Raw genomic sequence first — 288358 nt, 5'->3', positions numbered from 1 at the left:
TGGGGAGGACAGCACCTAGGATGCAGCACACAGCAAGCACTTAATAAATGTTCACCCTGCTATTATCCTGCACAGACATGCTGCCTAGCACTTTCTAACATGTTCCTTAGCACTTCAGATTTGGTGGGAAATTATCTGGAGGTGGACAATGAATCTATAGAACAGAAAACATGGGATAAACAACTGATTTGTTCTTTCTGTTGTAGGGTCTTGGGCGGGAACTGTTGGAGGCGGGTGCTGAGGACAGTCATGCTGGACACACATCCCTTCCCATCTCCACATTCAGTGACCACACAAAGGCAGCTTGGAACTGAGTGTGGTGGTGGAATTGACACCCCAGAAATCAGCAACTACCACCAATCACGGCTTGCTTTCTTTTTTTTCTTTTTCACTTTTTCTGGTGAGCCCGTCTACCAATACTTCTATAGCACTGTACCATGGATTTTTCCAAAGTTTTGGAGATCAGGTTGGCCAAAATGATTGACTAGGTTCAACATGGTGTTTTGGCCTTCCGTGAACGTGATCTCTGTTCATTCTCAGGATATTATGATAAAAAGAATAACATGTTCCAAAAGCATCTTAGGTGATAGAAGTCAGAGGACTGTCATTCAGCAACACCCCCCACCACCACTGGGCTGTTCCCCAAGGCTGCTCGAGGAGGATGCTAAGGGGACACCTCACCTCATCCTGGTGGGCACAGACAGCTCTCAGAAGAAGCCGTATCTACACAAATGCCTGAAGAACAAGAAGTTTGATCATCTGAGGAGCAGGGAGAGCATTGCAGGCAAATAAATTTGTTCTGAAGTCTAGAGGTGAGCAAAAGCCTCATGTGTTTAAGGAACCAGAAGCCCCCTCAGCGTAGACTATGGATGGATGTGCAGAGGGAAGCCGGGAGAGTTAAGCAGGCCCAGGTAATGCAGGACTTTGCTGGGGTTTTCTCCTAAAGGCAATCAGGAGCCACTGGACAGCTGAAAGAGGGAGGGGATATGGTCAGAACTGTCTTTCAAAAAGCCCGTTCTGGCTGTAGGATAAAGTCTTAAAAGATATTGGGTAGAGGACTGGCTAAGAGAGGTTGTGAAGAGACCTTTAGGAGGAATCTGGGCCAGCGGCCAGCTGACAGAGGATGAGGGCCACCCAGAGCGGAGCCAGGCATGGGGGAAGGAAGACATGGGGACCCCACAGCATGTTTTCCGTGTGGGCCATGATGACTGAAGGACAGACAAGAACTGAAAATAGGGACTGGGAGAGATGCCTATACATCTCTATCCACAGCAAACTATTCACAGTGGTCCAAAGGCAGAAACAACCCAAACGTCCATCAGCAAATGAAGGGGAAACAAAATGTGCTACCTAAGTAAAGTGGAATATTAGTCAGCTATAAAAAGGAAGGAAATCCTGCCACCTGCCACACTGGATGAACCTTGAGGATATTGTGCTCAGTGAAATAAGCCAGACCCAAAAGCACAAATACGGCATGATCCCACTTATACGAAGTACATAGAGTCGTCAAATTCATAGAGACAGAAAGTGGAAGGGTGATTGCTAAGGGCTGGAGGGAGGAGGATGGGGTGTGAGTGTTCAATGGGGACAGAGTTTCCACTTGGATGAGGAAAACGTTGTGGAGAGGGATGGCACAGCAGTGTGAATGCACTTAACACCACTGAGCTGCACAAGTAAAAATGATCAAAATGGTCAATTTTATGTTTCACTACTATTTTTTGAAAAAGACTAGAGGGGAGTCAAGGATCCAGCCCAGCCTTCTGGCTTGTGGGCAGTGGGAGACAGCAATGGTTTTGATGGGCCGCAAGCCTCCTGATCACCACCACCGCGGTCACGGCGACCAGCCTGCCCTGTCCAGTCACACGCAGTCATAATGATTCTCTCAGCCAACTGTCAGCTTGTTTGACTGAGAAAACCCCACTGACAGGTTGTTTGCTGGTGTTTAGACAAAGCCAATACTACGAGGAATAATGAGAGTGGCCTGGCAGTGAAGTGCTGGATCATAAATCATGAAAAGTCAAAGCTGTCTTCAGTCCATAACCAGAAACACCACCCACTAGATTAAAAGGAAGGAACTACTGATAAAAAGCAACAGTGTGGGTCAGTCTTAGGAGCATGATGCTGTATGAAAGAAGCACTTGGGCAACAGTCCCATTCATCTGAGGCTCCATCACAGGTAGAGCCAATCCATGGTGAAACCCTTGGCAGAGTGGTTTCTGTGAAGGAGGGGACGCAGCCCCAGGGGTGGGTGGGGGCGGGAGGCTTGCTGGGAAAGGCCGTGAGGGGACTGTGAGAGGCAGTGCGAGTGTTTTCTACCTTGATAAGGCTTTGAGCTACATGCTTATATTTTTTAACTTATCAAACTTCATATGAGATCTGTTCACTCTTCTGAATGTGGATTTTGACCTCTTAAAAAGAACCATAAACAAATATCGAACTCTAGTAAATGCTTGATATGCATGCTGAAGCATTAGGGATGACAGGTACTGACATCTGCCACTTACTTTGGAATGAATTTTAAAACAAGAGGAATCAATGCATGTGGAGATGGGAGGAGACAAAAAGAACATGACATTGGCACCTGCAGAATCTAAGTGGTTGGCATATGGGTGCTTACAATTCTTTTAATTTTTCTGTATGTTAACAAACTTTCATAGAAAAGGTTGAGGAGACTAAAAATTGAGTTTAGTAATTTTAAATCCCTCAATTGTTAGCACACTGGAGGACCGGAGAGATTATTAGGACTGCCTGGCCATCTGATAGCACCTGGGATAGTGATTCTTAAACTGTGTTCCCCAGAAATGTTTCAGGAACCTCCTCTCCTTCAGGAAAAATAGCTCTTCTTTAACATGTTTCAGATGGTAGGGTTCTGTGTAAGATTTTTGTCTGAAAAAAATGTTTTTGCTATTCAAAAGTATTGATGCTTCTCCACACTATGTCCTCAGCATTTGGGAGTGACTGTGCTGAGGAAGACCGCCCCTTACATTGCTGTCCTTGGGCATTGCTGGTCTTCAGTATACCCCAGCCCATTGTTGTAACCACTTTAAATGCCTCTCATACATTTCCATCTTGGCCCCAACCCCCTGACTTGCCCCTAACTCTTCTGAGTTAGCTCCAAATCTGAGAAACTGAGGTCAAGAGCTCTGCCCTCAAGTGGAGAAACATTTCCTACAAAAGCACCTTGTCTGCAGTTCTTGAGTGTTCAGCACTTACAAAGGGCCACTGAGAGGCTGGTTTCTACCACCCAAGACCTGCTCTCCTTAAAAGAAACGATCATCTTCCAGCCCGAGACGGTGCTCTCTCCTCGTAAATGAATGGCTTCAGATGCTTCTTGGATATTCCCACATCTTGGCTTCGGGATGAGGACAAGGGCCATCATCATGCCAACATCTGTACATCCAGTCTACACAACAATTCTTACCATTGTCCATGAATAAATCAGCATCCTGGCATCTAAAAATAAAAGTTAGAAAGACCACAGTGCATAAAATCCATGATGAAGCCCAAGGAGAGGACCAAATGTTAGGCGGCTTGTACTTTGGCCTCACATGCTCTAATGGGGCAGTCGCCCCAGGAAAGAACAGTGGTCAGGTGGCATCTTACCCCCACCAACCCTGACAAACCTCTTTCACATTGCTTTCTTCTAAGAATGTGCAAATGGAAAATGGACAGAGAGCAAGTTGGAACAGATGTCTAATATCATTAAAGCTGGCTCCAAAAGAATCCAGATCTCTGCTTGGTATATTAATGCTCTATTTATCTTTAAGCACAGATGGATACTTTTATTAGTATTACTTTGTTTATCTGGTTTGAAGAAAGGTTAGTCCAGAGGGCAGATGCCTCTGTTATGAGAACACATTCTTGCAGAAGAGTCAGAACAGAGGAGTAACCTTTCCAGGAGAAATTTAATTAGAAAAGCCAAGTTCTAAATGTTGGCAGCTCTCCCCTGATCTAATGAAGCCAGTTGCAAAAACAAACAGAAAGACAAATAGGACATGGGCAAGCCTTTGCTTTCCCACTTCTCCTCACCGACCAAAGAGAAAAACAACACATCACTGCCTCATTCCCAAATGTAAAATAGACCGTGACAGAATCCAAATTCTCAGAAAACGGACGCTTCCTAAACCCCTGATCATCACTGAAGATAACCAAGAGCAACAGTTCTGCTATTAATGCACTAGATATGAACACATGGACCTTCCAGCAGTTTATGGGTGAAGCAATTTCTATTACGGATTTCATGGCTTTTATTAGATGATAGACTGGAGTCCTGGGGGGAATACCCAGTGTTTCTCCACAATTATTACCTCTAAGTTTGCCTTTCACTGGAGTTGATTTCTTATTAGTCCCTCTTTTTAGAAGACTTAAATGGGATTATGGGTCCACATGCCCAGGAAATTTCTTACTGGATGGAACTCAGAGAGTTCATTTACCCGAGAGCCCTCCCAAGAATCAGAACAATGTGTTTGTTTTCTACACCAATAGCACAATTCTTTACTACTCATCTTTTTGTCGATTACTTTTACCATCTTCTCTGCCTATCTTCTTGTGCAGGTTTTAGGAGCAAAGGTTTTAAAATCAAAGGTCTGGGTTTGAGAGTCAATTCTGCCTTGTGCAGAACATGGGCACACACCTGGGGAGCGTGGACACACCACTTACTTCTCTCTGTCACACTTTTCCTGCCTCTAAAATGGGAATCAAGTCTCCCTCTGGCCCGCCTCACAAAGCTGTTTTGAAGATGTGACACCATCGTGTTCCCTGCAAAAACTCACTACTCTGCCTCTTGGACGCCATACTGCTTGTTTTCCTCCTGACTGCTCACGTGTGGCTCTTAGGCTCCTCTCCTCCCTCACCTCCTTTATGTGTCTCCTCGGTCTCCCAAGCCCATCCTCTTCTTTCTGTTTTCAGTTTCTTCTGCTTCAATCTCAGTACCCATACCTGCTGCTGTTGCAGAGGCTCCCCACTGATCTGCCTGCCCAGGGATCTTCCTGTTCACCTGACACACACGGATGCAGGTGAATCTCCCTGACCCAGAAACATCCTCCTCTGTGCAATGACTTTTAATGGCTCTGTTTGGTTTGGTATATTTTGCTGCTGCATAAGATACCGAAGACTTGGCCCACTGCTCAAGGATCTGTTGTATGTAGTCTCCCTTCTGTTTCTATCGTAATTTCCCCAAACATTCCCTTCCAACAACAGAGGCTCGGCCCATCTGAAGCCTTGAGTGGCTAGTAACATCCATCTTTTGTTCCCACTGCTTCTTCCTCCTGGAATACCTTTTCTGTTCACTTTCTCCGTATGTTCACACCTCTCAAGGATCACTTCAAATGCAGCCTCCGTGAAGAGCTCCTGTTCAAGTTCTGCAGGATGTAGCTCTCCTTCTTACCCCGTTACCTCTGCCTCCCCATCCCACTTATTCTTACTTCCCCCCACCATGTGTTTATTCACAAATGCCAGTGAGCAAACAGAGAGTCCCAGAGGGCAGGTCCTGCGTCCGATCCTCCCTCCGGCCCCGCAGCACCCAGTGCAGAGCAGACTCTTCTGCTCCAGGAGGGAAGGAGTGCTGCGAGACCGCGTGTCCTGGCACGTCTGGTCCAGTCCAGCCTGCCCAGTGCCAACGTGCACACGGTCTGGAGGAGCGGCCTGAGGGACGCCCCACAGCCCCTCCCGGGAGGGCAGGTGGACAGGGGCACGGCCCCCTCGCAAAGCCGCAGTCCTGGCGGCGGGGGCTTGGCTTCTGAGCAGAGCACAATGTTTGCCTTTCAGCTTTGCCTCTCCGTCAGAGAGCTCCTCACCAAAAGGCTCTGAAAGGTGCTGGAACACAAACAGCACAATTAGAAACTCTCTGTGACGACACTGGGAGTGGAGAGGAAGCGTGCTCCTGACTGCAGAACGAGAAGTCAGTGCCTTGGGGTCCCAGGGCTCCAGAGGATGCGGGGCTGTTGCTTTGGAACCTTAAGGATGCAGCTCATCCAAAGCCCAAAGGGAGCAGCAGAGGATGAATAAATAAGTAACGCAGATGGTACAAGAGACCCAAGCACTTCCCAGGGAGCACACAGGAGATTCCTCTGGAAACCGCGCCCCTCCAAGGAAGCGATCTGTGGCGAGCAGGGAATTCCGGGGCCGAGGTCCCCTGACAGCGGGTGGGGCTGAGAGCAAGCTGGCAGGTCGCGGCAATGAGCAGATAAGAGGAGAAGCCTGTATACAAAAGAATTGCTGAAAGCACACACTTCTTCCAGGTTTGGGTTGTTGATTAATTGGTTCTGTGGGTTTCTTTTATATAAACACAGCCTCGAATCTTGAGTCTTCTCACTCTAGGATTGACCTGTCTCCTGGGGTCTCTCTCCCCTCTTACACTAAATTTTTTCTTTTTTTTTTTCATCTTTCCCCCTGTATTACATCTATTTGCATCATTCCTCTAAGGCTGCCACAAATAAATCTATTGAGCCGTGGGGACCCATGTCACCGGTCACAAGGCCCTTTTGTTTGTCATTGTAAATAGGAACTATCAGATATGAGCAAAGAGAGGAGGGGGAGGTATGCATGATGTGTATGTCTCTGGGGTTGGGAAACTGGTTGAAATGGTGCTGGGGGGGCAGAAGGGAACTAGGACAGAAGACTATCTTGCTTAACTGCTCCTCATTTCTCATGCCTGACGATTATTAATAACACTTGTGCATTGATACAATTTGCTAGTTTTCTGAGTAGGCGAATTGCACTTAGTCATCTTGGCGTTTTTAAATGTAAATGAAAAATCACCCAATGCTACCAGCCAGAAGCAAGAAAGATAAATAATACTGGGAAGCTGGTTGTTGCCCGTCTGTCATAAAATTTCATTAGTTTTGACAGCCTGTACAACATAAGCAATGAATGAATGCTAGCTATACTTCCCCGTCTGTCCACTCCCATAAGTCACTGGAGCTGCCCTGGCCAGAGGAGCTCTCACTTGCCGGGGTGTCGTGATGAAGGACACGTAAGCGTTGGTGGGCTGTGGGATGGCCACCGCTCAGGAGGACCCCCGGGGACACATCTGAGCAGGCTGGGGTGAGGTGATGGTGGTTTAGCCAGGAGAGCCAACCTCAATAGTGAGCACCAAGCCTCCCTGTCCAGGGGGGAGTCTCCCTTTTAGGACTCATTCATCATTAAGCACATATTTCTTGATGCTTCCACGTGCCAGGCATCAGTGCTGGAGATGTAAGAATCCATCCAAACAATACAGCTGAAAGTGGTGAGTGCCCGGAGGCAAAGGCTTCAGGGAAGGGGACAGGAGGGGACACAGCAAGTTGTCTTAGGGACTGCCAGAGCCGCATGGACATGTGAGTCCAAGAAATCAGGGACAGGCTGGGCATCCTGAGTTTATTGTGGTGATTGAATAATAAAGATAAAGAGCTTCTGCTTCCTCTTCCCTCCTCTTCCTTTCTTGAACAATCCAGTGTTAAAGCAGCCAAGCGGGTCAGAACAAGGGTCAGCATCTGTGCAGGAAGGGGAGGGAAACAGCAGCCCAGAGGTGTCAGAGTCCAAGCAGGATGACAAGGGGGTCCCTGCTCAGCGGTGGCCTGGCCTGCAGTGTGTGAGCCCAGTATTGGGTGTTAGGGACCTAGCAGGATGCAGAGGGCCTGTGAGGGTGCAGGGGGCAAGCCTGAGGACCCAGGATCTGAGGTAAGACAAAGGTGTCTCCCATAGAGGGGCAGCCAGGCCTGGAGAATCAGCTCCAGAAAGGTGAGTGTCCGTTCGCAGCACAGCTTGGCTTGGGGGTCAGAGCCCCAACTAGGCAAGTAGAAAACCTCCACAAAGGGCTGTCAGAGCCCAAGCAGGGTGGGGAAGGCATCCACATGAGGGGAAACTCAGCAGCAGAGGGGCAAAGGAGGTATTTGGTCACATACAGGAGCACTGGTCAAATAAGTAAATAAATTAAAAATGGGGTCTGGATAAAGAAGGGATGTCACATATGGAGAAAGCAAGAAAGCCAAAATGAACCCTGTGCTGTGGGATTGGATTTGGAGGGATCAGAATGAACACGTTACACATCAGTAGTTGCCAAATACAGAGATAAACACAGGAATAAATACAGATGTATAAATATATCCCCTTGCTGGGAACTGAGAGAGCCTGAGAGCACGATCTGCCAGTAGAGAAAAATGCACCTTTTTTCTCGTGGGTAGAGGAGCTGATCATTCCTCTCAGAGATGGTTGTGGTATCTTCACCACCATAAAGAGAGAGGCTGCCTGAGAATAAAGCAGACACGGGGGAGGATCCTGTGTAAAGACACAGGATCACAGTGACATCATTTGAACCCTGGATCCAGCCATGCCTGAAGCTCATCTGTAACAATATCTTCCTTTCTTTCTTTGTCTCTGTCTTTCTTTGTTTCTTTCCTTCATTTTTGTTCAAGACAGGGTTGGTTGAGCTGTTGTCATTTGCAGTGGGAAGTGCCAGGAGGCAAAGGCTTCAGGGAAGGGGACAGAAGGGGCCACAGCAAGTTGTCTTAGGGACTGCCAGAGCCACATGGACATCTGAGTCCCAGAAATCAGGGACAGGCTGGGCATCCTGAGTTTATTGATACTCTCACCAAATTCCTCATGACAGGTCTTAATTGAATCACAACCTCAAATATTCAGGGCGCCCTCGTTTTATTGAAAGGCATTTCATATCCACAAGGTCATTCAACAAATATTTATTGAGTGTCTGCTACATGCCAGACACTATTCTAGGTTCTTGGGATACATCAGTGAAGGAAAGCTGACAAGAATCGCTGACCTGTGAGATTGGCATTCTAATGCAGCAAGACAGACAAGAAACAAGAAACAAGAACTAAGTAAACAGAAGTGTATATACTCTGGGGGGTGGGGAGGAGAGCATGGTAAGGGGATGATAGGCATTCCAGTGTAAGTGGGACTTGCAACTTTAAATAGGGTCACCAGGGTAGAATACTGTGAGAAGGTTACATCTGAGCACAGCCTAGAGGGAGTTAGAATACATCTGGGAGAAGAGCACTCCAGATGGAGGAAGCCACCAGGGCAAAGGAAGGAACCACCCGAGGCAGAAGTATGTCTGGTGTGTTCAAGGAACAGATAGAAGTCACTGTGGCCAAATGCGGGGAGAGAGCTGGACGGGATGGAGCCATGAAGGAAAATGTGGGAGCGCATCAGGTAAGCCCTTAAGCATTCTGAACTGTCAGCGTTGACTGTGAGGGAAAGGCGTCACCATCACATCATTTTACACAGAAAGCGGCATGGTCTTAGGTGTTGAAAGGGTGGCTTTGGCTGTTATACTGAGAATGGACTAAGGGGTTTGGGGACACAAAGGGAAAAGCAGAGAGAACAGGTGGGAGTAGTCAGGTGAGAAATGCTGGTGGTTCAGGTCGCAGTAATTCCAGGGAGGAGTCGATAACTCAGGGGTTTTGTGCCTGAGCAACCCTGTGAAGAATGAAATAGGAAACACCACAGGAGGGATTCTGGGTGGGAGACCAGGAGGGAAGTCCTGGACAAGTTGGATTAGAAATGTCAACTAGACCTCTAAGTGGAGATGTTGAGTAGCAGTTATACATAAAAAGTTGATGTTCTAAAGAGAATTAGGATGATTTGATGTAACTTTGCCAACTTCTACAGAATTAGCTGATATTTCACAGTTCATTGGAGGACTAATGTCTAACTAAGTACAATACCATGAAGATCAAGCCAGAGGATCTCAAAGCCTTAGTTTGAATCCCCAGTGCTGTGCCCCTTTCTCCCTGCCAGTGGATCTCAGAGTGTGGTCTGCTCGCCCCTGGGGGACGTGGAGACCTTTTCAGGGTATCTGCAAGATGAGACTTATTTTCACGATACTACTAAGGCAACATTTGTCTTATTTCATTCTCTTGTTCTTATGAGCACACAGAGCTCTCCAGAGAACACAGAACATGAATCATAATAAATTGAACACAGGAACAGATAGGACATGGCCGTCTTCTCCTAAGCTGTGATGTTGTGATATAATAAGATATACATTGTTGGGAACTTTGTCCCCAGTTCCTGGCACAATACACTTTAAGTCCTTGGGATCTCCTGAGTGACTGGAGTGAGAGGTACATCTGTTTTCATTCATAATGACCCTTTTCAACCACACCTGATATTTATGTACATGACATGACTCTTGGTGGACTTCCAGACAGCTTCAGAAGGGAGGGGTTGGCCAGAGGAACCAATCTTGAGATTAGAGGGCTGGAAGTTTCAGCCCCACTCCCCAACATGCAGGCAAGGAAGAGAGGCTGGAAACTGAGTCAATCACCAAAAGCCAGTGATTTAATCAACCAGGCTACTTAATGAAATCTCTATAAATTATAAAAGTTCATAAAATATAAAAATAAAAGTTATAAAATTTTTATAACTCATAATTATATAAAATATAAATTACAAAAATTCTATAAAATATAAAAACCTCTATATTACAGGATTAAGAGAACTTCCAGGTCATGGGAACACATTTGCAGCCAATCTGTCAGAAGTACAGGAGGCCCATGGTCTGTTACTGGCATCTGAAGCATGGGGAAGTCTTGTGGGACTGAGTCTTCCATCTCTGGAGGTCACAGTGTGGTCCACTAAGTTGATGGGATCCTCTTTAGGGGCTCCACAGGCAGGCATATCACATCCAGGCAGCAGGTGCTCTTCATCCAGACCTGGCCTGTCAATAGAGAGTCTTCTTTACTACCCACTTACTCATGGTGAGATGATCTTAACCTTCCACATTCAGTCCAGACATTGTCCCACACCAGTGTGGGCTTATCACCATCAAATATTGTCTTGCTTCCTATCTAGAACTTTCCACATATACAGTGATCATTTTGTAAATTATCAAGCATACCCAATACACATACACACAGAAAGGCTGGATTTAAGAGAAGAACCAAATCTAAAGTCAAAGAATTTAAGGAAAAATAGTAGTGCTAAATTTGAATTTGAAGTATCAGTATGAGTCTCTGATTGATTATTAGTCTCTATTCTCAGTTCCTGTTGCAAAATTTGTAAATCCCTTGGGATTTTCTGGGCAATCGGAAGGTCTTTCATTCCAATGACATGCATGGGTGGGCTCCTGGGTAGCTTCAGGATGGAGGGTGCTCCCAGAAAGACGGAGCAAAGATCAGAAGCTTGGGACTTTCAGTCCAACCCTGTGACCTCTGAGAAGGAGGGATGGACTGGAGATTGAGTTAATGAGCAATGATACCTATGTGTTGAAGCACCCATAAAAATCCTACAAGTACAAAGTTTGAAACTTACAGGTTGGTGAATAGCACTACATGCTAGGGGGTGATGTACCCCAACTGCATGAGGGTGGGGGCTCCTTCACATGGGACCCCTTTGGACTTCACCCTAAGATTCTCTTCATCTGGTTGTTGGTATCTTTAGTTTAAAAAAAATTGCAAACATGTTTCCCTGAGTTCTGTGAGCCATTCCAGCAAATCGTCAATTAAAAGGAGGGAGTGGTGGGAACCACGATTTAGAGGTAGTTGGTCAGATGTACAGGTGGCAAGCAGGGACTTACAACTGGAGTCAAAAGCAGGGGCATCTTGTGAGGCTGAGCCCAAACTAGAGGGACCTTATGTGAACTCCAAGTTTATAGCATCAGAACTTAGGTAAATTGTAGGACACCCAGCTAGCACCACAGAGAATCACTTGATATGTGGAAAATCCACACATCTGGTGTCAGAAACACATGAGTGTGTGAGTAAAGGGGTAACTCGTGAATGCGTTTTTCCCAAAAGTCCATTAACACTTATATGAGCATGTTTCCCGGTTCTGTCTTCTGAGAGAACCTAGAAACACCAGCACCTCAAAAGCAAAGCACAAGGAGCACCTGGATTTTGATTTCTAAAAATCATCATTCACTGACAGTAACCAGGGTTCCTTAGAGGATTGGTCAGAGCAGAGAGCCGACAGGTGAGCCTCTTAGAAAGAAAAATCTTGCTGCTCAGAAAGCAAAAAAGGATTCAAGCAAACGGTGCTGTGTGAACAGGTGGCAGGAACTGCTTGAGGAAGCCCGCATTGGCCACATTTAAGGTGATGAACATCAAAAAGCATAATGATTGTACATGAATAAATAAAAATCTGAAATTCCACACTGATGATAATAGAGAAGAAAAGAAAAATTCATTTGGCTTAGAAAATTAAAATATGATGAAAAACCAAAATAAAACCCAAACTTTGCAAAAACCAGGATAGTGGTGGTGCATAGTCCATCAAAAAAGTCTAGAAAGATGCAAAATCAAAATTAGTTACCACAGTTGATGTAATTACAGATGATCTTTAATTCTCTTCCTTTCACTTTTCTTCTTTTCCTAATTTTTCCTAATTTTTTACATAAATGTGTATTACTCTGGGGACATGAAGGAAACAGCTGTAATGGAACCTACTACCCCTGTGATGTGCACAATGCTAGCAGGGCCTGCAGAGAGTAGCACCAAGTGCCATCTATTCCTCTTTTATGATGTAATTGTATGCATCTCTTTTTTCTTTCTTACATCAATCTTTTCTTTTTTCTTTATTTTATTTCAAAGAGATTGTGGAGGCAGAAATTCCATTACAGATGGTTAGATGGGGTGCAGTTCTTTGGTTAATACACTTGGAATACTTTATAGAGGTCTGAGTTTCATCTCTAAGACACTATAAGGGAGATATAGAAATGTATGAGATTTGGACTGCAAAATATTGAGACAAAATTTTTCCAGTGCCAAAATATATCTGGGAGTCTTCTTGGGTTCATCAGAGTCGAAGTCGCATTCCTCAAGAAGCTTCAATAAAGTAAATCTCCCAGCTCTGAGGGGAATTTCATTTTTGGAAATGACCCAAAATCATCCAGAGCCAAGTCTGATGCATAAGGTGGTTGATCAAACAGAGAACTATGTCTCTGGTTAAAAATAAGGTGCAATTGCAGAGTAGCTCAGAAATCATTCTAAAGTGAAATTCTTTAAGCATTTTGAGGCACTTTTATAAGGGGGAAAAAATAGAGCCTCCCCAAGTGAGTGTTTTGAAAGCATACTCATTTATCATCATCATTTCCTGCCCCTTTCCCTCACCAAAGGGGGATATAACCACCTCAGAGCCCACAGAGCCTGAGCCCATCACTAATTTCCCCCAAGAGGACCCTCTCATGTGGCACAACTGTGTGCCCTCCCCCATTGTAGAAAATGGTCTGAAATTCTATTCTCTCTTCACAGAATTGAGCTCAGTCATCCCTAACGATCAACTTCTCCATGTTTCACTTTATCTGAGGTGGGCACTTGATCTCTCTGGGCATAACCTTTAGCTAATTATTCCAACGTCTTCCAGTCTCTGAATCCCTGTCTCAGCAACTAAATGATAGACTCTGGAGAGGCAGTGATCTCTTCTTAACTAAAATCAACTGAAAGACTTGTAGAAAGTCTCTGGGTCAGGTTCCTGTCTTCCGAGGATGAAGTCTGCTCCCGGGGCTGTCTTCTCCCCGGAGTCTTCTCTCTGCGGGGCTGGGGGCCGGGGCCAGAAGAGCCAGCAGCATTCTGTCGGAAAGCACCTCTTCGCAGCTTCTGAGTCTGAGCGCTTTTCTCTAGATCAGAAATCCCAGCCAGCGACCTCTGAGGACGCTTTGAGCCAGAGATGGGAGAGCACGAGCAGGGGACCCAGCAGCCCCCACCCCACAGTTCTGGACTCTCTTGATGGGAAAGTAAATCAGGGTTGTGGAGTGTGACTGAGCTGAAGAGCATCATATCAAACTCTTCCCTGAGGCTCCATTGACTCCATTCAATAAACTTTTCAAAACAGAATATCATAACAAGAGAACGTTGACACAAGAAACATAAATCAGCCTAAAACTCTTGTAAAGCTTTTAAAAAATAACTTTCAAAAATTTTTAAACATAGGTGAGGAGTATATCTCATTTGTAAGAGCCACACTGACCGTTCCTTTCTGTAAGCAGGCTCAGCGTGCCCTGCTGCTTGAAATTGGTTCTGGTTTCAGCAAACAGTATTGATTTCAAAGACTCCCTGTTTTGTCAAATTAGGTTTATTATATACACAGCTATTTGCTAAGAAATGTGACCTTTAAATCACATTACTCTAAACACAGACTTACTCTGTGTCTGGGCTGAGGGTCAGAAGGATGGCTTAGGAATGCCTAAAGAAAGGACACAGCCTCTCCTCAGCCACCCAGGCCTCAAACCAACCTCCAGTAGGTCACTTCTGCTCAAGGCTTTTGCCAGTATTCCATTTATTCAACAAATTTCTTTTTAATGTCTTGAGTACTTACATGCATGTGCTAGGTGAATATAGTAAAGATGCAGAAATTAATAGAACCTAGTCACTGTTATCAATGACTACATGTGCAGCCATAAAGCCATGCTTGGAAGGGCACACACATGGGGTTGACCTGCTCCTTTTCAAACTGAAGTTATCTAAATTGTACTTTGGACCTAGATTGTCTCTCCTATTGACTGACTCTGTCGTAAAGGTTTCATTAAGAAGACAGTAAATGCCACAGCTTTCTGTTCAATTTCACATTCTGCAATAATCAGCTCTTAAAAAAATATCTAGCCCATTTGACTCATGGACCACATATACCACAACCCTTCCATGGGATCTTAACACTAAATTAGTCCTATGGCAGTCAAGCAAGGGTCCCATCCAATACATTAATTATAAATACAACTAGTGAGCATCTAGGGCTCAAAAGATAATGTAAGTCCAACAGATAAATATTAGATGCAGTCCCTTAACCCTGAGTGACTATTCAGGCTTATTTGGGAAAGAAAATGTAATAAACCAAAGGTAATTAACTCTGTGACACTGTGAATTATAGTTGACAAGTAAGTAGTTCAGATGATGAGATTACATGAAATCAAAAGGAGTATTTACTGTGGTCCAAAGTGGTTCAAAGAGCTTCACAGAAGGGGCAAAAATTAGTGAGAAAGTTTGATATCTTGATCTGGGTGATGGTTACAGGAATGTATACACATGTCAAAATTCATTAGGCTGCATGCTAAGATTTGTGCATTTCATGGTAGGTACCTCAATAAAAAATAAGTAAATCAAAGCAAGCTTCATAGAACTGAAACTTTACTGAGGCAGGGCAGGGACATGGGATGAGCACCATGGTTAACTTATCCCACCTATGATGAAAAATGCCAAGATATAAACAGTGTAGTAATAACAGGAGGGACTCCATCTTAGGGCTAAGTTTCCATTTTAAAAATCAAGGAGTTAGGAGGTAACATTCCTAATGTATTTTATGGTAATCAGATATAACCCACCCTATCTTAAGGTAGGGCAAGCAGTCCTAACTGATATGTTCCCAGTGCTTCAGGGTAACCACGTCTTGGAGAACAGGATCAACAAATTGTGTTAAGTGTATCTTACAGAATATCCAGAGGACTGACTGGATGGTGATGTAATGTCTCTCACCAGAGAGAGACATAATGAGACCACATGTCAAGCCTGTGTTCAACAACCCCCACCCTTCCTTTTGCCCCATTCTTGAAATCCTTAAAAGACAGAATCCTAAACCCTTAAGTGTGCCTCCTCTCTGAGGTTGCCCTCACTCCCCTTTCTTTGAGTGTGTACTTTTTGCCTTAAATAAAGGCTTCTCTCTGCTCAACTTACTGCATTTTGTCTCTGTGCTCTTCCAGTGGTAAGCATCTTTGTTACTTTGTTATTTCAATCTATTTTCCAGACTTAAGCACAAGTCTTCACTCTCTCTGCCTAACTTCAGACAAGCAGGGAAGGGCTACTGACCTCTCTGATTTGGGCTTGCAAGTTCCCATTGCCTGGGTGACCTGGATAGGACAGCAGCTGTGTGACCATGCTTTACAGTAGCCTGCCTGAAAATCTCCTTTCTCTGCTTTGGGAAGTTCTCAGAACATAATCTCACTCCATCCAGTGCTCTGCTGCTCCCCCAAGTCCTGGGGTGGTAGGGGCTTAGTTCCCACTCCATGCAGATCCAATTACACACTGGACACCAGGTGATCCTGGCTTCAGTAGTTGGCAAGGGATTTGCCCTATTGCTGACCACGAGTTCAGTGAGCTTCCCCTTCCTGTGTTCTTCCTTGCTCTATGCTGCCTGCAAAGGAGCTGTCATTCCCTGCTACTCTTGCTTTAATGAATTCCTTCCTTACCTACCCTTTCTGACCTGTTCAAGAATTCTTTCTCATACAGAGTCAAGAACCCTCCCCCTGTCCAGACTGAGTCACCTAGTGTGCAGGCAGACCTCCCCAGATGCGGCTGCCTGACAGCATTGCCTTCCAGCGTGGTTATATCTCAGTTAGCAGAAGGAGAGATTTACCTTGCTCTTTCTTCTTCCTGGATAGTTGTTCTTAGGTGGCTGGCTCCCTCCTGTCATTTGGACTAAGTGCTTTCCCTACAGAGACACCTCCCTTAATTGTAAAGGAGCCCCCTGTTATCCCCTAGGTTATTACCTAGTTTTAAACCTCTCTCTAACACTGACTATCTGATTTTTTATTGTTTTTGCTTATCTGTCTTCCCCTCCTAAATGTAAATCCCACAAGAGCCATGACATTGTTTTGTTCTCCTGTGTTCACAGTTCCTTGACAACTGCAACAGGTGCTCAATAAATGTATGAATCATGATAATAGCATGAAGAGAGGCCTGGAATGTAAAAAGTAAGTCTGACAAGGTGACAATTCCAAACTAAAATGGGAGAGGTTACAGAAAGGAACAATTGATTGCCTAACAGTAAAAGGAATGAGAGATATAAACAGGCAATTCACAAAATTTCACATTAGCATGTGAAAATATAAACAACCTTACTGATAATTAAGGAAATGCTAAAGAAAATCATTAGCATTAAAAACGACAACATTTAAAATTGACAAAAAGGTTTAAGATAACTCCCAGAAGGCAGTATTTCTCAAATTCAGCACTATTTCTAGAAGACAATATACATCAAACCCTTCATAATCTATATATCATTTGACCCAGCAATTCTACACTTAGAATTTATCTTAGGAAATAATTAGGCAAAATTGAGCTTAAGGAATGTGAATCTTGGGATTGTTTATAAAAGTGAAAAATTGAAAACTGCATGTATGTGTCATGATGGGCAATTAGTTTAATGGATTATGGCGTTTGTGTGCAATAGAATATTACACATTCATTAAGTGGAACACTTTAGTCATCAAAGATGCTCATGACATAACGCTTAGTAAAAAAGACACTTACGGAACAGTCTCTCTGCATAATGCCAATTTCATAAAAACATAACGAAGATAAAATGTATGTATTGAAAATAAACTGGATGTCCAAAATCAAGATGGTTGGAAAAGAATTACCCACTGTATCTGCCAATTTAGATGAAGTTTATAGTAATAGTAGTCATTGAATATAGTAACTGTAGAAAGTTGGAGTAATTATGATAGGTATAAAGAAACTAAGCAAACAATAGGAGATGATTATTAACTCTAGGGAAAACAAAATTATGATAAAGGAAAAATTGCTTTAATGTGCAGCATGGCTCACCTGTGAATAGTATTTGTATATGCTTAATAATGCAAACCTTGAACACTTACATCAACAGTGTGATAACAGTACCATGGAAAAGATGAAGGGCAGTGTCTGTATGGGGCGGTGTAAGGAAGCTCAGCTCCCTTCTCCTGAAGAGGCAAATCAACAGACAGCATCTCAAGCAAAAGTCAGTAATTAACAGTATAAGAATAATATTTGGTGATAACCACCAGAATACTTCACAAAAAGATTGAAAGCAAGTCATGGGATTTAGAGCTGGGAGGTGACAGTTTTCAAATTGAGCACTATTAAACTTTTCAATAAATAGGTGCCCATTTCAACTTGATAAAAAAATTTTTAATGAAATAAGAGTTGAAATTTCAACAGAAATTATTTTGATGTTCTACTTATACTGGATTCAATAACATACCAGGTTTTACCTTACATGCTTAGAACAAAAAAGCAGTTTCCAAATTTGGAGCATTAAGTCAAAGACAAGTTGGGGTTCTTTCTTATTTACTGTCTTCATCCATTCAGGCGGCTGTAAAAGCACCATAGACTAGGTGACTATAAGCAACAGAAATTTGTTTCTTACAATTCTGGAGGCTGGAAAGCCCAAGATCAGGGTGCCAGCACAGCCAGGGAGGGTCTGGTGAGGGCCCTCTTCCTGGGCTTTTTCTTCTCCCTGTGTTCTCACATGGTGGAAGGGGTGGGGAGCTCTGTAGGGTCTCTTCTAAAAGGGCAATAATGCCATTCATGAGGGCTCTACCCTCATGACATACGTACCTCCCTAAAGCCCCACTTACTATTACCATCATATTGGGCATTAGGAGTTCAACAAAGGAATTTGGGGGGACACAAAACATCCAGTCCATAGCATTCGCCTATCATTTTCTGAGTTGGTGTCCTATGGTAATGCTTACAAAGATAAAATGCAGTAAGAAGCAAAGTGCCTCCCCATTCTTGGGGATCCAAATGAGACCTAATAAATCAGACCAGAATCAATAAGACACTTCCCCATTAGCAGACTTAACAGTCTGAACAGTCTCCAGCTGCCCCCAAATCCCAGCTTCATGCAGCCTTTGCTCACCCAAGTTGTGTGCCTCTCATTAGTTCAGAACATCCCAGCTTCCCAAGCAGCAGGGTCAAGAGATGGCACAAGGGTGGTAACAGAACAGATATATAACAGTAGAAGAAATGTTGTTATCAGTTTGAAAACATTTCTACTGTAGACCAGGCACTGTGCTGGGCTCTTGAGAGATCTGCTTAGGAGGTACATGGATAATTTCAACACACTGTGGCAAGCACTAGGATTAAACTGTGCACGGGCCATGGTGGAAGCCCAAATAAGAGACACAACTCCAAATGACTATTTTGAAGACAGTAAGGATTTGGAAATTAAGAGTAAGATTAAGAGATGAAGGCATGTGTAGAACATGGACCTTGAAGCCAGACAGACCTCAGTTCTGATCCCAGCTCCATCATTTGTGGAACCAATAGTAAACTACTAAATGTCTCCAAGCTTTAGTTTCCCCCTCTGTCATATGGATTAAGAGTATGCAAAGTGCCTAGTGAATAACAAGCACTCAAAAATGCTTCTTATTCTGATCATTACAATCATATTTAAAGACTGTTATCATGGAGAACAGAATGAAGAATTCTAGTTCTTTGAAAGGGAATAAAAATATTGGTAGGCTTCAGAGAAAAGGGCCCTGATCCTCTTCCCTAGACAGAATCCTAGGGAAAAAGAAAAATCTAAAATAATCTGTAACATCTTTGATCAAGGGAGACACATGGTTTATTGTTTAGATGGAGTATGGAGATGTGGCAAAATTCAGAGTAGAAATTGGGGTATGGAATGACTAGGAAGAGGGGTTTAGATATGCCCCCTAGTTTTTTCATGTACCCACAAACCCTACAAGCAGCTAATGAACTTGTTGCTCCCCAAGAATGACTAGATGTGGGACTAGAAATGAAGACGTGGAAACTTCATTGCTCAAGTTAACCAATGACCAAGAAGCAGGGGGATGATGGATGTCTGTGAGGACTAACAGTTAAGAGCCCTACCCTTGATGGGCGTCACCCTTCTATCAGAGCTTGGAGGAACCCTTGTCAAAGGGGGAGGTCTTCACCTGACAGACATCTCACAGAATGAAAGCCCAGAATAGAAACAGGTTGAATTGCAGAAAAATGAATTGCATCTTTTTTCCATACCAGAGTTTGTGAGCTGACATTTCTATCCGTTACATTCATTTTTCTAAAACTGTCCAAAGCATTGTGGAGCTTCAACAGGGTGGGAAATCACTGAAGTATTTATGCTTTGAAGGAGCAGAAGCTTACTCCTGTCAATGTCCATGGGAGACAGGGCCTTAAGAAAACATGGGACCAAGGCTGGTATCAAAATGCCAGTTTGCTAACCTGACTGTCATGTGGAGCACAAAAACATCAGCTTGATCAGCACCCACTCTCCCTGCAGTCAATCTAGATGGAAGCCATATATTATACAAAATTACTTTCATTATAATGACAGAAACATGAGAAGGCAGTATGGCCAGCACCTTCTCCATGCATTCACCAGCACTGTGGCCCTACTTAAGGTTCCTCAAAGATTTCAGGTTGCCCATAGCTCTAGTCCTAATCCTTAGGATGGCAAGTGAGTTTTTGCCACTCTTCTGTGCTTGATCATTTTTATAGTCTCTAGTCCCTTGCTCAAAAGTTCAATCTCTTCTTGATTTCTTAGATATGTCTATTTTACAATCTATCTTGACAATTCCAGTACCTGAAAACTTTATCTGTTTGATGTTGGTGTCTATAGTTGCTGCTGCCTCTTACTCATAGTAACTTGATGCATTGTTCCTTTGGCATTTCTTATATAAATTAGTATCTTTTGGAGTTTTTCCATGGTAATTTTTTGAGGCCTAATGTAAAGGTGGGTTCCTTCATTCTCCAAAGAGGATTTTTTTGTGTCTGCCAGATGCTAGAAGGCATGAAAAACCCGAGATCACCTTAAATCAAATTCTAGGCTTGAGAACTTTTCAGAGATTCCAGTTAGTACAAATGTGGATTGCAAAACAGTGTGAGGAATAAGATGGGTATAGATATGGATTCAGTGGGGTTATTTTTTTCTTTACTCGGCATACAGTTTCAAGACAGACAGGAAATATTCCTGGTGCCCCTTGAGGGGTCATGTTTATTCCTAACTCAATTTCACTTGGGTAGCTCTGAGGGAGGCCATAGCTTTACTGATGGCGGCTCCTACTAAATACCACATCTTGGGCAGTTCCTAGGTGCTGCCTTCTGCCCCTTGAAGCTGTGAAAACAAAAGCTTAGTGTCACCAAGATTCAGTAGATATCCATTAATACTCTGCTTATCCCTGTTGGTTTCCACTTTCACTTACACTTGGCTTCTGAGGAATCCTTATTTTTGTAACACCTTTTCAGTACAAGCTTTTAAAAATGTGATTTCATTTTAACTGTTTTCAGAGGATTAGTGGGTCAGAGCCTTATGTCTACCATACTATCAGAAACAGGAGTCTGAAATTACTCGATTTCACACCTGTCTCCTTGATATTGAACTGTTTGTGTACGAGGCACTGCATCTTGCTTATCTAACACTCTTGCAGTATGAAGAACTCAGGAAGAGTCCATGGATTACATTTATGAATGAATACAATGTTGATTAAAGTAAAGCACCCATTCAAAGGGATACAATTTTATTTTCTTTGATAACCAGAAATTAAATAAAATAGTAATGTTCTTGAAGTTTTTTTCTTTTGCTGAAAATTATTTTCTCTATAATGTTCACTCTTTTCTCCAGAAGGTAAAAAAACTTAAAGGTAAAGTAGAAGTAAGTTCAGGAAAAAAATCCAGAAAGAAGAGGATTTTATAAAAGAACTTAGCATGCTCAGAGAAATTTAGTGAAGCTGAAAACCTCTGGAAAAGAACTGGAATTTCATTTTACCTCAGTCAATAAATATCACCCTATATTAAACCCTGGTTACTTTTTAATAAAGGAGGCTTAGAAAACTCATGGTTATAAAATACATTTGGAATGGACACATAATTTAAGTGGAAAAACTACCCAGAGCTTTATGATCAAATATTTTCTTACATGGTAAGAACCCAAAACACTTTAAATAAAAGCAAGCACATCCGCAGCAGTGGTTCCCTCAGACAGATGCTGTATTTCTAAACTTACGAAGGGATATACCCCAACTTCACCCAGCTCCACATGCCACACCCATGGTTTGGAACTTACTGAGAAAAAATAGGAACACAAAGATATATAGGTATACAGATGTATATTTCCCTGAGCAGACCTGTGTTGGCTTAGTTATTCTGGAATGGCTATCTGGAATCTAGAATAGTCACAGAAAGGCCCTGAGTAAGAAATGAGAAGGTGTGATAAAAAATGAGTCATATCAGCTAAAGGGGGCGGGGCTTCTGGTTCTGGGAAGATAGCAGAATAGGCCAAGATATCTACCCTCCTGCTAAGAACATGTAGAAATGCAAGATAAAGTACAATAGCTTTATAAAAATCTAGGGGGGTCACTGTGGAAAAAGGTAAGCCAGCTCCTCAAATATTAAACATAGAATTACCAAATGATCAAGCAACTCCACTCTGGGTATTGATATGCCCCAAAGATTGAAAACAGGGACTTGAACAGGTATTTGTACACCCATGTTTGTAGCAGCATTATTTACAATAACAAAAGGCACCACAGCCCAAGTGTCCCTGAATGGACAAAGGAATAAACAAAATGCGGTATATACAAAAGATGGAATATTATTCAACCTTAAAAAGGAAGGAAATTCTGACAACTGCTACAACATAGATGAACCTTGATGGCATGATGCTGAGTGAAATAACTGAAACACAGAAGGACAAATACCATGTGATTCTCCTTATGTGAGGTACCTCGAGTCATCAGACTCATAAAGGCAGAAAGTAGAATGGTGGTTTCAGTGCTGGGTAAGGGTGATGGAGAGTGTTTCATGGGTGTAGAGTTTCAGTTCAGGAAGATGGAAGGGTTCTGCATGGATGGAGGTGGGGGCTGCACAACAGTGTGACTGTGCTTATTGCCCCTGAACAGGACACTGAAAATGGTTCAAATGGTAAATTGTATGTCATATATATTTTATCATAACAAAAAAAAATCTATGTCTGTGATCAAGAAAAGACAGGGAAAGCATGTCAGAAGCTAGGTGAGAGCTGAGGGCCACAGAGGTAGTTGCATGAGCTGATGTTCTAGCCATTGCAGGGAGTTACCTAATCTGGATACCTAGGCATTCGACCCTTGATGGTTTGCTAACTAGTGAAAACTGGGACTAATAACTCTATCTGCTAGTCCAGAGAGACAATATGTAAGTTGTCCCAGTCATGACTCTTGGTGGAAAATTCGAAGACTAATTCAATAAAGAATTCTACCATGAAGGCTCAGCATCCCAGGCCTGATTGTTTAGAGTTTGCTGTGTACTGCATTCATATTGTGGGAAATCCTTAAGCCAAAAAGTAATATAAAATTGCTCTTTCGCTGGTCCTGGCTCTGGGGTGCTCCGAAGAAGCAGACAAAAACACCCTAGAGAGATTCTTTGACAGTTCAAGCTGCCCAGATTCCCAAAGAAAAACAAAGTCTCTCATATAATCCCAAATTTAAAAATGCACAATGAAATGATTCATTGAGAGTGAAAATCAACAGAAATAGGGAACATTAAAAACTAGAGCCCAAAAATATAAAACAATTGAAAAATAATCAAAGTGAATATAATGTGACATGAAGGAATAAAGGTATTACATAGTAACAGAAATAATACATTGGAAAGGGAATTAATGAACTGGAGATCAAATCTGGGTATATTTCCCAGAAAACAAATTGAAAGATATTAGAAGACATGAAACTTAAAAGAGAAGTTAAAAGACTTTTGATATAGATTGAAAAAATCCAACATATATGAATAGGAATTTCAGAAAGAGAGAATAAAGATAACATGGAAGAAACAGTGCTTATAATAATAATAGTTGAGAATTATGCAGACTTGATAAAAAATGAATCTTCAGTTATAGAAGGACAGGAAGTCTAAGCATAATAAATTAAAAGAAATTCACACTTAGACTCATTGCAATGAAATTATATGAAACCTATGGAAACCAAAACATCTAGGGAGAAAAAAGTAATAATAGAACAACAATGTAAATGGCAACAGAATTCCTAACAGTAAACATTAGAGACTGGAAAGCACAGATAATAATCTCAAGGAACTGAGGGAAAATAACCAGCAACTTAGAATTCTATTAACTAAACCACAACTGGAGAGCAAAGGTTAAGATACTGTCAGTCAGGGTCTATCCCGGTTCGCCACCGGGCTAGGAAAGCACAAAGTATGCCCTCACCATGGGACAAACAACATAGTCAGTAAACCTCAAGGTGAATCTAAATAAACATTGTTTCAAAATATCAAAAGCAGAAGTAATGAATCATTTTTTGAAGATATTATTTAACAATAAAATACTAGACAATCATAATACACAAGTTGATGGGTGTTAGAAATGGGGATTAAAGCATTCTGAGGTCCTTGCCCTTGGGACAAATCATGGATGCACATGTTAACAATCTAATGGCTACCACTATGATAAATAGGAGTAGAATTTATTTCCAAAGAGAAGATAAAAAATAAGGGAATAAAGTAAATACTCACACACACACACACAAAAAGCTTTGAAACAAATGTGGCTTAATGTTAAAATTTAATAAAACTGGTACTGTGTACATGGAGTTCATTACACTGAGACCTAATTGGTTCTCTATTCTTATCTGCATGCATGGAATATTTCATACACATACACAAATAATTTCATCATTAAGTTAGGAAAAGACAGGAAGTTGAAAGGAGTAGGTATATGGAAAAACCTGATCAACCACAATGAATGTAAAGAGATAATCTTACTAATTCAAATATAGAAAAAACATATCAGGAAAAACGGTGCTATATGCTGTTTATAAGAATCATATCTAAATATAATGAAAAAGTGAATGATAAGAATGGAAAGATATATCTCAGGCAAATATTAACAGAAAAAAGGCACTGTGTTGACATAAGTATCAGATGAAAGAACAATTAAGACCAAAGATATTTTTAAGGATAAAGAGGATACTACATATTAATAAAATAAAAATTTATCAGAAAGACGTGATAATTATATATGTACCTAACAATTTAGCCTCAAAATATATAAAGCAAGAATTGATAGAAAACAAAAGGAAATTTACAAATCAACATACTAGAATATTTTAATATCCCTTTCTCAGAATTGACATATCAAGCAGACAAAAAATTAATGATGATAAAGACAATTTGGACAACACAATTAATAAGATGATCAAAAGGACAGATGGAGAACCCTGAGAGTTAAAAAATACATGTTTTCAAGTATACTTCAATACACAAATATTCAAGTGGAATATTTTAAATAAACTGACCATATAATATGCTACCAACTAAATCCCAATAAATGTAAAAAATGATATCCTAACAGACTACATCACAATAAAATTCAAAACAAAAAATGATTTAATATGCTTGGAATTTCTAAAAATATATTTCTAAGCAACCAATGAGTAAAGAAGAAATAATGGAATTTTAGAACCAAATCATAATAAAAACACTAAATACCAAATATGGAAAACAACAGATGGAGTGTTGGTAAATGTTTCCCATCAGGCTCTCTGGGTTGTGGGGAGCTGGGATTTGTAGCATTTGCCAATAACCATAGTGTAAATATCCCACCAAGTTTATTTCAAGCTACCAACATGAAGTGTGGAATTTGGAAGAAATACACAAAATCAGCTCCCAAACCAATGTAAGCTAGCTACAGTTGGGTCCAGCACACCAGTATAAACAACTAAAGTGTATCTTTAAACACATATATTAAACAAAGAAAAAAGGTTGAAAATGATTGTAGTTAGTATTAAATCACAGGTTAAAAAAAGAACACAGTAAACCCAAAGGAATTAGAAGGAAGGAAACAATAAAGATAAGAGCAGAAGTTAATAACATTACAAACAAAGACACAGTCAAGAAGATTAACAAATGGAAAAAAACCAGCTCTTTCAAATGACAAATTAAATAGGCAAACATCTGGCTAACATGATCAAAAGAAGAGAAATTAAAATAAAAATAAACAATGCACTGAATAGAAAGAACTTTAGAGATGCAGTAGAAAAACAGAAGGTAAATATAATAAACAATGCCAATAGATTTGAAATACTAGATTAGAAGGGAAATTTTCTGGAGCAAAAGAATATCACAACCATACTGACTCAGGAAGAAACATAAATGTGAGCACACATATTACTGTCAAAGAAACCAAATCAGTCCACATGTCCCCTGCTGCTGCCCTCCCTTCATGCACCCGTGGACACCATTGCCAAGCCTGATTGGTTTTACACGTAAGTTCTGCCTTCAAGAAATGGATAATTTTATTATCGTCACATTGCTTCAGAAAAATAGAAATAGAAAGAAAGCTATCCAGTTCATTTTATGAGGCTATTAAACCTTGTAACAAAACTGTAAAGAAAAACTGTAGCCCACTTTCATACATGAACAAAGAGACAAACTTACTCTACTGAACAGTGTATTATTTAAAAAATCCAGCAGGGTAATTTCTTAACTCATTGTTAATTAAGATTTATCCAAGAATGTAAAAATGCCTTAGCAGATCAATTAACTTAGTCATTACATTAACAGATTAGAGGAGAAAAATCATTTCAATAGAGGCAGAAAAGGTATTTAATACAATTCAATAATCATTCTTGATTAAACAAATATACCTCCCCAAAATAAATAAATAAATCCTCTTAAGCAAACCAGGAATAGATGGGAACTCTCTTAACTTAATGAAGTATATGTTTCAAAACCCACTGCAAATATTGAAATGAATAATGATAAAAATATAAGGATATCCCCTTATGTGGTTGCTCTGCAAAAGCAACCAGTCCCAAAATAAAATATACTGTATGATTCCACTTACGTGAAGTTCAAGAACAGGAAACACTACTGATGCCACAGAAGGCTGACTATTGGTCGCCTAGAGTTAGGAGGTGGCAATTGAATTGACTGCAAAGAAGCAAAAAGAAACTTCTTGAAGGGATGGAAATGTTTTGTATCTTGATCAGGGTGTTGATTACACAAGTGTAGTAGTTATCAAAGCTAATTGAATTGGATAATTAAGATCTTGTATTTTATTATGTGGTAATTATATCTCAATTTTTAGCATACAAAAAGCTGAAGACTGGGACAAATGGGCTAGACATAATTAGTACACAGAATATGTTTACATAGATTATCCAAGACACTCTAAAAATAAATACTAGTACTAATAAGAAAGTTCAGCAAGTTTGCTAGAAATCAATGTATAAAAATCAATAGTTATTTTTAAAGGACATTATTAACTATGGCAATAAAAGCTTTTAATGTGCCCACAAATAAATCTAACAGACGATGTGTCAAGACGTTTATGGAGAAAGCAACCAAACCTTCTTTGGGAAGGGGGAAAGAAAGAAAGAATTTACTATATTCATGGATAGGAGGGTTCCATATTTTAAAGATCATAGTGTTCCCCAAATTTACCTATAAATTCAATATGATTTCAATAAAATTTCCAATAGGGGTTTTCAAAGAACTTGAAGAGAATAGGCTAAAAAATTTGCAAAAAAAAAGGAGGGAGCAAGGGCTTCAGGAGAAGGAGAGGAGAAGGGGGTGACCCCTTGGGATACTGGTGCTCAAAGCAGTAGTAATGTGAGCAGTGTGAGATCGCCACAGGAAACAGAGGGCTTAGAGATCCAACCAATTAGACATGGAAATTTGGAAATAGCAGATATGGCATCACAAGCCACTGGGCAAAGTATGTGAGTGATCAATAAATGACGCTGGGACATCACCGTATGGAAAAAGATAGGTCCAATATTCAAATGAAAGAGGGTACATTTGGAAATCTACCTCATATCATACACAAAAATCACTTAATAGTGAAAATCAAAATTTTAAATATCTTGATAACATGTGAGTCCTGTCATGTTACTTATGATGTCTAAAGTATAAGCCATGTTGAGAAAAGGAAATATTGAGAATATAACTATATAAAATGATGAGTGTCTGTGTAACAGAGTAATGACAAAGCAAAGGTCCATAGCTACCATGGGAAAGTGTTTACAACCCCTATAACTAGCTTTATTTAATCGGAATATAATAGAATTCCTTAAAAATCAGGAGAGACAAACAATCCAAGAAAAAAGCAACACAAATACACATATGATAAAAGGTGCTTCAATCTCTCTAGTAATCAAAGAAAAATGCAAATTAGAACAAAAATGAACTATCACCCCATACCTATCAGATTGGCAAAAATCAATAATCAATCAATGGATCCAATACCAGAATGGGTGGGGCTACCGGGAAATGGGAAGTCTTATACAATGCTGGCATGGCTGCAAATTGGTACAACTACTTTGAACAACAAATTTTAAATAGCTAAAAAAAAAGTTGATGGAATTTTACTAACCAGAAATTGGGTTTCCAGCTATTTGCCACAGAGCAAACACATGTACAAGGTGGTATGTGCAAAAATGGCCATTGCAACATGGTGTGTGATAGCAAAAAACTAAGGCAAAAACACAAATGTTATCACATAATATATATTTTTAAAGTATACAAATAAATTCTATGTATATTTACTATGGATGCATATATATTTGGAAGAAGTGTATAATTGATACACAGCAATATCAGCATAGCACTGGGATATAGGAAACCTAGATTGCCCAGGTTGGAATCCCAGTTCCTCTGGTTACCAGCTGCGTAGCCTTGGACAAGCGTTTTAACCAATCTTTCCTCATCCCCTGTCTATAAAGCAGGGGCTAATAATAACATCTATGTCATATGCATACTGTGGGCATTAAAGGTGATGATATATGTAAAGTGCTTAGGCCAGCACACAGTAAATTTGCTGCTCTTATTACCATCATTACCACCACAATCAAGATAATGGTTACCTCTGGGAAAGGAGGGGAAAGGGGAGAGATAACTATAGTTTTCTTTATAAGGACATAATGGCTTCATGCTAACATATATTAAACTTGAATTTAATATGAGTATGTGGCTGAGGCCATTGAGTACATGATTATTTGTCATATAACTTTTTGGACTTTGCTGTGTATTTTAAATAGTTCATTTAGTAAAAGGGTTTTTTTAAGTAAGAAAATGAATGGTCTGTGGAATATTACGGAGAAATGTTTAAACTGTCTTATGCATTGAACACTGTGAAAGAAAGATATTGTGGTAATTGTAGTAATTTTTGGATACATGCTTGACAGCTAGCGAGCTGCGAGCAACAGCAAGTTACGAGGTCACAGCTAGAGGAAGAAAAGCCAGGGAAGTTAAAAGGAATTATTTCCAGGAATATCTGAGACCCCAAAGCAGTAGACAAATGTGCAGAAATGCAGTTTCTAGGGAAGACATAAACCCAGAGCTCCTGAAAGTGCCAAGGAAATACTGTGAATTGGTATGAGTATCCAAAATATTTGTTCCTTGGGAAAATTATCAGACTAAACTCAACAACAGCCCTCACTTTTAAATGAATACTTACTGAGCTTATGTTTACATACACCTTTTCTGTTTGTCTTTTTGCCTGAGGCAGACTTCAGCTATTATTTTTATTTTAAAGAAGAAAAAAAAGAAAACTTTTATATTCCTTATGTACATATGCCACAATAAAAAGAGCTTGGGGTTATAGTCCTAGAAAGAAGAGTATCTATCCGTCAAGATGCTTTCAGGAGAAAGTAGCAATGCTGTCTAAAAGGAGCCATCTGAATCTTAAACCACAGAGGCCTTTGTTGCCTCGCCTAAGGAGAAACCTGGAGGTAAGCAGTCCCAGGGTTGCTCCACACCGTCCACAAGGCTCAAGCCCCTTCTGCGTCTCTGCTCTGCCTTCTTGTGTGTTAGGAACGTTCCACTCAGGTGGGTGAGATGGCTGCAGAAACTCTAAGCGCCATCTCTTCGCACACCCAAGCTCAAAGGCAGAAAACAAGTGGCAGCAGTGGGCCCTTTGCTCATCTTCCATTGTATCAGGTAGAAAAACCTTTCCCCTGGAGAGAGTTTCTCTTCCATCTCAGTCACCGGAACCAAAACTGGGTCACACGGACACTCCTGAATCACTCCCTGGCAAATGGAACTGGGATTCCCCCGAGTGCTTTACACTCAGCACTAACTCATCACCTAGAACTGGGTCATCTTCTTTTAGCACAGTACCCCTCTTAACAGAGCAAAACCTAGGGTATGTTATCAAACAGGAAAGCCACAAAAAGGAATAAAGGCAACTCTTACCAAACAGAAATGGCAAAGGCAAATGGCAGAGAAAATATCAGAACTACGCAGCACTTACTCAGTTTTCTCTAGTAAGACGTGGTTTGTGGCAGACACTGTGGTCTGTGCCCAATGGTTATTACCCACTTCTTTTTTTGCCAAGGGCACTGGATTTGCTTATATACTGAATAGCCAAATGTTTTCCAGAGAGTGGACCTCTTATGGCTTAAGGGTGTATCTTAATTGATCTGCACCCATTGAGGGAAATCCATTCTCCTTGCCATTGGCCAGTATAGGAATGGCATTGTGACTTGAAGGGAAGTCTTCTATGGTGCCTCTAGAAAGGGACAAAAGAAAGGAGGCCTGTCTCTGGTCTTGGAACACTGCTTGTGAGGACATCTTTGCTGCAACTGCTGCAGCCATTTTGTGACCATGAGGATGCAGGGCTTTAGCTATCATAGCCAAAACAGGTTCCAGATGTTACTGTCCAGTTTCTAAATTAATCAGCCTGTTAACCACTCTAACCCTAACCTTCCTGCAATATAAGACAATGAATTTTCCTTTCTGTGTAGGCCATTTTAGTTTGATTCTTTGTTACTTGCAGGTAAATTATCCTATACTATATTTCCTATTGAGAAGTATAAAACAAACCATTTAATGTGAGATTTAAAAAAATCTGGATAGGTAAGGTAAGAAACTAACAAGAACATGTCTAGCTGCTTTAAACTGGTTTGAATCCACATGTTCAGAATAAGCCTCACTATATTTTTACTATGCATTTCCTCTCTGTAAGGCACTTTTCTGAGTCCCATGAAGATTTAGGAATTGAGAAAATGGGTTAGAAACACAAAAAATATAAAATACATTATTCTTAAATTCAACAAACTTATAATACCACTGGGGAGAAAGTTCAGTTGACAGTAAAATTCTAAATTTACATCAGTTTTAAACAAGCGGTTCCATTATATTCAATGATGGTACCTATTAGCCAAGTAGAAATTGTACCATCACACCTTAATATATCAAATACCAGAATATGTTTCACATAAAAATCTCTAGATCCTGAAGTATACTAGAAAAAAATTTAATTTTATAAGATCAATCCTTCTTTTGAAATAGAAACTGACATGTGAATAGATTTACTTTACCCTTGAGCAAACTGAAAATTCATAGAGAAAGGCATAATGTCCAATTTTTTACTTAAAGCATTTTACCATTTATGAATGAGCACCATAGACTTGCAATGAGTGGAGTCTAGATTAATGAGCCTTCACTGTACTTGCATTTGAGTATGAGATTTCTGATTTAATAGTTTATCTTTAAATGTGTTGATGAAAATAAAGCTACCACAGAGATGGCAGACAACATGTTGACCTGCTCATACTTGATGTAATACAGTTTGGTATTTACGGAGACAGCGCCCAAGGCAAGCAGGATTCTAAGTAGTGATAAGTGTGCATTTTGCTTTCATGGACCCTGAGGGAGATGAAGCCTGCTAAGCCTTGGCAGGAAGGCAGCAACCTAGATGTAATACTTCAGTTCTGAATGTGTCTACCAGAGCATAAATTTATTAAAACCCCATTTTAGACCCTAGAGGAAATGCATCACTAAAGCAGGAGCTTCTGCTAGCTAAATCAGGTTTGTTTTGTGTTGTGTTTGTAGTAGTATCTTTTTTATAAAAGTGGTTTAGCAACCCTAGCCTTCAGAAGGGCCCCTCAAGTGCCAACCTTGTGGTTGGTTGTGGCAGAGGTAGTGTGCTGCTAATGCAGAATGGCTACATAGTGCCCTCTAAAAGGTCCTGGAAGCCTTTCACAATGGCTGCATGTTGCACTGTCCTCTGAGGAACCAGCAAGTGCCAGCCTGGCCTGTGAACAGACATGCTTCCTGAACAGAGGATTGCCGTGTCAGCTGGCTCCCAACTGGATTGAATGGAAGAGGAAGAGGGAGGTTGAGGGGGAAAGAAGAGGTGCTTCAGCTTCTAAAACTTCCTTTCCAGACTGACTACTGTGGGTAAGGGCTGGCTCTCCCCAGCTTTTCATGGAATTCTACAAAGCTGGAGAAGAACATTACTACATTGACTTTTGAATGAGCACATTTCAGGGTCAAGGGCATGAAAGACAAGGAAAGCTATAAACACTGCCACACCTTGGAGGAGACTGAGAAGATGTGATAACAAAACGCAGTGTGGTACCCTGCATTGAATCCTGGAGTAGAAAACAAAATGAGTGGAAAGACTGAGGAAAGCCAGATAATGTCTGGAATTTGATTAATAGCATTGTACATGTTAACTTATTTTTTTTACAGTACATTTTCATTTTTCCCAGATATTAAAATTTACTACATCAGGCTAAATTTAAAAGTAAAACATGTTTAAGAAATTATTTTTTGTAGGACAAGAAATACAGTGTCTTTTTGTCCAATGAAGATGATGATGGTGGCAGAATAGTTATTCCCTGTAGAACCTGTATCAGCTACTTTCAAGAAACCCAGGAAGCTCACCTGACTTCACTTCAAGGGAAACATCATGCCCAGTACTGACTGTATGCTCAATATCTCTTGAGGGAGATCAGCTGGGCAGGGGGGTGGGGAATGTTGAAGCATATCCCAGGCAATGCTGTTACTCACTCTTCACTTACTAAAGGTCAGTATATTTACCAGCAGTGTTCTGAGTGAGAACTAGAGCTTTGGGGAAGCCAAGAGGCAAGGGCAGTGAGATTACAAGGAAGTCAAAGCCATGGGCCCTGGGCTCCAATTACCTAAGATAGCAGCTCTTCAGCCCATACTTTGTAGACTGAGTTTCCACGTTTCCAAATGATATTTCATTTGGGAAAAAAAGTTCTATTGCTGTGTCAGGGGTCAGGGGAAACATTGTTTTTTAACTTTCATTATGGAAAAATCTCAAACATACACAAAAATAGAATGATTCAGTGAGTCCCTATGTACCCATCATCCAGCTTCAGGATGATCAGCTCATTCCTTTCTCATCTCATCTACACCATAGTCACGCCCCCACCATCGGCTCCCATGAGATTATTTTGGAGTGAATCCCAACATCAGATTGTTTTACCTGTATTTCTGTATGTATCGCTAAAGGATATTATTTCTATTAAAAAAAACCATTATGTTAACTAAAATAAGCCTGTTTTACCTGTATTTCTGTATGTATCGCTAAAGGATATTATTTCTATTAAAAAAAACCATTATGTTAACTAAAATAAGCCAGTCACAAAAAGACAATTACTGTTTATGCTTCCACTTTAAAAACATAGAGACAGACAGTAGAATGGTGGTTGTCAGAGGCTGAGAGAAGGTGGGAAATGGGGAGTCAGTGTTTAATGGGGATGGGGTTTCAGTTTTGCAAGATGAAAAGAGCTATGGAGGTGGTTGGAGGTGATGGTTGTACAAAAATGAGAATTTATTCAATACCACATGAACTGTACACTTAAAAAGCATTGAGTCGGTAAAATTTATGTTTATGTGTATTTTACCACAAAAAAAACAGAACCAAAAAAACTTTTAAAAAACCTAAACACAATAGCCTTCACATACTGAAAAAAATGAATAATAAGGCCTCATCAAGTATCGAGGAAGTGTTTAAAGTTATCCAATTACTCATAAGATCTTCTACAGTTAGTTTAAACAAGATTAATGTTTTACATTTGGTGTTGGTGTCTTTTGTCATATAACGTAAAGGTCTGCAGAATGTTTCATTCTGGGTTGCACTGATTCCATCCTTGCGCTGTCATTTAACATGTTCTTCCAGCTATAGGCTTTCCTTCTGCTGACTCTCCCTTAAATGTATTCTCCCACGCCATCATCTGTCCCCAGCCCTGGTGTGCCGACCTCTTCCCAGAAGTGATCTCATTCATTGCTGTGGCTTTATCCCAGCCCACCTAAGACCTGCACACTCATCTGCCTAGTGGAAATCTAGACCTCCAATCTCAACAAGACTCTCTAATACAGAGTTCACTGTCTTCTTTCTCTCCCTCTACCAGGTCTTTAGCCTTCCTTGTGTTCCCTCTTCAGTGAATAGAACCACAATCAGCACAGAGGTCCAAGACACAAATGGGGTGCCATCTTGGACTGCTCCCTCTCCTGCATCTCCTGTCCCATTGCTTCCAAGCCCTGCCAAATCTACCTGAAGCATTAATACATCCACTCCTGTCTGTCTGCAATGCCAGCACTCTAGGTGCCTCTGGTATCTCTTCTCTGAATCTGGCCTGGAATCACTACTCTGGATTGTGTTAACCATCCCCTAACAGGTTTTCCTGTCCAGTTCTCACAAATTTGAAATTTTATTTTCCTTCTGCATTTAGAATTATCTTTCTAAAGAAAATCTGATGCATTGCTCTGCTATTTAGAACCTTTCAATGGCTCACCATCACTCTAAGAATAAAATCCAAACTGTTAAAAAGGCTGCAGGATCTGGACCCTTCCTACCTTTCAAGACTCACATGTCCCCTACTTCCTCCAAACCCCTCACACTGCACCCCTGTCATCAAGGGCTCCTTCTGAATCTCTAGATGTTCCTCCAGGCTCTTGCCCCTCTCTCCACTGCATTCACACCTTTCCCACTCATCTGCTTAATCCCTATTTGTGTTTGTGTTTGGTTATCTGCTGTTATGTTCCTCCTGTTCCCTTCCCTGAAATCCCCCAAGGATAGTGTTAGTTGTCCCTCAGAGATGCTGGATTTAACTCTTAACACACTGCTTGCATTCCTCACTGCACAGTAATATCCTTAAGAGCATGTCTTTTTTTATTTTATGTGCTCAGGACCTGAGAAATGCCTAGCACATAGTAGGCACTTAATCAATTCACTGAATTGATAGAGGAATGAAGGAATAAATGAATCAGTCAATCAATCAAGGAGTAAAAATGCTCATGTAAATGGTCTAAGCATACAAAAGGCAAGCTTGATAATTCTGATTTTCAGAAACTTTTCATCTTTTAATGTAAATCACTCAGATGCATCCAATACCAATCCATTATTCCCTTTAACTTTCATGATAGGGCTTTTTTCAATGTAGCAGATGAAAATTATCTTCAAAGCCTTTCCCAGGTAAATGATGAAGTTAGAACATGGGGTATAGAATTTTATGATAAAGTTACTAGTTAACATGCTTCTGATATTTGATAACTCTTTCGCAAATTCAGGAGATTAAAGATCTTGAAGACATTCTGGAAGCAATTTCAGTTACAAAATCAGATGCAATATTAAATTCTTTTCAAAACACCAAAAGTATGCAGTATCCCCCCTTTGCAGGAATTCCTACTAATGTGACGTTTCCATGGCTGCTTATAATGCACTTCATTTTATAAAAGAAAACATGCTGTGACTCTTTCTAAAACTAGTAGTTAGCTCACATAAAAAAAGTATTTTAGTTCCTAAGAAAATGTCCATACCGCTAATGTTTGTACTCTTTTAATAGACAAGCTCAGATCCTCTTTTGACTTGTCAAAAATGCAGCTATGAAATTCTGGTTTTTTGTCCCGAAGTGAGAATCCTCCCTTACTGTGGCCTCTCTGGGGCTCAACATAATGTAAAAGAGGCCAGCCTGGCCTTCGAGCTTAGAAAACATTTTTGACCTTATAATGGCCACTGTCATCCTAGGAGAGGACGGTGTGATTTCTCAACCCGGTTCCAAGGATTAAACATTTAAAGTTTATAACCGTTAGTAAGACCCATGGGGGAGAATGCCCTTCACTGGCCCATGCTCATTCCTTGCCCCTCACCACTGCAATGCATATTGGGAGAACACGACAACCAGAATAAGCCAACCTGAAAATTCCCCCTAAGGCCCAGTGGCACACATTATAATATCCCAGCAATACATGTTTTTAGCACAAATATTCTTTATTTGTAATTCATGGTTTCACCGTGAAAATCATACATTTTTACACATACAATTTCATTTTGTCAAATGAGCATCCATCTACAGAACTCTCATACCAGAAGCACCTGATACTGTGCAAACAGTAAAATGCATTTATTAACCAAATCAGCTGAGGCCCTGCCTCAGCTTGGCAACTTTAAAAGCTAGAAGTCTATACATACATTAAAAGTTCTTTACCTCTTAGGTCCAACAGCAGCTTTGAAAAAAAAAAGAAACACTTACCTTTCTCATTTTATCTACACTGATTTGACTGTACCACTTTCTGTTTTGATTTTAGGGGTTCAGGGGTGTTACTATGCTTTCCTCTGGACAAGGTGAAACAATAGTATATCCACAAGGAATTCCATCCTGTGATGTTATAGGTCTTCAGAGTCCTCTGGCCCATCAGCACTTGAAAACCATCATCTAGGCAGGGTTTGTCCAGGTTCTTAGCTGGAGCAATGAGAACAGCCATAAACATCTGAGCATCTATGGAAAAAGGCTAGCAGGAAATGAAAGAGAGGAAGTAAGGCAGGCTAGCTCTCACAGCCAAATAAGCAGCAGAGCCTGCAGGCATCCTAAAACATGAGTTGAGTTGCAATCTTAGTTCGGTTGTTCTTGTCGGATTTAAGATGATAAATTTTTCCCTGAGTACAGCTTACTCCATGTCTTATCGTGATATATAATTCTGAAATTGCCATCATTTGCTAAGTAGTCTAAAATCACTGTTTTGATTTCTTCCTTGCCCCAGATTATTCAAGAAAGTTTTAAACTATCAAGTTTTTTTTTGTGTGTTTATACTTGCATTAAAATTTTCAAGTTTTATTGCATTTTATGTCTGAATAATTCCTATGATTTGGAATTTATTAAAATGTGGTCTCTAGTATGATCAGTATTTGTAAATATTTCTTGGTATGTTATGTAGTCTCATTCAGTAATGACTTCTACTTACATTGCTTCTTGATCGTTGTAACAATACCTAAATGTCAGCTTCTCTTATGATTTCATTGTGTATCACCATTTCTCTTATGCAATAGTCTGGCATTTCTTTGCAATACATCTCCAGTGAGTAGGACATTGTTAGGGTCATTTGTTTTCGCAACAGGTATGATATGAGATATATTTTCTGAGTCTCCAAAAATATATCTAAGAATGTGGCATTTGCACTTAAAAAAATACTGGCTTGATATAAAATACTTGGGTTACACTTTATTCCTGAAGAATTGTGTTTTAATTGCTTCATTTTCTTCTGGTATTTATCTTTGTGGAAAAAAACTGATGCCTAATTTTTTCCATTGCATTTAAATTCCTTGAAATTAAAAATTTTAACTCATACAATCTATTATCTGTAATAGCTATATGTCTGTTTTCATTAAATTTGCCTGATATTAATTGTACCCTTTCATTTAAATAACTAAATCTTTCTCTGGTTAAAAAAAAATCATGTATAATTTCTCTCATTATTGCTTCTCTTTGTTTGCTTTGTTCTTTCCCACTAGAAATACTTTTGTATATATATGAGATCTCTTGACTTTTCAGAGGCTCTGTCTTCTATAATTCTTATGTATTTTTTTAACTAACAGAGGGTTTTAAATTAATAGCAGTTTTTTTTTGGCTTTTCAGGAAAAATTGAGAGAAGAGTAAAGTCCTAATATCATCCTCACAGTTTTCCTGATTACCTCTATTATTAACATCTATTATTGCATTAAGGTAGTCATTTGTTACAATCGAGCCAGTATCAATATATTGCTATTAACTGAAGTCTATGGTTTATTTTATATTAGGGTCACTTATGGTGTTCTGCAGTCTATAGGTTTTGGTAAATGCGTAGTGACATGCATTCACTATTATAATAACCTACAGAATAATAGTTTCACTGACCTACAAATCCCCTGTGCTCTGTTTATTCACCCCTCCCTCTGACACCCAAACTGTTGGCAAGCCCTGATCTTCTTACTGTGTCTATAGTTTTTACCTTTCACAGAATGTCATATAGTTTGAATTATACAGTATATTGCCTCTTCAGATTAGCTTCTTTCACTTAGAGCTGTGCATTTAGGTGTCCTCCAGGTCTTTTCATGGCTTGATAGCTCATTTTTTTCTATAGCAGAATAATATTCCATTGCCTGGATGTAGCAGAGTTATTTATTCATTCACCTATTGAGGACGTCTTGGTTGCTTCCACGTTTTGGCAATTATGAGTAAAGCTGTTGTAAACAACTGCATGCAGGTTTTTATATGGACATAGCTTTCAACTCATTTTTGTAAATACCAAGAAGCACAATTGCTGGGCCATCTGGTAAGAGCTTATTTAGTATTGTAAGAAAATGCCAAATGGTCTTCCAAAGTGGGTGTACCATTTTATATTCCCACCAGCAGCAAATGAGAGCACCTGTTGCTTCACACCTTCCCCAGCATTTAGGCTATTCTAACAGATGTGCAGGAGCATCTCATTGGTTTAATTTCCATTTCCCCAATGACATACAATGTTGAGCCTTTCTTCATATGCTTATCTGCCTTCTATATATCTTCTTTGGTGAGGTTATCTGTTCAGATCTTTGGCCCATTTTTAATGGGCTGTTTTCTTATTGTTCAGTTTTTAGTTCTTTATAAATGTTGGATACCAGTCCTTAATCAGATACGTGTTTTTGCAAAGATTTTTTCCCAGTCAGTGGCTTGCCTTTTTATTCAATAGTGTCTCTTATTGCAGAGCAGAAGTTTTTAAATGGTGTTGTATCTAAGTCATTACAACACCAAGGTCACCTAGATTTTCTCCTATGTTATCTTCAAGGAATTTTGGAGTTGTGTATTTTGCATTTAGGTCTGTGATCCATTTTGAATAACTTTGGTGAAAGGTGTAAAGTCTGTATCTAGATTCATTTTTTTGCATGTAGGTATCCAGTTGTGTTAGCACCATTTCCTATATTTTTCAAAACATTTCCTTCAATTTATCCTGTCTGTAAGTTCTAGGAGAACTTGAACTTTTCCTACAAGTCACTAATTTACCTGATTCTTTCCTTATCTCAGATTGTTTTGTTTTTTGTTTTTTTTGAGAGGGCATCTCTCATATTTATTGATCAAATGGTTGTTAACAACAATAAAATTCAGTATAGGGGGGTCAATGCTCAATGTACAATCATTAATCCATCTCAAGCCTAACTCTCGCCAGTCTTCAATCTTCTGAAGCATAACGAACAAGTTCTTACATGGTGAACGAATTTTTACATAGTGAATAAATTCTTACATGGTGAACAGTACAAGGGCATTCATCACAGAAACTTTCGGTTTTGATCACGCATTATGAACTATAAACAATCAGGTCAAATATGAATATTCATTTGATTTTTATACTTGATTTATATGTTGATCCCACATTTCTCCCTTTATTATTATTATTATTTTTATTTTTAATAAAATGCCGAAGTGGTAGGTAGATGCACGATAAAGGTAGAAAACATAGTTTAGTGTTGTAAGAGAGAAATTGTAGATCATCAGGTGTGTGCCTGTAGACTATGTGTTAATCCAGGCTAGACAAGGGCAATAAAACATCCACGGATGCAGAAGATTTCTCTCAAAGCAGGGGGGATGAGGTTCTGAGCCTCACCTCTGTTGATCCCCAATTTCTCACCTGATGGCCCCCCTGCGACTGTGCCTGTCTTAGGTTGTTCCTCCCTTGAGGAATCTTACCCGTCTCTGGCTAACCAGTCATCTTTCGGGGCCATACAGGGAAATGTAAAGTTGGTAAGTGAGAGAGAAGCCATATTGTTTGAAAAGGTTAGCTTTTTACTTCTTTGCAGATTTATGCTCTGTGGTTTCTATGCCCAGCACTTGTCTCGAGGTATCTTTACCACCTGGAGGAATTATGATACTCAGTAACTTCGATATGAGGCATGAATTCTATTTAAGGGTTGTAATTAGGAAGGAAGAAGAAAAGCTACAGAGGTAGCATATGGAAGAAAACATGGGAGGATTGATTATTTCTTTGACATATCTTCTTGTAGAGTACCTTAAGTATGTATAGGTTTTAAACTACTAACTAATTTGCACACACATATTAACATAATAGGAATACGGTGACATAAACAAAGCAAATCTATAATTACCATCCATCTCCAGTGAAGCCAAGAAAACCATTTAGGCACCCTAGGCATTTGTGAAAATTTGTCTATGATATGATGGATATTGTCCAACTGCACTTGAACAGTCTGAGAGAAATCAGACAAATTAAAGCAGCCCATTTCTGGGATCTGTTCACCTCCCATATGTCCTTTTAACCGTAGATAGTCTATAGTCATAAGATTTTGGAGTGCTACAACTTGCACCCCTCCCAACTCCTGGTTGAGTTCCAACAGTACAGATCTGGTCAAATTCGTTGTCTCACTGTATGCACATGCCAGTCTAGACATCTCCCTCCTCATTCCAATGGCAAGTCCAGGAAATGGTGGGGTGGATGCAGCCACAACCACAGCATCGTCCGGATCCCTGTGGAGGCTTTTTGATGATCATCCCCTGGCACGAGTCCTCCAGAGAGTGCTGATGCCGGAAGCTCCTCCTCATATTGTATCTTAGTTCATTTTCTGGGTAGCCAAGCTAGGCCTTGATCTTCTGCATAGGAACAAACAGACCCTTTGCCCACACTTTGACATGCCCCCTATACCACTGTGCAGAACTCACTGGAGGTCAGCACACAGGGACTACTTTTTTTTTTTTTTTTTTTATTAAGAGAAAGGAATATTATCAGAAAAGAGTACCTCCATAGCTGATCATCTGACACCCTTTAAGTGATCAACATTAAGGATATTTAAAGCATGTGTTGATCTTTGATTTACCAATAGTTTTATCCTATCAAGGAGTCATCCCCCTTTTCTTTCTTTCTTTTTTTTTTTTTTATTCTTTAATCTACACTTACATGAAGAGTACTATGTTTACTATGCTCTCCCCTATATCAGGTCCCCCCTAACAACCACATTACGGTTAATGTCCATCAGCTTAGCATCAGATTGTTTTTAATGAGTAAACAATGACCTCTCCAATTTTATCTGAGAATATGAAGACATTTTACCTTAAATATTGATATATGTAAGTTGGGTGAGCATAAATCCTGTTGAAAGATTCTTTACACCTGTTGCCCTGCCATAGCTATAAGTAGTTTAACATAGAATATTTAATATTCAAAAGTGTTCCAGTTTGGCCAATAAATTATATGGCCTTCTCCACATAAAACTAAGTTATGTTTCCCCAGGGCCCAGCCGAGCCTTGTTTTCACTCTGTGATTCTCCAGAGTTTTTATGACTAAAAGAAATTAATCATCACCCTTTATTGTTTTACCCTGTGCCCTGTGCACACAGCTCAGCTCGTGCCATTCATGACATCATTTAACCACCCTGCAAGTTCGAACCACCACCCCTGTTTTCCCAGTGAGGAGGCTGGTGCCCAGAGTGTGGGGATGAGGCCAGGGGAGAGTTCTGTGCTCTTCCTAACCTCCCCTGTTATGAAGCCTGGAGACAGAAGACAGGAGAAGGTAGCAGCTGTACTTGTTTGTTTCACAGGGAGAGAGGGAGGGAGCCCTCTGACTCGGGCTGGTATCTGGCAAAGGTAATTTTTTCCTGAGGCTCCCTGGAGGCATCTTTCTATGTGTGGAAAATCCAGGGCAGGAATGGGGAAGCAGACACAGATTCCTTATTTCAAGAAGCTGCAAATGACCCCTTTTGCAGATTAAGTGGCCAAGCTGGAAAGATAACTCTGGGCCTACAGAATCCAACCTGCCTGCTCATCACATCCCTGGGCGGCACTCCTGACTTTGACAGCTGCCTGCCTGGCCTTTGTTGGGCCTATGACATGCAGCAGGAAAAATACCATGGCCAAAACCCTGACCAGTCCATGCACACTGACCGCTCTGGACCCACTGATGGCCCAGACTTATTAAACATTCAACAGACTGAGAAGACTGGACCCAAGGACCACCCCAGATACACAGCCCCTCCAGAGATGTGGCCCAGTCCAGACACATTTTAAACCAATGATGATCCAAACTGACTGCCCCAGGAAGTAATCAACCTGATGTGGGTTTGCAAGCTCCTCAGGGCATCCCCGGTGTCCTCTGAAACCGGCCCTCTTCTGCAGAGGACAGGAAAGGACCAGAGAAGGAGGCAGGCCACTCCAGTTTGATGGGTGACAGGTTGAATAAGCAAGCCTTAACTGGGTTCAGTTCTATATACCATCCAGATGGTCTCAACACTTTATCACTATCTCAAGGCTGTGTTCTTGGGGCAGCCTCTGGGTGTGGAGAAGGCAGGAGAAACCAACATTACAAGGACAGGGGAGGGGGTGGGGAGCCCCCAGTTGCCATGGTCCAGCTCAGGGGTCAACAGTCATGTCCTCTCGATCATCTCCCCCAGTATCTGACTGCACTGAGTCCTCCAGACACACAACAGGACTGCTACATGGGCCACTTCCCATCCTTAGAGCACTGTTGATATACCACCCTTCTGGACTCACTGACCATTCAGTTCATGCCAGCAACCTGAGACTCACAACTGCCTCCTGGCACCATAAGAGGCCAGCCACTGGAACTCGGGTAGGGATGAAGGGACAGGAGGCCAGCCTGAGAGTACCTGGAGTTCTCAGCAGAGGCTCTTTTGATCTCCTTCAATCCATATAAAACCCTGCTACTCAAAGTAGGATCCACTGGCAGTCTGTTAGAAGTGCAAAAATTTGGGCCCACCCTGGTCCTACCAGATCAGAATCTGCATTTAATAAGTTCCCCAGGCAGCTCAACCCTCCTTGAAAAATGAGAAACCCTGGTGCTAATGCTTGAATATGCCTCCAGAAGTTTGAGCTGGGCATTTTTGCAGGATAGCAGTATCTAAAGAACAAGCATGCATCTACTGCTTATGTGAAGACATGCCTGTTATCTCCCGAGTGCTGTGATGGGCAGGTGACACAGCAAGTGGGTGGTGATGACTTGTAAGTAGCATGTGTTTTGAAAGCTTTATTTTCTTAATTTAAAAAAAAAGTAATCTTATGATGTCTGCACACTTCTTTGAACCTAATCCAGTGCCAAAGTGGATTTATAGAAATTCTATATGCTTCGAAGTCTGTTACAGGGATGAACTTTTGGCAGAATCTGCCTCTTTCCCTTGCAGTCTGAATATAATCACAGTCAAGTACTCATTCCTCTCTCCCTGGACTCATATATCATAATTCCTGACAAGAGCAAGACTGTTAATTATGTTTACAATAAAGCATATGAAAAATAAACAGAATGTATTACAATGTTATGAACAACTATTAAAAGCTGGTAGAATGGCTTAGGTTTCCACACATACCTCATTGCTTACAGGCACCCATTTCCATGAGGAAACTTCCATGTAGCTGCTTAATTTGATTCCCTAATTTTGAACTATTGACTGTGTGTGTGCTGATTTTTCCATGTGCTCCTCCTGACTCAGGGAAAACCTGTGGTTTGTCCTGCCTTGAAAGCTGAGAGGGGCTCTGTCAGAACTGTTTGCATTCCCTTTCAAACTTGTCAGCCCCAGATAAAGGGAGAAGGGAAATGTGTCCTTTCTCTTTGCCAGGTTAGAATTCCAAAAGCCTCTAAAGGACAAAAACATCCGCCGTCAATCCCTCGCCAGCCACTCCCACCTATAACTCACACACTTAAAAGCAGCAGCCAGGTGATCGGGGCTGTTTGCCTCAAGAAGAGATGTACTGGAAGGAAGAGGAAAGGGAGAGGAATCTCTTTCTGGGTACTGAGCTTCAAATGCACGTAATATCAAAACATAGCTTTTGAAAAATTTCCTTCTTTGTGATAAGAGAAGCAGTGAGATGTTAGGTGAGGGATGGCAGTTCCAGCTTCCTCACCCTGCCTCACCAAGAGAAGGAGGACTTTTTCTTTGCCCAGATGTATTTCTGCTCACAAAGCAGGGAGCCTGAACAGCTACATCCAAACAGGGCACATTGTTTTCTGTTTGGACCACCCAGATGAGGTACCCGTTTCTGATTTACACAAAGGCAACATATGTGCTTTCAGAAAGTTGTGGGGGGGGGGGTTTCCTGAAAAGGGAGCATTTCCTGCCCTTAAATTACATGAAGGAAGGTAAGAAGAGGGGCAGGTTTGTAGGACATTCCCCACAGGTTCTTGGAGAGACACAAAGCCACCAGAGAAGAAACTGTTATGGGACATACATCAGCAGAGGGGACCTTGCATCCTGCTGTCTGCTGGCCCAAGCAGGGAGCAGAAGCTGCTGCACCCAGAGGAGACTTCCAGAAGGTTAGAGGACAGGTCAGCTGTGGACTTCACAGACCAGAACACGGAGCAAGGAGAGGGGGCTGGCTGGGGGAAAGAAGTCATAACCCGAACTCAAATCACCAGCACCTACTGCTCCCCGGCCCGACACCCCCTCCTGACAAATGCACACCTTATCGTACATGCTCACCTGAATTTGGGGGGGCGGCGGAAAGGGCGGAGGACCCACAACTGACCAAGTTTAAGTTTCTTCCATCATGGTAGAATAGAGGCTTGGATTGGAAGATAAGTGGTTACAGGAAACAAATGAAATGAAATAAATGCAATACACTTTCTGCTTCCTCATATTGGTAGCCTGAAAATCAGACCTGCTACACTTTCTTCTGCCCAGCTGACAGCGTCTGTTTGTTTTTGAGACGGAGATTACCACTTAACATCATGCTTTTAATCAGCACTAAGTGTATATTTTTCACTTGGTCAGTGAGCTGGCTCATTAGAAAAAAAGATTTTCTTTTTTTTTCCCTTTCTCTTTTTTTTAGTGGCATAATTCTCAAAATCGACCTAGATCTTCTAAGTAAATTCAGACTTTCCTGATATTATGTAATGAAGATATCCTAAAGTCTTAAATTCTGGTCAAAGTTTTCTAATAGTAGAAATATAATTCTTGATAAAATAATAATAACCTGTATTAAGTACTTATGATTCTGTCAATGTTTAAAACACCTTAACTTACCTATGTTCAGTGTGTTTGTCTTCTCATTTTTAAGGAATAAATTAGTTTAGGGTCCAAACGAAAAGGTATAATTTGATGAAAAAGGTGTTTAAAACAAAATAGGACATTTTGACCCATTTTGAAAGCAGCAGCCTGGTAAATAAATACAGACACAGTAAATAAAAGCGTCTGGCTCTCTTCTCTATGAAGCAATGGTTGGAATGAAAAAAAATTAATACAGTGATTTCCTACTTGGCTCCTTTTCTAAAGTCTCTTCAACTCGCCAGCATTTATACCAAATTTGCCCTAGTTACTATTTGAAGAGCAGTCATAGAAAAGTCCTGAGAAGTATTATAAAGTTTGTTTCCTAATAAGGTACAGTTTTTTTGTCCTAATGTGGATTTTTTTTCTTACATTTTTTGTATTTAAAGCCTCTGGTATCCAAAAACAAAAACAAATCTACCCTTCCAGTTTCCAAGTAAAAAACAAGGAAAAATACACACACCTTAATTTTCTCTTTCATGAAAATGCACATCTTATGATTCAGATAGATACCCCTAAGTAAAGTACATAAGTCCAACAGTAGTCATTGTCTATAGTCATTAGCAGAGTGTAGAGACTTCTTCCAGAACACTTTCCCTCAGTTAGTGCTTCATCCCCTTTACAAAATGATTTTTAGTCCTCCACATCCCTCTTAGACAGTTAATTTCAATTGCACGCTTACATGGGATCTATATGAGTGTTAGGCCTGCAGTTCCATTCAACTGTATGTTCCTTGAAAGAACAGAGGTAGTTTAGATTTTAGGACTTTGTGCTCCCAAGTTCAGAGCTACCCACCTTTCCCATCTCTGGCCGAGTCAGACACTTAACCTTCCCAACATTCATTTCTCTTTTACTTGATAACAGAATTCTGGGAAGTAATAAAGGTAAACAACTCCACTTCTCAGTCTCTCTTGAAGATGGAAAAGCAGAGGGAGGATGCAAGTGGGGCTTCTGGGAAAGCCCTTCTTTGGCTTTCCCTTCTTCCCCTTCTTTTGCTGGGAACAGGAAAGGATGACTGGGGTATGGTGGTTACACCAGCTGGTCTTGAGGACAGAGGTTCCGAAAACCAAGGGCTAGGTTGTCTACTTCTGTGTCACAGGTAAGTCTTCATCAGGGAGGCAGAGTCACTGAGGGTGTGTGTGTGTGTGTGTGTGTGTGTTCTGTTATGGAGACTGGACCTCAAACAATTGCAGACAATGGCTGAGCAGTATCTGTAAGGCTGTTGCCCCTGCATCTCATGCTGATGGCTGCAGGAGGTCAAGAAGGAAAGATGGATGGGTGGTGGAACTGAAGAACAAGATGGAACCCACCAGCACAATCTGGAGTCCTTGGGGCAGACTCAACCCATGTCAGGCTTTACTGACTCTGTCCTTAGTGATGTGAATAGCCTTCAGAAACTGGGGACCTTTGTCGTGGAGCTAAACACACACACTCGGCCCAGGTCCAAGAAGCTGAAGGAGGCTCCAAGGAGAGGGGGAGCAGTCGTGGGCCAGGTGCTGCTTCACACTGAATAGGGGAGCCGGTAGGCGAGAGAGACCACGTGTGAGCTGGCACACAGCTGCGGTGGCCTTTATACCCTCCAAACCTCTCAAAGAACCTCTCTGTGACCCACTCTAGCCAGAGAAGTGCAGGAAGGGAATTCTGGAATGTGTAGTTTAGCACAGCCCGGCCATTACATTACAGATTTCTTTAAATTTTCTCTTGTTTAAACTATTTTATTTGGGACATTATTATTAGCATCCAAATGTAATTCCTTGCTGATACTGAGCCCTAATACTTTGCTGAATGCTGAACTAGATCATGAGTATGATGTGTGGATCCAGACAACTTCAACACAGAGACTTCTCTTGTCTTAATAATATGTAAGATAACAGCTTTTTAAAACTCTTTAAAAACCTTTAGGAAAAGCATACTTTGTGAAGGAGAAGTTAAAAGGTCAAGGAATTGATAGAGAAGAGCAGGATGAAAGAATCATACTCTGCATCCCAGAAAGAAGGCTGGGAAGGGATATGTTGCTCTGTAATTGGTCACAAAAGGCAAGGCTAAGGGAAACATGGGCTTGTCTAACAAAATTCAGAAACTTAGTTGAGGGATGAAAGAAAACATCACAATGCCAGGCCCCTTTTTAAGTATGTCTGTTTCTGTGCATGGCATAAACGTTTGCAGTTTAAGCATCTATGATTTAGTATGCTGCCATCTTGCTTGTGATGGTGATTTGTAATTTCTAAATAGGAGGAAAATCACGGAAATTTTCTGTAATTATTTCCATAAGCAGATGTTAATACCATGTGTGTCAGGTGGATCTTCTGGGGCTGAGTTAGGAATGCAAGGAGCATAGCGGAAGGGGGTGTAGTGTCTGTGCAGAGAGAGAGCGAAAGGAAACCAAATTGGGCAGAGGGAACTTCCAGCCCCTGCTGCAGATTCCACACCTGTGATGGAAGGGGGACAAAGCAAGGTTCTCAGGGAGAGCCTCAGGTTGATCCAGACTTGGCAAGGGGAGCCCTAGCATAGCCCCACAGGGGGTACAAGCTCTAGTATTTGTGTCATGCTCAGTCATTGGTTGGGGCCTTTCTAAGAAGAATCTGGCCTCAGCTCTAAAGCTGAGTTGGATCCTGAAGGTGCTGGTATGGAAGGCTATAGGCTAACTGTGCTCTTTGCAGGTGGGCCCAGGTCCTTCCTCAAAGGAGATCTGAGCAGCTTCCACCTGCCAGAGGCACAGTTGCCAATAGATACACCCTTTGAGCATGAAGGACAAACCCACTTCCCAAAGCCAAGTTGATGAAAAGAATCCTCACTAGGGCAGAGTGACTTGCTTCAGGTCAGAGATCAGTTGGGAAGAATGAGTAAGAAATTAATTGACCTCTTCCAAAATATATTACTCTTTTGATTTTGAGCTGGAAGTCTTCACTGAGCTCACATAGACCCCAACCAGATTGGAACACATGTTGACATTTACCCACGGTGTTCCTCAAATCCAAGTTCAATGACTTTGCTTCCTAGTCAGCACACACCTTCCAGGTGAATCACATTCTTAATTTCCCCCAGCTACTCAAAACCCCACCCAGCCAGCACCACCACTTCACCCTGTAGTTCATTTCACTTTGTAGTTCAAACAACCCTGAGAAGTAGTTCCTCAGACTTCCTATTCTTCCCATGAAAATGTACCTGCTCTGTTTTCCACTTCCTCGGTAGCAGAATGACAGCTTGGGCTGAAAAGCTAGTTGACACCAACAGATGAGAGCTCAATGTTTGCCTTATTTGCACTTAGAGAACTGTAGGGAAAATGGAGGCTCCACGGCCAGGATCCTTACCTGACCCTGGCCTGCTTGCCCACTGAGCACGTGCAATGCTCACAGGTGTATGCGTGCACATGTGTGGGCAATGGGCTACCACTGACTTTATATAAAGAGCTCTACCCAGCGCTCTGGGGCTGAGAGGTGGCAGAGAGGTCTGGCGGCAGAGACCAGCTTGCTGCATGCAGACTGCCCCAGAGGACCAGGATTATAGTGCTGGACCTGCCAACACTTGAATAAAGCTTGGTGTAAGACCGTTTACCTCCAGGACATTCCATTGTCATTTTTTGGTCTCACAGAATCCAGAATGAACTTGCCTGGGGCTGAAACCCTCAGGTGAGACAAGAATTTAACCTAAATAAATGGCTAGCGAATGGGATGTTTTATAATTTGTTGAGGACAATATTGGTGAAATTTTGGGCAATGTTGAGATGTATCTACCCTTTACCTTGAGAAGGCAGCAGCTCACACTAGCTATAATGGCCAGTTGCAATTTTACTTTCAAAAGGTGCTCATTCCTAACTAGTATCCTCAGCAAATGGGTAACAATTATTTATCAGCCTATTTGGAAATTTTGACACTGGTCAGAGGGGATTTCCTATACTTTAGACTTTCTACTCTGGATAAAGGACAAGAAATAGTATTAAAATAATAACAATTAAGTACCTGCTAGATAGTAACAAAAAAACAACAAGTAAGTATCTATGAGACACAAGAATGGTGCCTGATACTTAAGTGTACCATGAGTTTAATTTAGTTGTCTTATGAGTTACATGCTATAATTCCATTTTACAGATGAGGGTCAGACACAAATTGTGATCAATCAACCAGCAAATTGTAATCAGGTCAACCTGATTCAGATCAGGTCTTCCAGCTCTCTAATCTTTTGCTCCATTCTTTCTCACCCAACAATTCACAAGGGCATTGATGTCTAAGACTTCCAACTTGAACTCCACCTCTGCTGGCATTAGTAGTGTCTTATAGTTGGTGTGGGGGAGTGGCTGGGGTTATAAAGTAAGATTGGCCACTCATGCATTCGTGACTGCTGGCAATTTGAGACCTATCCATATCTGGGGAAGGTCACTCTATAACTCTCTCTGCTTTTTATATATTTGAAATTACCCGTAATAAACAGAGGCTTATAGGAATTTTCATACTCGATAGCTACAAACAGCTCCGCAACCTAACCAGGACATTGTGAAGTTACCTTGTCACCCCAGTGGCCACACAAACACACACCCACAGTCCCCCAGTTAAAAACACCTCCTAGTGTAAGCAATGCAAGTATTAATTAGTTGTCAAGGTGCAATACAGAGGTTTAGGGATCTTAGCGTTTCCAACACGTATCAGGATAAGCAAATGTTCCCTCTGCATGAATCCCCACAATTCAGCTCCATTCACGGTCTGTGCTCCTTTTTATTTGCTCAAGCCCTGCCAAACCAAAGCAGGGAACACCAGGGAGAGAACTGCAAATGTTTGCAAACTGTGAGTAAATTAGGAGAAAGTCCTAGATTTAGAAAGACATGAATTATTGTGCACAGATATAAATAAACATTGTTCTCGGCTCAGGTTCTGTCAACACCTCAGCACTCCACGCAAACTCGTCCAAAGATAAATGAGCTAGTGTTACTCATAGTGGATGAGCTCCAGAAACCACCTGAAGGGACACACGCTGTACTTGGCTGTTTGTTGGTGAAACTCAGCCCCTGGAATACAAAGCTACCACAAAGTATGCAGCCAGCTCTGAAATTTGTGTGTTTTTAGGCAGCCACCAAGGCAAATCAGTCATTTTCTTCTGTTGACCCACGCTCCAAATCTTGGCAGTGAGCACTCCAGGAGCCCCACAGAATTTTTTTTGCCTCCTAGTGTCTCCATTTTTTAATTAGCAAGACATTTTCATTGTATAAAGGGTTTAAAATGCAATCAAAAAGATAATTTACAATTGCCCCATCAGACATCACTACTCTTAATTTTGAACATATGCTTCTAGAATTTTTAATGCATACATAAATTCTTCAAAGTTAAAATAGGAACGTTCTGTAGGTAACATGCTTTGTAAATTCATCTATAGCCTATGAACATCTTGATAATAACTATAAACAATCTTAACAGTATTCACAATGTCCACACAAATGGACATTAATTACTCAGTCAAGGCATATTGGATATTTACCAAGAAGTATTTCTGAACATTTAGGTGTTTTCAAATTTGTGCCCCTAAAACTTGGCTTGGATGGATAGTTTACTAGATAATTATTTCCACAGATCCATTATTTCCTTAGGGTAATTCTTAGAAGTAGAATGCATAGTATGAACTTTTTGAGGGATTCCATACAACTGGTCTTCCAGAGGGCATATATACGTTCATACCCCTCGTCATCCTGCTCTGCAGCAGCTGTAAATGATAGTCTTTTTTTATCTTTGCCAATCCGAAAGGTAGAAGACTCTCTCATTAGGTTGTTGGGATTTGTACTTATTTTACCCTAATGGTATTGAAGTTTTTATTATGTGTATTAAAAATTTATACATCCTGCTTTCTGTTAGTATTATTTTGTGCATTCACTATTTATCTCTAAGGCTGCTCACATTGTGATACTGGTACTCCCTTGTCTGTCATATGTGATGCAATTTCTGTCCTCATTTTTGATTATCCTTTAACTTGATTTGTTTGGGACATAGAAAACTTTACAATGATTAAGTTAAAAAATGCGCACCTCTTTATCTCTATAGATTCTATGATTTGAGTCATGCTTAGACTATCCTTCTTAAGTTTATATTTTCTATTAACTCACTTAAAATTTTTAATCCACCTGCAATAAATTTTGGAGTATAGTATGAGGTACAGACATATTTTTCCTCCCCAGTGAGAATTTAGTGATCTCTACAGTTTTTAATATAAGCACTCTTTTCCCTACCAATTTAACATGCCACCTTTATCTAAATATGCTAAGTACTTATGTATTCTTTCATCTTTTCTTAGACTTTTCATTCTGTTCCAATCATCTTGATATCTATTCTTGGGCAAGTACCACCAAGTTACTTTAACTATTGGAGCTTTACAGTGTATTTTAACACTTTAGTGGAGAGGCCTGACTTACTCCATTTTATTTTCTAACTTTTCTTGGCTTTTTATTCCTAGCAAGCTTTGCAATCATTTTATGAGGTTCTGTGGATTAGGTACATAGAATTATGTTACAGCTATAGATTATACTGGAGAGAATGAACACCTTCACAGTATTATTTCTCCTAATAGAGAGACGAGAAAATAAAACATTGTTCATTTTATTCAAGTATTCCTTGATGTCCCTGAGGTGGAGTAGTGCTCACCCATGGGTCCCAGAGGTCCTGGCATTGTGGTTATATTGGGGGCATTTGATTAGTTCTGACTGGTGAGCTGCATTGCAGAAACATTTGCCATTTATGATGAGAAGGAATTAAGAGTGCACAGCAGTCCTTTGCACTCTTTCTTTCTCTAAGGTGCTGACCATAGAGGTCACATATTGAGAATGATGGAGCCACATGACCGAGGCAGCCTGGATCTTTAAATTCCTGCCTGGAGGAGTCACCCAGCCTGCATTTTTAAGTGAGCAAGAAGTATGTCTTTTATGTCAAGCCATTTAGATTTATAGATTTATTTCTTACCACAGTATAGTCCCTTAGTCAAGGTTGCAAATGTTTCACTCAGTTTTTGTCTAAGTATTAATATCTATTGTTGTTATGATAGGGAAATCTCATTTTGATTTACCACTGTATTACTTCATACAAGGCAGCAGGCCCGCAGTAGGAGAGGAAAGGAACAGGTCCAGAGTAGGAACTTCACTGCTGGGCCTAAAAGCTTCTGGTCCTGACTGCAGCCCCAGCTCACCCTCAGCTGGGGCTCTAGGGCAAAGCTCCAGGGAAGTACTTCCCCCCGCAAACCCACTTCCTCAGTTTTAAGCTAGCTTTGTAGCTGCCCTGCCTTACTGGGCCCAGGAACTCAGTCCATGTGGAAGTGCACTTGAATGCTCCCAGCAGCCTCTGTGTCTGCGCCTGATACCCTCACTCCGATTCTTTGTTCTGGCTCACAGCCCCTCTCGCTCCAAGTTTGAGGAGGGAAGTATTGGTTGAATTTAGCTTAAGACCCCCTCCTCTTTCTCTCTACACGAATTTCACCTTTTATGTGTCATGAATCATAGATTGATGGGCCTTACCTACACTCTAATTTGCAGAGAATCTTAGGAATTAGAGCCAAATGGGCACTATCCCCCCCCCCCATTTCAAATGAAAGCATGTTCTTTTCATAAAAGAATATGGGAGGTAGAATTAATTAAATGCACTGGTGCAAATCATCAAACTAGAGGTCCTTTCATAGATATTTTCAGGGAACTTGGAAAAGACTAAGTGAAAACGCAGATGTTGGTGGAGGGAACAAGTTATCTCCTTTTCTCTGCCCTCCACTATCCTCTGTATGTGGCAGTAGTGTTGCAAAGATTTATATTCCCACTGAAATTTGCCTTAGAAAATGGAAATGATTACAGCCAGTTTCAAAGAATATTTTTCCCTCCGTTGCATAAATCATGAATGCTAGCCAAAGCCCATTTTCATTTGATGTCCTCCTTTGTGTTCACGTTGTCCCTGGTTTTCAGACGCCCATTCATGGATGGTATCTTATCTATGGAAAAAGTTCTTCACTACTCTGGGGCAAAGTATGTTAAATATGAACATTTTTTAATAAAGCTCAACTACTCAATTTAAATAGCTATCAGATTATAACCTTTTAATATTTTTGGCATTCCAATTATGTTTTATGAAGCAATTATATGTACACTAGATGGTAGCTTGATTTGTCTTAAATGCCTTTACAAGGTTTAAAGTTGGCAGTCCTATGTTGGTTACTAAATTATTTTTGAAAATTTTTCTGGTCTATATAATCCCAAGCCCTATAAACCACAGGAATGTATCTTCAAATAGTTTTTCAGCAAGTGGAATATTTTCTGAGCCCTTGCATTTCTGGGAATGCCTGCCTGTCCTGCTTAAAGACAAATTGCTGGGGATAAAGTTCTTAGCTCATAACTTTTCCTCACCTCAAGACCCTGTGGATTCACTTGGCTCCAACTGTTGCAGAGGAAATGTCTGAGACCAACCCAAAGTTTTGCCTTTTTGTAAGTAAATTTTTACTCAACAGTTGCAAGACTTTTTTCCACTTACCATCCCTCCTCCCTCCTCAAGGCACTGTAGCACCATTTCCCTACGTGCATTCCACCGATAGAGGAGGTATGGTGGCTGATGGCCAAGGGGCCAGATTCCAGCATCACCTAAGTTCAAATCTTGTTCCACGTTTTACTAGTCACTGTATCCCTGAACAGTGTTATATGGGTTTAGTTGTGTACCCCAGCCCCCAAATACATTTTGAAGCCCTAACCCCTAGTACCTGTGAATGTGACATTAGTTGGAAATAGGGTCTCTGCAGATGTAACCAAATTAAGATGAGGTCTGTAGGGGGGTCCTAATCCAAGAAGTGGGGGTTTGAACACAGACGCACATAGAACACCTTAAGACAAGAGACACAGATGGCAGATAGCCAGGAGAAGACAGAGCAGAGGCTGGAGTTTTGCTGCCACAGGACAAGGAACAGAATGCCTAAGGCTAACAAAACCAAAAGGCAAGGAAGGATCCTTCCTGAGAGGCTTCAGAGGGAGCACAGCCCTGCACACACCTTGGTTTCAGACTTCCAGCCCCCATGACGGGGAGACAACACACAATTGTTGTTTTAAACCACCCAAGTTTATGATACTTTGTTACAGCAGCCCTAGAAAACTAATACAAACAGATTTCTCAAAGATTATGAGCTTCAATTACTTTATCTTAAATTGTGGATAATAATGTAAGAATGTTGAGGAAATGTGATGTTAAGACACAATGTGTAAATTCTGGCACATAAGAAGATCCTAATAGAATAGGCTGATTGTGTTAACATCATCATCCCTACCAACACCTTCCCTTGGTAGCCCTCTCTCCTGGGAATGCTGTCTTTCTCTGTATTCTTGACATTTTTACACAAAGGTTATGATTTTTGTAAAACAGTAAAATCATTTTTCTTCACTGTAGAGTCACGGGCCCACCCCCAAAGATTTTTTGATTCAGTAGGTTTTAGGAAGTATGAGTATTATTCAGAGTTGTCCATACATAAGCCCTCATTAAGCATTGAAAACACAATGCAATTTAAGTGGTAGACCTGGCATTAGTATTTCTGTTTTGTAAATATGGAAACTGAGGTCAGAAAATGTAAAATGAAGTAATTTTTTAGGCCAAACTTCAATAACTCCACTAGTTTGATGAAATGAAGCCCTAGACTAGCATGAAAAATGCCAGATAATGAGGAGCCTATAACACATAAAACACGGGAGATGGTCCCATATTGGAATCAGATTTAAGTTCTGGTGTGGCACTTGCTTTCTAGCTATGTGAACTTGGGGAAATCATTTAGCCTTTTAAGGTCTCAAGCTCTTCATCTGGAAATGGGAACAATGCAGATCAGGTTCACATGAAAAATGCATAAAGCATTTCATATACAGTAAATGCTAAATACATAGCATTACTTTTACAAATATGCATTGATATTTATTTTAGGAAATAAGTATCTCCATTTTCTGCTACTATCTTAAAGGTACAATGTAGGATCTAAACATGAGAATTAGTAACTAATTTTAGAGAAGACATGATTTCCATGCCTTCCTGGTAGCTTATTAAGTATTGCCGTGGGAATAACTTTTCTGGGGTCCTTCTTACTAATTCACTTTCATCAAGTCTCTTTGGGTCTTGGAATTCTGTTTTTATAATATTGGCAGGTTATTTACCAGAACATATAAGAAGCATTTCTGAGGGTCCCTAGTTGCTAAAGGAAAATGTGTGTCCGTGGGTACTCTTGATGGGTCATGATTTTCTCAATCGGGAGCACCTGATAGGGTTTGTTTCCTGCTGCACTCGGAACATTTCGTCCTGTTCTTCAGTAGGCTCCAAGATGCCCAGGAGGGAACAAAGGAAGGAATCTTTCCTGATGTGGGGAAGCAGGACATTTTGACATTATCAGACATTGGGTGCACAGTAAAGAGCAAGCAAAAAGTTATCTGCACAGAATTGCTTACTTCTGTGTTATTTAAACCATTGTGGGTTTATATCATAACAGAAACAGCCACCATATTCAAATTGTTTTTATTTTTGTTAAACATGACATGCCTTTCAGCTATCTGAAATGATTTCAGTTGTCTCTTCATATCATCTGACCTCCGCTTTGATGCCCCAGGTTGCTGGGTTCCAGTTCTACTTGTTGAACTTACCATCCAGGATGGGTTAAACAGAAACTAGATGGTAGATTGAGCAGAGCAATATGCTTCACAGCAATAAGCCTGCGGATAATGTTTCAGACTTCATGCAGTGGCTCAACAATTTCATCCAGAAACTGAGCTTTGTTTTCTCTGCTCTGCCTCTCTCAGCGTGCTTTCTTGTCCTCAAGCTTGCTACTTCATAGGTGCAAGATGGCTGCCTCAGTGCTAGGAATCACATTCTCAGCCCAGCTTCCTAAGAATAAAAGATAGGGAACGGCTGAAAGAGCACACCTCCCTCTGCATGCTGGGCTCTTTCAGCAGCAAACAAAATTATTCCCAGAAACCTTACCAGCAGGTTTCTCCTCTAACCAGAACTGGGCAACATGGCCACCCTGGCTGGAAGGAACTCTGGAAATTCGAGTTGAGATTACTCTGACTGACTTAAAGCAATCCGATTCACCTCCTGGAGCTGGGCATACTGCTTCCCTCAACAGAATCAGTCTGCTAGTTAAAGAAGAGAGAAGGCCATGGTAGGGAAGAGAATTTGCTATATATATGGTGTGTTTTCCAAATGCTTTTCTTTTCCTGCATCCCTGACCTGTACTTTTCACTCTTGGTACCCCAAAACTCATGAGTAGGAAGCTGAGATGGAAAGGCACAGCTGGCAGGTTACAGAACTGGAATCTCCGCCTGAGCGATCTTGGATTCTGATCCTATCCTGATGTTGTCAGTCACCTTGGAACCGCTCAGAGATCTGAACAACTGATTCAAGCTACTCAAACTCGAAGGAGGCTGATTTGAAAGCTCTAAACTGTCCACAGAGAGTGGACCACCTATTCAAATCAGAGTTGGCAGTAGTCACCTGCACTGGCTCCAAACTGGCCCTTGTACATTGTGCCCATGTGCTGGAGCTGGGAGTCTGCAAGCCACACTCCTGCAGGCTCCCGACTGGCTCTTCCAAGAAAGGACAGCAGTGAGTGAGAAGGGCCCTCCTCCCCCTACTTACCCTAGGTCTGTAGGCCAGTCCATGAGCCTCACTCTGCTTCCTCACTCCAGCAGCGGCAGTTGATCCCCGTGTGCAGCTTTCCTCACACGTCTGCTCAGCCAGGTGCCCCTCGGAGATCAGAGGCCCCGGAACACAGCGCCCTCATCCTCCAAGTTTCTAAAATGTAATACTACTGACCTCTTCCTTTTGATCCCCCAGCCAGGAAGGTGCTTCCTGCAGTTGCTGCCTCTCTGACACCTTAGAGCTCTCTTTTCACCTTTCCGATTACCTAGTTAACAACTTTGTTAGTGTTATCCTTATGCTAACTTCACTGCTCAAATATGCTGTGATTTCTCCTGGTGACCAGACCTGACTCAGGAGCATTGTCATGGAGAGAGAGCCAAAGGCAGGGTCTCTGCCTGCAACTTGCCTACTACTGAGCAGTTACCTTTACTAAGCCTCCAAAGGAGGATAAAGGCAGATCAAAGCCATGTTTATTATTACATAAAAGTCTGGACACATACACTTGGGGGGAAGCCCTAACTCTGGTAAGCAGAACTGGACCTGGTGGGACCTTGTCTGACTGAAAGTCTGGGTATCTACCTTTTTCCTGGGCCCCTTTCCCATCAGGAACATACCCAGGCCTGTCTTGTCAGCACCCACTCCCCAAATCATGGGATCAGGGAAGGAGCCATTAGGGAGATGGATAGAGGTGGGGAGTATGTTCCGAGAGGAAAATCTAAAGACCAGGGATCTCACGAGACCGACTCCAAAGAGATGATGTGAAGTTGAAATGTAGTATTTTAATCGCTTTGACCATCTTTCCAAAAGTTTGACTCTGAGCAGCATGCCCAGTAATATCCATGTTCCACATCATTTCATTAGTGAAGATGCTACAGGTAGAGCATGGGACAGGACAGACAGTATGAGATGAAAAAATGCTGACCTGGATATCTGGAGACAGAATCACTTAGAGTAAATTAACCTCTCTGGACCTCAGTTTCCAAATCTATGAAGTGAAAGTTGAGTTGCATGGATGTCTAAAGTCTATCTCTACAAATCCTACTAATCTACATTGATTAAAGGACAGAGCTTATATATGGAGTTTCCTAAAGAAACCTATCCAGGATAACTAAGTCTAATGAAGCAAGACAGTTGCAAACTAAGTCTGATTCACCTTAGAATATGTAAAAATTGTCAATACGAACATATTCCAATCTCTGAAATCATTCATGAGTTGGGCTGTGTGTGCATGTGCACACACATGTGCAAGGCTAGCATTTCCCAAGTTTTAATGGTATTTCACAAAATGGGTAGTGTTGAAAATGTTTGGAAAATAGGTTCAACAAAGTTGTGACATTTTAGGTGCTTACCTAAAATCCATTCCCTACTTACTCAGTTTTAACATGACTTTAATCTGATTTGGGACAGCAGTATGTTGATGTCCACAATGATCGACTCTGACTGACCTAAGCTAATCATAGCCTCCTTTGCATCTGTACATGGCAAATATCAATGTATATAGCCATGGAACCCTCCTTTCTGGAAGCATCTCCAGAGATTAACTTTCTAGAGAGTATGCTTTGAGGCTATTGACCTAGACTAACTTAGTTAAAAATATTCGACAGATAATTGCACTTCCTGACCAATCAAGCTAGGATGTGTTCATTTTCAAAGCATTTTTCCCAGAAAACATTTACTCTGGTTTCTCTTAATAAATGAAAACCTATGCATTCATTCATAGGTTGCCCTATGCTGCTGAGATTTGCCCTATTCACATCTTGCCCCTATTTTCAGCAAGGATTTAAGCGAAGGAAAAATCTGTTGGCCAAGGAGGAACGTGTCTATTAAACTTCTTGTCTATCATAAGCCTAGAGAACTTGGGAACTTATATTTTCTGAGTATATGAAATACAACATCCATGTAATTGACCTTTTAGATATAGCTGTGATGTGAAGTTAAAAAAAAATAAAGGTTGGAATCCAGTTAATTCTCAGTTCTGGTACCAACACCACCTGCGGGGCTTTAAAAAGAAAATTACAAGTTCCTTCCATACAATCCACACCCCTTCTGATTTAATAAGTCTGGGAGTGGCTTAGACATCTGTAATTTTTAAAGCCCTACAGGTGATTCTGACAGGCAGCCAAAGTTGAAATACTGTGCTTATAAACCACAGAAGCTCTGATACTTCAAGATGAGTAGGTGTACAAGGCCATATGGTAAGGTGAAAATTACATAGTAACAGGTAGCAAGGGATTTTGATCTTCGTTTTGGAATTCAGCATCTAGGTGACTTTGAGCAGATCATTTAAAACTCTTTGAGCCCTAAACATGTTACTCATAAAGATTTTTTATGGATATGAATAGTAAATGTTTATAAAAGCACTTGGAAATGCAAGGAGTTTGAAAACTTTTAACATAGCAATCAATGCTATTTTTCTCTTCCTGGGCTACCCTTTCCCCTCCTTGTATGCAGGAAAACCACTGTTCCTCAGTATGTTTAAAATATGGAGTTTACATGTCTGAGGCCTTTCCTGACCCAGCAGAACTGTAATGCATCTGTGTTTCTGCAGTACTTTCTACATTACCCTTACCACACTGACGCCAAGGGCAACTCCTCTGACCCCCTTGGTCTAATGTAAGTTCCTACAGGATGAGGAGAGTCAATTTTTTTCAGCATCCTCAGCGCCCACTAATGTTAGCTGAGGTGAACCAAAACAACTATCCCCTTATCATAGCAGACAAACGGAAATGGCCCTTATAGAACCCAGTTACCTATTTCTCTCTTCTTTTCCAAAAGCTGGATCTCTTTTCTTCAGTGCTACTGGAACTCCAAAATTAAAAACAGGTGAAGGGAGCGCTGCCAAGATCTGCCCTAGTCATCACAACACTAACGATAATTTATTAGTGCATACTATACGTAGTAGGCGCCTGGTTAGCCATTGGACAGCCATTATTCAGTTCTCTCAACCATCCTGTAAGTTATATACTATCATTACTCCCATCGTACCGCCCGATAACTGAGGTTCAGAGGACTTACGTCACTGGCTCAGGCAGGTCAGAAGGCCAGGAGGTGGAGTCAGGACGCGACTGCCCATCTCACTCCAGAGCCGGTCTTAACCACTATTTGCACCTCCTTCATCTTCAGGTATTCTGAATCCGCTCCCTGGGGTGGTTCAGAGACAAGCAACCCCCAGCTCACGGGTCCTGCCGCCTGACAAGCATTGTAGCAAAACTATAACGGATCAGTTGGAAGGTGGAGGTATCATCCCCAGAACCATTTCCTTTGAGCGACTCTGACACCAAGAAAGATCCCTAATATAACTTTAAAATGCCCGCGCGCAGCCCGCAGTCAGGCCCTGCCCGTCCCACCAAGTCACTGTGCGCGGGCGAGAACGCCCAGAAAACTCAGCCATGCCTTCGGTTATATTGGCCGCACCGGTCTCCTCGCATTTCCCAAAAGGACCTCAGGCCTCCGGCCTTTGGCGTAGCACCGTCCCGCCCGCCTGGTCCCGAGCAGCAGCTCGACAACCCTACCGTTCCACGGCTCGCTCGCCGGAAGTGACGAGAAGGAAGTGTTCCCTTCCCACAGGGGGCGGGGAAGGAAGATGGCGGCGCCCAGCAGCCGGTGAGGAGAGAGGGCACGGGGCTGCAGGGGAGCGACCAGACTCGCGCGTTATGGCCTCATCCCCGCACACTCTCTCCTCACGCCTCCTGACAGGTACTGCACGCGCCCTCGGACACGACTTTGGGAAAATTCTCCTCTTTTTGTCACGTGTAACGCCGTGGTTCCGGCTGGCTGCAACCTTGGGAGCCCTTGGCGAGGTCGGCTGGGCGCCGGTGCGGGGGAGAGACCTCTGCAGTAGCCTGAAGCGGAGAGGCCACGGAGCGAGGGTCTAGTTTTGAAGTGTGGTCGCGGTGGTCCACACCACCTGCGTCCCCCTCCCCGGAGGGACGGTGCCTCGTGCTGCTTTGGGTTTTCATATCCTGGAGGCGGGAGGAGAGAGGACAGACGAGAACCTTGGGGCTCCACGAGCCTCTCGGCTTAGCAGAGCCTCGGTTCTTTGCCTCTCGTAAATGACAAGGATAAGTTACCCTCATGAGGACAGGCAAGTGTTTTGCCGTCACTCGGAAGCCTCGTTCCAGTATAAGAGGGTCATGATGACAGCTGCAGAAAGCCTCCTGAAGTCTCCCGCAGACTTTCGGCTTTCTGCGGTCAGCGAGGCCCCTCATACAGTCCTCCGACTTGAAGGGCCTGTAACCACTGTATGTTGAAGGTGGAATGCGTTTCCCTGGCCCTTTGCTGGGTTTCAGTTCCAATAATGCTAACCATTTCAGAGAGGCCTACCCTGACGCCCTATCTAAAGCAGAGCTCCCTGCCCCCCTTCTCACATCACTGTTTCTTTCCTGATGGTTAGCACAGTCTGTACTTATTTATATGCCGGTTTATTATGTTTCTCCCAGTTGGAACTTAAACCTTGTGAGGCAAGGGACAGTTTTAGCCTGGTTCATCCACGTGTCCCCAGTTCTCCAAACTGGTGTGCATTGTTGTCTCTCAGTAATTATTTTTGAATGAATGAAATTTATCTTGTGGAGGTTTTGAAGAGGAGGCTGAGAACTGTTTTGCTCCCAGAGTTCAAGATGGTAACTAATGGCTCTTGGGAAATGTGTTGCTGGTGGTCCATACTGGAGATGAATAGGAGAAGCCAGGGACTCCCGTTTGGTCAAATCCCAGAATACTTTTCAGGTCTCAGCTGTCACAAGTTCTCTGCAACATCTGGCAATGTTGAGCACAGTGGCTCTATGAAATTCTTTTCTTTCTCTTTTCTCATAATGTTATTTTATGGGTCTCTTTTGGCCGTTTGATCTCAGGGTACATTATTTGTTTTCTGGATTGAGTTTACTCATCTATAAAATGAGGCATTTGAACTAGATGATCTCAAAGGTCCCTTCTGGTTCAAAAAGAGGGGAGGAGGGTGGGAAATGAGGGGGAGTACACATGAAACAAGATTGGCTATGGTTTGGTAATTGCTGACACTGGAGGAGAAGTAATGGGGGCTCTTTATAGTCTTTTGCTATTGTGTATGACTGAAGTTTTCCATATTGTATATAACTAAAAGGTCTGTGATTCTCATTGATTTTTTTTTTGTTACCTTTTATGGTTACTGACAGTGAGTGTTCTTTGATCCTAACCCTATCTCTCAATTCTTAGAGAGCTCATCCTTTTTCATTACTTGAATTACCACCTTTTATGGAGGTTATTCTACTGTGCATTCCTCATACTACCTTTTCTGCCTTTCAGTTCTGTATTTTTCAGTTCTCTATAGGACAGTTTTATTTGACTGCTCAGAATTCCCCAATTCTAGTAAGTGGACTGCATAAGGTTCATGTGGTTTTTTTTTGCTGGATAAGTCTTCTAATGCTTGTGTGGGAGGAATTAAGAGGCACTTCCTAAAGTTATGAACATAATTGCCAAAAAAATGCTAATAAGTAGTCTGTACAACCTAGTCTGACCCACTTGGAAGACCCGCTACAGGGGTTTGATATGGAGGCAGCATGGTGGGAAGCGGTGGCAAAAAGGTAAGCGAGAACTCTGCTGGATGTCCGGAGGTCATGTCTGGTTTTGCTCCTAAAAGTTAAGAGTATTTTATAGCCATTAAAACATTGCCAGGACCTTTCAGTTATATGTCTGCTCACTCATTATGAAAGCCCTGTAATCATGACTCATTGTTAATGGTGAATAATGGATATGGTCAAGTTTCCAGATTTTTTATGTATCTGTTGTTAAGCCCTGTGTATCTTCAAACCTATGTTCACTTACCTAGGGCTGAAATGTCTTTGTATTTCTAGGCACTTATTCATAGAAATTGATATGTTTGGACTAAATGAAGTGTTTTCATCATTTACAAGTACAGTTTCCTAGCTTATTTTTTTTGAATTACGATTCTGTAAAAACTTTAGTTTGACCTACTTAATCTTGAGAGGAGGTATTTTCCAAGATGGTTCTTTCCCTCTCAGCAAAATGCATTTGTCATCTGACAACGAATGACAAATGAACTCAAAACAGGTTTTGAAATGAAGGCCCCAGAACAATAAAACCTTGATGTCTTCTGAACATAATCTTTTAGTATTGAAAAACTGTTATTCCAAAAAACAATATCAAGGCCAAAAAGGAAAAATATACACCATAAAAAAAATCCAAAAACACACCTTGAATGTCAGAGGACTGATTTCACAGTCAATTTCAGTCAGAAGACTGATTTCATACTTCCTGTATGCATACATAGGCACCATGTATTCCCATAAGAGGAAAGCAGGCATTTCATAATTACCTGGGGTTTGAGGATGTGGGCTCAGGGAGGAACTGACTCATCTCCAGTTGAAGATCATTGCCGTACATTCCAAAGGGCAGTGATAGTTCTTCCCACAGTCTGGATAAGCTACGTGGGTGATCCAGTCCTCAGACATTTTATTATTATATGGAAAGTACCCTGGTAGCTGTTGCAGCAGAATTAGTAACGGAGAGTCCTTGACATCAAGGAACTAAAGAAGTATGACAGTAGAAACAATTTGCACTAAAAAGTTCCATAAAAAATAGCATAGAGTGACAAAGTAGTTGAAAAGAGATAGGTAGAAGGGGGAAAGCAAGATACTGCAAGCAAGGAGACAAGGGAACCAAGGTAAACCAATTGTGTAATATGCTTAGTGTAGGATAGTAAGACAACCTCGCTGCAGGGAATCTCTACATGTTTGGGTGAGTAAAATGTATTCTGGGCTTCAGGAAGAAAACCATTGGCTTTATGGAACTTGAGTTGGAGAAGAAAGGAAATTACCGAAGTTGGGATGGCTGGCTGGAATCCCTCAACAGTTACCAGAGTCCAAATATAAAATAAGGGTCAGTATCAGTAGGAATAGGAAGAAGTGGACAGATTTGACCTGCATTTCAGAGTTGACTGGACTTGATGGTTGTTAGGTGAGGAAGGAAGAGTCCAGTATGTTCCTGAGTTCTTAAGTAGATGCTGGCATTATCTGCAGTAGGGAGCAGAGTAGAGATAAGGGTGAGAATATAAAGTGTTTGTAAAGATACACTGCAACCCATACATGTGGAGATACTAAGAGAGAATGGAAATAGACATAATGAACCTAGAAATGAGTTGGAGATTGGATCTACTCTGTAACTGCATTTATTCAGAGACTGTGTAGTGTTTAGAACATGGAACACCAGTGCCTTAAAGTGGCAGACATGGCAAGAGTTGACACCGTAGGAAATTGAGAAGTGATGAACAGAAGGTGGCATAGAACCAGGGACCTTTAGCATCATGGAAGCCCTGGGAGTAGAGATTTTGTAAAGGTGGGAGAATCTGTAGTGTTGTACTGTTAAAGGCTTGACTGGGATGCGGCCATAATGAAAGCATTTTATTTGTTATTTGAGAGGTTTAGAGGCAGATTAAAAGCCAAATTTGGATATGAAAAAAATAGCTTCTTCCTTAGATTAAAAAGAGTCATACTTCATTGAGGACTGTTACCTTTTCCCTATTAGTTGTCTTACCTAACATGGCCAAAATATTAATGTGAAGTCTATCTTCCAGTTTACATTATTTATTGAGAAAAACTATTCTTATTTTCCATTTTAAAAGTGAGTAATCTGACCATTTTTTATTGTCTTCTTAAAAATATCTATAGTATGTCAACATTTAGTATAATATAAGCATAATGGCCCTGAAATGAAAAATTTCCATAGCCATGTGGGAGAATTACACTGACTTAGTGAGTAGAACTGATAAATTGTTTTTATTCACAAATCTCGATTAGACCATTCTAAAGTTCAGAGCCATCACACATGCATTTCTGACCACAGTGCCTGGCTTGCTGCCAGGTAAATGTGTTCACCATTTGGTGAGGAGCAGTCATCATCTGAACGTCTTTTCCTCTCTCGATCACAGGTCGGGTAGCAGGATGTGTCTGGTATCTAGAAAGGAGAGCCGTGCAGGAAGCCCCTCACAAGTTCGTGCATCTTTTCAGGAGCGTCAATAAGCAGTGGATTACATTTCAGCACTTCACCTTCCTCAAGCGCATGGTATGTTCAGACCATCCTTACTCTGATGCTGCCTGCCTTTACTTCCTCTGAATATGGGAGTCTCAGCAATTCCTGTTATAAGAAGAGTTGTAAGAAGTACATTTGAAAAGGACTTTTATTTAGTGTCCTTTTAAGTTTATCCAAAATTTTAACTCCTTGTTTCAATTCTTCTTAACTGAAAGCAGAATATTTCTGGTGTTTGAGGTTAAAAGTATGATCTAGAACTTACTGATTAAGTTTTAAGTTTGGAGACAGATTGAAAACTCCTGGCATATATCAGTGAGGCTAAAATTAGGAGAAGCTGAACTTTTATAATACACCTTTTAAAATTATCTTTAAAGTTGTGTGAATACATCAGTCATACAGATATAGTTGCTTCTGCAGTGTGACTCTTCTATTTTCTTATGTCAGCAGTGCCTTTAAAAGTCTTTCAAATACATGCATACTGAGTAGACTCAAACAAATGGAGTTTTTGTAATTTGCTAGGCATTTTACAGTGGACATCGATAATGTATCTTAATCTTGTAGGCCTTTATCGTGTTTGGTTCCATGGTACTGTGGGCCACATGGCAACTTACTCTTAATTACCAGTGAAGGGCATTGCTACTTTCTCAAAAAGAACCATAGAATGGAGAAATGATAGCTAAAAACCTGTGATTATAATGCACACATGAAAAAATAGCAAATTCCTAATCTGGTCATATTTGATATTGCCATCTATTTTTAATGTAGAATGCCCACTTAACTTAAAATTAACTTAAAATTTTAATAAAACTCCTTTTTTTATTACATTGTTTTTATTACTAATTGTTTGATAAGACATTTAAATATCCAGAAATGTTCATATTTAAAGTGGGAACATCGAGGATAATGGATATTTAGAAGGAAAACTCAAATATGTATTATGCCTTTTTCATGTAAATAGAACTCTAGATTCATTCATGAGTTTGTAATTCTAGCAGAGAATTAGTATATATGATTTCTAGCCTTTGTGATATAATGGAAATTCACCTACTAGTGGTCAGGTAGGTGGCTCAAGGCCCTGGGCTACCTGTAACTAACTGGTTGTTGACTCTTGGCTCTGCCGGTTTATTTCCGAGCCAAGGTTTCCTTGTCTGTAAATGAAAGAAAGAGAGACTAATAATGATCCATTTTCTTTAACAACTGTTGAGACACTTAAATTAGATTATATTATATGAACTATAAAGTGCCTCACAAATATTAATAGTAGTTATTACTTTGTGCTAGTAAACAATAGAGGCTGTCCAACTCAAACTCTTGTTCTTTCCATGGAAATAGCGCTGTAATGTCACTTCGCACTCGATTATGCCGTACCACGGACCTGCTTTCTGGACTGTTGCCTAGAAGCATGGAAGGTCAACAGGCTGACTTGGGCTATTGATTGTAGAAAATTTTTTCATTGTATTTGGAATGTGAAACTACACTGGGGAAAATTCTGGAGGAGGTGAATAAGAAATAAATTTATTTTTCTTTCAAGGAACTTAAATTCCAAGGATTTTCTAAACCACAGAACTTGATAACCATTGCTGAGGCATTAACTCTCTTCTCCAAATCTCCCAGTAGAGTGATTTCTATGTAACAGACATTCTAAATATTCTAATAATTCCAATTAGTTAATTCAGCACATTTTTATAAAGATGCAAGAAAATCTTTGAAGCACCGCAGAAGTTGAACTGGTGGAAGGTGTTACTAGACAACTGTGTCAGAACATTTGGGCCTTGGCTTTATAGTAACATGTCCTTTTTCTATTTAGTATGTCACACAACTGAACAGAAGCCTCTACCAGCAAGTAAAACCGAAGCCAGAGACAGTGGCATCTCCTTTCCTTGAAAAAACGTCTTTGGGTCAGGCCAAAGCAGAAGTGTATGAGATGCGACCCCTTTCACCCACTACCCTCTCTGTGTCCAGAAACCGAAATGAAAAGGAACTGATAGAACTAGAATCTGCCTCAGTCATTGAAGGCTCAGTATATGTTGGAAAAGAGACAAAAGATGAAAAGCAATGGAAAGAGATGAAACTACATGTGGACGATTTGCCAGGAATTTTGGCTCGACTGTCCAAAATCAAACTCACAGGTACTGTTTTCCTTGTGTGTAGATCCTTACTTGAAATGTTATTTTTAGTTAAACAAAAGCTGATTTTATTACTGCTCCAAAGGGAATACTTTGAAACTGAAGATCTTTCTTAGCATTTTTTTCTCTTCAATTTGATGGGGATTCAAAATCAAATTTTTGGACTTCTGTTTACACAAACTATAAGTAGCATTGCACTAAATATATTGTACTAAAAATAGGCTCTCTTTTACCTGGAATTAAAGTAGAGTGCATATCCTGCTGCTTTCTCTGTATTTTGTGTTTTTATACCTACCATCCTTTAAAATCACAGTAAGATAGCAAGTCCTCTCTGAGTTCTGAAAAAACAGGGACTGGCCACTGTGCTTGATGCGCGGTGACCCACAGGGGCCACTGGGACTTCCAGCTCACTGCTGTGCTTTGCTTAGTGTAGGGCCTCTGGGATTATCCCAGGTGCACGGGAGTGTACAGTCCTCTGAAAAGAGGTTTGGAAACTTGAGAAGGTAGATTCTTGGTCATCCTGTAGGCTGAAGACCTGGTCTCTTTCTTCTTGGATTAGAGTAAGGAGATGAAATACATGGGTGAATAATAAAATTAAACCAGGTATTCTTTGGGGACAGAAAATGGGAAATAATGTTACTGAGTCAAAACCAGGAAATGAAGGGATGAGACAGGCTTTTGAGAGCAGAGAAAATGAGGGGAGGTTGATGTTTGTTTTTCAAAGGAACTGAGCTAAAAATACAGGGTAAGAGGAGGTAAACCAGGTAGCCTCTTACCTCAGTGACCAATCTCACCTAAATAAATCCTTTTGGGGGGATGACAAATAGACATAGGGAGTTTAACAAAGGGCTGAAGAATCATAGTAAGACATGTAGTGTGACTCTAAGCAATGAGACTAATTCCATGTGGTATCCTTGAAAATAGGTCTCAGCACTTTATGACAGCTGAGCAGGGAACCATCATAAATGTGCAGAAGTTGTTTTTTGTCATTTACACAAGTGGTACCAGTGTTAGGTTGTTGACATGTTCAGAATGACTGCAGATATGAGTAAAAGTATGTCACCCTGGTGAGGCTTCTCTGGCTACAGGCATCAAGAGCAGGAGCGTCTCCCTTCTTGTGCGCCACCTCAGCATGCCCACCCCAGTGTCTGCCTCCCAGTCAGGTTACCTTTCCTCTCATCATCCCATTTGTGTCAGTAATACCAGCATTCTTCACTTCCTGGTGAGAAAGCTTAGAATCATTCTTAATTCTTTGCTCTCATTCTTCCTTTGTCTCGGGCCTAACATCCAGCTATAAATATTGGGGTCTTTTGTAGTGCCTTTGAGATTTCTCGTCCCCGTTTCTGCAGCTGCCTTCCTAGTTGGGGTCCAAAACATATGAGGCCTTTTGTTGTCATAGCAGCTCCTGACTGTTCTGCATTCTCCTGCTGGACTACCTTTCCTAAAACGTTGTTTTCATATATTCCTAATCTACTCAAGAGTCTACATTCCTCCACATTGCCTCCTGCCTCAATTCTGCCTGATCTTAAAGGAATACTGCGATCTGAAATGATGAAAGTCCTCCCCAGAAATAGACTTTTTTCCCTTTCTTCCTTGTCCTCAACCCTGCCCTGTCAGTTAGGCTAGGCCTTCCACCCCACCAGACTCTTTTTTCCTGCCTCTTTCATGTCCAGTTAGATCCTTTCAAGGATACTCCACTAAGTCTGCCCTTGGCCCCAGTCTCCCTTCCCTAAACTCGGAATATGACTTTGAAGTCAAAGCCGACCTGAATTTCAGATCCTGGCCATGACGTATACTAGCCAGTGAGATTTTGGGCAGTTCCTTAGTCTTGCTGAGACAATTTCCTCATCTGTAAGTGGGAAAATTAATAACTCATTTAAGAATTAAATCACCTAGTACATTTAAAGTGCCCAACAATATGCCTGATCCTCAAAGGTTAGCTTCTAAATAGTTACAAGCAAACATTTGATTGTCTTTTTAATGTATGTTTCCTGTAGGATTTGGAGGGCAGCCGTCGTGCCGTCTGCCGATGGAGTACTTCCAGCTCTCAGGGCACTGTGCTTCTCACTTGGCAGGAACTTGCTTTTCTGAGGGAAATTGACAAACTGAGGGCAGCTGCGAGGAAAAGTTGAAGTCCTGTTACTTGGGTGCTGAGATTGTTCCGCTTGGACAACAGGAGGCTGGGGGGAGAAAGATGGTGAAGGAAGGGAGAATGAAGACAGGATGGCCATCTTCAGGTGTCTGTGGCTCTGCTTAGTTGAAAGAACAATGCTGCTGATTTGTAGTTCATGGGGCAGGATGAGGAGATCGCGTGTGCTGACAGTGGCAGATCCCGTCAGTGGGAGGGAGCTTTCTTAGCAGAGCGATCCGTATGTGTAGTGGGCTGCCTCGCAGGGCGGCGGTCCTTGTCATTGGCACCATCCAGGTGGAAGCACATCACCTTCAAGAGAAGCTGAGAAGTGGTCCTGCATTGTGTAGTGGTTGCAGCTAGATCATACCCATTAAGTCACCTTTTAATGATAAGGCTGTCTGCCTTCAGTATTTATTGGGTGTCTAACATGCACCCCGTTGCTTTAGATGCTGGAGATACAGACTAACACACAGGATTTCTGTCCTCAAGAGGTTGATAGTGGGGAGATTTTGTACGTACCCAAATATACAAAAAGAAGGCAGGTGTGGTCAGATACATCTGTGTTTCAAACCCAGAGCGCTTTCTTAGTAACTGTGTTATATTGGGCAATTTATTTACCGTTAGAGTGCCATAGTTTCTTTACCTGAGAAACAAACAATGGTGCTTACTTGACAGCATCATCGTGAGGATTGAATGACTAATCAGTGTGAAACGCCTGTGTGCCCAGCACCTCATAGGTACTTATTAGCTATAGTTAATACTATTATTACTATATGCATCATTAGGGAAATTAATGTTACAGGTGTTACAGCACATGTGTGCGTATGGCAGAGTGGCCACCCGGAGAGGGGCTTGCTGTTTCTTCCTGGGGGGGATTGCGGTGAGTGAGGATTTACTAAGCAGAGAAGGCAAGGATTGTGAGCAGAGGGAGAAGCCTGTGCAAAGGTAGAGAAGCTCAGAAAAACTTCAGGATGCTCTGAGTAATGCAGTGTGATTGGGGTCATGGAGAAGAGATGCTGGCTGAGAAGAGTCAGGTGGGGCCATGTTGGCACATTGACAAGTATTTCTTGTTGAAGAGTTTGACTCTTATGCCCCAGCAGTGGAAAGTCCAGGAAAGTTTTTAGAGGGACATAATCACCTTGAGTTTGTCTTAATTACCCTTTTAAGTGGCTTGAAATGACTACTGAATTAGTATAAACTTATTGCAAAACTGTTCAAATTATAGGGAAGCACGTACCTTAAACTGAAAAAGTACCTTTCCCTCTATTTTAAGTAAACCCCTGCTTGAAATGTAGCCTTCTGTGTATGTATAAATATGCAGCATGAAGATAAAGATATGATTATACATTTTAATAGAAATAGGATCACACATACACACACATGTACAACACAAGTAGTAGCGAACTCCAACTTGCTATTTTCTCTGAACAATATAGCTCTCACTGGCAATGTTTACTTTACTATATACAATCCGTTATATGGAACTGCCATAATTTACTTAACAAACCCTCTACAGGTAAACGTTTAAGGTGTTTCCAGTTTGCTGTTCAAAACAATTCTGTGGTTACTTTCATGTACATAAGTCTCTGTGTACTTATGTGAGTTATCTGTAGAGTAAGTGTTTAGAAATGTAATTGCTAGCTTTGAAAATTTTAATTTTGATATTTGACTAGTTTGTTCCTTAAAAAAGATAATTTACAGTCCTTCCACTAGCATGTGGGAATCTGATTCCCTCTGTTCTTTGTGCTCATGCAGAGGCAGTCTACCAGTTTTGTCTATTTGATAACTGAAAAAGATTTTTATGTATATTTTCATTTTTAAAGTTTTGGTGGGATTTAGCATCTTTTTCTCTGTTTTGATCATTTGTATTTTTCCTTCTATTCTTTACCTCTTATATCCTTGGTCATTTGTTAATGATTTTTTTAGAGCTCTTTATAAAGAAAGTTAGCATTTCATCTGTCGTACACATTTAAAATGTTTTTTTTTTTCATTTCGCTTTTTCTTTTTACTTTGTGATGTTAATTTTGTTATTTTATTTGACCCCACTGAGATGTTCAAATTTATTAGGTTTCTTTTTTTTTTTATGCTTCAATTTTCACAACCCTATGTTTATAAAAATAATTCACTCAAGTTTTTTTCTGGTGCTTTTATATTTTTATCATATTCTCTAACGTTTGGGACTACGTCAAATATATTTAAGCATAAGGACCAGGATTGATTGAGAAAACTGATGGTAGTATTGTTGAGCAAGATTTACCTGTTTTTGTAAATAAAGTTTTATGGGAACACAGCCGCATCCATTTCTGTGTTGACATCATGCTACATCTGCAGGGCTGAGTAATTGCAACAGAAAACTGGAAAGCCTGAAGTATTACCTGTCTGGCCCTTTAGAGAAAAAGTGCTGATCCTGGCTGTAGAGCATAGATTAGTGGGAGGCAAGGATGATGACCAACAGGTCAGTAGTAGGCAGTTGAGAAATGGCTTGGGGCTGAACTAAGGCTCTGTTGGGGAAGGGAGAAAGGAGAGAGAGAGAAATATTGAGGGAATAAAATGAATAGAACCATAGGCAGATATGGTAGAGTACTGAGGAGGCATAAAATAAAAGGTCTAGGATGTGGAGTTGCAAAGGTTTGGCTACCGTGAGATGAAGCAGACATTCTCCAGTCCTCCAGTCCCTATGTTCTGTGCTATCCTACAGCTGGCCCAGTTCTCTGGAAGAACATAGTGTAGTGACCTCAAGTCCTGGCTTTTCCTAGTGGAGTGGTGACCTTGAGCAAGTTCCATAATCTCTCTTTTCCTTAGTTTACCCATCTATAAACCAGGGATAACACTACCTACTCCATAGAGTTGTTCTGAGTATTAAATGAGATAACATTTGCAAGCTACATAGAAGTGACTGTGTGAAGAGTTATACCTTTGTTTCTTAAATAAAAAATAAATTTGGTACTGGGTGCCCCCACAGCCATTTAAATTTGCTGCCCCAGCTCTAGAAAAACTCACAGCCTTCTGGTATGAAAGCCAGCATGAATGGAGTTCAGTTTTGGACACATGGAGTTTGAGTTGCCATTGGCAAATCCAGGTGGAGATCCCACTGGGTAGTTGGCTATGGAGGACAGGAGCCCAGATAGGGCACTGGGTTGGAAGAAGGAGGCGTCTTCAGAGTGGAGTTGCCCATGAGGCTGTTGTATTATACAAGGCTGCCAAGGGTCAGCACGTGTGCCCAGAGGGACCAGAGCAGAAGGCCAAGGACTGGACTTTGGGGTACATCGCCTTTTAAGGACTGTGTAGAGTGTAACGGAGTCTACAAGGAAATTAATGGTCAGAGGAAGGGAGACAGGAAAAGGCTTTGTCACAGAAGCTGAAAGAGAAGACACAGTACATGAAGGACATAGTCAGCACTTTCAAATGAAAAATGTCTGCTGAGATGCCTGGCTGGAAAGAGGACTTTATTTGGCATTTGGGAAGTCCGTTTCATCTGGCTGCTAAGTCAGGAAACAATTAGCAGTGTTTCCTCTTAGAGTCTTAAATGAAGTAGTTTAAATAATTAGTTTAACATAATTTCTTAAAGTTTGTTTTCGTAATGTTTATTTCTTTAGGAACAGACAGGAAAGTTTTAGGCTCAAGTGTTTTTCTAGGGGTGCGTATCTTTCCTTCATGCTGGCTGTTGTATTGTTTTTCCTTTCTCATACCTTCTAGTGGTGTGTATCTGAATAGGTATTCCAGAAGTAGGATTTGATATTCAAAGCATGGTGTTTGACCTCTAAAACAATGATTAAATTACTCATTTAATTTTACATACTGTGTTGTAGTGCACATTGACTCCTTGATTCCCACCTGTTAGTATGCTAAGGAGCATACATAGCACATGTGTTAAAACGGCACTTCCTGCTGCTGTCCCCAGGGATTCAAATCCCAGGGCAGACACCAGAGATCTGCATTTCTGACGAGGATGCTGAATGATCTGATGCTGGTGGCTCTGGCCACCCTTTGAGAAAGTGAAGTAGGTATTTTGCAAGAAGAGTGCTGGTCCCAGACCCAGCGGTCTGGCTGGATGTAGGGAGAAGTCTCCTAGGGAGATCCAGAGCAGCCTTTCCCACCACTGGCAGCAGGAGAAGCCAGTGGGCAGGCTCTGGACCACACAAGAGAGGTATGCAAAAGCAGGATGCACCGAGGAAGAGGGAGAGGCCGCCTCCCCTGCAGCCGCAGATGGAGGAGTCCTAGGGCAGTAAATGTCTCCCCGTATCACTGTATATATTCCATTCCCCAGGTTTCTGGATGAGCTAATGGAATTAAAGTCATTTCCTTCTGCTTGTTCCATTTAAACAGGCAGCACCCTTTGGGTGACCCCTACCCTCTTATTTGACCTTTCACTTTCCTATTTAGTTTATTACTTGAATTCACACGTGTCTTAGAGTCAGCAGGATTTTTTTCTTTAAGAAAATCCCTGATATCTATCAATTGATTTCTTTCAGACTCTTGAACATCTTGGGCAGTTCATTTATAGCTAATGATAGCCAAGCAGAAATATCTGGGAGTCAGTTATCACTTTTATAAAACTAGTCTTCCTTTTGTTTATAGCTTTAATATACTGAAGATAATTAACTATAGAATAAGTAAATGGCCATACAGTGATCATTCTTATATTTCATTTGTATACTTGTTGGGTGGCAGCAGCTGATGCCTTGGCACCTATGCCAGGATCTGGGCCAGGTGTTTGCTGGCTATGCCATTTTAAAGTTTTTTTTTTTCTTTCCTATGAAAGGAAGTAAGACCAAGTTTATAAAGAAATAATAATATGTCTCCCTTGAGTTTCTCTTTCCAGTTGAGCTATTTACAATATGTTTTTGGAGTTTGTTGCAAGGACCACACTGGATTGAAGAAATTGTATTTGGATTAGGATCATAAGAGGCTTTGGTGACTCAACTGAGTTTATACTTAATATAGGTCAATAAAAAGCAGAAATTTTTTTCTTGAGTAACATCTGTGCTGAAAAGCTATAACACATTTTCTGAGACTAGTACACTAAAATAGATTGTTTATTAGTACCAATAGGCTGTGCTATTGATGGAGCTGATATAAACGACAGTCTATAAATGTATAAATTTTTTTCTCCTTAGAGTCTAGAAAGCTGCTTTTTTATTAAAAGGAATGGAAGATACAGTTTTACTTTAGATTGCTTGTATGACTTTTAAAAGTCAATTTACCGTAGTCTTTAGCTGTCAGATACTGTATAAGGGATTTTTCACAATTCATAAAAATATTGAGTAAAATTATAATTTCTTGAATTTAGTTTGTTTAAAAATAATTACCTTGATAATATATGCTTATTAAATGTTACAGTAGTATTTTTTTATTATTGTTTACTTTTAGAAAAAATAGAAAATGCAGATAAGCAAAAATGAGAAGAATGGAATCTCTCTACAACAAAATAATAACCACTTTGATGATTTTGGTGTATTCTAGAATTTTTTTTCTACATCCCATTCATATATTTTTGTTTTTTAAATAAATGTAAGATTATAATGTAAAAGCTTTCTTTAATTTTAAGAAACTATTACTCTTTGCATATCTTTTTATGCCAATGTTTACCCTATTTTTGATGACCTTTTAAAAAATTTAAAAGTAGTGTTTTCTTAAGACAAAAAACATTATAATATACAAAAAGTCCCCTCCAGTCCATGTAGCCACCAAACTTTTGCATACAGTTTTTGAACCTTTTTTGTGCCATTTGTGTTGTAATGTTACCACACAATCTCTGAAGTCAGACTGGCAGGGTTGTGATCTGTTAATGACATTCATTGACCTTGTGATGATGGGCACATATTTTTCACATCTCTAAGCCTCAGTTTCTTCATCTGTAAAATGGGAATAATACTACCTCATAGGATTATTGTGGCAATTAGATAAAATAATACAGGTAAAAAATTTGGTACTGAATCTAGCATATAGTTAAGGTTCAAGAAAGGTTAATTGTTTTCATATTATTCATGCATAGTTTCTTCCATCTTTGTTTTCTAAAAATGGGGTAATAATACACATTTTGTTTGCTTTATTCCCTAAATAGTTTATCACAGACATGCTTCTTCATCACTATACTTAAGTCTACCTCCTTTTTTTTTAAGGTTACTGGCATTCCATTGTGTAGATACATTGGATTTGTTGAGCCATTTACTTATTAAGATGGATGGTTTTTATTATCATATGTATGTCCTTGCACACATTTATTTCTGAAAGTTAGAGCCTTAGAAGTACATCTTTGTTTTTATTGGATATATATATAGCATGCCACTGTGTGGTCACACCAGTATTTGTTTACCACTCTTCCACTTAGATTGTCTTGCTGGGTCAGGAGGTCTGCATATTCTTGAAGCTTTTGATTTTCACTGACAAATTTTATTTTACCTGTTTATGCTATTATCAGAATGACCATCTATCTTAGGATACCTTCACCAATGAATGATAGATATTTTTCTAAATAGCTCCACCTGTTTGATGGGTGAAAAATGGCACTTGAGTTTTTAAATCTGTATTTAAAACTGCTGGTGCGGTTCTCTATTCTTCATATGTTAATTGGTGGTTTGTACTTATATGAGTGGCCTCTTTGCCTTCTTTTTTCTCTTCAGTGTTTGTCTTTATTTACTGTTCATAAGAGATCTTTACATATGAGAGATTTGAACCAATTATATATACTTACTGTAAATATCATATCTTATTTCCTTCAGGGTTTCATTTATTGTTATTTTGGTGGAGATATGTTAATTTTGTGTAATCAGATCTGTCAGTATTTTTCCTTGTAGTTTCTGGGTTTTTAATCATGCTTAGCCTCTCCCACATGAAAGTTTTGTAAATATTTATCTATGTTTTTAATCTTAAGATTTGATTTTTATATTTTTCATTTATAGGAAATGTATTTCAGTCCATGATATAAGGTGGAGATATAAGCAGTTTTAAACATGCCATTAACCAGTGTTAATGTCATACTCACAAATTTAAGAATTTATAAAATTCTGTCCCTGTATAATCCCCCTTAACCACCAAAATATTCTTTTAGTATTTGAATTGGAATTTCAACATGTGTACCTATGAATTTGGGATGAATTGAGAGCTGTGCTGTATTACATCATCGTCATCCAAACCTTTTATGTCTTTCAAGGTTTATAGTTTTCTTTAAATAGGTTATGCATACTTCTGAAAAATTAGTTTTGTAATACTAAAAAATATTTTTTCAGTTGATTCTTGAGTTTTTCAGATAACCAATCAAATAATGGTGAGATCATCTCCTTTTTTGTAGTTACACCAGTTATTTCCTTTGCTGGTGTGAATTGCCTCTTCGTTCTGTGCTCTCCACTTGTTTTCCTGGTTTTCTGCTTCATTATGAATGATCCTGTGAGATGTGTTATGTACAGCAGTGATTGACCTTTATGCTGCTACTTGTTATTACTTCCCCTGACTTTTAACATTCTTCTGTGGCAGTTTTTGTTTCTGTACACTTTCCTTGACCCATTTTATCTGTTTCATGGAGTTTGTTTTTCCTACATTTCCTACTCATTCACCTGCTATTCAATGAGTCCCTGTTACATCCCAACTGTCACGGGTATGATGGGGTGAGTGCAGCTGGCACAGCCACTGCCTCCTGGCTCCTTCCTTTTTATGAGGAGTTTTAGTCTACTGATTCTAAGGTGCTTCTTTTCCCAAATACCTTCAACCTCTTTTTCTTCCATGCTGTGTTTTTCTTCTGTGTTGTAGAATCTTTTTCGTAAGGCTTACATTGACCCATTGTACCTCTTCATCTTTATCTGTTTCTGAATAAAGACAAAACGGTTCCAGACAGTCACACCTCCAACTGAGTGTCAGCTCCAGGAGGATAGGGCATTTTGTCTTTTTGTGCCTCTGTCCTCCATGCCTGGAGCAGTGCACGTAGTGAGTGCCCTTCTGTACTGACTGAGTGAATGCAGCACACGGTGGGTGCCATTCTGTACTGACTGAATGAACGCATGTTTGGATTTCTCTTCATCACCAAACAGTTTGACTTGGTGCTGTTGGAACCTCTCCTCTTGCATTTTAAGCCGGAGGATGGAGGCTCTCTTTTTACATTACTGGCATAACGTTCCTGTGACTTGAAGGAGATGAAGAGGGAGCTACCAGCAAGGGAACTTTTTTCTCCAGCAGGTGTTTTTGGTGTTCTTGAAACAGCAGTGCCAGTGTCTTCCCATACCTGGTTTCAGTGTAATCTGCTGCCTTCCTGTGCCAGCCTTCCTCTGGTGTTGCCACCTGCAAAGTTGCAAGAAAACCCTGTACCGGGTGTAGTGTAGGGGTGTCTTGCCACCCTGGATTAAGCTGCTCAGAAGCATTTCTGCCTTTTCTCAGAGTTACGTCCAAGTGAGGCCCTGCTTTCTTGTTGGTGTGATGGCTTTGGTTTCCTCTCGCTGTAACAGTGCAGTGGCTTCTAACACTCCTGCTGTGACGGGGCAGGGGCATGTCATACAGTGGGCCCATCCCACCCGTGGTCCACCTCTGCTCCTTGCTCCTTCTTCTCCATATAGGAAGGAATAATGGGTACAGCAGATAACCTTCCTTTCCCATATTTATCCGTTTCCTTATTCACTGATACTTATGTAGTCTGATTTTTTGCTGTTCAAATAATGAAAGTAATAAATTCAGCTCTCAGCAACTGTCTTCAATTTAGGCTCATCTGTACTCTATTTGACAAACATTTCTTCAGGGTTTTAGTATCTTCTCTTTACCTAATTTATAGCTGATGCAGGGTTTTCTCTGATTTTTATTTTTTTCCTTCATGTCAGTTGGTTTGTGGTGGGGGTGAGCCAGTGTTCTGATTTAGATGAAAAAATGAAAAATACCTCTAGGCTAATCTGTTTTCTGATGAGTTAATTGTGTTCAATTTAACAGTTGATGTTAATTGAGTTGATTGTAAGATGCTGTGGTAGATGCTAGGGAAACGTAAAGATAAATATGAGGGTGATAACCATTCTCAAAAAATGTTGACAACTTTAAAGAAGAGAAGAAAACAACTTGAGAATGGGCTCAGCTGAATCTGAAAACTGAAGAATAGTCACGTAAATGAATAAATAAAGGGTTTATCTTTCTCTTGTATCAAGGAGTCTGAGCTACTGCTCAGGGGTGTTGTCAACATACTTGGTTCTCTCCTTTTTGCTCTGGCATTGTTAGTTGTGGCTTTTGTTCTCAATACCACAAGATGGCTGCCACTCCCCCGTTGTCATGTGGCATCCCAGGCAGAAAGAACGAGGAAGTGGGGGGGAACCGTGTGGGAAGGCAGGAACTTCCTTACAAGACTTGCCTTTTTATTTGGGAAGGAAAGCTCTTGATAGGAACTTTTCCTTGTATCTCATTGGCCAGTACTATATAGCATGGTTACCTCCAGCTGCAAGGGGAGCTTGTAATGTATGACATTATTCTTCTTTTATCATTTTAAAATCCAAAGTATTTGAAATCCAGCCTAGTCAACTCTTGTCAATAGCCAACTTTTCTGTGTCTACATAGTGCCCACCAGGCTCTCTCGTCATGCAGTACATCCCCTTCCAAAAAGGATGTGAGACTGCCCAACCTCTCCACTATCCAGTGTTCCAAAGGAAAAAACAAACGCCACCCCTTGTCTGCTCTGGGACTGGCACCACTCGCGTGCACTCATATGCAGTGTATTTAAGTGAAGATGGTTTGCCAATTTGACTTTCACTTTCCGAGTAGTGGGTGGGGATGCACACTGATGTGTCAGCAGCTTTTCCCTATCATCTTGGTAATCAGATGCGTTTGTGTGAGGGAACTGTCAGTCTAGGACCCAGCAACAGAGGAGAGCCAACCAGCTCCAGTCCATGTCTGCCATGAACAAGTTTTCATTGGACAGTGAACATTCAGCTAAACGAGGAAAGCATCCAGGTGGCACCCTGACACTTCCCTCTCTGACTTTGTCACATTCCAACAGTCACAGAGGCCTTTGGTGCTTTGCTCAGTTTTCTTCTTCACTCCAAATTCCCCCATCAACCTAGAGAACATTATTTTATCTTCAGTGGCTCTAAACCTCATTTCTATTTGAGATTTTTGGAGTGCTTATTATAATGCAAATTTCTGGGCCCCATCTCTGCAAACTCCATCCCTCCAGGTCTGGGTGGGACCTGCCAATCTGTATTTTATTAGCTGGACCTGGTACAGATGGTCTCCCCAACAGACTTTGAGGAATTCTTATCTGGAGAACTTGTTCAACACTCTCTTCTCAGCCCCCTCTTCACTATTAGCAAGCTGCCTTGCCTCCCATTTCAAGCAAAAACATAGGCTTAATTCTCCAAATAGGAACTTGCTAACCCAGTTTGTCTGGATTCTCACCCATCACTGTCTTTTCTCCCCTCTATCTGTTTCCTCTCCCCACCAATCTCCCATCAGAGAACTGCTCTGTCAACATGACACCTGGGAGTCCTCTTAGATTCTCAAGTGCAAGGGGATCTCACTCCATGGAGGGCATGTTACCTGAATCTCTAGAGGGGACCAAAGATTGCTTCTCAACCCTGCGGGGTCAGACTTACCCAGGTGCCTAATTATCATTTTGGGTATTATCAAGGGCTTGGTTTCCTGTGCAAAGCAAAGTGTGGTACCATCTCATCTCATTTAAGATAAAGGAATATGCTACATCTATAGCTTTTCTTCTTCCTTCCTAATTACAAACCTTAAATAGAATTCGTGCCTCATATCGAATTTACCGAGTATCATAATTCCTCCAGGTGGTAAAGATACCTCGAGACAAGTGCTGGGCATAGAAGCCACAGGGCATAAATCTGCAAAGAAGTAAAAAGCTAACCTTTGCAAACAATATGGCTTCTCTCTCACTTACCAACTTTACATTTCCCTGTATGGCCCCGGAAGATGACTGGTTAGCCAGAGACGGGTAAGATTCCTCAAGGGAGGAACAACCTAAGACAGGCACAGTCGCAGGGGGGCCATCAGGTGAGAATTTGGGGATCAACAGAGGTGAGGCTCAGAACCTCACCCCCCCCTGCTTTGAGAGAAATCTGCATCCGTGGATGTCTTGCTGCCCTTGTCTAGCCTGGATTAATACTTAGTCCATAGGCACACACCTGATCATCTGATCATCTACATTTGCCTTTTTACAGCACTAAACTATGTTTTCTACCTTTATCTTGCATCTACCTACCACTTCAGCATTTTATTAAAAATAAAAATAATAATAATAATAGGAGAAATGTGGGATCAACATATAAATCAAGTACAAAAATCAAATGAATATTCATATTTGACCTGATGGTTTATAGGTCATATTGCATGATCAAAACCGAAAGTTTCTGTGATGAATGCCCTTGTACTGTTCACCATGTAAGAATTTATTCACTCTGTAAGAATTCGTTCACCATGTAAGAACTTGTTCGTTATGCTTCAGAAGATTGGAGACTGACGAGAATTAGGCTTGAGATGGATTAATGATTGTACATTGAGCATTGACCCCCCTATACTGAATTTTATTGTTGTTAACAACCATTTGATCAATAAATATGAGAGATGCCCTCTCAAAAAAAAAAAAAAAAAAAAAAAAAAAGATAAAGGAATAAAAAATAAAAAACACCGGTGAGTCTTAAAAGAATGTTACAAAGTTATGTACCTACCAAAAGATGTTCTTGTTCAATAGCTTAATTTTTTTGTATCATAAGAAGGGAGATAGTGAATTTGAAGTTACGAATAAAAAGAGAAATGCTAATAGATGAGGGTTTTATTAAAAAATATTAGAGTGCATTTTTATGTGTCTTTATCCTTTGTGATATTTTATCTGTGGTTGGGAGTGAATGTTTATCTGGAGTATTCTCTCACTTCCTAGTATGTAGCTTTTGTTCTGGACTCTTCCCTCTTGCCTCCAACACTACACCTTAAACCTCACCAGGCAAACTCCTACTTCTCCCTTGGTCTTCCACTTTGATGTCAGCATGGGAACCTTCTAGGTTAGAAAGCCTTTCCATGTGACTCGCGCTCGGAAGCCCTGACGTGTGTTGTAATGCCTTTTGGCTCCTCAGAACTGTCACCATGTGTGAGTGAGAAGATGGCAGGGACCACATCTATATTGTTGACTACGGCACTCTCATTGCCTAGCTCATGCCTTGCCCCTAACAAGTGCTCAAAAAATGGAAGCTCAGTGGGAAAAAAAAGTATAATGAGCCATTTGCAGGATTTCGAGCAGTTTAGCCTTTAACTACAAATAATTATTTTACTGTGCTGTTATAGTTGAGTGCTTAGCCATGACTGGGAAGTACCCAGAGCAGAACTTCAGGCTGCTGTGCTGTGTAGTTCCTCTGTCTGCTTTTTATTAAACAGTGTCACTTTCACTTGCTGTCACCATATCCTGAAGTATATAGACTGCTGCCTTATGTTGTACTAAGCCTTACTTTGTGTGAGGGATTGAAAGTGACCCCCCTCTTTTTCTTGAAAAGTTTATTGCATTTGTGCTCAGAGAGATCCTAAAGATTTGACTTCGCTTTGTTCTAAATGATCTAGTCCCCAGCTAAGAGACCTTTTATTTCTTTTTTTCAGATAAGTAGTGAACATAAATGTTATCCATGATCATCTATTAGGGTTGGCAAATGACTGTTGACTGTCTATTTCACTTAATAGCAATGCCATTAAGAGAATTCTAGTTTTTTGTCATCATAAAATATTTTTAGAAGATTCTTCTTGCTAGAAAGCTTTCTTGAATGCCTAGGATAAAGATATAGCCAACATTATTGCACAACTATATAATTACTAAAAGTAAATGAATATCTCAGTGAAAAAGAAAATGATTCTTTAATGTATGTATGTATTTATGTCCAGATATAATGAACAGGTGAATAGTTCCATTTTATTGACCTGTTACATGTGTTGTATAAAATAATCAAATGTAGATAAACACTAAATGCTGTCAAAATGAGAATAATTTAAATGAATGCTGAATGTTAATTCTTCATTAAATGTTTATCATAAAATATCTGCTCTCTGAATACTTACAGTTTTGATATGAAACAGAAAAAGCTTCATCATTTTAGTGAAAACTGCCTAACTAACAATTCCTTCTTGCCAAACTCCTTTTTCAAGAAACTTGTTTCCACTTCTTGAAAGTTTGATAGGCATCAGTTTTAAGGTAAAGTTTTAGTTAACTAAAAAAGTTGTAAAATGTTAGTTATTAAATTGAGAAGAAATATTTATTGAAAAGGGGCAAAAAGCTTAGATGCTTCAAGGAAAAGCTAACTGAAAGAACAATCTTAGGATCTCAGTGTTGCATAATTAACTTATATATAAACAGCTTTTATTTATGTGTTTATTGAAACAGACCTGATAGATGAAATGTCCCTTTTCTGAATGCTAACTGTGAATTCAAACCAAATGCTTCCTGGTGAACTGCCTTGGGGACCATACTTAAATGTTTCATTTTGGTAGCTGTGTTGCTCAGTAAATTTGAAATTATAATGTTTAATTTGGTCCTAGGATTTTTCAGACCAGCTTTGGTCATTAAGTGTATTATCAAAAAAGAGGAAAACAGGAAGGCCCTGTAAGTTCTTAGTTTTGCAGCTATGTTATTAAAAATATCTGTGAAAACTCTTATCTTTTAACCAGAAATGGTTATGGTTTGTAATCAGTTACCCCTAACTGATATCCTTTAATGTGGCTGAGAAAAAAAATACTGTTTCTCATCAATTGACTTTTCATCTAAACTTAATAATAGGCATAAGAATTAACTACCTTCTTTGATATGCGTGTTTGTAAGATGACTGTGTCATGAGGTTCACAGAATGCTGTCAAACCGTGAAGCCTAAAAAACTCACTTAAATTAGAGATTGACCCATTTGATGCTTAAGGTGTTAATAGAAATGAAGAGAGTAGAAAGTACATGCTCATTCAAAAATCAAAAAAGACTTAATTTCTGTCTCATAAGTAAGTTACATGATTTTGAGCTTTGAGATTAATTAACAAAAACTTATTCCATCTCTTGGACACACACATGAACAAAACCACATACAAACCCATTAACTGCCTATTCTCTATCAGCATTGTACATAACAGACCTTTCAAGAGAATATATGTTAGGTTTGTAGCATTTGGATTACAATATTGCATAGTATCTGCTATGAAGGATAATGAGATGTAATAGATCACAAGGATAATTTGAAATCTATAGAGAATCTCAAAATCTCATTTAGCTAGTGATTTTAATATTTCTACCATATCTTTTATCAGAGTTGATGATTATCCAAATTCATTTATTGGAGTTTTGTTTTTCACATAATTCTTTTGGGGCCCATGCTGAAAAACAGTGAGACAAAGGATAAAAGCAGGAAGTAGAGGACCAGTTTTTAAGTATAATCTTTATAGTTATTTTTAATTGATGGCCTCAGAAAGGAAATAAAGTGCCTCCATTATGCTTATGTCCAGAGACCAATAGTTCTCAAAGTATTGAGTCTAAAAAAAAAATTATTCTTGATAAAGCTGCTTCTCCAAGAAAACCTCTTGCATATTAGAAAAGGAAAAACCTTTCAAGTGGTTCACAGCTGCTCTGCAAAGTGTCCTGTGAGATGAGAACTGGGAGGCTGGCTCAGTGGCTCCAAGCCCGGCAGCCTGTGCGCAGGTGACAGAGGCCCTCTGTTGTGGAAGTAGCAGTTGGTGCAGTGGGACCCCTCCCTCGCACCTTCGGTAGGGAGCTCCCTCCTTCGCGGTTCATTGCAAGTCCCCTCAAAACCTGTGGCCTGAGAAAACCCATCATGAGTTATATGCCAAGGCACACTGCTCTTAGAGCTTTCCTGCCTGACTAGTGATTATGTAATCAGCTGAGTGATATGTGTGTGTATGTTTGTCGTCCCTTCATCTTATTGAATTTCTCCTTCTGGAAATGAGTCTTTGGAGTACTTCTTCAAGAAGACCCCACAAAGCAGACATTCAGACACTGTGTACAAACCACATGATTCTCTTGATGAGAGCCCCGGATTGAACTCACTATCACTAATTTGCATGTGGGTCTCCATATATAAAATCAGATGTGGATACCTACCATCGCTTGCCTCGCTGTTTATTTTAGAGCAGGGTTCTCCAAAGTTTGTTAGTACTTGATCAGTAGGAGAGTTTTAACTGTACACATGTATATTAATAATATTTATGCTATTATATGCAAATGTCATATACAGCACAAAACAGTTATTTTTAAAGAAATTTCATGTACTATTACACCAGTGTGTTATATTTCATTTTAAGATATGCAAAATGTGTTTTAAAAGCATGAAAATCACCTATAAGTGAAAGTTCTCATATTTTCTTCCCATACCCTGAGATAGCCGCACCCTGCTTTGAAGCACAGTTCTGAGATACATGTAAACGTGAAAGCTCTTTGATGTTGTCAAGTGCTTCACAATATAAGTTTTGTTTTAATCATTATCAGTTTTCATCCACATTTATTAAAGGACTGTTCTCTGGTGACTCCCCTAGAGTGACAAATAGGTCACTTAAATTATGACACACAGGCCTGTGGAACTTGTGTGAAGGGTTTTGTTGTTTCTCAGTCCCTTAAGGTACCAGGTTGAAATGTTAAATCTTAACTTGGTGACTAGAGAAAAATTTCATCCAGAAATCTAGGAGCCACATTTTAATGAATACCAATAGTGGTGCTAACTAAGCCCCTTTTTATCTGCCAGGTGCCATGCTAAGTGCTACTGTTATGGTGAAAAACTAGTGTGTCTCAAAAAGGTGTCACTTGGCGTGGACAGGAGTATGAAAGCCAATAGTGATTGGTCAGAAGGGATGCTTAGCTTGAAGCAGCAGAGGCTGTGGGGTCGTTGCATTTGCATATTTGAAGGGTTGTGCTAAGAGTGAGACAGTGACGTCAGTGTTGCTTGAGAAGACACATTACATCTGTAGCTGCTCCCAGGAAGCTAATTGACTGGGTTTGAGAGGACTGTCCCACAGCTGGAGCCCATAGTACAGATGAGGTTGCCCAGAGAGAAGGAGCTTCGTGTCTCCAGATTCTGAGGTAGTATGCATCTGACATGTTGTGGGAGGGATTCTTATCAGGACAGAGGTGAGATGAGGTAACCCTTTGACCTTTTAAAATTTTTATTCTAGAGTAACTGAATCACACTTGGCTCCTTTGCTGTACTCAGGCTTATTTAGTAAAGAGTGCTGTGCCATGCCTTCAAAGCGCTCATTGGCTCCCCTGTTGGCCCTGTCTCTGTCCTCCCCAGGCCTCCTGCTCCCCACAAGGGCAGCAGGTTCTCCATGGCTCCCCAAGTGACTTTTCCTCCCCTCTCAGTGCTGTGTTATGATAATCTCTCATAAAAGCCATCCTCATTTTCTCTTACTGCAAAATGCATCACCACAAACTTAGCAGTTTAAAACAACACAGAGTTATTGTCCTGTGGTTTCTATAGGTCAGAAATCTGAGCATCACCTGGCTGAGTCCTCTGCTCAGTGTCTCATCTGATGCTGGGCTGAAACGGATGCGTTGGTAAAGGCCGTGGTTCCCATCGGGGCTCGGGGGCCTCCCAAGGCTCACTGGTTGTCGGCAGAATTCTTTTCTTTGAATCTCTGGAACTGAAGCCCCTGTTTCCCTTCCAGCTGTTGGCTGTGGACCATCTACTTTTCAGAGGCTGCCCACAGTTCTCTGCAAAATGGAACTCAGGCGGTTCACATCAGGATTTCTGCCTTCCTCCAGGCCCAAAAGGCTGTGCCTACTTATGTTTCAAAATAGGTATATATTTTTAATTATAGAGAGCATAAGGAAGAACTTTTCCCTGGAGAAGGCAGGCAGACAACAGACCATATTTACTGAGTCCTATAAATGATGGGATCTGGAGGAAGGCAGCCCCAGCCAGTCTTGGGTCAGGCCTGTTGGTTCAGAGGAGATTGACAGGTGGAGCTGTGTGGTGCTAGGCCCGAGCCTAGTGGTCAGGACAGCCTGAAGCACTAAGGCACCTTCAGAGGCCACTGCTGAACTCTGGGATGGGATGCTTGCCTTCACTGACTCTTACCTGCCCAGGCATGGGGATGGTGATGGGTCAGGCTCCACTGGGGGTGGATATTACACTTCCTTGACTTCCTTCCAGAGTCATCCCTGCATCTGCTGTTCAGGGCCTCTGGGCCTCTGTTGGATGGGTCATGCTTCGTTGGAAGCATTGATTTTATGTTTATTTGTGAAGGGACAGAATGTGAGGTTACCAAATAAAATATAATTTCAAGTGTTATTAATGAAAAAATATATTACATTCACTTTTAATGAGATCCTGTTGTTGCAAAACGACTCCATGTAATGAATCCCAGGAAATCAATGAAAAGTTTAATTACAGTTCTGGCAGTGCTATGTGACAATATTACTTTGGTCAATTTTACTTGTACAGTTTAACAATCCCTCTCTGCCTTTCTCTTTCTTTAAATTAATTGCTTTGATGAAGTAAGTATAAATACATTCTTTGTTAGCTTTTGATGGTTTTTCAAAATATGTTACAAAATTCACATTTCCTCCTCCATAATAATAATAATAAAAATAACCCTTGTCTTTTTTATGTGTATTACCATTTACAATTTGTGCATTTTTAAATGAGGCAGCACTTCCATTTTGTAAATTTAGGCCCTGTTAGATCTTATAAAACGTCCTTTCCCTTTTTCAGTTTTTTGTACTCTTCATCTCCCCTTACCTCGTCAGTTGGCCCATTAGTCAGAAGGGGGGTGTGCCTTCGGTGTTGTTCATCACCCAGTCAGGCTCTCAGGGGAATAAAAAGAAAAACAAGATACTTTCTCTGTGTTAATAGTTGTACTTTCACATTAACTACATACCCTTTTTGATTTTGAACAAAGTGAATTTTCTTTCTACACCATTTTTATTTTGGCTGTTCAGTGATTATGGTGCTATCTTGTCTGCTATGGTGGTAAATATTTTTGTTTTTGTTGTTTATAAAGCACAATACAAGATGTTGATCTAGATACTTAGACTATCCATTTATACTTAAACTGATCTGGAACTCTAAAGTTGTTCTTCATTTTGGGGACTGAATTTTACTGATTATGTTTTGGGAAAGGTATCATGGATTTTCTATATTCTTTCAACTACCATCTGTTTGTAAGTAGTCTACTTTTGGTTTAAATAAGGTTCACAGTCTTAAAATAGAGTCAAGAATCATTTCAACTCATTTAATCTATGGATAGAAGAGATTTATGTAGTTCATTTTGAGAGGGAAAACTCTGCATTCTCCTTTCCCTCAAATTCTCCCATTGAGGGAAAATTTCTTTCTTTTCCAACCTTTCTTCTTGGGTGGTAGCAATCTTCTGGTACAATTGAGAAGTAAAATGGGTGTTAAGAACTTTTCTGCCAGTTCTGGCTTGTCACTAAACACAGGGCAATCTGTGAGGAGTTGCCTAACCTCACCCATCTGAAGAGCTTTTGAATTGTGCAGAGCAAGGGGACTCTCATTCTAGAACCCCAGCCTGCCCATGAAGCTTTGTGATTGATGGTGTGGTACCTGTAAAGAATGAAAAAGCCTCCTCAAAAAAGGGTGCTATTTGAGTATCCTAAAGGGAGTTTTGTTTGCTCTAAAAATGGTGCTTATCTTGATGGACATTAAATGTGTGCAGGCATGGCTAAATGGACCATAAACTGTTATAGGAGAGGCTGTTCAGTGGGTAAAATGTCCTTTTGTAGGTATCTGCAAAGACTGTTTCCGAGCCTGAAATCACTGTGGCATTTTCTTTTGGGCATAACTTGTTACGGAATTAGAGAGCTGCAAGTCTCTTGCAGACTGTTTTCTTTGAAATAAGTAAGTGTTCTCTTTGATTGCTGCCCCGTCTCCTTGTGGTGGTTTGTACCTGCTGTTCTACACTTGTGTGAGGTTGTGTTCTGACGTATAGTACCAAACGTGGGCCAGGGCAGGCTGGGCCCCTGAGCTGAGGAGAGGTGAAGGGGCAGTGCCCCCAGCCTGAGCCAGTCTTCCAGTCCTAACCTTGTACTTGTCTCTTGTAATCTTTAGCCAAACCTGCATTCTCATTCCTGGACCATGTTTTTTTGTCTACTTAAACTTGTACATGTATCTTCTTTTCTGGAGGTAAGTCTTCCCCCCAGGAGACTCTGGTGTACACCACATTTGGGGACCACTGAGTCAAAGGAAGGACCTCTTTGCCAAAATACCTGCTCTCTAGAGACTTCTAGTTTAGGATGACCATCTCCACACATGAACCTAAGTAACCTTTGCAAACTACCATTGAACCCAATCAAAGAAATATGGAAATCTCAAGAAGCCTGTGTCTGGTCAAGATATTAGGGATGGGACTTGTCCAAATGGTAAAACCGTGAAGAATTTCTCCATGTTGCTGATGTAACTAGATTGAAGAACATGCCAACCAGTCATTGATCATTAGGAGGAATTATCAGTTTCTTTAGCATTTACTTGTTGATGTTCATGGCGGTGCCTCTGGTCCTGATCCTGTAGTTCCTCACATATTATTTGATGTCCATGACATCTCATCCTCCTGATTCTTGTCTCCAAATAGTCTTTGTCTGTATCTGTCCTTATTTCCTTTTCTAAGGTTCTGATGTTTTCCATACACTTCTTTCCCCTGCCCTTGTGTCCAGTGACTCCTCTGTTCCCCAGGGCTCAGCATAGTTTCTAGGCAGGTGACTCCAGAGCTGTGTGCCTGTCCTGTCTCCCCTGCCCCTTTCCTGATTTCCAGTTCCCCTTTTTACCTAGATGTTGCAGTTTCCTAAGAACAGCTAGTTAAGTCACCTTTGCCACAATGTCCTTGCTTCTGTTACCAAAATTCTCTGTCACCCAGTGGCAACACTTTTCTTTTCATTCATTTCTTGTTATTTTGTTTTGTCTTCCTACCTCTCAAAATGACCGTGTCCTAATAGTGTCTAATCAAAATATCTTCCAGATCTATTTAGTTCCCATTTTTACTGCCCTTTTTCACAGTGGATTAGTGGCATGGCCTCTCATACTATTTTTCTACAGGACCAACTCCCTGTTGTAAATCAGAACTCTGCCCATTGCTACTAGGCTAAACTTCCCGTTACAGATCACTTCTTGTGTTTGGCTGTCAGTGATTGTCCCCTGCCAGCCAAAGGCAGGCTCCTCAACTTGATATTGTGCAATCTGACCACCCTTCCTCCACTTACTCCCGTAAATCCTGCTCTATAGCTGGCAGAGTGGTAGCTTTGAAAATGAAGCAGTGAACTACACAGTCAGAGCTTCTGCCTTCATTGAGCTTATATTCCAGTGAGAAGCCAGAGCATGAGAAGTGCCCTGAAGGAAATGAAAGGGTGATGGAGCGAGGTAGGCACTGAGGAGGGGCTACTGCAGGTGAGCCATCGGAAGGTGCTCCCCAAGAAGTACAGCTTGGACTAGAGCACATATTTCTGAGCCTCAGCACTAGTGATGTTTTTTTTTTTCTTTTTTTTTTTTGAGAGGGCATCTCTCATATTAATTGATCAAATGGTTGTTAACAACAATAAAATTCAGTATAGGGGGGTCAATGCTCAATGTACAATCATTAATCCATCTCAAGCCTAATTCTCATCAGTCTCCAATCTTCTGAAGCATAACAACAAGTTCTTACATGGTGAACAAATTCTTACATAGTGAATAAATTCTTACATGGTGAACAGTACAAGGGCATTCATCACAGAAACTTTCGGTTTTGATCACGCATTATGAACTATAAACAATCAGGTCAAATATGAATATTCGTTTGATTTTTATACTTGATTTATATGTGGATCCCACATTTCTCCCTTTATTATTATTATTTTTATTTTTAATAAAGTGCTGAAGTGGTAGGTAGATGCAAGATAAAGGTAGAAAACATAGTTTAGTGCTGTAAGAGGGCAAATGTAGATGATCAGGTGTGTGCCTATGGACTAAGTATTAATCCAAGCTAGACAAGGGCAGCAAAACATCCACGGGTGCAGAAGAATTCTCTCAAAGCAGGGGGGATGAGGTTCTGAGCCTCACCTCTGTTGATCCCCAATTTCTCACCTGATGGCCCCCCTGCGACTGTGCCTGTCTTAGGTTGTTCCTCCCTTGAGGAAACTTACCCGTCTCTGGCTAACCAGTGATCTTCCGGGGCCATACAGGGAAATGTAAAGTTGGTAAGTGAGAGAGAAGCCGTACTGTTTGAAAAGGTTAGCTTTTTACTTCTTTGCAGATTTGTGCCCTGTGGCTTCTATGCCCAGCACTTGTCTCGAGGTATCTTTACCACCTGGAGGAATTATGATACTCGGTAAATTCGATATGAGGCACAAATTCTATTTAAGGGATGTAATTAGGAAGGAAGAAGAAAAGCTATAGAAGTAGCAGATGGAAGAAAACATGGGAAGATTGATTATTTCTTTGACATATCTTCTTGTAGAGTACCTTAAGCATGTATAGGTTTTAAACTACTAACTAACTTGCGCTCACATATTAACATAATAGGAATATGGTGACATAAACAAAGCAAATCTATAATTACCATCCATCTCCTGTGAAGCCAAGAAAACCATTTAGGCACCCTAGGCATTTGTGAAAATTTGTCTATGATATGATGGATATTGTCCAACTGTACTTGAACAGTGAGAGAAATCAGACAAATTAAAGCAACCCATTTCTGGGATCTGTTCATATCCCATATGTTCTTTTAACCGTAGATAGTCTATAGTCATAAGATTTTGGAGTGCTACAACTTGCACTCCTCCCAACTCCTGGTTGAGTTCCAACAGTACAGATCCGGTCAAATTCGTTGTCTCACTGTATACACATGCCAGCCTAGACATCTCCCTCCTCATTCCAGTGGCAAGTCCAGGAAACGGTAGGGTGGACGCAGCCACAACCACAGCATTGTCCGGATCCCTGTGGAGGCTTTTTGATGATCATCCCCCCGCACGAGTCCTCCAGAGAGTGCTGATGCCGGAAGCTCCTCCTCATATCGTATCTTAGTTCATTTTCTGGGTAGCCAAGCAAGGCCTTGATCTTCTGCATAGAAACAAACAGACCCTTTGCCCACACTTTGACATGTCCTCTATACCACTGTGCAGAACTCATTGGAGGTCAGCACACAGGGACTGCCTTTTTTTTTTTTTTTCTTAAGAGAAAGGAATATTATCAGAAAAGAGTACCTCCATAGCTGATCATCTGACACCCTTTAAGTGATCAACATTAAGGATATTTAAAGCATGCGTTGATCTTTGATTTACCAATAGTTTTATCCTATCAAGGAGTAATCCCCTGTTTCTTTCTTTCTTTCTTTCTTTTTTTTTTTTAATCTTTAATCTACACTTACATGAAGAGTACTATGTTTACTATGCTCTCCCCTATATCAGGTCCCCCCTAACAACCACATTACCGTTACTGTCCATCAGCTTAGCAAAATGTTGTAGAATCCCTACTTGTCTTCTCTGTGTTGTGCAGCCCACCCTCCCCTTTCTCCTTCCCCCCCCATGCATGCTAATCTTAACACCCCCCTTCTTCTTCCCCCCCCTTATCCTCCCTGCCCACCCATCCTCCCCAGTTCCTTTCCCTTTGGTACCTATTAGTCCATTTTTGGGTTCTGTAATTCTGCTGCTGTTTTGTTCCTTCAGTTTTTCCTTTGTTCTTATACTCCTCAGATGAGTGAAATCATTTGGTATTTCTCTTTCTCCGCTTGGCTTATTTCACTGAGCATAATACTCTCCAGCTCCATCCATGTTACTGCAAATGGTTGGATTTTTCCTCTTCTTATGGCTGAGTAGTATTCCATTGTGTATATGTACCACATCTTCTTTATCCATTCATCTACCGATGGACATTTAGGTTCCTTCCAATTCTTGGCTATTGTAAATAGTGCTGCGATGAACATAGGGGTGCATCTGTCTTTCTCAAACTTGATGGCTGCGTTCTTCGGGTAAATTCCTAGGAGTGGAATTCCTGGGTCAAATGGTAGGTCTGTTTTGAGCATTTTGATGAACCTCCAAACTGCTTTCCACAATGGTTGAACTAATTTACATTCCCACCAGCAGTGTAGGAGGGTTCCCCTTTCTCCACAGCCTCGCCAACATTTGCTGTTGTTTGTCTTTTGGATGGCAGCTATCCTTACTGGTGTGAGGTGATACCTCATTGTAGTTTTAATTTGCATTTCTCTGATAATTAGCGATGTGGAGCATCTTTTCATGTGTCTGTTGGCCATCTGTTCTTTTTTAGAGAACTGTCTGTTCAGTTCCTCTGCCCATTTTTTAATTGGGTTATTTGTTTTTTGTTTGTTGAGGCGTGTGAGCTCTTTATATATTCTGGACGTCAAGCCTTTATCGGATCTGTCATTTTCAAATATATTCTCCCATACTGTAGGGTTCCTTTTTGTTCTATTGATGGTGTCTTTCGCTGTACAGAAGCTTTTCAGCTTAATGTAGTCCCACTTGTTCATTTTTGCTGTTGTTTTCCTTGCCCGGGGAGATATGTTCAAGAAGAGGTCACTCATGTTTATGTCTAAGAGGTTTTTGCCTATGTTTTTTTCCAAGAGTTTAATGGTTTCATTACTTACATTCAGGTCTTTGATCCATTTTGAGTTTACCTTTGTATATGGGGTTAGACAATGGTCCAGTTTCATTCTCCTACACGTAGCTGTCCAGTTTTGCCAACACCATCTGTTGAAGAGACTGTCATTTCCCCATTGTATGTCCATGGCTCCTTTATCAAATATTAATTGACCATATATGTTTGGGTTAATTTCTGGAGTCTCTAATCTGTTCCACTAGTCTGTGGCTCTGTTCTTGTGCCAGTACCAAATTGTCTTGATTACTATGGCTTTGTATTAGAGCTTGAAGTTGGGGAGTGAGATCCCCCCTACTTTATTCTTCTTTTTCAGGATTGCTTTGGCTATTCGGGGTCTTTGGTGTTTCCATATGAATTTTTGAATTATTTGTTCCAATTCATTGAAGAATGTTGCTGGTAATTTGATAGGGATTGCATCAAATCTGTATATTGCTTTGGGCAGGATGGCCATTTTGACGATATTAATTCTTCCTAGCCATGAGCATGGGATGAGTTTCCATTTATTAGTGTCCCCTTTAATTTCTCTTAAGAGTGACTTTTAGTTTTCAGAGTATAAGTCTTTCACTTCTTTGGTTAGGTTTATTCCTAGGTATTTTATTCTTTTTGATGCAATGGTGAATGGAATTGTTTTCCTGATTTCTCTTTCTATTGATTCATTGTTAGTGTATAGGAAAGCTACAGATTTCTGTGTGTTAACTTTGTATCCTGCAACTTTGCTGTATTCCAATATCAGTTCTAGTAGTTTTGGAGTGGAGTCTTTAGGGTTTTTTATGTACAGTATCATATCATCTGCAAATAGTGACAGTTTAACTTCTTCTTTACCAATCTGGATTCCTTGTATTTCTTTGTTTTGTCTGATTGCCATGGCCAGGACCTCCAGTACTGTGTTAAATAACAGTGGGGAGAGTGGGCATCCCTGTCTTGTTCCCGATCTCAGAGGAAATGCTTTCAGCTTCTCGCTGTTCAGTATAATGCTGGCTGTGGGTTCATCATATATGGCCTTTATTATGTTGAGGTACTTGCCCTCTATTCCCATTTTCTGAGAGTTTTTATCATGAATGGATGTTGAATTTTGTCAAATCCTTCTTTAGCATCTGTGCAGATGATCATGTGGTTTTTGTCCTTCTTTTTGTTGATGTGGTGGATGATGTTGATGGATTTTCGAATGTTGTACCATCCTTGCATCCCTGGGATGAACCCCACTTGGTCATGGTATATGATCCTTTTGATATACTGTTGAATTCTGTTTGCTAATATTTTATTGAGTATTTTTGCATCTACATTCATCAGGGATATTAGTCTGTAATTTTCTTTTTTGGTGGGGTCTTTGCCTGGTTTTGGTATTAGGGTGATGTTGGCTTCATAGAATGAGTTTGGGAGTATTCCCTCTTCTTCTATTTTGTGGAACACTTTAAGGAGAATGGGTATTATGTCTTCTCTGTGTGTCTGATAAAATTCCGAGGTAAATCCGTCCGGCCCCGGGGTTCTGTTCTTGGGTAGTTTTTTGATTACTGTTTCAATTTCTTTCCTCGTTATTGGTTTGTTTAACTTTTGTGTTTCTTCCTTGGTCAGTCTTGGGAGGTTGTATTTTTCTAGGAAGTTGTCCATTTCTTCTAGGTTTTCCAGCTTGTTGGCATATAGGTTTTCATAGTAGTCTTTAATAATTCTTTGTATTTCTGTGGAGTCTGTCATGATTTTTCCATTCTCATTTCTGATTATGTTGATTTGTGTTGATTCTCTTTTTCTCTTCATAAGTTTGGCTGCAGGTTTATCTATTTTGTTTATTTTCTCAAAGAACCAGCTCTTGGTTTCGTTGATTTTTGCTATTGTTTCATTCTTCTCAATTTTGTTTATTTCTTCTCTGATCTTTATTATGTCCCTTCTTCTGCTGACTTTAGGCCTCATTTGTTCTTCTTTTTCCAATTTCGATAATTGTGATGTTAGACTATTCATTTGGGATTGTTCTTCCTTCTTCAAGTGTGCCTGGATTGCTATATACTTTCCTCTTAAGACTGCTTTCGCTGCGTTCCACAGAAGTTGGGGCTTAGTGTTGTTGCTGTCATTTGTTTCTATATATTCCTTGATCTCTATTTTAATTTGTTCATTGATCCATTGATTATTTAGTAGCATGTTGTTAAGCCTCCATGTATTTGTGAGCCTTTTTGTTTTCTTTGTAGAATTTATTTCTACTTTTATACCTTTGTGGTCTGAAAAATTGGTTGGTAGAATTTCAATATTTTGGAATTTACTGAGGCTCTTTTTGTGAGCTAGTATTTGGTCTATTCTGGAGAATGTTCCATGTGCACTTGAGAAGAATGTATATCCTGTTGCTTTTGGATGTAAAGTTCTATAGATGTCTATTAGGTCCATCTGTTCTAGTGTGTTGTTCAGTGCCTGTGTGTCCTTACTTATTTTCTGCCCAGTGGATCTATCCTTTGGGGTGAGTGGTGTGTTGAAGTCTCCTACAATGAATGCATTGCAGTCTATTTCCCTCTTTAGTTCTGTTAGTATTTGCTTCACATATGCTGGTGGTCCTGTATTGGGTGCATATATATTTAGAATGGTTATGTCCTCTTGTTGGACTGAGCCCTTTATCATTATGTAGTGTCCTTCTTTATCTCTTGTTACTTTCTTTGTTTTGAAGTCTATTTTGTCTGATATTAGTACTGCAACCCCTGCTTTCTTCTCACTGTTGTTTGCCTGAAATATGTTTTTCCATCCCTTGACTTTTAGTCTATGCTTGTCTTTGGGTTTAAGGTGAGTTCCTTTTAAGCAGCATATAGATGGGTCTTGCTTTTTTATCCATTCTATTACTCTGTGTCTTTTGATTGGTGCATTAAGTCCATTTACATTTAGGGTGCCTATTGAGAGATATGTACTTATTGCCATTGCAGGCTTTAGATTTGTGGTTACCAAAGGTTCAAGGTTAGCTTCTTTAGTATCTTACTGCCTAACTTAGCTCGCTTATTGAGCTGTTATATACACTGTCTGGAGATTCTTTTCTTCTCTCCCTTCTTATTCCTCCTCCTCTCTTCTTCATATGTTGTGTGTTTTGTTCTGTGCTCTTTTTAGGAGTGCTCCCATCTAGAGCAGTCCCTGTAGGATGCCCTGTGCAGGTGGTTTGTGGGAAGCAAAGTCCCTCAGCTTTTGCTTGTCTGGGAATTGTTTAATCCTGTCATCATATTTAAATGATAGTCGTGCTAGAGACAGTATCCTTGGTTCAAGGCCTTTCTGTTTCATTGCATTAAGTATATCATGCCATTCTCTTCTGGCCTGTAGGGTTTCTGTCGAGAAGTCTGATGTTAGCCTGATGGGTTTTCCTTCATAGGTGACCTTTTTCTCTCTAGCTGCCTTTAAAACTCTTTCCTTGTCCTTGATCCTTGCCATTTTAATTACTATGTGTCTTGGTGTTGTCCTCCTTGGATCCTTTCTGTTGGGGGTTCTGTGTAATTCCATGGTCTGTTCGATTATTTCCTCCCCCTGTTTGGGGAAGTTTTCAGCAATTATTTCTTCAAAGAGACTTTCTATCCCTTTTCCTCTTTCTTCTTCTTCTGGTACCCATATAATACGAATATTATTCCTTTTGGTTTGGTCACATAGTTCTCTTAGTGTTGTTTCATTCCTGGAGATCCTTTTATCTCTCTCTATGTCAGCTTCTATACGTTCCTGTTCTCTGGCTTCTATTCCATCAATGGCCTCTTGCATCTTATCCATTCTGCTTATAAATCCTTCCAGGGATTGTTTCACTTCTGTCATCTCCTTTCTGACATCTGTGATCTCCCTCTGGACTTCATCCCATTGCTCTTGCATTTTTCTCTGCATCTCATCCCATTGCTCTTGCATTTTTCTCTGCATCTCTGTCAGCATGTTCATGATTTTTATTTTGAATTCTTTTTCAGGAGGACTGGTTAGGTCTGTCTCCTTCTCAGGTGTTGTCTCTGTGATCTTTGTCTGCCTGTAGTTTTGCCTTTTCATGGTGATGGAGATGGTTTGCAGAGCTGGTACAAGTGACCGCTGGAAGAGCTTCCCTTCTTTTTTGTTTGTGGCCTTCCTCTCCTGGGAGAATAGCGACCTCTAGTGGCTTATGCTTGTAAACTGTGCGCAGGCAGGGCTTCTGCTACCTGCCCGTTTGCTATGGAGTTTATCTCCGCTGTAGCTGTGGGCGTGGCCTGGCTGGGGCTGCTCCTCCAAAGTGGTGGAGCCCTGTTGGAAGGGGAGTGGCCGGGAGGCTATTTATCTCCATAAGCGGCCTCTGTGCTCCCTGTTGCCCAGGGGGTTAGAGTGCCCAGAGATCCCCAGATTCCCTGCCTCTGGTCTCAGTGTCCTGTCCTGCCCCTTTAAGACTTTCAAAAAGTACTCTCCAAACCAAAACAACAACAGCAACAATGAGAGAGGGAACAGAAAAATTAAAAAAGGAAAAAAAAAAAAAAGGAAAAAACACTCGATTTTTTTTTTTTTTCCCTCAGGTGCCGGTCCCAGGCACCTGCTCAATGGTCCTGCTGCCCTGCCTCCCTAGCACCGGGGTCCCTGTCCCTTCAAGGCTTCCAAAAGCACCCACCCACCGGTTCCGCAGGGAAAAACGCGCAATATTCTTTGTCTTCAGGCGCCTGTCCCAGGCACCCGCTCACCGGTCCTGCTGCTCTGCCTCCCTAGAACCAGGGTCCCTGTCCCTTTAAGGCTTCCAAAAAGCACTCACCAAAAAGAGAAAAATAAAGGGGAAAAACGCGCGATTTCCTCCGTCCTCAGGCGCCAGTCTCAGGCACCCGCCCACCGGTCCTGCAGGGAAAAACGCGCGATATTCTTTGTCCTCAGGCGCCAGTCCCAGGCACCTGCTCACTGGTCCTGCTGCTCTGCCTCCCTAGCACCAGGGTCCCTGTCCCTTTAAGGCTTCCAAAAAGCACTCGCCAAAAAGAGAAAAAAAAAAAGGGGGGAAACGTGCGATTTCCTCCGTCCTCAGGTGCCGGTCTCAAGCACCCGCCCTCCGGTCCTGTAGGGAAAAACGCACGATAATCTTTGTCCTCAGGCGCCAGTCCCAGGCACCGCTCACCGGTCTCGCCGCCCTGCCTCCCTAGCAATGGGGTCCCTGTCCCTTTAAGGCTTCCTAAAAGCACTCGCCAAAAAAAAAAACTGCTCCGGTTTCTTTCCACCCGCCGGGAGCCGGGGGGAGGGGCGCTCGGGTCCCGCCGGGCCAGGGCTTGTATCTTACCCCTTTCGCAAAGCGCTGAGTTCTTGCAGGTGTGGATGTGGTCTGGATGTTGTCCTGTGTCCTCTGGTCTCTATTTTAGGAAGAGTTTTCTTTGTTATATTTTCATAGCTCTATGTGTTTTTGGGAAGAGATTTCCACTGCTCTACTCACGCCGCCATCCTGGCTCCGCCCCAGCACTAGTGATGTTTTGTGCCAGAAAGTTCTCTTTGAGGGGCTTCCTATGCACTTTAGGATATTTAGAGTCATCTCTGGCCCTTTACCCACTAGAGGACAGCAGTCCCGTACCCAGCGTTGTGACAGCCAGGTAGGTCTCCAGTCATTACCAAATGTCCTTGGGGATGGAACCACACCTGGTTGTGAACCACTGGGTTTGATGGTGGCAGTAAGAGATGAGTTTGAAATGCATTGTGGAGATAAGACAGACAGTATTTTACAATAGACAGGTTGCAGAGAAGGGTGAGAAAGAACAGACTCAAAAATGCTTCCCAGATGTATTGTTTGAAACCTAGGCAGATGGCATCATACATACTTCAGACTCCTGACATTGATCTTTCTTGCCCCTTGCCTTTCCTGCAGCTTGCCAGCCACCTCTAATGATGCCCACCCTGCCATTCTCCTTTCCTACATCTCCTCAAGGCCTGGCTTGTGATGCCAGCTGAAATGCCATTTTCTTGAAGCCTTCCCTGATTAGCCCACCAATGGTTTTCTTTTCATCCTTTTTTTGTCTTGTCCAGTGTGACTTCCTGCAGCCTTCTATCAGTACTACTCATAGACACTCTGTGATGCTGGCAGCTTCTGTAAACCCTCAGGAAAGAAGGACCAGGGCCTTAAGAAAGGGAGCATCCTAAGTGGATGCTTGAATTGCATGGCTTTGTGTCTGCACTTGGCCCTTTCTTTGTTACTGTTGGTGGCTGTAGAGTTATCTCCCTCTAGTCATCCTTTAATCATATTCTGGCCCCTGGGACCATCATCTGTTAAAGGTAAGCAGTCTGCTTAGGTTGCCCTTAGGATTAGCTGCCTTGTGTTATATTTATTAAAGTATATCTGTCATCTCCCTATCAAATAACTTACCTGAGAGTAGTGAGACCTTGTATACCTTTATCCCAAACAATGTCTAATGCCCAGCACAGTATTGATCACAAATTGGTGTTTATTAAATGTTTGTTGAATGAATAAGTGAATGATTGAATCTGAAACACCTGTCTTATTTTTATTCTTTAAGTCTAATGCAGTTAAAGGAAAATTAGCATTTTTCTATAATGAACACATATGATTTTTATAATCAGAAAAATGTTTTTTTGAAAATTTTTTAAATGAAATATCAGCGTGTAGGTTGTCTTATTAATGTAATCAATCGGTTTATATGGAAGATGGCTTGATTTTTGGCTTTTGTAGTCTGGAATCTGCCTTGATAATGAGATACCTGCTCTGTTTCTGTGTTGCAGCCCTTGTTGTCAGTACCACTTCAGCTGGATTCGCATTGGCCCCAGAACCTTTTGATTGGACATGTTTTCTGCTTACTTTTGTGGGGACAGGCCTTGCATCTTGCTCTGCCAACTCCATCAATCAGGTCAGTTTGTTACCTTTCAGCTGGAATGTGGTATTGTTGTTTTTTCCTAGATTGTGGTGGTATCACATTTTTTTAAAAACCTTCTGAAATAATATTTATAAATGGAGAAGTACTGTATACCCTGTAGAAGTCCACAGTTGCATAACCAATTCGTCTTTTCTTTTGAGGTGAAGGTTTTCAAATTTATTCACATGAGAGAACAGTTGACTTCTCGCAGTGGCCAGGATTCCTTGGGTTTAAAGATGTTTTAGAGCCATCAGACTTCCTAATTTTATCCATTTCAGGCACATTATTATTATACCCCTGAGCTTATCATTATTATGTGCTATTCTTTCTTTAGTTTGATTTGTTTGCATTTTGAACTACCGCTGTACAAAACAGCATTAAAAAAAATCAGTAATTCAGTATTCAGTATTTGGTATATGGAATCAGAATATATGAGGAAATTGTCACTTTATTTTTAATAATACCCATTTCCCCCCTATTATTTTACATATCAGAATAGTTCTCTAAGATTTTTTCTCCCCATCTGGTCATTATGTTTGCCCTAACATGGCTTCTTCATAAGATACTATAGTGAAAAAGTCTTGGCTAAAATGTAAGGAAAGTCATTTTCATCACCATAACACCCAAGATCTGCTGACAGAGTTTTAAAATAGGAGTTCAAGTTACCTGCAGGAAAACAGCTTGGCTGAGTAGATATGTAAATTAGCAGTCTGCAAATTGTGGGAATTTTAATTTGATAATGCCTGAAATCAACATGTCCTTGTAATGTGTTATCAGCCATTTGGAGAAGAGTCAATCTACTTCAAATAAGGTTTATATTTTGTTATTATTTTTAATGTCAAAACAGTCTTATGGTGAGGTTCAAATAATCCTACTACTTTACCAAAAATATTAAATCCTCCTAAACACCAGTATGCCATCTCTCCCAAGTTGCTCCTTCCTTCTGGTACCCTCCCATATTTTTTGGCTAAGGGAATAATTATGGTTTCACAATGAACATGTTTTTAATGAAAATTTGAAAAAAAAAACCAATGTAAACAAAATTGATTTCTATGACTCTTTGGGGTTTATTTTTCAAAATATTTTTTAAATTATTGCTTTTAGTTAGTTATCAATCTGGGTCATAAGATGAAGCTAGAAACACATTCTAGTTTTCAGGCTCCTTTTTTTAAATTGAAGAGCTGCATTAGCCTAACTGCTGTCTCCTGTTTAAATTATATAGATTCAAATAAAAGTGTGGAGATCCAGAAAAACAACAAACTAATGAGCATCAAATGGTTCCAAAATTCCAAAATATTATTAAGGATAATACAGAGTTGCCTTGAGTTGGAGGTACCCCCCGACCCCCCATTGCCCCTCTCTAAAAAAAGGTGGTTCAAGAATTTATCATGGAAGAAAAATATACAAAAAAAAAAAACCTGTCATTTGTCACAAGATGATTCTGGAGGGAAAAAGATGGAATTCAGGCAAAAATTTGCAGAAACTGAACATAAACCAAGGTTTTAAAAATGTTAGAAGCATTTAGATGGCTGCTTTATTTCATAGTCTATAGGAAGTATATTTGATATAGGGGGTAAGTTGTGTTCTATCAGATTTTAAATACCAGGGAAAGCCACAGACTACACAAATTGCCATGCTGGCCTCTTCTGTTGGTATTTCATTCTTAGCTTAGCTTTCTAGCTCTGTACTGTATCCCCTCCACAGCTCTCCAGCTCCTCCTTTGGAACATTTCCAGATTTCTGCTCCATGTGTCACTTACCCCCACAGGATAAGTGCATGATACAGCCCCCTTATTAATGCTTGTTGGGCATGTGAATAATTTTTTCACCTTCTTGTCTTCATCATGTTGTTCCCTTCCCCTTGTCTTGGGCTCTAACTTCAGCTGGAAACATCATTGAAAAATCTTAATAATTCCCAGCGTTGTAGACTTCCTTTGTTATTACGGTATTGATCAGATTCCCAGATTACAATATTTTTTAAATAATGTTGGAAATAATTTAGTACTAGTGTTAAGTAATCTCGCAAAATTAAGGTTAAAGAATATGAGGCTATTTTCATTAGTGCTTTTAATTAGTATAAGCAGAGCACTGGGCAGTAAGGGTTTAGATGAGTTTGAATAGCAGATAAAGAAATAGTCACTGGTGAAAAGGAAGGGCTTAGTGCTTTTTTAGGGAGCTGGTAGTCAAGGCATATATGTGGTTGGTATGTATAAAAAGTTGTGCAGCTTCTAACAGTTCTGTGGGAGAAAATATTTCCTTCTATTTATGAAAGGATTCAACTAACATTTCATAGTTTTTAATTCTTTTAGCCCTGACTAAATACATACTAGTTCTGAGTGTTTCTTCTTTGTACCTTTTGCGATCTCTCTGAAAGTAGGAAAAATAAAGCTTTGGGAAACAATTCTTATGTTTGTTTTAAGGACAGAAAATGAGATTCAGCTTCTCATTTATGAAGTCATGACTAGGGCATAAAGAGATATGTCTAAGAAGCCACTGACATTAAAATGTAAAAGAAATTACATTCATGTTTCATAAAATATACAGGTGCTTCCTTTCTGACCATACTGTAGCTTTAAAGCAGGTATGCCTTCAAAGGATGAAAGCAATCCATAAAATTTAGCAACTAGAAGATAAAATGTTGTAGATGGCTTTGATCAAATCTTGAGAGGAAGAAGGGACTAAAAGAGAAAAGCTGAATAAGTTCAAGTAGAAGGAATTAAGAAATTGAAAAAGATCAAAATTATGAGAAAATTATCATAATTATTTTGAGCATTTGACAGTAGATATTGTTATAAGCTGTATTTAGGATTATTTTACTTACATTACATATACATGATATTTTTAAATAGAGGTTATTAGTGTATAACAATAAATGGACTTCTTCAGGAAAAATTTTAAAGGTGACATACTATTCCATCTTATGGGTGTGCCACAACTTTCTCAACCAATTCACTATTGTTGCAAACTTTGCTTCTATAAGTAATGCTGCACACATCAGTCGTTTTTAAAGGATAAAATACTAGGAGTGAAATTTATGAGAGGAAGGCTACCAACCAAAGCATATATGAAACTGGTTTAACTTTGGAATGTATGATATTAAAAGATTTAACTTCTAAGAACTTCTTATTAGAAACTTTGTCAGAGTTTACAAAGCATATTTACCTAAATTATTTAAACATTACTACCCCTTGAAGTAGGTGACATTCTTTCCATGTCTATTTGTAAAACATTTTGTGTCACTATTGATAGTCTTTTTAACAGAAACATTTAAAAATTTTATTATGCAAATAATGTTTTTATTGCAGATCGAGAAAATATGAATAAGCAAAAATTACAACATTTTTAAAATTCTGTGTTTCCCTTGTGCCAGGCACTGTTCTGCATATTAGAGTTAACAGCAGAGAGCAAACAAAACCCCAGCCCTCATTGTTTTCCTGCCCAGGCACCCAAATAGACCCACTTGTTAACATTTTGATTTATTACAGACTTTTCAAACACACACACACACACACACACACACACACAGACCCATCTTCACATGGATATTAATTTCTCACAGAAATAATTTATATATGTAGTTTCTATATATTTTTTCCTTTATCATGAACATCCTTCCATGTCAGTATTTGTTCTAGCATGATTTTTAGAGCTATCCGTAGGTCTGCCATGATTTCATTTAATTAGTTTCTCCTTATTTGAGATTTTAGGGATTTCCAGTTTTTGCCCACATAGATACTGAGGTGAAATTCTTACAGCTATATCTTTGAACATGTCCTTAACTATTTCTTTAGATAGATTCCTAAATTCGAGATGATGTTGAAAGGTATGTAATATTCTAAATAAAAAGTTAAAATTACAAGACATTTTACAATAAATAAAAATGTAAGTACAGCTAACTTGTCTCCCAGAGGGTCTTTTTGTATGCATTTGTTTTAAATCAACATAGTCTTCCATTTGGCACTGTATGGCAGTGTTCTTCACCCACACTGCGTATTAGAAAATATGTGCCAGGTTTATAGGTAATGTTAGATGTGTCCTTTCAATTCAAGTTGTTTTGATGACAGTAGCCCTGCCCTTAACTGCACAGGATATGTTCCAAGACCCCAGAGTGGATGCTTGAAACCATGGATAGTACCAAACTTGATAGAAAATACTATTTTTTCTATACACACATACCTATGATAAAGTTTAGTTTATGAATTAGGCACAATAAGAGATTAACAACAATAAGTAATAATAAGACAACAATTATAACAATGTACTGTAATAAAAGCTGCATAAATGTGGTCTCCTCTCTCTCTCAAAACATCTTACTGTACTGCACTCTCCCTTCTTGTGAAGATGTACAATGATAAAATGCCTCCATGATGAGGTGGAGTTGGGGCGCAGGCATTGTGACGCAGTGTGTGGCTGCTGTGGACCATCTGACCATGTGGAAGGAAGGTCCTCTGCTTCCAGACTGTGTTGACCTTGGGTTATTGAAACTGGGGGCAATTGAAACCGCGGATAAGGGGCAATCTCTGTACTTAGGATGTAAAGTGTTTTTTAAATCTCTGGGGATGTTTTAAATGCTCATTGGCTGTTTGTGTTTGCCAGTGAGGTTTGCCCGTTTTGCTCTCAAGCACTTGGCCTTAGTCTAGGAGGTCTTGATATATGTAGATTAGATTATTAACTCTTTGTCATGTAAAGTTTGACTATTTTCTGCAGTTTTTTGTTTTTAAGTGCAGATGTTTCATGTGTTTATGCAATCAGGTCTTCTGATTTTTAATAGAGGGTTTCCCAGCCTCAGTGCTCTTGACAGTTTGGACTAGATAACTTTGTTGTGGGTGATTATCCTGTCCATTGCAGGAATGTTCCCAGCATCCCTGGTCTTTACCCCCTGGATACCATTAGAACCACTCCCTTGAGTTGTGGTAACTGAAAACAACTGCAGATGATGCTGAATATTCCCTGGGGAACAAAATCACCTCTGGTTGAGAACCACTGCTTTAATAATTTCTGCTATTGATTTCACTCTGAGATCTTTACCCAAGATCCTGGCTACAATTTCTGCTGCAAGCAAAATCTGGCTTATACCTTCTTGTATAACTACCCATTGATAGCTGGGGTGACCACATATCCTTGGTTTATGCTAGGAACTAGCATAATTATTAATAAAGCCTCTTTTTACTCTCAGGTGTTCCAATTTGGACAAGAAATTATATGGTCTTTCTATTGATAGCCCACCTGTGCCTTCCATCTTTTACTGTAAATGAGATGTGGTAAAAGTTTCATCAAAAGATTAGGGCTTGGGTTCTGGCTCTTGTATTTACAGGTGTATTGACTGGACAAGTATGGATCTCCTCACTGTAGTCCAGTTCACCTCGTTTGCATCATCTCCTTTTCTGTGGTTGTGTGTAGTATCTACTGTCTTGCCTAATCGTGATGGTGTTGTGTGCACAGAAATAATACCTTAAAGGATATTTTCCTCCATTATTACCCTGTGTTTGTAAATTGTTCAAGAATTTTGATGGCTTCTTTTGTGTTGGATCCTTTTAATTTTTACAATATCCCTGGAAGAGTCTAATTAGTACAGTTGTCACTGATTTCCAGGGCAGTGGACAGCCTGATGATTAGAAATGTCTCTCTCATATTGAGCCAAAGTCGGCTTCCTTGTAACTCCAAACTATTGGTCATAGTTCATCTCTCCAGAAAAACGCAGCCTTCCTTTTGCATGTGACAGTACTTCCAATGTGTTGCTGACCTTGTTAATAGGTACTCATGGTATTGCTATGTAATTATTCATCTGCAGCTCTTCCTTAGAGAACGTTCAATTCGTTGAGACCAATGATTATGACTTACTTATCTTGTATGTCCATCACCTCTTCCAACAAGCATACAGCAGGCCAATGGGGTGAAATTCCAGAGGAAATCATATTGGGAATAAAGGAGTATTGTGGGGGGGGGGGCAGTACTAAGAAATGTTACTAATAACAATTATTGCAGCCAACACTTACTTTGCACTTGCTATATGCCAAGTAATGTTCTAAGCATTCTATATCCATTAGCTCATTTGTTTAAGTCTAGGTTCATGGGATTTCAAAAAATGGCTCTTTTGAAGGATCAAATATGTGATGAATGAATTCATAACCCAGATTTAGCTCTTAAGAAGAACCATTGATGTTCTTGGAGACTTTATTCTAGAGAAAATTACAAGAAAGGCACAAAACATAAGTAGAGTTTCAGATCTGAGAGGTAGGTTATAATTACAAAGGTAAAGCTGATAAGGGTATGTTATCTTTTGGAACTAGTGTACCTGTGAATGTTGAAGAATTTTTATGAAAAGAAATAAAAGAGATCAAGAGGTGTGAATAAATAGGGCCGAGAAGAGACGTGTTTTTTGTTTGATACTGACAATACTTGAGATACTTCTCATGGCTGAAGTAAGGTGAAAAGGGCTTTGGATAAAGTCCTGAATTGTAGGATGGTGAGGGCAAAAGAAAATCCACAGCCTTTTCAACTCTGAAAAGAGAAACAGATGATATTTTTCTGTTTTCCCAGTGAATATGCAGTTAATATCTCAAGCATCTTTCTCCATTTTCCCCTTCTCTGCTGTTTATTTTGTTTTGACTGTGCAGTCTGCCTTGAGCAATAGCAACTGACTTTCATCTTCCATGTTGAATGAAAGTGCTTATTAAACTTGGTGTTGGATTCTAGGAGAATGAGACTGATACTAACAAACACCAGTGATGTGATTTTAGAATATCATATGTGTAAGAAAAAAATGTATGAGAAATACATTTTTCTTCTGAATTTTGTGATTTGTTTGACTCTGATGTTTTAACTGGTAGGCAACTTGCATTCATTCAGTGGACTCTGAAATCTGTAACTTGTGGCTTATTCAGATGATTCAGATTAGCTACTGCACTAGATCAGTTTTGCATAGTCTTTGAATAGCATGTGAGAAAGAGTTTCCAACTAAATATGTTTTTTATATGAGGCAAATGATAAGCATTACTGAATGTCAAAGAGAAAATCCATTTTAAATGCAGGCTCTTTTCCTGAATTTATATAACCCCAAATAGCTCCTAAATTACATTTGATTCCCCTCTTCAAAACAATCCATCTAAGTAGAGTGAGTTTGGCATTGGTATTCATAACCAGAATAACTCTACCTGAAGTTTTGCCAGCAAATGCAGAGATGATGATGATGTGAACATGTGTTTGTAGGTAGTAGTTTATAATTTACATGCCACATTAACTGCTCATTATTTTCTTTGTTTCTTACAACAACTCTGTGAGTTGGTGTTATTCCAGTGTTGTAGAATAAGATCTCATTGATCACACATCTGAAAATGGTCAAATTGGGAGCAAGAGCTGTGGACCATAGACTCCCAGGTCACTGCTTTTTCCTCTCAACTGAAATGTCCTCGTCCAGTCACCACCTTGGAATGGGGCTATTCCCATTAATATGAGCCTTCCACCGGGTTAACTGTTGCATGCTTGCTACTTGGTACCAGAGGTGAAGGTGCCACTGTGGACATGGTAATGTATCTGTCTCTAATGAGATTGTGAGGACATGAAGCATTATACCCTATAAAACTAAATGCTCAGTGCTACCTTTTATTATCCTTATTAATATAAAAGTTTGGTCTGTTTTTGGCCCACATCCTCCACACTTTCAAAATCTGATTATCTTCCAGTTATCTTCAATTAGGGTCTCTGTATAGTGAATGAAAAGAGAAAATGTGTTTTCCTCAGGGTACTGAGAATTGGATTATATTGCACACCGTCATATGTGTGTGTGTGTCTGAGTATGCAAACCTGTTTATTTCAAGTATATACTTATGTGTGAATTCTTCATATTAATAAGTGGTGACTTAGGTTCAGCAGACATTTGTTCTCTACCATGTCATAGTCATTGTGGAATTGTGTAATCAGTTCTGGTAAATCTAAGAAATATGGTGAAAAGGTTGATAAATCAAACAAGCAGATATTTAATGATCCATAATGGAAATGATTTCACCATGGATTTTCAGAGTTAGGATTCCTGGCTTGTGTCTCTGGGTAATGTGTTATGATTAAACCTGATACATGGCTCGGAGACTGCTTTCCTAGGTGAATTTCAGCCTTCTAGAAGTCAGACCTACTTTCTGTCCAAACTATCCTCCTTTGCTTATTTTTTTTCTTTGTTTTAAGTCCTCATTTATGTTTTACTTTCCGTAGTAGTTCTCCTGAATCCCCTTAGCATGATGGTTTTCTGCTCGAGCCACTGACTCCCTGTTGTCTAGTGTAGGTTGACTCTTGGTTAGCTGATGACTGATGACACTGATATAAAAACTGACTGTGGGTGGCTGATCCCTGGGAGGCTGTATGTTTCCTTATCTCATACTCACTTTCTTTGCCTTAGTGACAAACTGCTTCTAAAACATGAAAATTTTTGATTCCTTGATATTTATACTTTAAAATTAGAGTCATTTGATGATTCTGAATTCCATGCTGCGCTCCCAGACACTTGAAAGGAAGAGGAATAGGAACTGGGGTTTCAGGGATGGGCCATGGAGCAGATTTGTTTTATCTGTGTGCTTTAACCCAGACCAACTTTTGAGAGTTCTTTGTCTATTGCTATTTCTGACTAGTAATGGAGCTCCATACTGCTTCAGGCAAGCTATTAGACCTTTAAAAATCTGTGTATGTGATTAAGTTAAATCCTAAAATTCACATTTTCATAACTCCCAGTCCTGTCTTATTGATTTTCTAAGAAGTTTTAGAAAAAATTGTTTGGCAAGAAGGGGAAATTACTTACCTGTGTGATTAATCTTAAGGAAAATTTCACCCTGGCATTTCCTTCAGATCCTATGCCAGATTTCTCCGGAAGCAATGATCACAGGGGAACAAAGACATTCTAAAGGATTTGAATGATGGAATGTAGAGATAGGATGAAACAAAGGAGAAAATTTGGTAGTTAATAAGATTCATGTATATTTGTAATCTAGACTATCTTTATGCTTTAAAATATTCTGTGTAACCTTACACTACTATTATGCAGTTTTAGCTTTTATTCTACTGGAGATTTCCTTAGTACTGGAAGATATTTGCACCCTATCTTATAAGAAAGAAAACTAGCACTGAAGTAAAAGTCTAGTGCAATATCCTAATATCCTCATTAATGTATCTGAATAAAATTATGATTATTCTGGTATTGTTTTTAGTAAAAATGTGGCTGATTATCTAGAAAATGCCATTGTTTATACTGCTGTCATTAGATGAACTAAATAAGGACTAAACAGTACTGCATATAATTTCCTTAAATAGCTAGATACCTGGATAAAAATCTCCCCCATGAAGTTACTGCTGTCATCTCCTAATTTAAAATAATTGGGAGTAATATAACATTGGACCTTAAGAATATAAAATATCCTAAGACCAGGTTCTCAGTTCTTAGAAAAATATTCAGAGGTTTGCAATTAGAATATTAGTAAAGGGCACTATTTACTGAGCCTGGATTCCCTCCATGAGTCTCACTTACTCTTGAATGAATGATTGACTAAATGGCAAAACAGTTTAGTTAAATAAGTATGTGGTTGACTTTGAACAATTAGACAGTCCCCTAATCAAAGTCTTAACATGTTCTCCCACAAGAAGAAAAATAGTTTGTGCATTTTTCAACAGATAGATTTTCAGCCATCCCAAATACCTCTGGCTTAAGTGAAGTCAGGTTGTATTTTAAAAAATGACCCTTTTCATATATACTTGGTGAACATTCAGGCTTTAAGTCTTTGCTTTGATGCCTTTAGAAGACAGGAAACTGTTATTGAACTAGTTCTTACTTGCACAAAATTTTATTTATTCTGCTTATTTTAAGTCAGAATTATTGAGGTCGGGGGAGGCTGTTGAAATCCCCTGGATGTTTTCCTACATTTTGGAAAGAAACTCCACTTTGCCTGGGACCAGAAGCAAGATGTCATTAAGTCATTGAAAGTGCTAATACTGTGTGAAGGTCTTTTCTTGAAGATTATCTTTATTGATAGGTGATAAAAAGATTGGTCCCTACTCTGAAGCAGCTCCTACCAGTCTGGTAGAGGAAGACAGACATATAAATAAGTACAATAAAACAATGGAACGTGTTGGTACTGTGGTAGGACATAGGCAGTGCCTTAGGTGTAAAAAGGAAGGTGTAGGGAGCAGTCATTTTTACCTCTGGAGGTCAGGAAAGCTTCACAGAGAAGTGACCAGAGTCTCAGAAGCTTAGCAGGATGTTTACCAGGTAGATGCATGTGAGAAGAGAGCTTTCCAGGCAGAGAGAACATCATGACTGAAGACAGATGTGAACTTTTATACACGGAACACCATTTGGGGACCTGCAAATGTTGGAGTGCAGCAGAACAGGGTGAGGTGGTGAGGATATTTGGCTGAAGAAGTAAGCAGGCTCAGGCCACTGAGGGCCTTGCAGGCCTTGCTAAAGCCTCCCGACCTACCCCACAGCTCCGGCAGTCACTGATGTATGAATAAGGCCATAACACACTTAAGGGCTTTCTGTCACTCTAAGGATAGAGAGGCAAATCCTAACTTTTCTCTGCCTGGAACTCAGCTTAAGTGTCATCCATTCAACAACCATTTCCTAAGCACCTGATTTGTGTCAGGCCTGTACTAGGTACTGGGCATACAGACAGACCACTTCTCGTGGAGTAGCAAGAGAGGGGAAGTACATATTTTAACAAGAAAACATCAGGCGGGAACTAGTCCTGTGATGCAGATAAAACCAGAAAATGCAACAACATCTGGTTGTCACAGGCTTCTTACCCCTGGCCTGGTCAGCTATTCCTCTTTACCTGGGACCAGAAGCAAGATGTCATTAAGTCATTGAAAGTCATATCGCACAGCTCCCTTCGTAGTGCTTCTTAGCATTTGTAAGTATACACTTGGGTGATTGTTTAATTGTAAGCTCAGCAAGGGCAGGGACCCTGTCTGTTCATCCATACATCAGGGCTTGTGCAAAGGAGTCACTTGAAGAGGCCAGTGGCCTAGTACACGCTCAGTGAGACTCCTGGGTGCAGTTCTGTATCTGCTGTTTATTAATTAACTCTGTGACTTTGGGCAGTTGACTTAATCTCTCTCAACAGATGAAATTGTTGAGAATATTAAATAATATATTTAGTTCTTAGAGAAGGGCCTGGCATGTAGTAAGCATGCAATTAATGTTAGTTATTATTACTCTTTACTAATAAAAGTTTATTGAATGAAGAAAGGAGATGGTGAGATTTGCTTAGCCAAAACCTGACTTAGCCATTCTGTGAAGCAAAGCTTCAATTCTGATAACAAAGTAGTTAAGACCATGAGAGAGGTCATTTATAGAAGAGGTGTTGAGTTGAAGGGACGTGGTCAGTAATTAGCTGCCCTAGTGATGAAGAAGGATTATAACATACCCAGTAGATTCCGACACGGTGGGGTGCGTGAAGTGTGTGCCCTCCCATGGTAGGGAATACCAGCGAAGGAGCAAGTCTCAGCAGAGATGATAATTTAGTTTGGATATCTCGGGGGCTTTTGTGGGTTACTGTACTTTTGGTATATCCAGGTAGAAATGGATAGGACTGTCAATGGATCTCAGTAGATGGAAATAAGAGTGTTGAGAGCTGACACACTAAAGCTGGTGCCTGGCTTCAGATGAGAATGAATGAGTGCCTGGCTTCAGATGAGAATGGTGGGTAGGGTGGGGGTAGATAGCAGCGTAGACTTGAGGACAGTAGAGAAGTTGGAATTCATGGGCTGGTAGTATGGTACAATTTTTGGTGTTTTTTATGATGGGAAAATAAAGATGTTGGACAAATAGAATTAAAGTTATACCAGAAGAGGGTGAATGCAACTTAGAATAAAACCCAGGTCCTCACTTGTAGATGATCTGGCTCAGCTGCTGCTCTCTTTTCCCTCTGGCAGCCTTGCTCACTGCCCTCTAGCCACAGTGGCTTCTGGCCATTCCCCTGCCCATCAGAGCCCGCCTACCCGAGAGGTTCAGCAGTTCCAGGGCCACTGCCTTCTCATAGAGCCCCATGTGGCTTCATCCACAGCAGCTCTGAGATGGCGGTGCACCTGTCCCTCTGATGTGTTCTGTTCATTTGGTGCCTGTTTCTTCCACTAGAATGTCTGTCCCATGAGAGCAGAGGCTGGTTTTATCTGTTTTTCTGCCCCCAATACCTAGAAAATTGCCTGACACATAGAAGGAGCTCAGTAAATGAATGAATGAGTCGTTAATGAATGTTGCTTATATTTGGTGGGAGAAATAGTCATCACTCAAACAAAATTATGCAGGTAATTATAACATTTCAACTGTGTTAAGTGATGGGCTGATGCTGGATGGAGACCAAACTGGGAACCTGGGCTTCGCCTTCATTGCCCACCTTGATCTTCCTGTATATTGTTTCCTAGGGTGAGGAGGTGTCTCCCTGGGAACAGATCCAGCTGTAGAACCCCTCTACCCCCAAATCCCACCTGCCACCTTAAGCTACTTAGTTCCTGGGACTATGATTATGTTTATAGGAAACAGTCTTGCTGGAAAGTGATTATAGACAAGCCTCAGAAATGAGAATTTTTTTATTTTAAAGCTATTCCCTAGTCATAGAGAAATCATCTTAGTCACACACAGTGACATTTTCCATTTTCAGAGGCAGATGCTCTTAGGTCTCCTTGTGTTTTCCTTGCTGTTTCAGGGTCCTGTGGCGGCCTTGATGACTTGGAGAGTGAGCACCCTGGCCAAGGCACTGGTAAACGATTGACCTGATAGATGCAGGCCTGGTGTTGCTAGAACCTCTGATTTTTCAATACTTGTTTTTTTGTGTGTGAAATTTCCTGAACTTTAAATGATAAATGTTGGCTCAGTTTTTTTGAAACCCTATGCATTCCAAACAAAACCTGTCAGTGGATTGAATTTGCCTTTAGGACCTGCCCCTCTTCTGGTCTTTAAAATAGGGCATATAATTTATATTATCATCATTTACCAGAATTTGAAATGAAAGAAAATGATTTTTTTTTCTTGAAAACAGAAATCTTGACATTGAATAGCAGAATGTAGTTTTCTCTCCTTATTTTCATCATGGCAAGAAAAGTGAAGCACAAGATAGCTCAGTTGCCTAGATAAAATCAAGTTGTGGGCCCTGAGTCTTAGCTCACAGATGAGGTGCTAGCATTCTTGGGCATGTGTATCTCCTCTAGCTAGTCCACTGAACAGTTCATTATTTTTAAATTTAAAAAAGGGGGTGGCACTGCCTTAGTATCCAAAAAAGTCAAGGAAGGCCAACTACAAATTGCTTCAAGAAACACCTGGAAATTTCAAATGTGTTTACAATTATTTCTCCACTGATGGCGTTATGTTTCAGACTAGCACCATTAATTATACCAGAGTAACACACAGCTCTTTGTGAAACTTAAGTCCATTGAATATCAGTACCTTCAAAGACAATAAAAATTCCAGCCTTCATTTATCTATTCCCCTGTGACAGGTAACTACAATGTATATTGTATCATTCTGTGTGAAATTCTTGGGCTTAATCGTCTCATTTATTTGCAGTTGTTTGAGGTCAGTTTTCCATTTTGCAGTTGTCAAACAGCTGTCAAATTAAAAGACCATATCCTAAACTTAATTTACATGTCATGCCATTCCATATTAGGACATTTCTTGGCCTACGTATTTAAAGTTATCCACATTTCTTAGCTATCTTCTCCTTCGGTAGCCCAATTTTTCCCTACCAATGTCCCCACACACATTAAGTATGATACCTTAAATATCTATATTATTTTCCAAGCATACTTTTAAAAAATTCACATGACCTTTTAAAAAAAATAACTTGAATTAGACAGGCAGTTAATCCCACTATTCCTTTTGCAAGAAGGGAAAATCAACTTAAACCTATTATCCTTATTTTTGTCCCTTATCATGTCTATCAGGTTAAAATCTAAGAAGTCATTGAACATAGAGTTCTTAATTTGCTTTCTACGTGTTGGTATAGGATAGTATAATAGTAAAGAATTCAGCATTCATGTTTAATAATTCATTGAAGAAATTTTTCTGGGTATGCCACTAATGTCTTCCTACAAAGTATCTCAAGCTGCCAGCAGGTGATGTTAACACAGTCATATTCTGTAAAAGGTGTTCAAAGATAAACAGGCATCTTAAAATTTTAGGAAGTTTATTTGAACAAAAATCTATTCAATTGGGTAGCCCCAAACCAGAAGTGGTTAGGAGTTCTCCACGTAAAGGAGCTGGGGAAAGACTTGAAGAGAACATGGTAGAAGCAAAGCAAGGAAATTATTTGCTTGGTTATAGCTTAAGCGGTTTGCCTTGTTTGAGAAGCCAGTTGGCTGTTTGTGATTGGTTATCCTAAGTTCTGATTTCCTAACCTTGAGGCGTTTACAGGCTTCGGGTGTGATTTGCCTGTGTGGTCTGCTGCCCAGGTTTTAGAACCACCTCTAATGGCCTCCTTGTTGAAGTAATTTAACAGAGGTTCACTCTTCGGTGTTTAAGGAATACTTTAGAGTTAAGTGTTTTGGTGAAAGAACTGCAGTCATATGCATATATAGTTCTTAGTTTTTAGATGAAAAAATATTCTGAAGTATGGTCATTAGGAAGTAGTATGTGGAGCACAAAAATATTCCTTTATTATTATATTTAATCTTTTGCACTAAGGGACATTTTAATCAATATTTGATAAGCACTTGTTTTCCATAAGCTTGTATGTTAGGGCTTAATTTAACCTCCTGGATTTTTACACCTTCTAATCTGATTTCATAACTCCTTGTATATTTTTCTGTTACACCATTTATTAGCCTGCACTTAGATTTTTACATATCTGAATGTTACACTAGCCTCTGAGCTCTGGCTACAAGGGTGAATTTTTTTTATCTTAATCCCTAACATCTGGCTCTCAGTGAATGACTATTGAATAAATGAATGAAAAATAAGTCAACAAATGAGAACATAAATACAGTTGTTAAAAGAGCCTAAATAAACATGGTTCCTCTTTTCCTTTGTTGTTCTAACTTTATCAAGGCTGTTATTTAAAAGTGAAATTATATTTTACAAGGTAAAGAGGAAGATAATCCCATTCTTCATACAGATTTTCTTGGGAATTTATTAATCACCCCTGAAAGGATTAGATTTGAGATTATAAATTGAATTAAAACTGAGTAATACTCAGGTAGTAGATAAAATCAAGGTACATTTTATGGCAATCTAAAAATTATAACAGCAGAGTAGCTTTTGTTCATACAGTACTACATGAAGCTGTGTGTAATTTCATCTTCTTTGTCATTTGAAGACTTAAAAATTATTCTTCATTAATTGGTTTTCCAAAGTGATTTGGAAGTAATGTTATGAGTTATATGTTCCCGGTGCTTACAACAAACAGCTGGTGGTAAAAACATTTTCCAGTGATGCAGTTTCTCATCAGAAACTTCATTACCAGAGGAAAAGAAATAGATAGGAGATACAGATATCCAGACTCTCCTTGTATCCTACTGCCTACTCAACAGCTCCACTTGGATTTCTGCAAGATACCAGAAACTTAACATTTAAATTGAACTTCTGATGTTTTCCTCAAACCTGCTTACCACTCATCTCCATTGCTGTCAGTCATTCCAGTGTGATGTTGGCTCTGGTTGGAGACTTTGGAATCTTTCGTGATCCCTGGTTTTGGGTCAAACTCCACATTCAGTCCACCAGGAAATTATGCTGATTGTACATACACACACACACACACACACACACACACACACACACACACACACACTCTTGGTGGTGAGGCATGACTGAAGAATGGTGGGATTCTCCAGGAATCTTCCATGATCCCTGGTTTTGTGTCAAACTCCACATTCAGTCCACCAGGAAATTATGCTGATTGTACGTACACACACACACACACACACACACACACACACACGCACTGTTAGCTGGAGAGGTTGTGAGGCATGACTGAAGAATGGTGGGATTCTCCAGCCAGCTCCACCAACCTTCCCATGACTGCCAGCATGTCTCTCTGCTGGTCTGTTGTGATAACCTCCTGACTGGTGTTGCTACTTTGACTTGCCCTTCTCCATTCTGTTCTCAACACAACAGCCAGGGTGATGCTCTAAAACAGAAGTGAAGATCACTTCTCTTCTTGGCTCGACACCTCCAGGGTCTCTCAAGGCCCTTGTAAACACCTTGTCACTTTCCTCAAAGTTATGTTTCTTCATGCTAGCGAACACATTTTTTATCTTATTTATCTTAAATCTTGAGAAAAGGAAAATGGTGTTATGCATTATGAAATGCATGAATTATGAATATTTACTAGTCATTTGTATTTTCTTACCTGTTAATAGCCATGATTGTTCTATTATGTCTTTTGTCCATTTTAGCATGAAAATATTTTCTTTTTAAATGATAGGTAAGCACTTTTTGTTTATGTAATAATTTGTTACAAGTGTTTCTCTGGCCTTGTCTTTGACATCACCCTTTATCTATGTTTATATTGCTTTGGATACATTTTTAAATATTTAAATCTGTCAGTATATAATGGCTTCTTACTCCACAAGAGTAATTAGAAAGGCCTTATATCTTAATATGTGGATTTTTTTTTAAAAGATAGGCTGTGAGGTGGTGATTTAACTTAATTTGTTTTCAAATTGTTAGCTTCTTATCCCAGGATTATTTTGAAATTCCACTCTTACAATATCTGTATTCTGTTATGCTTTGGATTTATTTGTTTCACTAATCTGTTTATTCTGTTTCCAGAACCACACCCTTTTAATAATGTATATATCTCCATTGTATACTTTAATGTCTGAGAGGGGAAGTCTTCCCACAGTACATTTCTTTTTCAAGACTTTTTCAGTGTTCTCATCATTTTATTGTTTCAGATGAAGTTGAGAATCATTGTTTTGAAAAAAATCAATTGAGATTTTAACTAGAACTACATTGTACTTGTAAACTTATTTGAGGAAAGTAGACATCTTTCCACTACTCAGTCTTCCCCATCCAAAAGCATTGCCTAGATTCTCAGAGCGTTTACTCACACGTGAGGGCCAAAGGATTCTAGTGTGACACTAGACAGCATCAGGTCTGCCAGTCAATCGAAAAGTGAGTCCTACTTTCAGAAATGTTAAAATGTAGAGAAAAGCACACATAAGAATCAGAAAAATGCTTATATTTTCTGTTTGCTCATGTTATATATTCTTAATAAGATGTAATTTCTACAATTTAGATCTTGTACTTTGTGAATGTGCATTCCTCAGTTTTCTTAGCTCCTAGATTTTTAGCTTCTTTAAAATAGTTCCATTTCTCTCGCCACTTTTTCTTTTTATACCTGTGTGGACTCAGGCTTTTTTGGTTTCCTGCAAGTATTTTGTCATATCTCCCTTAAGTTCTTCTCTTATGGTATGGAGAGTAAACAGCAAATGCTTTCCAAAACTTATTTTTGTTTTTCCCTGGTAGGATTTTTTTCAAACACATGTTGTCCTGCTTCTCAGTACTGTTTTCTGCCTTCTAGTTGGGAAGTTTTGAGAGTCCTACGGTTATTACCCCCGTTTTGTTTTTTACCATTGTCCTAGGGAGGTGTAGACACAGAGTATTTCCATCTATATGGGGTGTGAAGCATTTACCTGGAACCACCAGGCTTGACGCTGTTAACAGTCACCCTCTCTGCTCTTGTGATGTGCCACAGTGGATGTGTTTCTTCCTCCTTCACTACTCTGATGTTTATGAATTGTTTATCTGCTCGGAAATGATATTTGCTGGTCTCGCTTCCTAAATATTGTAGAAGTTCAAAATTGAGGCCTTTATTGAAGCAATTGGTTCCTGTATTCCACTCATCTTCACTTATTTTGTCTTCAACTAGTTAAGTGTCTATTCTATACACCAGTCCCTAGGCAACAGTGGTAAGCAAGAAACGGACATGATCTTCCCTTTCAGTGGACCTAATGCCTAGTGGGGAGTGAGGAGGCAGAATAATGAAATAATCACAAATTTTATTTGAAAATTTTAAGATCACCTTAGTGAGTCTTGAAAATGAGAGGAGTGTTTTAGGCAGAGTGAATAATACGTGCACAAGCCCCATGGCAGGAGAGAGCGTGGCTTAGAAAAACTGAGAGCACTGTCACTGGACATAGACAGGAAAGGGAGGTGTTGAGTGCGGTGAGGCTGCATAGGGGCAGAGGTCAGGCCCTGTATGGCTATGTTAAGATTTTTTTTAAGAGCATTTGGAAGCCATTGTCATCCTGTAGCAGAGAAGGATAACCTGATCAGATGTGTTATTTGAGCCAGACTGAATTTGGAGAGAACAGCTGACACCTGGGCAGAAGATGATGGAGGCTCACACCAGGATGCCCCTGAAAGGCAAAAATTTGAGAGAAAATGAGCAGTACTATGGATTGATTTTAGCAGTGGAGGAAAGAGGGAGAGAAGTTGTAAAGGATGACTTCTAGGGTGTAGCATGTCAAATTCGGTGAATAGGGATATCATTCATTACTCAAAGAGGACCTAGGTCTGGGGAAAGATAATGAGTTCAGTTTTGGATATTTGTGGTTGAGGTGCTTTCAGTATAGCAAAAAGGAAACGTCAAGGAGACAGGTGGATATATGGCTCTGGAAGTCAGAGGACTATGTTGCAGGTGGAAATCTGAGAGTCATGTGCATAGAGATGGCATTTGGAGCTGTGGACATGAATGAGATTAAATGTCCTAGGACCAGCCTTGAGGAGCTAGTAGCTACACATCCATCATGGTACGTGGAGGAGGATGACTTGCAGAGAACATGAAGAAGAAAGAGAAGAAGAAAGCAAGGGTTACATGGGAATAGAGGGTATAATTAAGGAGGGAGCAGTCAGTAGTGGAAAATGCTGCTAAGAGTCTACTGGAGATAATGAGGAGATGATTGGTGACCTTAGGAAGAGCTGTTTTGATGGTCTTTGGGGTGACAAAGCCTCAGGCTCACAGTGAAGCATAGTTCTAGAAGATGTCACTCATACAGAATAAAAATGAATGGTCCTTCCAAGAGGTGGACAGCTTAGTAGCCATGGGAAGCGAGATTGGCAGGAAGAATAGAGGATGATGGAATGGAGGCAGTGAGCATGGAAACTTCATAGGGAAACAGTGAGTGAAAACATGCCTTTGGGAACATAGTGTCTTATGGCTTGTCCAGGCCTGGGCTCTCCAACTGATAGCTCTGTTGTTTAAAGTTTAGATGCTTAGAATACAGAAATTATGATGTGGAGAGTCCATACCTTTGTAACACTCAGTCTTCCTGTTCAGACACTGGTCATGCTTTCCTTCTCCATTGTCTGTCTTCCAGACTATTAATTTCCTTTCCTGAGGTTTTCATCTCTGTCCTTTCCTTCTGTGGTCTGGGTAATATGTCATCTTCACTGCCTATGACTGGCTTAATTTCCTTCATGGTGGATTTTGTTCTTTAATGTTTCTAGTGCTGATTTTAATTTTGTAATTAGATTTTTAAATTTATTTTTTCATATCTTCCAACTTTATATATCTTGTCTGCCTCAGTCAGCTCTATTTCATTTCATTTTGATTTCAAGTTTTGTGATCTGAATTTAACTATGAGTAGGAAGTAAATGTCCATTTAAAAAAATTATGTATTTATTCCCAGGCACTTTCTAAGAACCGTAACAAGGAAAAAATAATAATAAATTAAAAACTTAAGTCAGAAGCAAAGTTAATGCTTAGGGATGCATATCTTCAATATCCTGCACTATTTCTGTAGTGGCTACAACTTAGCCATTTAAGCTGTAAGCAACCTAGTAATCCACGTGAAAATGAAAATAATCATGAGTTCCACCTGTTGCAGTGTCCTGATAGAGAGACTATATATATATGTAACATGATGGTTAAGAGCACAGATATGAGTCCTGGAGGTTAATAGTCATATGGCATGAGGCAGATTACTTAACCTTTTTATGTTGTGATTTCTTCCTCTGTAAAATGGAGGTGATAATAATAGTATCTACCTATATCATGTGCCGTCAGTGGAGACAGGCAAATCAGACATTATTTTTACTCTTACAGCCTAGTGGGAAATGTAACATATATGCACAGGTAATATAATTAAAGACAGAAAATAACAAATAAAGTGGTACTGGGTATTACCACAGGAAGATTCTCTGTTGTTTGTGTGATGGAAAAAGTTAGGGAAGGCTTCTGGGGGAGGAGCTGCACTTTAGCTTGGGGGCGCGGTGCATAATTTGAAGATGAGGAATGGATGGTTCCAGTAAAAAAAAAATTACTTGAGCCAAAGCAGGGAACCTGGAAAGCGTACATATACAGAAGTGTGTGTGGTGTGGAGGGGCCTAAAATGTCAGCTTGCAGAAAAGAAGTAGTTGGCTGTAAGACTGTAGTTACATTGCTGAGTGTCATAACTGGCAGGGAGAAGAGTTCAGATTTTATTCATAGAAAATGAAGAGCTGTTGACATGGGCAAAACCTAAGAGGCATGCTGACCTGTTGGGGTATAACAGTACCCTTTTTGGGGTATTGTTACCATAGCTCCAGCAACTTGTAGGAAACATAACTCAGAAATACTGGTCATAATTAAAAAAGGAAATGGATTTGAGAAAAAAGAAAGTTAATTTACTTCGAGCTGGCTTTCTTGTTCTGCGAATGTATGTGTTAGTCTGGGTGAGAGCCATGCCTTCGTGATCAGAGTCCTCTTCCTCATGGAGCTCATGAGGCTGCAAAACCAACTGCTGTCTGTCAGCAGCAGCCCACAGAAGGGCAGAGAAGTCATCATCCGCCAGCTGAGTGAGTTGGCGTTTGCCTTCTGGGGTCTTTCCAAATCCTTGCTTATTTTTTATAGTTTATCATAGTTTCTTCGGTTAAAATTGTTTTAAATTGTGAAGATCAAGAGAAATTTAATTGCTATAAATACAGTTCTGGTGAGAGAAAATATTTTATGTACTTTTTAAAATTGTGAGTAAATAATTACCAGTGTTTTTTCATGAAATTAACAAATTTTTTAGAAATGTCAAATTTCAGTCCTCACTGAATCCATTAACTAGTTAAATCCCTAATTTTTGCTACATGGAAATTTCAAGAATTTTAAAATTTGGTTATATTACAAGTGAAACAAATTTGACTGGCTAAAGATGATTCTTATAAGTTCTTCTTTGAAGCTATGGTATGGTTGTTATGGGACCACGAAATTTTTAGTTGCTCATCTGATGGCACTGGGCCATTTCAGTGGAGAATAAACTTGACCTTCTATTATTATTCTTTTTAAATGTTTTTTCTTTCTCTAGCCTTTTTTTTTTATTGGCACTTGCCCACACTGAGGAGGGAATGATGGGGTGACATGGTTGGAGATCTGTCTCTTACAAGAGGAGATTTGCGTCTTTGTGGGTATCCTTGAACCATTTGTAAAGCTGATCTCTGAGTAGAAACCTCGTCGTTATCAGAGTTGTAAATATGGGGTGAAAATTTGCTTGCTCGGGGTTCTCTTCTCAGTCCGTGTGTTTCTCTTCAGTCAGGTGGAATCCCAGTGTCCTGCTCCTGCCTTCAAGCTCATCTGTACCAGGTTGATTCTGTTGGGTGGTCCTCCTTCTGCTGGAACCATATGAATGTTCTATGCCTCAGCCAAGGAGTTACCATAATTTGGCGTCTGTGCATAGGCCAGGTCCCTCTACCCCTAATTTCTTGTATCACCTGGTTCCTAGTCTAGAGGGCCAGACCCTGAACTTGCCATTTGCTCTGTGTGCAGCATGCCAGCCCTCTTGGACCCTCCTGCTTTGGTGACTCATTTGCTTCTTCGTCTCCAGCTTTGCTCGTCTGCAAGTAACTGTAATCGTAATGATGATGATAATGAGAGCATCACTTTGGATTGCCAGGCACATTACATACATCATCTGATTTCATCTTCATAACACTGTCCTGTGAGCCAGGCTTTGTTTGCACCATCTGACAGATGAGAAAATTGATGCTCTGAGAATTAAGTGATTGGTCTGAGGTTATTTGGCCAAATGGCAGTGCTGGGAGTCATTCCAGTTTTATCTGACTCTTGAGCCCTTCTTGCCCAGACTCTGACTTCCCCACCTGATTGTCCAACCTTGCTTTGACCAGTCCCCAGATTCTTGCCTCCCTTTCATCAGCAGCAGATTTCTGTGTACGACCTGTTCCCATGGTATTTCCTCCTTGAGGATTTAAGCCTTGCTGTACTCCCTCTGTTCTAGCTCCTCTCCCATAGCCTATAGTGTTCTAGGCGTGGGGCTGACAGTCTTGGTGGGCAGCAGAGATTGCTGGGACTTTCTGAGAAAGGAAAATGCCCTTGTCCAGCTGAGAGAAGTCCTGCCCATTGGTGTGGTGCTGGGATCTCTGAGACTTGGCCTGCTCACTGCCACAAAACACACCCACACTGTGTCAGTGTGGACTGACCCTGGTACTGGACTGTCCATTGGCCAAGTTAGCATGGCTTCAGTGAACCACATTAAGTTAGTATCTTTCCTAAGTATGCATCTGCCAGAAACCAGCTAAGTCCTGCCTGTACTCGAGGGAACCAAGGTGGTGTTCCCAGGGTTTGCCTTTGGGGGAGTTGCCTCTGCGCGGGAGTCTGTGCCTCGTTCTAAAAGGGCTTGAGAGCAGAAGACAAGCCCACTCAGTGGAATCAAACAGCACCTAAAAGGGTGTCGGCTGGATGTGGAGAGAGCGTACGAATGTAAATGATGCTATGATGTTCTGCATTTTTAGAGCATTTTAGAGTTATAGAGTTATTTCATGTGCCAGGTCTTTGATCTTCCCACAATTCTCAGAGGCCCATGAAACAGGGGTTTCTATATGTCTTGCCAGAGGGTTTCAGCCCTGGGCAAGTTCACTATGGATTCAAAGAGACCGAGAAATTGCAACGGAATGTTCTTGGGGTAAAAGGGTTTATGCCTGGCTTTATTCTGCCAGAGGTAGGTGGAGTACTAGAATCATGTCTGATCCAGCAGTCTGCAGGTCTGTAATCCACCCGTCTGTGCCTACTCCCAGAGTGCTGGACAGAGGTCTTTATATAGTGACTCAGTCAATAATAGCTTTTTGCCAACAGGTGTGTATTAGCCTAGCAGCAGGCCAATTACATCATCAAGCAGTTTAAAGTCAGGTGAGGATCCTGGCTATAGGAACTCCCAGTTTCCCCACACATTATGAGTACAGATTAGGAAACTGAGGCTCAGATTTAAAACACCTCTCCTTGGGTTCCAGAGCTCCAAGTCAAAATTCCAGTTTCTTGTCTCCCTTAAACCTGCTGGTTCTTCTGCCAGTTCAAATGCAATAAACTATTGATCTGGGGAAGTGATTGCTTCAGAATTTTTCTTTCAGCTACAGATTCACAGTCCATTATAAGGAATCTGGATCCCTAAATGATAAATCTCCTCATCAGCATTAACTCAGTAATTTTCTTGAGACTGTTCTCACATGGGCAATATTGTTGATGTGTGAGTTGTGAAAATTAAATCTTTATTAAGATGTCAGGATTTTTTCCCATTGTACATAAAGTAGCCTAGAGCATGGAAACATTTGAAACTAATTTGTCTGATTAAAAAGAAAAATTTATACAAATTGTAAAATTAAAAGGACAGTTTATAGTGAAAGGCATTAAATAGAGAATGTAAATGTTATTCTGTGGTCTACTTGGTATTACATTTTAATGTAAATAATGTATCCCAAAGAAACTGTGAAATTGATTAATAAATCCACTCTCCTCCCGTGTTAGGCAATGTGAGATGGGGTGAGCCAGGGCTTTCTGTCAATGGAGAAGCATTCTCATGCTCACAGGGGCGTGGAAGGGCTACCAATATGAGAACAACAGGTGCATGCAATTTATGCTCAAGAGTAGTTAAAGTCTCTAATCAGTCCGTTTTAAGTCAAACCATATGATGTTCCAATGCAGACCTTTTCTTTTCGGTATCAAGTACTTTTCCCTTTTCTCAGTACTCCATGTTAGTACCCAGCTGTGAAGCAAGGCTTGCCTTTTGTTGGTTAAAAGCAGACAAAATGTTTACAACAGTTACAGTTGATTGCATGGAGGTTAGTTTCACATTTCTTACTCCTGTCAATGTGACAGTCAGTCTCTGAAGAATAAATCAGGTACCTGATTCTTGTTTTCTGTTCAGTTCAGCTATAAATAGGTTAGTTATTGCATCAAATGTTACAGGGTGACCACTTTGTTAGACTTGTACAGGTCTTTTCTAGGGTAGAATTGCTTCATCTCTTGAATTTGGCACAAAACTTGTGAATCGTGAACAACCACCTTAGAGAAATTTGTATTTAGAATTTCTTACACTTCATTGCTGTTTCATTGAAGGGAGAGAAGCGGGTGGTGGTAGTTTCAGTGCAGTAGAGCCTTTTCCTAAGATTATTCCACAAAAGGTTCCATTTTGGTGTTTTCTTAATTATTAACATGATTTAGGAGGTTAAAATACAATTTCCATAGGACAATTCAAAGTTGATTATTTTCTCTTATTCTTTTCAAAACCTTAGAGTTTGGGTGTCTGTTGCCACTCTGCTGTCCTTTGTTGGTGTATGTTTGTCCTCATAGTTCATGTTGCACATGTAATTTGTTAATGGGCCTCTTGATAATTAAGATGGTATATTCATTTCATAATACCCGGTTGTTAGGTGATTACTTGTGGGAATTATGTATAGGGGGAAAATGGCCTGTCCTGTTCCTGCCCCCAGTGGTCTGGTGCCGAGGGCCCTCCATGCTTTGAGTGCCCCTCAGTCCCCCAGTTCCCCTGCTTTGTGCTCCAGTTTCTTGATCTGGCAAAATGTGAAGTCTTCCTCCCCAGTATCAGGAAGGCTTGTGAGGGCTAGATGTTATAATATGGTGTGAGTGTAGCAAATATTCTACATGGTGTGAATGTGGCAAAAAAAATGTTAATGTTGAATCACAGCCATTTTATAAGCTATGATTGAAACAAAGTCTACAATTTTAGAAATGTCCCTTTTTGTATAAAATTATTTAAATCTCCTTCTTTTTCCTTTTGCATTATCAGTTTTCACATTGGTTTGAAGTAGCAAATGGCCAGTAAGAGCAGGTGACAAACTGATTTATGAGATGCTGGTTGAGTTTTTTCCCCCCTGAAATGTGAACAATGAAATGTGAATTTCATCTTTAAATGTATTTACACAGGTTGTCACTGATGAATGCACACTGGTAAAATAGCTACAGGAATGTTTTTATCCTGTCACCTCTAGTGGAAACATTTCATGCAGGCTCTAGTTTTCAACATGCACTGAAAATAGAAGGCTTTGCTCCTGCAGCTGATAGGAAGTGACAGCATGCCCTTCTTGTACACCACTGTCATTTTATTAATAAAAATGTAATAAAGCCCTACAACCATCTAGAATGGAATTTTAGGTGCTATTTGTAATTTTTGCAGTGTTAAATTCATTCTTTGCTGAATTAACCTTGCATAGTACCAAAGAGGTTCATTGCCATGGGGAGAAAAACATTAGAGCTATTGAAAAATAAGTTATTACTTTAATACTGAAGAGCACATCGTAAAATTTAAAACATATTCAGAGCCAGACGGTGAAATGCAGCTCTTTCGGGAGACAGATTTGAGAGTGGATTATAAAGAGAAATGCCCATGAGTTTAAAGAACTAAACCAGGCCTCCTAGACGTATTAGTAGTTGAGGCATGTGTGTGTTCATCTTTATTATATGCTCTCTGAGAAGACTTCCCAGCTAACGTTCTGGGTAGTAGAAGGCATCCAATTCACTTCAGTCTTTCAAGAACACGTCAGTGCTTAAGTGGAGTAGACAGCAGCACTAATCATGTTAAGCACAGTGTCTGCGCTCACACTGAATGCATAATTAATGTATTGTTTTAAAGGACCTAATATATTAGTCAAGGGCAAGAGCTTCATGCATAGCTTGTTCTGTGGGTGAGGAGGAGGACTATTCCATGGTGCCGTTTGTGAGACCACAGCTAACTCTGCTCACTAAATCTATTTTGTTACACCTCTAATACGAGCCAAAGCCATCAGACAACTTCCATTAAAGTGTTTGCCACGGAGAACTCTCTCTGGGATAGTAAATGCTAATTTGGTGTCAATTAGAAAAATGCTTCTAACAAAACACTGCAATTAATAAGGGGTACTTGTGTTGATTCATTGCTGGGATTTCTTTTTTTCTGATTCCTTATAAGGATGCATCTTTCATTACTTTTTATTTATTATTTTAAATATGTTTAGCTTGAAGGCACTTTGCCATTTCATCTTTATTTTAAAATGTACCTAAATGTTTACTTCTCCATCAATATCCATTTAAACTCAAGCCATTTGGGTCTCACTAATTTAAATTCCTTTAGTCCAACCATTGAATAAAAGGTTCAGTATAAACTCTTGAATTACTGCATTCAAGCACACTTTTAAAAGTTTCTGGTTTTTTTAATCTTCTAAGTTTTGAAGATGTATAATGTATATTTTTAAGATAAATCCAGCTCTAATAAACATCCTGTTATCACAGCTAATGAACAACTGAAAATTCTTTTTTTCTTTGCAACTTTGAGACTTTATATAGATGTGTTTAAATTTTAATGTGATATTCTGTACTTTTATGTGTATACATTTTTAAAGCCTTCTAATTGAACTGTGTGTGTTTATTGGTAACAGTGGTCACAATTCAGTTTTTTATTACTATTTTGATGAAATTCATGTTTGTTAAGCTCATTAATGGGAGGGTGTTCGATGGGGAGGGGCGTGTGTGCTGGAAGGGAGCATAATGGATGGGGAGAATGGCCTTTGGCAAATTGGTGTTTTATTCTCTCCAGCTCTTGAAGTATTAAAATTTATATATATATATATATATATATATATATATATATATATATGTATGTATTTTGCTCTATATAGTATTTTATTAGTGTTTAAGATTTATGAGGAAATACATACTTTATTAATCATGGTGAGCATTATGGAAATATGCTAAATTGTATTGATTTGTTCTCTGACTTGTTTTTAACTTCAGAAAAAATAGATTGTTAATAATTTCATTCATGTTTCCTTAAATAATGGAATCATAGATTTGGTATAAAGGACTGAAAGTGCTAGACTTCATGTTTAAGTCTTTGAAATATAATCTTGAAAGAAAATAGTCTAATTTGACCAAAACTGTGGTAGAACCTTTGAATTAGATTTGGCTCTTTTAAAGAGAGTTAGTTTTAGGGATAATTACAAAGCAAGGGGTAAATTTAAGCTATTTGCTTTCATTACTAAACCAATTTTTCTACTGTAGGTGTGTGTGTGTATTTTTAAATTTAATGTTTGAATAGATTATTTTTTGAAGAGTATTTTTTCAGTATCTACTTTCCTGGTGCTACCAAGTAAAGTTAACAGTATTGAGACGTTCAGATAGGGTCGACAACTCCAACCTAATAAGCATATTTCAGCTATTTATTATTCTTACCTCAGTTTTCTCATGTATTTATGTCCTGATGGTAAGGAGCAGAGGTAAGATGTATTCTGATGTAAAGTCTTAGTGTTTATAAGTAAAAATAAGCTATAGTCAGTTTAAATTTTCTCTGCCTATAGGAAGTTTTAAGATCACTTACAAAAACTCAAGTGCAGTAAATGCATTTATTTGTATTCATATAAATCAAAACTAAGAAAGAATATTGAGCTGTTGAGTCCTATTAAATAAAAATTTTATGTATATGTGTGAATGTACTGCCCTGAGAATTTATGCATTTTGTCCTACATTTACATTAAAATAATATTGTTACTCTGTTCCGTATTTTAAATTTTTAAAATTTATTTGGCACACTTAGATGTTCTCTATTAATTACATGATACTGAGGAATTATTGTTTTGCCCTCAAATACTAAAACAGTCTTGGTAACATGGCCACATCAAAGTTAGTACTACCATCAGATGGGTCTTTAATTTTTTCAAAAATTGGATTTTTAATAATAATTTGAATCTTTAATTGATTGTGTGTGTGTGTGTGTGTGGTTTTTAAATTATAGCATGGAACCTTGAGGAATTAGCCAGTACCTCAAATATGTTGCAGATGCTGTATATAAATCTGATTTATCTTTTTTTTTTCCCCACACTGTAGGCATTTTATGTTTAATTTTACTCTTTTGGAGATCTCTAATCATTTAAGGAGCAAATTTCACTGAACTGAATTCTTAGCAAACAATATATATAGATATAGATGTATGAAAAAAAACTCATATTCTCATAAGTATATTTTAAAAACTGAAAGAATTATAAAATTGTTTTTGTCTACATTTGAATGTAACAATTTTGAGCATTTGCATTTTCAGCTGTAATCGGTTATTTTTTCAATTTGTCATATACTTATAAGATAAAAATGTTAGCTTTGAACATTAAAAGGAAACATTGCTTATTTGACCAAAGCTATCCCTGCAGTCATTAATAAAAAATAGTAAGTATCAGACAGGTATTTTCTTTCCAGTTATGACTTAATTATAATACCGGTGTTCTTTTTTTTCTACTTTATATTTATGAACCAAAAGTAACTATTCTCAGATACACCTTTGGTCATCATAAGCCATCAAAATTGAGTGGTTTATGGTGCAAATTATCCAGAATTCTCCAAACTGGGTGTGCATATAATAGGTATTCTCTAATTTTGTTGCATGCATGAATTCTTGTAAAAATGCTTTCACCTCAGATTTTTAGATAATTAAATAGAAAGGGTATAGGAGGAGGGGAACAGGGTCTTTGAGAGGGGGAAGTGAAGTACATTATGGATGGATTTATGATTGTACAGCTGGACTGAGTTACAGCAGGAGTACAGAACCTAAACAAAAGCGCTTAACTTTTAAGAAGAGCATATCTCAAGGTACATTTCTAAAATTTGTATTTCTACATTTATTTTTTTAAACACCTGTTTTGCATTAGCAAAAAATAAATCTTTTTCTTTAGAGTTAAGATATTGCTAGGTACATTATGTTTAAATTTTAGTTTGTAAAAGTTGAATTTCTTCTCTTTGATGAAGTGGAACTTTACATTTCTACATCAATGTATAAATAATGTAACCTTTTCTCAACTGATGAGCCCCTTGCCTTTAAAAACTATTTACTCAAGCTCTCAGTTTCTCCTACCTGAATTTCATTGTTTGATTTCTAGTTATATACATAGTGTCTGAATCAGCTTAAAACTTCTGTGGTATTTACATCTTTTGTAATCTCTACCAGGACCTTATTCTTAGTGCTTATGTAGGGGAGCTATTTTTATTTAGTCTTTCATGGCTAAACCAACTCTATCAACCTTCTATATTTTTGTTTGCTTTTACTCTGTTTCCTTAAGGCCCCTTGAGAAAACTCCTCATAATCGCCTCACTCATTTTCTTCATTGCATTGTAAGGACTGTCAGCCATATGTGTCCCTTTAGCAAAAGATGTAAAGATTCCGGCTCTTCGTGCTCAACCAAAACAGGCCTCTTTACATTGATAGCATTCCTGTGGACAAGTCAACGTCTACAGTTATGATAGTAAAAGGACAGGAAGACTCTGGGTCAAAAGCAGCCACTTATGGTTGGCGATTTTGTTATTTACTGAAGAACAGAGATTGCAAGCCTGGTTCTCCTTTTTCAATCTGTGCTTCAGTTTGTCTAGGAAACACTACAGTCAGGTATTACAAAACCCAGATAAATTAGCTGGTGACACTCCTTAAACCCAGGTGTGTACACCTTTTAGCCCTAGCGTCTTCTCATGTTAACTCTTTGGGGAGAATATAGTGGACATGCTGAAGTCAGCCAGTGCCAGCTTGGAATTTCAACAGAAGTCAGGGAAGTAAAATCCTTTGGATATAAATGGGGAGTTTTTGGTCCCCCATTGAATGACACTGGAGACATAAGTATCCTATAGGTGGATATGTCTGGCCCCCTCAGTAATTCCTCCCCTCCTAGGAAAACACTGCTCCCATATTTGTAAGATATTTTACAAGTATATATTATTGTTATTGAGCAGTTTAGCCTCTCTAAGATAAAATCTGAGTAATGTCTATCAATGATTGGAGGATTCAAAGCCCAGTCTCTGCCTCTGTAATGCAGCTTCATAGGCAGTTAAAAATTCCCAGCAACTTCTGATCAAGTTATTTGTAATAGATAGAAATCTGTATAATAATGTACTGGTTTAAGGTCACCAGTTTGGGAGTGCAACAGGCCTAGAATCAAGTTCTATCTCCATTTACTAAGCATGTTGTTTATATAACTACTTAATCCCATTGAACCTCAGGTTTTTCATGTAGAAATGTTGGGAGGCCTACATCATCTACCCTGAGGAATGTTGTCCTAAGAATTAAATTAGGCCTCTTGTTTTTAAAACTTTGTTCTTTGTCATCCTCTCCGTCACCATCTTCGCTGGCCTGGCCATCATCCCCGTGGCCCTCATGGCTGCCCTGCCCCGGCTGCGTCGCCATCTTCCTCGCTGTTGTTCATCTTTGTTGTTTTCTCTCTGCTTTGCTCTCTTTCCTCCCCATCTTCTTGTCCCCCTTCTTTCCCTCCTCCCTTGCTCCTCCTCTCCCCCATCGCCCACTGTAACATAACAAAGACCCTTCAGGAGTCATCTTCCCAGAACTCTGAGTTTCTTCACACCACTTAAAAACCCCTGAGTCAGGCTGTGTTTGAACAGCCCTCATTAAGAGCAGCTCCTCAGTATTAGGAACCTAGTTCCCTGCTGTATCCCAAGCACCACATAATAGATGCTTAATAAAATTCTTCTCAAATAGATGAACAGTCATGTTTTCATTGTGATGTGTAGTTTGGCTGTATTCAGATCATTTATATGGTCATTGATTTGTAGACATCTTAAAAGGGCAGCTAATTGAAGAGAAAGTCAAAGGGCTTTTTTCTGAAGTAGTTGCTATAATTTAGAAGAATAACCACAAAGCAGGTAAAGAAAAACTAAAAGGAGATTATTTAAGTACATTTTGATGTGTCCATTGAAAGAGATCCTCTGCCATTACAGACGAGGTAGATACATCTGTGTGTGTATACATATATATACATATTTAACACAAAATGGTGTTCGCTATCATTAAGTGAAAGAGCATGGCAGTATATATATGAAGATACATGTAGAAGTATCAGTGCTTGGGTTTATCTTTTATTTTTTCTTTGTTTTTCCGTTTTTTTCTGATTTTATAATTAGAAAACAAAGAGTGAACTGTTTCTTAAAGGCTAAGAAAACCTGTTAAATAACATGTAAAAACATCAATCTACCTGTTCCTAATTAAGCACAATCTTCAGTGCTCTATTTCTGGAATTCTTTTCAGTGTGTTAAATTCTTTAATATCTCTTTCACAATTGAATACACCATTTCCCAGCTTACCCCCATGAATAAAAGGTGAAAAGTGCAAGCTTTAAGCACAGGTTTTCCTTTTAATTTCTCTGATCACTAGTACCTACACTTTGAATTTTCTAATTTCTACTCATTTTTTAAATATGAGAAAAAGACAATAAAATATTTAAATAATTACACTAATACTTTTGTTGAGACAAAAACAGCAATATTACTAAAGTCAAAATGTGTCAGCTGGTGTACGAAAGTCAGAACTGGTATCACAGAAGGCCATTTTGGGGTATTTAAAATGTATAATGTATGAGAAGGAGCATACATACAGAGAGGTTGAAGACTATATATGAGATTTAAGAAAATGCATTCTCGGGACCCATTCTAACATCCTTCCAGTTTAGTGGAATAATCTTGTAAACACAGAGACGGCAGCCTGTGTACAAGGCTGATAGCAGTTACTGGTCATTACAATACGGGTTGGTAAATAGCTGCTGGACCTAGACAACCTCCCCCATACCCCAGCCCCTAGACTTCAGAGCTATAGCGAAAGCAAGGGGCCAGGATCCCCATGGGTTGGCCCCATGCCCGTGCTATACTTGTTGTGAAATATTCTGAATTGCCCCTGCTATGTATCACTTACATGTTGTGGTTTAAAAGACTGCATCAACAATCTTTTTAGCAAAAAAGACCTCACTTCTATGCAATTAAATCTTAGCCCATGAGAAAATATAGAAGCAACCAAACAGAATGTGATACACAGACACAGAAAGTGGCACAAACCTACCCATCTCATTTTACCTAAGGTTATATAAAAATATGTCTGAAAAAGCACTTTCAAGTAAATATATGTGAAACATTATATAAGCTGTGAAATACTATTTAAGGGTAATTTATTAATAAGTCTGTGAAGCTGAAGGATTTTAAATATTCTACGAGAATAGGTTGATTGCAGCTAAAAAAACTGTTGAATGCTGATTGCAGGATGGAAATGTAAGAATAGCAGTCCTTCATTGATTCTTTAATCCTTGCTACAACTTCGAGAGGCAGGTATGATTATCCTGCTATAGAACCAATGAAACAATTAGAGGAAACACAGAAAGCCCCTGTCTCAAGCTTGTGCTTACTCCCTACTCCCCGGCTGAACTCTTAGGCATGATGGAGCTGCTGCCTCTTTGACTTTTCTCCTCTCTTGGGCCTCCAGGGAGATGTTACAACTACCTCCATGTCTGACAGAACCCCTTAGCAAAAACCAAGGGAATAGGAAAGGGAAGGTTCCAATTCTCAACTTACTTTCACTAAGGAAGGTGAGTCCCCTGTGAGGGGATTTGTTCTGGCCCAGCCTTTGCATTTGCAAAATATCTGGAGAGAACTGAATGTAACCAGATGATCCCATTATACCACAGGATATACTGGATAGAACAAATACAATGGAAAAAACATTGCATTTCAGATATTCTAACAGTAATATTTAGAAAGCAGTAGTAGAATATATTATAAAACAAATTTTTCCCCTTAAAAAAAGTTATTATACTATAGCCTGTATTGTTGCCATGTGATAATAGCAAATATATGTTATGAGACTGACAAACTTATGGTAATAAAGAATGTTTATATGTATGTTGCAGTACTGACATTCATCAGGCATGGAAAGTAATTCTGAAGGCTGTTCTAAAACCAAAGCAAGTAGCTATTTGATGAAGTCCTTTTAATTTAGAGGATCTTCTGACTAAAAAAACTGGGGAATCAAATTTATAAAATAATGAACAAGCTGGTTATGTATAGTTTTGTACTAACTAGATGTTTCCTTAATAATAGGTACATTTTCATCATTTATATTTATGTTAAAATACTTAAATTTGCTTTTGTTTGGGTTTCATTTTCCATAATTGTCCTATATTATATGCTAGAATTTAATCTGATCAAAATGCCACATCATTCTTCATCCAAACATCATGAAATCATTGCAGATGAGGTAAGGAGATAAAGTAATTGGATTAGAAATGGGTGGTTTAAGTTTACACCGTTTTATTATATCAGGAATTTTTGATATTTGAGACAGAGATTTCCACAGCTGTACAATCACTTGTGCCTAAAACACTATATGAAACCAGGTTCTGTAATTTTGTTATTTTAAATTCTGAAGGAGGATAAGTTAGATGGTCAGATCTACTACCTAAAAAATTTCATCTGATGTAAAACAACTGATGTATCAATTTCAACAGCATGGAGGTATGGTCCTTGTAATACTAAGTATTCTTGCTGCGATTATGTGCTTTCTGTCATTTTGGGTTTATAAGCAATTCAACAAATGGTGGTGGCACTGTATGAGCATAATAGCTTCTATTTTTAAATTTTCTATCCACAATTTTCCCCTAATCTTAAAAAATAAAATTTTATGTATTTCTTCAGTCTTCAAATATATTTGTTGTACAAAATTTGTGTTTAAGGTGTTAAATTTTCTATAAGATATATATGTAGTTTAACTTCTAACCCATTTAATTATTTGAAAAGGAAAAAAGAAATGTTTCTTGCATTAAGTAACATATATATCAGAGAATAGTCCTGGTTATTTTTTACTTTATGTTGATGCTAAATGATAGCATAAAAAATGTTAAGGTATTATTAGAGAAAAATTATACATTGTTACTATAGAAGTTGAATTTAATAATGTTACAAAACTATAATTAGAAACTTAATCTTCTTTTAAGTTTAGTTCATTTTAGATTTATTTAATGGCTGGCTAAATGAACCAGTACAACTCAGGTTGGAGATTCTGTTGAAATTTTTAAGTTAAAATTTTGTAATGTAGTAACTCTTGTGGCTTATTTATAGAGATGATGTGTGGTGTTTGAAAAGTTCTTTACAAAGGAGCCAGGAAACCTTGGGTAAATGTACATTTAATAAAATTCCCTAATTTTTCCCTCAAATTTATCAAAAATAAGCCATTTAGTTAACAGGTTTTTTTTATTAGAAATGATAGTAAAACTTAAAAACTTTGTTTTAGTAATTAGACTTTGTTTTCCTTCAGTTAGATTGGACTGTATGTATATTTTCTATTTAATAAAAACAAAAAATTAAAATATAATGGTTTGTATTTTGTTGAATGTATTTGTTTTAGTAATTATAAGTATTTTAAAAATGAATGTTTACATCTAAACCAGGGAATTGCTACTAAAGTACTTCTGTGAATCATACATTAGAGGAAGCATTGAGGGACCCTCTGGTTATCCATTAATCTGTATTATTGTAGCTATACTGCCTTACACTAATTTTTGTTAACGGGATTTGTGAAAGGTTCAAATCATGTAATATGTCTGAAGAAATCCAATATTGTTATTTTTCAAATTAGTTTCTCATTGTTAAGAGTGATCTTTGAATGTAGGTACTGTGTCTGTTTTTGTATGCCCCTTAGTAGCTAATAGAGTAATTAGTTGAATCAACAAACATAATTGGTAATTACCCTCAATATATGATATAAAGTACTTGATAAAAGTATATTTGAAGATACTTAAACAATTGGTTATCAAGCGTTTTAAATGTCTACCATCACTACCAACATCAAATATTATTCAAAAACTATGAAATGGCACTATATAGAATGAGTTTCCTAAATGGAGATCAGTTTTTTAAATTCATGAAACTTTTACCATAATTGAAATTCAGGAAGCATCCTGTTTTTAAAAAGTCTTTATTTCAGATTTTTCATTAGCTCCAGGGTAGTCTTAATTAGAGAAGTTTTAGTCTACATTAACTTATTTTATAGGGCATAGCAAGACTCTGTGTTACCATACAGAAATTCTTTCTTTTGTAAAATATGTTGAACAGCATAGATGCTGAATGACTTGACTTTTATCAGGAGAGGAACCCTGGTATTCATAATGTTTCTTTGAGTCAGTGTTTCTGAACTCTTGGTTCTTCTCTGCTTTGGTGTCAAACGGATTCCTTTTTATACCATAAATATTAATAATAATTTTTCAGTTACATATAATGAAAAGACTTTTTGATGTAGACTCCGCAATGTCTTCAACTTCAACAAATGTTCGTGCCTGAAGAAAAAAGCAAGAATTCTTGATAATCCATTACATAATAGATATTTAAAGCATATAGTTTTTTGTGTTTCACTGAATTGTCCCTGACATTCATGACCTTAGGAATATTATTAATGATATGCTTACCTGCTTGTTAAAGTGTTCTTAAAGAATATGAAGAGAAAAAAATAGTTACCCTCTCTATTTGCTTTAGTAAACAACTTATTTGTTAGAAAACTTGTATGTTTGTTTTCTGGAAAAAATTAAGTGGGTCGTAGAACTACCTTAATGGTTGTTCATATAGGAAGATGAAAAACATCTGCTTTTGTTAGTGTTTCAGCACAGAATAACACTGTAAGATGCCTAATTTTGCTTTGTATGTGGGACACAGATTTTTTCACCTCCAAAAAGGGATAGCAAGCACGTAAAAAGGACATTAAACCTGTTCCCAAAGAGTATGTGTGGTGTAATACACTATTGCAGAGGAATTAAAAGCAATAAGCTTCATAAGCTAAAAACACAGCAGTGCCCTTTGCCTTTAATAGTAGAAAGCATGCCTTCCAAAGTAGTAGTTCTTCAACTAGACATGAGTAAATTAAGTGTCCTTGGTGGCTTTTTTAAGTTAAACTCTTTGAGTCATCGTATAGTCACATAGAGTTCTAAGAAATAACAGAGAGATCCCATGTACTCTTTACGCAGTTTCCTCCAGTGGTAACATCTTACAGAATTACAGTGTATAGCCAGGATACTGACTTGCTCTCATGTTTTAAAAATGCTTTCTGTGTCTGTCCACATGGTTGAAGTATAGCACTTTTTTTAAAAATTTCATTCTGAATAAAGGACAGCAATGCATATTATACATATAAAAATTATCTTTAAAATTAACCTAATAAATATATGATGAGATTTCTGTTATTACTGTGGGGGCATAGACTCATACTATAAGGCTGTTCATTTTTGAATAATTAGATCTTACTACATTTTAAGTGCTCTTCACTTTCCTGTGCAATTTAGTTTATTATTTCTATTGGCAGGTTTAGTTTTGATTTTTTTATCAGAAGAGTATACAGACTGTGTATATTAAATTGAAATCTGAATCTTTGGGTAATTAACCAATATCATGATGATAAAATTTCTTGGAACTAATGCAGCTATTTTGTTGAGAATGAAACTGTATTGATGTTAATTTAGAAAGCACATCACTGATTTTAGGTATTAGATTAGTAGTTCTCAAATTTTACTGTCCATAAATAACTGGGTTGCAGATTGAAAATGCAGGCTTGTGTCTCCACTGCTTTAGGAGATCAGAGTAGGACTCAGGGGTCTGCATTTTTAAGAACTGCAGGGGATTCTGGTGCACATTACCTCTGAACTATGCTTTGAGAAACACTTTGTTAGAGACTTTCTGGCTTTATATTGTAGGAGCAATAAATGTTTACATTTTTCCCTAAATGTTCATAAGAACATCATTTCATTTTCCATATTTAGTTTTTTTATGTAAGTATAATTGATATACAATCTTATATTGACTTACCCACATTTTTAAATCCTCACCCCAACTAGTGTAGTTACTGTCTGTGAACATAGGAAGGTGCTACAGAACCACTGGCTGTGTTCTCCATGCCATACTGCCATCCCCATGACCAGTTTATATTATGATTGAGAATTTTTTGCCCTTTTATCTCCCTCCCCCTACTTCAACCCCTCCCCCATGGTAATCACCAGGCACTTCTCAGTTTCTATGAATCTACTGCTATTTTGTTCACTTTGTTTTGTTTTCTTTTTAGATTCCACAAATAAGTGAAATCATATGATATTTGTCTTTCTCCGCCTGGCTTATTTCACTTAGCATAATGCCTTCTAGGTCCATCCATGTTGTCCCAAATGGCATGATTTCTTTCTGCTTAACTTACTGGAATTTTTAGATTTCAACATTGCAATTCAGTAACACCTCCACCCTCCACTTGAAATCTCTTTTCAAACTTATGTCCAGCAACTTGGGAGAAGCAAAGGTATTTGTGCAGCAAAGAACTTGAAACAAAGACTGAGAGCTACCCTAAAAGCTCTGCCTGCCATAATTGCATCTAATCAAGTAGGTTGGTGGAGTTTTTTTCCCCATCAGGTCTTACTTTCTTTTTAAGTAATGACAGAAAAAATGTAAAATTATAAGATTAGAGATGAAGGTAGAGAGAAAGAAAACATTAGCATAGAACAAAACAAAGAAAAGAAACAGGCAGTTTATTTTAAAGAGCGCAGGAGATAGAGCAATCTCCTGTGAAGGCCAGCGTCCTGAGTCATTGAAAACAAGGTGCAAGATGCTCAGTGAGTTGTCTTCAAAGTTCAGCAATAGGAGAAATTTTAAGAACATTTCCATTAGAAACTGATTTTAATTTCATAAATACAGCTATTCAAAGCAGAAAATAACTTCATTAACCCAGAAAATTCATTTGTATTAATTATGTAATGCTTTATTTCCAAAGGTGACAGAAAAACTAGGTATGACCTATTTCACTTGACTTTTGAATGATAGACATCCTTCTAAGGAAAAGCTAGGTAATTATATAAACTTTTTTAAAGACTTTTTTCTTGCTATTAACAAAAAGTCTTGCTTTCATTTATTTTTGTTTTGCTTAAACCTTACACTTGGCTTGGCTGCGACATACTGACTTAGGGAACTTCTCTCCATAAAGCACAGTGAGACTGGTTATTTGGCTACTGTACTTGTGTTCTTGAGATCCACACAACAGAACTTAACAGTCAGTTTCTGGCCTCACAATATGTTTTTCTGCTGAAGTGTTTTTTACTTTTAAACATCTTAAGAGGTTAACAGAACAAGAATTTCAGTTTCACTCAGTATTAGAAACTATAGTAAAAGGAGACAAAGATATGTATGACTGTAGTCTGTTCATACAAATGTCTACATTTACTAAGTGCTTCATTTTAAGACTCAACACTTTATGAACTTATTTACAAAGTAAAGTTTTTGGGTTTAATTCACATCCTATGTTGAAATAATTTTGTTTATATTTTCATTTAAAATCATTTGAACTTCAAGTGTACTTAGGCTGTCCAAAGAATTCTGTTTTTTGTTCGTAAATCAATAAGAAGGCTATCTGGGGCTGTATGAGGTGATGAGCGATTAAATGAGTAGAGATGTTTTTAGGTTCTAATTGTTTTACCTAGAGTTAGTGAGGATGTTGGAAGGCAAGCCTTCTCGCTGCTGGTGAGAATGTAAATTGGGACAGTCCTTCTGGAGGGAAATTTTGAAAATACAGTTTAAAAATCTTAAAAATGTACGTTCCCTTCAACCCAGCAATTCCATTCTAAAATTTTTTCCAAATTATCAAAATATATGCAAATATTTTATAATAAAACATATTAGACATAATTTCAACATGCAAAAAGGGGCTTAGTTGAAGTAAATTACATTTCATCCAGATAATGAAATACTATACAGTATCACAACAATCACATTTCCAAATAATAATGACATGGGAAGTTTGTGTTAAATGAAAGAATATTGCATTAAACAGTATGTATGTCTCAATGGTAGATAAAAAAATATTGGAAATTAATGTATCCTAAGTGAAAGTATATAAATGTTTACACCACTTTTTAAAACATTGAACAGAGATAAGAGAATAAAAATAATTCTCCCTTTTATCATATATTTAATGTTTTAATACAGAAAATTTTAAGGATAGTGTTAAAAGAATGTGATTAAGATTCTGACACATGCTTCCCTATAGACTATAAAGAACTTTAAAACACATCACTTCAAAATAATAAATGAGTGAATGGAGGAAAAAAGCATTAAAGTAGACTAAAAAGTCTACTATAATGTGTGTCAAAAGGACAGGAAGATTTGAGCCTTGACATTCTAGGGGGAAAACTCTCTTCGGTATTGGGAAATCATTGCTATTTTCAGTTGTCAAATGCAATTTATAAGTCTAGATTAAGTGGCATGTTCCTCAACAAATGGCCTATATTCCTTTTTTTTTTTTTCTGTTTGGATTTAAGTGGTATTCAGATAGTTTGCAATTCTATCAGAGATTTTTAATTCCAAAATGTTCTTGAATGCAAAGGTAATTGAGTGCATTTCTTTAACACATTTCTATAGCCTAGCAATCTTTATCCATTAAACTAAATCTCAACACTCTGATTACAATTCTTTCAAATATTTTATAAAATGACAATCATTAAAGGACTATGAATAAAATTTCCTTACTGAGGGAATACTATCCTTTAGTTATAATTTATTGATTTATAGCTCTTATCCAGTCTTTTCAATATACAAACACAAATAGGCATTATACAGGATATGACAAGTCATATCACCAAATTATGACTTTTTCTGTCTTAGTTTTTTTAAATGGCAAATCATGACCTTCCCAGGCCACTAAATATTATTTACTTTTAAAGAACATATGAAAATTTGTATATTATGCCATTATATAAATAAACCAAATTTACATGACTATAACCCTACATCATAATTCACATACACTAATATTGATGGATATTGGAATTATGCCTAATAATTTGTAAGTTATTCCACTGCAGATAAGCATGCCAGTAGTTCTTTTAGATAAGACTACAATCATTTGAAACATACTCCATATTACCATCTTAACGATAACTGCTGCATTGGTGGCAAGACTAGTGTTTTTTAAGTTCATATTTCTTATGTGTGGAGGTCAGCCCTCCCAGTTCTTGAGTGTTCTGCTTAGCTACACAGGTAAGCATAGACTTTTGTTAAAAATTCCCAGATGCAAAATTTGGTAGGCCAAATTTTAGGAGTACCAGTATTGAGAATCATCATCTGTCCTTTCTCTGAACTTACTATTGGCAGTTATTTTCTGCATTTCTGTGAATCTTAATGTACTGCCTCTTCATAAATATATATCTTATCTCCTGAGCTAGACTAGAACTTTGTCTTGCACAGCCTTAGCCTTCTCATCCTAGCTGCTGTTTCTTGCTCAAGTATAGTGTGCTGAATGGTATTTAGGATAGAGAATAAATACAGGGGACTATGGAATCACACTGCCTGGGTTCAAATCAAAGACTTATGATCTTGTTTAGTCACTTTACTTGTCTGGGACTCAGTTTCCTCCTCATTCAAATGCATATAATGGTAGTACAGTTGAGGCCTGAACTACTCAGGTATTAGGGCTTCCAACCCCCATGCAGTTGAAAATCTGCAAATTTTCTACTTCCTGAAACTTAACTACTAATAGGCTACCGTTGTCCAGTAGCCTAACCAATAACATGAATAGTCAGTAATACATATTTTATACATGTATTATATGTACATTCTTACAATAAAGTAAGCTAGAGAAAAGAAAATATTTTTTTCAAGTTGACAGACCTCCAAAAAGTCTTCCAATATGTTCATTGAAAATAAATATAAGTAGACCTGTACAATTCAACCTAAGAGAGCTACAGTGAGGATTGTATGAGGTAACACTTAATGCATAAAACATTTAGCACACACTTGGTAACTATAAACCCTCAATAAGTAAAAACTAGTAGTACGTTGTTCCTGATTTAAAAAAAAATAAAATCAGTGCATTGCTGTAGCCTCATCAGTATAAAAAAGCGACTGTTCCATTGGTGTTCTACATTTTGCTTCTCTGTTTTATTCATTCAGTCACTGAATTAATTACAGAGTTTCACCTGCTTTGATAAAGTTGTGAATGGTCATCATGAGAGGCTAACATTTTAATGGACCTTCACAGTATTAAGATCTGTCAGTTACCTATTCATAACAAACTGGCTGGTCACCTCATAGGAAATTCCCTTAATCACTGAATCCATACTTGTGAATGTGTACTGTTTTTCAAGTAGAAAACTGATCAAAATAAAGATTTTGTAATTTTATTATTGAAATTTTCCTAAGAAAGTTTCAAATGAAATAACAGTATTTTTTATGCCTAAATAAATCAGTGGGTTTGTTGGCAATAAGATAAAATTACGTAGTGATTGTAAACTTAGGAATTTTGTTCGTTAGTGTCCCAGCTTGATGTGGAAAAGCTTCAAATGCAGATATTTGAGGCCTCACGCCTAGAAGAGGATCCCTTTGTTGCTTCCAGTGTTTAGTATCAAGAACTATTTCAGCTTGTAGTTTTTTTTGGAGTACCACCTTGCTCACTGGATTGCAGCATATGCTATAGCAATAATGAAAATTAAACAAAAATCCTGAAAAACATGGGTTTAACAAGTTACAAGCTATGCATAAACAAATAAAGCTGTGGAAAATATCATTATGAAAAGAGTTCTTAAAAGTGAAGAAACCTCTTGCCAAAGGAGCTTTTTCTCTGACTGTTGGACCTGCCATCTTCACCGTCCTCCTTCAGACTGACCTTCAAAAGCCTTTGAACTTGTACATTTTTGTGATGGAACTTGTACATTTCTAAGATGTTTTGGGAAACCTAACAAATTTAACATTGTTTGGAAAATGTAATGGAACATTTAATTTCTCAAAATATTCCCAAACCATGTATACATCTTTTTTTAAAGAAAATAGCCACATCCTTCCATGTAATTTCTTCTTTGCGTCTATTATTTTTCTTCTTTTTATTATGAAGAACCTTTTGAAAAGAGAGCAGAAAACTATAAACCCACCACTTTGAAAAGCAAATAATAATCTTTAAACTATATGTTACAGTGTTTAAAGCATTTTTCCAGGTATTACAGTCTTTGTAGTTTTTAATGACTGCCTGATATTCCATCAAGTTGTGTTACCACACTTTACCCGTTCCTTTAGGGTTCCTGCCAGTTTTTGTATGTTAAAAGCAACACTGCTGCAGACACATTTTATTTTTAGCATTTTACTTTTATAGAAGTAGTTTTCTATACTTCTTAATCATGTTCTTAATATGTGATTTCAGAAGTAGAATTTATTAGAAATGAACTAAAATAATTAAGAGTTCATTATTGCTCTTCATAAGAACATTTTCCCTTTTTGTTTGTGATAGTGATATAATATATTCTTATTTTCATATTACTGCTTATGTTTTTAAGTTAAACATTTTATATTCTTAATAATAATTTCATGGACTTGTTTTGAAGTGATACAAAATTTAGATTATTAAACACCTTGTAATATATGTGGTCAATAATCTTCAGAAAGCTTATTCCTCATTTAATTGCAGTGTTGCATCTGATTTCTTGGTGGTAAAGCTTTCAAAATCTAGGCTTGTGGTGGTAATTTTCCTTAAGAAAAAAAACTTTTAACAGAATTAATTTAAGTCATCACATTATGATACATAAAGGAAATGATGCCTCAAATATATTTAAGGATTAGATCAGTCATTTTTGAAATATTGATATAAACTAGATTCTCTTTATTGCTTTTCCTCATATATTCTTCCAAAAATTCATGCATGGATGTTGTCTAGTATTTTTAAGCCCAATTAGAAGTTATAGCACTAATTTATTTATCTGTTAAAGATGAGTTAACAAAATCCCAAACCCTCTCTCTAATGTAACTTTTCTTATTCATTTGTGTTATGCCTAGAAAACCTGCCTTTTATAAGAATAGAGAATATTTTAGTCTATTCTCATTATGGAATAAAAGTCATTGTCAGCTGGATAGGGTAAAATAAATGTTGTAATGGTTAGATAGTTCACCACTGCCAACTATTTTCTTATTAAGACATTTATTCTCTAATGTTTTATATCATTACAGGTTTCATTATAAAGTGCTTATTTACCTTGCATTTGCTATGGATTGTGTTGAGGGTGGAAATGGTTGTTGTTACTTAATGTCTATCCTTTCTCTACATCACATAAGAGAAGTAGTACATGATCTGGATGATTTTTTAAATACAAGATTGCATTAAGTTAAGAATTATGGTCCATTTAACATAGCTAAGGTAAAATTTCTGATTAGAAATAAACTTTACAATTTTTTTTTCTGTAAAAACTCTCTTTGGGTGTTGTTTAGAATTTAGCCAGGTGTTAGTTTTTCATTATTCACTGTTTTACTGTACCCATTGCTAACCCCAGGCCTTTCTCCTAGAGCTTTCATTGTCTCCCTTTACCAAAAAAGCAAGAAAGGAATAAGTACATCTTGTAGAAAACCTTCCTTGTCCCTAGTGTATTTTAGAAGAAACTCAAAAGAAATGTAGTCAATGAATTTAAAACCCTTTCTGTTTAGAAGTATTTTATTAAGAGAGTAACACTCTTCCTTTAACTCATATTCATCAGGAAATTAGATTGCTATTTTATATGGATATTTGTACAAGCAAAGAAAATCACATACTCCTGATATTCTAAGAATTGCCTCTGAGACAGAAAACCACGATGCAAACAGGAAACATATAGATGTAATCTACTGTAATCTTTAAATACTGGGATTTGATGACCAGATGCCATTTAGCTAAACTGCATAATCTTACTAATAATTGATGATCACATATAGGTTACTATATTTCATAGGCATTTAAAAACATGTGCCTGGTTTTGGGGGTTAAATTGATATTTGGCAGAAAAGTGAGAAATATTTAAATTCTCCTTATGTTATTTTTAATTAATTAAGCTAAAACTTTTTTTAAAAGGTGCCACTGAAAAACTCAAAACAAACCTCTGAACCCTATTGTATCTTTTGTAGAAATTCCTAGTAATTAGGAATTTTTATCCACATCTTAGAAAAGGAAACATTTCTTCCCAGTTTGCTCTTAACCCGAGGATTGAAAATATTTTTTGTGTTAATTGACCCCTTTGTTACTTTTGGGTCATTCTGTGAGGCATTAATTGCACATACCACATGGTCAAACCTAGTGACTATGCTGATAACATGTTACAGGTTTTTGTTTGGCTTCTCAGGAAAGAAGCTATATACTTAAACTTTGGAGGTTTCTGGGAAACTACCCAATCTCCTATCCGCTGTGTGTGTCAAATGTCTTGCCCTACTGAAGGAATTTTCAGCCGTTTCCTATCTCTCAGCAAAGGAATGCTAGGCTTTTCTGCCATGCGGATGACCCCTCTCTGTCCATTGATACATATCCTGAACATACAGACACAGAATTAAGAAGGCACTTCCAGTAAACAGGTTAAAGGAAAGCAGGGAATACAGGAACAGAATCAACTGTAAAACACTATCCAAAGGTATTACAATCAATGATTACAGTGTAAGACCCGTGTTCCCTTCTGAAGACCTCTTTGAAAATGCCTCAATATATTTTATGTGCTTTTTCCCTTTGATGCAAGCATTGTTATTTCTATTATTTATAATTATTTTGATGTATAGTCATTATATATATTCACCACTCCAGTATCTTCCATGCAAATTCATAAAGAAGCACATTTTGTAATATACTTGCTTTAAACACAATGATTTTCAAAAAGTCATTTTTAAAAATTTCTAGGGAATCTGTAAGATAATGTTTTAGGATTGTGGGAGAAATGGTTAGCAGAGAAATTACACTGAAGTAGAAATGCACTATAATTATACCTCCATCACAGAATCCCAGAGGTGTTAGGAACAGGGTCATTAAAAAGAGGCTTCACGTCACTTTGCTAAGATACTGTAGTAGAAAGTTGGTATCTCCTAACAAACCAAATAGTATCTGAAGTTCAGAAATAAATTGTAATCTGAGAAGACATGTATTAATCTTTCAACATGTATTAAAAATTTACAGAAAGATATGTAAAAAAAAATTGATATTTTTTAAAGGTGTCCAGTAGGCAAAATGAATGAGACGTCTTTTTTCTCATTCCCCAGGCTACCTCATTTTGCTCCTCCCCACCCATTCTCTGTTGTAGAGAGCAATGCAGTGATAAAAGCACAAGTGCCAGGAGCGCCAGAGCGAGCTGGCTTCGTGCCCACGGGCGTACAGGGGAGACGGGTGTACTAGGGAGAAACTCTGTCCCTGCAGGTTTTGGATCATTGCTGTGTCCTTAGGAGGGAAGGGGTAACACAGCTGAAATACACACTGCAACTCCTGAGGGATTAAGTGCGTTTCCTTTGCTCTAAAGTTCAGAACTTTACAGTTTCTTTGTTTTGGAGTTCTCAGATTGCTTACTGATCTCCCTAGCACCTATGTCCTACCCACTGTGACCAGATGTATGTTACAGCAGCATTTGAACCTGAGTAGATTTGCCAGTTTTATTGCTCAACATGTGGTGTAACCTTTCCTTTTCAAGTATCATATCATTCTGCTGTGGAGTCCTAGATAAAGATGAATTTACTTATTTTTTGTCTTTTAAAAAATGTTCATGTTCTATTTTTTTTTTAAGTAATAGTATTTAAACTCTGTAGTATTCTGGGGAACTGTTTTAGAGATCAGCCTGTTGTCCTATTGTTTTATCACTGTTGATGTTGTCATAGTAAGCATGCCTATGTTGTTGCAGAAGGATCCACGAGAATTTATTAATATGGTAGTCTTGTGTCCATATAAGATTATATGAAGTTACACTAGTTGAGAAAAGATTTTCTCGTCTCTTAAGTTTAAAAGGTGTTTTTTTTTAATTTGCTAAATACTCTGTTCATATTAGTAGCCTTCAGTGGGCTTCCATGCATTTGTATGCTGTTCTTCAAAAGTGGCCTTCAGAATTAACTATTTTGAAAATGGTTTTTGCAAAGATAGAATTTTAGTTGGCAGCTGTTAGAGTAGAAATCCCTCTGGGCTTATTTGGAAGCTTTGGAGGGCTCTTAACCACAGGCTGGACACTCTGTTACTAAACATGCTGGCTAAAACACGGGCCCTATGCTTCATGTGTGTTAGGACAAGAGACTGTTTTCTTTTTTCTAGCTGCTAATCTGGGCCAAAGTCAGATATACCTTTGGGAGGCATGGGGGGTTTGGACGAGGGCTGGGGCTGGGGGAAGTTAAGCATGTGTCCGTGTAAATGGGAGTGATACAGATAGGGCTACATATACTACGGAGAAAAGTGGTCAGTGATGGACCAGGTTTCCTAACAGGTGAGAGAAATCACCAGCACAGAGGGAGAGACTAGTCCTAGGTAGGAGGGAAGGGAGGGAGGTTGCACCTTTCAATAAGGGTGAAAGTAGGAAATGGAGAGAGTGTCCTGTTAGAAATGTCAGTGTGCAACAAGCATTGTGTACTGAAGGGAGAGAGTGGAAAGAGGGGAGACGCCAGTTGCTTGAGTAAAGCAGTCTGGAAGACCTCCTTGTGCCACAGAGCAGATGGAATTGACTACGGAGGCACAGTAAGATCATGGGGGATGCTAAGAGTCTGTTTGAAATTGGCGGGTGTGGACTTGCAGTGAATCCCCTCGTCCCGTGTGGTTGTGTTTCCAGCACAGCTGCTCTGCTCAGGCATAGAGGGATAGGAGAATGGGCCCTCCGGTAGGTCCTGAGGTCATTACAGTTGAGGCAGAAGTTCCATGACAGGTCTGTACCGGCAGGGCGAGCAGATGCGAGGAACTGACAGCTGTCCCTGAGGACCTGGAAGGCAGTTCCAAATGCTTAGGGAGGAACGTGGAGTGTGGAGATGGCCAGGGCTTTTGCAAGGAGCCTTACGAGTCCCACTAGAGCACTGAACTTTGTTCCTTGAGCAGTGGGCAGCCGCTGAAGGATATTATGCTGGGAGCTAACATGACCAGGTTTGTATCTGAAAAGACCCTTTTTAGTGCTATGTGAATAATTGCTAGGAGAGAATCAGTACCTGTGGTAGGAGGTTGAAGGCTGTGGTAATCTAGGCAAAATAAAACAGTAGCCTAAATTAAGGAAGTGGCCCTGAGGGTGGGGCATATATGAGAAATACTTGGATCAAAATTTTGTCTTCCTGTGATTCTTTTTGGGAAAAAAAAATGGTTATGATTGGCTAATTAGTTACTGTTAGTTTTACACTAAATCTGTTTAGTAATTATTAGTTAAATTAAAGGTTTGTATTTGTATCATTCAAGTAGGATTTTTATTACCTTTTTCATAAGTAGAAAACACATGATCTTTATAGACAATTGTAAAATACCAAAAAGTAAAGTCATAAATCGCCCCATGTGTCTCTAGACCCAGAGACAAATATTATAAATATTTTGATGTATTTCCTTCCATCTTTTTTCAGAAAGCAACGTTACAAATTGAGATTTCTCTGGCAGGAGAGAGGGTGACCTAGAGCATCATTTCTGAAGCTAGTCAAAGCTAGTGTGACTTTTTGTTTTTATTGTAGAATGTGGCACTTTGAGCCTCTATTAAGTGCTGTGTGACCTTTTAGACCTTTTTGTTATTTTTCTTAAATGGCAAAGCCTTAAAATACAGCTTAATGAGAGATGGCTTGAGTAAGGTGTTCAGAGGAGAACATTGACCCAGTCACCACATGAGGTTGAAAAGCCACTTCTGATGAATGCTGGAGCACACATACACTCATTATTTCAAACGCCTCTTGGGGAAAAATCAGAGGGAACGAGTCTTACTTAATTTGTTTATTCTAGGTATGGCAGTAGACCCTTGGTGACGACCAGAGAGTCATGACTGGCTGGGTATCTTAACTGATCTGTAAGCTGAAAGTAATGGCATGTGGGCTCCTGCTGGATAAGGGGCCTCTCTGGTGCTTTATTTATTTTTTTAATCATCCCTTTTAACTTGGTCTGAGATCAATTGAGACATTACCTTGGACCTTGGAAGCCATGAGCCATACTGGAATGACAAACACTTGCTGACAGCTCTGAGAAGATAAATGGAAAAACAAACCCCAACAAGGCTCTCATGTTTGTTTTTCTACTGAACCTTTAGAAGAATGTTGCTCTCATTGTTTAGCATAGGGAGAGAAAAAGTTGCACCTTGTTATCAAAGTCAATATTTTCTGAGCCTGACTTACAAACACCTCTAGAATACATCTCCTTTTTGCATATAATTGATCAAAGTCAGAATAGGACGTTCATCACTTGGCCAAGTTATATTTCTACCCAGCTTTGGTATCTCATTTTAGCTCACAAAATTCACATACTGTCTGTTACAAGGATTAGTAAGTGTATTTTTTATCTGAGCATCATCTCTTTGGAGTAATAATAATTGCTAACATAAAAGCATGATATAAATGTGACTGAGGAAAAAATGGTCCATTTACTACTCCGTTAAACTGAACTATTACATTGATTCCCAAACTGATTATGAGACAAAGATTAATATAAATTGTTTATTATGTCTTTATTGATTAATGCCTTTCAGATACTTAAACTAGGATACCCTTTCTACCATAGGCAAGTCATTTTATACATGTGACATGTGAAATGAAAGATCTAGGGTTGGTAGTTTTATGTTATAATTTCACTGCATCTGTCTGCCTAACATCTTCCTACTTCCTTCCAGTAATAGATGTTTTGTTTCATGTAGAGAAAATAATACCTGTGTTTGAATGGGCTACTGTGTCATTGTCTCTCTCCACCAGCACCTTCTCTGTGCTCATGAAATAGTGACCTTATCCCCTGCCATGATGATTCATGGCCATGATGGTTCTGGACTTTTCTTTTGGAACGATCCGGAAATAACCTTTGTGTGAGGATTGCTGGAGGTTGAGAGTCTGGGGCTGCCAGTGCCATTCACCTGCTTCACAGAAAAAGCCTGCATGCAGAATACATACCCCAGGAAGATTCCAGAGCCAGAGCCACATCAGATAGCACATTTGACACCAAATCCAGTAATTCCTAAAGCAGGTACCACCCTGTTGTAAGAGACAAAGCCTCAGTTTTCTTTGAACTAGTTTGAGCTGTGTTTCTACCATTTGCAACCCCGAGATTAATATAACAGATCATAGGATTGCTGGAGGGCAAGAGATGTGAGGGAGTGTACGACTGAGTGGAAGGAAGACAGTGAGGTAGGGAACCCTAGGAAAAGAATTCTGAAAGATTGATGGACTTTTTTGAGGAGAAGAGACTGAGATAAAAACTTCTTTTGAAAATGAACATAGAAAATAAGTTACTTACTGAAAGAAAAAGCAGGTATTATTCACTTCTTTGCAATGCATTGCTTTAATATGACATTGTTACAATCTTCATGTATTAGGATATTGGAGGCAAGAGGTACAGACCCATGGAGGGTTGACTTAAACAGGAAAATGCAGAGTGCAACTTGGGGTAACATGACACAAGGAATCAATGTTGGGTCTCTCCTCCACTTCCCTTGTGTCCTATTCCACAGCCACAGGCCAACGTATGAGAAAGGAGCGTACATTCCTGGGCTTTCGTTTATCAAATCTCAAGGAAAGACCCTCACAGGCTGCCAGCGTTACACGAAGTGGGGGAGCATATGAGAAGGGGCACAACAGTGTCTTCCAAAGGTTGGTAACACTGCATTTGTATTTTATTTCAACACGTGTTGCTGGAGTTTTACTTCACTGCTGCAGCAGCTGCTGGGCCCAACTGAAATGAGAGCATAATGAAAAAAAATATAAAGCACAGGGAAAAGATGTGAGTAGATTAAGCAGCTATAGTTCAAAAGTGTTTAAATTTATCATCTCAGTATACTTACTGTGCTGATGTTTTAAAAATGCAGTTTAAATATCTGAACCAAAGCAGTAAACCTAACTGAAAGGCATTGTACAAAACGTCTGTAAAACAGAATACAGTAGCATAATGACTCTGATCTCTTGGCGTTGGGAGGAATTGTTGAGGCCTCACTGAAATGATCCACAAGTCTTGGTTAGCATAGTGTTTCTACCCCAATGTTGCTTGTCCAATAAATTTTAGCATTCATAGGTGTCAAAAGCTGGTGCCGAGTTATGGCACCCCTGAGTTCAGTTGCTACATTCTAGACCTCAGTTCCCAGCTTTGGATGGCTGACTTGCCAGAAACATAGAAAAGATAATATCTTTCTTCATCCAGATGAAATAATTCATTACAATTCCTAAACTAAGGATATGTGTGTGCACATGTACATGCTTACACACTCACACACACAGACTGGAGAACTGCCAAAGCAGTTATTTATACAAGAGTTTCTATGTTATATTAGATAACACCTTACCAGTATTTCAATAACATGATTTGTAATTGGATTCCTCATTAGTCCTGTGAAATTAAATTAACAGGTCATATAGGGGTGATTATTTCAAATAACTGTAAAATGTGTTTGAGTTTTATGGAAGGGAGGGAGTATGAACAGACAACATTTTAATTATATAACTAGAACTGATTGAATAAAGAATATAGACTCTAATAAGCAAAGAACTTTTTAACGCTTATAAATATTCATTTAAAAATGAATGTAGTGCAGTCCACAAATACACATTTACTTGCACTGATGGTTCATTTAATAAATTATTTCAGTGCCTGTTTGCATAGTTCTCTTTAAGAATTATGAATTCATATATCTCAGGGACCCTCTTACCTAGACCATTAGATAAAATGAACATATTGAAAAGCTAAATACCTGTAAATAGCAGCACTGTTTTAAGTAATAGAGAAGAAGCCTGTATCAATTAGGATTTGACAGAATGTCAGAACCACTATGAGTTGATATAAGGGATATATTATAGGGATTAGACCAGATGCAGTCCTGGGAATAAAGCAACTGTATGTCCATTGCCCTTGTACCCAGTGTGGGCCTGAGGGAAGCGAGGCTATGGTCAGGCTATAGAAGACAGCAAGAGCAACCTGGAATCCACAAGGATGAACTGAAACTCATGAGACCAAACTGGGACACCTGACTGCCTCTTGCCTCTTCCAAGCCTGCAGCTCTGATTATGCAGGTGACCTGCAGAAGAGCTGGTGCGCTTCACCAGGGAACAGCACAGCCCTGGTGCCAGGTTATGAGAAGTGGGCAGAAATTGGCTACCTCCATGGAGGTCTGGCAGGGCTGGAGAAGCTGCAGGCGGGAAGACAAACCGACAGACCCACAGCAGCTGTGTGTGAGCTGCAGCAGTGCCCACCCTCACACCACCTGCCAAGTGTGGACATGACTGCTACTTCATCTCCACCTCCCAGGTCTCCTGGGAGCTTCTATGGCAGTCCCTTACCTACAACCACACAAGAAGGGCATTCCAGGCAGCACAGATACAGGTCAGCGAAACTGCCACACACACAGCCATCACAGTTCACCCCCCTCAGCTTGGCGTTTGGATGCTGGTCTCAGTCATAGTTGGCTTCAAAACAAGGCAATAACAAAACTGTGTTTATGCCAAACATGGTGAAATTGTCCCTACAACCCAAAGTTCACTAACCCACTCCCCTACGAGGATTCAGAGTTCCTTTATTTATCTTTGAGTGGCGGTCATTTATCTTCAAGTTGAATCATGTCCTCCTTGATACTGTGTGACTTGAGTGCTCATTAATGCTATTAACATATGTTCAGTGGTAGAAGAATGGGGGAGAAATAAAAAATTCGGTTGATGTACACAAATATATTTATATCACAATAAGAAAAAATACTCAGAACTATTATATGCCTTGTTTCTGCAACTGGTTGCAGGGACATAGCTGGTATTTATAGCTTCTTTCTTCTAACCATTCCATATTCCTGTGTCCTCAGCAAGCACCTGGGATGGTTGTAGTTCTTGCCATATGAGATGACCCAACACTTAGTTCTTGACGGTCTGGAACTGGAACTCTTACACACTGATGGTAGGAATGTACTTCATGAAACAGCTTGACAATTTCTTAAATTGCTTAAACACCTATCTACTATATGATTCACTGCAGTGTGTTTATCTATGAGAAATAAAAGCCTATACCCAAACAAAAACTTGTACTCAGATATTCATAACAACTTCTTCATAATAGCCAAAAACTAGAAACAACTCAAATATCCATCAATAAGTGAATGGCTATCCAGACTGTGGCATTAGCCATATAATGGAATATCACTCACAAGAAAAAGGAATGCATGGTTGATACACTTAGTAATATGCTGAATAGCAAAATAATTACATCTATGAAAAAAAAAGACATATGATTCCATTTACATTAAAGTCTAGAAAGTTAAATAATGTGTAGGATCACAGTGTAGTCCAGTGGCTGCCTGAGGACGAGATGTGGACAGGTAGTTGGGGCTGGGGATGAGGCAACAACAGGTTGTGACAAAACTTTGGGAATGAGGTGTATGTGCAGTATGTTGATTGTGGTGACAGCTTCATGGGTGTATACATATGACAAAACTTAAAATGCATGCCGGCTACTGTATAGCAATTATGGCTCATTAAGCTAACAAAAGACTGAACTGAAAGATGGACAATCTATTTTTATTAACCAGCCAGAGTGACACTGTGGTGAGAAATCAAAAACAAATTTATTCACTAGGTCTGCTACCTTTTAAATGATTGTAATTCTTAACAAGTGTTTATTTGCATTATTTTGATTTCACCTAATGTGCAACCACACTTCCAAGTGGTTCAGAGAGGTGTCGTGGGGATTCAGAGGAGGGAGAGGTCATACTAAGTCAGATGTTTAGGCTTCAGTTCGGGTAGCTGACCTAGAAGTTAGTCTTGATGGAGCTGTGAAATTTGTTGGATGAAGATTTGGAGACTGTCAGGCTCACCAACAAGTGCAGACATAGGTGAGAAGTGAGCAGAAGCTCTTTACACACTGTGCTACAGGGCATCATGTACACTCTTTGTAAATCCTCCCAGCAACTTGGTTAGGTAAAAGAATTGTTCTCATTTGCTGCTGAGGAACCAAGGCTCCAGACACTAAATATTTTCTCCAGCCTCAGATTAGAGACTGTGCAAGTCTCCAGCTCCCACAGACACTTTACTGTGTTCATAAGACAGTGACAAGAGTGGCACAGAGATAGAAATAAACTGAGTGACAAGGTTGGAAATGGTGGGGTTAGATCAGGGATGGCTCTTGAACAATGTAACTTATAAACAGTTTGTACTTTCAAAATACATTGGGGAATGAACAGTGAGGAGACCATGAAACATTTCTGAGCAGGGAGTTTTATTATGATCTGTAGCAGTGGTGATAGTGGAGATGGGAACAGTAGTTTTGAGAGATACTATGAAGTCCAGATGATCAAGAGTTGGTGATGAGCTGAATTCAGGTGGCTAATGAATAGAAGACATCAAAGCCGATTCTAAAGATTATGATATGGGGTAAAAGAGAAAAAGAGATACCTGACTTTCATGGAAGTGTGTGGAGTACAGTTTGGGACATACTGAATTTGTGATTATATTAAAATATCCAAATGAAATATACCAGCACTCAAGCGACATTACAGAATTGGAGCTCAAGAGAAAGTCAGAGCTACAAGAGTAGTGGTTTTACTTGAAGCTATGAGAGTGAATGCAGAGGGTTAGGATCTTCCCCTTGGGCACCCTCTAACTGCATGTTAGAGGGTGAAGGCGGGTGTGGTGTCCTCTTCATCTCCACTCCCCTCCAACAGCCTGTTACCTGGGCCACTGCAGTCTGTTTCACCAAAACCACCCTCCAAGTGGCAGTTACAGTGGTCTATCCAAAATACATCTCCTGCACGGTAGTCCAGGCACGTTGAGTATGGCATGTGAAGCCATTCAGGAGCTGGCTCTTCACCTACCTCCAGATCTTCCACCAGCTGTCCGGCAACACCAACAGTAGTTCAATTTGTCATTATTAAATAGTAGTTAATTTGTGATTATTAAGCACCTTCTATAAGCCAGGCATTATACTATATATCAATATATTTTTAAGTCTTACATCAACCTTGCAAGTTGCAATATGACTGTCCTCATTTTACAATGAGGAAACTGGATTTCAGACACTAGTGAGCACTAAAGCTGAAATGTAACCCAGGTCGCTAACTGTGAATCCTACGCCCTAACGTCTGTGCTATGCTGAATTCTTTCCAGCTACTCAAGCACATCATGAAATTTCTGCGTCATGCCTTTCTGTATGCTTCCCCTTGTGTCTGAGTTTTCTTCGCTCCTCTCCAGTCCCCTTAGAGCCTCTGACTCCTGCTCAGTCCTTAAACCCATTTAAGAAGGCTTGGAGGGTATTTTCCCTGCCTTTCCTTCCTTCCCACCTGGTTCAGAGCCCATTATCTGGGCTCCTATAATTCTGTGCACATCTCTCATTGTCCTCTGCATGTTACTAAAATTACCTGGGTTCTAGCATCCTGGTCTTTCCGTTCAATTAGGGGTTGGCAAACATTTTTCTGTAATGGGCCAGATAGTGAATATTTTAGATTTCTGGACTTACCATCTGTGTCACAACTACCCAACTCTGCCATTACAGTGTAGAAGCAGCAATAACCAGATATAAACAAATGTAGCTGGATTCCAATAAAACTCTATATTTTTAGACACTGTAGTCTGACTTTCCTATAATTTCCACAAGTCACAAAATATTATTCATCTTTTGATTTATGTTTCCAATCATTTAAACAATGTAAAAACTATTAGCTTGTGTGTCATACAAAAAAACAGATGCAGGCTGGATGTGGCCCATTAGCTGCAGGTTGCTAATCCCTGCGTTAAGGTATGAACTTCTTGAAAGCAGGTACTGAATGAAATTGGCTCTTGTATCCCCACTGTATGGTATGTAGTAGTTGCAAAGGAAATTGTATTGACTAAATAATAAGCCTAAAGTGGGACACTGAGAGAATATAGATTAGGAGAACCACTAGCATATCCCAATCAAAAGAGGACTATGTAAAAGGAAAGGAATTTTTCTAAGGATTTATCCTGCAGGAATAATTGTACACATGTGCAGATACATGACACATGTTTGGGGGTATTTGTAATATGATGAAAAACATTCTGAATTCCTATATGGGATTGGTTTTATGGTATATCCATAAAGTGGAATATTCTGCAACTGGTAAGAGTAGCTGCCAGTTGCTTGCAACAGATCCATTGGAGAAAAAGCCCTAGAGAGTGAGCACTACAATCTCCTAACCTGAGAGTTTCCTCATGTAGTCACAGCTTCGAGTAGAGCAGGTGAGACCATATGGATTCCCTGACATTTAGTTTCTTACTCCATCAACAACTGCAATATTGGGCTTCAGTTGTACCCAAGAAGCTCAGAAAATCCAGACTCAGCGTACACTTTCTGTTGTGTTGCATGTGACGTGCTGAACATGTACAGCCCACCTTTACTAAGGATTCGCCATCAGAAGAATATCTGTTATTCTAACCCATATATATAATATAATATATACAATTATTCCCACATTGTGGGATTAGCAGTGGTCATTTTTGATGTGTGGTTTTATTTGAAGGGTCTGAGAACACCAGATGCCAGACCACTGGCTCAGTGGGCAACTGGACAGTCATCAGAGCCAGGGGTGAGACACTGGGGCTACTGAATGACTTGCTGTGGTTAACCCTGCCCAGAGCATTGTGAGGGATTACAGGAAGCTGAGATGAATGAGGGGAAGAGGAAATAATCTGATTAGAAGATGTCATTGTGTTTGGGGATATTAAAACATTGTTTAAAAAAAATAGTAAAGACACTCTTGTACCATAGGATAAGGGAAAATGAAACATATGTCAAACTTTTTGGAAAGTTAAGAACACAGTTTACCAGATGTCGTTGCCTGTAAGGATAAATTAAAAATTTCTCAAATAGTTCAGGATAAAATTTTCTTTCATTTTAACATTTACTTATTAGCTAGTACTAGGTGATTTTCAAAAGTACAATAGAATAAAGAAAATGTCCCTTTACTTATTTCAAGACTTTGCTTTTTAGTACTAAGTATTTTTTCTAACATTTATAGAATACCTAATGAGCACAACTCACTGTAGAGAGCTGTGGTTCTGTATGAAACCATGTAAGACGTGAGATCCTTACACTTGGATATTCTCAGACCAGACATTTCCAAAATCTGTTAAAAACATTTTTCTTGAAAAAAGTTTTCATTATCAAATAACTGGCTAAGTAATGTTATATTTCTCAGAGCCTTTATTATACTAATGGGGTTTGATCTTGGAATCATTCAGAGAGCAAGGACACCCACTATGAGAAAACAGGGAACTGCTGACGTGGATCTTGAATTAGTGTGTCGTCTACCAATTTGCTATTGTAGCCCATTTAATCAGAGGTGTTCTCAAATTATAACCTAATCACATCTGAGGGAAGCTCTGTTGTATCAAAAAAAGTGACAGACAGTTAAGTGACATTGATAACAAATTTAAGAACATGTGCAAAGGCTTTGGAAAGTGCATTTTGTTGATCCTCTGGACCTTGACTTTTAACATATAAACAGGAAACATTACATCATAAGGCGACCACACCAAGGTATCAGCCAGACTGGATTGCTTTGAGAGTAGAGGGGTTGCTGTTAATGTGGGGACCACAGGTTTTCCAGGCAGAGAGGGCTGGCTGGCTACCCTAGCCACAGTCTGACCTCACCAGTTGTGTACAGTTTCATCTGGGATCTTGACTTTAGTAGCCTATTTCCCAGGGTTGATTGGTTTTTGCTTGATTCACAGGCTTTGAGATAAAAGAAAGGTTTTGATATCACTTATAGCGTAATGCTTTAAACTTGAAACAGTGACTTTGAAGAATACAACTGTATGTTTAACCAATGGTTTTCAAAGTGCATGAAAGTGGAACTGTGTGTTTTCTTGACAGTTAATGCGTGTAATTTTTAAAAAGTGTCTCTCCCAGAGAATTTTCCTCCAAAGAGTACCCAGAGCATTACTTTGTACAACCAACAAAAATTGAAATGTACAGTGGAAAACATTGTATAACTAAAGCAGAAGAGAATTGTTTCATGTTACATTTAATGTTTTCTTTTTTCCATCTCTTTGCAGTTTTTTGAGGTGCCATTTGATTCAAACATGAATAGGACGAAGAACAGACCTCTAGTTCGTGGGCAGATCAGGTAAAATCAGGAATTTAAGTCTCTTACATTACAGAACAGTCATTTGCTTGTTCATCCTGAAGCATTTCCCAATCTTTTGCCTTGAGTTGTGAAGTGAAAATCACACAGCCCCAAAGGGACATGTCAGTGTGGACCCACAGTCCTTTTCAACCATTAACAAAATGTACTACAGAGCATTGAAAGTGGGTCTGAGATGGTGTGAGACTAACTCATGCAATAGATTTCTTTATTGAACCTAGTTTTGAGACATGGACTTGTTTTCACATAGAGTATCTAAAGATAAAAATATTCCATTAACACAGGTGATTTCAGATAAATCCATAGAGGGTTCTAGAAGAAAAGTATGTCTGAAGCCTTCTTTTACCAGATAAACTGATAATGTTCTTCCATGCTGAGTAAAGTACTGCCTCCATTACACTCCTTTCCACCAAATTCAATTAGGTAGAACTAAAAGGCATATAAATATTTTAATATCACTAATGGATAATAATTAAGCACTCTACTTCCTGGAGACATTGAAATTAGCATTTTGAAATACTTCTTTAAATACAATATCACAGGCTGAGAAAAATAAAAAGAGCCAAATAGTTTATACTAACTATTCTAAATCAGTGAATCCTCTTTTCATATTTGCAGGCAATGCGTTCTTAGAACGTAAAATTTACTGTGGTAACATTGGTTTGGTGGGTCGAATAATCACACATATTAAGTAAAATAATAAAGGAAACAAATGCAGATACAATCAGTTATCTATATAAAAATGGTTTTTAATATTAGCTATTGTTAGCTATTCAATAAATTTAAAATACCATTAATTGGAAAAGCAATAGAGCAGATGAAAATATGTAACAATAGACATTTCAGTATCTACTGACACCTTACTTTTTTGAAATATAAATAAAACTATCTGCTGTCTTAATGTTCAGAAAGTGTCAAAAGTACTTTTATTTAAGTACAGTAGGTTTAGAGGGTGAATGCAAAAATCTATAACCATCTCAGAAGCCTAAAAGCTGCTCCTGCCACCAGTCAGATCACAGGTAAGTTCTTATTAGGCATTTCTGTCCTCCGTGAAATTGTATTCTTCCTTAGAACCAAGGGAAATACAGGACTACCCAGGAAGTAGCCATTAGGCATAAGATGGTGATGCGATAAAGGCCTGTCATTCTTTTCGTAGTTCATCTTACTTGCCCAGTAGGGCGGTTTCCTGCAGAAAGCAAAGTCAGTATCAGTTCATCCAGGAGGCAGAATCGTCGTGACTGTGGTGGCTGGTATTGGAAGTGCCCGTCCTTTAAAGTCAAGCAGTACAGCACAGTTACCAGTCTTCTTAGACTTGTAACTTCATCCTTTGTTTGCAAGATGACCCAGGCAGTATCTCATTTATGGTAATAAACCTTAATTGCTACTTAAGAGGACAAATTATAGGCCTGAAAAAAATAATTTTATTTTTATAGTTAGGATGTATTTTATTATATAGGCACAAGGAGCTGTTATGTGTCTGTGGCAGAAATCTTGCACTGAGAATCCTAGTTTTAAAACAAAACTTTATCCTTGCCGGTCAGTGTTTATTAAAATTTAGTCAGTTATTATCTTCTACACAGATACTTTATAAGTGGGTGGCCTTAGAGGTGTAGTAGAAAGTCTTGTAGGCGACCCACCAACATTTATAGACTATTGGGCATTTTAAGTGCAAAGCCCACCTAGTTTATTTTGAAATTCTCTTTTTGGTACTTACCGCCCCATCTGATTTGAGCTGATATGCACTGTTGAATTTATTCAGCTTAATAGACTTAGTTTGTAACTTGGCGTGGAAAGTGTGAGTTCCTGTCATTGCCGACGGACAGCAGAATAGTAAATCTGGGAAGGAAATCCTTGAAAGTTTTTTGCTGATGACAGCTATTTCAGTCTTTGTATGGAGCTTGATTTCTCCCCATTCTAAAGACATACTATAAACATTTATGGAAAAAATGTACTTCATTAATCTTTTCAAGGGATTGCCATTCACATGGAAAATATTTAAGTGAAAAAAATTATATGTTTCCTGTGAACAAAGTTATATAAAGTGAACAAAATTATAAAAGGAGTTAAAGTAAATAGTAATATATAAGAGAACAAACATATGCCTAGACTAGTTGCTCTTTGATTTTGTGAAAGATCTAGGGAAATGCCCTGAAGGGACCCCTTGCTGGTGTGGACCTGTCAACACGGCTGTGCACATGCTTGGCTGTCATTCCCGGGGAGCAGGCTGGGTAGGTGCTTGGACGCTTTGGAAGCCGGGAGCGCACAGGGTGGGTGGGTGCTGGGCGCTTTACCAATTGAGTGCTTTTTGCGTGGGTAATTTGTTCTTTATTACAGAAAGGATTAAAGGTTTCCTAAGAATATTTTAGTAAAATAGGAGAAAGATGTAAAGAAAGTCAGGGCTTACAGAAAATAGAATATGGAATAAATGGAAAGATCTCAAGAACAGTTTATCAAATTCACATAGTAAATAAAATTAAGCTGTAAATTTCATCCTACATTTCCTGGGGAAATCACAGTTAAACTGTAATGATGAGCATTACAGGCATTATTTATGTTTTAATCTCCCCATAGCTCCATGAGATACATGATGTTAAATTCCCCTCAGTACTCAGATGAGAAAACTGAGGATCCAAGTATCACGAATAAGTGGCAGAACCAAAATTTGGCCTAGTCTGCTTGACTCCACGCCCTGAGTTTCTCGCCACTGCATGTAACTGTCTCTGTAAGTCTTCTTTTCCTAGAGAAGAAAACACCACACTAGGGAAATCAAACTTCTGCCTCTTAGTTCTTAAAAAGTAAGCAGGGATCCTTGGTGATGGTATAAGAAAAATATCCTCCGGATTTATAAAAAGGAAGCAGATCGCAGATTTCTAAGGCTTCTTGTGGTGCAAGCCGCACCAACAGGCAGCCCCCAGTGAGAACCATATAGAGCGTATGGCCTGGACACGAGTGGGGAGGCGAGTGGGGGTTTCGGGGTCGGAGGATGTGGGAGCTCTTGGCCAGACTGATTAGCCAAGGTTTTGTCTCTAGCAGTTCAGCCTGATGCAGGGGCTAAAATGAGACACTGAAAGGAAGAGCAGAGAAGGTGCCAGTGTTACAGGTGTATCAGGTGATACCTGGGATCAGAGAGATGATGGAGGGAAAGTGCTCTGCCACATGGAAAGAGTGCAAAGCAGGCCGCAGGTCGGTGACTGTTCACCCTGGTGTGGCCTGGACACTCCTGTTGTTCCCATACATTACTGATAGTGTCCCCTCTCACTGTCAGCAGTGTCCAGTTTGGATGATAACTGTGCCATCTGATATACAGGGGATGATGGTGTTGGTCTGATGTTCTAGAATTTCCTTAACTTTAAGGCTTTTTCCTACACATTCCAGTTGCTTATTTTGCCTCAAAGAGAAAAAAGCACATAAATGGAAAGTATGATGTATCTAAGTCAATTTGTGGGTAGACACTGTAATACAAACCTTTGTAGCTTTTTAAAAATGACACTCAATATCTTTATTTTCTTTTAAATCAGAAACTGTGAATAAAGTCCACTGACTTGTTTGGACCTTTCTGGCAAAAGTGTCATGTTGTGCGGAGGGAGTTGACTTAGAGCTCCCTTTGATCCCTGGCAGAGAACACACCTCATTCATGGATCGGGGGGTCGCCCTGAAGGGTGAGCAAACCCAGTGACGACACTGCATCTGCAAAGCCAGTCATTAGTGAAGGTCCACATCAGAGAAGGCCGCCTTCTTATTAGAAAGTCAGATTCAATATAAGCCACTTCTCACTTGGTACCTGGAGAAAGTTAATTTGCAATTTTTTAAAAGTTTAGATAATAGAAAATGTCTCAGTCTTCAGGTACTTTTCATATGGTAATCATAGGCTAGTAAAAAAATGTTACATAACTGATGATAAGCTTGGGCAAGTCACTCAGTCTTTCCACCATGCCTTGACATGTGGGGATCATAATTCTGACCTTGTTCATCTCATACATAGCATTGTTGTGAGGATAACAGTATAATCCAGAAAATCATGTAAGTTGGAGTGCATTGTTGGAGGAGCAGATTTAAAACTAGAGAAATACAGAGTTGTTTGCTGAACTGTCATCTGTTTTCAGAATTTGCTTTAAAATAGAAGTATTTCAATACTTATCAGGCAATAATTTAAAGAAGAGATTCGGATTAGTGCCAAGGAATAGAAAAGGACTTGGCAAATAAAAGAACTAGGACAGTGAAAGTTGTGTGTTTTACGATCACGCTTCAGTGGCCCAGCCACGTTGGAAAGTAGTCGGTGGCAGGTTTCAAACTTCACTCAGATCACCATCCTCAGGACACGCTTATAGAGAATGGTGGCCCTAGTGAGAAGTGTGCTAGGTGCTAGGGTCACAAAGATGTGAATGACATGGTCTGTTCTCTTAGAGTCCACTGAGGACACAGCAGTGCACGTGCCCGAGGACACTAAGAGGTGACAAAGGGACAGTTCTGGCAGCAAGTGTGTATTCGGGTTTTGCCTCCTAGCAGACATGTGCTAGATACCAAAGGCGCAGTGGTAAATACTACAGTAGGTGCACGCCTGAGTGAGGTGGGAATGAAAGAGGGGAGCCCAACCCCCGCTGAGGAGGCCCAGGGGCCTTGGGAGGGACGTCTGGGGGCTGAGCAAGAAGTGCGTTTCTGCCCAGGCTCCTCTTCTTCTGTTCCCCCTGGCTGTTCCTTTGTCGTGCCCGTTAGCCTCTGTGTGTCCCTCTTTCCCTTGGGCACTCCACTCACACTACCTCCAGCCTGGATCGCTCTCCAGAGACTGGACCCTTTGAAAATACCAGTCCTCATTTTCTCTCCCAAACTGTCTCCTTAGACACTGTTGCCTCACATTCCATAGTGGGGTGCCCCGAAGTCCTTCTGGACCTTCTTGTTCTGCTCCCTTCATCTGTTCATCCCACAGACAGCGCCTTTCCAGCCTGGAAGTTGCCCTGGAGCCTGCTCTGCCCCCCACGGTAGTCCAGACCACCACCAGGCATGCGTGGGCAAGGACCACAGTGGCTCTACCTTCTCTCTAACTCTCTTTCCATCTGTCTTCCCCTCAGTGGCAAATAGGTTTTCCTTAAGTCATCTCATTGGTTTCTGGCTTAAAACCTTTTGAAGTCTTCTAAGTATATTTGAGGAAGAAATACTTGCTTTCAGTTCTTAACTGTGTCACACAAGGCCTTTCAGACACTGACCATTGCCCCCTGTGTGCACCTTTTTTCATTCGTCCTTTTATGTTATATCGTGACAACGTGGAGCTGCTGGGTTTTTGCTGAAAGCCATGCTTTCTCTCATCTCTGCCAGGTGTGCTGACCTTGCCCTTTCAGTACCTGGTAGAGCAGTACTTCCTCCCGGGGGGGATAGTGCTCCTGAACTCTGGGGAGGTGGCATTGGACGGTGGCCTTGACGCTTTCCTTGTGCTGCGCACCCTGTCACAGCACTGCTTGTTAGCACACTGTGTACTAGTTCCTGGTGCTTCTTTCTCTGTTACATTGGGGGCTCTTCTAAGACAAAGACTGAGTCTTCCATCTGTTTATCTCCAGTGCCTAAGACCATTTATGTAACATGTATTTCCCACTGCCCAATATGTGCTAAAGCACCATTTTCAGTGCTCTGATAGAGCAGTGAACAAAACAAAATCCATAACATGGGAGTGTGCATTCTAGCCATCGCGTCTGGCAGATCAGTGTCGCTTAGCAAGGTAAGGGTGAATGGACAGGCAGGAGATGACGGACAGGTGTTGGAGACGTAGAAATGACCCTGCAGTGAGGAAAATACAGAAGTGAATAGGACTACGTGACATGTGCCATCAAGGCAGGGAGGAGGCCCTGTGACAGGAGCAGAGAATCACGAGAGAGAGCATAAAAGCTGGAGAGGGAGGCTACAGCCCTGGCCTGACAAACTGACTGCACAGGCAGAGAGTCAGCCAAGACTATACCAGGCAAGGTGGGCGTGGTGAGCTGCAGTACCAAGGGGGTGGTGCAAAACTTGCTTAAGAATTTAAAAAAATGCCCGGGCTGGACTTAGAGTGAAGGGTTTGTGTAGGAAAACAGTGAGGAGGTAAAGCAGGGGTGGTGGGGGACGTCGAGGAGATGTTCCTGCCACACTGAGTTGCGAGCACTGTTGTGCAGGAATTGGACCATGGGCTGCATGGCTCTGGTGTTGTGCAGGAATTAGACCATGGGCTGCATGGCTTTGGAGCTTCTAATTAGTACAAGGCAAAAAAGGAAGAAAAGGCATAGGGATTGGGAAGCAAGAAATAATCTTTTTATTCACAGACAATGGAAAATTGTTTACATGGAAAATTCAAGCACATCTATGAGAAAGCTGCTGGAATTAATAAGTGAACTTAGCCAGGGCACCAGATACAAAATCCAAAGTAGGAGTTGCTCTTCTAACATAGCATGAGCTGTGAAATTGGGCTGGGTAGAAAATTCTTACTTTAAACACAGAAAGCACAAACCATAAGAGAAGAAGTGGGTAAATTAGACTTCCATCAAAATTTTTTTTTAATTCTGCTCCTTGAACACTTACAGAAAGGAAAAGATAAACCACAGAGTTGGGAGTATTTGCAGACATGATCTGATAAAGGAGTTGTATCCAGAATATATAAAGAATCCTTATATATGAAGCTCAATAACAAGAAAACAATCCAGTTAGAAAAATGAACCAAAGATTTAAACACTTCACTAAAGAGGAGATACAAATGTCAGATGCACATAAAAAGATTTTCAACATCATTAGTCATTAGGGAAGATGCAAATTAAACCACAGTGAGGTACCACTATGTACCTGTTAGAATGGCCCAACATTTTAAAAAATAATACCAAGTGCTGGCAAGGATGTAGAATGGCCGGAATTCTCATGTATTGCTCATATGAATGCAAAATGGTACAAGGACCAGAAAACAGTTTGGCAGATTCCTATAAACAAACATTACCATACAACCCCCTCCTGTGTATGTGGAAACATTGTCCACATAAAGACTTGTATATGAACGTGTGTAACTATTTAATTCCACATTACTGAAAACAGACTGAATGCCCCTCAGCTGGTGAATGGATATGTGCAGTGACAAGGATAAATTTCTAAAGCATTGGAGTGAAAGAAGACAGACACAAAAGGCTACACATTCTGTGTTTCCGTATTCTTGACATTTTGGAAAGCCAAAACTGTAGGGACATAAATCAGATCATTGGGGGACCAGGCTAAGAGGTACAGACTAATTACAGAGGGGCGTGAAGGGACTTTTTAGGGTGATAGAAATGTTGTATATCTTGATTGTGGTGGTGTTTACACGGTTGTTTATCTTCTTCAGGACTCAGAACTAAGTGTACACCTGAATTTTAGTGCATGTGAAACTACTGTATGTCTTAGACTGGATTTTCAGAGCATTTGGTTTTCCCTGAGGACCATATTGATGTAGATTGTAGAGCTTTAGGGTAGATTTGGGATCCCACTGCCTGAACTCAAATCCAGCCCCTTTGCCTGTACCTGCTGCATCCTCTCCTGTAGACTGGGGATAATGCCCTAACCCCATAGAGTTGTATGAGAATGTGACTGTCCTTGTAAACAGACAGTGAGCATAGCACTGTTGCCAGCTGGCCATTGCTGCTTTTTCATCAGTCATGTGCTGGACATCTCTGCGTGCTGGCCCCTGGCTAACTGCTGGGTTGGGACTGGGGTGAACCAGGTCCAGTGAGGGAGGCAGATGGTGAACCAGGAGCAAATAAACTCTAAGAGGTTCCTCCAGGTAGTCATCTGGTGCAGAAAAGAAGCAACCAGAGTGCTAATATAGAACGGTTGGTGGAGACCACCTTAGAGAGGTGAGGGCATGCTGCTCATGAGGAAGTGACATTTGCATTGAGAGCTAAAGGATGGGGAGCCAGAGACCAGGAGGCATCGGGGGTGAAGGGAGCAGCAAGCGCAGACCCCAGGCAGCCACAGTGTGCCTGACACAATGAATGGACAGGAGGGCAGTGTGGGCAGGCAGAGTGGTGTGAGATGAAGTCAGAAGTATGCCTGTGTTCTGTGTGCAGTGGGAAGCCAGAAATGAGTCATTAGTATGGGATTGGTGTGACCAGATTTACGTTTTTTAAAAGAACTCCTCAGAATGAATGTAGGGTCACAGGAGTGAGCAGAGGGACCTGTTGCAGGGCGAGGGGTGAGTTGATGATCCGAGTGGTCGCAGAAGAGGTGATGTTTTGCTGTTGCTTGGTTCAGAATTTAGGCTGGCCACCAGTGCCTCCAGTTTCAACTAAATGGTGTCTGTTTTTCAAAGCCTTCCCCTCTTTCCTGTGGCTCCCTGGTCTCTCCCAGATGAACCCTGCCCGTCCCTGCCTGCCTGCTTTTGCTCCTGCAGCTCCTCTCTACCTGCCTTCCCCTTTTACTCTGCTCTGCAACTTTCATTTGTCCCTCTACCAATGTCTCTCTCCTGTCTGCATGTTACCCCCCTTACACAAGTTCTTCAGCTCTTTACACAGATGCTGCATGATTCCCTCTAAGCAGATAGCAGAGAGGCGGCAGCCCCAGGGTGTCCTGTTCAATCCTCACAGCCACACACACAAATACACAACTCAGAGTCATTGGGCATTTGGGTAAATAGGGAGCTCAGTGCTCAGACAGAATGGAGTAAACCCAGCAGAGAAACAGCCCTTAGCCTCAGCCATCTCTTCTCCGCTGAGACTCATCTTCAAGGCCCAGCCATCTAAACATAGCTGTTTCTTTTCTTCCCTCTGTTAGTTTAACTCAGTGAGCCTGAAACTTTAGTGGACATAGTCATTACTTTTCATAACTATACTTGCATAACCTTGCATGTACTTCATGGGATGACTTCAGGAGATCTTGAAGGATAATTTCGAGTGCAATATATTTTCACCTTAGGGCTGACCTAAATAAACTTCAGCTCTATCGTGTTTCAAGAATGAAAACCCAGCCAGCCCTCTTGCACCTTCGGTTGCCAGTCTTAGTATGTTTGCCTTCGTTTTTACTGACCTGCCACTGTTTGTCTGCATTGTTTCAGATGAAGGATAAAGTGACACTGAATATAATTAATAAGTGATGAATAGTAAGATAATTGTTTTTGAAATGGTCCATTACAGTATAAACAGACCCTTTGCATTTTAAGCAACAGTTCTCTGTAATTTTTTTAAGAATCAAAGGGGAAAATCTGTACAACACAAATACCATTTAACAAGAACAGGGGAGCCATGGAGCGGGCAGCTGCGGGCTCCGCCCCCAGCAGCTCTGCCATCTGGGTCAGGACGCGGTGGCCGCGGTGCTGGACCTCAGGACCTGCGGGCTCGGGGACCACTGCCGCCCGCCGCTTCCCTTGCGCCCGCTTCGCCCGCAGGTCCCCGGTCCCCAGCCACGAACTACAGGGAAACCACAGCGAGCACAGTAACAAAAAAAAAGAAATGCCTCATTCCACCAACAAAGAGCTGATCCTTGGCATCATGGTGGGAACTACTGGAATCAGCTTGCTGCTTCTGTGGTACCACAAGGTTCGCAAACCAAGGATAGCAATGAATTTACCTAAGTTTCTTTCTCTGGGTAATACATTTGGTTCGATGACTTTGCAAGATGAACATGGCCAAGGAACAGCAGCCATCTTTCAAGGAAGGCAACTTCAGATATTGGAGAAGTTAAATGAATTACTGACAAATATAGAAGAACTCAAAAAGGAGATCAGAGTTCTTGAAGAAGCCATCCCAAAGCTGGAGGAATATATCCAAGGCGAACTTGAAGGAAAGGTAACTGTCCGTAAGGTAAGTCCTCAGCACAGAGCTAGAAAAAGAAGACTTGCCACGGCTCAAAATTCAGCAACAAGTAATAGTTCAGAGGAAGCAGAAAGTGAAGGAGGGTATATTACAGCTAATACTGACACAGAAGAACAGAATTTTCCAGTCTCAAGCATTTAACACACATGTGCAAGAATTAAATTTAGATGTCCTTCTTCAGAAAGCAGATAAACTTATGTATGAACGAGTCTAGCAAGATGGAGAGTTTTGAACTACTTTGTGACCACAAAGAAAAGTTTAGAGATGAAATAGAGTTTATTTGGCGGTTTGCTCGTGCTTATGGAGACATGTATGAGCTATCTACAGATACTCAAGAAAAGAAACATTATGCTAATATTGGAAAGACATTAGGTGAAAAGCTATTACTAGAGCACCCATGAACGGATATTGTCATCTGTGGTATGCTGTTTTGTGTAGCTATATGTCTGAGTTTGAAGGCTTACAAAACAAAATCAACTATGGACATCGCTTCAAGGAACATCTAGAGAAAGCAATTGAATTTTTACCTGAGGAACCCTTTTTGTATTACCTGAAGGGAAGATACTGTTATACTGTCTCAAAACTGAGCTGGATTGAAAAAAAAATGGGTGCTACTCTGGAAAAATACCATCCTCAACTATACAAGAAGCTTTACAAAATTTCCTTAAGTGTTATGTCAATCTTGAGCAAATCAGTGATGCTGAGAAGTTCTGTAATCTGGCAGTGTTGCCTCCATGTGTAACCAAAGAGGATAAAGATGCACAGAAAGAAGCGAAAAAAATAAGTACTTCCTTGAAAAGATAAATAAAAGAACTTACTCTTCAACAAATCAGATGTGGTCTATCTACTAAGATTTAAACTTAAACTAATCAAAGCTGTGCTTTTTATTTTGTTTTCTTTTTGATGTAAGGGTAATGTGCTAAAATTTGAAGGTAAAACCATGTTTCTGCAGAATGCATTCCACTTGCAGCACTAGAGAACTAACTCTGTTACTTGGAGAAATCTATTCCCTATAATGTCAGTACAAAATGATCTTTAAACATGTATGCTTTATATTTTTCCTATCAATAAACTATAGTCTTCAGAATATTTCTTCAAATAAAATATTTAAATCAAAAAAAAATCTATGTAATTACGTTATTATTTGTTTCATTTCCCCAAGGAAAGTACAGAGGACAGTACTTTTAATTGTCTCTTTATTGTCTACATAAAATGCCAATTCTGTATGTCTAAGGTATTACTTAGAATAAAACAGTTAAAAAGAACCATTGTCTTTCTTACCAGCTGTTTGGGAAAATACTGCTCTTCCTGTTCTCCTCTCTAGTGGAAAGAGAAGGCATTTTTATACTAAGATGACATGTTTAAATTCTTCCTAACTCTTGTAGGCACATGAGAAGTCGTTAGTTACTCTGACTGCCTATTCTAAAGAACAGTGTGGTTTTACAATAACTGCAGGTGGTTAATAGAAACATCCTTTTGCAGCTTCTATTTACCAAATGTAATTCCTGTGGAAACACTTAACCCCATGGCTTTCTGCTCTTTACTTCAGCTCTGGTGCTTTTTACTTCAGCTCTGGGGCCTTTCTGGTAGAATTATGTATCAGAATCTTTAATGGCTTGGAGGCCACTTGATGAATTTGAATACACTGTACCTACATCACTTAGGAAGCATCCCAGATGCAGTAGATAACCTCAGAGTCATGATGCATTTGGCTGAAGAGCTTTAGCATCTGCATCTAAGGACGTCTGCAGAGAAGTACTCCAGAGGGTCAGAATGGTGCTGTTCTAACCTCTGGTATTGGCTCCTCCCCACAGTTAATCCTTGTTAATGCAGAGCCATGCCACTGCGTCCTGAGGCTGAGTGTGAGTGCAGCTGGCACAGCCTAAGGGCTGCAGAGCTTCTGGCAGTCTGGATGCACGTGTTGGTAGGTGGCTGTATCACCAGAAATATCAACAACTGCTTTATCTTTGGCACCTCTGGGCCTCCTGTTTCTCTGCAGTTTTTATATCCTCACTTGTAACTCCCTTCCACCCCTTGTATATCAGGCAGGTGTCCAGTGTCCTTGAACTCCTACTTAATGAAGCTTATGGCTCCTGGTAACATTCGTCCTAAATGGATTCAGTAGTTTTAGGGTGGCCAAGAGGAGAGGTCAGAGGAAGAGGAGTGGTTAGAAGTGAGTGTCCCAGTAGTTCTTCCTGAGAGATGCTTCAGTTCTATTTAGCAGGACTCGTTTCCACAGCAGATTGTAGCTGCCCAATCTGACAGCTATTTTTGGAAGCTGTTGGGGCCCACAGGGCTCTTGGGGGTGGCCCCCGTTTCTGCTGTGGAGTCTCCAGGCTGTGAGACCAGAGGCCAGCCTGCTGAGAGCAGGTGTCTGGTCCTGACGCCCCTGTGCCCTCTCAGAACCTCTTCCAACCTGATGCCCCATTGGTCCTCTTCTTCTGACTAAATACTTGGACACATAGTTCTTCTATCTTAAAAGCCCAGATCAACTGCACCTTCTGGTTTTTCATCTCTTCTCCCTTTTTGTAGCCAGACTTCTGGAAAGAGTGGCCCATCACCAGGTACAGTTTAGCTCCCACCTCACTACGTGTCTCTGCTTTTCCCTCTGTTTTCACTTTATGTAAAATTTCTGTTTCTGCATACTGGCTCTTCCAACCCCACTTTCCCATAAATTGACTCCTCATCAAAGTGGACACCTCAGCCACAGCCCCAGGCCTTCCTCTGTGCCCTCTGTCCCAATTCCAAATCTTGTGAGAGAAAATCGCCCACCTTTGAGTCAGATATTCCATTCGTGGTGCTGCACCCTGTGTCAAGGGACAGAGTGTGGGGGCAGTTAACGTGGGGGGGTGGGGGAGCAGCCTGTGCATGCCTGGAGCGGCCCTCGGTCAGATACAAATCTCAAGCCCGGCTCTACTTGTAGTTTTGTGGCTGTGGCCTCGCTCTCCCACCCCCAGTACACGCACTCTATGTCCCATTCTGTCCATGACTTGTAGTCAGAGTCTAAGGAAGCGTTTCTTCTTGATTTAATATTTACCGAGTCTTCTTCTTTGCCTCGGATGTGTAGAGGCACGCGTCCTTCCTCACTGTCTTCCCTGCCCTGGACAGCTCTTCTGTAGGAGTTACTTCCTGATTCTGTCAAAGTTGGAGTTTTCTGTTGTATGTTCTCCTTTTTGTTTTCAGAGAGGACAGAGGGATAATATTCCTTTAATCTGCCATCTTTGTCTAATTTGAAGTCCTTTCAGACTTAGATTTCTAACGTATCTTACATGAGGTTTTTTTTCAAGTAATAACCTTTTACCTAGTCCATCCTAATTAAAATTAATCTTTTTTAGAATGTCAAGGCCTGTTTCTTATATAAATCTTAGAATTAAATAATTTCCATGTCTAATTCAATTCATTAAGAATTTATTGATTACCTATAATGTTACCAGCACTGTCAGTTCTGTTTTTATAATACTCAAAAGGCTTATAATCTGGGTGAAAAAATGAGCCAGATGCATAAAGTGCTTAGCAGACAGAACAAGGCAGCCCATCAATATGTATTGAGTGAAATGATTGAATTGGTCCAAAGAAGTTCCCTGGGAGGTCAGAGAAAGGAGATATAGGGATAAGGATAGACTGGACCTGATACCTTCCTGAAGAAGTGGGCCCAGGCAAGGCCTTCCTTGTTATTTTCAAACACATCTGTATTTTGATTAAGCCTCCCATTTTCTACCTTGATAATGTTGACAGGGAAATGATACGTGTCAGCATTAGTTTTTTCGACTTAATGGATCAGATGAGAGTGACCCATAACTTACTTGGAAGCTTTAGGTGTGGGCTATAAGCAGAAGAGTTAGAATGATAAGAGCAGAGTGAGAGGTTATTTAGCGAGGATAAATTAAAACACTTGGAATCGGGGTTGGCCAATACCTCGTTTCTAAATGAATGACGAAGATTGAGTTTTCTAAATGAAATGGATTGTTTAGTTGGCATTATTAACTTAAAGAACAGGGTTTAGCTTAAGTATTATAGGAATTTACAGGAGACATTTTTCAAGTTTACTGAAGGTTTTACCAGTAAGCACTTAAGCAAATGTAAGCGTTTTGTGGGCTGCAGGGGAGCTGTGAATATTATTCATCACCCCATCACATAGTCTGGTGGATATGTACCCTGGCCAGGCTAGAGCTCTGCAGAGTTTCTAAGGATTGTTATGATTAGTCTCTTGGTGTGTGTATATTGCAAATGTAATCAGAACATAAACATCTCATAAGTATAGAAATCTCTTTTAGTGTTAACCAGGCTTTTGAGGTGACAGGAAGAACAAATTTAGTCTCAACTTAATAATAGTAGTGCTAATGTAGAGAACTTTGTTCTTAAAATAAAATCATTTCAGCATTATGAGCCATGGTAGGAAGAGTCAACAAAACATTTTCGTGCATATCTTCACACTTAGGCGCTAACAATGGGTGAGTGAAAGGAACACTGGGGTTTTCTGGAAGTTGAGATTCCTTTTTCTAGTTGCCCTAACAAAAAAGAAGGCATTTACGATTATTTCAAAGCATCATGAGTTGTGAACATTTCTTGACAGCAGTCCAGGGGGTGGGGGAACATTCAGTTCTCACATATCTTTTTATAATAAAAGAAATTCAGATATTTTAATAAATATGAATAAAAAGTTGACTGTTATATCACAGTAACTTAGTTGCTTGTTAACCACTTAGAAGTAAGTCATAGGAGCATCAGTAATCTGGAGTCTAATTAGACAAATGATCTGGAGTCATAGATTTAGTCTTAGGTCCTATCACTTTATTTCCTCTCTTTTCAAATAAGATGTGAAAAGATTTGACAGGATCAAATGCACTTCCCATTGATTGTTGTTATGTGAGTGGTAGACCTGAGATAGTCTTCTCTCTTTTGCATGGTCTGTACAAAGGTGTGTTTCAATCCACATTTTGAGCACCAACCAACATTTGGTTGCAAAGAATATGAAGATTAATTGTACAGAGTCAAGGCACTAAAAAAAAAAAAATTAAGCTGTGGTGGGATGGGCAGGCAAGGCCACAGAGCCTGTCAGCATAAGGCCTCAGAGGTGGGTGAGAACCTCAGGGCATGTGGACCACCCCTAGGGCCCGGCCGGAAGGAGGAGGGTGAGGGAAAATGTTCTCAGGAGGACTTGTTTGATGACGAGGCTGAATCTTAGAGGAGGCTGAATCTTAGAGGAGGAATAATGGCCACACAAAAGGCCGTGAGAAGTGTTGAGAGGTGTGGGGGTGGGATGTTGTGGGTAAGGGGGTCAGTTCTAGGGCAGAGGAACCCTGTGCTGTTCCCAAGGGTCATCTTTCACCTAGACCACAGGTGGCAAACAGCAGCCAGCAGGCTGAATCCTGAAGAGGCGTTTGTGTGTTTGGCCTGCTGTGCTTTCCTACAGTTGCCAGCATTTAAAAATAGAAAATTTTAACATAAAACCCCAGATTGTTGGGCTTTTTTTTTTTTTTTGCACATTCCCACACGGTTCTGCCAGCCAGACCTGAGTAGCAGTTTCCACAGTTCCTCACCACTCCTGTTTTTAGTAGGCCCACTTTCTCCTTTACACTGCCAGCTGTTCGCTAGGCTGTGTGCCTTTGCGAACACTGGTCCAGACCGAAGGCCCTGATTACCCAGCCCGCATGCAGGAGACAGTGGTCCCATCTGCAGCCTCCTCTCTGAGTGGGTGCACAGGTACACACTGCCCAGGTGATCTACAAAGCTACAAGGATGGGCAGTTTTATGTCTTAGCTTCATTTTGTATAAATTGTGTTTCATTAAACCTTTTCAAAAGCTCCTTAAAATTCATTGACCCTTATTTTATACAGGTGAGCAAAGCTGCATTTTTTAAATCTTATCAATTAGAAGGGGGAGAGGAGTTGTCAGGGAATTAAGCCAAGTGGCTCGACCAGGAAAAGAAAAGCATGTGTCTCCCATGTGGCAGGCACAAGGTATACGGGAGAAGGGGCTACGGAGAAATTCAGTAGGTGGTCCCTGCACTCAAAGAGTTTGAGAAATACACTGAGGTTGGACCACCACATTAGAAACTTGATTTTCATGGATGGGATCAAACAGTAAGAATCTCCTCTCTGAAAATCCCAGACACTTTGTACAAATAGCTCTTAATCTAAGCTGAATCGATGTAGCATAATTCAAGAGTCACCATTTGCTTCTCCCTGAATTAGAAGGCTGAATCTCACAGGTCAACAATGGGGTAAAGTTCATCTTCAACTTTTTTTTTCCCCTGGCCTATCTTTGTTATCTCCCTTGTAGATCAGTAAGACTCTTTCAATTTTCAAAAACTCATTTAGCTTAGACCTGCTTTGTTTCTGTCCTTGAAAAAAAAGTTGTTCTTAATAGGATGCCACAGTCCCCATGTTCTGAATATAACCATGCTAAAAATGCTTGCTTATCTTGAATTTGTCTAAAACACGTTTTTAAATTTAATTTTGTAAGCAGGTCACCATCATTTTATATGTAAATTATACCTTTTCAAAAAATGCTATATTTAATTTTCTTTTAAAATACGTTTTGTGTCATTTTCTTTACATATTCCTTAAGTTCTGAATTTATATTAGTCCTCTGTTACTTTGCAGTATCTATAACTTGAGACTTGTTCAGAAATAGAAAATTACTAAATAAGATTCTGGGAAGACATTTTCAAAACACTTACCTGTAGGGACTTTCCCCCAAAACTCAGGCCAAGCTCATATGTGGGATTTAGGCAGGAAATTAAAGTTAAATTGGCTTGGTTTGATTAAAGTTTTCAGTTTTCTTTTGTTTTTGAAGAAAGGACATTTTTTGTAATTTAAAAATAATTCATTTTGGAAAAATGAAGAGGTATGAGATTAATTTCTGTATAAACTAATTACCCTGCAGAGCTGCTTAAAATACAAAGCTTTCTTGATTTAATCTAACATTTCATAGACTTCTCTGACACACTGCTTAAACAAAAAGGCCACATTTCTCCAGTAAGTTATTTAAAAGTCAGGTAATTTAAATTACATTTATTAAGTGCAGTAAGTAGGCATCAGATTAAAGCATATATATTTCTTCTCATTTGTTCCTAATTTCTTTAGAAAATTCTCCTTTGGTAGAACTACTAAGGACTGGTGTTTAGTAAACAAAGAAATACTGTATTATAAAGGAGGAATAAATAATTCATAGAAATGTGGTGACAAATTTCTCCCCTCTTGAGGTCTCTTAGTTTTTCTGCTGTAGCCTTGGGCAGGAAAGGCAGAAGTGGAAAGGTCCCAGGCACTGATGCTCAGTAGAAAGATACCTCAATTTAAAATGTGATTCACTTTTGGATATGAGTTTGAAAATAAATCATCATTCAGCTCGCAGCATGAGCCATGAACCTATTTGCATGAGTGAGTGAATGAACATAAAAGAATTTTCTAAGCTCAAGAAAATTGCTACATGTTTTTCTGTTGCCATTCTCCCCTCCATCAAATAGTACTATGTTCCTCATTCATATATTTATTCTCTTTTTATTGAAAATCAGAAATGATTTGCAGTATCATCACACTTCACCCACTTTTGTGACCTTCCCTATATAAATTCACCTCAATGAGAACCACTCATAGATACACTGAGTCCTCTGTTCTTGAGAAAGGTCATTACAGCTACTGCTGTAGATATGCAAGAGTGCCAACGTTTTTAAAAGTAGTTTACATGTGATCAATCTGATTTTTCCTGGTGTTGGCTTACTTTTTTGTAATTTGATAGAATACAGTTAACTCCTTAATTTTAATAAAATAAAAATACTTTTGCCATTTTAATTATTATTACAAACATGCTTCACAGCCATCATACATTTATAATTTATAATTAAGAAATGACATTCTTGAGTATGTGTACCTATATTTTTTCATATTCTAATATATATATATACATAACTTTTTAAGCCTGAAAAAAATAAACCAGTGAAAATAATTTATTGCATGTTTATTAGCTCCCATCTCCAACTATATTTAAATAAGCCCTCCCTACTTAAACAATTCTGTCTCATTTCTCCTATTCTTTTTCGTGTAACTTATTTACCATTTGAGAGTTCATAGTACTGGCATTTACATTTACTGTCTATCTTCCTTTCTAGACTAAACTTTTCTGTCTATTTAGTTCATTGCTGTATATCCATAATTAGCATAGTGGCTTGCTGTATAGGCGGTAAGAAATATGAATGAATGAATGAATGAATGAATGAATGAATGAATGAACGAACGAACAAGTGAATCATTGAGTGAGTACTGTGATAAGTGCTTTATTTACTTTATGCATTTAGTTCTTCACTCTGTGCGGTAAGTTATCTCCCATTTTACAGATAAAGAAATTAAGGCTAATGTGTTAAATAATTTGTTCAAGAAGACCACACAGCTCAGTGGAGTAGAACTACCACCTTCCCTATGGTCTGGTTACTGCCTTTTTGTGAAAGCTGGTTTGGCTTGGGTTCCAACCTTACCACCAAAAGAACCCTAATACGCCTCTTACTTCAGCTAAGGAAACCAAGGAACAGAAGAGGTTAGGAAATTTGCCCACTTTTGCATAGCTAGTTAACATCCAAGTCAGAACTTGAACTCAGACCACCTGGTGCCTGCCTATTCAACAAGTTTAGTTATGCTATACTCTATGGAAACCAGAATTAAAAAAACAAACAAACAGAATTTTGAAGCATTTTTTAAAACAATTGCCTTTTGAAAATGTTCCAAGAGACAATAGTAGAGACAGTACAATGAACCCCAGTCCACCCGTCCCCCAGAGCCCACAGTCATTCAGGCTTTGCCGTGCATGCTTCTACTTATCCAAAACACTTGATGGACTTAATTCAATCAAGGTGGATGGACGGGGCCGGTGGAGGGATAGATATGCTGCTTTCTGTTCCTCAGTTGATAAAAGAGCTAGTTTGCTGCCCTGTGTTCTCTCTACTTGGAATATTTCAAAAGACAACTAAAAATGGGCAGCCTACCCAGGCCAGCCATGGTCATCAGTGGAGGTAGAGGGCAGATGGGGGACTTCTGTAGGCTCAGCCTATGTCACTTGGTCAGACATGCCCCAGGGGGACCAGCATCACATTAGTAATGGTATAGTGGAGGGTCTCCGGTGTAGGCAAGCCTGCACACCACCTGGATTCCTAACCAGTTCCTAGGTGCCGGTGCTGTGGATCCAGAGACCACACTCAGATTAACCCACTTCCAGTTTAGCCCGCTCCCCTCAGATAATGCTCAATCCGAAACCCCAAAGAAGCCTGCTTAGCCTTCTCTAGACTTGCTTCTAGAAATCAGGCTTCAGAGTAGCAGTTGAGATGGAAGCAACCTGCCGAGGAATTCAAATTATAAAAGGAGCACACACACAAAAAAACTAACAAAAACTTAAATAAAGAATAAATGAAAGGAAAAATAACCCTGTGCTGTGTATGTGTCTCCAGGTTTGGGATACTTTCCGAAACCCCTCTGGGAGTGGGAAAAGCAGATGGGATTTTTTGATTAATGACTGAGCAGTCTGATTAGGAGGAAGAATATATTGAGTAATTGACCTACAATAACAAGAAATCAGTCTTTGACAGAACTGCCCTTCAGGTCTTTGGGATTTAGCTCTGACTTTTATGAGCACTAAGACAGAAAATCATAGTTGTGTTTAACTGAAATGAGAAATGAACAAGCTTTTCTAATCTTTTTCTGTGTCAGAAATAGATCTGTTTATTAAAACAACTTAACATCACCATGATTTTAAAGATTTCATGGTAAATCAAACTGAAAAATAACCCAGATGCCCCTTGGTGCATACTCTATCTCAGAAGCGTTATTCTTACTAGTTCTCTTCCTGCTTGCGGTTTCAGAAAGAATTCTTTGCTTCTCTTACTGATGTATTTCATTATGTATTTCATTTCAGTCTTCATAAAGATTCTAAACAAAATCTTGTAGTCACCCTTTGTGTACTTAACTCTTTTATTCGGCCTTATTTCAAGCAAGATTTAAGCCAACTTGCAAAGGTATGTAAAATGCAACAGAATTGTCCCCCCACCCCCAGAAAAGTCAAAAAAAAAAAAAAGATCAGGGAAAGACAAAGTGGAGCCCAAAACAGTGGAGCTAAAAATGGGAACTATGCTCGCCTTCATGTGGGTCTGCCAAAGAGGTGCACAGTGAAAAGGGAGCACCTGCTCCCCGCTGATCAGGTTTGCTCCACCAATGTATTTTGGAATTTCTGGAAAGTAGATTAAAGGTACCAACTAGCCGAAGGCTGTATCTTTCAACTGAGCATTCAATAAAAATTGTGCGGTGGTGTGCTCATGATTCTTTTTCCTCAAACATGCCTGGTGAACTTCCTCGGGAGGTGAAGGAACACTGCCCATCTCCGCTGGCCATCGCGGCAGGCACAGTGATCCTGCTGAAAAGCAAATCTGACCATGTTCTTCCCTGTTTAGAACAGAGAGAGAATCCTTGATCCTGCATTTGCCCAGAAGCAGTGTTCGTGTGTGCCGGTGTGGCCCTCCTAACCTCTGCCTCCTGCCACCCCCCACCCTCAGGCTGACTCTGGGTGTGTGAGGGGGTGTGCTGTAAACTCTCAGCTCCCATTGCCCGAGATGCTCCCTCTGCCCTTTTTTGCCCATCTCCCACCCTTCCACCAGGTCTCAGTCTAAACATCACTTCTTCCTTAGAACTTTCCCCATCCACCCCCGAGACTCCCGCACACACTGGGGTCACGCTCACAGACCCCGTGCGCTTCCTGTCGCACTGCTCTGGATCATCACTGCCTGTGTTACTGTCTCCCATCCCAGTGTGAGTGCCCCAGGACAAGGCCATACCGTATGATATCCCAGATCTTTTGTTTTTTAGTTCAGTGCTTCCAAGTCATTTTCATCTCAAGGAATGCAATAGAAAGTTAGGCTATTTATTCAGTGGGATAAATTGAAGGAACTTTTAAACCCACAAAATGCTGCTCCCAGCCGAAGGTGACCAGCCTAAAAGCCATAGCCACCCCAGGCCCTCAGCAGACCCAAGAAGTAAGAGGAGCAGTAAGTCGTATGACATCAGTGGGCCCACATACCTATTGCTGAGCTCTAGATTAAATGAATGAACCAACAAATAAATCTGAGCACAGCTCCTGTTACCAAGTTATTTTACTTGTGATGAATATCAGGTTCTCATCTGTAGTATCGGGATAATACTATCTATCTCAATAAACATGTTTTCCTTTGATACTCCCTGTTGATACAGGTCTAGCAGTAGGCTTTCTCTGTTGAGAGTAGCACACTCCACTTGGGAGTGTAAACTATGAACTCTGTGGACCAGACTGGCCGTGTAGGTCAAAATCCCTAAAAATGTGCATGTCATCTGGCTTAACAATCACACATCTAAGAATTTATCCCAACTAGAACTATGAACCCCAGTCAATAAATAAACTAACAAAACCACAAGTCAGTATGTTCTTCATTATTTTTTAAGCAGATATATGACTGGGAAAAGGCTGAAAGATAGAAACCAATATGTTTCTCTGAATATTTTAGAATCTCTTCTTTGTAATTTTCTGTAGTTCTAAATTGCTGAAATGAACATGTACTGCTTTTATAACGTGTGTTTTAAGAAAAATAAAGTGTCATAGGAAAATAAACTTCACAGTTTGCAATTGGAATTCCTTTGCCCAGATCACAAGAAAGTCTTGAAGTTCGCCGATTCAGGGCTCCTTGCGCCAGGAGGGAAATGGGTTCTTGAGGTATCTAGGTGCTAAGAATGGTTGTGGCTACCTGGGTAAATATTATTTTTGTTTACGTGGATTGTCAAACCCACCCAATTTTTATTCATACCCCTGAACACACTGATTTAAACACCAAAATTAAGCCTCATGATTTTCTGTGATTCTGACAAGGGTCAGAAACCAAACTTCCCCGTAAAATTGCCTATCTCAATAAATTAAATTCATGTGTGCTTTTCTAAAAGGGCTTTTCATAACACTAATAGCTTTGAATCCAACCAGTTTCCACAGACCTTGGAAAAGGAGTGAACAACCTTCTTTTTTTTACACAAGGTCCAATTCAGGAAAAATTAAAATGTTTATGAGCCACATTTTTCTCCCACCCAAAATAAAACTAGCTTTTTACAGTCCCATAGGAAAAAAAAATCTGTTCTTATAAGCTATAAACTGCCTGACTGAAAGAAGAACCACCGTTACAGTATTTGCACTGCTTTTTAGCCATGCAAATTCTCCTGCCTGGGCATACATGATATGTAAAAGCACAGAGGCATATTCCTAAGTTTCATCTGGAAAATTACACTGTATGCTCTCTGAAAATAGGTGGCCCCAGGGCCCATGTGTGTATCACTGCCTGAGAGAAGTGTGTTCCACCAGGGGTGAGAGAGAGAATTGGAACAAATAGGAAATGAGGGGATCAGAGAAATAGAGACTCATGTGTCTTCCACTCCATCAGGATACTTGGTTTCAGGAGGAGTAGTAAGAACCTGGGGGAAATACAGACAAAGCAGGTGATCTGAGGATGCAAGGAAGTCAGTAGACAGTGGAGACAAAAGATAAAAGATTTGGAAGGAGATTAAATAAGAGCAAAGTGGAGAGTTCTCCTTTAAAAATGGAGAGAATGTGCTCTTCAGTGCAAATGGGAGAAAGATAAGGGCATGTGTCACTGCTACACAAGGAGGGAAGGACGTCTGTTGAGGGTATTGGGGCTGGAGTAAATCTGGATCCTTGGGAAGGTGGGAGAGGAGTCACAACAGTCTCCCTGAGCAAGGGGAGAGGTGACCCCCCCCTCCCAGCCAAGCACCTACACTCAGAAGCCATCCCCTGAAAACAGCCCCTTTGTGTGATTTCTCCAGCAGGAGCAGAGACAAGAGGTCATTGAGCAGATTCAGAAATGGGAATCTACAGGATGGAGATGGTGGAAGGACCAGGCAGAATAAAAGTTTGAGGGGGTGGAGTAAGGGTTGGAAACTGACCACATGATTCACAAGAAGTAGCCAGGAAGGGAGCTCGGAAATTAACCCTCATGGTTGAGTGTGCACTGAAAAGTCTCCCAGTCCTTCTGTCACAAGCACCTTAACAGCATGTCCCCTGTACGTTCTCTGTTTCCATCCAAACTCCCACTCTGTTGGGTTCTACCTTCTGGGCAGAGTAGCCACAGACCTGCAAGGAGAGTCAATGCTGGTCATCAGATCAGAGCAGAAGCCAGAGTTCTCCAGCAAGTCACTTCCAGCTTTCATGATCTGTGGCCCTGACATCATGTGCATTTTCAACTGGTGGGCTCTCCCATTCCCCTGGCCCCCACTTCTGGCTGAGTCCTACTGTGGCATAATTCTCCAAGGTAGTCTTCTTCATGGAGGTGCAGTGTGTAGGCACAGGGCCTCTCCTGCCATGCGCACTGCAGCCCTATGAGTGATAGATGTTATCCTGTGGACGCAGGGTGAAGGGGCAAAGGAATTGGCCATTGCTAAAGGCAGAGCACCCTGAAAGCTGCTCACCATTGATGCCTGCTTCCCAGGGACCACGTTGTGGGTGCTGTGATTGAGTGCGATTTCCAGACACTACACAGTCTCCCCACAAGGCACAGTTATGGCCTCTGTAGGGAAAAGGCAGCCTCGAATAACCTCCTGAGGTTTCTTAAGAAAGGGTAAATAAACATGCACGTAATCAGGAACTAGTAGATCCAATTCAGCTACGCTTTCAAAAGTCTTTCACAAAATTAAAAAGTGGGCTCTGCTGAGAATCAGACTTCTGATCGTCATCACTATTATAGTTTCACTTGGCAATCCTTATTACATATAAAGCATTGTGCCACCTCCTCCTGAAAATCGCATTCCTGTAAAACAAGTCACGGCTCTGAAACTGAACTTGAAGTGCCCTGTCCCTGCAGCACAGCCCCCACATTGCACTGTGGGTGCAAAGCTGGTGCCATGCTGAGTCTGTGCTTTGTCACAGGGGGATACACGTGGGCACACTTTGTCACCTATTAATACTTACTGGGTGATGTTTTTAAAGTACAGATGGGTAGAACTGCTTCCAGAATTAAGGTACTGTTTTTTACGCAGATCTTACAGTATTGTGTTCCAGGTGTTTATGGGTCGCTGGCACTTGCTTCCCGCTACCCGTAGAACAGAGCCCTGCACAGAACAGCCACTGTCTCAGTCCTCACTTCTCACTTTGTCCTGTCCTGAACAGATGACCCAAGGGAGACACCCCACAGCTGGGGATGGCAGAACCTGTCCTCAAATCCTGGGTGCTCTACCCTCTCTTCACTTCTTTGGTCCCAGCTGGCAGATCAGGAAGAGCACCGCCACCCCGGTGCCACGCCGCACATAGTGGTGTGCTCTTCGGCAGCTCTGAGTCTCCAGGCGCAGCTGGCTGGACTGAAAAGTGATTGTTCTGTGTCCTCTGCTGTCTTTCAGCCCGTTGCTAGCTGTGTCCTTTGCCGTTTGCTGTGCTGTTCCAGGGGTTGCCCTTCTGACCTGGGGTGTGAATCCACTCACGGGAGCCCTGGGGGTCTTCAACATTTTCCTGTATACCTGCTGCTACACCCCGTTGAAGAGGCTCAGCATCGCCAACACCTGGGTCGGCGCCATTGTGGGGGCCATCCCACCTGTCATGGGCTGGACGGCGGCCACCGGCAGCCTCGATGCAGGTGAGTGCCCCTCCCCCAGCCCCATGGGAAGTCTCAGCTTCTCAACACACCTGCGCGTGGGTGCCTGAACCACGGCCCAGGGGCTCCCCTGCAAGCACGGGCTGGGCAGAGGCCGTCCCTTCCCTGACCTGCACTGCTTAGTACTGGGCTCCACTGTCTCCAGTACTGATTCCTTTGGCAAATGTGCCAGGGTGGCCTTCTGAGACACTGTGACCGCAGAGCTGAAGGGAGGCTGTGCCCTCTGCCTTCCCAGTGAGCATAGGCGTTGCCAGGCAGGGAGTGCGAGAGGAGATGAAGGGGGCCACTCTGCCTCAGCCTGTGGCGACAGGAAGAACTCAGAGTCCTCAGCGTCGTGCAGCTTAGGCCGAGGACTCGGTTGGGGTGCCCACATCAGGACAGGGGGTCTGGCGCCTGTCAGAGGGGACGTCGCCGTGTCACAGGTCTCCTGCGTCAGTGCTTTACTACCCAGAACCAGTATTTTCCCTCTTTGTGAAAGAACAGACTATTTGCATTAGTTTTTTATTTGTTTTTATATGATATGCTTAAATTATTCATGCTGTCTACAGTAAACCCACTGAAGCATTTCTACATGTTTTTGGTGACATGTCACAACAAAATTTGTGCGGTGAAAATAGCCCATTTTACCATCTGTAAGGGAAGTTTCACAGTCTAATTAGTCAAGTAATTAGTGTTTTTGACCAACACTTAGGAAGGAAGTGGTGAGGTTTCCTGCAATATATGTAAGTACGTATTTTTCACAGAAGAGATCAAAAGGCAGTGGGCCATAAACCATTGCCTGGTAAGTCACATTTCTGAAACTTTTCATAAAAGCTTTTACATTCTGATTTGGCAAGCTTACAAAGGCAATTACACCTTTACTGTGATTGTCTCATACAGTGGTTTTAATATCCTGTGCATGTTGGAGTTTCATGAATCTATAAATATAATATTCTAAAACATAGGTGCTTATTTGCTCTGTGATAACCTACAAGCAGAATCTCACCCATGTGTGGACAGTGTCAGCATTGTGGTGACGAACCAGGGGTCTCTGGGTGTGGAGCCCAGCTCCAAGCTCATTATCTGGGGCCCTTCAGCAAGAACTTGACCTCTTTATGCAACTGTCTCCTTGTCTTTCACAGGGGGCTAATGATGATCCCTTCTCATGGGGCTGTGCAGATTAAATGAGTTCTTACTAAGTATTCCTCATTGTACAGAGGATGGATCTGTGCAGATCATGAAAGGTCATGACATTTCATTGGTCAGCAAACTGAGCGATTTGTAATTGTTACCTGGCCTGTTTTGCAGATTGTGAGGTGCCTCCAGTCTTGGAGGGAAAGAGCACCAGGGTCCATTAGTGATGTCTGCCTTGTGTAAGGGAGGAGAGGGTGGAGAGCAAAGGCTTGGCACCCCTGGGCTAGATGGTGTCTGGGCTTCCCCCTGGCATACAATTTAAATTTAAAGAGCACCCCTGCAAGCCGCCAAACTCCTGGGCAGGTTCCTCCGCCTCAGTTCCACCTGGAGCCCAGACCTTGACTGGATCCACACTACCTCTGTCTTTTAACCCAACTGTTCACTCCTGTCCCGTACCCCTCCAGACCTTCCTGGTGGTTGCCCAGACACTTGCTGTGGAGTGAATGAAACTGAGTAACTCCCCAGGCTCTGTGTCCTCTAGTGCCCTCCCATCTGCAGCTGTGCCGTGCAGCTTCAGCACTTGGGGACGCTGCTCCCGGCCACACCTCTCTGGTAACCGCGCATTCTGCTGGGAGGGCCACGGCCCTAGCAGGTTCCTCACACCAGCCATAAAGGAACAAGGCACCCCCAAACTACCTTTTCCCTCTGGGGCATCTCAGAGCCAGGGCAGGCCACACCCTGTAGCCCCAGGGGTGGGTATCACTGAAGATGGGCAGGGCAATCCAATCCAGGGCCACCTCCCTCATCTGCTGGTCACCCAGGTTCTTGCCGCGGGCTGGAGGTCCTTGTCACACTCCCAGGCGGTTTCCTTGTGAAGAGCTGGAGCCTCAGCATGTATTAGCTGGAGTTGCATCCAGAGCCAGAGAAAGAAAGAGCTTTGCAAATGCCCTCCAAGTGAGCAGGGAGTCCTCGCACTGAGTCCTCCCAGTCAGGCAGGTGCATTCAGGGGCAGTCTGGGTTTGGCTAAATTGTTAACAGTCATATTTAAAATTTAAAATTTAAAAAAAAAGGTTTTAATTTGGGTATAGTCTTTCTGAATCCAAATTTAATCATTTTTATACAAACCACGAATGAAGGACAGTTAAGGACCAGGCTTTACCTTGCTTTAGGCAACAGGATGAAAATATATGTTTACCTTGAAAAATGAGACCCGTCATCTACCTGAACTGACCCCAGCATAAAGCAAAGTGGTCTGAAAGATGTGTGTTACCCCAAAGAGAAATCCCTTCGCAGTTTTTGAGGTTGACTTCTATTATATCCTTTTTCCTTAAATCTTAAAGATGCACTGCAGGGCACACAATAAGGACATGCTTTACTGCCCTCAGAATTCTAATTTGCCACAGACGAATCATATACTTAAAGCCTTGTCAGCTTTACACGGAAAGAATATTACTTTACTTAATGCTTTAAAGTGCTTCAAAAAGTTTCAAAACATTAATTTGTTAGAGCAAACTTGAGATAAGCAGTAAATCTTTGAATGAATGAACCAGTGAATCAGTGCCTTCCATTTTACAGATGACAAACTCAGTTAACCTGAGGTCAGTTGCCAAATATTTTCTGAACCCCAGCTATATACTATACTATATATACAAGATACTATAAAGGAGGGAAGCGATACAAAGAAATACGGCAGGATCCAAGAGCATGCAGTTTAAAGATCTGTATTGCTGGGATTTTAGGAACTAGATGGAATATGATTATAGATACAGTTTTGTCATCTTCTAAAACTGCACTGTCCATTAGGGTATACCACTAGCCACTAGCCACGTGTGGCTATTTAAATTCAAACTAAATAAACATAAAAATTCAGTTCCTCAGTCCCAGTAGCCATGTTTGAAATGCTCAGAGCGTTGTGGGGCTAGTAGCTGCCATATCAATGGTGCAGATGTAAAACATTTCCATCCTTGCATAAAGTGCATGTAGACAACACTGCCTAGAAGAACAAACTGATATCCTTATGAACCTGTGTTCCATTTTCCTCATGTGAGTTTGCATTTTAAACAATAGGGCATTGTACAAGACCATACCTGTGGGCTCACCAAAGTCTAAAATGTGGTTTGCAAATTTTAGTGCACATCAGACTCACCTAGAGGGCTTTGATAAAACTCAGAATCCTGATTCAGTAGGTCTGGTGTGGGGCCTGAGAATCTGCATTTCTAATAAATTCCCAGGACATGCTTGATCCCTCACATCTGAAAAGACAGAACCACAGAGAACTCTAGCTGTTAGAATACCTAGAAATTAGACTTAGAGATTTGGTAAAAGGGTGTGGGCAGCGGGTGTTATTTGAGATGCACAAATGGTGTCATTTTTATTATCCACAGAGGTTATAGCTCTTATCTAGACTCTTATCTTAGGAGACATGTTTGCTTGAAAAAGCCTTCCTGAGAAAAAATGGCCCAGAGTGTTTCATTTCTTCTGTGGTATCTCCAAACCATGTCATCTTTGAACTTCCAAAGACTGATCACTTGAATCCTGTGAGTGGGGGATGTCTTTGGAATACTCTAACAGGAAGAAAGGGAAGGAGATGGGGGGTGAGGAGGGCAGAGGAGGCTGGGAGGACACCCACTTGGCAGACCAGCCTGGACTAGTACCCATTGGGACTTAACTGCCTTCATAACCTGGTCCCATGCCCGCTTCATTGCGCAGGTGCCAACTGAGGACCTGCTGTGTGCTGGGCACTGAGAGACACAAAAACCACTAAACCCATTCCTTGTCCTCATTGAAGTCCTATCCCAGCATCTAAAGGAAGAGGCAGGCAGGGAACCAAATAAACGAGCAGGCTGAGAGCTTTAGCAGGAAAGGGGTCTTCAGAGGGCTGTGGGCTCTCTTAACCTCCCCAGATTGGCTTAAAAAGACTGGAGCAGAATGACTAGTGACTTAAGTCATGACCAGCCTACTTGAGGAGAGGAAGTGCTTTCCAAAAGAGGGAAGAGCATGTGGAGTTTTGTAGGCATGAAAGCCAAGCAGTACAGTGTGGGCAGGGGACACGAGCTGAGCTGAGCCGCCCTGCTCAGCAGTCCTTCTTTACTGAAGCCCATTGGAGGTGTGTGCAGGAAGGCAGCAGGTCCCGTTTCAGGAGTGTTTGGAGTGCAGCAAGTTGGTTCTACCGTGGAATTGGAAATCAGTAAGTCCCTGAAGCCTGCCTTTGTCTTCCCTCTATTCTCACCCTCTCTTCCCCGCTTCCTCCCCTCCAGTAGGACTCTGCCTACCCCAGGCCTGCGCTCTGCCCCCTATCCACTTCCCAGTCAAAATTGCATCCTTTCAGTTCTGTGAAGCATCAGTCTTACCCTCCTTTGAAAGACCAACTTACTGACACCAGTGAGTCCCCAGGTGGTAGTGGATGCAGCCTGTTTGAAGGGAGGTGGAGGCCACTGGATAAAATCCTGGCTTTTGCCCCTCCGCCCAGGGCCGCTGTCCCTGGCTACTCACCAGGACATCAAACCCAACACTGACCTTTTTGCTGCCCAGTCACCCTGACTCCTGTACCTTAGCAAAAGCCCTTTCCTGGGCCTCAGTAGATGGTGGGCAAGATTGGAGAGGAAGTAGCTCAGGGCCATGTGAGGTAGAAATCCTGCAATCTCTCCTATTGACGCCAGGAAGGAATCAGCTGTTTGGTTGAGAGGAGGGGAATGAAATGAGTAGTTGTAGAAATGGTGCACATCCCAAACAGCTCGTGCAATAAGGAAATGTCAGTGTGAAGTATCCCTTCCCCTTCTCAGCATCTAGATCTCTTTCGGGGGGCTTCTGGTGGCTGCAGGGCCCGCTGAGACCTCTTGAGGGCATGAACCCTGAGGAAGTATGGTGCCTCCCTCCCCCAGGAAGGACACAGAATGTGAAATAGCTGTAAGGACCTCCCCTGATTTTCTTTCCCCAACCACTACTTTGTTGTTTTTTTATCCGACAGTGAAAAAGAAATTCTCGTTGTTTGAAATGCCCCATTGTTCGAAAGTGCCTCCCTGGTCTGCCACTTGGGTAGCCATCTGAGGGAGGCCGGAAGGGGGCGGGGCAGTGCAACTGGCTGGCGTAGGCAAATTGTGAAGCTAACACTAAAAATTTAAAACAGTAAAAGCTACCACTAAACAAATGTTAGTTCTTGGTATTTACTGTTTTATAGCTGCACAAAAGAATTGTCAACAGCTAGCTTTTCTCTGCCAGCATGCAGTGGCAGCAGCCTCCAAGGGGGCTGTGCGCGTCAGAGTGCTGTTCTAAAACCCAGGCACTCTTTGCGGCTGTGCTCGGATCAAAAAGGTCATCGCTGTAATGGGGTTTTACCTGAGACTCACAGTGAGGCCTTTTCTTCCCACCTGCCTAATTTTTTTTTTTCTTTAAGCTTAACTGCTGTTAGCAGAATGTATTAAAAATACTGACCAACTAAAACCCAAGAAGGCCAAATAAAGGGCTGCTTTCTGGCATCTTGCTGTCTTACCATCCAAGGTGTGCATTTCGATTCTGCGTGTGGTAGGTGGCAGTGTGAGTGAGAACCACCTGGGGCCTAGCTGTGGGGCTGAGGGCACTGCAGATAAGTGCCCCACGGCAGGCGGTCCAGCTCCAAGCAGGCCTGGAAGCCACACGCATTAGGCCTCTTAACTGTGTTTATCTCCAGAGGCTGTTTGTTTTATCTCAGAGGCTTCAGGTTAAAGGCCCCTTCCCCCACCTTCAAGCCAAGGCCACCTCTCTTTCCATCACATCCATTTCTTAAAAAGGCTCAGATTCTACTTTGTCATTTTCCTAAATTTGAATAAATCCCAGGTCTTGGGAGTTTATGGAATGGGACTCGTTGTCCGGCTTATAGAGTTGGTTTGTAAATTGCCTTTGGTTTGTATTCAAATGTTGTGTGGTAAACATTAATTATGTCAGCCAACATTCAGTTACAAATGAGGACTTAGAAATGCGCTCTTATCGGGAAGTGACATTTGGCAGATGGATGGTTTTAGTAACAAAAAGAGAATGAGTTTTTTTAGCCTCAGCTGGTAAACTACAAAATGTTAAATACGGTTTCACTTTATTTACCTCCTTTATTCCAGGATGAGAAAACAGAATAGAATAAAAGGAGCTTTATTCACTCACTCATTCAACTAATATTTATTGAGGGCTTTGTTAAGTACCAGGCACTTTTTAGTAAACCAAGCATTTTTAAAGATTTCCTTTAAAAAACTGTCTTAGTTTGAAATCAAACTTGAGAATGAATGTCTGTGTTCATTTTATGAGATTTTTCTGTAACTAGCCTCAGGGCTTCAGATTAATTAAGATAAATGATATTTTTAAAGACCGAGTGAAATTATCATGGGGATATTAGCAAACCAAACGATATTTAGAGCCCTGTTCTCTTAAAAGACAAAAAAAAGCAAGGCTAAGGAAGACCATATCAGAAATACCGTGTGAGACCAGAGACTGGCTGGCTGTTTAACTGAAGGCCGACCTCGGTACTGAGGGCACTGGGTCTTGTGAGCCCTGCGGGGTGAACCGGCTGTTGACCTGTTATCACAGGCTCTTAGGGAGCTGGACCAACGCCTTCCTGAAGGAAATGATAGATGATGCTTGGGCAGCAGCCTCTGGTAGACATGGTGGCCAGCCCAGAGTGCACATTTAATCAGTCCTTTTCAATGACTGAAATAGTATTTGGGTGATAAACATGGAAAGACCTAAAGATGTGAGCTAAGGGAATGGTGCGTTTCAGAGACCCTCAGATGCCTATAATTTGCCTCCAGCAGAATGGGGAGAAGAGAAAAGGAGAGGGGGCGCTTTTTCGGAGTCAGAGCTGTGTGCTGCCTCGACTCCCATCTTTCCCTGCGGGTGAACCTCCGTGGGCAGGGGCAGTGGGCAGCCAGGTGAGGGAAGGGGACCCCCAAGCTCCTGTTCACCTCTTCATTCTTCCTGAGGCGTTCCAAAGAATTCTTCAAGGGCAGGCAGGCGGTCACTACCAACTCTGTTCCTTGTTTTCAAGGACTTTGCTCTTTCCTTTTGTCGCTGGGCGGTTAATAAACTGTCCCCCCAGCCTCTTCCCATTATGTACAACGCCATCGAGGTCTGTCCCCCCAGCGGAAGCTGATCTGTCTCACAGGCTCTGTTGTGACGCCCCCCCGGAAGAAGGGCTCTGAAATCTGTGACCCTGAGACTTTGGACTTGGCTTCGCTCCCCAGCCAGCACCCATCTTACATAACCTCATGACCCTGGCAGCCCGCACATGCCAGTCATGGAGCAGAGAAGCTACCGAGGGCCACGTTTGGGGAAAGCCTGTTGTGCCAGCAAGGGCAGGCCTCCCGCCCATCACCCGGGTCACTGCGGACGGTTCTCACCCTTTTCAAGGCCATGTGGACAGTGAATGACAGTGAACAGGTTTGGGTGGAGGTGGGAAGGGGTTGAACGGGAGCCCCCCAGGCATGAGAGAAAATGAGCTGAAACCTTGAACCCCATTCCAAAAGGAATTCCCCTTGGATGAGTGTATAGAGTCAGAGCCTCAGACTGTTGGGACCCACTGGGCTGGAACTGCCTGGCTTTGCCCGGAAGGGTGGAGGTATGCTGTAGACAGCAATGATGGACCTGAGCAGAGGGGACAGCCCTGGTGGCATGGTGTGCAAATGATTGACAGCCATTTTGAAAGGGTTTCTAAACGCGCGTATTTTCAAAGAGTTACTGGGAAGACATGGGTAGGCCTTGCCCCACTGACAATGTCCCCCTGATCAGAGCAGGGCCCCATGAGATATGGGCCCTCTCCAGCTACTCGCACACACACAGCTTCCATGTGCTCACCTCTCTTTCCTGTCTGTGAGGGAAATGACGCCCTGCTCATCCAGGTAGTCCCTGGTGTAGCCTGTGAGCTGGGCGTGTGGCATCATGACCTCAGGAAATTGTTGCTCGGTGGAGAACCATGCCCCCCTACTTCACAGATGTCCAGTATTGTATACATTCATACCAACAAATATTTGATTAAAAGAAAGGAAGTAGACATTTATGATTAAGCCAGATGTATACAGAGTCTAAGTTAGATAGGAAAATGAGAAAATACATTTAAAAGAAGCAGAAAGTACATTTTGTGTGAAGGGACCATCTTCAAGTATCAGTTTACAAATCACATCCTCTAAGAAGCCTTTCCAGCCTCTCCAAGGCTGAGTCCGTCTTCCCCCTGTATGCTCCCCACAAGCGCCCCACCTAACGGAACATTCACAGCTGGAATCCCCCATGTGTGTCATCCCTCTCTGGCCAGACTCCCCCAGAAGCCTGGGAACAGACCGCACCCACCCTATAGTGCACACACTATATATGTTCATTGTCCCAGAAGACAGGCCCATAAAAGGAGACTGCTCTGGGGCACTGAGAGTTTCATGTTCACCAACGAGGAAGGTAGGTTCCACCACAGCCCCCGGACTAATTCAAGTCTTCCTGTTCTCTTCATCTTATCTTGATGAAGAGAGTAATTTGTTCTCCATCTTTATAGGAGCAGAGGCAGCTGGAGCCCGTCAAGTAGAACTGCATGGGGGTGGCGGCTTTCTGATCACAATGCATCAGGGCTGAGCTGCAGTTTCTAAAGCTCTTTCATTTGTGACATGAGCCAAACGCAAACCCGATCTCTCACAGAGAGAGCAGCGTGCTACCCTTGTGAAGATGATGTTTCTGATTCTGTTATTTTACGCAGAAGCATAACTGAAAATATGTACTGAGCAAAACAGAACACTCCAGTTGGCACACAAAAAAAGAGGGCCTTCCAGAAAGACAGGCAGGAGTCCACAGTTAGGGCTGATACTTAACCCTTTCAAGTCTGGTTCCCCAGCACGCTTGCCCTTTCTCAGTCATTTCGAAAGCAGAACACCTCCTGTGCTCTGATTTTCCGTGTCCTCCCCCGTGCCTAAGTCATCACTGACATAGTGTTTCTTGCCAGGACACATCTTGGGCTTGTCAGCTGTCCCTGTGCTGTGGTCTCATCACTGCATGCTCCTATCTGCCCCAGCCCTCTGGGTGGGAGGCCGCAGGCGAGCCGGGGGTGGGTTGCCCCGCAAACCGCGGGCTCAGAAACTTCCTAGTGAGCCAGGGTGCTGAATCCCTGTTGGTGCTTCCTCCTGACGGGTCCCTTTAAAACCTGAAGTCACTCTGTTTTTGCATCAAGACACGAGGGAGAAGTCCAGCTTTCCCTTCTGTCCCTCTGTCCCCTCCAATCCCCAGGGAGTACGCACTGTCAGGGAGAATATTGTCTGCTTGCCTGTAATTGCAGCAAACTTTCCGCTGAAGGTACTTCTAGTTTTAATTAACCAGGAAGTGCCTGTGCAGTTCCTCCTTCCAACAAGCCTCCCTCAGCTCAGTGCCCTTGGCAATGAGTGACCACCCAGCAGGCCGCCCTTACCAGTTTGAATCAGGATGTGTGTATTTATACGGTAACTACTGCCCACAAGCAGGAGCCAGCCGGCTGTCCCAGTGGGGCTGAGTGTCCCGGGACAGGTTAATGAGTTGTTCTCATCTGTGAGCTCAGAGCAGTGCCACCTGTGGAAAGGTTGGCATGGATATGCAATCCCTCCACGCAGTGCCTGGCACTGACAGCCACAGGGCATTTCAGTGGGTGTCTCATAGGCTCCTTTCAAATGCCCAAACAGAATTCTTCATGCCTTCCCCACGGGCACACTACTGTGTGTCCCCAGTGTTCCTCACCTGCGTAAAAGGCACCAGTGTCTGCCACCTCATCAGTGACCTGACCACCCACTGTGCATTAGGCCCCCGCCGTCTGCGACCCAGCCTCCCAGGTGATCTGCCACACAGGGAGAGCCCACCCCGACCTGGGCTTACAGATGCCCAACCTGGCCAGCCCTGTCTTGTAGGTCTGCCTCCCTCCCTGCAGCCCCTACACTGGCCCAGAAACGTACCTGAAGTGACCTGTCACAGGATCTGATTGAGTTTGACCAGCTACCTGGGTCATAGCTGAAATGTCACTTTTGGGAAGGCCTTCCTTGAGCAGTTGGTCTCAAGGTGCCCCCACCCTGTCACCCAGTTTGGATTCTGTAGAGTTCATCCCTGGTGTTTCTGTCTGTCTGGCCCTCTAGACTTTAAGCCCAGCTTTGTCTTGGTTACCACTGCCTTTCTAGCAGTGGGCCTAACGTGATGGACGTCTGTCATCTACTTACCAAGTAAATGGACCCAACAAATAGTAACTGCTCCTATTACTACTATCATTAAAATTGGTGTATGTTTACAGGAGTGTGTGTGTGATATATATAAAATATGTTATTTATAGATTGGATTAAAATGGATTGGGGGCATTTGACATTAACCCTCTAAAATAAGGAGCTTAAATGAAGTCCCTGTTATATTGGAAGGCTGAAAAGGAATTGACTGACTTAGGGAACCCCCAAGAAACTGTTAATGAATACAAAAGTAGGCCCCCATTCTATTAACTCTCCTGTACCCACACAAGTTCTACTTGATCTGCTACAACTGGCTGATACACTTAATTCAGAAATGGGTAGACATCTGCCCAAAACAATATGAATATAAATCATTGTTCTTCCTTTTAAATGACCTGCAAAGCCCACCCTATCGTCACTCCGCAGTCCATGCTGTTGAGGAATACAGATAAGAGATTAAAAGAGGGGCTCATTCCTTCTGATCCTCCTGACATGTGCACAGCAGGGGCCCTTCAGGACTTCAGAGCCCCAGACTTATTTTCTGAATACTGCTGAATTATTTAAACTGCTGTTTCTCCTGATGAGCTCTGTCTTAGTAGTAACCCCCACCCCCTTCTGAACATTCCCACAGACAGGAGCTTAAGAAAGAGATCCTCATTCCCTGAACTGCAACTGTGGCTACAAATGTTCACCCTCTCATGGCCAGATGGGGCTTCCCAGTGGGTTGCACAGTGGGCAGTATGCTCCAGCTCTCTGGCTGGGACCCCCACGAGGCTGTCGGATGTCAGACCCAGGAGCCCAATCGGAGCGTCTGAGACATCCCAGGGGAGGTGGGAAGGGGGACAGCAGACAGAGTCCTAATAGTTTGTGGGATGGGTTCACAAGTCTGTGCTGGAAAGCAGTGATCGTGGGGTCATTTTTAGTAAAACAATTCGTTGTCCACAAGGCCTCCATTGCTAAGCTTAAGGACCCTTCACCTGTAATAGCACTGAGTACTTTCAGTGTTTACTCTCTGGAAATGCAGAGAAAAGTGGTCATGCCCTTGAGGAATTTGTATTCAAGCTGGAGGCAGAAACAGAGATCAGACAGTGAGGTCTCCTCCATGTAGGTGCAGGTGTGAGGAGCTCCCAGGTGCGCATCCTCGCCCAGGCCCCTCTTCACACCCGCCCTCTTGCCATTTGGGTGACACGGAGGCTTGCAGACTGAACACTGCCGAGGTCACAGAGGTCACACTCTGGGCTAACAGCCTCTCTTCCCTGGGGGTCTTCTCAGTGAGTGGCATTTCCATGGTCCCTACCCCGCTCCCTCTCCTCCTTATCTGCTCTGCCCTCAGCGTCTGTCGCTTTGCTACCTAAATCCCTCTCAAGTTCACCCTCTGTGTCTGTGCTGTCACCACCCTGACCCCACCTGCCACCACCTTTCCCCTCTTCATCCCCTGACGGATCCTGCTGCACCTGCTCTGGGCCCCTGCAGTGTGTCCTTTCGCAAGATGGGTCAGGTAACACCCCTTGCTGGCACATGCCCCCTGCACGCATATGCACACTCTGACATGTGAAGATCCTTCCGTGGCTTTCTGTTGCTTTTAGGCAGAACCACAGCCCCCAGAGTCAGGGTGGCAGGGCCCTGCCCATCCCCTCCAGCCTAATCCCCAGTGGTGTCCCCTTGATTCCCTGCACTCCAGCCTGACTAGCCTGCCTTTTTTATTTTAATTTATTCTTTTAATTATCATATAGTAAAAACTGACCTTCTTTTAATGGCTGCACTGTGACCTTCCTGCCCCAAGGCCTCAGCAGATACTGCCTCACCAGCCCTCACAGGGTCAAGGCCGCTTGTCCCTCTGCTCAGCTTAGGCGCCTTCTACGCAGAGAAGCCTTCTCTGCACCCCTTCAGTAGTCAGCCCCCACGGTGCTGTCACACACAGACGTCCTCAGGCAACAGTTGAGTGAGTGGGGATGTAGATTCGCTTGTGTGGCTCTTGATAGCCTCAGTGGTGGAGTGGACGCTAGCAGAGGATCTGCTCGCTGCCACCTCCCCAGTGCCCTGCACAGTGCTTGCTGCCCAGTGGGTGCTCAGTAAACATTTTCTGTGTAAGTAAAGGATAGTGACCTGCCTGCCCAGGAACGACTGTAGCCCTCCTGTCAATGAGTGACATCTCCGTGGTCCCTACCCCTCTCCCTCTCCTACTTATCTGCTCTGCACTCAGCATGACTTGGATTGTTTTCAAATCCGTCTGGCCTGCTTTGAAATCCTTCTTCAGCTCCTTTTGCAGAGCTTAACGTCATCTAGTTTATCTGTTGTGTGTTTCTTTAATGTGTGCAAAACCTACCTAAGGTCCTACAGTCAGGATTAAATGAGGTCAACTCTAATTGAAAGTCTCTGTCATGTAATGTGTGCTCTGTAAAGGGCCACCTTCCTTCCATCCATGTGGGTGAGGAGAGGCCTGGTGCCAACAACAGGGCTGAATGGTGTCCCAGACATTAATGTGTCCTCACTGAAAAGCGACAAAGCCACAGACACGTTACCATTGTCCTCGGGGACCATGTTGCTGTGTGCCACCCTGTCCAACGCCTGCCTGGCCACATTGTGCAGGATCTGCCCTGGAAGCTGCGGCAGGCCACCATGAAACAGTCAGTACAGAGACAAGCCAGGGTGCTCAGCGCAGGCCGGGGGTACATTCAATTCTGTCCGTGCGGAGAGGGCATTGCTAGCTGCCCTGGGGAGGGCCCACCTCGCCCAAGCACCTTACTGGCAAGGCCCAGCTTGTGGAAACAGCTAGAAACCCAAACACAGAGGCCCCCGCAGGACAGTCTCTCCCCCAAACAAGTGTACAGGGGCTTCTTTGGCTGTCTCGATGGTGGGACCCCTGGGGGCAGGAAGTCAGGTGCTCACCGTCCTGCAGTGGGCGCCACCCCCAGATGCCGGGACCCCCCCCCACCCCCAGGGAGAAGCTCAAGGGATCTGGGAGAGCATTCGGCTTCCTACCCTCCCTGTGTCAGAGGCCAGGCTGACGTGGGCAGGCAGAGATGAGAACCTGAGATCCGGGTGAGAGAAAACCATGTGCCAATCTCTGCTGACCGTGTATCTTTGCTTCCCTCTTCTCTCCTAAACCCCACACAGGAGCATTTCTTCTGGGAGGAATCCTCTACTCCTGGCAGTTTCCTCATTTCAACGCACTGAGCTGGGGCCTCCGTGAAGACTACTCCCGAGGAGGCTACTGCATGATGTCGGTCACGCACCCGGCCCTGTGCAGGCGCGTCGCCCTGCGCCACTGTCTGGCCTTGGTTGGACTGTCTGCTGCAGCGCCTGTCCTGGATGTCACCACGTGGACCTTCCCCATCATCTCCCTCCCCATCAACTTGTATATTTCCTACCTCGGCTTTCGGTTCTACCTGGACGCGGACCGGAAGAGCTCCAGGAAACTGTTCTTCTGCAGCCTCTGGCACCTGCCCCTGCTCCTGCTTCTCATGCTCACCTGCAAGCCGTCCCCAGGTGGGACGAGCGACAAGGGAGAGCCTCAGAGCTGAAATCGCATGAGCGTGAGGGGAAAAACAAAATCACACAGGGAGACGCACAATTGTTTTACCCTTCACTGTTAGGCAAGAATACTTTAGAAGTTCTGGAGCTCAAGAAGAGAAAACACTGGGCTTAGTACAAAATTGTAAAATGTTTTGGTGCTCAGTGATCATGCAACAATTTGTGTTTTATTGGTAATATCCAAAATGTTCCCCTTTTAGAAAGGGCTGGCTCAGTAGATTAATATAAAGAAAAAACATTTTTCTCTTTGAGGGTATTCATACATTTCTTCTTCTAACCCCCTTTATTTTCCTTCTTCCTCATGGGGGTGGACAAGCAGGCCTGTCCTTTGCCTGCCCCGCTCCCCCAACTCCCTACCTGCCCGCCGAGTGGGAATTGGTGGCCAGACAAGGTGAGCTCTCCGTACTGTGTCCTCAGTCACTCCAGGGCCGCATCAGAGGACACATACTGCTGGCCGCAGCCCCCGCCCCCCTGAGAGTGAGCCAGGACCCCCCTTCCAGCTTTCTAACATTCTCAACTTCTCCCCTCACTCAAGAACAGAAGGCAAAGCCTGAGCTGCTGCCTGACATTTGGACGAAGAATTCCGAACGGTTGCCTAGGGAATCACAGACTAGACTGCCAGTTCACCCCACCCCCGTGAGGTGTCAGCATCGCAGAGACTCCAAGAAGTCAAAGGCAGCTTTATAGGGCCCAGTTAGGTACAGGACGGGTCTGGAGTGTCCCTTCCGACGGGGAGCGCTACACCTAACACCAGAGGTCCCTCCAGCTCCAATCCTGAGGCTGTTTGTCCTCACCTACCACTGCAGACCAGGAGCTCCTCTGCTGAGACTTCTCAAGGCTGCAGGGGAGTGGAGACCAGGAAAAGGGGGAGCGACCGACCAGCCCCCAGAGCTCGAGCTCTCGTCCTGTCAGAGGAAAACGCATTTCCATCCTGCTCTTCCCTTGATTCAGAAATCAGCCTGCACACATCCAATGGCTGTAAGAGCCACAAGGCACCAGGGGGACTCCCGGTGGGGACGCCTCAGTCCAAGAGGCGCGTGGCCAGGCATGGCCTGTCACCTGTAGGTCTGCCCATCCTTCACGTTCCCACTCGTCTGCTGTTGAGTCCCATTTATCTGAAGGTCTTGAGACTTCACAGGATGCTTTAATCAGCCTCAGGGGTACTGCTGCCCTGTAGGAATTCATTTGGGGAATTTTAGCCACACTTAAAGTCATTGCAATATGCCCGTCCTTTCCAAAATTCCTAAAGCCATTGCAGGGAGCATCTGATCCCTGTTTCTGCTTATCTGAAATATTACCTCTTGGCTGTATCCAGGTTACTTTCCATGGGGAACGTGGCCTCGGAAGGCCTGGAAGGAACATCAGCGTGTCGCGGCCCTAAGATTTGGAGCACATTGTTCTCTTTTCCTGCTACAATAAACCAGTATATGAGGAAGGAGTCTGTCATGTCAGTTTACTTGATCAGCTTAGGCTGAGCCTGCCCAGTCCTGGGAGAACAGGTAACAGTGGCCTTGTTCTCACAGGCTAGCAGCGAATTAGGTGGCATGTGGACCCTTGTGGTTCAAGGTGCTGGAAGCAAGCATGCTGGATTTCTGATACCTGTTCACCCAAAAGAACAATAAGGGGAGTGCCATAACCACCCACTTCCACCATGCCTTCTGCTTGGAATCTCCCAGTCTCTCCCTTCTTCCTTCAAAACCATCACCTAAGAAATCATCCTGGGGCTTCTTGGACCTGCCGTTCTCCAGGCAGGCTATAAGATGAAATCCCACTTCTCAGCTCAGACCAGACTTGCTCTCCTGTTTTCTGTCTGGTACTCTGGTCTGGAACTACCTTGTTGACTCCCCACTGCCCCTCACATCCCCTGGGGCACCCTGTGCTCAGGGGTCCCCACCACTTACCAAGCCCATCCCAGTTGTTCCATTGGGGAACATGGGATTCAAACTCCAGAGACCCCATATACCCCCGCCCACCCTGAGGACATCACTCACTCACCTGGACTCGGGCACTGCATTTTCACACCCACCTGGAGGGTCCACCCTTGACGCCCTTCAGAAGGACTCTGCTCATGAGCATCTCCCTGGCGGGTGAAGCCTGCTGTGCCCTCCAAGGGCGCTCTAATCAAGCCTCCCGAGAGTGGTGCTGCTGCGGCTCTCAGGAAGTCACTAGGCGCATGCATGCAAAGGCCATGGGACAAAGCTAAAAAAACACTGAGTTTGCCAACCCTACTGTTCCCCAGCGTAAGCGCAGACCCCTTCCCCATGATGACACGTCCCAGCCCTCAAGTGGCATCAGCGGTTGGAGGTCAGCCTGGGATACGCCGTCTGGCCCTTACCCCCGGAGGTTCCTCTTAGGTCCTCCTGTGACTCGGCTGAGGTCAGGCCCAGGCCCCGAGGCCCTGACTGGTGGTAGGGGCCACGTGTGTAGAAGGGCTTGAGATTTTAGCAGGATCTCACTTGAATACAGCCAACTAATGAAAAAGAAGGGATGTGTCCAGTCCCTTAACTGGCTCTTTTAAAAACTTGACTGAGCACAGTACTGACTCTGGGAAAATTGTACCTACCTCCTTGTATTTTGGGAAAATATTTTGGGTACATATTTTAGGAAAGCTGTTATCAGTTAAGAAAACCAAATGTCACATGGGTCTAGCTCTGTAAGCCTGCAGCTGTGACAGACAGAAGTAGCTTCTCCTGCTCCCAGGATGTCTTTCTTCTCAGACATAAAAATGGGCTCTGCCTCACCCAGGAGAAACTCCTTTAGGCACTTTAAATGTGCTTTGAGTACCCCATGCCCTAGGGCCGGGGGGTGGAAAGCCAAACCTGGAAGCCTGGCTTTGCGCTGAGACAACAGGGCTGTCTGTCCCTCTGGTCGTTTATCTTTGTCTTCAGTGTGTCGTGCCCAGCATCCTCGCCTCCTGTTTGCTTTGCTAAGGAAGCAGCTGCGACTCAGCCCCTTGCTGCCCATGGCAGTGCCCGGAGCACACCTTTCTCTGCTTGCTGACTCTGGTGTGAAGGACAGAGTCTCCATCCTGAGCCCCCTCTCCTCCCCGACACACTCCAACCAAGTGACAGGACACTTGTCACTGCAGAGGGACTTGGAGCAGTCTTTGGGGAAGGCTCACACTCAGGACACCTCTCACTGAACAAAGATGCGGGTCAGGAGGATGCCAAGCTTCCCTCTCTGGCGTTCGGGCCCACCTAGTGATCACCCAGCCCTGCTCTGTCTCCGTCTGTGCGGTAGGTCAGGGCTCTCCAAGGCCAATGAGAAGTGAGCAGGGCAGTGACTGACGTGGCCACTAGGCACACTGCTTTGGGGCTTCTCCCATGAGTTAGTGTCTGCAACGGCCTGGAGCGGTTCAGCGGGTGCCATATGTTTGCCGCTGCTTGTTGGAAACCCAAATACAGTTGACCTGCCAGGCAGATTACAATTTCAAGCACATTTTGGCCACAATTTCCCAACCAAATACACTATGTTAAGAGATATTCTGGATCAAAGAACTTTGGACACTCACTTCCTAATTCAGGTTCTGCCACTTAGAACCGGTCCTGCCACGCGCATCACAGAACTATGGTGCCAGGCAGCTGGTGGCTCATGACCACCGGGGCTGCATTCTGAGAGGCACGGCCTGGGCCATAACTCACTCTGTGATCCATCGGGGTGAGCCCTCTGAAAGGGTGCCCAGGTCTGACCCCCTCACCTCCCACTGCCACCAGCTGGGCTCAACCATCCATCCCCTCGTGCCCTCGTGCTTTCTGCTTCCGCTTCTGCCCTGACGCCTGTCTGATTTCCACACAGCAGCCAGCACAGTTCTGCTAAGCTGCCAGGCACATCAGGGCGGTCCCAACCTGCCCTCACCAAGGGCCTCCCTTCACACCACAAATAACATGCCAAGTCCTTACGGTGACCTGTCGGGTCCCACACGGCCCGGCCCTGCTCCTCTCTGTGCGGAACTCTCCTGCTGCATGCCAGCCCGCCTCTCCACCGATCCAGGGCGTCCTGCCTCCTGGTCCCTCTGCCTGCAGTCCTCTCCCCATCTTTTCTCCCGGACACCCTCCTGGCGCCACTGGAGTCACACTATTGAACATTCTAACTGCTTATCCTTATTTGCCTATGTATTCTGTCTGCCCCATAGAACATAAGCTCCATGAGGGAAGGACTTCATCTTTGCATCTTATTATCTACAAACTCTAGAACCATGCTTGCACAGAGTATGTGCTCTAGTAGGTGCTTTTTGCATGAATGACCCCACCTGGGTTACCAGAGGCACCTGTAGTCGGAGGCATAGGCTATTTGCCCTGATCTAGAATGCACTGATTTGGAAAGGTGTGTACAGCATGTGGCTACATGAGAAAAATAGCTTTGAGACCATCCTCCCGCTGCTGGCGGGCTCCCTTTGCCCAGCCCTGCCTGCAGACTCAGTCCCCAGACAGCAAGGACCAGCTGGCACTCCCATGCTGCCACGCCACCAGCCCACAGTGTCCCTAGTGTCTGGAATTTGCCTTCTCTAACTTCAGTCTGCCCAGCCACCACCATTCTGGCTGCGTTCACCTCCCACAATGTGCAGCCTGCATGTTTTACTAACCTGTGTGTTGGCAGTTTCCTGCTTCTCCACCATCACTATTACATTATAAACCCAGAAGGCAGAAATGTTTGTTTCTCTCCACTGTATCTGGGCCCCTAGAGCAGAAGGCACTGGGTGAGTGACCACGTGGAAGCTGCTCCATCGGTGATGGAGGGAAGGAATGGGTGGCCCTGGGGCAGCAGTGGGAGCAGCAGGAGGAAGCCCGGGAACGGCTGTGTGTGCCCTACTCACGGAGCAGTGCCAGGGTGGGGGCGATGCCACGCCCACAACTGAGCCTGGAGAAGATGCTTTCTGTTTGCAGAGAACATTTCCAGAGCTGAGCCAAGATGAGTAACTGTCATTTCTCCCTGATTTCATTTCATTATTCGTTTTCCAAATGGTGGTAAATTTTCACCATTTTCTCTATCCTCAGGGCTATCTTGACTCAACTACTTAGCAGCCGAGAGTCAAGTTGGCTGATGTTTCTCTTTTCCACTTTTTTGTCTTTTTTTTAAATTTTATTCTTTCAATTACCTTAGGTAGACGCTTGTGTCTAGCTCCCTCTTCTCCCCTGATGGCCTTCCGTTAAATGAGTTGTTTTGAATCATTCCCAGAGGACCCAAGCTCCACTAACACCTCCAGCGTGTGAAAGCCAGCATCTTCCAGGTCAGCAAAAGGACCCTCAAACCCGTTCATAAATTGGGGGACCTGCCTGGGAAGTGGAAGCTGAGAGAATGGGGACCCCCAGTGGAGAGGTCAAGAAGGCTGGGTGCCTAAACATGGGGCGCCAGGGGTTCGGCCAAAGCCTGTCAGCAAGCAGCAGCCAGGAGGCACTGCAGGCCGGGCCACAAACTGCTTGGCTCACAGCTCCTCCCACCAAAGTAAGGTGGGGGACCGGGCTGGGGACTGGCAGGCTGTGGGGGGAGACACAGGAAACTGAAGGAGGCAAAGCAAAATATCTGGCTGAGTACGCCGCACACACACATCTACGGACAGCCAGGTGCCTAAGACAAACGCACAGGCAAACGCCAGCAGGGCAAACGCCAGCAGGGCAAACGCCAGCAAGGTGCCACCCTGCTCAGCTCCAGGACGGACACAAACCAAAAGAGCACCAAGTGACAGGGAGGCGCCTTTACCCAGAGCTGCAGGTTCACTCAGTAGCCGCTGAGCAAATAATGATCCAAGGGAAACATGCTTAGGCCGTGTGTGGGGTGCAGGCATGAACCCGCAGGCGCCCCTGACCTGCAGGCACGGGCCCTCGGAGGCTCTCACCCTCGCTCCCTCCAGGCACAGCTACTTGCATGAGCACTGCCTTTTCTCAGCCTCCCAGCGCCCCCTCAGCAGCTGCTTTTCCCTGCTTCTGTGTCTTGATTTGACTCTCAGGTCTTCTCCGCAGGGCTGCAGACCCCCACAGAGCTGGTCTGGCCGCAGGCCCTCCTTCTAAGGGCATCTGAGCCTGGCTGGCAGCTCTCCCCACTCCAGCCCTACCCTCCTTCCTTTATGGGACAACCAAGCCCCTCGTCCTCCCCGTCGTGTTTCTGCGCTCCCTGAAGGAATTCCGCGCAGGCCATCGGTCATCGGGCCAAACCTGGGGTGAGCAGCGCCGCCCAGCTTGATGTGGGCACAAGGGGCTGGAGAGGCGAGGGAAGTAAGGACAGCCTGTGCAGCAGGAAGTCTCGGCTTCTCCCTAGGGGCAAAGGGGAAGAGAGGAACCAAGTGGGTTATTTCTTCACGCCAGAACCTGGAAGGTAGCTGAGGAGGGCTGGAGAGACAAAATGGGTGATGATGGGCCTGAATTCTGAATCCGAGCAGATAAGGGAGAGCGGCAGAAGCGGGGCAGAGAGAAAGCCGCAGGCCTGGTTGGGGTGATTGGCAGAAAGAAGAACATGGGACATTGCAGACCCCAGCTTGGGAGAGAGGGTGGCGCCGTTCACCAAGAAGGCGTCCCTCGTCACGGCTCACGCCCCCTCCTCTTTCTCTGCCTGGGTCCGCTGATGGCCTTGACTGCTGCTCTGACCTCCAACGGAAGACCCAGGCTGCCTCGCCCTGCTCCCCATCTGCTCATGCACACATGATCCTGCCCTCCCCAAAAACATGCAGACCACTGACAACCTAAGGCTCTGCTGGAACCTCCCCACCTTGGCTAGCCCCAGCTGCGGCCATGTGATTGCTGCAGCACTGTGAGGGCCGGCTGGCTCACCTTGCTGTGCACGGCCCTGCGGCTCCCCTCGGGCAGTACCTCTGCCCAGAAGATTCTGTAGCTGGAACTCCTCCCCAGCCTCCTGCCTTCTGTCTTCCTGCTCTCTGGAGTCTCTCCAACTTACGTGACCCTCAGGCCTATTCAACCCGAGGATCTGAATCCATTTTCAAAATAAGAACAGCCTTGTTAACCCCAAAGTTGATACAAACCATGGCTGATGTTCCCTGAGGCCAGTCAGGCTACCCTGGGCACTGTTTCACTCTGAAATACAGATATTCTACCCAGACCAGACTGGGGGAAAACTCACAGCTAATCTTACAGCAGTGTCCTTATTACTTAATCATTAACCAACCTCTGTAGCAGTTTGGACTCATAATTGCAAATAGCAGGAAGCCCACAGAAACTGGCCCCCTCAAGAGAAGAAGTACATTGGTTCACATGGCTGAGAGGTCCAGAAGCTCTAGTTTCAGGCGTGGCTCAATCCAGGAGACAGGCTGTTCTCTCCACTTGTGGTTGTTGACAGTTCTTTCCCTTAAGAGGTGGGAAAATCCCTTAGACAATTATTTGTACCTATATTTGCAGACATTTATCGACTACCTGCCTTGTCCCAGGTGCTGTTCTGGTGCTGGGCATGCAGCAGTGAGCTGGACAATCAAACATCCCTGCCGTTGTGCCCAAGGCATCTCCAGAAGGAAATGCCCAAAACTGGTAACTGGGATGAGGGATTGGGTGGTGGGGAGACAGCTTCTTATTCAAACCCAGGAAGAAAGGAAGTTTGGGGACTGAGATGCTGGCCCTAATTGGCCTGATTGAAGGTTTGTGCCCAGTCTCAAGTCACTCAGTCTGGTTCAAGTCAGCCCACGTGCGGGAGGCAGTGGTCCCCACCCATGAGGAATATTTGGTAAATTTGGTAGGAAGTGGGGGTAGAGGAAGGGAAAATATGTTCTAGATTGGTTGTCAGAGAGCCTTTAGGGTCAGGGCAGTGAGGAAGTGGGCCCACGCTTTGGAGGCCCAGGAGAGAGCCCCTCTGGCTTGGGGAGGGGTCCCAGCCCAGCTGCTCTGCAGACCCACAGACCTTCCCCCCATAACCAAGATGGCAAGCTGAAGGTTTTGCCCATTGTCCTGACCATTTAATGTCTGTGGTCCCAGTGATGACAAAGGAAGACCACATTTATGTGCAGACCTGGACTTGGGTCTGTTCTTTACAAGGCCATTGCAAGCCGCACACCCAGAGCGCTTCGCTGCCTGCTCTCAACACACATCAGCCTGGGGTTTGCCAAGCCAGCGCCCTGTTCAGGGAAGGCAGAGCCACCCCCGGAGCCACACTCAGTCCCTGCCAAAAACACATGAATTAGCATCTTAAGCTGTAGCAACCTTCTTCTCCAAACACAATGTTTCTGGAAAGGCACTTCCTCTTTCTTGGGAATCTTAGGGAAAACTCTTCTGGATTGAAGAGCCAGAAATGAGCAAACCAAGTCCCTCTGTCACAGTCACCCATCCTGGGTCTCAGCCCTGCTTTCCGTGGGGAGTGGAGGGTGGGGTGTCTCCCTGCCTGCCAGGGGTCCCAAGGCTCCCAGCCACTGGCTTTCTGGGGACCAGCTCATTGCAGACAATCCAGGCGAGAGGACATCTGCCCTGCCAGAGGCAGGCTCCTCTCCTCAGAATTGTCGCTGCTTCTTCATGTAGAAAGGGACACTTGGCTTTCTCTGTGAGGTATTTTGATGCTAATTTGTTTCCTCAAAAAGAGAAGCCCAAACAGATGTGGGCCATTTGGCAGAGATGTAGTTCATTTGTTAGCAAGTGCAAAGGGCTCTTTGGCAGGATATTAAATATTACCTTGGCTATTCACAAACACTTCATATTTTAAGAAAGGAAGAGAGGCAAAGGCTGCAGCCTATAAATCAGCCTTTCAAAGAGGCAGAAAGAGGCAAACATTTGATAAATCTCTGTCATTGTGCTGAGAGATCCCAGGCCCTAACATATGTATTTGTGCAACTGGCATTCCAGCAGGCGGCTCTCACTGGCTGGGCTGGGCAGCTTGAGGAACTCAGAATCAGCCCTTCCTCCCCTGGAAGGGCTGCGAGAGGTAGGAGGGTGTGGGTGCCGAGGGCTTGGCTGGCAGTGGTGGTGGGCCAGTGCCAGTGGGACGGGCTCCTTCCGTGCCTCGGGCGTGACCGCAGTGCCATCTGGCTCCTAAATGTTCTCCAAGATGAAGGCCAGTGCAAGACAAATGGGACTGGTGACAGACCCACAGACCTCATCATTGAAGAGATAAAAATACATTAGCTGCTGGGCTCAGCAGGATGCCAGAGCACCCAGTCTGCAGGGGCCCTGCTCCAGCCCAGGGACAGTCCTGCTGCTCCTGCTGAAGGCCACGCATCCTCCGGCTGCTTCCTCCTCTTCCACGACGCTGGCCCTTCCCTGCAGTGGCTCTGCCTTCTCCCCAGCTCCTGGTTTAGATGGTCGGTCGTTCAGGTAAGTTGGAACCACTGCGTCCCGTGAAGGCCCTGGGGGCCCTGCCCGAGCTCCTGACCCCCACAGGCAGTGCCGGAGCGCATGGTTGGCAGCCTCCACACAGGCCCACAAGCCCGTAAGGGCCTCCACGTGGAGACCCGGGAGACCAAGAGTGGAGGTGCACGCTCCCCTGACCTGGCACTCAGGAAAGGCTCACCTCAAATCCAGCCAACGGTACTGTGGGCTGAGGGTGCAGAGGCCCCGCTTTCTTGTTTCAGATAAGAGGCACCGTGGCCCCTCTGTGCTGGCTCACCACTGCCTGTAGCCCAGGGCCACACCTGGGCCTGCACCAGTTCTCAGGGCTCTTGTGCTCCATCACGCACCCCGGGCCAGACCTCAGCCTTGGTGAGGGCCGGTGCTCTCCCGCCTCAGGCTGCCCGGGACCAGCTGAAGGTGGTCCCAGAGGCCCCGGCCACAGGACGGCTGCCTCTCTGCAGTGGTGATCAAGCAGGTGGCAGTAGCCAGGATGCTCCCTGCCCTCATAGCTGTGCCTCCCCGGTCTCCTCTCCCCTGTGCCCCACCAGCTCCCCTCTCCTCTCCCTCAGCTGATGCCCCCGCTGCCCACCTCTGAAAAATGGACACAACCGGAGGGAACTTCCAGAGACTTCCAGCGCATGGCCCTGCCTCGGGCCTCTGCTCCCAGTGGTCTGCCAGCCTGCGTGTCCCCACAGTGAGCCGGCCCTGCTCCTGCCTAAAGCCAGACGCCCAGCGGGCATGTGCATTCAAACTGACCTCTGCTCATCCGCTTGAAGACTCTGCTCCAGAGAACCTCCTCTCCCCTTCCCACAACACTTTCTTATTTTCTACTGGATCTTTCCCACAAACATACAAAAATGCTACGTCTCCCATTTAAAAAGAAAACAAAAACTCCTGACACCACTTCCTCTGCTCTCTGCCACCCCATTTCTTGGAGCAAAATTCAAGAGTTGTCTGTACTTGCTGTTTTCTCTTCCCCTTCCCCCATGAGCTCTCCACACTAGCCAGGCTCCTGTCCCACTGCTGTGTGGTCACTGCTCTGGACAAGGTCACCATGGCCTCCGCGTTGCTAAGTCCGGTGGGCAGTTCTGCATCCTCGCCGTACTTGACCTCCCGGCAGCCGTGGACCCAGCTCTGCTCTCTCTCCCTCGGTGTGCCCTCTTCTCTGGTCGTCTAGACCTCCAAGACTCCAGGGTCTCCTTCCCGCTTCCCTGGCGGCTCCCTGTCAGGCAGTCCTGCTGGTTCGCCTTCTTCTCCCTCAGTCTCTTAAAGTTGGATGGCTCCAGGGCCCAGTCCTTGATCCTCTTCTCCTTTCTGTCTCTACTCATGCCCTTGGTGATCCACCCAGTCCCATGGCTATGAACACCGCAGATGTGCCGGGGACCCCTGATGTGTCTCCCCTGCTCGGCCTTTCCTAGCCACCTCCAGACCTGTCTGTGCAGCCGCCTCTTTAGCATTTCCATTTAGATGTCTACAAGACGTAGCAAGCTCGGCACGCCCAGCCTGCCTCCCGATCTTCCTCCTGCATCCTGGCTGATGGCAGCTCCATTCTCCACCTGCTCAGCCAGTCTTCACACCCTCCTCTCTCTCTCTCATGCCCCCTGTCCAAGTTCTCAGAACATCCTGCCGATTCTACCTTCAGCGTCCAGCCTGGAGTTCACCCACTTCTCAGTGTCTGTCTAGCCACCATCATCTCTTGCCTGTGTTACTCCAAAAGCTCCTTTACTTCCAACCTCCCCCCTCTTTGGTCTGTCTGAAGCTACTCCTGCTAAAGAGATAATTTCAGATCACAAATCAGATCCTACCTGTCTTCCACTCTAGCCCCTCCATGGCTCCCCACCCCACTCAGAGCACGAGGCCACAGACAGGACAACATTCAGGAACGCTACTGACCGCACTTCCCCACACTGCCCCCTGCCACGTCCACTTCAGCCACATGGCCTCCTGCTCTCTCCACACACACCAGGGTCACTTCAGCCTGAGGGTGTTTGCGCCACCTGTTCCCCTACCCAGAACTCTGCTTCTCCAGGTGGCTGTATGGCTGACTGTCTGCTCGCCTGCAGATCTGCTCTCGGGTCCACCCCTTGAGCCCCACCTCCCAGCCCTGTCCCATCTCACTGTCATGGATTCCTCACCTGTTCTACTTTCTCCCATAGCGCCCAGCACTTCCTAATCGGTCAAACAATTTCTTATATTCTCAGTCGCCCATCTCCCTCACCCTCTTTTCTCATTAGACTGGGAGTTCCTGAGGGCATGTGTCTCTGTCTATTTAGTCCACTTTTCCATCCCAAGTTCCTAAGGCAATACCAGACCCAGTGGGTCTTCAATAATGTGTTATCAGATGGCTGATGTTGTGGGAGTGGGGAATTTTCTGACCAGAAAACAGTTTCATAGAGCGCCTTCATCTCCTCTCGCTGCCTACCAGATTAACAGCAAACCACAAACATGCGGCTCAGAGCAACAGCACTGCTCCCCTCCAATTCCTGTGGGTCAGGCATCAGGCATTGCGGGCTGGCTCCTTGGCTCTGGATCTCCCAAGGCTGCAGGTAGGAGCTGCCCGGGCTGCAGTCTCCTCAGAGGTGCCCCTGGAGAAGGCTCCCTTCCAGGCTCCACCATCTCCTGGGGCTGTAGGCCTCATGTCCTGCTGTGGGGGCAGCTCTGGGCTCCTGCAGGCTACCCCACTGCCCCACCTCCCATGGCCCTCTCCGTAGACCTGACCACAACGCCAGCAAGGGAGAGTTCCCTCATGTGCCAAGACATCATGCTATCACGGGAGGGACATCTTGTCACCTTTCCATAATCCATGCTCAGAAGCAATCACGATCCCACCCACTTCTATCAATGTTAGAAGATTCTGGAGCATATTGGGGGCTGCATAACTGCTTTCCCCAACTCTGACCTTTTTTCTGCTGATATCGCAACCCTGTCTGCCACAAAAAGGACTCTGACATGTGTTTCAGTTAGGGTGGGCTGGGTTTCACCACAGTAACAAGTAACCCCAAAAGCTTTTGCTTTGTTTGTTTTGTAATGTGCTTTAAAAAATGTTCGTTCAGACCCCACATGTACTACAGGTGAGATGGGGGCTCTGCCGCATGTCCCTGGAGTCTGGCACTCAGACCGAGAGAGGAACTATTGTCTTAAATGTTGCTGATTTCCGTGGCAAAGGGAAAGAAAGGGCTAGAAGGTCTCCTATGGCAGCCAGAGGCTCCAGTCCAAAAAACTTACACATTACACAAAATGCACAAGAGCTCCAGGCTGAACACCTACTGTTTCCAAGGGCAAGGACTGGAAGGGCTGGGGACAGACCCTGACACCATAGGAAGCCTCGTCACGAGATGTGGCTGACAGGAGGTTTGTCAACAAAGGAAGTTCAAAGAGGAAAACATTTCATGAAGGATATTTCATGTCAAGCAGATAGGAGTTACAGAGCCCTCAATAGTCTGCAAGGGTCTAACTTCAAGGTAAAATATTTAAAATCATTAATATATTATTTAGTGATTAACAATAAAAAAATTAATAAAGGATGGCTAATGGCACCTAGATGTGCTTGCTTCTTTAGGGCTATTGTTTTTCATTTGTGTTTGCACATGTTTTTTGATGTATTAAACATGTCAAAATTTGACTTCCAAAATGTCTTGCCATCACTGTTTCCTTAATAAATTCTCATTGCTCCTGAAGAAGGTAATTGACACCCAGAATGGAATATCGCAAGTGGCAATCCATACAGTGTAGAATCACCTGCGTCAAAGTGAGCAGGGGTCTTTCTGTTGCTGATTGGGACAGTGGAAGTCTCTGGTTGGTTAAATGTTGGCTTTGGTGTCTTGGAACTCAGCTTGTAGGGATATTGAGGGTAAAACTTTCAACACTTTAGGCTCCTTTCCAAAGAATTGCTGGGTAGACAAAAAAAACACCTGATACCAGACCTAAAGTTCCCTCCAACTCTGATATTCTTAAATATTCCACCTAAGCCAATCTTTGAGAAACTCTTTAATAATCACCATCCAGAGAAACCCCTGTGTTACCCTCACAGCTTGTGAATCACCCTAAGCTACTTCTTGATTCATAATCAAATCTTGCTCCAGTCCCATGTGATTCAAGTGTAAATTGTCTTGGACAAGATTCAACAGTAACAGCAGAGCTGGCAGGCGATGTAAGCCTGACTCTGGTGCGGACACACCATGGAGGGCAGCCCAGCATGCTGACAGTCAGCACACACCTTCTGCCAACACAACAGGGCTTGTCAGACACCCTGGGTCCATTCGCTCCAGGTAGTTAAGCTCCCCACCCACCCCGTAATCCCACTCTATTCACTGGGACTTGGTTCAGCAATGGGCAGGTGACTGGGTCCTGACCGATAGCACCTGAGGAAAGTGTGCTAGGTGGCTTCTGGGAAAGGTCACCTCGTTTGTAAGAAGCAGGCCCTCTTCTTCCTCTGGGCACGGGGTACCCGCATGGGATGCTGTTCACTGTTGCCAAGAAGACAGAGCCGGGAAACCCACAGTGAAATAAACTAGGACTTCTGGACTCTATTTATTTGAGATAATAAATTGCATATTGTTTAAACAGATCAGCAGCCAGAAGCACCCTAAGTGACCACATGAAGGGAAATTGTATGGGCCCTCACCTGTCTTCCTGGGCCACATGTCATTTGCACAGGGTGCCACTGGAAGCCCAAGGGAATGTGCTCTAGGAGCTCTGACCGCAGCGCCACTTTCACTGGCCCATATGGGTGAAAGGACAATACATGCAGACGTAGGCAGCTTCCTCCTAAGGCTGTGGAACTGACAGACCACGCTGAGCCATTCGGCCAATCTTCACCAAGATCACAGGCCCCTGCTCACCGTCTGTGGTATTAACTGGTGCCCATAATCTTGACTCATAAAGTGTCCACTAGGACTTTTCCACCTAATTATTTGGATCTAATATGTTCAATGCAATGATTGCAACTGATATGCAGATTGCTGGGGCTGGATGTTAGCTGGAGAATTAAAGGAAGCAGGGAAGGCTCTGGCCGCGCTCCCACCTTGAGGAGCCAGGAGGTGGTCAGAGACTGCAGGGACGTGGACATTCTCGGCGACATGGATGGAAAGCTTCTCTTTTCAGAAGAGACAGGTCCCAGTGTCCTTGGCTGCATGCTGGGTCTCAGAACAGGGTTTCTCCTCCTCAGAATAAGGAGCCTCCTCAGAATGGCAGAATAAGACTGCCATTTGTCTACAGGGTCCTTCATTGTTGAGGCTGTCTTGTGTGTCCAATGGCTTCAGCAGCATCCGTGGTCTCCACCCTCGAGGTACCAGTAGCAACACCCGGTTGAGAAAACCACACGTTGCCACATGTCCCCTGGGGGACATAATCACCACCCTCACCCCATGAGAACCACTGTCTTAGAATTACTCTCAAGTACCCATGGATAAACACCTGCCATTTTCACCACCAAGCCATCCGTTCTCCTCTATTCCGTTGATGGACCCTGACTTCTTGAGCACAGCCGCCCTGCTTCTGCTCTCGGCCCACAGGGGTGAGAGGGGATGACTCTGACCAGGTACCACGGGTGACACGTTACTTGGGCTTGGCCAGTGGGAACATGGTGGCATCCTCGTGGCCTTGGCTATCTGTCCAGGACTGGTCAGGTGGCCCAATTCCTGACCAGGAGAATGAGGTCTAACTTTGAACTAAACTGTCAGGCCTGCACTTATGAGGGTCTAAGCCTGGAATTGCTGGCTACCATCTTGTCATCCCAAAGAGGGGCCCCCACAGGTGAAAGCAGAGCACAGAGAAGGGGAAAGGCTAGGGTCTAATCCCAGGGATCTCCACTGGACTTGCCGCTCATATGAGCCAATCCATTTCTTTTGGGCCTACGCCATTCTGAGTCATGTTTCCTCTCACTTGCAAACCCTGGCTGAGGAGTTTGATGAGGTTTGATCTGCCTGCATCTATCGTCTTGCCTCACCGTCCCCATGTCTGCACCCTTTCCCTGCCTGAGGCAGGCTGCAGGCAGGGCTCCACTTCCCTCTGGCTGGTTCCCCTGCCTTTGGGTGGGTCTCGGGAGGAGAGGCAACAGGTGGTGTGATGGGGAAATGCTGGGTGGCAGCTTGGCTGGGCCGCAGTGCCCAGGCAGCTGGGTAAACAAGATTCTAGGTGTGTCTATGAAAGCATTTTTAGATGAATCCATGGAGTGAGTAAAGCAGGTGGCCCTCCCCAGTGGCACGGGCGTCGCCCAGTCTGCGGAAGGCCTGGCAGAGCAGAAGGTGGAGGAAGGCAGAGTGTGCCGGCTCAGCCCGACTGGCTCCTGGCGGGGGCACCAGCGTTCTCTCGCCTTCAGACTCAGACTCAGACCGAAACTCACACTACCTGCTCCCCTGTTTCCCAGGCCTCCAGCCTCAGCCTTGGCCCCTCCAGCTCCTCTGGGCCTTCAGTTTGCCGACTGCAGGCCTTGAGGCTTCTTAGTCTCCATAACTGCATGAGCCCGTTCCTTATAATCAATCAGCCTGATCAGTGACCCGTGGTTCTGTTTCTCCAGAGAACCCAGATACTGTGGACAGGTCTGGGCAGGACAAAGGCGGAAGGAGGGGAGCTGTGCCCTGCGCTGACCCGAGCTCTCCTCCTGTCCTATTCTGCCCTTCCCTCATGTAGGTGAGGCTGCCCTGTCCACTGACCTTGGCCACTTCACTAAGAGGGGATCCTACTGGTTTGGAAGGTTCCAGGGAAATGAGTAGGGCATGGAGACAAAGTCTTTAAATAATTTTAGTGAAGTCTTTGTGTGATTGGGAATGATGTGGTAACTTCTGGGTTTGCTTTGGGTGGGGCACCTTTTATGTCTTATACCTTATATCTTATATCTACATGGTACCAGAACTGCCTGAACAGAAATTGTCTAAGCTGAAAAGTGAAGCAACATATTTATATGTAAATTACAGACTCCTCCTAGCTAGCGTTATATTTAGAAAGACTGATGGTTGCTCATAAAACTTGGCATGGTTTCCCATGTCTAAAGCAGTAAGATTATTATACTTTGAGACTCCTATAGGTGGTAAGACCTTTGTCACCTAGCAAGTGAACATATACCTATGCAATTTTGCAAACAATTTCAGGGGCCCATGGATTCCCTAAACAAATCAGGCTGTGGGGAGAAATCAGGCTGTGTCTAATAGTGTGAGGAAGTTTCTTAACAGATTCTTGCCTTGCTCTTTACAAGTGTTTTAGTTTGCTGGACACATGTTTTATCTCAAGCAGTCTGCTTCAGAACACATACGTTCATTCACTGCCCATACAGATGGGAACATCACACATCAAGGAGTCAGACAGATGTGAATTCGAATTCTGGTCTGCTTCTCAGCTGTGTGACTGTGGGGAACTGTTACCACCTCTGCAAGCTCCTGTCTGCAAGTTACTACCTCTGCAATGTCCCCATGTACCATTGAATGTGGGACAATTCCTAGTTGTTTCAGAAGTCAGGGGGAGGGACTGGAGTAAATAATTTATACTCTGTTTCGTACTATGCTGCCTCACTGAACTTTTAGTTTGACTAATGATTTTGCTGAATTGCTCAATCATTCTGGCCTCAGACACAGCCTGCTTCCATAAAGTGGAACAAGATTGGAAACAAAATCATAATGCCCTAAAGTGTAGGGCGTAGGCATGTGTGCACATTTGCACGTCCAAGTATCTGGCGGGGTTTCCTCGCTTGCCTTACCCACTCCTTCCAGGCATATGGTCCTTCCTGTTTCTGTTCAGGTGCTGAGTTCACGGTCTCCACCCCCAGCTGCCTCCATCTTCACACAACCGGGCCTCCTAAGGAGGACGCATATCTTCCACTCACACTGCTTCTTCCTAAAACCTTTAGTGTGGCCTCCAGCATGTCATATTTCTATCCTTGTTTTTCAGGGTAAGTATCTGTTTTCCTTGAGCATCAAACAGTGCCGGCTCCAGAGCAGGCTTCATGAGCTGAATCCCCATCTACCATCCACGGAGCCTTCCTCTCCTCTGCACCCCCAAGTTCTCATGGCTCCCCCTTCCTGCAGGAGCCATGGGTCCAGGAGCCTAATAGCCTTACTTCCCCAGTACTGGTTTCTAGGGAGGCCGTCCCAAATTGCTACATGTTGAGGGCTTAAAACAACAGGAAGACTTTCACAATTCAGAAGGTCCGGAGTCTGAATCCGGGACCTGGGCTGGAATAGGCCTGTGCTCCCTCGGTGGCTCCAGGGGGAGTCCTGCCATGCTCCCAGCTGCTGGCAGTGCCAGCTTCCTTGGTTCATGGCTGATGACCCCATCTCTCCAATGCTGTCTCTTTTGTCACACTGCTCTCCCTGTGTGTGTCTGTGTGTGTGTGTGTGTGCACATGTGCTGTGTGTGTGTGTGTGTGTGTGTGTGATGGGGTGTGCTCCTGTCTCGGGAGAGCAAAGGCACCAGCTGCATGGGCCACCCAGATGGGGCGTCGGGGGCCCAGCTCCAAACGCGGGGCAGCCCACCTGCAGCCAGGACGCTGCACTAACATGGTGCAGGTACAGTCAGGAGGTGGTGTGCCACACCCACCTGGGGACACGCTCCTGGAGAGGGACCCTACCGCTGCTCCTGAGGGGAGGAAGGGGCAGACGCGCAGGTGCTCAGACAGGAGCCCCTCGCCCCGGGAAGGGAAAGGCTCCTTGGGGCTGGCTCCTGGTCCTAGCGCCCCCTGGTTCAGCCCCTTTTTGTTTCATACCCCTGGACATCCAGGTAGTGTTTGCATCATTTTAAAAAAATTCTGCCATATTTACAGTGAAGTGTGCTGCTGTTATTTGCCACTGTAGACCCCCCCTGCCCCCGCAACCATCACCACCCAAATGCCTCTCCCAGTGTCTCATGGCCTCCACTGGTGAGCCTGACTTCTGCAGGGTGGACGCTCCCTGGCCTGGCTGCTGGTGCTCGCTGATGGCACGTACGGCACCTTGCTCACTGTCCACGGTGCTCCTTCTCCACGGCCTCATGACTCACTCCCACCAGCTGCCCACTGTTACCACCTGAAATCCAAACCATTCACCTGTCCGATTCTTGCCAAGTGATCAACACCATCGGTCCCTTCACACCAGAACTCATCTCCCGCTCTCAGAGCATGTCGGCCCTGTATTCCCCACTCTTCACACCCCCTGCCATATCCCCACTGACAGAGGCTTCCCTTGATCTCTTCCCATCTGCCATCCTCAAGCAGGCTGCATGCTCACGTCTGCTTGCTGCCTCCACGTGGCTCTGGAAGATGAGTTATACTGGACACAAACTCTGTTCCTCTTAGGTTTCCTCAGCTGGCCTCTGTCTCTCGTTGTGTGGTCAGCCCCTGCGTGCCCAGCATCCCTTTTCCTGAGGCTCCCTAACAAATTGCCCCAGACTAAGTGGCTCAAAGCACCCTAGCTTATTCTCACAGGTCTGGAGGGTGGGACATTGAAATCCAGGTGTGGGCCAGGCCTCCGCATGTCTGATGCATCCAGGGGAGGTTGAGTCCCTGCCTCCGGGGTGGTGCCTGATTTGTGGCAGCTGCGCTCCAATCTCAGTCTTTGTGTGTCCCTCTCTTCTGTGTCCCCTGCCCTTCTCTTAAAAGGACATTGGCTGTTGGGTTTAGGGCCCACCCTGATCCAGGATGGGCTCATCCCAAGAGTCTCGACCTAATTACACCGGTGAAGACCCTTTCCCCAAGTCACAGTCACAGGTTCTGCGTGGATGTGGCCATTCAAACCACTGCCCCTCTTCAGTGTCACCTGTGGGAAACACCTTGCTGGAGGGCCTGGAACTGGCTTCCTACAGCCAACAGGGCTGCAGTCTGGAGAGGCAGGGAAGTAACTCCAAGTGATGCACCTCAGCCAATGAGAAGGAGGAAGCCAAGCTGATGAAGGCCACCCCATCCCAAGGCCCTCCTCCCACACCTCTGCAGCGGGCTGGTGTGCTGCCTGGTGAGCAAGCCTGCCCTTCTCACCAGGAAGCAAATGCCCACACAGTTACCCTCTCCTCTTTCCCTCTTCCACCCACCTCCCTGCCTGCTGCTGCTCATGCACACCCCTGGACTGTGCCTTTCAAATAAATTGTTGCTTCTGTCTCAGGCTTTGTGTTCCAGAAGAATCGAGCTGCAGCTCTGGCCTGCTGGGCCCGGGTTCCCTCTGCTCAGGGGTTTGTTTCAGATAAGCTCCTCATTCTTTTCCCCACTGCACTTGTGCAGGCCACAGCTGACTGGGCAAGAGGTGCGCAGGCTGCTCCACGTCCTGCCGGGGCCAGGACTGCAGCCCTGCCCAGCACGGGCTTGCTGAACTGGAGGGGGCAAAACCCTGGAGTCTCTCCTGGAAGGCCTGGGACTTCTGAGGCTTAGTCATCATGAGCAGGGGTTTGCATGTTGGTTACGGAAGGTCGTCGTGCCCTGACTGAGCAGCCTGCCTAGATCTGGAGGGGCTGTGAAGAGCCCTTCCCATGCCTCAGCCCCGGGCCTCACTGGAGTCCCATCACCTGCACTGGCCAGGGCACCCTGACTCCTTGCATCATAAAAGCTCGATTCACACAACCCCCTTGGCCCTTAACCTCCCCAGAGCCCCCGATATGCATGCTGTTGGCATGAACAGGCATATACTCGCTGCACCACCTCATGCTTCCCAGATTGAGCCTCTGACTTTACCCAGTCGCCACTTTCTGCCACCAGCATTGCCACTATCTTGTCCCCCCACTTTTTCTGTATCACTCCCAGGTCATAGATTCACAGATACCTTCTTCCTTCTACTTCTTTCTTTATTGTAGTTAAATGTATGTGGCATCAAATTTACTGCTTTTGCCATTTGTAAGTGTGCACCTCAGTGGCATTGAATACTTTCACCATGTTGTTAACCATTACCATTATCTATTTCCAAAACATTTTCAACATCACAAGCAGAAAATGGTAATAGTAACTCCCCATTCCTTCTTTGCCCCAAGCCCTGGACATTGCATTTCCCTGTCTGTCCCCATGCATTTTCCTGTTCAGGCTGCCTCATAAATGAGTCATGCAGGACGGGTCCTTCTGTGTCTAGCTTATTGCACTTAGCAGAACGTGCTGAAGGTCTGTCCATGTTGTAGCATGGGTCAGGACTTCATTCCCTTTTGTGACTGAATAATATTTCATTGCATGCATTTGCCACATCCTGTTTATCCATTCACCTGTTGATAGACACTTGGGGTGTTTGCAGCTTTTGGCTAGTGTGAATAATGCTGCTGTGAATATGGGTGTCCAGGTATCTGTTCAAGACCCTGCCTGCAGTTCTCTGGGGCACATGCCCAGGGGTGGAACAGCTCAATCAGATAGAAAGTCTGTGTCTAACTTTGTGAGGAACTGCCAAGTGTTTGCTCAGGTGGCTGCATCACTTTACGTTCCCACGGGTGGTGCACGAGGGTTCCAGTTTCTCCACATCTACACCAGCACTGGCAACTATCTGTTTTGTTTCTGTTTTGTTTTACCGTAGCCATCGTCCGCATCTCACTGTGGCTCTGATCTGCGTTTCCTCCCTGACTGATGGCACTGATCACCTCTCCACGGGCTTAATGGTTTCAGGACTGAAAGGAACCAGTGAAGCTGCAAAAATGGGCAGCAGTCAAGGGCCACTTGAAGTCATATTATAAGCAGGGGAGTGACCCAATTTTTTAAAGATGGAAGATCATGGTGACTGATAAAATTAATGGTAATTGTTGATAACAATGATAGTGATAGATAAAAATGATCAGCGATGAAATTAAGGATATCATTGGCATACAATATCCTGTTAGTTTAAGGTATATATCATAGTGATTTGATATTTTTATATTTTATAAAATGATCCCCACAATAAGTCTAGTTATCATCTGTCTCATACAAAATTATTATAATATTAGTGGCTGTATTCTCTATGCTGTACATGACACCCCCACAGCTTATTTATTTTATAACTGGAAGTTTGTACCTCTTAAGAAGTGGCAAAATTTGACTGAACTTTTAACATCACTCTTGGCTGAGCTGAGAACTGATTGGAGGTGGTGGGGTGGAAGCAGGGAGGCCAGCTGGGAGGAGGTGTGTAGCAGTCCAGGAGAGATGCCAGGTGGTGTGGACAAAGGGGTGGTAGTGCAGGTGCCCAGAAGTGAGAAGAGGTGGCTGTGCCGTGGTAAGGGCATACAGGATGTCCCCATGGAATGACTGGATGTATGAGTGAAAGGGCAAGGAAAGCTTAGGGACAACTCCTGGTTTTCTATAGCTGATGACTAGATGTGGTACCATTCACTGTGGTGGGGGAAATTTGCAAGGAAAAAAAGTTCTCTGGGTTTGTCTATAAGACCTCCAGGTGGAAATGTTGAGTAGGGAGCAGAACAGGAAACTGTGGCTCAGAGAGGAGAAGACTGGGCTAGAGATACAAATCTGGAGATACAAATCCGTGAACCAGCAAAGTCCCTGCTGAAAGTTAACCTGGCTCTAAAAGGTGTCCCGATCAGCCCCCCAAGCCTGGATTTGCTAAAACAAACTTTCTCTAGAATTACCCAATGGGCTCTAATTGCTTGAATCTTTGCTTAGATAGTATCTATGTTTATACCCAGTAATCACTGGAGCCAAAGGCAGATGGAAAGCCATGGAACACTGCTTTAAAAGGGCTGCAGATCTTCCCCTGATGTGCGGGGAGCCCTCTGAGGTCTCTCCCTGGTCTGTGCTCCTGTAATGCCCACTCGCTATGCAGGGATTAGTCAGGCTTCCTCTGGTGCTTTAGGAAATGATCGCAGGTCCTTATTTATCTCTGAGCCACTCAAAAAGGACAAGCCAGCTGAGGAAAAGGGAGAGAGGTTCCTTGTATTCAGCTGTCTCTGTTTCCATCTGAATTCACATGTCATATTCATGTATTAAACTAATGTGTCCTTTTTTCTTTCACAATGAGTATATACCTTTATAGTACCATACTTAATGCCATCAGGATTGCTCTGCAGACTGTGAGCTGTATGAAGGCATGCACTGGACTTCTGCACCATGCAGAGCCCAGTGGGTAGCTCAAGAGAGGCCCAGTGAATGCATGAATAAATGAATGACTGAAGGGTTTGAACTAGTGAAGGATCCAGAAACTCATTTAATTTAGAATCTAGGGTGTCTAAAAGCAGGCTGCAAACTGACAGGATCTGTAAGTATTTAAATGGTCATTGATTCAGTTGTTACTCTAATGCAAAAATCCAACATGTTTCATTAATTACTTTGAGGCTCGGCATGGTTTTGGCCACTTCCTGTGGGTCCAGGATCATTGCAGGTGCCAGAGTGGGGCTGGAGGGGGCTTACAAAAAAGTGGAAGAGTTGGTCCCTGGGTGGTGGGCTAAGACTTGCACAAACAGGGAAGATGAGCTCTGTGCGCGTGGTGCCTGTGTCTTGCTGAGGGAAGAGCAGGATGGAGCAGCTCTCGTGAGGTAGAATGGGCCCAGGAGGGGACAAAGCTCTGCTTGGCCTCTTTTTCTGAAGTCTAGGTGACCTTCAGCAGGTCCCCTCACTTGGCTGAGAAGCAGTATCTTCTCCTGGAAATAGAGTGCCTTGATTCAGAGCACAGAGTCCTTTTGCCGCTAACTGATTTGCTCTTTGTCTTCTGGAAGGCACAGGGGTGTGTAGAGGCCAGAGGTTGGAAGGTGCCGCTCCACATCCTCATCTACTTGTGTTTGGGTCATCTAGTAACAGTCCACAGGGCTCTTCTTAAATTCCTTTTCAAAAACGTAACATTTAAAATCATTCATATTTTAAAGCAGGAAACCACATAAAAATCCAGTTTTCCAGCCTTGCTGGAAAAATCAGCACATCTGACCACATGGGCAGTGTGGTAGGTGCCGCTTTTATGGAATGTTGCAGAGAACATTTCTGCACAATGAGAAGAGCTGGCATCCGCTGAGTGCTGGTGTAGGCCTGGCACTGCACTAAGCCCTTAGAGCATTACCAGTGCCACTTTACAGATGGGAACTGAGGCCCAGAGAGAGGCCCAGACCTTTCCAAGGAGCCCTGGGATGGCAGGCAACAGAGACAGATAGTGTCACTCCTGGTGAAATCAAGGTTGAAAGCCACAGGTGTGCACAGTCAAGAGCCACAGAAAGGCTTTGAGTGGAAGGTGACAGGCTGAAATTGGTGCTGGTGAGCAAGATTAACCTGGATGGGCAGAACAGAGCCTGGGGGCTGAGCACGAGTTCCATTAATAGCAAAAGCTGGAAAAGCGATTTCCAGCACAGCATTTTTACTTTTAACACACTGTTAACTTCCTCAAGACAAATTCTTAAGGAAACCAAGCAAGAGGAGCTCTGGGCTTTAGAAGTCAACTTCATTTTTTGGTTAGTTCACCTTTGTGCTTTTGTGCCTATCAGTTGGAAATGGGGTCAAAAGTCTGCCAATGGCCTCTGGAAGTTTAAAAGCTGAACAGAATCCATGGAGACAAATCCCGCCATTCAGTCACAGAACTGATCTCCGTGGATAGCTTGGGAAGGTCAGCATCATTATTTTATACACAAAAAGTACCAGGCATCCGTATTTCAAATAGGTTTCCCAAAAGTTCAAAGTTAAGACATTCATAAAATGCTAATGGGAATCTAAAAGAGAAAAATCATTCCTCCTGTTGCCAGTTTTTCCATAATGCACTTAGCCAAGTGAGGGAGGGGGGAGTAGCATTTACAGCAGCAGGGAACTCATTTATCTATTACTTCGGCCTGTTTGGTGACCACTAGGAATTGAAAATGAGGCATAGGTTACAAAGGTGATTTCCAGAGGGAGAAAGAGTGGAAAATGGAAAGCAATGGTCAGAAATGATAGAGGGGAACACATTAGTAGTGAAGTGAACATGGGTGACATTAGTGGAGAGAACAGAGGGACAGGGAAGCCCAGTATGGAAACGTCTGGAATTAGTAGCCCTTCTGATGAGGAGAGCAAGGGGCAGTATGCACTGCATTTTTTAAAAGCAAGTTGGAGAACCTGGTGACTCTTCCCAAAAATAGGGCACCTGGCTGCAGGGAGAATTCCAGGGTGAACAGGTTTTAAAATTTAGAAGGGTTACAAGTGATATTTTAATAGGTTTGGCTTGGTTAGAGAACAATCCCTATATGTCTTCAGCAAGTCTGTGGCTGTGGGTCAACAAAACAATACTATGGCCACTAGCATCCTGCCACTTACAGAGGAATGAGTTTGCAGTGTCTGGTCAGAGTATTCGAACCTTTGGGAGACAGGTTCTAAGAGCTGCTGATGCCCCCAGACACCTCTGAAGATTTTCTCTTCGATTAAATCAACAAGATTCCTTTTTAGCCAATAAGTAAGTAGAATCCTGTTCAAAGCTCTCAAACTGCCACCTGCTACTTCAAAAGCTTTTTTAATTCCCTGAGCACTTTATTATAGGGCATTTGCACTCCTGGGCATAGCGTCTGCCATTTCCCAGCCAGGCCATCTCTGTGTGAAAGAGGAGTCAGCCTCCAAAGGTGGGCGTTCGGTCCGGCCCCATCCCCAGGGGTATTTGTCAGCTCTTATGGCTATGATGGTGCAAGTGGAAAAAGGTTCTATTCTGATGGATTAAAAAATAAAGATCTGTCAGGATTTTAATAGGAAATCTGGATTTTGGTTTGAATTTTTACAGTGAATGTTGATATGATTGAAAAGGCCCTCATTGTTTTGGAGCAGATAAGATTCTAGCCTATAAACTGGGCCCAGGTATAAGTAAAAATTCCACAAGAGACACCAATTATTAGGGAAGAGCAAATAAACAAACCACAATGAGTGAGCACCTTACACACATTAGGATGGCCACTATCAAAAAAGTAAATGAATAACAAAATAACAAGTGCTGGCGAGGATGTGGCGTAGGTGGACCCCTTGTGCCCTGTTGGTGGGAAGGTAAAAGGGAGGAGCTGCGGTGAAAAACTGTGGAGGATCCTTAAAAAATTAAACATTGAACTATCATATGATTCAGCAATTCTGCTTCTGGATATACGCCCAAAAGAAATAAAAAGAGGGTCTCAAAGAAATATTTATGCACCCTCGCTCACAGTAGTGTTACTCACAACAGCCAAAAGGTGGAAGCAACTCAGTTGTCCATGACAGTGACACAATAAACAAAAGGTGGTTTCTCCTCACAATGGAGTATTATTCATCCTTAGGAAGGAAAGAAATCCTGACGCATGCTACCTCACAGATAACCGTGAGGATGTAATGCTGCGTGAAATGTCAGACACAAAAAGACAAATACTATGATCCTATTTACATGAGCTACTAGAGCATCAAATTCACAGAGACAGAAAGTAAAATGGTGGCAGCCAAGGGCTCAGGGGATGAGGGATGGGGAGTGAGTGGTTAATAAGTATAGTTTCAGTTTTGCAAGGTGTAAAGAGTTCTAGAGATTGCACAACAATGTGAATGTGCTTAACACTATGAACTGTACCCTGAGAAAAGGCTAAGATGGTAAACTGTATGCTATGTATGTTTTATCACAGCTAAAACGAAAAACAAGAGCAAAAGCATTAGGTAGTAGTTCATAAACTCAGACACGCATCAGAAGCTACCTGGAGGTCTGGTTACAACAGACTGCTGGGCACAGCCCCCAGAGTTGCTGGTTACTTTCTTAATAAGTTCCCAGGTGATGCTGATGCTGGTCCAAGGGACACACTTGGAGAGCCACTGCTTCAAGGGGTTCATAAAATGTTTCTATTTTTAATTTTGAAAACAATGGGAACTACTGGAATTTTCACAAACAAGCCACAGTACCTTTGCAGAAATAGCTTCACTCTCAGTGAAAGGGAATTTAATTATTGCTAAACTTGTACAATGTGTTGACATATTATTAGGCACTTTATTTGAAAGCCTAGCTATCCAGGGCACCAATGCTGAGTGTTCAATGATAAACAAAGCAGGTAAGTTCCTAGTAGGGGAGAATAATGATACAAAGCATGAACAAAATACAATAAAATATAACAAAGTAATATAACATAGTTATAAAAGCACCAGAGTACTTGGGGAAAATAAAAGAAGAGTTGAGCTAAAGGAGATAGACTTTTGATAAAATGATCAAAGAAGGACTCTGAAGAAAGGACATTTAAACTGAAGACTAAAGATTAGAAAGAACCAGCGTGCAAGACTAAGGAAAAAGGCAATTAATTTTAAGAAGAGGATTCAACATGTGCAAAGGTCCTGTGATGGAGGAGCAAACTTGAGATTTCAGCAGCTGAAGAAAAGGCCAGTGTAGCCCACTGCAGTGATCACCAAGTGTATACCAAGGGGAGTTGGGACAGCCAGAAGGGTTGGAGCAGGCAGGCATTTGTAAGTTTTGGTAAAGAGGGAGGCTTTTACTGTCAAAATGTTGGAAGACACTGGTGGCTTGTAATCTGCAAAGAGAATATAGTCCAATTTTTGAAAGTTCCTTCTGGCTGTAACTGGGAAATGGATTGGAGATGGGACAAGAATGGAAGTAGGGAAACCAGCTGTGAGCCTGTTGGATACAACCAGAGTAGAGAAAATGAGGGCTTGCATTTAGCAGGTAGCAGTATGACAAACGGTGACGACTCCAGACAGGTGTCCTGGTGGTAGAAGGAACACAACTTGCTGATATGTTAAATATGGAAAGAGAAAGGAAAGAAGTCAAGGACTCATCTCAGGTTTCTAGAAGGAACTGTTAGGTGAGATGTGGAGGACATGATCAAAATTAGGATGAAATAAAGATTCTTATCCTGAATATATAAGCCTTGATGTTCTTGTGAGATATCTGAGTGGAGCTGTCACTAAGTCAGTTAGATGAGTGAGTCTGGATCTCAGAAAGAGGTCTGGGCTGAAGGTGCACCACCTGATGGGCACCAGAATATGCTAAGTATGTGGGGCCATTATATTAGCAAAATCTTCTAGGGCGGGGCTCTGAACCTCTGCACTACTGACGCTTCAGGCCAGAACCTTCTCTGTGGTGGGGCGTCCTGTGCGTGGCAGGATGCTAGCAGCTCCCCGGCCTCCACCCACCAGATGCCAGTAGTGTCTCTCCCAGTGTGACCACCCAAACAGTCTGCATGTGTCGTCAAACACCCCTGAGGAGGGGGTGTAGGCAGGATTGCCCCTGGTTGAGAGCTCCTGAGCTGGGGAGAGAGCATGGGGAGAGAAGACAGGAAGGCCGAGGGTGAGCTGAACACCGCCAGTGCTGAGAGATTTGGTGAAAAGAGGAGGAATGAGCAAGGGAGACAGAGAAGCAGTGAACGGTGAGGCAGGAGAAAAACAGAACAGTGGGATGTCTCAGAAGCCCACAGAAGCAAGTGCCAAGGAAGACATAATGGCCCCCTGAAGGCAAGAATGCCTGGAGCTCATGCACAGTGAGGACAGGAAAGTGGCCCCTGGATTTGGCTTCCTGGGGGAAGCAAGGTGTCTGGGTCTGCTCGCGCCGCCAGAACAAAATCCTATAGACTGGGGGCTGAAAGGCCAGATGTTTACCCCTCACAGTTCTGAGGCTGGGAAGTCCAGGATGCAGGAGCCACCACCAGTCTGTGTCTGGTGAGGCCTCTGCCCTAGCTTGAGGAAGGCCACCGTCTCACAGGGTTCTGTGGGGCTGCGGGTGGGGTAGGAGAGAGAGAGTGTGTGAACTCTCCAGTATCTCTGCTGATAAGGACACTGACCTATGGGTCAGGCCCCACTTATGACCTCATGTAACCTTAAATACCTCCTTAAAGCGCTGCCTCCAGATACAGCACACTGGGGGTCGAGCCTTCAACAGATGCATTTGGGGGGCCACCGTTCAGCACACAGCACAGGGGATGCATCTTAAATGTGTTCAGCCTCCTCTCCTCTCCCAACTTCAATTCCAAACCCCTTCCCAGGGGAAAAGCAGTACCTGGATTCTGCTCGGAGACATCCACAGGCTGTTTGGAGAGAAAACACCATCTCTTCACTGGATGACTCCTGCTTTTCTGGCTCCCAGAGGATATACCAGGCGGTCCACGTCCTCTGTACGCATGATGATGAGAGTGTAGAGAGTTCTTTCTCTGCTCCTGCAGGAGGGGGACAACCTTGCCTCCTTCACACGCTCACAGGGACACAGGCTGCTGTCCCTTCCACCACCTCAGGATGGCCACCACTTCAGGGCCATGGCAGCAGGAGTTGAGCCCCATTGAATCATTGTGGAGAAGGAGCAGCACACCAAGGGGACCCCCTGGAGAGAGGAGGGACAAGCAGAACCCTCAAAGGGACCCTTTGCACATAAAACCACTGGGGGACACGGGCTGACTTCAGGGGAGTAGTGTAGGATACATAAGTACACCACAGTTGAGGCATCATGGATTTTTAAAACCCATGATGTTCAACTAAAAATTCAGGAGATGCAGGAGAAGATGGACACTGGTGAGTTCCAGTCAAGTTGCTACTATCCTGTGAAAACTCAACAAATAAGGCAAAAATTCAAACGAAAAGAAAATATTGAAGAAAAGAGAGTTCAGTTGGTTAGGTCCAGGAGATACAACAAGCCCAAACTAGGAATTCCAGAGGGTGCAAAATAAATGGAAGGAGAGGCAATAATTCAATCAATTAAAGAAAATGACATTAAGTGGATGATTTGACTCTCTAGATTAAAGGGTTTTACTACATTCCTGGTGGGATTGTTGAGAACTTTACCTATTTTGAGAAAAGTCTACAGCTCTTAGAAATAAAGAGAAATACAAGACTGTAGATAACATGATTTCATAAAAAGAAGAAGAGAATCAGAATGGCACATAAGCAAAAAGGTTGTGAAAGCACAGCGATTGGCGACTGACTTTGAAAAAATTATGATTTTCTTGGACAGGTACAAAACAAATTTAGGGATATCCATAGTTTCTGTTATCATTTGCTGCATAACAAAACAGATCAATACTTAGTGATTTAAAGTGACACTATTTCTCATGATTCTGTTGGTTAGTTGGGTAGTTTCTTTTCTAGTCACACATCAGTGCTTGCACTGACTATAGTTTCTTACTTTCTGTATTCTCGCTATTCCGGCCCCACTGAGCTGTGTGGGGAGAGATGTCTCTCCTGGGCTAGCCAGTTCTTAGAGTGAACGGAGCCCATGCTCCTGACCACCCCCTCTCTGGCTCTTACACTCTGAGAGACAATATTCCTCTGCCCTCATCACTGCGGGCCACGTACCAGACAGCTAGGGACAGTCTTTACCCCAGAGCCCACCAGGACCATTCTACCCAGCTAATCCTAAGCTTGCTCATCTTGCTTTGCATGGTGTTCCCTGCAGAAACCACAATGAAATCTCTTGCCCATGATTTCCCCTCACTCCCTCTACCTCCTGACCTACCTGGTGCTTCTTCATGTGGTGCTGCATGCCGTGCCACGCCTCCGGCATCTAGAGAATTGCAGGTGAAACTTCTTTCATGACAGTCATTTCCATGTCTGCATGTCTTACCATACCTGATTGAAACAATTCCTGGCAAAACATGTCTGCATTCAGCTGGACAGTCAGCTAGGGGCAGAGCTCAGCTAGCCTCAGGGCAGCAGACGGGATGGCTGGGTCTTTCTCTCCCTGTGTGACCTTCAGCATTAGGAAGGTGATGCTGACATCCGGTGTGCCCTATTGTGCCCTAATGTGCAAGCACTTCTTCAGTTTTTCTCCTTGAGTCATGTTTGCTGATGTCTCATTGCTGAAGTCACATGGCCAAACACAGACTCAGTATAGGAGAGGACTATGCAAGGGCACAGACACCAAGTGGTGTGCTTCACTTGGGGCCATGAGTATAACAGTCCACCATGACCACTAGATGAATGGCCATATATATATTCAACCTACAGTTTACAGATCAGTAAAGGAGTAAGGGGAGGAAATACAGAAAAACAGTCCAACAGAAGATTGGAAATGAGAAAAAAGAAGCAAAGATAAGGGTGGTAAATAGAATCTAAATGAAATGTAAAAATAAGTCTGGGTCATTAATTAAGATAAAAAGGGAAGGCTCAACTGTTTCTGTAATATAGAAAATTATGCTTAAATACCTGGATAGTAGATTCACAGATGTTTCTTACTTTATTTTCTTTACTTTTCTGTATTTTTGAAATATTTCCTAATTTAAAAATATGTATTTAAAAAGGAGTAAAGAAAAAAAAGCAATCTTACAAGAGGGATTAGTTTAAAAATCTTAAGAAGTGAAGAGTAGATCATACCAAATACTGGGGAGAATACGGAGCAACAGGAATTCTCTCACTGTGGGTAGAAATGCAAAATGGTACAACTGCTTTGGGAAATGCAATGCTAGTTTCTTACAAAAGCAAACATATCCTTACTCTACAACTTAGCAATTGCACTGTTTAGTTTTGGCCCAAATTAGTTAAAAATTTATGTCCACACAAAAACTGCCCACGAATATTTATAGCAGCTATATTCACAATTGACAAAACTTGGAAGCAGCCAAGATGCCCTTCAGCTGGTGAATGGATAAACAAACTGTGATACATCCAGGCAACAGAATATTATTCAGCAAAATTAAAAAAAAGAGAGAGAAATGAGCTATCAAGCCATGAAAATACATGAAGAAACCTCAAGTGTATGTTACTAAGTGAGAGTCCAATCTAAAATGACAACATACTGTATGATTCCAACTATATGACATTCTGGAAAAGGAAAAACTATGCAGACAGTAAAATGATCACTGATTCAGTGGTTGCCAAGGTTTAGGGTAGGGAAGGATGAATAGACGGATGTGTTTACAGCAGGAACTACTCTGTACGATACTGTAGTGGTAGATCCATGTCAAAGCTCACTGAATGCATAGTAAAGAGTGAATCCTAATTAAACTGTGGACTTTAGTTTATAATAGTATATCAATATTGGCTTGTCAGTTGTGACACGTGTACCACATTAATGCAAGATATTAATAATTGGGGAAACCGTGGGTGGATATGAGGTTAGGGTATGTGTGGGAACTCTATATTTTTCATTCAATTTTTCTGAAAACCCAAAACCTCTCTAAAAAATAAGGCCTACTGATTACATGAAAGTGAGGAGCAAGGCTAATAATTCCCTGAACTCAAAAAATTCCAACTTACATAATCCTTCCAAAAAACAAATGAGGTCAAAGAACAGATTCAATATTTCAAATAAAATGCCATAAAACAACTGAAGAAAAAGAAAAGTAGCCTGCTGATAGGATCAGGAAAAATGAAAGAAGAACAAAATGGAGAAATAACAAAAAACGCAAACAACTGAATTTATTTTCAGAGATCTAGTAGGCAAGCTAGAGGAAACCACACACACAAATGCTGGCAAGTATCTGCGGTTTAAAGTCATTACAGAAAAAAGCATAGGTATGAAAGACAAAAACGGTATAATGTATAAATACTTAGTTTTCCCAAAAAATAGAACAAAACAATGGAATAAGAAGAATGCTCATGCTGTAAAATAAGTGTTTTCAAAAAGGTGAAATAAACCATAAAACTTAAATGGTATGTTCTTTCTCAAATAAAATTGATACAGAAAAGCCAACATTAAGATGTAGGCAAGTAAGATTATTCAATTATTCTAAGTAGTGAATAATTTGAATCAAAGTTTGGGACAAGCATGTGTTGCAGACTCTCTCCCTTGATTTCAACCCTGAAGATGCCACAGGAGCAACATAAGTTCTCATGTCTCCTCTACCAGAACTTAGGGTAGAGGAAACATGAGAAAGCCTTAGCAAGGTAGAAGGCTTTCTGTTTCATTGTCCAGGAGGAAGATGGTAGCCTAGGCAGGAAGAGGGCCTGTTGCTACAATGGGAAATCAGCTGGGAGGGGCTTCTTCCCTCATGGCTGTCCTCCACCACCTTCCCTGACACAGAATACAGTTTAGGCAAGCAGCCCTTAGAAACAGTTGTACCCTGAGCTCAGATCCTTGCCAGTTCCCCTGAAAGGTGGGGTCATCTGAAGTTGGGAGGGCAGGAGGCTAGGTAGGTAGTAGTTGAGTCCCATCTGTAATGCAATTTCTCTTCCACCCTGAAAAACACATCTAGGGGCACAGTCTAGAGCTTGGGCTGTCCTTCTCCAGATATGTATTATCAGCTGATAGCCTCAAGAAGCATGAGCTCACTGAGAAAAACTAGACAACTGAAGCATGCAAATAAGCAATTTAAAAAAATAATTAGAGATGCCAGATAAAACATAAATAATCACTGAGATAATACGTTGACTTGAAGAATGGATATCATCAAAGAAGGAGCTAGCAACACTATCCGAGAAGAAAGCAGAACTAGTTTCATAAAATTCGAAGTAGAAAAAAATATGTAACCCAAGAATTTTATACTCAGTCAAGTTTTTCTTCAAGTGAAAGAAGGCAATAGAAAGACATTTTTAATGTGTCAAGAGGTACAGCATCCACAAACACTTCTCAAAGTGACATCAACCATACCATTTATTTCATAAATTCTAGCCAACTATAATACATATCAAAGATGAAGTTCTCAGATGGCTTGGGTCCTTTGAGTCCCATAGAAATAAAACACAAGTAAACAACTCATGAAATTGTGATTAAGGGTGTAAGTACTATCAACCTTGGTAAAGTAGAATAAAGTAATACACTAGTTACTTTTTAAAAGTTAGAGGGGGTGAAAACAAGTATAAATTTGCTAATTTACTCATTTTTAAAAGCAAGAAATAAATTCTGTCTATAAGTAGACTATGTAGTTTTAAAAAATGACTCTAAACACATGCATTTTATTTTCTTCTTAGCATTAGAGGTATCTTTTAGGAATTCAATACTCCTAGGTATGAAGAGACATGCATTACTTTAATAATTCTTTCATTTTCAAATTGAAGTTATCTATAGTTAGCATCTTAAACACACACACATACACACATACACACACAGATATGGAATGATCACTCATATCATGGTAGAACATTACTATTTTGTGCTCCCATTAGGGAAAATAAAAGGCAGGGCACTATATACCTGTTTCCTTGTCTTTGCCTAAAATATTCAGCAGTGATGTTTGCCTATAGAGAGAATGACTTGCGGTTTAAGGTCAGAGAGTAATACTTTCCTTTCTTTGCTTAAATTTGATTTTGATCAATATTTGTGTAAATGTTTTCATCATTAAAGAAAAAGAAAAAAACTAATGTAATAAAGAGGAAATAATAGATGATAAAGTAGAAACTGTACACATGTTTGGCTATGAAGAAGAGAGACAATACAGGAGCAAGTCTGAATGCCAATGTGCACCATACCACAGAGGTCAGGCGGACACAGGGTAGTTTCCCTGGTGAGTGTACACACTGTTTACTAGGGAGAGGCCCTGGGACCAACACCTGCAGAGTGGGGGTGGGGCTGGGTAGAGGAAGCAGGCTTGGGCAGAGGGAGAAACCGGACTGGGTTGCAGGCCCACCATCCTTTGCTCAGACAGCCCTTCAGAGATGTCTGCATCTGGCTGGGACGACCAGGCCTTTACTTCTGGATCAGTCATTTGGTGGGGTCCCCTGGGAAGGGCCATAGCCTTTGGCCTGGCTGCTCTGTGCAGCCGTTCTCTGAAGTTGTGGCAGTGCTGACGGCTGGAGGCTGTGGGTTGACAGTATACCACAGTTGGGGCAGGACGTCCCTCACTGACGGATCTGGGTGTCACCTCCGTATCTACCACAGGGGACACTGATGACTAGAGGCAAGGAGATGGGAAAAGTGACTTTCTTGAGGTAAGCACAGCAGAGACGCAGTGATGGGATCATTCTACTGTGGAGAGGGAAGGAGGGGCAGGGACGGTGTCAGTCAGTCTCCCAGTTTGGTCTGGGAAGGTGTAGACAGTTCCCTCAGCATTTGTGTTCTCAAAGAAGCTTTTAGAAATGCTATCTTGCGGGAGAGAAGAAATGCTTGTCTCAGGGATTGGGAAAGTGGGCCTCCTGGAGACACTTAGGAGAGTTGAAGGGCACCTTTTTGTGACCACAGTAAATTTGTGGTGGGAAAATTAATGCAGACTGATCACCTCTATTTAGTGATTTCCTCCAGTACACCAGCAGTCCAGGCCAGGAAGGTGGAAGGCAGGCTTGGCGGTGGAGGATTTCCCAGGAGAGAAGAATGGAGGTGTGGAGGGGCTGAGAGCATTTTCAGGAGAGGCACACGAGAGCCAGTACTGAGGCTCAGGAGGATTGTGTAACTTCTTCAATGTCACACAGCCAGTGAATGGTTGAGAACCAGATAAGGAAAAATCAGGAAAAATCAGGCAGCTCTGGTGTATCACGTGTCAGGGTCCTGGCAGGAATGCCATGGCTTATCCTGACTGGGTAGTTTGAGGAGCGTGTGATAAAAGGACTACTTACAGCGCCGCTGCAGCAGGGAAGAACACACTTGCCTTGGCACTGGTCAGGGTGCTGCCACCCTAGGCTGTAAGAGGTCATGGGGGCAGACATTCCAGGAAGGCTTCCCAGCAGGGACGTCCAGGGGACTTCCAGGGGACGGCAGCAGTCAGTCTTTGTGACCCAGGCAAGAGGGAGCCTGGAGCATATATCCCTCTCCCTCAATCTGCTGCCCACCATCGCTGCCCTGTTCGGCAGGCGGCAGGGACCCTCTGGACCAAGCAGGCTGCAGTGCTGAAGAGGGATTGGGAATCGACGCACAAACTTGATTCTTCAGGACACAAGCCACCAAACCAGCCTGGGCGTCAAGCTTCGTTTATCTGTAAGACAAGAGCAATCACCCCTCTTTTGTGATCTGTAGAGGGCTCCTCCTAGACGGTAGCGTTTACTGGGAGGACCCGCTGCCTAGAGCCCCAGAGTCGCGGCGCGGGTGCAACTGAGACCCGTGCGCCCGCGGTCCCACCGGCGCAGATGGAGCTCGGCGCTGCGGAGCAGCTCCTTGCTCTCGGCGGAGCCCCCAGCCACTCTCACAAGGAGTTTCTGGTTCCCGCTTCGGCTTGGCCCGCGGCCGCCGCCAGCAGCTCCGGGCGCGCGGCCCGGCGCCCTCCCGGTGCGGAGGAGACCGGGTTCCGCGGCTTAGACCAGCGGAAACTGGGCCGCAGGGGTTTGGGGTGCGCCTGGAGCGGAGGGGAAACGCCCCTTCCCGGTGTGCCGTGGAGAAGAGCTGGCGCTCTGCGCGGGTCTCCGCTCCCGCCACCTGACAGCGGCCAGAGCGCCCCCTTGCGGGCGGGCATTGGAGCCGCCGCCACGACCGTCCCCCGCAGAGGCCTCCACCAGGGCGGGGCGAGCTTGCAGCTGCGAGCCTCCCCGAGGGGCCGCCTCGCGAGGGGGAGAGGGGACGCGGGGGAGGAGGAAGGAACGGGTTCCGGTGACAGGAACTGGGGCACCGCGCCTCCGGCTCAAGCCGCCCCAGGAAATGCATGTTTGATGGCCCCGCAGGGTGTCACGGTGGGGCGCGGGCCAGGGAGACTGTGGGTGACCAGGCGGAGCTGCCAGGGGACTCGGTCAGCTGCGGCGCCTCCCCTCCCGAGCCCAGAATCAGAGGAACATCAGGTAGACAGTATCGCGGGGATCTTTTGGCTCAAGTCCCCGATTTTACCGATGGGGAGTTTTAGGGCCAGAAAGTGACCCGACTGGGATCACACACGAGTGGCTGGCAGCAGGTCCGCCGAAAAGAGGAAAAGGAGCGGCCTCCTGAGGGCGGCCCTGTCCCTTTCTGAAGGAGAGGGGCTGCTACCAGATTAGCATCCTCAGAGGCCCCGGGTGAGCCATACCCCGTTGGTCATCCCAAACCAACCAACCAGAATAAAACAAGCCTTACAGGTGCGCTGAGAACGTATTATTTCCTTTATATATTTGCCAAGGGCAAAAATTTTGAATAATTCCATTAACGGTAAACGTTTTCTCCAGGTTTGGGCGACAGCGCTTTGCTGATGGCCAGGTTCAGAGTCGGTGGAACCCAGCACTTCTAAGCAAAGGTTCAGGGCAGAGGCTCAAACTGGATTCAACGTCACCTGCGTCCAGGGTTGAGTCTTGAGCTCTGCATGTGCAGATGGGACGATCAGAGAGAGATGGCCTTTGTCAAGGGTAGAACCAGAAACGGCAGCCGTGCAGGGGGATTTGGGGACGCAGTCTGAGCACAGTGGGCGGAAAGGGCCACAGCGTCAGGTCGCAGCCCTGGCCCTGCTCCTCCGCCGCCGCTGCACAGTTGCCCAGGCCCCAGATGACCCGCTGACCTCGGCGACAGAAATCCCTCGGCGCTGCGCGCGCCGAGAACTGCCTCAAATGTTGTCGCCGGCGGAACAGAATGTGCGCGGGGTGGGGGCGCGCGGCGGCTGGGCTCTGCGGAGCGCTCAGAGCAATTTCCGAAGCCCACGCCTTTGCTTCCACTCTCTCCCTCCCTTCACCCTCGGGGGAAAAAATCCTAAATATATCCGGTGGCCTCGATTTGTAATCCCTCATTTTTTTTCCTTTCACCCTGGATTTCCTAACCCTCAGGATAGACACCGTTTTTATTAGGACTATCAAATCCTTTGGGGGGGAAAACACTATCAGATTCACATCCAACCAGGCCTGCAGTTAGCTACGTTGGGAGGTGCAAGTCTCTTTAACACATACAAATCATAAACCCGTATTACCCGCACCCCCAAACCCACAAGTCAACAAACTCGTAGTCGCCTAAAGATCGAAGATACAACTTCATTCCCTGTTGAAATAACGTGAATTTTGAGACCCACTTTTTGGACACGCTAACATTTCCCTCTCGCATTTCCAAAATAGAGTCGGACTAATGCTCAGAAATACATACTTCTGTTTTAGAAGTTTAATTAAATAAAAAAAATTAAGGGCGCATCAGTCACTTCCGAAGAACAAGCACAACATCCCGGCCATAGGGGTAAGGAGAAGCTGGAAAGAAATTCTCCTTGCGGATATGGAAGGGGGAGGAAAATCCTCTACCTAAATTATTTTCCCCTCACCAGTTTTGTAGGAAAGTGTCTTGGGCGCAAGGTAGTTTACAAGGAGGTAGCGCGGAGCACAGCTCGGCGCGTGAGTCCCGGGGTGGCCGACGCCGGGGTCCGTCCCGCACGTGCTCGCACAGGAGGTGCTAACGGCAGACTGGCTTTCTCAGGGTGCTCCCGACGCGGGGGAACGGCCCCGGAGTCGGGCTGCGGGCACCCGGGACACTTGGAGACGTTTACTCAAGAAGGGGGTGAGAGTGCGCGGGGGCTGGCACGGAACTAGCTTGGGTCGGCGCGGCAGAGGGACAGGGCTCGGGCCGGTGGGCTGCGCTCGCTGGCGCGGACAGGGCAATGGAGCGTGGGCGGAGGCTCGCGGTGAGTCACCTCGGGGGCGCCACTCAGCCAGGGGGCCCACTGGGGTCGGGATCGGAAGCGGCATCTGTCCCGGAACCGCGCGAAGCCGGACGTTGGAGCCCGCTGGCCCCGCCGGGCCGTCTGCAGGCGTCGAAAACTTTCCTAACACTCCCGGTAGGAACTTGAGCCTCCCAAGTTCCTCGCTCCGAAGGGACGCAGCAGGGCTCGCCCCCGCGGCCGCGCGCCCCCAGAGAGCGGTCACAGCTCCCAGAAAGGGGGTCCCCGCCGCCCCGCGCCCGGAGAGGGTCGCTGTGGGAAGAGGACCGGGGAGAGAGGCCCGAGCGGACTTCCGCAGTTCAGTAAGTGCAACTCCGTGATCGATATGCTCCGATTGACGTTTGACTTAAAAAAAAAAAGGTGGGAAAAACACCTAATAATTAGTGTAACTGGTCGGCAAACCAAACTGTTACCTAAATGAAGGCTAATGTTGTCTTGAATATTTATTTATTCAGGAAAAAGGGGAGATGGAGTATTTGCTTAAAGTTTACGTCCCCAACAAACTTTCCACACGTGCCTTTCACACTCACTTTTCTGACAGGAGACTTTTGAGGACACCGTATCTCGCTGTTAATTTCTCCCTTCGCGCCCCCCGTTTCTGTACCTAGGGTAGATTTTTCCAAAGGACAGTTTACCCGGGTTCCAGTTAAACGGCAACCCGAGAGAAAGAACTCCTGCCAGAGAATAAGAAGGAAAAAAATTTTAAAAAGTTGACAGGGATTTCCAAACATGCTTTCCACTTAAACTTCCAAAACCTGTGCCTGTCCCGGAGGGCGCCCCCTCCGAACCTCCGGCACAGGGTGGGCTGTTTGGGGGGCTGCAGGCACCTCCCGCCCGGCTCTTGCTCCTCCAACGTCCTCCCCACTCCACGAGATAAACTCGCATCACACGCCCGCCCGCGAAACATCTGGATGGGGACTCGTGTCCTAACGTATGGGCAGCCACAGTCTCGGCTGGCTCCTGGGGCGCGAGCGCCGAAGCGCACCGCTCGGCGGGGTGGGACACTCCCCGCGCTGGGTCACTCCAGCATCCTTCCGACCTGTCACCAGCTCCTGTCACCAGCTCCTGGCTCCGCCCCTCTGAGACCGCCCCTTGCCCCACAGCCAATAGCAACCCTCGACCGCTTTCCACCGCTCCAAATCTTTTCCACACCCCCACGTTCCGGGAGCCGGTTGGCTGCCGAACCCTTTGCGGAGCGCCTGTATTTGCATGGAGCTCGGGGAGTCTGGTAGGTGGAGCGACCCGTCGCTCCGGAAGGCAGGGCCCGCCCACTCCACTTCGGTCAGGGGCTCTCTTCCTGCGCAGTTCTTCGCAGCCTCCGCGGGGAAGTGCCGGCGCTGCTCTCAGGCTCAGGTCGCAGGTCCGCGAGGAGGCAGCCCAGACGAGCCACCGTGCGCTCCGTCTGAAGTGGCCAGGGCACAGAAGGGCAGCGTTCCGGCCCCGAGCTGGGCATCGCGCAGCAGGAACAGCCCCTCGGCTAGCAGTTGCCGCCACCCGGACTTTCTCTCCAGTTGCGTCTCCGCCCGGGCAACATGTCAGAAGCCGCCGCAGCTACAGCTGCCGCCGCCACCTGGGGAAGAGCAGTTGCAGCCGCTGCGCCGGCCACGGGCGTACGGAGTCAATAAGCCGAACTCCCCGGGTGTCCTCTCCGCGCTCACTGCTGCGGCGGGACCCGCGCCATGTGCTGAGCCATGTACCTCGCCGCGCCCGCGGGCAGCGCATGGGGCAGCGCCTGAGCGGCGGCCGATCCTGCCTCGATGTCCCCGGCGGGCTCCTACCGCAGCCGCCGCCGCCCCCGCCAGCGGTGAGGAGGAAGCTAGCGCTGCTCTTCGCCATGCTCTGCATCTGGCTGTACATGTTCCTGTACTCGTGCGCCGGCTCGTGCGCCGCCGCGCGGGGGCTGCTGTTGCTGGGCTCGGGGTCCCACGCCGCCCGCGCTCCGCCAGCCCTGGCCACGGGTGCCGACGGGACTCCCCCCAGGCTGCCGTTCCAGGCGGCGCCAGTCACCTCGTTGAGTGCAGGCAGGGACATTGCCGAGGGCGCCGCGAGTCAGGAGGAGCAAAGTCCCGAGGCGCCGGACTCCCCAAGCCCCATCTCCAGCTTCTTTAGTGGGTCCGGGAGCAAGCAGCTGCCTCAGGCTATCATCATCGGCGTGAAGAAGGGCGGCACGCGGGCGCTGCTGGAGTTCCTGCGGGTGCACCCAGACGTGCGCGCCGTGGGCGCCGAACCCCACTTCTTCGACCGCAGCTACGACAAGGGCCTCGCCTGGTACCGGTGAGTTTCTCCGCCAGGGGCAGGGTTAGGGGCGCCCGACGCAATCCAGACGTGGAGAGGAGGGAGACGTGGCATGTGCTGGGGAAGTGACATTGGGGGGGAGGGGGAACAGCCTCGGACCACCGGGGACAGGGAGGGGCAGAGGGACGACAGCGCGGTGCAGGCTGGGTGGTGGTGTGGAGAAACCCGCCCCAGCGCGGTTCGGGGTGCACGGGGCTCCGCTCTCGCCACCACCCAGAGAAACTTTTCGAGGAGCTCCGAAGGCTCAGTGGTCCTAGGGGCCCTAGATGAATCAGGCGAGCTCTCCTTGAAGAGGGGGCAGCGACAGGGATGACGCTTAGGGAAGCGCGCAACTCCCTAACTGTGCCCGGGTCCCAAACCAAACAATTCAGTATTCCTTGGGATTTTATTTTTCCTCTAGGAGCCAGGGGTGTTCTGCGCCCTCCCGGTCGCGGCTTCCTCCCGTGACCACCTTTTAGAGCAGCTCCCCATATGGGGATGGGGTGGGAGAGACCGCAGTTATTAACTTTTCTGGTACAGTGCTCCCCCTTGCTGGAACCCGAAGAGGGTCAGATCAGCTTCACTGGAGAGCTGCACGGGCTCGGAAGGACGGGCTGGGCGGGTGGCCCTGAGTCTACGCCCCGCGGGCCGGCTGCGCGCTGAGCGTGGAGCGGTGCTGGTCCCTGTCGGGCAAAGGCACGTACTGCAGCCGGCAGCCACGGCGCGCGGCTTTGAAGGCTTCACGGCGTCCCGGGCACAGCCCATCGGTTTCCGCCACCTCTGGGTGCTGGGAGAGCCCGGACAGAGACGTGAGTCTCCGCTGGCCCTTTATTCGTCGGGGCGCAAAGAACATTCGGGGCTCATTAATTGAGAAATGTAGGTTCCGGGAGGTCGGGCTTCCGAAAACTCAGCTCTCTGGTCGGGTTGTGAGTCCCGTTCCGAAGGGACAGAGGCCCCGGGGTAATAATCACGACTTCTGCACAGCGCTTCCAGCAGCTGCTGGTCTTCGGAGTGAGCAGCTGGGTTGACAGAGCTCCTTCCGGTGGGGCACGGGTGGGTCCTGACTCCGGCCTTAGGAAACCTTGTCTCCAGCCGGGGACCCGGCCCGCACCCCATCTCTCCTGCCATCACCCCCCAACTCTCACAAGCAGGATTCCATCGAGTTCCCAGCACCCCTCCAGGCCCAGTTAGCCTCCAAGAGGCTCGAGGTCTCGGAAAACAAAGAGAGTGGACCCGATCCCCACTCCCTGCCCCCATCCCCCTTTCGGCAACAGGAGAGGACGGAAGATGAAAGGAGGCTGACCCATCGGATTAAAACCGCTCTCTTCCCAGCCTCTCCCTCCTCCTCCCTTGTGTCCTAAATGTTTTTATTATTGTCAGGAGTTGCCCAAGTCCCGAAGGTTAGCCAGCCGTGACAGTCGCCCTCCCTCGGTTCCCGGCCGCGGACACGGCGTGTAAGAATGGGGGTTCGGGATCCTGTGGATCTCGCCCTGGCTCTGCCGGCCAGCGGGGCGCCGAGCCTCGGCGCTCTAATCCGTGCAGTGGGATCACGAGCGGGGCGGGCGGCGCCGGTGCCGCCGGGTGCTGGGTGGGCGCGTGGGGGCCTCTCTCATTGTTAGCTATTGTCACCAACGGCATTGTTAGTATTACTTCAGGCCCCACCGCTCCCCCTCCTCCCGGGGAGAGGGTTCCGGGAGCCGGGATGGCAGGCTGGAACTAGCGCGCTTCCAGGTGGAACCCACCAGAGGCCGGAGGCAGCCCGGGGTTTTCAGAGATCAGACGCACTGGGGGGCCGGGTTGGGTGGAACTGGCAGGAAAATAACCGAATCCTTAGAGCCAGGAGGTTTTAGAAGCACCCGAGGCACGCAGTGGAAATCCCCACTGCAAGATTCATTCCATTTCTTAGGCGGCCGCCCTCCACCTGCCACGTTGCCTGTGATTGACTCAAAAACGCTGAATAAAGGACGGAGTAGGGCTGGAAACCCTCGCCGCTTGCCGGCCGCGGGGAGCGCAGCCCTGGAGCCTCGGGCGGACCGGCGTCCGGGGACCGCGTAGCGAGCGGCGGTGCCGGGCGTCAGGACTTGGGGGCCGCGGGGGCTTGGCCAGGCCGCGGGAGGCGGGAAGTCCACCGTCCTCCGGAGCCATCTCCCTAAACTGATGTGCAGGACGGACAGGGCCGAGGGGCCCAGGGCCCGCGCGGTGACCCCGAGGACCGGGCGGCGCAAGGAGCAGACTGCCCACCCCGCCACTCGCCCCAGACGCCGCCTTCCCAGACCGCTCCAGCAGCGCCGGGCGTGGCCGCAGGGCTAGTGGATGTTTTGAAGGGGAAAAATCATGTAAATGCCATGTGCTTAATTAAAAACATAATTAATGAAGGATATGTTGGATGTCTGGGCAGTGGGTAGACTTCACAAGTATTTTGAAGGCGGCTGTTTGAACTTCAGAGACCACACCGGGAGCGGACGCGTACCCAGACCGCTTTTCCTAAAATTCGGTTCCCAGGGAGCACTCTTCGCCCTGGAGGGGACCCTCTGAGCTGAGGCAGGCCTCGCTGCGGCCAGAGGTGTGCTTCACTGTCTGTCTCTCCCGCTGCTTGCGTGCGGTCTGGCAGCAGATGGGAGAAGAGTATAAATAATAATTAACCAGAGAAGAATTGCAGTTTAGAAACGTGGTTAAAACAAGTCCTCAAACTGGAAGATTGGAGAGAAGGGAGACATTCTGAAGTCCTTTAGACATTTCGAAGGCATTAAAAAACTATGGGCGTTGATGGTTGAATCCAAGGGTCAGCATCGTAATCTGCTGGAGAACGAGATCCTGGCAGTGTCCGAGCCAGTCATTAATGGGTTTAATCTGATACACAGTCCAGCCTAACCAGTGGCCTGGCCTAAACAGTAGCGCAGGGCCTGGGCTGATTAGCATGAAGTCTCGGAATTTGTAGTTACTTCCACTTGGCATAGCGAGACACCACCACTCTGAACATGGTGGGATGGAGCCTAACGTGGTGGAAACGCGGAGCTGCCCCCCTCGCCAGAGAGCCGAAGCTTTTCCACCGCCTTATCTTCCGCAAAAAGCAAACGGGCTAGTGCTCTGTCCTTCTGCCCTGGTACCGAATTTATTTGGGTCTGGGACTAAGACTCTTGTGGGTTTGCTTTTCCAGTTCATTTTACAACTCTCTCTTGAATCAGGCCTCCCAAACTTAGCAGGTGCTTAAAGGACCCCCTGGAGGGGCTCATCAGGACTTGTGGTGAAAGTAGCCCCTACCTTCTATTCCACGGGTGTCATGGTGTTTGAAAAATATGGGCCTGTGGTTCAAAAGAACCTCACATATGCCAGGGTGGAGAAAACACCCACCATGTACATTTAAACTCTGGATATTGGTTTAAACTTTGAATTGTCTAAAATTAAACATATACATTATCTAATAAGCTTCACTTTTTTGATTTGGTTTAAGTCTGGTAGATTTTCATGAATTTTAATTACCTCAGTTTGAGAATTAAATTAGCCAAATATTGTGTGATTACTATCTTTCATATAGAAATATGCCTTAGAACTTTGCAGTGGTGGAAACTCCTTCCCCACCTTGACTCTTCTTTCCACTTTTGGTTGTACAAAAATGAGTTGATTATTTTAATCCTGTGGCCACATCTAAAAAGTACAGTGTGTGGGTGGTTTAATAACGTTGGTAGTTCACATTTAGTAAATGTTTTCCCTATGTGCCAGGCACTGTTTCAAGTTTTACAGGATTAGCAAATTTAATCCTGTTTACAATCCTGTGAAGCAGTCCTTCTCCAGATGAAGAAACCCAGGCACAGAGAAGTTAAGCAACTTGCCCAAGGTCTCACAGTTAGAAAGCAGCAAAGCTAATATGCCGACCCAGGTGGTCCTGCTCTAGAGGTCACACTGTGCCATGCTCCCTCACTTCAGTAACCAAAACGTGAAGTTGATGGTTAATGATGGGTTCAAAATTGGGTTTGCTTTGAGTGAGTCTGGATTGCTCACGTTGTCATTCACCTTAGAGGAGTGTTAGATCCAGAACAGGCTAGTTACTACGTCCAAAGTTGGTTTATAAATTACAGTGAGGAGATTTACATCACTGTGTCAGTTTCATTTCTCTGCCTGCACAGAACAGTTAGAGTTACAAGAGCCATTAAAAATGACAGAAATATTCCTCCAGTATAAAGGCTCAGGAAACAGGGAGTGTCCCTACTGAGAGATCGATTCTCTTGTATTTGCCTGTTTTTAGGCTGGGAGGTGTGGGAAGACATAGGGTTAAATGAGATCTTCTAATACATCTTGGATGAATGTATTCAATTTTTTAAAAGTCCAGTGCCTCAGATCAAGACTGCAGACTTGTACATATTAATCAGAAGACAGTTACGACTAACACTTTGAGCAGATTTCTTTAGAATTCGATTCTGAAACCCAGTAACTCCAGAAATCTCTATTGAAAGCTAAAGCTGAAAACAGTAACTTTTCCTACATTTTTCCTACAGACTGCTTCTGTCACTAAGGGAAATGTTAAGATAAAATCTGATTGGGTATAATCCTTTTTGAAGTTAATTGCACTTTCTCAGTCCTGGAGTTTAAACCAAGTATTTAGCTCACTTCAAGCTCCTGGGTGAAGATCAAAAATCCACATTTGTATGCAACAATTTGAAATACAAACCATCATGTTACAAAGCTGTCAAGATTTATTAGCAAGACAGTGTAGCATGTGTTGAACTCTGTTTTTAATTAGGCCCCTAAATTAGACCATAAAATGGTTGATTAATCTTTTACAAGTTGAGGGGAAAATACAACATAAATTAACCTAATCATAAGTGTTTTCCCAGATGCTCTGAGTTAATAAAATAGTCAATATTTAATAGCAATCTATTTGCTTTAGATAAATAAAATGCTGAAATGTATGAATTACATTACACTTATCTTCCAAATGATGTTATTAGTGGTCTTCAAAAATAAGGTGGCAGCCCATGTCTTAAAAAAAATCTTTATCAAAACAGAATACTACAATTAATAATTCAATGCTGGCTAAACTAGGTTTTGCCTTTTTAATGGAGCATGATTATTGAAAATTTATAATTAAATATAGACTAATATTTATAAAAGGTATTTTACCATCTAAAGTATTGTTTGAAATTTTTTAAGTGACCTGTAGTCTGTGTTTTCTGGTTTTGTTTTATTTTTGTTTGAAGAAAAACTTCTTGATATTTTGAACAATCGATACGTTACAAAGCCTCATTCCAAATATGTATACTGATTTGCCTTTTTGTTTAAAACAGGTAGGATAGAGTCACAAGAGCCATTAAAAATGACAGAAATATTCCTCCAGTTTTCTGATTATATGAGGTGACCCTTTTAATCACTAAAGTTATTTAGAATTAAAGGTGCACCAGCAATTTAAAAACCAAAAACCCACAGTCAGCTAGTGTTATGAATCAAGGAAGTGGCATTTATTTAAAGCTTCAGAACTGAAATACGTGACTAAGACTGCTTGTGGACTGCTTTCTCTGTTAGCAGGTTTTGAATACTTTATGTTCTCACTCGATGAACATGGAAATTAAGTTGATTGACAGAAACACAAAATGTCCACTCCAAAGGCAGAGCATAATGAGCATTTCTTTTGCTGTGAATAGAGTCAGTTTCCAAATAGGGCGCTACCTCTCATTTAACAGTCAGTGATTTCAGACAGTGAGGGAAATTTCAGTCCTAGGCAGCTGAGATAGTCAGGAATCCCAGCAAAATGAATTCCCCAAGTATGTGGCATATTTTCAAGGGTAATGAATACAATATGCTGCCTACCTCAAATGAAAACGTTTACCATGACCGAAAAGAAATGAGATACTGCTATCTTTGAAAACTCCTTGTAAGTAGAGCATGAAACTTTTGAAAATATTTAAAACATTACCTTGTTAGAATTCCCATAGTCCTCTCAAACTATACCAAAATAAAACTTAGATCAAATAAAATGATATAAGTGTCTATTGATTTTTCTTTCTGATTTTAGATTTGGGGAAAGGTTGATGTAAGAAGCAATACCAGCCTAATAACATGATAGTAAGTAAATTTCATTGCAGCCAAGAGGCTATGTGTTAAAATACTGCTAATGCTAAAAAAGAAAAAAACCATTAATTTTCTTTGAACACAGATAAGGGTGACACTAATATCCTTTATAGTACATCTGTATCTTAAGTTCTTTAAGTACATATTTCTGCGACTTGAAAAATATGAAAAATAGCATAAGATACCGGGTCGTTCAAAAAATTTACTTCATGGTGTCATGGATGAAACAGGTTTCAATAGTAAAGCTGAACTGCAGGTCTGTTCCCCTCCCAAAGAGCTGCTTTTAAAAATTATGACTGTGAATCTGGTTAAAGAGCACTGCCAGAGATGAATTTATACTTTCTTCTTGCAATATAAAAGTATGTATGTGTACACAAGCATACATAGTCACTGTGGCTTTGACACATTTGTTACAAAACCTATAAACTCTTGGAATAAAATACTTTTCTTCTAAATATAGCATATGTATTAAAGTTAAGACTTCAGTTTAACATCAAGTTGATCGTATCTCATACCAGCTCAGAGTATTTCTTTCTTGCCAAGGAGTCAGTACTTCCAAAACCTTTGACTAGAACGTGAATGACTCCACGCGCGTTCCTCGGGCAACATGGGGGGTTAAGAATTCAAAATCCTTGTTTTCTCCCTAATCTTTGTCCCACACTACATAATACGCCTACACGTGCCCAGAAACCCATTCAATGCTGGAAGACTGTTCTGGGCAATATGAGGCTTGCGGCAGCAAATGAAGAGCGAAAAAACTATAAGGAGACTAGAAGTGAGAACTGGCAGATTTTCCCGCCAGCTCCGGCTTTTAATGAGTGGGGGTGCAGGGGAGGTCTGGTAGCAAAACGTTCTACACGGCCACTGGAGGTCTGCCCCTCTCTGGCAGCCAGGGAGGCGTTCGCTGAGACCCCGCGCTCCGGAAGGTGGCCCAGCGCGCGCAGAGGGCAGGGAAAATGGCTCCGCGGCCGCCGGCCTCGAGGCTCAGTCAGCACCGTGCCCGGGTCGCGGGGATCACTCTCTCGGGTCCAGGAGCGCATAGACCCCGGCAGAGAAGGCGGAGGTCCCTGAGCTGGGAGCGGGACCTGCCCCTCCGCCCGCGGGTGCCGGCCGCGGCCACGTGACCACCCGAGCCCCGCGCGCCAGCCTTACCTGTTGGGTCGAGCCTGGCAGAGGGGCGCGCTCGCGGTGGGCGGTGCCGGCGGGCCGCGGCCGCGCACTGATTGGTCTGGTGTTGACGAGAGGCCAATGGCGTCCCGCACTCTCGTAGCCCCGCCTCCCTGGGGGTGAGCCCGGCTGCTTGCTGCACAGCCTGAGCGCGGTGTAGTGAATCGATGCGGATCCGCAGTCCCTTCCCCAGCCGCGTGTGATCGCTGGTCCGCTGTGTGCCCTTCCGTTCTTGCCTCTTTTCTCAGCCCTTCTGCCCCATTCCCCCTGCCTCTCACCTCTGCCTGTCTGCCTCCGTTGGGTAGAGGACAGAGCCCGACGGGCCCACCCTTCATCCGTGGCTGCTGGGACGTAGGCCCGAGAGACAAGTCCCTGGAAGCCCCGCGAGGAAACTTGGCCTTTCGAGGCTTTATTTGGGGCGGAGAAGAGAGCGGGATTGCTCACTCGCAAGGAAGTGAATCTATGGAGCCCGTTTCCAGCCAGCACGTTTCTTTTCTTTATCTCCAGTACCTCACCCCTTCCTCTTTGGGGGAAAGAGGTGTACAATCCTCAATTCGCCCCCTTGTATAAGGAGAGTTTAGAGTGCGGTTCAGCAGTTTGTGCAGTTAAGCTAAAAAAGCTTCACTTCCTTATTGTGGCCGGCTGAACGACGGGATGAAGGGAAGTGGGATAGGCTCAGGCTGAGAGGAGAGGAGGGAAAGGAAAGGCCAACCACTCAGCTCTCAAGCCCTCTCCCCTCCTGGCACTGCCCTGCGCTGCCAAGTGCTCCTCGAAGGCACACACTTCCGCGGCTGTCCAGGCCAGAGGGGCAGGAATGGCTCTGCTTGGGCAATCTGGAAGTGCCTTTCTGCTCCCCCACGCTGCAGGGCGGTCACTGACAAGCTCACCTTCTGCTAGTGCTGTGGAAGGTGGAATGACACACCCCAAAAGCCTCCTCTCAGGATGGGATTTACACCGTGCTCTGAGAAGGATGCTGTGGATTTGGATGAGAAAACCTTTTTGGGGGATAATTTTTTGCAGCTGTGCGGAAGATGACTATTAAAAGGCCAGGTAGTTCAGGACACGGCTCACTGATGCAGGAGATGTTGAGGAAATGCAACATTTGGTCCATACCTCCATTAGTGTAGCCTCCTCCGTGGGGCGGACACACTGAGCCACCGATTAGAGAACAGTAATTCACCCCACACCTCTCCTGGTGCCTTCCTGCAGCTGAAAGCAACCCCCCCCCCACACCCTCCTCCCAGCCCCTCCTCCAGGGCCTCTCCGGCCGGAAGCCAGTGTCCTAGCTCAACCCAGCCATTCTTCTTCATGTGTGCTGTTCTGAGGTCCCTGGTGCCCTCCCATCTGATTGTTCCAGAGTCTCCAGGCACTTAGCATATGCTAGTGCTAGTAGTTAACAGATACACAAAGAAGAAAACAGCCTGTTTCCCGCGAAGAGCTTTGGGATGGAATAAGGTATGGAAGCAGGTCACCATTTTGTCATTGACTTGAAATCCTTATATGAAGGAAGTAAAAGGTGCCCATTTAAGTCTTTTTCTATAGGTGCTGGAGTAACACATTCTTATAAGCCATGGTTACCTGTTTTTCTTCACTTATCTAAGAAGAATTTATTCAGCACTTATATATACATCATTCCTTAGGGAAGTTTTAGGTTTACAAGAAAATTGCGTGAAAAGATGGAGTTCCCATATACGGTCTGCCCTTACCATCTTCATGCGCCACCAGTGGTTTGGTGTCACCACCAATGAACCTACCCTGGCACATTATTATCATACCTAGTTTACAACATTGCTCTTGATGTTGCACATATTAAAGCTTTTGACAATGTGTAAGGACAGGCATCCATCACTATAATATCCAAAATGGCATCACTGCCCTAAACACAAGTGCTCACTTTGATCAAGGGTGCGGCCAGGCAGCACAGGAGGTGCAGAGGGAGTACAGGAGATACGGGCTGGTCCTTGAGGGGCCTGTCTTAGTCAGGGGACCGAGACGGACAGGCGCAAAGAGCTCGCCACACAATTTAAGCACTGATTAAGAAAATCGTCGGAAGTGCCAAATCACTAATACATCTACAAACCATTTTGAGAAGGGAAAGCATGCGATAAAACACTAAACATTAAGAAATGTGATTTTGTGTTTAACTCTTCTGGGAGCCTGTCAAAGAGCGCTAAGGAGATGAAGAGGAGAGGGCCTGTCAGTTACTGAGGGCTGCAAACGCTGGGCCTGGGTGAGTAAGGGCCTGTTGCATGCAGGCAGCCAGGCGCTGATCTCACCTCAGCTGCAGTATTTCCTGTGTGACCTGCGAGCTGCGCAGAGGAGGAAGGGGAAGCTCACAGAGATTGCCCAGGGTCAGACAGCTGCATCTGGACTCCGTGCCTCCTGAGGACCCTTTGCACTCTACAGCTCAGAGCTTCTATACATGGCGGACATTGGACATGATGTTCCTTCTGGAATGGGTTAAGCCATCTCTTTTGCTGCTTCTTTCCCCCCAAAGACAGACTTTTCCACATCAGAGTATCTCCCAAATTACATTTTCCCCTCTTTTTCGGTCCCTATACCTACCTTTCCTTTTTGCTCCCCATGCGCACTGCTCAGTGCCATCTCTGCTGAAGGGACATTTGCGTTGATGGGGGCAGTCTCCATGATGTCATCCGTGCAGCAGCCTGCCACTTCAGCATCATCCCTGGAGCCCCTTACTTCAGCGATAAGCTCTGTAACCTTGATGCCCCCTTGCCAACCACCACCTCCTTCCACTTCCTCGTTTACTAATCCATCTCCTCTCTCTCCCCTGTTCCTGGAAGCTGCCCACCATCATCATGCCACTCAGATTCTCAGGTCTCAGGATCGCATGAACCCCGCCCCACTCACTTCCTATGGCCTGTTGCTTCCCTTCTGCATTATCTGACACCCCAAACACCCTGACCCTATCTGAGGGGACATCCTGTTTGGTCCTGTCCCCAGAGCTGTGCAGGCAAAGTCTTATCAGAGCAGACCTGCATTTATGCTCTCAGCCGAGAACTTGGCTCTTTCTCTGCAGCTTGTGGTCCTGCCAGTCACGACCCCTTACCTGTGCCAGCACCCACCCTGTGCATGGGTCCTTCTGGGTGCCAGCCTCTCCCTTCAAACTCCTATTAGGAGAACTCTTTCGATCCAGAGAGGTCGCAGCTGGGAATACCACTCGCTTATCCATTTCTTCTCAACCTGGCCTTATCATCTGCTTTTCCCCAGACTTCCTTCCCTCCATCATTTCTAAGAAGTGTCTTTCTTTTCTGTATTCTTTGAAGAAAATCCCAGTCCTCGTATTATTTTATGAATGAATCTGGCCTATGGGTGTTTATTTTTTAGCTCAAATTTTTATTCCACATACCTACAAAAAAAGTGTAGAGATCAAAATTATGAGCCTGGAGAATTTTCAGTCAGTAAACCCATGTAACGGCAGTTCAAGAACCTGCCTTCTGGTCCCTGTCCCTGTCTCAAGGGTAATTGCTATCCTACCTTTACCATCACAGATTAGTTTTGCTTGTTGGTGTACTTAATATAAATGAAATCCTAGAGTGAATATTTGCAGGGTGTTAGAAATACATAGAGTCATTGCCAATATTGACAGATTTGGAGATTGCACATACAAATCCAGATTTTCTGCATCTTTTATAAAGGATCTGGCAGTGCTGGGCCTGCTTTTCTCATGGGAACAACTGGCTGGAGTTGGCGAGCAGCTGCACCTGTGAATGGGGGCAGGTAATCTTCTTCCCTTTGACTCAGTCCTTGCTGCTCCTTACTGGCTCACATTTGGCCGGCTCCACTCACTTGTTACCTGCCTAGACCTAGGTCTGGGTCAATGCCAGACAGAGTGGGGAGGCACAAACTGTCTTCCCCCCCTTTCCCAAGTATGCACTGTTTCAGGATTGAATTTCCTCAATCAGCTAATCTTGGACTGAGCTGAATGATTAGGTTCTTGTTAGATACTGTCATTAGCTTCCTTCTATTTGACTTAGTTTTCATTTTACTTTTCTGTGGGGGCTGTGGGAGAGGCTGCATGGAGGTCTGCTGGGTAGGTGCCATTCAAAATTAGAATCACTGTCAAGATCTGTGTTAGTGACATGCTTCACCTCTTTTTAGTTTTTTTATTTGGCTTGTCTTCCATGTGGCCCCATGATTAGGATCAGTCTTTTGCTGTGGACACTTTGCGACCTTAAGCAAGTCACCTTCGTCTCTCTGGTGTCAACATCCCCACATGTTCAATGGAGATGGGCCCAAACCAGGACTTGGCAGACTCTGGCGCAGGACCACACTTCTTTCCAATCACTGTGAACTGATTTGTCATCCTACTTCCTGAGATTAATCCACAGCTCGTGTTATATGCCTCCTGCCCTGCGATCTGCAACACCCACATTTGCCTATGCCCTGTCCAACAAGTTCAGTGATCGTGGATGTAGCAATGTCAAATTACTTATGATAGCTTTGAACACCTACTCTCAGCCTTTGTATTTATTGCCTTGAGGACAGTTTGCCAGTAGTCTACAGACCACACTTTGAGAAGCACTCTCTCAAGGTTTTTCAATGAACAGAAAGTTCTGGAAAGATTAATAGGTGATGTGTAGGAAAAAGAAAAATGGTTCCATATTGCAATATAAAAAATCCTGAGAAGTACTATGGATCAAAATAAAACAAAACCAAACTTTGTTTAATTCTGTTGATCCTAGCATTTCCCCTTGAGTACACAACCCTCTTTTCATTCAGTGCCTGCTGCTAACCTGAGGAGTGGTGCTCTGCCCCTTGCCAGTTTTGGGGTGCTTTAGTGGAGTGAGTCTCCACAGTTTCTTGTGCTTCAAAGAGTCAGACCCCTGACCTTGTGTTCTCTCTGCCCACTGTACTCCTGTGAGGAGTTAGACTTCTGCTTGTGATGTCATCTCAGACCTCATGTGTCTGCACCCCCTTTGCTCTCCGGATGACTGTGCAGAAAGAGTAAAGAAGGAGAAGGGGGTCACAGTAAATCAGGGACCCTGGGCAGAAAGTCGCTGAGGCTGAGGCCGGGGAGGCCAGCCTCACTCAAGTGGATATCAGGTCCTGTCTTGCCTCCAGCTTCTCTGCTAGGCTTCCCCTTGCTGTTACCCCCGAAGCAGGCTACCTGCTGGTTCACTGTTCCTCCCAGAGCTTGTGTCTCTTTTCAAAGGCAAGTGCTCTGTCTCCATGGTGTTTATGGAGCAAGATGTTTGATGGTGCTGAGAAAAGGGTGAAGCTTTTTCTGCCTGCCTGGCCTAGTATAGTCCTTGGGGTCCATGTATGTTCAATCATAGCATCAAGATGATTTCCCACCCTTGACGTAACACTGAGGCCTCCCTGAAATAAAGAAATAATGTTAAGTGCCATGTGTAAACATTGGCAGCCTTGAGCCACAAACAGAGCCAACCAAATTTTTTTTAAAAAAGACATGCCTTTTCCCTTTTGTTGTCTGGAGTCAAGGGGGAAACCCTTAAGAGTGTTTTGCAGTCACACGGCACTGGAATGAAAGGAAACTTTCAGATTAGGTGTCCCTGGGAGAGAAGATGAGTGGAACCTTTTACTCAGAGAGATGGGGGATTAATTTACCTGTTTGCATGAAATTTAAGTTACAAGAGTACCTGGATTTCCCCAGCACTCTAAACCTGCTATTGTGATCTTACTATCTCCTGATACACTGACCATGGACTCTGGGTGTCTGGGGAAATTCTAACACCTGTTTGGATTGTCCCCAGCTCTGCCCTGAGTTCTTGCCGAGGGAGATATTGGGCAAGGGTGGTTCACATGGCTGGAGGTGAACAGTTTCAGTTCACGCCAGAGAGGGTCCTCGATGGCACGCACTTGACTCACATTTCATTCTTATCACACTTCCCTTCCTATAAAGTTACGGATCTTTTAATTGGATATTTAATCTTCACCTTCTCTTTCTGTGGGGCCCTGTGAAAATCAGGCAGTAACGATACACCTTATTGCCCAGTCATGGCCAGGGCATCTGGATAGTACTGCTAATGGAATAATGGGATGTCTCCTGCTCACTCATTCATGATTTGATTTCATCTACTACACAGTTTTTGAACACCAACAAATGGGTCAAACAGTATGAAAGCATTTGGGAAATAAGATGTTAAAACATTGCCAGAAGGTTTCAGGAGCTCATGATCTTGGTTAAGAAGCCATGGTAAGATATAATACAGAGCAAAGTGAAAAAAGGGTTCGAAGGAGACACCATTATTGAGCTGGGCTTTGAAGCATGGATAGGAGTTTGCTGGCCGATTTTTCCCAGAAAGCAGATAAAGCATTCAGCACTGTGTGGAGAGGCACAGAGAGAGGCATGTCATGAGCGCAGGGGACTGGGTGGAGCAGAAGTGTTGGGACTCGGAGAAGGGAAGCCAGGAAGCTGGCTTAGAGGTGGAATGTCTTGTTGAGGGTGGGGTCTTCACTGCACTGGCCAAAGGGAGTTTTTTGGGCAGAGTCTTCCATAGCAAAGAAGCAGACAGACTCATCATGAATTTTGCATTTGAATTATTTTTATGTATATTTGAGAAAAATAAAATAATTTAGTATTTCAAGGCAGAGAAGCAAGAAGATGCATAGAGGGTTTTCTAAAATGAACAGCACTGTGGGGTGAGGAGCAAGCATTCGCTTGTGCTACTCACGGTAAGGTTCAGAAATACTTCCTCACTCCTTACAGAAGCCACATGCCCTGCTCCCTGTTGCCTCTTTGGGTAACTTGTACAGCTGCCCCAATCGGCCTCCATTCTGTGGTTTGAAGTTTCAGGGAGAAGAGAGTCATTCTCCCCCAACTCCCAGCGTTGCTCCAAATGCCAGCTTCTGCAGCCACATGTGGTGGAGAAGCAGACGGTCAGGAGCCTGCAGGCTGTGCCCTGACCAGTTCTGCTGGGGGGCCCTTGCTCCTTGGAAGGGGCTCCTGAGCAAGCCGTGGAGGCCACCACGTGGCTCCCGCTCTTGGGCACAGCGGGGCAAGGCTCGTGCAAACTTCACCCTCTTGTATCAGAATCCTGAACAATAAGAGAAACCCCGCATGGGTCCTGGTGGCCAGTATTCCCAAAGTGCCTGAACTCTATCCCTGTCACCCAGAGTGGAACAACTCAGTTAAGTTTGGGAGCCTTCTGTGTTAGCATCTGACTGGTTCTGTGTGGATAGAGTCTGGCTGAGAACTGTGGAGGTTATTTCTGTTTAGAAGAGACAGAGCTGGGAGGTGGAGAGGTGGGCTCAGGAGAGCAGAACCAGGGGCTCCTGGTTAAGGGGCTGCCAAAGTGAGCGGGGATGCCATGCACGGGCCCTGTGTCCTTGTCATCTGTGTCCTCTGGATCATTCATTCACAGTTATTTTTAGGATGGTGTTTTCTTCTAGCCCCAGCTGGAGACAGAAGTACAGAACAGGCTTATGGCTCTTTTGTGTTCTGTAAAAAGAGCATTTGTCAGGGAGCACATGTGCCAGCTTCCTTGAGATTTAAGCTTTCATTCATTCTGAGGACTTCGATCAAAGCCACCTCATCTCACCCAGATGGCGTCTTTTGGGGATGTGAGGTTGGTGTGAGGGGAGTACAAAGGCATGGGTACTGGTGTATGTCGACTGTGGTTGCTCAGTTCCCAGATGTGGCAAGTGGATCGTAAGTCTCTGAAACTCGAGGTGTCGACCTAGCACTGGCAGACAGCCATGGACTGGGGCTGCAGGTAAACACACCCCCAAGTGATCCACCATTCAAGTTCAGCTGTGGGCTTAGGGGCTAAATGTCAGCCCCACTCGTGTTTAACAGGTGAGCTCCATAAAGAAATGTCCAACTGCTGGTGGCTTGTCAATTTCGTTCTAATTTGGATTTGGTGCTGTTTTGTCTTCATTGTAAAATCCTTTGTCTCTCTGCTCAGTGCAGGGTATTGAGAGGACCACCCAGCATTCAGGACACCACTGGGGATTACATCCATTGGAAAGCAGCAATGGGGACAGAGAACTGGGGAGAGATCCAATTGATTTCACTCAGCCTTTTGGTGTCCCTGTTTTTGAATATCTGCTGCTGTCAGTTTTGTTCCTTATGACTGCATATTGATTTTATTAATTTATTGAACATTTGTTCTGTGCCAGGCTCTGGGATGCAAAGAATTATTCATTTTGTGAATATTATTGAGTGCCTATTTTATGAGCACTGATCCTGCCTTTCTGTAGCTTACATTCTACTGGGGAGGGAGAAGTAAATAAACCACAAGTAAACTAAGAAAAATACGGTACCCCCTGTGGCAAGAGCCATGAAAAGAAATAAAACAGAGGGAATGGAGGGCCATGGGGGCTGGGGGCTGGGAATAAAGGGCTATTTCAGGCAGAAGTCTTTCCAAGAGGTGATGTTGATGGAGGCCTGAATGGAGAGAAGGGCTATCTGAGGTTCCAGTGTGTTTCCATGAGAAGACACCGTGATCAGAATGCAGAAATCAAAGGGAGGGGGCATGGAGGGGGGCTCTTTATGTTCTTAGTGTATTCTTAGTTGGGGGCTCTATAAAAGGGAGGAACAGAGCCTGACCTACTTTTTAGAAAAATGCTGAACACTTTGTGGCGATTGAGTAGAGAGTGAAGGCAGAGGGTGGAATGGCTAAATACAGTAGAACATGAGACCCTTTAAAAGAGAGGGATGTTCAAGGCATAAATATGTTGCCAAGGAAGATGTGATTAACTCTATCTAGTTGAGGGAGGATCTTCACTGGGAAGGCTTCAGAGAGGAGGTGACACCTGATCAAGGTTTTGACAGATGAGTAGGAGTTCATGGGAAAGGGGGTCTCCTTGGCAAAAGGAATAAATGTGAAAGAGCAAGAAGGTTTACATGAAAAAGTGTGGTGAATGCAGGACAGCATCAGCAAAGGAGAAACGTGGGCTGTGGAGGGCAGCATTAGGGGACTGATGCCTTTTGGAAGTGAGCCAGCAATCAGGACTTCAAAAGGCAACAAGTACAGTTTATCCTGTGCTAGCGCTCTCTCTCTCTCTCTCTCTCTCTCTCTCTCTCTCTCTCTCTCTCTCTCTCTCTCTCTCTCTTCCTTCTTTCTTTCTTTTTTGTCTCTCAAGTATGCCAACTTGGAAGTGGTATGTATGAGATGCTGTGGCATAGTGTGAATCAGGAATTGCTTTGCTGGTGACCAGAGAAGACGCCACCCAGAGTAAAAGGCAAGTGCTGGAGATGCTCTTAGGATGTGTTCTGGGACCCCATCCTCCAGTCTGGTGGCCCTTTGCTTGCCTGGATGGAGACTTTCAGTAGGGGAAAGCTGAGATCTGTGTGATCAGGAATTCCACTTCTTAGCTCCTCAGACCTACAGCGGGAAGAGATCCACGGCTGCTCCGTTCCAGCATTCTTAGGAGCTGAGCCAGGGAGCCGGGATGCCAGTACCAAGATACCAAGTCTGGTAATTAAGAGGTGGATTTGCAAGCACACACTTGTTCTGAATGTGCAATTAGTGCCTGCTGCTCTTCCTCCTGGTGCTTATACCTGCACACAGACCATTTGCAGCCATGGGCGGTGGGTTGGGGGAGGCGTGCATGTGTGTTTATTTCCCCCAGCGCCCCTCTTCACCTCCACTCCCTTCCCTTTCTGTCTTTCCAATCTGAACATTTCTTTCTCTGTTTTTTCCGAAATAGTCTCAGGAAGCCACCCCTTCTGTTATTTTACCAGGAGTAGCCCCCATTTACTGGGCTTTTATCTGAAAACCAAAGTAAGAAAGTCTTGTTCCTTTTGCTGTCGTGTTTTTTCTTATTGTTCAGGAGAGAATTCACAAAGAGGGGGCTGCTTGGAGGACAGGAGGGTGCAGCTCAAGGGCGTTTGGTGGTGGAGATTTTCCCCAGGATGGCTCATCAGATACTTTCCACCCCACATTCCTGGTTGATGGCCGGGCTAATTTAATTTCCAGCTGAGAGGCTACTCCCCATATGATGGCAATCTCAAATAGTTAATGAGCTAGAAGAGAAGACAGCCTATAGGATTGATCCTTGGGGCTCAGCTCAGTGGCTTTGCTGCACTGATTTATCAGCCTGTTTGTTTCTTGGTTTGAGAAGCTTGTTCAGCCTGCCACAGCTTCATGTATCTCCCCGCTGCTACAGATGGATTGAACTGTGACTTTGGGTCTCTGCACACTTAGAACCAGCTCACTTTCCCTCTTACACACCTAGTTTATTCAAAGGGAAGAAGGAGAGCAGAGGGGACAGCCTCAGGCCAGCTCATCTGTCTGTAAGACCTATAGAACACTCTGTGAACAATGCACGATCTTTCCTGCACTCCAGCCCATGTGTACCACTAGCAGAGCCTTGAGGCGTGTGCATTGAGCAACACTGGTGTATAGTATTGGTCCGAGGATTTGGGGCAAGCATTTTCTTGCAGCACACTGACACTGTTGGAAAGATCAGGGTTGAAGTGGACAGTACAGCCTAGGAATAGTGACTCAGAGTTAGAGCTGTGTTTGGGGAAGGTGAATTTGCTTGCTTTCATTTCTCTGATTGTTGGAGTAGGACTGAGTGCAAATGAACTCCTAAAATGGAGCCATAGAACAGAAGAATAGGGAACCAGTAAGATATTTGGCACCCATTTTCTAAATCTTTCCCCTCTCTCTCTCTGTGTATTTATATTTATGTACACATGTATATATATTTATATATTTATATCATATAAATTTATTTTAATTTATCCCCAATAAAGTTCCAAAAATTAACTTTAAACCAAATCTTTTTATTTTATTTTTTTGTTTTCAGAGAGGAAGGGAAGATGGAAACCTCTGTAGAAAAGGGGTGGGTGAAAGTAGATGGGCCAGACAGGTCTGGGAAGATGGTTGCTGTAATTGAACACTTTAATCTTGGGGGCTCTTGGGAAACGTTGAGAACTGGGATGAACATGGGTGCCTGCAATGGACATTCTGAAGCCCAAACCCCTGCTTTGCCTTTGCCCAGTACTGATTGGTGTGGGGGGGGGGCATCTCACCTCCCTCAGCCTTACTCTCCCCGTCTCTAAAATGGAGCAAACACCCCTTGAGAAAGTTGGTACAGGGGCCCAGGAGACCAGTCCTTTCCTGTGGACAAAGTGCTGGGCAGATCTTATAGCTGATCTCATAGTGGCCAACAAAGAGAGGGAACCATCTTCTGATGAAAAGAGAGCCCATATACTCCTCACCAGCAGCGGACTTATTTCTCTGTGCCGTGCACTTTGCGTATTACAGTGAGTAGTGTCCTTGCGGCCTCACCAGAGACCACATATGGACCTATTATTATGCAAGCTCATCATTTCAAAGTTTACTAAAATACAGAGGCAGGGCCCGATTTCAGGTAATTCAGGTGAAGCAGCTCATGGGGCCTGAATGTGATCTGGACTCCATCCCAGGAGAATTCATGTCCGCTCTGCTCTGGGCGCCGACCTCCTGACAAACCATCTCAGCCAAGATTCTGATGGCAGAGCAGCTGACTGGTGGCTGGCAGATCACTGTCAGGGCTCTTAACCTGGGCTCATGGATGGCCCTAGGAGTCGAGTCTGGGGACCTCCTGAAGCTGAGTCCCAAGGTCTGTGTATGTATGCGTCATGTCTGTGCAGCCCCTAAAACTGGAAGAACCCTGTTCCTGGGACTCTGCTCTATGAGGCTGGCATTTTGCATCAGCAAGGGTGACGTTCTGTTGTGGCATTTAACAAGCCACATTTCTATTATGAATAAGAGGAGAAACTTTAAGAGGAACAGGGGACCTAGGGAGGCATCTTTCCTTGGACAGACACCATATTTGTATTGTAAAGAAATCTCTTGGAATTCCAAAATCCTGGAGACACCTTACACAGATGGCTGGGGCCACAGCTTCAGAGCATCTTCAAACAGACTATTGATCCCTTTCCTCAGTTTGCTACCTGGGAAGCCTGCCTTGCCCCCAAGTGACAGGTTAATCAATGTGCATTTAGCAAGCCCAGAAAAACTGCTTGGAGGGGGTTTGAGCTAGACTAATTTCCAAACGTGCTAACGGGGCAGCAGAGAGCTCTGCTCTTGTTCTCTCCTTTAGCTTGTGTTTGCTCATCGGCTTAGTTCTGTGTGCTCCCAGGCCTGGGATTTGGAAGTGGATTCATTTGGGAAAGTAGCAGCTTAAAGGTCTTTATCTGGTTTTGTCAGCGAATGGAGCACACTGCTGAGAGTTTGAGAGAGAGAGGCAGCCTTTATCCTGGGCACCCTGCCTCTAGCTGGCCTCCTAGAGACTCCAACCCTACCTTTTCTGAATCCAGGAAAACTTTTTTGCCTAGAATCTAGGGTGATACTTGCATTCTCTCAGTTTCTGTTTTTTACACCTGGGCACAAAAGCCTAAATCCTCACTTGTCTAGAACATGTCTTATAAGCACCGAAATTCTGCTGCTGACTCCCACTCGGAAAGCTGTGTGGGGAGCAAGAGCTCCCCTCTGTGAATTCAGGACACAAGTGCCATGCCCTCCATCCAACTTGCTTAAAACTGAGGGTGACCCTTGATGCTGCCTCTTTTCTCTAACCTGGTGCAGGCTTTTCTTCCTTCCTTCCATATGTTTTAAAATTAGCTGCTCTTTTTCATTCCCACTGCCCCTTCCCATTGGGATCTACAGCATTTCACTTATTTTGTATCTTCCTTTTTGGAAACATGCTTAAAGTGCTTGTTTAATGATACCTATAGGGCCCCAAATACATAAAACGTGACAGTGGATGAAGAGAATTGATAAGGAGGTCGTAAAATGGAGCCAGGAGCCAGACTAAGACGTGTCTCCCAAACAAGTGTGGACCAATCCTCAGCTTCCTGGCAGCCATCACAGAAAGGCAAACCTCAGCTACACAGGTCACAAAAAAACAAGCTGTTTGCCCAAAAGAAAGTGTGGCTGTTCCAGGTACTGAGATGGGGCTTGGATAAGGGGACGATCTGAGGTCACGGCCACTGGCATGGGCTTAGGAAACACACTTATAATCCAGACTTTTTGGTAAAGGATAATGTTCTGAAAACAAAAATTAAAGTCATAACTCTCATCCAGATACAATGTTAAGGATTAGAATTCCTCCGTGATCATGTTTTAGGATATTATTTTGCTCATTGTTAATGAGAGAGCCAGGCAGATGTTACCACTAAGGCTTAAGGGGGAAGTCAAAAGAACATACATTTACTTGGAATAAAGAAATGTTGAGATGAATTTAAAATTGGCAGGAAACTGACTCTTTGCATGGGTGGGTGGTGGAGAAGGAACTCTACAGAACCCCCACCAGCAAGCATGTATCCACAGGCTTATGCTCAAGAATTGTATTTCATTGCTATGTTGTTATCTGTCGTTTACAGAATTGCAAAATATCCCAAAGGCAATAAAAGCTATGGTCAAGTAACCAGAAGGGTGTGCTCCACACAATGCAGTTTTCCATTGGAGACATTCAGTAATCTATTTTGCTTATTCCAGATTTCTTTACATGTCCTTACATCAGTCTTCTGGAGGCTCATGGAGTTATTCAGCTAAAAGCCCAAATCTGTTTGGTATATGTGCTGGGAAGCACTGTCTCCCACACTCCTAATACGTCCTCCTGCCACTCACCTCCTACATTTGATGTGGCTTCTCATTGCCTCTGAGATCAAACCCAAATTCTGTCTAGCATGTGTTCATTTATTCATTTACTCTTCATTCATTGTAGAGCCGTCTCTTTTTGCCACAGTGCAAATAAGACACAGTCCAGTCCTTAAACTCCCCCAAACAGATAGATGAATGGGATGCTAACTCAGTGTGTGTGTAAGTGGGGGAGGGGGCACCATTGCACATGCATGTGTATGTGTGTATTTGCAGGGAGGCTCTGTGAGGGTGGTGGTCATGAGAAGGGAACAGGGATTGCTAACCCAGACTGGGGAAAGGATGTGTCACAAGACATTTATTATTAGAAGGAAGAGGGCTGCAAAGAATGTTTCAGGAGGAGGCAAGTCCTTGGGCAGCCAGAAACTTCATGAACCCGAGCTGGGTGGAGTGATGAGAAAGGGGATGGGGGTACATAGAATGTACTTGGAGAAGGGCCGTGTGCCCTATCAGGAAGTTTGGATGTCATGCTCAACACTGTGAAAGGCCGGGAAGTTTTCTAGATTTGACTTTTGGAAAGATGTCTGGGGAGATGGTGGAGGGCTGGGCAGGGTGGATGGGGGCAACCCTAGCCCATTTTCCAATCTTTGCAACTTATTTCTCACCAGTCCTCAAAACAAATGTTCAGTTCGGGCTAAAGGGCTCACCGTCTTATGCTCCTAAACTGGATACCTTTTGTCCTTGAGAACAGCTCGAGGAAGCTGCAGTAAATCTCAGAGGACTCAGCTTCTTAGGGCTTCTTTTCCACAGTTCTCACTTTGAATCAAGTATACAGTATCTATCAGTAAACTTCCTGCATTTGGAATTTCTCTCCATATACACAGGAAATGGCTGGAGGGCAAGAATCATACCCATAAATGATACATTTGTACCATATCTCTGACTCCTTAATCGTGCATGATAAATATTACATTTACATTTCTAGTCTGCTTTTTTCTTGCTGCTTAGGAGAGAGACATTTGGGGTATCTCGATCTGTCATCATTTGATGGATGCCTGGGAATGCAAATGCATTTTAATAATAATTGAAACTAAATTATAAGTAAAATAACCGTTAATATAAAGTGGCTAAGGAGAGTCATTTTTCAGATTGTTATGAACTGCAACTGCTTGTTAGTTTGAATAGAGAAGAAGGTTTATTACCGGCCTCCAGAGGTGGGGCATCCAAAGTTTGCTAGTGAAATATCCTCACGGCGTGCTTCTGTCCCAAAGGTGAAATAAAGAGCGTTGATCTTATGCCACATTTGTTCTTTGCTTTAGGTTAGCATCCAAGTTCAAGGCCTTCTTTATGCGTATGACCTCTTAATGTAATTGTGTCACTTAATGTAATGGATACGATGATACATAAATGTTGCTCTGGAATTAACTTGTCTGGGTGTCAGCGTATTGAGATCATCACCACTTTCAAACCTGGCCCAAATGGTAATTTATTATTCCAGGTTGCCCCCAATTCTCTTTACATATTTGCACTGTGACCTCCAGTCATTAGCTTTAAGCATGGCTAGCTCATTTCCTTCCATTCATTCATTTATGTGTTCATTCAGCAAATTGTTTTCAAGTGCTTCCCCTGCATGATGTTTTGCTGCTTTTCTTGTGTTTCTGTTGAAGGTAAAAATCCTTAAAATTCAACATCAAACAAGTACAAAACAAAAAACATGGAGGGCAGCAAGATTCAACCAAGTATTTTGTTCTTAGAAATAGTCATTAAGCTTAAAAACAGTTACGGGGCTAGTTTTTCACTTGGGCTAATGCAGGGTAAAAGGCTAATCTCACTGGTAATGCTTAGCAGCTCTCACTAACCGTTTAGTTATTTGATCTGCCTGGTGCTTACAGTTTTGTTCCCTGGTGGGAGTTGTGGGGTGGGGGGGACAGAGTGTTTAGTCTGAAGCACAGAAGAATTGCTGCAAATGTGAAGACTCGCCAGTCAGGCAGCATCATCTACTAAACAGTTCTCATGGAATATAAAAAATAATGATGGGACGTGTTCAAATAATACATGCTTATGTCTAAGCAAAGCTTAAGCCTTCAACCCTTTCCATCTCTACATACACAGGCCAGTTGGAGGCTGTATAGTGTAACCTGTTACCAATTTATTGAGGTTTTATAAAAAAGGGCTGACTGTGACAGTGAGTGACTGAAAATTTGGAGAGGTTGGAGTTTTCTTCTGCTGATGGATTCTGCGAAGCATCCATATTTTCCAAGCTGAGACTGCACAGTAAAGGTGGCAAAGGCAGGTTTTGGGGTGGGGGGGGGTCCTCATAGTTTCCACTGGCATTGCCGTAGCACTTGCTGTCTTGAACTGCCTTTTGGACAGCTTCCAGCACTAGGTCAAACCCCCTGGGCAGAAGTAGGGGCAGGTGACAGTGAGGAAGGCCAGATAAGAAACAGCAGTTTCTTCACGCTTGCACACTCTCTCTGGGTAAAAGGTACTTTTCTTCTCTTAAATGTTCTTGAGCTATTTAAAGCCTGTGATAAGGGAAGTTTATTCGCATTCATTTCCCTTTATTTTAGCTTGACTCACTTACCTCTCAGGATTTTTATTGACCTAATTTACTTTATACTGTTTTCAGTTGACAGCCATAAAGTGGTGCTCTGTTTGTGGACTGGAAGGGAAGGAGAGAGCAGCATGGAGCCATTATCTTGGACTTAAGAGCTGACTGGGATTTCTCTGGTCCCAAACTCCTCCTGGCCCCCCAGTCAGGAGGCAGGAAGGTAACTGATTGCATCAAATCCTCCCAGTGCAGATCTGGTTTCCCCAGTTGGGTTGTTTCTTTTCATCAGCCTCGCATGGCCCCCTGCCCCTGATGTGGCTGTTTTGCTCCTTGTAAACCTCATTCTCTGCCATGTTAGAATGAAAGAAAGGGAGGGAGAGAGGAAGGGAGGGATTCTTCCAAGCAGGTGGTGTTTCTATTAAGACAGCCACCTTTCCCATTCCTCATTGGCTTGGATCATCACATGAGTTCAGTGATCAAAACCCGTGAAGGGGAGTTCAGTTTTCCTTTGTCTCCAGCATCCCGCCAGGGGTCTAAGGAGCAGGGTCCGAACATGGGATTCTCCAAGCACAAGTGAAGAATTACAGGGGACCAAGCATCCTTCAGATACTTGTTTTTACATGAGTTTTGAATTGAAGAGCCAATTTGGGGTTTCTTTTCCCTGAGCAGTGTTTCCCTGGTAGCTGGAGCCACATGCCAAAGGAGATAAAAAGGGGACATGAGTGTGGTTCATTCCCCCTCATCCTTAGGGAGGGTTTTGCTGCCTCAAGAACTGATTCACCTACCATCTACATTTGACTCTTAAAAATGTTTTTTTGTAAATAGGACAAATATTCCCATTTTATAGATGAAAGACAGCTCAGAGATGTTAGGCAGCTTACCTGAGGCTATGCAGCCTGATGTTAACCTCACTTTTCTTTCTCCACTCAGCAACAAGCTACCTAATAAATGGGTGCATAGTTTTAGGGTACACTTGACATTGACCTCTACCTGAAATTACACTCTTGGGGCTGATCTGTACTGATTCCCCTAAGCTGCAGTTGGTCAAACATTTATAGAGGTTCCACTTTTCCCCCATCAACTTGTGTCAAACTACTTGCTGCTGGCTGGAGAAGGAGGTGAAATAGGGATGGGGTGGGAGAGGCAGAGATGGGAAAGGTCATCTGACAGAATTTTAGAGCCAAAGACTACCTTTCGTAACCAATCCTTTAATTGTTATACACAGGGAAACAGCCCAAAGCTTTGAGTGCCTGCCCAAGGTTGTAGGCTTCACCAGAGCCCAGAGTTCCAAGTGTCCAGGACCCGCTGGGCTTTCTCAGAGTGTCCACAGGCCCCCTCCCCTTGCTCTGTTCCTTCCTGGGCTTCCCTGTCGGGTAGTGATTTTCATCCACTGTGTCGAGTGGCATTGCTGAGTGCCTCAGAAGCTCTTGGGTAAAAGCCTGTTTACAAACATTTGCACGAGCTACTAAGGGCACACGATGGTGGCTTTTCTTGGGATGAAGCGGGGGCTGGAGAGGATTTAAGGGAGCATGTGAGACATACTACCAGCAAGTGCAACTGCCCGAGGGCTGGCCCTTTGCTGCCAGTGGAGAGACCACGAGGAGCTGGGGCTCCAGGGACGAGCCCGTTCCAGGCGGGGAAGCCAGCTCTGATCATAGGCGACACCGCACCAGGCGGGCAGAAGCTGTGCAGGCAGGACGCGGGCGCTGCAACTTCGGCCTCTCCGCAGTCGGACACCCTCTCTCTGGGTTCTCTGCTCCACTCACTCTGCCCAACAGCAGGGCCGATTTTACTTTCTAAAAAGTTTGTTTCTCAGAAAACTTTTTTTCTTTCTTTCTGATGATCAAAAGAAAAAAAAAAGTCTTTTTTCCAGGAAACAGGACACAGATTACTCTGATTTCACATGATTTGTCCAAGCACACAGTGAGGTCCAATAAACAGGAGCAACGCCCCAGAGAGCTCGCACACAAAAGGCTATTAGCTTTTAATTGAATCCCTCCCTCCACCCCCCAGCCGTCAGCCCCTTCCAGGAACAGGAACTCTGGCCCTTTGTGAAGCAGGGTCTATAACAGAAGATTCTGCCAAAAAGAAAGGAATCTTGAGTTGACCCAGAGGAGTGAGATGCTCTTTTTCGCCCCACCCCCTTATGGCATTCAAAGGCCTTTCATTTTCTGAGCAGTATTGAAATTCTAGGACAATGGGCGCCAAATCCTTGCGGTGGGTGCTTGGAGCAGAGAAAGGAGAGGGCTGAAGAGGAGGAGGCCTGGGGGAGGCCATCCTTTGTGATTTTTCTTCTTTCCTACCCATCACCTTAAAAAAATAAAGGGAAAGAAAAAGGACTCAGTAAACTTTATAATGAATAATGACATCACATCCGGTAACCGCCCCCCCATCCAGTTTCAAAACTGAGACTTTTGAGATTATTTACAATTTCATTAAAAAAATTTTTTTTAACCCTCCCAAAGGAGTTCTTTGATATGCAAACATCTCCCTCAAAAGGTGATAATTATTTATGGAGATGAACTCTTTGAAGGGGTGCTTGGAACTCTTGGGCTTTGAGGTTTCCTAGAGGAGGAAGCCGGTCCAGATAAGGAGGGACTGAGCTGATACACATCTCTCCCTCCCGGGAAGAAAGCCCCTTTATGGAAACTTCCCAGAGTTACAATTTACTGTTCCAGTTACAACTCTCAGAAGCAGCCGGTAGCCCTGGAGTCATTGTCCCCAGCCAAGCTTTCAAGTAAAGATCCTTCTAGGCCCTGGGTTCTCATCTTTCTAGAGGAGAAGGAAGGGGAGAGAGTGGCCTTTGGCTTTTGTCTTTTGACTCCAGAAATCCGCTGTAATTTATAAGGTCATGGGCGAAGACACCAGTGAGTATTGGGGGGTGCCGGTTGGTGTGGATATTTAGGGTTCACCATCTGGCTACACTTCCCACTACAGAGCCTGTGATAAGGAGTGTATTGGCCATTGGGCCTACTCTTTCTCTCCCCCTGGGTTTCTTTTGAAAATGCTAACACTTTGGCTTGGTGTACCTCTTGCTCACCAAAACTAGGGGTGGGGGCTACACCCCCTCCCCACAACCTGCCAGCACTTTTCTGGACTTTGACCTCCAGGATGTGTCTGGCAGCTCTGAAGGTTGCTGCCTTCCCCTCTCCACCTCCAGCCTTTCAGGTTGGCCCAACAGGGGGTTTTCTTGACCTCCTAGGAAGGGAAGATTGAGGTGCCCAGCTATTGCTGCACCTGAAATAAAGGCCCCAGCATGTGACTTACCAGTTCCTGGGACCTCCCTTCCTGCCCTAGGGAGCAGAGGCGACTTGGGCAGCCCTAGTTCTGCAAGGATTCTGTAGAGCAAGCAGAGATCCCAGTAGCCCAGGGCATTCTTTCAAAAAATAAAACTCTTGCAGATATTGTCATAGCAGAAAGCCTGATATTTCAGTCCCTTGTCTTGCACATCCTACGTGAAGACATGCCACATTTTATAAATCTCAGTTTACCAAGGAGGTGTTGTTCTTTTGTCCTGGACGGTTGGTGATGAAGGAGCCAGCATGCATGAGGATGGCTGCTGTGCTCCCTGCATCTCAGACCAGCCCTCAGCTCGGAGCCTCAGAGGAAGACAAATGTAGGAAACCAGGGAGGTGACGGTGGTGCGTCCATGGTGGCCAAGGGTGTGAGGTGTGAGACCCATTCTTCCCCAAGGGCAAAACAGTATAGTTCCTAGAAAAGAAACCAAGGAGAGATGGGATCTCAATGTTGTTGTTTCAAGTAAATTTGATCAGTTGGACCACTTTTAGTTTCATATTGAAATTGAGCTGGAAGTAGAGATGTCCCACACACCCACAACCACCACCGTGCACAGCCCCAGCCACAACCAACATTCCCCACCAGAGTGGTCCGGATATTATAATGAGCCGACCAGACACATCATAGCCATCCAAAGTCTATAGTTTGCATTAGGACTCATTCTGTTGTGACATATTCTGTGGGCTTAGACAAACGTGTGATGACATGTATCTGTCATTATGGCATCATACAGAGCAGTTTAATGGCCCTGAACAACCTCTGTGCTTCTCCTGTCCCTGTCTCCCTCTCCCCTAATCCTGGGGGAGCCCAGTGTTTTTGAGTTTAGCTACTGCTATTTGTGGGTTTATCAGGGACTCAGAAAATGACCCACTATTTGTTTTACCCTTTTAGAGGGGCATCCTCATTTCCTAACTGTGCAGATGCTAGGAAAAAGTGTGCTTTTTTATTTTGGTGGGTAGCGGGGACATAACCGTCCTAGAAATCTTAATTATATTGTTTGTAAAGATTTCTCTTGTTGTGCATTTTGAATTCTCAGAGGCTGGACTTGGGCTTCGTGGAAAAGTTAAATATAATGGGCCCCTACAGTTTCCTGGCCTGTGCCTTGGGATTATCATCAGAGTAATTTATCAGAACAGGCAGGCATCACCCCCACCTCAGCTGTGATGATTTTATAGACCAGGAAACTGAGGTCCAGAAAGTGTGCAATGTGGCCAGAGTTGCAGCCCTCAGGAGCAGAACTGCAAGTGGGAGACCCATAGAGCCAGACCTTCATGAAAACATGTCCTCGCCACTCCTTTTTCTTTTTAAAGCTACAGTAAATATATCTGTTATGTCAAAATTTCTAAGTTCCTATTGACCATTTTCTCATTTCAATCAATATTTGCCTCAAAATGGTGTGAAAATAAGGATTTGGGCAGGCTGTGGTCCTTTGTAAGAGGCCTTTTCCTGTGGAAATTATCTGCTTTAAGATCTTTGTTGGAAAGGGATGGCACACAGGAAAGAATTGGGGGTAACAGAACATTCTGTCTTGACTGTGGTGGTAGTTGTTCCACAATGCTGTGCATTCGTCAAAAATCACACAAGAGCAACTACTGACTACAAATTAAAATCAACACTTTTAAGAGGAAAACATTCTTGTTGGAGTTCAGAAAATGTGGAGTATTTCTCCAACCCAGCAAGGATGGTGTTGTCCCAGTGGGGAGGAAGAAAGGGGAAGGTGGATGCTGCCGGCCTTTCCCAGGTTCCTTAGTCAGAGAGGGAGACAGGCTGTCCACCTCCCCTGCGGCCGGCAGCTCTGTTGCCTCTCTGCAAGTCATTCACTCTCATCATCTGGTTTGCATCAGTGTGGCTCTGGTGAGTCAGGTTATACCCATTTCAATAATTTTTCTTTTTATTGTGTAATTTGCCAGTTCATGCAGTAAATTCAGTTGTTGGACCTGGGGGCAGGGGTGTCACCTGAGATAAGGATGAAGCAGAAAAAGGAAAGTAGGGCAACGTTTGCTGCCGGAGAACATCCCAATTACAGGCCTCGTTAGAACTCCGGGCCATTCGAACGTCCTACACGTTTAGGCCTGAAGCTTTTCCATAACAGCCTTTCTCTAGTAGCCGGAGTCCCATGGAGAGTTGGGAGGCTCTTGAGTAAACTGGGCTTCGGCAAAGCCCTGTGACAGGTCGTTGGCCACCTGCTCAGCTGACTTCTCCAGTCTGGTGGAGGCTCGGGGAGATGAAGGTTAGTGCTGGGTCCTGGCCATGGAGATTTTCAGTCCTTAAACCTGATTTTGGCCATTCTCCTTAAACACCGCACCTCAAGACTGGAAAAGAGAAAAAGGGCCCAGTGGCCATTTTGGACATTCATGCATTTTAGTTGCAGTTTTGTTAAACAAAAGAGAGTGTATTTCATTTTAATCCATGGACTTTAGCAAAAGCATTAAGCCAGATAGTCTAGCCCTAGTCTAGTTCCTCACCTGTTCATTTTCCTTTGTTCTGTTTACAGTGATATCATCTAACTCATGATGACAGAAGAATCATGCACATCTGTAGAAATGGCCTTTTCTTTCTTTCTTTCAGTTCCTTTGTCTGCCTCTTTTTGTCTTACTGGCAGCTGATTTGTATTTGATAAGTTGTATGTGTGTGAGTCTGGGTGTGCACATACACGGGTGTGCACATACATGGGTGTGCACTAAACACATGTGTTTAGTGGCAAGAAACATACTTTTCTTCTCTTTGCATTAAGCCTGTGTTTTATTTGTATTGATTGTTTTATTTCTTCTCTGCAACCTGTAGGCCACTGGGGCACAGGCTTCACTCTGGAACCCGGTCTGCTTTTGACCAAGGGAATGGGACCCTAGGTTCTCTGGACTTCACTCTAGGCCTTTGACTCAAATAATAAGTCTTGGATTAGTTGAGCAGCTTTCAGTTCCATTCACAATACTGTTTTCTCTATTTTTTTTTTTTACCATGTGGCCCTTCATACCCACATAGTGTGCTCAGAATATCAGCAGAATAAACAAGTGTGTGACAGGCTCATAGATAGCACAGAAAAATGATTTCAAATGCTGGCTGCACATTAGAATCAACTAACAGATTTCCATGGTTCCCTTGGTTGGGATGGAGCCCAGGTATTCAGTTTGAAGCACCTGGGAGATCCTCCTATGCAACCAGGGCTGAAACTGGCCACCACAGTGGTGGCACGTCACTTTCCAGAGCATATCCTCAAACAAGTTGCAAACCGTTGGTACTCCCTCCAAACCCACCTGGTTTGGGTTTTGGAGGTCACTGTTGTTCCTAGAAGATCACTGGGTCATTGCCAGTCTTTGATGACGTGACAAGCCTGCTTTGCCCCTCAGATCTTATTGAGGAAGTAGGGTTTTTCTGCTTTCTGTCACCCTATCTGACCGGTCAGGATCTCTCAGGCTTGTCTCTTACGTGTGAGCATGTCTCCCTTAGACTTGCGCTGGGAATGCTGTCTGGCCCCACTGGATTACAAGCACCCACAGGTGATGTGTGGCAGGTGTCAAAGAGGTGTCCCTTCCTCCCCCGTGGTAAAGAGGGGGTGCTGGAGGGGAAATGCTGTTGCCATGATCGCTACTATTCGAGGCCCTATAATGCAGCTAACTGACTTTTGTGAGCCCAAGAGGTCTGTTGTTATGAGATCTGACTCACAGCTGAACAATTATGACCGCAGTCATCTAATTCTAGCACTGAAATATCTGTTACTAAGACCCTGATCTGTGAGTGAGAAGAACACACAGGTCTTGGCTCTGTGTGCTCTCTGTCATATTAAGAACAACTAGAGGAGCTTGAGGGGAGACAGTTGAGGGAAAGGAAAGCCTCAGAGGGGCTGGCTCTAAGTCCCCATTCCATCTGCAGGCTGGTGACCCGCCCCAAGGCGAGTCACCCTTTTCATTGGTCTGTTTCATTAGTAAATGGGTGATTGCAGTACCTACCTCAAAGGCTTGCTGGGAGGGGTGAAAGCTACTTTGCAAGTTGCAAAGCGTATCTCTGGCGATCAGTTTGAGAAACTGGCTTTCATAATGAGCAGCTCAATTAACCTGCAACCTCCCTGCTGGCTCAGGGGTCCTGCCTGGGGCTACTGGGCTGGTGTGGGGGCTGCTGGGACGGCACACAGGGCCCATGTGATGGGGTCTTGCCCTCGGCCATGTCCTTGTCCTTTCTCCAAGCCACTGCTGTGCTCAAAGAGGCTTGAGTGTCAGGACAGGAGAGGGAGTCAATGAAGGGAGGGGAGGAGGAAGGTGGCCAGGAAGAGATGGACAGGGCTTTGCTCCAGGACCGGGTGGTGGTGGTGGCAGTGGGGTCGGGGGAGAAGAGCAGCTGAAGGGGAGGAAGGAGACTTGTCCGGGAGCTGCCTGGAAGGTTTGGGGCCAGGAACTCTGCACATATTTCTCAGCTGTGCTGTGTTCCCCCCCACCCCACCCACTGGCAGCTCCACAGGGGGGTCCCACTGGGGACACTCACTGCGGCTCGATATGCATTGCCCTCCATCGGGTGCCCCTGGAGCCGGTGGAGAGGGCTCAGGAGATATTTGCCACTATGGTGGAGGAGCCAGCCATGCTTCTCGTCTGTCAGCCTCTCGGTGTCGGGAGAGCAGCCAGGAGCTGATGGTGGACAAGAGCTGAGAAGGTGCTGTCACAGCAGGGGTTCTGGTTGTTATTGTGAGAGGCAGAGAAAGTCCTGAGGCCCCTTGAGTGATTGTGCCCAAACTCTAGGCCACCCTGGGGAGAGCGGTCCCTGGAGCTGGTACCCCAGGAAAGCTGGGAGATCAGCAGGTGGTCAAGCTCAGGGAATTTTTCCTATGGCCAAGGAAGTTTTGGCTTTGGATGGAAGGCAGTGGGTATCTCAGGTCCTCTTGACCAGTCCTGTTATGTGGATTCTTATTCACAATTGCCCATGCAGCCATGTTGCTCAGTTACTGCCAGGCCCCTCTTTAAGGACGTTGAGGAAATGCAGGCAGCAAAGGATCAGAGATGGTTCTGGAGCCCCGGCAGGCTGAGAGCAGAGTCCGGCTTTCCTGCACGTCCGCATCTCACAGGAGACGAGCCCTCCCCATTGCTCCTCTGTGGGATGGGGCTGAGGGAGCAGGCAGTCCCCTGTGTGAGCCTTGCTTTCTTACATCTGATCTGATGCTGTCAACAGAAGATAATTGATAACATTTTATTGGCACCAACTAGCTACCAGCATTGTCACCAAGGTTAGCCTTACAACCTTTTCACATCATCATTTTTCTCATGATTCAGTTGGGGGGAACTGAGGCATGGGCAGGTTAAGTGACCTATCCAGGGTCACACACCTTGAGCAGTGGGGATGCTGAGAGTCAAATCAATAGGCTGACTTCAAAGCCTGTGCTAGCTCAGATGGACTCTGAGGACAGACACCAAGCCTGGCCCTCTGCCATGCCCTGAAGGCCTCTGGGGGCTGAATTTCCTTCAGTCACAGTGGTATAGCACCTTGATCCTGAATATTAAACTTGTGTAGGCTGTCCGGTTGCAGATGGCTTAACACAGGGGAAAAAAAGGAGATAAAGTGGGCTTTATTGGACTCACCTGCTTTGGGGAAAAATGCAAAATAAATTGAGAGCTAGCCTGTCTTTACTACTTAGTCACATTAGCCTGATGACCCTGCTACATTAATCTAAGTGGTTAATTGGCAAAGTGGGTCAATCTGGCTTTAGTTTAAGCCAGGGATGGCTGCAGAGTTGTGAGGCAGTCTTTCTTAAGGGAAGAGCCTCCTTCCTCTAATGTGCTGGGAAGAGGCAGCCCTCTCTAGGGCGTTGCCCTTTCTGGCTGGGGTGATGGAAAGTTTGTATCATCGTTTCTATAAATTGCTCAATAGAGGAGTTGTGGTCTCAGTAGATTAGGGATGGCTTGAAGCTGGAAGTTCAGATCCTACTAGGAGATAAATGATTTTTCTTTTTAAAATTTGTCTTTTTTTAAAATCCCTGGGCCTGGGTAAGAGACACCTAGAAATCTCTCTCCCATAGCTAATAGAAGATTGCCTATCTGTGACCTAAACTTACTGTCTACCTAGCTAACACATCTCCTTTTCCTTTGATGTGTGCACACTGGTGGGTACACATGCTCAACTTTGGTCCTACTGTGTGCTATAATCCTTGTATTGAGCACTAGAATTATGGTAATATTATGATAGTATTAGTAGCTAGTATATGCCAAGTACATACCATGTGTCAGGCATGTTCAAGGCATGTTATGCTCATTAATTGTTTTAATCCTCATTACACTCCAGTGAGGAAAGAACTGTCATTTTCATTTTTACAGATGAGGAAAAGAAGCCCAGAAAAGTTATCTGGCTGTTCAAAGTGACACAGCTGGGATTTGAACCCAGGCAGTCTGACTTCTAAGCCCACCTTCCTGGACTGTTCAGGCAAACCGCTTTGGCATATCTCTTAACAGCTCAGTGAAGCAGGTGGAAATTATTTCCATTTCACAGGTTAGGATGCTGAGACTCAGGGAGCAAATCAGAACCAGTCTTACATCATTGATTCATGTTATTTTTAGTGCTAATTACGACTTTTTGACCATCTGGATATCACGGCCCGTATCTCCTGTGGGTTATAACAGTCTTGTCTACATACTTTTGTTTAAATTAGTGCTTTAATAGATATCATACATGTCTTTATTTTTTAATGGAACCTAAAGTGCTTTTGGAAGCTTCTAGAGTTGTGCCTTGAGAATTCCTCTTAGCAAGTTTGCGTATTTAAACTCCATGTGGTTTCACCTGATGTTTTTCGGGCTGCTCTGGGCTCAGTGGCCTTCAGGTCCGCCCTCTGCGGCAACGGCATTTTTCAGCGGTCCCTGTGATGAAGCCACCACAGCCTACTGGGGCACAGGGACATTTCCTGAAGGAAATTCAGCCTGGTGAGCCCGAGAAGGCAGGCAGGCAGGTGAGGACTTGGACAGCAAAATCTCCAGGAGCTCCAGGAGCTGTTATGCAGAACAGGCTCATAGCCAGAGGCCAAAGGCCTTGGGTTCTTCCACCAGAAGTTTGGGGCCCTCTGAAAGCTGGACACTCTGAAAAATAAGGGAGAGGTAACACCCACCAGAGGATCTTAGGGAAACTTGTGTCTCCCTGTTTATACCTTATTGGAAGGTGCTGGCACATTTCCTGTAGATAGTGTCTGACCTCCAGACTTCGGGTGGGACGTTAATACACCTTGCAGCCCTGAAATTCTGCTGCATTTTCTCATGTTGCCACAGCTGTTCCCAGTATAAGAGGGAGTGGGGGTTAGAAGTGTTGACCTTGACGCGCCCAGCCCAAGAGGCATCGTCACCTCCTGACCCGTTTGGTCTGCTTGCTTTGCCCAGGGAGCTGATGCCCAGAACCCTGGACGGGCAGATCACCATGGAGAAGACGCCCAGCTACTTCGTCACCCAGGAGGCACCGGCGCGCATCTCGGCCATGTCCAAGGACACCAAGCTCATCGTGGTGGTGCGCGACCCGGTGACAAGGGCCATCTCGGACTACACGCAGACGCTGTCCAAGCGGCCCGACATCCCCACCTTCGAGAGCCTGACGTTCCGCAACCGCAGCGCGGGCCTCATCGACACGTCCTGGAGCGCCATCCAGATCGGCATCTACGCCAAGCACCTGGAGCACTGGCTGCGCCACTTCCCGCTCGGCCAGATGCTCTTCGTGAGCGGCGAGCGGCTCATCCGCGACCCGGCCGGCGAGCTGGGCCGCGTGCAGGACTTCCTGGGCCTCAAGAGGATCATCACGGACAAGCACTTCTACTTCAACAAGACCAAGGGCTTCCCCTGCCTGAAGAAGGCCGAGGGGAGCAGCAAGCCCCACTGCCTGGGCAAGACCAAGGGCAGGACGCACCCCGACATTGACGGCGAGGTGGTGCGCAGGCTGCGCGACTTCTACCGGCCCTTCAACCTCAAGTTCTACCAGATGACCGGGCAGGACTTCGGCTGGGATTGACCGGCCCGGGCTGTGTTAATAACCACTTGGCTTATATATTGAGAGAGATTATATGTATGTAAAATGTACAGAAATCTATTTTATAATAATTTATTTTTAATTCATGAGCAATTAATTCACTAAGATGCCTAGCCACGCTCTTTAGAGAGTTACCTTCGTAATCGGTTAACATTCCAAAGTGTTTAACTCTAATATTTTGTTCTTTTCCTCACAATTGATGGTGCTTCCGTTTTTGTTTTTGTTTTTTTCTACGCATTATATTTAAAAAAGAAGAAAAGCACAACTTGAGTTTTTGTTGTTACGGGTATGCAGCCTTCAATTGAGGTCTGAATCCACTTGCCATCTCCATCTCTCTGGTGTTGTTGGGGCTCATATTCCAGCTTCCGTTTCTCTTCCCGCCGGTGTACCTCTTAGGAGCGCAGAGCCGCCTCAACAGTGCTGCACTCGGAAGGCCAGACCTCCTGTGGCAGCTTCCTCGCTGATGTGATGACATTTCCGAGGACCTAGACGCCGAACCACAGTGCTAGGTTTCCCCCTCAGCCTGCTCAGCACACGGGGGATTCACTGCCTTTGCAGAGACATCCACAGCCTTTTTGAATCTGCACGCCAGGGTCCATTTACTTCAGCTTTTGACTTTGAAGGATGGCTCCTCATCCTCTACTGCCCCCAGCCTCTGGTTCATTAACCAGCTTGAAGTGTATGCAAATGTCAGCCCCCTCTTTCCCAGGTCGCCTACGTGACATGCTCGGGTGCTGCTTTAGAAATACAGACTGTCTCTTCTAATCTGCATGCGAGTGCACCACGCTCCGTTCTCCAGGCAGGCAGTTCTGCCTTGACACACCAAAGAATCCCCTAGGCTAGCAGAACCATTGGCGCAAACCCAAGGGTTCTGGGTGTCAAGACCCAAAGGGGTCGGGGGCATCCCACCCTATCAGATTCTACCAAGGTGCTGCTAGGTGCAGAGCCAGCCATGCTGCTCACATCCCAGTGGACTGACAACCTCAATGTGGGGAAAAGACAAAGACACGCCCCACCCCACCCCCATCCCGAGGACAGGGGGCCTGGCAGAAGAAGGGAACTCCTGGCCCCTTTGTTCATGTCTGGAACTCCTGTCCTTGGGATTTCTAGCTCATCACAGATTGACAACACAGTCTGTGGCCAACATCCAAACAGCAAGAACCAGGAGTGGCTCTTCTAAAACAGGGCTGGGAAAGCCGGCCCCACAGTGCTTATGAGAACTTGAGCCTGGCGCTTGTGAAGTGGCTCCCTGTTTGAGCCAGGTCCTTGCAGAAGGCATGGTTGCTGCTGATGAAGGGTGTGCTTCCCATACAGCTCCACTGAGAGAGCAGGTGGGGACCATTTATGAGGACTGGCTAGTGGCAGGTGGGTAAACACATAGCAGTATCACAGAATGATGTATTCACATTATCCTCAGTTTTCTAAACCAGAATGCTTCTACCATAAAATAATTTTCATTTGATTTATAGTTTCATCAAGGCATATATGGGACGATACACATATTGTCCAAGTGGTTGGGTTGTGATATTTACAAAGGCACTTTGGTATATTGCATATTGTATGGGATAAGTTGCCCAATAAGAGTAAGGAAACTTGTATGAGAAAGGAAAATATAATCTGTCTGTAGAAACTGATCAGAGATGTCACTGGTCTTTAAGTGATGTCTTGTTGATAATCTGGTTTGTATTTGACCACAAGTTTTAGCCCAGATGTAGCTAGCTTATGCTTAGCAGCAAAACTGTCATTGTGGAAGTTCTGTGCAGCTTCTGTGTAGGAGGACAGGCAGCAAGGGGCTCTGTGCCTTCCTTGGGTGTTACAGTCATTTCATAGCTTCGTTACTGCTTCTGCCAAGAAGTGTAGAACATGCATTAGGGGAAACACTGTAATTATAGTGTGGTTCTCCCCACTAGCTGCTTGGATGTCAAAGACATCTGCATAAGGATGCTCATTGGTCATGCATTTTTCCAGTCAGAAGCCTCATTGAAAATAAAACCAAGAACACGTCTTTCCAGTTCCAGCATGACATCGCTTAGAGTGAAAGTCAATAGCCACGTCCTCCACCTAATCCTGCCCTGTCCGCTTCCTGGCTGCTCTCATGCTCTGACATGGCTCACGATGGAGAATGGTAGAAAAGCTCAGAGAAGGGCCTGCAACACAGCAGTAGGAAAACATGTATGGACTTTCCCCTCCCCTTCAGGTCCCTGCCATCTTTCCAAGCTGGACAGTCTTGATTGTTTATTCCCTGCCTTAAAACTGAAACAGGAAACTTTCAGATAGAAGGAGGGTCATTTAGTCATGAACACTGAAGTGGGTCAAATCCTTGAATCCAAACAGATGTTGATAATTAGTGCTGACCGACTAGTTTTCTATGAAGACAAATAAATCAAACTTCCTGTGTATCTATATCTTCACAGGAGTCTGATAGCTTATAGTTCCTGACTGATCTGGACACAGCATCTGCCCCAAGGTCACAAGCCATCCTGTTATAGTTTTTACAGAGCCAGAGACCTCATTCTCTCTCCTGGAGAAGTTAGGCAACACATGAAATCAAGCCTTGAGTTTCTTCCTGTTCTAGCAAATGGCAAGGCCAGCAACTTCATTTTTTAGCTGTTAAAAGGCAACCACCATTTCATGTTTGGCAATGTTTGCTCAGGCACATGTTTTGGGTCTTCTTTCAGTTTACAGGAAAAGCCTTACTATTCCTTGGTGTCCTTTATTCCTCTCAGTTTTGTCTTTCTCATTTAAAACAAACAGAAAGGTTAACAACAACAAAAAATGGAGGGTTTTATTGTTCCTCTCTTTTCCATGCATTCTCTGAGGTGCTTGCACAGTAGTATGTTTGTTACCTTAGGGTGGAAAGGTGGTACCTGGGAAGGTATTTAGGCAGAGTGACTGCATAATAAATACTTAATTGGGTGATGGAGGAGGAGAAATTGTCTTCTCATGGGATTGTCTCTGGAGGTCATTTTGAGTGACACACCCATTTTAGACCTTTAGAGAAACACTGTTTCAGATCCTGCCAGGATATTTTTGTTAAGAAAGGAAAATGGAAGGTTCCAATAACCTAGAAATGCTTAGTATGTACCTAATGTGCTGGCAGAGAAGTCAGGGTAATTTTGTTTTTTCAGTTTATCAAGAAGGATGGTCAATAAAACTCAAAAGGTGTGGTTAGATTTTTTTTTCATTCTTGTAACATTAATTTATGCCTGAGTTTCCTTCAGCCCAGCAATCTGAAATACTGTGCAAATTCTAGCAGTGTGTCCTTCTATAACATGGATGTTAGAATAGCCAATATGTACAAAAAAATTAAATCAAGTATTTTGTGCTATGTATAACACAGATTAATTTTACACAGAGAAAGATGTTTCTAGGAAAATGAAATTCTGGTAATTCATACTATTTCTTTGTATGAACAAATAAAATATATTTTACCAACTTGTGGGCACTTTCTGTTTTATTGTGTGTTGTGGGTGGACAGGAAGGTTTATTTTAATAACTCATCATGCATGCATACACACACACACACACACACACACACATATTTTGAGGGCAGGTTGATCTTTCAGATCTTAAAAGATCCAATCCAAAATCCAACTAATCTACAAATATTTGGGGTGGATTTTTTTGTAAATGCCTTGGAAGGCTATGAGATTGTTGAGAGGGCGCCTGCCCCCTGGAGAAGCACACGAGGGGCTCCAGGAGCACCACGGCCACTGTGCGCTACAACCCCTCAGGGCCCGGGCTCTAGCCAGGGTTGTGTGTTGGCGGTCTGTCGAGCGTGGGGTATGTGCCACACTGTAGACGTGATGGAAGCAGAACCCTGATGGCTGGGTGACTTGGATGCTGGTGGCATTCCCTTCTCACATTCGCATAGGATTCTCATGTCATTTGTTTGGAGAAACTATGTCCTTGAGATAGAAAAGGGTTTGGACAAGACAGTGTTTCTGTAGCTTTAGCTTATATCAAACAACCTTCTGTTTTCTTCAACATCTGCACCGATATTATTTACTGTTTTAAATATTTGATTCCTTCTTTTACTTAAGTCTTTTGCTTCAAATTCAATTGAGGCTTATTTTAATTTAGAGCTTTAAAGTAGCTGACACTAACATTGATAAATTAAGGCTCAAACCCAAGAACTCTGGCTTCTTTGTTCTTTCAAACCACTTTATTGAGGTGTGATTGGCCTACCACGTGTACTGGTTAATGTATACAACTTGATGAGCTTAATGGTAAGTATGCACATGTGAGGCGATCACTACAGTCAATGCCATCAGCATCTCCCTCACCTCCCAGAGTCTCCTCCTGCCATCTTTATTTCTCATGCATATGATAAGAACATTTCACATGAGATCCACCCTCTCAGCAAATTTTCAAGTGTTCCATATAGTACTGTAAACTACAGGCACTATGGTGCAGAGTAGGTCTCTAGGACTTAACTCATTTTGCATAACTGAAATTTTTATTTTACTTAATTTTAAAAGGCAACATTAAGATGACAAGCCATTATCTCTTGCCGTAAAGAAGACATATTCATAAAACAGTAAATACAGAGAAAACAAAGCAATGCCAGTCCTTTCTAGCTAGATAGAAAGTCACATTTGCCATGGGCTCACCCACTACTTCTGGTGAAGGTTGAGACTGTTGAAGACTAGCCCTTGAGATCTGCATTTTGCCATGAAGGATGGGAGAGAATTGAACGAGAATGGCTTGCCCAATGCTATTTGGCCCACAAATGCCTAAAACTCCAAGCATCTCCAAATCATCCCTGGTAGCCCTCTGGGTTTTTTCACACTTTGAAGTGTGATTCACAAGAGGAAAATGGCTCAGATGGAGGCGCAGAGTTGGAAATCAGCCTAGCATTTGAGGAAGGCTGTGAAGAAAACAATATTTTCTTACCAAAGTAGAGGATGCATGCCAGTCAGGCGGGAAACAACTCTTCACCAACACTTGGTTTTCAATAGCCAGCGTTAGATGGAGTCCGGTTCCTTCAGACCTGGGAAGATGCTACTAGGTGAAATATGTATGGGCCAGGAGTGTGACCTGACATTGCACCCACCCTGGCAATTTTATACTTTTTTTACAGAAAGGTTAAAAGGCAGATCTAAAAATCTACCCATGAACTTGATGGCATGGTTTAGAGCAATGGTTCACAAGTTTGGGCCAATATTTGAGTGATCCAGAGAGGTCTTAAAAAATGCTGAAGTCCTAACACACCTCAGACAATTACATGAAAATCTCTGGGGGGTGAGGTCCCATCACTGGTATATTTAAAAATATATGGTATATTAAAAAAATGCTCTGGTATATTCAAAAATGCTCCCCAAACAAGGACCTTGAGGGCATCATGCTTAGTGAATAAATAAGATAGATAATGACATATACCATATGATCTCACTTGTATGTAGAATCCAAAAAAAGGCACACTCAGAGAAACAGGAGAGTGGTGGCTGCCAGGGACTGGAGGGTGGGAGAAATGGGGGACACTGGTCAAAGGATACGAACTTCCAGATACAAGATGAAGCAGCTCGGGGATCTTCTGTACAGCACGGTGATTATAGCTAATAATACCATATCATATACTTGCATGTTGCTGAGAGAGTAGATCTTAAATGTCTTCACCACTGAAAAGAAATGGTAATTATGTGACCCAATGGAGGCATCAGCTAATACTATGCTGGTAATCATTTTGCCATTTATCAATGTGTCAAATCGCGTTGTACATCTTAAACTTACACCATGTTATGTGTCAATTAGATCTCAGTAAAGCTGAAAAAAGTTTAAACATAAAATAACATAAAATGAAAAGCTCCCCAAGCTATTTTAACATGTAGCCAAGAATGAGAGCTGTGGTTCTTAAAGTGTAGTTCCTGGACCACATCAGCATCCCCTGGAAACTTGATAGTCATGCCCAGTCCAGGGTCTCACTTTAGACTTACTGACTCAGAAACAGGGTTTTATGAGCCCTCCATCTGATTCGTATTCATGTTAAAGTTTGAGGAGCACTCTGTTGGAGCATGGATGTCATGTTCATTTAAAACCAGAGACAGGATTCCTAATTGAGAACCTTCCCTTCTGTACCACACTTCCCCCAATAAAGTCAACTACAAAGTAGTCACCTTGCATCTCTTTTAGGAGACATCCCTGAATAGTAGCTCTCTCTCTGCATTTCAAACAGTGGTCAGGACTGCCTGGCTTCCTGTTTATCAGGCCCCATGCTGTCACCTATAATGCTTTCCTGAAACGGTCTGAAAGGAGAAGATAGGTTTATATAGCATAAGGGATTTTTTAAAGAGAGTTATAATCCTTTAAACCTCTAATTTCATCTTACCTCCTAGATTCAATCTTCAACAATATATTCCCAGCATTTTGCATGTGACTGATAATAATTTTTTCTTATCCTTCCCAAAAGAGAACGCAATTGACTCCTGAAAGTCTACTGATTGGCCATGTGAGGCTCAAGATTTCACTTTGCCATTGTGTTCTCAATTATAAGCTCAATGATAGTGCCTATCATTTGCATCTCATTTCATTTTTCCATTCTCACTCATTTGTATTATTACTAGGTGCAAAAGATGACAGAAGACTCATGTTATTGCACAAAGTCAGCTGTTCTAACATATCTGTGGGCTCAAAGCCACATTCCCCAGTTGAGAGCTTGGGATGTTTTTGTTCCCATCCAAGTCTTGTGTGTGTGTGTGTGTGTGTGTGTACGTGTGTGTGTGTGTGTGTGTGTGTGTGTGTGTGTGTGTGTAAATTACAAGTGGCTTATGGGCCGCAACGCATCATTTCCTGAGAGAGGTGGATATAAGACAATGAAGATCTTCCCCATGCGTTCACACCTGTGTGCAGGCATGAGAGGCTCCTTCTATCTTCCCTGTTAGCCCCCCAGTGCTTCCGGATCTAGTGTCGCCTTGCTGTGTGGATGGTGTTACAATTCCTCCAGAATCCTGACCTCAAATATCAAGGCCCTGTGTGTTTTCTCTTTCAACATATTTAGCACAGGAAGACGGATACTAGAGGACACCAAGTCTCTGTAGGAAGAGGTAACAACAGTAAGTCTGGAGCTTCTTGAGAAGGGCTGTTGTCTGATGGGAGGATGTTCAGAGAAGTTTATTTTGGATATGATATGCCATACAAATTGGAGTCAGAGACCAGTTTGTTCATTCCATCAATACGTGTTGAGTGTGTACTGCTGTTGGAGACACAACCCTAACCAGTTTCACTTCGTGCTTCAAGGAGCTCACATTCTAAGGGCACATTAAAGGACACATCAAGATGTAATTGGGATGCAGCATGACAGGGGCCATGACAAGGGACTGAGGGAAACCGGAACAGGAGTATCTCACTAATTAGGGCAGGGGAGGGGGAGGGTCCTACCTACAAATCTGGTAGGAAGTAACCAGGTGATTGGTTGGAAGAATCACGTGCAAAGAACTAGCTGGGAACAGCCTGATGGGAAGTGCAGGCCTTTCAATAAGGATGCAGCATGGAGCATGTGGGGAAAGGAGCAGGGACATTTCTGGAGGGATAAGCAGAGATTGTATGGCAGGTACATTAACAGCAGCCTACATGCTTCTGAGCTCCAGTGTTTTCTAGTCAGCTGCCTACCTGACGCCTCCATGTGAATGTGTCCAGAAACATCTTAAATGAAGCCACACCCTGTATTTCATTCTTGGTTCTTTTTCCTAAATCTCCCTGAAGCCTGCCTGCTTGGAAATACTTCAATCAGAAAACTTGGAGTCATTATTGACATCTCTTTCACATTCCTCACACCCAGTTCTTCAGTGAGTCCTGTCAAGACAACTTTCAGAGAGTCTCACAAGGCCACTCACCCTGTTCTATACCCTCTGACCTCACCCCCTGGCCCGAGCTACCATCCTGTCCCGTGGGACTGCCGCAGGAGCCCTCCACCTGGCCTTCCGCATTTCCTCCTGCTCCATCTAATCTGTTCCTCTCACAACAGTTCAAGGAATCTGTTAAAAACTCAAATGGGACTGTGTAATCCTCCTGCAAAAGGTTCCCACTACATTTCAGAAATAGCTTAATTCTTAATTTGTCTCAAGTTCCTACCCAGCCTCCCTTGATGCCCTCTCCTCCTTGGTCCCGGTGCCCCAGCCACGGAGCTCTTCTTTCAGCTCCTGGAAGGAGCCCCGTTCTGTGGGTGCCTTTCTCCCAGTTCCTTGCGTGGCTAGACTGTGCTCATCTTTCAGATCTCAGCATCCCCACCTGCATAAACTCCTTCCTTAGTGAGGTCTTCTTTACCTGCCTTCTCCATAGTGAACCATACCTCCTGGTGTCTGTATCCTTGGGTAGCCCTCTCCCACCTTGACTTGGTGCTGGGCCTATGGCTGCTTTAACCAACAGAATTCATCAGAAACAGGGCTGTGCCCTTTCCAGGACAAACCCTGGACTGGCCTGACCGCTGCTGCTTACTCGCTCCCTGGACACTCCCTATTGGCATGCTTCTTCTTGGAACCCAGCTGCCATGCTACAAGCAGCCCCAAACCTACGGTGATATCACATGTAGGCGTTTCGGTCCACAGTCTCAGCTGAGTCCCAGCAGACAGCCAGACTCAACGGAGAGCCATATTAGTCAGTGATTTGCTTGTTCCAGCCTCTTGATTCCCAGCCAACTTAAGCTCCAGTCAATATCATGTGGAATAGAAGAACCGCCCAGCTGAGCCCAGTCAACCAACAAACCAGAGATCAGAACTGCTTTTTGTCTTAAGCTGCTAAGTTTTGGGGCTATCAGATATTCAATAATAGATCACTGGGATGGTCCCCAATTTAAATGAGCTTCTGCTCTTATGTGACCTCAGAGAATCCAACCTCTTTCCTTCATTGTGCTTACCAGCTGTCTTTCTCTAACCCCAGTCTGCCGTCTCCGCAACAGCAGAGACCATGGCTTTTCATCTGCCAGGGAAGGATCTTCAGAGACTATGGCTTTTCATCTGCCAGGAAAGGATCTTCAGGGCAGCCGAGAGTTGCTTAATTGTTTGTGAAGGATGAATAAAGGGTTTGGACTACATCCTGGAGAAAGGATTAGGATTGTAAATAGGTGAGTGACACCATAGGTTTCCATGGAGGAAAAAAGGTGATACTTTGAAAGCTAGTTTTTAACGAGGACAGAATACTTCTTAGTGAGATTTCTTATGATTAAGAAACAATAAAGACTGGATTTTGAAAAGAGAAGGTTTGGGCTTAGACTGGGTGAGAGAGAATGAGACGAGAGAGAAGTTAATGAAAAATCACGTAAAAGGTGAGTTTCTTGGCAGGAAAACAAATGAATTAAGGGATTTTATTATTTTTTTTTTGAGATGGGCTCCAGTGAGGCATTTAGGGAAACAAAAATCTAAGAGGAAAAAGGCACAGAGTAACTCAGTACAAAGAATGTCCTCCAGGGACATGGAGAGGGACCAGCTGCCAGGGGAGAGGTGGGCAGACTCCCTGTGGTGGATGGGGGTGCAGCTAGGCCTCTGTACTAGCTTCCTGTGGCTGCTGTAACCAAGTACCTTCAACTGAGTGCTTTAAGGCAGTAGAAACAATTGACTCACAGTTTGAAGGCCAGACATTTGAAATCAAGGCATGTGCAGGGCCGTGCTGCCTCTGAGGCCTCTAGGGAAGGATCGTCCCTCACCTCTTCCAGCTTCTGGGAGCCCTAGGCATTCCTTGTCCTGAGGCAGTGAAACTCCCACCTCTGCCTCTGACTTCACAAGGTTATCTGCCTTCTGTGTCTGCATCTTCACATGGCCTTTTCCTCTGTCTGTGTGTCTGCGTCCAAATTTGCCTCTTGCTGTGAGGACATCAGTCATATTGGATTAGGGCCACCCTAACGACCTCATCTTAACTTGATTACAGCTGCAGAGACCCTATTTCCAACTAAGGTCACATTCACAGGCACTGGGGACCTCAACATAGCTTTTTGGAGGATACATTTCAACCCATAACAGCCCAAAACCCAGTTTAGTGTATTGTATACACTAAACCCAGTTTAGTGTATGGGAGGCACTCTAATTCCCTTTTGATATGCAACCCCAAAACAAAGCCTTTCTTAACTGCTATAGGCTTTGAGAACCTATACAATGGAATATCAGAGGCCTTTGGAATATCAACTCTGCCTTTGAGAATAATGGGAAGACTTCTGAGGAACTGAGTTACAGAGAGAACTGATACACCATCCTGGGCCCCCAGGCATGCAGTCCCCAGAAGTGGAAGACAAGAGGTGGACTTTCTGCAGTTATATTCCAGGTATTTTAGTTGGCTGTAGAAGTGAACTGTGACCTTGGAAGGCTGTGGAACTTGGTAAAAACTCACATTGCATTCAGATTAGCACTTTGGAGAGATGATGCTGGTTGCCATGTGCAGAAAAGATCAGAAGAATCAGGAGTAGAGACCAAGGGGTCTGCAAGGGGCTGTTGCCATGACCTGGATGAGAGATGCAGGTGGTCAGGACTAGGGTCATGGATTGGAGGTCAGCAGAGCCATTGGGACCACAGAGAGGACTGGATGGGCCTGGAGGGTGAGGTGACACCGAGGATGAACACAGGCCCAAGGCTTCAACACCTGGGTAGATATCAATGAGAAAGGTTAGACAGGATACTACGAATTAGGAGGGCCATGTGGCTATGGCCCCGTAGACATTAGAATGGGGGCCTAGATGGGGTGGTGGCAGGGGTAGGGCTCTGGTTTGCTGATGATGAAGCAGTTGGTCTGCTTCCCCAAATACCACAACACAACACTGTCAGATTAAATGAGCTCTTTATGTGTCTGGGAGCCTGGAGGTCTGGCTGAACTGTTGGAAGGGAAAATCTTAGCCAAACTGGGGACTCTGGGGAAAATTGAAACCACTTTATTGAGTTTTTATTTATTTATTATTATTATTTTTCCCTTGTGTTCCCTGTTATTAATAAGTTCTAGATATCTGCTGTACAAATAGTGTCTATAGGTAACTACTGCACTGTACAATAAAAAATGTTGCTGCAAGTGTAGATCTTACAGTATGATTCCTAATTGTCTTCGTTTCATTTAACAGCAGACCATTTATTTTTCTTTCACTTTGGTCTCTCCCAAGACTATTCCCTATTTCCTTATTTATTTATTTATTTATTTATTTATTTATTTTGGTATCATTAATATACAATCACATGAGCAACATTATGGTTACTAGATTCCCCCCATTATCAAGACCCCACCACATACCTTATTATAGTCACTGTCCATCAGTGTAGTAAGATGCTATAGAATCACTACTTGTCTTCTCTGTGCTATACTGCCTTGCCAGTGCCCCCTGCTACATTATGTGTACTAATTATAATGTCCCTTATTCCCCTTCTCCCTTCCTTCCCACCCCCCACCGGCCCCTGTCCCTTTCCCTTTGACAACTGTTAGTCCGTTCGTGGGTTCTGTGATTCTGCTGCTGTTTTGTTCCTTCAGTTTTGCTTTGTTCTTATGCTCCACAGATGAGAGAAATCATTTGGTACTTGTCTTTCTCCACTTGGCTTATTTCACTGAGCATAATACCCTCTAGGTCCATCCATGTTTCTGCAAATGGTAGGATCCGTTTTCTTCTTATGGCTGAATAATATTCCATTGTGTATATGTACCACCTCTTCTTTATTCATTCATCTACTGATGGACACTTAGGTTGCTTCCATTTCTTGGTTATTGTAAATAGTGCTGTGATAAACATAGGGGTGCATATATCTTTTTGAAACTGGGATCCTGAATTCTTAGGGTAAATTCCTAGGAGTGGAATTCCTGGGTCAAGTGATCTTTCTATTTTTAGTTCTTTGAAGAACCTACATACTGCTTTCCACAATGGTTGAACTAGTTTGCATTCCCATCATCAGTGTAGGAGGGTTCCCCTTTCTCTGCATCCTCACCAGCATTTGTAGTTTCTAGTCTTTTCTATGTTGGCCATCCTAACTGGTGTGAGGTGATATCTCATTGTGGTTTTAATTTGCATTTCCCTGATAATTAGCGATGTGGAGCATCTTTTCATGTGCCTGTTGGCCATCTGAATTCTTCTTTGGAGAATTGTTTGTTCATATCCTCTGCCCATTTTTTAATAGGGTTATTTGCTTTTTGGGTGTTGAGGCGTATTAGTTCTTTATATATTTTGGATGTTAATCCCTTGTTGGATATGTCATTTACAAATATATTCTCCCATACTGTAGGATACCTTTTTGTTCTGCTGATGGTGTCCTTTGCTGTACAGAGGCTTTTTAACATAATGTAGTCCCATTTGTTCATTTTTTATTTTGTTTCCCTTGCCTGAGGAGATGGATTCAGGAAAAAGTTGCTCATGTTTATATTCAAGAGACTTTTGCCTATGTTTCCTTCTAAGAGTTTCATGGTTTCATGACGTATATTCAGGTCTTTGATCCATTTTGAATTTACTTTTGTGTATGGGGTTAGACAATAATCCAGTTTCATTCTCTTATATGTAGCTGTCCAGTTTTGCCAACACCAGCTGTTGAAAAGGCTGTCATTTCCCCATTGTATGTCCATGGCTCCTCTATCATATATCAATTGACCATATATGTTTGGGTTTATATCTGCGCTCTCTAGTCTGTTCCATTGGTCTATGGGTCTGTTCTTGTGCCAGTACCAAATTGTCTTGATTACTGTGGCTTTGTAGTAGAGCTTGAAGTTGGGAAGCGAGATACCCCCTGCTTTATTTTTCCTTCTCAGGATTGCTTTGGCTATTAGGGGTCTTTTGTGGTCCCATATGAATTTTAGAACTATTTGCTCTAGTTCGTTGAAGAATGCTGTTGGTATTTTGATAGAGATTGCATTGAATCTGTAGATTGCTTGAGGCAGGATAGCCATATTGACAATATTAATTCTTCCTATCCATGAGCACAGGATGTGTTTTCATTTATTGGTATCTTCTTTAATTTCTCTCATGAGTGTCTTGTAGTTTTCAGAGTATAGGTCTTTCACTTCCTTGGTTAGGTTTATTCCTAGGTATTTTATTCTTTTTAATGCAATTGTGATTGGAATTGTTTTCCTGATTTCTCTTTCTGCTAGTTCATCATTAGTGTATAGGAATGCAACAGATTTCGGTGTAATAATTTTGTAACTTGCAACATTGCTGAATTCAGATATTAGATCTAGTAGTTTTGGAGTGGATTCTTTAGGGTTTTTTAGGTACAATACCATGTCATCTGCAAACAGGGACAGTTTTATTGAGTTTTTAATAATAATTCTTTATTGATTATAGGATTTTATTCTGATATTGTATCCATTTAACTTTTCTTCCTGAATGATGCATGGTTAGAAGCTCATGTTCTTTGATAACCTTCTCAACAGCTGCTGAACATTCTGACCTTGTGTTTCTGCTTCAAGGCTTCTCAGGTTCCTGGGGGTCTGTGAAACCTCAAACAATATATCACATGGGGTGTTAAGTGATGAACATTTAATTGATGATTGATGACTTGGTTTCATGCAGCACATCATTAAATAAACCCTTGTCAGAATGAGGTGATTCTAATGTATCTAGTTACTAACTATTAAAATCTGACAAACTCTTTCAATGCAATGGACTTCCTTTTCTGTATATATATTTAATGTATGTATATATATAATATATATACATTTACATATTTGTATTTACACAGTATACATATTATGTATATAAATCATGGGCTCTGTTTGAGGCCTACAGAGCCATTTTAATGATCCTGAATGTGCATGTCCATTTGGGACCATGTACTTCTGTCTTATTGGTCTTATTGACTGATCACTGATTCCCTAGGGAGACAGAGGAGGAAGCTGGGCATTCATAAGGGTAGAGATGGATGCACAGTCTCAGAATATCAAGGCCTTCTTGCCTCAGCTCCCCCAACTTGAGTTTCTTACACTTTCTACCTATAGGCTCAGCCCATCCCACTCCCCTAGAGCTCTGAACCACCACTTATAGCTCTATTGCCCTGGGAAAATTACTACACCTCTCTGAACACAAGACTCCTTAACAGCAGATTGGAATCTATGCTGCTAGCCTAGCAGGTTTATAACAGTTAAAAGAGTTTACATCTGTGAAACACTTACCATGCCAAGGCCCATAAGCATTGTTTGCCTGCATGTGCCACTCCTGAGTTAATTTTGATCAGGGTGCGACAGACACTTAAAGCCTAGGTTCGTTTTTGGGGGTATTCAAAATGAAAGCAATCCCATCTGAATGTAGCCAGTGTTTGTTGCTCCAGTACAAGGCCTCCAAACCCCAGCGACCTCAGCATCTTGGAGCCCCTCCTGCTGTCATGGCATTGGCCTAGTCGGCATGAATGCTTTAGGATTCCACATTTGCTCTGGAATTAGACAGTGCCCTGGACTCCAGTCCGTTTGGGTGCCCGACACTTTGGTAGCTCTCCCACTCTCCCCTGACCCCTGCTCCTCTCCAGCCAGGACCTGAGCCCAGCACTGACTAGCTGGTTGGCCCTCTGAAACCCTCCTTCTGCTGCCTGGCATCTTCCTGTGTCCTTGGACATCTGTCCTTCATGCAGTTGCCCTTTTGGGGACTCAACCCCCATGAGAGTTGGCAGCTTCATGACCCAGGCCCCAAAGAGCCATCTTGCAGCCAGGTGGTGTCCCCAGATTCCCAGCCTGGATGGCCTTCAGCATCCTCCCCAGTTCTCATGCTCACCACTGATAGCACAAGGGGACACCAAGGCAGGAAAGAGGCACAGACCCCCAGCTGTGAGGGGCAAAGCCAGGACTGATTCAGTCTATGCATCTATTAAATCCGAGGCCACAGAAGGGCCATCGGTCTGAGTGTCCAATACAAGGCACCCCACCTGCTCATCAGCCGGCATCCTTCAGCTGCAAAAGGAGTCGCCTCCCCACCTCCGTCCACCCTGCAGTTTTCCTTTCTCACCAGCCAGCCTGCAGCACCCGCACTGCCCCCGTCCCTGCCTTTGCCCCTTACCGCTCAGCCCAAGTTCCACCTTTTCTGAATCCATTTTTGAAGATTCCGTGTACACACTGTCACCTCCTCCTTCAAGCACCTGCTGCCCATTTTCCCTAGGATACACTCTTCAGGGCTGTGTGCTGCAGTCGCCTGCCTGCACTGCAAGCAGACCAGGCAGTGAGTCACCCCATGAGTATTGGTCCCTAAACACTGAGGATTCATTGGTCTCGTTCTCAACTTCCTATGCCTGGAATCACTGTTTTGTACCTGCTTCCTTCGCTCTCTTTATGCTGGGAAGTGTCACTCATGTTATGTGTTTAACCATGGCTTTCTTATTCTCTCCTGGACAGCATTCCACTCCAGAGATATGCCATAATTGACAGAGCCATGTCACTGTCACTGGACACTTCTCCCCTTGACCTATTATCTGACACAGTGTTGATCTCCCACTAAGCATATTATTTAAACCTCATCTCCCCCTCGTTGAAGTAAGGTGCATGAGAGACTGCTTTGCTCTAGGCTGGATTCCCAGAATCTGAGACAGAGGAGGTGCTCAAAAATTATGTGGTGAATGTAAGAACGTTTACTTAACAAAACTTCCTGGTTCTCTGGGGCACTTCTCAAACCTTGCCTCCCCCTTGACTTCTGCAGGCAGACTTTCAATAACAGCAACACCAAAGATAATAATATGTCTAGTTGCTGAGGGATTACCCTGTGGTGGGCAGTGTGCTAAGTGCATGTGTCACCTCACCAAACTCTCACAAGGTAGGTGGCCTTCCTGTCCTAATCTGCAGAGGCTGGCAGTGTAGTGTAAGAAAACTAAGTCACCTGCCCCAGATCACCCGGTTCAGAAAGCAGGAGGTAAACCAATGGTTGATTTCTGAGGCTATGTTCTTATTCCCAACACACTGACTCCATTAGACTAATTCTGTCCGTAGACATGTTCAGTTTGGCCCACCAGGACTTGGACATTCAAACAAAAATCGATTGCCAATATTAAAGAAATGGGAGCTTTTCATTGGGCTGTTGAAGAATTGGCATTAGCACATTAGAGAGAGACTCAAGTCTCAGGGAAGTGAACATTTAAACTAGTACATAGCTTTCAGGTGGCGGAGCCAGGACTCCAGTCTGACTCTGAAGTCTGTGTTCAGTTTGTCCAGTAGAATATTCCGCCTTAGCTCTTAAAGCAAATGTGAACCAGAGCAGTGCATGCTGGGACCACGAGCTGCTTCCTCCTTAGCAGGCAGTTCACTGATGCCGCCCCCTGCTCCTCTCTCCCCGTGGCCTGAGGTCTGGGCTGCTACTTTGAAGCTATCCCACAGATTACAAAATCCATTCAAACTCTTCATGGGCCATTAACATCTTCTCTTTTTACATGTGTTCTGTGAATAGATTATGCTGTGTTAGAGGAAAGAAACATAAATACCTCCCTGAAAAAATAAATTTTGACCTGAAGAGTTTGTAAAATTCAGTTCTTTATCATCTTGATCGTCTCCAGTCCCCAAGTTGGTGAAATAACATTTCAAAATGTCAAAAAAAAAGTGGCCTGGATATGCTGTGATTGATCTGGATGGCCTGACAGCTCTAGTACTTAACGTAGAATTTATGAATCAAAAGCTTTAAAACTTAACCCAAGAAAGTTTTTTAAGTACTACTATTTCCACCTAATTAAAGACTGTCATACAAATATGATTTATTTAGAGTTATCATTCATGTATGAGTAGAATTATCTAATTCTTTTTTAAATTTCTAATGACTTTGGTGCATTAGCTCAATCAAGGAACTTTCTAAAAATACTATCTTGCCCTTCTGGATAAAGGATTTAATGCCTATTTATCATATATAATTTAGAAAATATGGAAAACTATAATGAGAACATAAAAATCACTCAACTACTACCACCTGGAAATAATCTTGGTAAGTACTTATAGGATAATATTTTCAATTTTTCTTGTGCATAGTTGTACACTTCTTTATATCTACATACAGTATGATATCTGGATAAAAAATGTATTTTCTTTTGCATCCTGCTTTACTTAAAATTGCATTTTTACTCATTAACCCTACTAGGAACAATGAACATTGTTAAAAAACATAATTTTTAAAGACTTCAAAGTAATATGTCTTACAGATTTACCATGGTTTGTTTAGCCTTTTCCCTATCATTAGAAATTCTGCCTGCTTCCAATTTTTTGCTATTACAAATAATGCTTTAGTGAAAATTTTGCACATAAATACTTTTCCATGTTGGATTATTTTCTTCATCTGGATATAAACAGAATTAGTAGGATGAATACAGATTCAAAGGTTATCACCTTTATAAAGACTTCAGGTAATTGCTTGCTTAGTGAGTTACTACTGGTTCTTCTGCAGGATCAGGTGAAAAAAGCAGCATACTAAATTGTATTTTCATTGTTATCTTAATTATAAACACATTAAAATATGTTACAGAAGATGAATATATTCAAGTGATTGCCTCTGAGTAATGAGTTGTGTTTTTCACATCTTTAGATTTTTAAGCTTTAAGACAGCAAGGATTCCTGTGGAGTCTGCTTCCTGCTTCCCCAGATACATTTCTGTGAGCAACCATAGCCTGCCATGCTCACCTCTACCTGTGCGTTGATTTCTTTCATTTTTAATTCTTGATACACTGTTTTCTTTTTTTGATGTCTTTTTTTAAAAAGATGAAAATTATATGTGCAGATTAATTCTTCAACGTGTTTAACCCCAATGATGCCCCCGTTGGTGCTGCTTGTCCTTCTTCCCAGTTTTCAGAAAACACTCAGTTTCAACTCATTTTGGGGATTGTTTTGTATTTTAGCCCTTCAGAGTCTTCTAATGTCAAATTACTCTAAAATCCTACTTTATTAGTGGGCATACAATTAGTGCTGAAGTCTAAATGTTTCTTGGCATTATTCATGTCAAAAAAAAGGTTCAAGGAAAGTTAAAGTGAATTTTTGCTCAAACCGGGTGCACAACTTGGATCAGATCAATCCATGATTAAGAACCATTTAACTTTAAAGAGAAAAATACTCAATTGTATGCAAGTACAATCATGATTTCTTACAACCGTATGTAGGTGCTAATGAGTTTTTTAAACATACTGCCTATTAAAATGTTTTAATTAATAAACTTATATAGAATATATTTTTTGAAGACCAGCCATATTCTGACCGTGAGAGTGCTGAGCAAAGCAGAAGTGGTCTTTGACCTTATGTAGGTGAAACTCTATCAGAAAGTAAAATGATTCTAGAACCAGTTCCAGTGTGGGGGTTTTCCAGCACCAAAAAACTAATTCAGCTGAGACACTATCTACCTGGACATAGTGTCAGGCCGCAGGGTAAGGGTTCAGTCCCACAAGACTGCCCCTCCACCTAAGAGCAGATGACAATTGCGAATTCAGTTTATCACCTGAGCTTCTGACTGGCTATAAATTGGTGGTTCCAACAACCTCTTCCTTGGGGTCTGTTAATTTGCTAGAGTGGCTCACAAAATGCAGAGAAATGTTTACTTGCTAGATTACAGGTTTGTGATAAAAGATATAACTCAGGAATAGCCAATGGAAGAGATGTATAGGGAAGGTATAGGGAAAGAGCACAGAGCTCCCATCTCCATGTGCCCACAAACCTGGAAACCCTTCAGACGCCAGTTGGATGGTTATGGAGGCTTCATTACATAGGCAGGATTGATAAAATCATTGGCCACTGGTAACTGAACCTCAGCCTTTTCTCCTCCCCAGAGATCGGGGGAAGGGACCGAAAGTTCCAACAGTTCCAACTCTAATCACCTGGTTGGTTCCGTGGGCAACCAGCCCTACCTGCCTTAAGTGCTTTCCAAAAGCCACCTCATTCACCTTCGAGGGACACCTTCATCCTCTCATCACAGGATAGTCTGGGGGTCTCAGGAGCTCTGTTCCAGAAATGGAGATGAAGACCAAATGGATATTTCTTATTGTAAATCAGTATACCAAAGGGGGAGATGGACATTCATGAGATAACCACAAGTAATTGCAAATAAATAGGCAATTATGAAATGTGGTAAGAATCCAGAAAGCAAGCACAGGGCATTGTAAAGAAAGGAGCATGAGTCATCTGAGGAAGTCCAGAGAAGATTAGGAGCTATAATCTGAACAATTGAAACAGATGGTGACAAAGGAAGGGAAAACAGAGGTATTACAGATGGTAAACAATATACGCAAAGGCCTTCATGTCAGTGATATTGCACAACCCATGGTATAGCCATGCCATTGCTTGCAGACTGTCATTTGTGTACAGATGAGCAACCTTGGTTGGTTGTCCTTTATCCCGTAGATAAAAGATTTGGAGAATTTTTCGCTATATATTGAATGTGTGAAAACAACATTCAACTGAGCAAATTTTAAGGATCTTATTGGCTTTATTAAAAAATTCATGAATTGGGCAGTGTCCAATCCAGCAGACAGAAAGGAGCTCCGAGTAGCTATATGAAATGGCAAGGTCACTTTCCTTTAGGGGATGGCAGAGCTCTAACAGGCAGATTACCAAAGAGTGATGATCAGGTGATTCCTGATGGACTGGTTTAGCTTTCCATTTCTGGGAAAGCCCTGACTGCAATTAATTAAGTCCTGGTTTGGTGAGGAACAGGTTAGCGTAAGTGACTCCATTTTGGGGCCGTTGTCTTATTTTTTATCAATGCTTGCTATATGCCAGGCATACTGCTTTATGTTTCTTATCAAAAGCTAGCTTTATGAGCTCTATTCTTTTATGACAATGCCTATTTTAGAGACCAGGAAATAGAGGTATGGAGACCTGAAGCAACTTTTCCAAAGACCCCTGGCTCATAGATGGCATAGCCAAGTCTTGAACCCGGTCATTTGCTTCTAGAACCCACTGAGTAAGTTACCCTAACTCCTATTCCAGGGCTCTGGCCCACCTTCAGGTGCATGTGCTCATCAAGGTATGGAAGTTGCCCAACTAAAAATGTATATTATTATTATTATATATTATAGCCTTTTCTACTCCATTGTGCTTTTAAAATACAAATGACAT

At 42.9% G+C, this 288358-nt stretch overlaps 2 protein-coding genes, 1 long non-coding RNA gene and 1 pseudogene across 4 annotated transcripts; 3 read left to right on the top strand and 1 right to left on the bottom strand.

Annotated features, from left to right (window-relative positions):
* Positions 1-55159: 55159 nt before the first annotated feature.
* LOC118968915 (uncharacterized) lies at positions 55160-59803 on the bottom strand. Its single transcript, XR_012130461.1, has 2 exons — positions 56295-59803; positions 55160-55792 (listed from the first exon to the last, which is right to left on the bottom strand). It is a non-coding gene; the product is annotated as an uncharacterized lncRNA (long non-coding RNA).
* Positions 59804-59844: 41 nt separating this feature from the next.
* On the top strand, positions 59845-195579 carry COX10 (cytochrome c oxidase assembly factor heme A:farnesyltransferase COX10). 2 transcript variants are annotated; one of them, XM_073234757.1, is made up of 8 exons: positions 59870-59993; positions 63054-63167; positions 64216-64349; positions 66124-66445; positions 98762-98886; positions 155804-155874; positions 180077-180309; positions 193728-195579. In XM_073234757.1, the coding sequence occupies exons 3-8, from the start codon at positions 64347-64349 to the stop codon at positions 194132-194134; spliced, it is 1161 nt and encodes a 386-aa protein (XP_073090858.1). In that variant the 5' UTR covers positions 59870-59993; positions 63054-63167; positions 64216-64346; the 3' UTR covers positions 194135-195579. The 2 variants fall into 2 exon arrangements, with proteins under 2 accessions (XP_036857300.1, XP_073090858.1); XM_037001405.2 differs by lacking the exon at positions 63054-63167 and having other exon boundaries at positions 59845-59993.
* LOC108385363 (regulator of microtubule dynamics protein 2 pseudogene) lies at positions 158298-166859 on the top strand (annotated as a pseudogene).
* A 36885-nt stretch (positions 195580-232464) lies between the features above and the next one.
* HS3ST3B1 (heparan sulfate-glucosamine 3-sulfotransferase 3B1) lies at positions 232465-271862 on the top strand. Its single transcript, XM_037001389.2, has 2 exons — positions 232465-233845; positions 267787-271862. Exons 1-2 carry the CDS (start codon positions 233292-233294, stop codon positions 268403-268405), a joined length of 1173 nt encoding a protein of 390 aa, XP_036857284.2. The 5' UTR covers positions 232465-233291; the 3' UTR covers positions 268406-271862.
* The last annotated feature ends 16496 nt before the right edge of the window (positions 271863-288358 follow it).

The sequence above is a fragment of the Manis javanica genome, chromosome 4 (assembly GCF_040802235.1).
Source record: "Manis javanica isolate MJ-LG chromosome 4, MJ_LKY, whole genome shotgun sequence".
Taxonomy (NCBI): Eukaryota; Metazoa; Chordata; class Mammalia; order Pholidota; family Manidae; genus Manis; species Manis javanica.
The sequence above is the reverse complement of the archived record's forward strand: the minus strand, read 5'-3'. Positions and strand labels throughout refer to the sequence as shown.

Excerpts from the sequence above, each read along its gene's own strand:
- COX10 (XM_037001405.2), top strand. The coding sequence starts at position 59,951 with ATGGCCTCATCCCCGCACACTCTCTCCTCACGCCTCCTGACAG. Across the intron at positions 66,446-98,761 it reads GTCCAAAATCAAACTCACAG|CCCTTGTTGTCAGTACCACT; the intron begins GTACTGTTTTCC and ends TCTGTGTTGCAG. Across the intron at positions 180,310-193,727 it reads CACCGGCAGCCTCGATGCAG|GAGCATTTCTTCTGGGAGGA; the intron begins GTGAGTGCCCCT and ends AACCCCACACAG.
- HS3ST3B1 (XM_037001389.2), top strand. The coding sequence starts at position 233,292 with ATGGGGCAGCGCCTGAGCGGCGGCCGATCCTGCCTCGATGTCCCCGGC. Across the intron at positions 233,846-267,786 it reads AAGGGCCTCGCCTGGTACCG|GGAGCTGATGCCCAGAACCC; the intron begins GTGAGTTTCTCC and ends TGCTTTGCCCAG.